The 282,732-nt window shown below is 47.1% G+C and overlaps 7 protein-coding genes across 17 annotated transcripts; 1 reads left to right on the forward strand and 6 right to left on the reverse strand.

Annotated features, from left to right (window-relative positions):
• Nucleotides 1-940: 940 nt before the first annotated feature.
• Nucleotides 941-152,706, reverse strand: CACNA1I (calcium voltage-gated channel subunit alpha1 I). 5 transcript variants are annotated; one of them, XM_061450785.1, is made up of 36 exons: nucleotides 151,575-152,706; nucleotides 88,059-88,232; nucleotides 86,947-87,080; nucleotides 71,140-71,237; nucleotides 54,817-54,976; nucleotides 52,526-52,841; nucleotides 51,745-51,837; nucleotides 45,684-45,990; nucleotides 43,928-44,331; nucleotides 33,627-33,778; nucleotides 32,841-33,026; nucleotides 32,048-32,165; nucleotides 31,402-31,557; nucleotides 30,875-30,965; nucleotides 28,737-28,939; nucleotides 27,149-27,565; nucleotides 26,916-27,016; nucleotides 25,754-25,877; nucleotides 24,874-24,942; nucleotides 23,764-23,948; nucleotides 23,302-23,428; nucleotides 22,094-22,219; nucleotides 21,433-21,522; nucleotides 20,185-20,404; nucleotides 19,004-19,155; nucleotides 17,214-17,323; nucleotides 16,478-16,611; nucleotides 15,677-15,747; nucleotides 12,786-12,864; nucleotides 12,106-12,227; nucleotides 11,022-11,360; nucleotides 10,268-10,414; nucleotides 6,236-6,352; nucleotides 5,674-5,839; nucleotides 4,599-4,795; nucleotides 941-2,797 (listed from the first exon to the last, which is right to left on the reverse strand). In XM_061450785.1, exons 2-36 carry the CDS (start codon nucleotides 88,149-88,151, stop codon nucleotides 2,096-2,098), a joined length of 6,306 nt encoding a protein of 2,101 aa, XP_061306769.1. In that variant the 5' UTR covers nucleotides 88,152-88,232; nucleotides 151,575-152,706; the 3' UTR covers nucleotides 941-2,095. The 5 variants fall into 5 exon arrangements, with proteins under 5 accessions (XP_061306769.1, XP_061306768.1, XP_061306770.1 ...); XM_061450784.1 differs by having other exon boundaries at nucleotides 5,674-5,842; XM_061450786.1 differs by having other exon boundaries at nucleotides 5,674-5,842; nucleotides 20,212-20,404; nucleotides 151,575-152,704.
• Nucleotides 152,707-155,118: 2,412 nt separating this feature from the next.
• Nucleotides 155,119-206,920, reverse strand: LOC133267990 (voltage-dependent T-type calcium channel subunit alpha-1H-like). Of its 4 annotated transcripts, XR_009742932.1 has the most exons (4): nucleotides 203,148-206,920; nucleotides 174,073-174,232; nucleotides 172,993-173,174; nucleotides 155,119-155,654 (listed from the first exon to the last, which is right to left on the reverse strand). XR_009742932.1 is itself a non-coding variant. In XM_061450792.1 (2 exons), exons 1-2 carry the CDS (start codon nucleotides 173,035-173,037, stop codon nucleotides 155,244-155,246), a joined length of 456 nt encoding a protein of 151 aa, XP_061306776.1. In that variant the 5' UTR covers nucleotides 173,038-173,756; the 3' UTR covers nucleotides 155,119-155,243. The 4 variants fall into 4 exon arrangements, 1 of the variants encoding a protein (XP_061306776.1); XR_009742933.1 differs by lacking the exons at nucleotides 172,993-173,174; nucleotides 174,073-174,232; nucleotides 203,148-206,920 and adding exons at nucleotides 168,511-168,529; nucleotides 168,664-170,193; XR_009742931.1 differs by lacking the exons at nucleotides 172,993-173,174; nucleotides 174,073-174,232; nucleotides 203,148-206,920 and adding an exon at nucleotides 168,511-168,656.
• A 543-nt stretch (nucleotides 206,921-207,463) lies between these two features.
• Nucleotides 207,464-209,805, forward strand: RPS19BP1 (ribosomal protein S19 binding protein 1). The gene is made up of 4 exons (XM_061450781.1): nucleotides 207,464-207,548; nucleotides 207,631-207,774; nucleotides 208,062-208,159; nucleotides 209,142-209,805. Exons 1-4 carry the CDS (start codon nucleotides 207,500-207,502, stop codon nucleotides 209,274-209,276), a joined length of 426 nt encoding a protein of 141 aa, XP_061306765.1. The 5' UTR covers nucleotides 207,464-207,499; the 3' UTR covers nucleotides 209,277-209,805.
• Nucleotides 209,806-218,408: 8,603 nt separating this feature from the next.
• ATF4 (activating transcription factor 4) lies at nucleotides 218,409-221,513 on the reverse strand. Its single transcript, XM_061450783.1, has 3 exons — nucleotides 221,140-221,513; nucleotides 219,862-220,176; nucleotides 218,409-219,350 (listed from the first exon to the last, which is right to left on the reverse strand). The coding sequence occupies exons 2-3, from the start codon at nucleotides 220,076-220,078 to the stop codon at nucleotides 218,500-218,502; spliced, it is 1,068 nt and encodes a 355-aa protein (XP_061306767.1). The 5' UTR covers nucleotides 220,079-220,176; nucleotides 221,140-221,513; the 3' UTR covers nucleotides 218,409-218,499.
• A 14,493-nt stretch (nucleotides 221,514-236,006) lies between these two features.
• On the reverse strand, nucleotides 236,007-242,584 carry MIEF1 (mitochondrial elongation factor 1). 2 transcript variants are annotated; one of them, XM_061450789.1, is made up of 5 exons: nucleotides 242,465-242,584; nucleotides 240,417-240,565; nucleotides 240,106-240,286; nucleotides 237,879-238,141; nucleotides 236,007-236,813 (listed from the first exon to the last, which is right to left on the reverse strand). In XM_061450789.1, the coding sequence occupies exons 2-5, from the start codon at nucleotides 240,558-240,560 to the stop codon at nucleotides 236,007-236,009; spliced, it is 1,395 nt and encodes a 464-aa protein (XP_061306773.1). In that variant the 5' UTR covers nucleotides 240,561-240,565; nucleotides 242,465-242,584. The 2 variants fall into 2 exon arrangements, with proteins under 2 accessions (XP_061306773.1, XP_061306774.1); XM_061450790.1 differs by lacking the exon at nucleotides 242,465-242,584 and adding an exon at nucleotides 241,860-241,992.
• On the reverse strand, nucleotides 242,028-242,579 carry LOC133267991 (mitochondrial ribosome and complex I assembly factor AltMIEF1). Its single transcript, XM_061450793.1, has 2 exons — nucleotides 242,465-242,579; nucleotides 242,028-242,268 (listed from the first exon to the last, which is right to left on the reverse strand). The coding sequence occupies exon 2, from the start codon at nucleotides 242,241-242,243 to the stop codon at nucleotides 242,031-242,033; it is 213 nt and encodes a 70-aa protein (XP_061306777.1). The 5' UTR covers nucleotides 242,244-242,268; nucleotides 242,465-242,579; the 3' UTR covers nucleotides 242,028-242,030.
• Nucleotides 242,585-253,849: 11,265 nt separating the features above from the next.
• MGAT3 (beta-1,4-mannosyl-glycoprotein 4-beta-N-acetylglucosaminyltransferase) lies at nucleotides 253,850-273,881 on the reverse strand. 3 transcript variants are annotated; one of them, XM_061450794.1, is made up of 2 exons: nucleotides 273,781-273,881; nucleotides 253,850-256,699 (listed from the first exon to the last, which is right to left on the reverse strand). In XM_061450794.1, exon 2 carries the CDS (start codon nucleotides 256,696-256,698, stop codon nucleotides 255,190-255,192), a length of 1,509 nt encoding a protein of 502 aa, XP_061306778.1. In that variant the 5' UTR covers nucleotide 256,699; nucleotides 273,781-273,881; the 3' UTR covers nucleotides 253,850-255,189. The 3 variants fall into 3 exon arrangements, with proteins under 3 accessions (XP_061306778.1, XP_061306780.1, XP_061306779.1); XM_061450796.1 differs by lacking the exon at nucleotides 273,781-273,881 and adding an exon at nucleotides 268,440-269,375; XM_061450795.1 differs by lacking the exon at nucleotides 273,781-273,881 and adding an exon at nucleotides 268,242-268,416.
• Between the last annotated feature and the right edge of the window lie 8,851 nt (nucleotides 273,882-282,732).

Here is a 282,732-nt window from a genome sequence, read left to right on the forward strand (position 1 = left end):
AATCAAAAAGGTCATAAGAAGACTAGAACACAATTTTGTACTCCTCACTTCACAACACTTCATGTGCCAATGGGGAATACTCTGGGAGGGCTGCAGGGGCCCTCTTGAGCTGATGGAAAGAATGAGACAGGAAGCCCCACGGGAGCTCTGCTCCTTCTCTGAGCAGTGCATGGGTTTCTACACCTTCTTGTCTCCGCTGGGCTGCTACCCTCTCTCCACTGCCCTTCTCATTCTGCCTTCTCTGACATCCCTGGGGTTGCAGATGGCAACCAAAATTCTTCGTGCCCCTTGGGTGGCTGGTTTTCCTACTCACCTGCAAGCCTGGGAATGGTATGAAACCTTGGAGCTGCTGCTGAAGTAGATCCAGGCTGGCCCTGGCCAGGAAGGAGACAAATGCAGTCACACTGCTGGAAAGGCATGGAGGGATGTAGCCTCCGGAGGCCCTTCTGCAACCACACCAGGAGAGGACCATGTCTGCTGGAGTGAATCCTGGATCCTGAGGCAGGTCGTGGTTCAAGGAGCTCATCTGCCCTCACCCTCCACATCACAGCCCTCCCCACTCACACTGCCCTGCAAGGCAGAGGCAAGGAGAGCTGCAGCTTTCCCTCTCCCCATCTCTCCAGCTGGTGAGCCAGTTAGCACGGACACAACACACATACTCATCCTTACATTTGCATGCACACACACATACACACACAGACCAATATTCCTTGTTCTCCATGTCCATGGTTGGCACTGAGCAGGACTTTGGTCCCAGCTACACTGATGCAAATCAGGAAAACACCAAAGGATGAAGGTGGTGCTGCAGAGGATGCAGACACACCACCGATCTGATGATGTCCTTGTAGGGTCTTTCCACTGGGACTCGGAACAGGGTTAGCCCTCAGCCGGGGACTGACTACATTTTGTATTGTTGAAGCCCCCTTTGCTTTTATTTATGTTTTTTAAATTCTAGGTTTTGTCTTCTTTTAATATATATATATATATAGCTATAGATACAAAAATAACAGATAGGTTTCTCTAGAGATGATTTTTGCACCTTTGGGCTTCTAAAATAAAATATCACAATTACTGCAAATGAAAGGGGGAAAAAATTCAGTTTCCTCTCCCCTTTTTACCTCTCCATCCCCTTCCACCCTTCCTCCGCTGCTCCAAATTTCCCCACATAGCTTGCAATCTTTTTTTCCCTTAGAAGTTTTCTTTCTTTGGAAAACGAAAAAGACAAAAACCAATAAAGCAACAACACAAATATGCCATATAGCCTCCATTCCCTCCTCCCACGAGCATACCCGCTGTGTTCACACATTCCCTTCAAAGCAAGGCTTTTCACCTCAAAACGTTTCCCGTGCTCCATGGCTGTTTGCTTTTCCCTGCTGCCGGGGCCAGGTTTTCACCTGCTGTAAATCAGCGTGAACCCACCTCAAGCCAGAGCTCTGCTGCTTTACACCAACAGGAGCGCACAACCGCGTTTTGCCAATTTACGCTCCACCTGAAGATATGGCCCGTGGATTTTAATGTTTGAAATGGAAACATGGACAGTGAGGAAGCTCCCAGAAACAGGCAAGGCAAACTCCAGACGCTCTTCCCTTGCTGTTCCACACTGCTTCCCTTCCCTTCGCCCCCACCCTCCCTGTTTGGCATAGCACCTCCTTCGGTCCCCATTTGCTTGTTCCTCCTTAGCACTTTCTGAAATTCATAATCTCTCAGTAAAAAAAATAAATAAATCGATCTCTATATATATGTATATGTATATAACTAAACAGCTGCCACGCAGCAGTCGCCTGGCCGGAGGGTCCTGTCCCGACCAGCCCCATGGCCTTTTCTTGTCACTATAGTCTCTGCGGTGATGGTCCAGGTCTTGCCCTCAGGCAGGACTGTTCCCGTATTGCTTGCACTCTCCCACGCCTCTGAGGTACGGTACCAGAGTATTTATTCTATATATATATATATTCATGTATATATATATATTTATATATTTTTGTTTGCCTGGTTCTTTTTCTTGCAAATCCTTTGGAATTGCTGCTGGTGAGAAGCCAGTGAAACACGCTTCCCCATACCAGCGGCCGAACGCTCCCTCCCTGTGCCCCAGGGACCCTCATCTGTTCCTCTTGCTGACTCCATCGCCCAGCTCCAGCTCAGATGAGAGCGGAGAACCACGGCTCCCCGTCCCCAGTCTGCCGGGGCCATCCGCCTCCTCTCCTTCTCCAGGCGAAGGGGTGTCCTTGCAGAAGTCCGTCACCCAGGAGGGCATTGAGAGGAAGCCCCGCGGGTCAACGGTGTAGAAGGGCTTGGCGTGGTGGGCAGCGGGACGGCGGGGCGAGAGGCTGGCGTGAAGGCTGCTGGTGCTGCTGCACTTCTTCACCAGCGTCAGCCCTGGCGGCGGGGGCGAGAACAGGGAGGTCAGCGAGAGGCTGCTGAGGGTCTCCGAGGGCTCGCTGTTGTTGCCACCCCCCCGCAGGCTGCTGCCCACCCCCTCCTCATCCGAGGGGTCCATGGAGTCGTGGTGAGTGCAGCCGGGGCTGGTGCTCCCGCCGCTGCTGTGGCTGCGCTGGTGGCGGCAGATGCTTCGCAGGCTGAAGAGCCCCCGGCCCCGCAGGCTCCGGTGGCGGGAGGCAGGGGAGAGGGGGGCTGCCAGGGGTCTTTGACTGGTGGCAGCTGGCACGGGGCACAAAGCCACCGGGAGGTCCAGGGTGCACTGGGGAGAGTCGCTGAGGTTGAGGCTGTCCTCCAGCGTGGTCTGCAGGCTGCCTGCCGAGCTGCTGCTGTGGCTGTCCAGAGAGGTGTCGCTCTCGGGGGCCTGGGGAGAAGGAGTGCAAATCATAGCTCTCAGGAACGGTATGGGCAAAGAGACTTTGCCTTTTTTATTTTATTTTTTTATTTATTTTATGTTTGGTTTTTTGTTTGTTGTTTTTTTTTTTTAGTGAAAATAAACCATAGGAAAAAAGGGAAAAAATCCAATTCCTCTCTCACTTTCCTCTGCTGGGGAGGGCACCTATAAACTACCTGACCAATGCTGCAAAGCACCAGCTCTGCAGCATGCCCAGGGGATTACCTTCTGGAGTATGAAAAAGGTTTCAATACTTTGAGCTCTGATGTCATTCTGCTCAAGGATGAATCTTTCCCTCCCATGTGAAACGCTCTACCAAAGGGAAGGAGTGCTGGGTCTGTGAGTTCTGCAGCCCCTGCTGCCAGGCTGTCTGTGACCACAGGTGGTCCAGAATGCAGCCGAGCTAAGGTTTCCGGCGGGTCCTCGCTCCCAGCTTCCCTGTGGATCCTGCCACACAGGCTGTGGACTCATCAAAGCTGTCAGGAAGTCAGGGGACTTCTGTACGCAGACCTCAGGCTTTGTATATAGACCTCCTCTCGTTAAAAAATCAGCAATATTTCAGAATGGAAAAGAGGCCTCATGGTTCTGACCAGCACTAGTGCAATGATGGTGTTTAGGGCAGAAAAGTGGGGTCCAAACAGCCTTTATTTCCATGTGTCAGAGGTCAGTTAAGCTGTATTTCAGTTGCTCCTAGGAAACTGGTATGCACTGTGAGATCATCACTGGGACACAGCATTGGGAATGGTGCACATAGGACTGGGAGCAGTCTCCTGAACCATAGCTATTCAATACCGTCTGTATCACATAATCAGAAGTGTAGCAATTTCTCCTTTACAACAGTTCAGTACTTTTGCCCCAGTGATACACCAGCTCCAGAGCCCCTTCTCTTCTTGTGTCAGAAGTTTCGACACCGCAACAATTTAGTGGTTGCAGCTTGAAGCTTAAATTTATTGTTGGTGAATTTATACACGTTTGTATTGTGCCAACGGTGTGTGTCACATAGAACTGGATAACATCTTTTAAATGTATTGTTTAGTTTGTCTGGAATAGACTGTCCCTGTACTCCTCAAATGGGAATTGTTCCTGGAGTATTTTCCATGAATAGTATCAGAGATCTCTATTGGACTTTCATCTCTGCCTCCTCTGCTCTTCAGAGACACTCAGTCTTCCCTAAACACTTTTATTCTTCTCTCTTGTTAGCAAGAAATAGCTACCTTTTTAGAAAGAGACAGCACTTTTCTGGGATGTAAGAGCTAAGAGGGCTGGGGAAAATAGCAAGCTCAAGGATGTAGTGTGTGGATGTGGCATGAAGGTCTGTGGAGGAGGCAGGTGGGGAGAAGCCTATTCCAACCAAAGTGTGTGATCTGGAGTCACGGCGCTAAGAGGCTGTCATCTCCCTCACTCACACTGCAGCTGCTGTGCATGCAGGTGTCTGCAGCACACGTGGTGCAGGGGACCTAGGAGAGAGCTAAAAGTTGATGTGATTTTGTCTTCATGTAGGGCTGCAGCTGTCAAACCACTTTTTGATGCAAAGCAGAAGAATATACAATTTCAGGTGGTGAGAGCTATACAACACCGCTTTGCTATACAACCCTCTCTACTCCCTAGTCATCCTGCACTCTGCAGCCCACTGTGCTCCTCCAACAAGTTAGATCCAGGTTGCCCAGCCCATGACTACAGCTGCTTCTCTTCTTCCTCTCCTTCCTTCCCCTCTATTTGGGTATGCTGTGAAGATCAACCTTCCCTAGCAGAGGAAAGTGGAAGCCCTCACCTGATGAAGAAGTGTACAGTTCACACTCGGAGATCTCAGTGATGCCCAGGATCCTTGCAGAGAGATCTTAGGAAGGTTGTGTGTACATGAGACTTTCTCAGGACCTGTTTGGTTGGCAGAGACAGCTGGGTGAAAAAATTCTGGTGGTACTGGTAACACTGGGCAAGATGCACCTGCAGAGAAGGGGCTGGGAGGGACTGACAAAGCACCAAAAGAAATGGGGGGGAGAACAAAAACAGAAAGAAAAAAATTAACTTGAAGAGTCCTCCAATTTGATTTGGTGCCCGCATTGCTACAAGTCCTACAAGTGCAATGTTTGCAGGATTTCAGTAACACACACTCCTGGCCAAAAAGCCTCAGTCTAGTGTTCACTCCGTGGACTCAACTTTCTATGGAGGGACCAAAACCTACACCAGACCAGGAAGATTTACGCAGCTCAGAGCCATAAGGCAAGAGCTCAGCTTGCCTCTCCTGTCGCTGCTCTCACAGAGAAATACTGAGCTTTAAGGCCTTGATTCCACTATGTATCACTGCTAGAGGACTTTCATCCCAGACCCTGAAAGGCAAGGGATGAAGTGAGATGTATAAACTAGTAGCCTGGGGAACCTGGAACCAACAGAGGCCAAAGAATGTTCTAGGGCAGAAGTGGAACACCTCCATTAAGAGCAGACATGTATTACATGTTCCCTGAGCCTGTACCTGAGGAACCTGGTCTCAGGGCACAGCAATGTTTTACCAGGCCAAGTGAGCACAGTTCACCCACTTGATGTGTCAGGAGAGTCTGTCCCCACTCTTCTCTGACCGTGCATGTGTGCACTACTGTGAATGGGAATCAGCCCTTTCACGACACTTCACATAGGAAAGTCTGAGGGAGGATATAAGATCTAGCAGAAAAAGAAGGAACTGCTCCTCACCCCATTCCTGGAGACTGGCAAACTGAAAGCTAATTCCTGGTTAGTGTAACCCCATGTCACATTAGCTCCATTTCTGGCAGGGGAGAGGCAGGAGAAACGCAGAGGAGCTGAACCAACCCACACTTCCAGCAGGCATGGAGAGCAATCAGAGCTGTGCTCACCTTTGGTACTTTCATGCTTTAGCCAAGACTGGACTGAGTTGAAAGGAGCTTTCTCCATTTCACACAGGTAACTGTCTGGGTTTGTAGAACCATCTGCACTGGATAACGGCAGCAGGCATTCCCCCACATTGCCTACTCCATTGGAGTCAGGGCTGTCCTGGCCATCCTGCTGGAAGAAATGTGAGGACAAAGCACTGTGACATTTAATGGTGGACAACAAAGCAGACTTGTCAAAGCCTCAGGAAGGGCTGATTCTGAAGATCTAGCCCTAGGCTGATCCTTTGAGCTAGCCAAGATGCTTAGGTTTCCAGTCCAAATCCCCTATATTTAGGTTCATTTAGAGGAAGTTACTGACAGTAGTGAAGAGAACTTTCAAGAACATACATAATTTTTTTCTCCTCAAAAGCTTCTCCACAATACGACTTTATGGAGAAGCTCTTGAAAAATGACCAGAATTTATATTCCTCAGCAGGTACACTTGGATGAATACAGAGCACTTCAAATGAGCACGGGCAGAAATATAGCGCATAGTGCAATATCCCCATGACTGCCTGGGGCTAACCTTGGTGTCCTTAGGGCTCAGCTGAGAAGTGCTGCGATTGTCTGACTCATCTCCTAGAAGGATGGAAGAGGACTTGTCTGAGTTGAGAGACAATGCTTCTATTTCGGCCAGCTGGACCTGCAGGAAGGGAAAGGAGCTGTCACAGATCATATCTGGCATCCACGTTTCAAGCTGTCACATTGTTTATGGTGGGTAAGTGAGAGCCTGTAGACCTGAGATCAATTTTAGGTTATATTACTAACATACATACATAAATACATCTTTAAATGTTTTCTATATATACACACACATATATGTATATATATGTTATATACATCAGGTACTGCTCAACCCAAATCTGGGCTGGGCAGGAAAATCCACTTTTCAGGGAAAGTTGAACATATGATCTGCAAGCAGCCCACCACCAGTCCATGCTCCTCTAGTGCTAGAATTGGAAGAAGGAGTCATCCTGTGTCTGTCCCAGCAATACAGCTGGCACGAGGCCCTGCAACTAAAGCCAGGCAGGGAGAAGGCTCCCTCAGGCAGGTGACATGGCACCTGCTCCGCTGAGGGATGAGAAGTGGGACCTCTCTCTGAAGATGCCATGGACGGCCCTGCATAAACATGAAGGTTCTTTCATTCCATGGATAGTCATGCCTCTTGCAGTCCATGCCAGTATCATGCTTTTCATATTCTCTTACCTTCATCACCCTCCAGCTCCCTGTGTCTTCCCTCACCTCTAACCTACCCAAGAGCTCAGCTAACACCATCTCCCATCCTGATCTCCACCCTTAAATTCACCCCTCCTGCACAGTCATACTTGTGCTGTCTTGCTTTCTGAAACCAAATCTGACCACTGCATCTTTCTCAGACTTGAGCCTCAGCTCTGCTCCAGTCCTATGCCTGACTTTGTTTGATCCTTTGGCCTCTTTAATACCACATGTGCCCCTCTTCCATCCTCTTTCTTCCAAGCTTTCAGTTCCCCTCTACCTGGCATCTTTTCCCCACAAAGCCTGAAAAGCATATCTGTTTTTCTAGTTGCCTAAGCAGCTGCTCTGTCCCTTCTGTGCTTGGCTTTCTGTCCCACCAGTTCCCAACACCAGCACCTGACTCTCAAGAGCTATATTTGAGGTTGTCTCAGTCAGGACAGCCTGCTTCCTGGCTATTTATCTTCTTCTCCCTTGTATTTATGTTTGCAAGAGGCGGGTACAGCTTTTGTGCTGTAAGAGCAGGTAGAAAGTTTGGAGAGATGACCCTTTCGAGTTGGGAGTTTAGTGGCTTGTGCCAATGCCAGAGATGGAAGAGGGAAAAGGTCTCCATTTGAGGGATAATGCACTTTGAATAAACAGGACGGAGAAACAGATCTGGATCTAAATACAGGGCACAAATGACATCCTTATTTGGGATATTATTCTGACACAGGAACATGGTGCTGTGAAGAGAGCCCAAAGCCAACAACTGCTGCTCAGAGAATGGGCGCACTGGAGAGCCCAAACAAAGTTATGTGAATTACACGAAACAGCCACCAGTCAACAACTACTTGCATAGAGAAACACAGTCTTCGTTAAGTCCCACTTAGTGTGCATACTCATCCACTACTCTCCTAAGTGCTCATTACACCAGAACAGCCTTATAGCTGTACTTGTAGAGACACCAGCACGAAATGCGGTAACATCTGCAACTACCTTCTCCACCCATAAAAAAGAGTTTCAACAAAAGCCAGAATAGTCTGCTCTTCACTGAACCAGTTGTTTGCAAATCCTGGCCACTACACAAAAAAGCACAATCAACAAAGTCATGGAGAGATAAACTACATGTGTGGAAACATGGTTCACTCACTGACAAGCTCCTACCACTGGCTAAACTCAGCCACCAATACACAGATGTCTGTCAAATAGCCCAAGAGTGAAAGGATAGTGATGACAAGAAAAGAGGTTAGTGGCATGAAAAAAAGATGTTTAGTTCTTATAGCTTCTCTACTGAAGAATGTTCAATGTTGTGTCCATCCACTGTGCTCAGCATCTTGATGGTTTAAAGTACAAGCGAAATGGGAGTAAACATTTTTGGCCAATATGTGTTTTTTTGTCACCAGAGTGATTCAGCAGGCAGCAAACACACTATTTAATTGGAACACACATGCACTGAATAGCACTGCATAAAAACTGTTTTGCCTATACAACTTGCTGTTGATTGCTTCTGAGATAGTAAAATTCCTTCTGTGTGTATAATGCACATTCGGATACGTTGACATACCAGAGTACGCTCTAGTTTAATAACTACATGCACTGCTGGTGTTAGTTCTGAGACTAGCTTGACTAGCTTAGCCTAGCTGTGACTCCATGTAGAGATTTCCTATTGAATTTTCCTCAATGTTTTTTATATTATGAAACATTAAGAAAAAGTTGTAATCAACCATGACTTAAAATCCAGAGCTGCAGTTTTTATTCATACGATCAGAAATGAAATATATGATCAGAAACATCTACGTTTTACTACTACAGTTATTCATGCAGATACAGATAATTTCTTCTCAATTCCACATCTTAGATGTGTTGAAGTATTAGTTTTGAAAAATAATTTATGGCTCTATAACAGCTAGTGGAAAATATGATCTAAGAATAATTCTTTGGTTGTGATTATTCTGTTAAAGTCTTCACTGTGGCTGTGGGGGCTGTCTAGTTTCCTTGCTGGGAAGGTAGGAAAATCTGTTGTTGTCTTAACTCCTAGGCAGGGTACTGAAGACTATGTGAAAGCTTTTCAAATGCAGCAAACTAGTTGCAAATGACTTAACTTGGGAGTAATTATTGTGGAGTGCCTTAGAAGACCTGATTTTCTGAGAAGGTTGAGCACCAAATGCTGAACCTAAGGAAAGCGATGGAAATTGTAGTTAATTGAAACCTAGTTATTTGGCTTCACTAATGCAGCATCCATTTGCGAAGTGTTGCAATACAGATAAACTGCAGCAATATTCTCCATTTGATGCTTTCAAAGGGACAAGCAGATAGCTGAAAGGCTGAAAAAAAATACAGCATCAGAACTAGGCATCTGAAGCCAAAGAAAATATTGTTTTCTTCAAACATGGACAGAATAATCTGCCAATGAGAGCTCTTTTCCAAGTTTCCTCGTTTCTTTACAAGCAAAAGCAACATATCAAGTTAGCTATGGGGAAGGAGGCAGTTAAGATTGCCACTGATGTACCAATTTACTGTCAGATGAGCCACAATCATAGCACTTAAATACAATAAAATTATTGCAAAACCAAAATGAATTCTGCTACTCACCTAACTTCTCCCAGACTTTGCTCTAAAAATTTCACAACCAGAAAATACTGATTGCTTAGGAAGTAGTTTTCCAAACACCTACTAACTTTAGGAACACAAGTCCAAGCCATTTGGTGTCCTGCTTTTAGCAACAACTCATTTGTCAGCTAACAGGTTCTACATCAGAAGTGAGTCTCAAACTTCCTCAGTGGGACCATTTTTATTTAGTTTTCGCTCAAACTAATTAACTGGGTTTCACCACACACCAATTCTTGCTCACAGACGGTGACTCTTCAACAAGACATTTAAGCATGTGCTTAATTCATTGACCTCAACAGGGAATAAGCTAGCACATGTTTAAAATGAAGACAAAACACATGCTTGAATCTTCCACTGAATTGCCTCCAAGTGCTGTCATTGGGGTGAGATACTTTCACTCCTTCATTCAATAGGAGCTTGAACCTCTGCTTTTCTTGCTGAACTGAACACAACAAGAGCTGCCAGGATGCCTTCATAGTCGCTTCTCTACAGCTTAATCAGTCCCTCCTGATTCCTGTGTCCTGTCACATCTCACCTCTCCATCATGTCAAACATTCCCCTGCAGCTAAGGAGGGCAGGCCTGTGCTAGAGGCAGTATCAGCAATTCATGACAGATGACAAACACAGGTCAACAAGCTCTCTGTCTACACAATCTACAGCCAGGAGCACACATCAGATGACCTGCGGGCATGTAGGTGTGGGTGTGCAGGTCTTGGGGGGACAGTCCCCTCACGCATCCTCGCACGCAGGTTACCTCTTGCTTGTCATGGTTACACTTCTCGCACATGGCCGGCGAGGAGTAATGATGGAAGACGGAGCCCGATAGGTTATCGATGATCATTAACTCCCCGTCGAAGGAGTCCTTAATAATTAAAGAGACACTGTCCAGCCATAAGTTCTCCTAGGGGACAAGAAAGGGGGGAGGATGGGAGAGATCATTTTAAGAATGCCGAGCTTTTTTCTTCAAAGTTTCATGTGAATTTGGGGCTGGGTTCTCCACCCTGACTCATCTGGAACAGCACCTTGTTCTGCACAGGGTCACTGGGGAAGCGTTTGCTCCTTAAGCTGTGTAAAGGTGCCAGAGTTGAATGCAAAAAAAGGAAGGAGGGACTGTCTTCACTCACTGTCAGTGCACCACAGCACTGCTCACGCCTCCTCTCCAGCTCTGCTGGAGAGCCTCACTCTTGATCTGACATTTCTCCTGTTCTCTTCTCCTGAGCTCCCCTCTCAAATTTGCTTCCTAACACACCTTTAACTGATCTGCTCCATTCCTCCTCTGCTGGCCCTCAGGTTCCTACACCATGATGACATTAAACAGGACCCACTGCTGTCACAGCCTTGTTCCCACATGATGCTACCACTCAAAAGTCTACCACTGAAAGCAAACCTCTTACCCTGAGGTGGAAGCATCTATCTGCTACTGCTAACCCTTCAGTCATCTAGGCTGCCTAGCTTCTCCCCACAGCTACTTGCTACAGTCTAGTTGGTAAGCTCAAAGGTTTACTCACCTGTGCTGGAGAGTAACACCTCATGCACAGACGTCCTTCAGGATCTGTTTTCCCACCGCCTCCTCCTGTTCCTGCTCCTTTTCCCTGTCCTGAATTTGGGGAGCCTGACTTGCGGGAGCACAGCCCATGTGTAAATTCCAGCTCAATCTCAGCATCCATCTCTGCGTCCTCCTGGGCTTCCTTGTTGCTGTCATCAAGATGTTTCATGAGCACAGCTACCACCACATTGATGAGGACAAACTGGGCTGTGAGCACAAAGCTGACAAAGTACAGTGGGGAGATGAACTGCAGGTTGCTGAGGCAGCTCCGGTCATCGTGGCTGCAGTCACGCAAAGTATCCTTGAGGGGAAGTTGAGTTTGAGAGGGAACGATGGAAGGAAGGAAGGACTAAAGTAAGAATACAAACTTTGCTGCCCTTTCTGCCAAAAAACACTGATGCCCATAGAAAGAACAAGGTGAGCTTTCCCATCATCCCACACCCTCTGGGATCATAAGGTCTTCAAAGAAACTGGGATACTATCTGACCATGTGTTTTCTGCTTCAGAGTAAATACACACAAAAGTGTACAGAGAAAACTACTTCCAGACCATCACATGTTGCTGCCACTGTAACCCCACACATGTGAACAAGAACAAAAATGAGCCATCTGGGACTGCCTTCTCTCATCCAGACTCAAAAGCACAGTATGTGATCAAAGAACTTTCCTCTCTGTATGTCCTTTGAAGGATGTAAGTTTTTATTTTGGATTGCCCCAGTAGCTCTGCAGATGGGCCCCATGTTCACTGCATCTACATTCAGCTTTGGTAATAGGCCTTATGATAGTGGATGTTCCCTCTCAGCCTGGCCAGCCTTCTTATTCCTTCTAAGAAGGATTTGCACTATTCTCAGCCAGATGACTGGCTAGAGGACTAGATGAGTCCAAGATCTGAGTTACCATGGTGGGGAGGGAGATCCTGGCCCAAGCAGGACCTTATCTAGCAACCCAGCTTCTTTGCTCCTTCTCTTTTCTAGCCCAAGCACTTCTGAACATCAGAATTTCTCCTTCCCCACAGTAAGGACATCCACACCCCTGAGGCCCAGTTACCTTCATGATTCCGTTCCAGTTGTCACCTGTGGACACCTGGAAGAGTGTGAGGAAGGCCATCCCGAAGTTCTCAAAGGTGGCATGACGGCTCATGCCCTCACAGGGGTTCTCATCATTGCATACTGAAAGGAAGGGGATAGCAGCTATCAGTGGAGGACACAATGCCAGCCCTGAGATCAATAGCAGGAGCTTCAGGATTCTCACAGCCTGGAGACCTCAGGTAATGGCATCAGCACCCTGCCCAACAGTTGGTCTTTTGCAGAGCAATGCAAAAAAATCCCTGATGGTCCAGCCCCAGGATCCCAGACAGTGTAATTCAGCTGCTCAGGGGTATCCTCCCAACCTGTCATTGTACTGCCTTTCTTCTTGATCTATGTTCCATGGCAAGAGATGTAAATAAACTTTCCCTGAGTTTTTCTTGTACTCTTGAAGGCAGTATCAAGGCAGGTAGTGCAGAAAAAGCAAAAGTTTAAGAATGCAAGAGAAGCCAGACACTGCCTTTGTTTTGTTAGGCCAATAATTATTTAGAGGGAAATTTGTTTTATATCAATTATGCATAAGGGAGAATAAAGGCCACCAAGTAATTCAGTACCTTTATTGAATGAGTACTGATTTTGAGAAACCTTAGCTTCCCAGCAGGCCTGTAGCTAACACTGGAACATGGTCTGCTTGAGACTTACCCAGTTTTCCAAAGAGCTCCACTCCTAGAGCAGCGTAGATGAAAAAGAGGAGCATGAAAAGGAGTCCAAGGTTTCCCACCTGAAAGCAAATGGCACAGTCAGCCTACCCCAAAGCCTGTTTCATCTGTATAGGGAAGTGTTTTTAATCTTTCAAAGCCTGGAGAGAACAGCAGCAAATTGCCAGTGTACGAAATTTGGCCAAACAATTCCTCAGCACTTGGGAAATCACCAGTGGTGGCACCAGTTGCAACTGGACTTGAAGGATGCTCTTTTCCCAGTTGTCTCCACACCAGCACAAGCTGGTCAGGGCTGACTAAAGTGTGCAGCATCTGGGCCAGGTAAAGACAAGCACATTGGTGCAGGGGCACAGAAGGTGAAGCCAGTCTGGCTGAGTGAAGGACAAGCTGCGGATTACAGCACACATACATGACTTGCAGTGCTACATGCTCCACCAAAACTGCCTAAGTCCCCTGAAGTTATGCTCATGTGAAAAGTGCAACAGAAGTGCTCCAAAGAGACAGTGACACCAGCTCCTGCTATGAACCAGGCAGAGCATGGTGGGGCAAGGCACCAGCTACGCATGGAGGTTACAGCAGTGCTTTTAAAAGGAGTAGGGAGGAGGGAAGGAAGGAGGGTAAAGAGGCACTCTTGAAATGTGTGGAGAAGAGAGGAGACTGGAGGAGTCAAGAAGCAGAGCTTCCTTTGCATCTCATGAATAATAGGTGAAAGTCTGATTTCTGGGCTTCCAACAGCTGCTGTTTGTAAACCTCCCCCCCAAAGCAAGGATTGCTGCTTTGTGGTGCATAAAGGCAGCAGTGCACAAACAATATGGGCACTGTCCCCAGGTTCTCACTCTCCCAAATCACTGCCTGCCTCTGAATCTCCGGCCTCTCAGCATGTGGGGCAGCCAGGGGCAGCAGGAGGGGGTTTTGCAGGAGGCAGGCTGAACAGTAACAGAAAATGGAAGTAATGGTTAGCACACTGTTGGTGGAGCAATAGGAGGCAGAGAAAAATTGAGGACCTAAGAGGTATATGGGTGGTTTTGAAGAACTGAACAGTGTCTGGTCATTGTCTGAATGCATGTAGTCATTGTGCCTGTGTTAGGATCATTCACTTCAGGAGTCTAATTTAGTCATTTTAACCGCTGTGCCATCCAAATTCAGGAGAAAGATAAATGACTCAGCCTAGGACCAGAGCAGATCTCCAAGGCTTGATCTGAGGTCCCAGGTGTGCTTTTTGCCATTCTGAGCAAAACCCTTCACTGCCTGATGACTCAGTTTCTCCATCTTCATGACAGGGATATGAACATTTCCTGCTTTCTTCTTTATTCTCTGTATTTTGGGGGTAGAAGTTGGGTCTCATCATTTTAGTGCAATTACACTGCAAAGTCCTCTTACCAACGGCAAGCCAGCTCTTATTATCTGTATGCATTTATCTGGGTTGCAGAATAAACATGCCACAGACGTGCAGATGCTGGATCTGGAGACCTGCTCCGGACTCGAGACCTGCTCAAGTTACAGATCCTCACCTGAGAAAAATCAGCTTTTGTGGCTCCTGGAACAGAAAAGAGCCAGGTGCAAAGGATCTGCATTGATGGAACTAATAAACATTACTGGCCCAAAGCTGCCTGCTGTAAGAACACCCTTAATCTCCTGTTCCTTCATTGCCCAGTGTATCTTAGCCCCCAACTATCCTGGATGATAATATTATTATATATCCTGCATATGAATTATGTAATTATTATTTTTATACAAAACCACAAATTATTATTGTGTAATAAAAGACATGGGAGATGAGAGCTCAGGATCCATAAAAGATTACAGTGGTTTCCCCTTGCTTTTGCACCATGAGATTTGTCTAATTCAGATTGACATTTATTGTCACCAACATCAGAAGTAAACTCCTTGGGTAACTCCTCATGCTGTTTTCAGATTGATTCTCAGCTCTGCATCACTCCTTGAGACTGGCACATTAACTGATAAATCAACTGACTAATGCTTGTGCATTTTGATATCATGCAATATAGCTGTTTGCTTGGGGTCTGCCAGGGGAATGGTCTGATATATGATCAGTAGAGCCACTTGGTACCATTACTCCTCGCTTAACAATTCTCTCTCAAGGATGCAGAAGGAAGGGGACCAGTTTCCCTGGCTGTTCATCCATCACAGAGGATCCTCACAATGGGCTTGAAGCCTGTGTAAAGCACCATGTCAGCATCTCATTCGGGAACAGCTGCCTCTCACAGCTCATGAAATCCTTCTGTCTAGCTGTCTTGCAGTAGACACTTAACTGCCGGCTGCGTGAGCCACAACAGAGCGCGTCACTGCTTCTCATACATGAGAGGCTCAGAAACACAAAGGGATCCAGGAGGATAAAGGAAGAAAGTAGAAAGGCAGAGGCATTGGCTAAGAAAAGGAGTGACAGGAGTGCGAATGAAAGAGAGGGAAGGAAAGGGAGCACATGCCGGAAAGGGAGATAGGGGCAGAAACACAAAGACATCTTTTCCTCCTGAAATGGCTGCCAGTCACTCTTCCCTTTTTATGGGGAGGAGAAAGAGAGGCTGGGGACTAGCCCTAAGCAGTTAGACACTAGCTACATGTGATGGGAAAAACAAAATCTGCCCTTAACCAGGAATCAAGCTTTGTATCATTCACCCACTGGAGAACAGAGATGAGAGGTGAGCTGTACCCCTGTGTTTGACATGATAACCTGGACAACACCTATCTGAAGAGAGATGTATCTCTATGAACAACATGAAAACTCGGACAAACAACCTTCAGGAAGTTGCCTGCACAACACAGTAGACACCACCTCTGAGCCTCCGCAAGAATCAACCCTTCTGAAGAAGGGTGCAGAAAACGAGAGTGTTTAGGAGAGCTGGTCTGTTTTACCTGTGGCAGAGCTTGAACAACTGTATCCAGCAGCGCTCGCATTCCTGTGGCCATCTTCAGCAGCTTCAGGACTGCCACAACAAGCACAAGACAAGTGTCACTCAGGCTGAGCTCAGGAGGTCCATCCTTTGTGTGACTTACTAATAGCACACTGTCTTCCCTTGCCCTAGAATAAGCTGATTGTACCCCTTTAGCTCCTTTCTCCCTTCTTTTGACTCTACAGCCCTGGTGGTTCTTTCTCCTCCAGTCCACCTCTTTCTTACTAATTGCTGTTTCTTCCACCCATGCCTATCGGGCTTCCTTTGCTTTATCCACAGTCTGGTCAAGAGCCCTCTTTTTTACAGAAATATGTATCACACAGTTCTCCCTCTGCGCTGATTTCATCACTTTCTCTTCTACCAGCTATCAACTCTTAAGGCAGCTTAGCACACCTTTACCACCACCAGGAAGATTCTGTCCCCTCCCTGAGCAAACTTCAACCTGCTTGGTGACCCCTTCTCCAAACACCACTTCCATACTTGCCCCATAAAAGAATAACAGGGAAAGTTCAGCTCTCACATGATCTGCTCGCCCTCCTGGTCATTCAAGTCCTGTTAAAATCACTGCCTCCAAATGCCTGGCTAAGGGAAATCAGAAAGCCTTAGCCTCTAGGCAGTCCTTTGCCACATCCGCTGCCTGCCTCCCTCCAAGGGCTAGAGACAGGGTGAGCCCTGACTCTACAGCCACTGTTCAATGAGTCATGGCACCAAGTCCCACTCCACAGCCACCTACACCCCTGCCTCTGACCAGCGTCTTTCTCACCCCGTGCAATACGCAGCACCCTCATGATCCGGATGATAGTGGGGTTAATTGGGAGAGCAGCATTGATTTCAATCTCTTCCAGTGTGATGCCCATGACAGATAGCAGCACAATGGCCAGATCTAGCTGGTTCCACCTTAAGAAATAAAAATTAAGAGAATAAAGGAAGATGGAGCTTTTCCATTTCTCTAAAAAAGAAAGTGAATTGTCTTCACTTCAGCCTAAATATTTCTTTACACATGAGTTCAATGCCCCACTCTGAGTCAGCCTGTACAGGCTTTTGCAGACAAACAGAGATTCACTTTGCACACCCCATGAGCAGCCAGAGGCAAGCCAGCGTGATCTGAAAGCATGGAGCTGTGTTACTATGGTGCTATGCTTTGACTAATGGGCTCAGCTTTTTACAGCTTTACTACCTCGAATCAGCTTCCTTATATACGTTCTGCTTCAGCATGCGCCCAGTTTGCCTCAAGCTAAGGAAAAAATGGCTCTGTCTAACCCCACCTCCGTTGCTTTCTAGCCTAACCAGCAGGCGCCAACCAAAAGGCAATTTTTGGACAACTCTTACTATGGTCTAGGCAATGCAGCTCATGTGGGCTGACTCTAGGTCAATGCTGTGCAGAACTGAGAGCCAGTCAGGGCACTTATTCCAACTCGCACTCCGGATAGGGCTCCATCCTCAAAGCCACTGCAAACCCAGTTGTCCCACAGCCGCAGCTGACATAAGCCCCTGCTCACCTGTCTTTGAAGAATCGCCGCAGACCGAATGCCACCAGCTTGAGGACTGCCTCAAAGACAAAGACAGTGGTGAACAGGTAGTTGCAGTACTTGAGGGCGGTCTCCAGGGACTGCCAACAGAAAGAAAGGGAAAAGAATAAGGCAAAAGCAACATCAAGCACATAACTTCTGGGGGGACTCTCCTGAGTGCCAGGAATTCATTAGGAGATGTGGAAGCTGTCCCATGCCTCCCACCTATTTGAATGTGGAGGTTGCCAACTAAGGGCAACTGCCAGCTGTCTCCTCTGCCCCATGTTGTCCTCAGGATCTGTTCTTGCTCCTTTCTCCTGTACTGCTCAGCATAACAGGGAGGAGGAAGCTATTGCCAGGGGAATCCACCAAGTACCATCAGCATCCTCTGCCATTAGTTCATGACAACTGGATGACACCATGTTAACAGCACTGACATAGCTATCAACTAGGAGTGAGGCACAAAGATTACTCCAGCTGTGGATACATGTCATCTCTGATGGGAGGAAACCCCTCTGTGCCTTGGTCTGGGGCAGGTATATGTCCTATCTCTTAGCTGTTGGGCTTCTCGTTCCTTTATGTGCTGCCCCTTCTCCACCACCAAGGGCCAGTGTGAGCAGTGGGCAGTATTTGGTGGCACTTTCTACTAGAAGGGATTGAAGAGCTTTGGGAAGATTCCTTAGCAGAGACTGACAGCAGGCTGGCATGGCTGGACCTGCATTCCAGGGAAAAGAGCTGAGGAGTAATGAAAAGGAGTGACTTGTTCAGAAACAGAAGCCTGATGTGAGGATGGTAACAGATAACAGTTGAGAGTTCCTGCAGAGGAAAACTGGGCACCATCAAGGGCAAGATAAAAGCTGGGCAGTTGGGCAAGATGGGCAAGAAACAGAGGAGACTGGCAGTAGATTTGAATGAGGACAGGCAGATTCAGTTCTTGATCAAAGCCTGAACTACCTTGGATAGCACCTGCTCGCACATGAGAACTGTCACCTAAACCAAGGGTCTCCTGAAGCAAAAACTACCACCGGACAGATACCATGATGAATACTTTGTCTACATATTGAGGCAGAAACCTCCTTTGACATGTAGAGAATACATTCTTTTTCCATCAAAAGCATCTATATCTTTGCCAGGAGCACTGGGAGGTACATGGTCTTCCCCAGCCAAAAAAGTACAAAATTTATTTGGCCTTCAAGGCTCTTTACTGGGAATCACACCCTGCAGCTGAAAGAAGCTCTGCTCAGCACTTTGGTCCTGCAGCTTCTCTTACGGAACAAAGGTGGCTTGGTGAAGACATCTCATCCCATGACCCGCAACCAGCCACCCTAGTACCCTCAGCTCAGGCCATATGATACTAACGTTTGGAAATCTGATGCAAAACCTGGAGCTCCCAGGACACTGCTGCTTCCATCACTCCTCTTGTTAGAATCCAGGGAACAGAAAAAGCAGACCAGGCAGCTAAATTTGGATGACCCACATATCCCATCAATAGAATATAAAGCGCAGAGACTTAATTGCACCATGCTTTCTAGGGGCCCGACTCTTGCTTAGATGCCTTCTCACTATTAATTTTAATGGATAACAAGTTTTTGAGTAGGGGCTATCTTTATTCATACATATGAAACTCTTCACATAACCTGACCTACTAGATTAAATCCTGCAACTCTTAACAGCATTTTTAGAGGCACTCAAGTGACCTACCTATGCTGGTGGTTATCAGGCAGCAGTTGCAAAACAACATAATAACTAGAGGCAGGGCTTATCTCCATGATCTCACTCACCACAGGCTGGTTGTAGTGCTCCAAGGACATAGTGACCACGTTGAGGCAGATGATGAAAGTGATGAAGATGTCCAGATAGTGGCTGGTGCAGACCGAATGAATAAGGAGGCGTATGGGGCAGTAGGTAGCATAGTACGGCAAACGCTGCGCCTCTTCAGTGGAAAGAGGGAGATGGGCAGAGTTAGGAAGAAATTGGAAGAAAGAGAGAAACACTGATGAGGAAGCAGGCATAAGAGTGGTAATAGGTGTTGAAAGGAAAGGGAATAAAGGTGGGATAGAGAAAGAACAGAAAAGGATAGGTAAAATATAGGGGACACAGGAAGGAGGGAAAAAAGTGCAAAAAAAAAAGAGAAAAGTAGAAGTGGGGAAAAAGAAGTCGAAAAAGGACAAGGAAAAGAATGCTAGAAGGAAAATCTGTTAGTCTATGTTCGTGGGAATGGTGCTAAATCAGCATTTCATGTCTTGACAAATTAAGATCACAAATGACAAAAGGGAGCAGATGGTTCCAGGAGAGGCCCCAGGTTCTCACAAGGAGAGGGAAAATCTGAAGCGGAGGAAGGGAAAGCATGCCCACAGGCTGTGAATGGAAGAAAACCATCAGTTTGGGGTAGTAAGGATGATTTCCAGGGGCAAGTATGCTTTCGCAGTTTTTGTCTGAAGGTAATACAGAAGAGCATGGAAACACCAGGAAGAGGGCTTGCTTCTTCACAGTGGGTCTGGGACCCAAGGAGTGACGCTACAACACGGATAGGAAGAGCCAGGAACAAAACACCTCTTCTTCATATTTGGGGTTAAACACAAAGGATGGTCTGTCCAGATCTTCCCCCAAACACCCTCTGGGTTGTGCAGAAGCCCAGGTGGGACTATCCAAAGCCCAGGAGGTGTACCACTGCGTGTATGTCCTATTTTGACAGTGCATGCCAGCATGTGCACAGGGGTATTTTTGGTACATGTTATCTCACAAGGGGCAGGGTGTTCAAATGCCAGCAGCTTCCCCAGAGTCCCAGCACTGTCAGGCACCCCTCTTCCCCAAACCGCCCTGGTGAGGTGCATAGTGACACAGCAGTGGCAGTGGGAGGAAGGCTGAGAGCATGGCACAAGCGATGCAATTGGGAGACCAGTCCATTGTGAAAGAAAAAGAAGAGGAGAAGGTTTTTCTTAGAAAACCTTGGCCTACGAACCGACCAAACACTTAGGCTGTGCCTTACTCCTTCGCTTCTTCTCCAGGCGGCGCAGGCGCTTCTCTTCCCGACGGCGTGCTTCCTCAGCCTCCTGGTGCTGCCGGCACTTGTGGAAGTTCTCCACCACCACCCCCACGAACATGTTAAGCACAAAGAAGCTGACAATGAGGAGGAAGGATATGAAGTAGAGGAGCATCCAGGGGTTGTTGTTGGTCACAGGCTGGAGGAGGAGGGAGAACAGAGGCGGTTAATTGGTTGGGTATGTGATTGTATGGAAATGATGGGAATGGGACCTGCCATGGTAATTAGATGCTGGGGAGAAACTATGGAAATCAGGGGAGTGGGCTGAGAAGAGCTGGGGCTACAGGCAGGGCAGCTTGTGATTGGTTGACTGGATTTTGGCATCAGCTAGCGATTGATGGAATGAGAGGGAGTCCAGGTCCCATCTCTGCAGTCCTTTCTGCACAGTCACCCGTAATTCAGACACAACCCCAGCTGTAGGTTGAGTACATCAGTATGTGTGTAAAGGGTACAACCTTTACCAGTATGTGGTAAAATGGGTGGCCGGGCACTGGGAACACATTTGGCTTGAGGACAAATGTGAGACAAATTCGGTTCGAGACCACATTCACGCACCACCAAAATGGCAATGAGAATGGAACAGAAATGTCATGCAGTCTTGGAGATAAAGGACGCCCCGACTTTGGCTGGGGAAAAAAGCCTACAAAGCCAACAGTGGTACACCTTGTCCAGAGGTTCAGAGGTAAATGGAGCATCATCCCTGAGGTTCAAGCCTGTGGTACTGCACCCCATGGCAGGTGCCTGCACTGGACACTATCAAGGTCACTGCATTAGCAGTAGAGGAATAGGGATGCAGTGGGCATCAGCCCAATAGTCCCTGCTTTACAGGGTATTAAAATAACCATCTGTGGACCAGAAGAGAGCCAGCATGTCCGGACAGGCCCATGGCATTCTTGCTTGGTCATTACAAATAGACAAGGGCCTGCTGTGAGATCCAAACTCAGTAGAAGGTGAGAATTACCACAAATACCCACTTGCACAGCCACAGCCGCACTTCCCAGCATGGACCAGACATGACCCTGACCCCTTGCAAATCAGTGAGCAAAAGATTCAGAAGGGCCATGGAAGGGACTCCTGCTCTGAGGGAGGTGTCAGAAGCAGGACATTAAAGCATGCTTCTGCCTGAGGAAAGTGAAAAAAGGTCCTTTCACAAGGAAGCTTTCGTACCTGCTGGTCAACAGCCACAGCATCTAGTCCGTTATACATAATATTGACCCATCCATCCTTGGAAGCCAGAACAAAGAGGGACATCAGAGCCTGCAACATACAAAGAAAAGCAGATGTGGAGCAGGTGCATCTGTCAGGATGGGAAAAAAAAAAGGTAACTCATGGGTTTACACTCTAACACACACAGTGTTGAAATACTCTTCCTGCCTGTGTCTCTGCACACATCAAAACCTGCTTCTTCCCCCATGGAGGGAAAAGAGGGGGGACAGGAATCCATGTGCAGCCAGACCCACCAGAGGAGAAAGGTTGTGAAGAACATCTGCTTCACAGCAGGAAGAAAAAGAAAATCAAGCTCTCTGCTGCCACCACTTTTCAGGGCAACCTGGAAGCATCATCCTGATTCCAATCCGCTAGTGACACAGTTCTCCATGGTGAGTGTGAGTGTGATGGCTTGACTTCATGAACAAAGATTTGGGAAGGGCTTTACCTATGCTTACTACAAGCGCGTTTTACTTCTGCATGGATACCCATGCTTAATAACCACCAGTCAGGGGTCAGATTTCCCAGGCACAGCATCTGTGCCCCAAGGAGGGGTACATATAGAAGGAAACGAGCTCTATGCTGGGTTCCCATCAGAGACAGAGGCTGTGGGCACACTCACCTGTCCCAGGTTGTCAAAGTTATATTTGTGGTGAACCCACTTGTAGTTAGCTGCCATGCAGTCGGACCGGTTGGTGATGTTCCTAATGTCGACTCCCAGGCAGTGGTAGAACTTCCCTTTGAAGAGCTGCAGCAGAGGAGAGACCCATCAGACCCTTTCTCCACAGGGTTCTCCATGCTACCTGGGATGTGCAGAGGCTCCCGAGATGTTGGGTTGGCTGAGGGGCTGCAAGCCACATGGAGCATGACAGGTGGGGGGACCACCAGCGCAACACAAAGCAAAGCTCAAACACTGCTAAGGAGCCAGGGCCACCCTCAGAAACCCACAACTGGCTTTTCAGCCTCCTTCACTGCCTCAGGCTAGCAGTGATTGTAAACCCTTACCATCTGGCAGCCTTTAGTGCAGCCTTTTGGGGTGCAATTAGAGTCACAAATCTATTCAGTCCCCAAGAGTAATCTTCCTTCTCTGCTTCCCAGTTACTGAGAGATCTGATGGGAAAAGATCTCATCTGAGGGTAAAGAATCAGAAAAAAACATCCCCTGCTTCTCAGATACCCTTTTTTCACAAAGCTGCACTGCACTGCTGTGGCTCTTCTGCCCAGGACTCCTTTCCCCATATGGAAGGTACTGGATTGTGCATTTATACAGATGCATCAGAGCAGACTAAGTATAGCGCATTCCCCGAGATGGAAATAACACCCACACCCTTGCTCCTCTGCAATGCAACAGCCGAAAATAAAGAGGATTAAACAAAAAAAAAATTAAATAAAAGGTTGTGGGTGGATTTAGGGCTCACAGTGAGGGAGAGAAACGGAGCTGACTGATGGCAGGGTTCACGCAAGCAGGTATTGAGCTGCTTGATCTTGTGGTATGACATGGACGTGCCCAGTGAGCCCTGTGCTCTGCCAGTCCTGGACTCTCCCTGTAATGCTGACCCAAACACTGATCCAACTCCTGCCAGGTATAAGCTTCAACTCCTGTCTTGCACACCCAGCAAAGCCTGCACTCATTGAGTGCCTGGATGTCCTTGCCAAATGCTGTGGAGACATTATGGTGGGATACAGCTCATGGAGGAGAACAGATTCAGAACATGTCCTGGTTTGCCTGTATTCCTGCTCTGCTTGGCTCCCTGTGCCTGTTGTAGCATGTGGGGGTACAGGCACCCATGGTAGGGGCACAGGGGCAGTTTAATGGGTAGTAACAACCTACCTGCACGCCCAGGATGCCAAAGATGATGAAGAAAGCACAGCAAATGAGGACAATGTTTCCTATGGGCTTGAGGGAAGAAATGAGTGTCTCTACCACCAGCTTCAGGCCAGGGGCTCGGCTGATAACCCTGGAAGGGAAGGACAGGAAGGGATGATAGAGGGACAGGACAGGGATGTTTGGCCGAGGCTAAACATTTTGAGCAGCAGCAATGGACCTCTTTCTCCCTGTCCAGTGACCCATCAGGGGGATCACTCTCCTGTGACCAAAAAGCCTCTTCTGTGCCATGGGTTGGTTGTCTGATTAGGTACCTCCATGGCTAGAGCCATAAGGGGAACCTCCCTGAGGTTTATGGCTTGTCAAAGACCACCCTTTGCTGGGCACAGCTGGAGCTGACTCTGAGACCCTTGTGGGGGAGGGCTGGTGGGAAGAAGGGGGATGAGCAGGGCTTGGTGGGGCTCTGACCGGAGGGGACGCAAAGTGCGTAGCAGCCGGAGGACTCGCAGCACCCCCAGGATTTTGGCTCCACCAGCAGAGGCCACTGAGACCACAATGTCAATGAGAGACACGAAGACCAAGAAGCCATCCAAGATGTTCCAGCTGCTGCGGAGATAAGCCTGATCCCCAAAATACAGGCCTAAAGAGACTACCTGCAAGAGAAGGGAGAAGAGAGGGAGTTAAATGGCTCCTCTCCACATTGCCCTGGTAGAGGGACACTGTAGAGAGAGGAGGAGGATGGAGAACAGTTATTAACTCCACATGACACCAAAGTGTCATCTCATCTTTCACCTGGAAGGCTATGAAAGAAAATGTCTTTGGGGAAAGCGGTGGCATGTAACTCCAGAAATAACAGGGCCATGGTGTCTTCTCACCTTTCCTTTGCCTCTCTGAGGAACAGGACACTGTAGGGAACGCGCAGAAAACCTTCCCCTGTCATACCACAGGCCTGGGACACGTCTCCCAAATCAGAGATCACCTGGGAGGTAAAACCCCACACCAAAACCCATACTTTGATTCTTAAGGGGGTAGTTTGATCCTCAGGAGTTCTCAACACCAGCAAGTGCTACAGAAATCTCTGGTTTTGGGGAAAGCTGAATACCCTGTAAATCGTGGCCATAATTCAGATACGAATTTTAGGGATTTAATTTCAAGTGCCCAGTTTTAGGACTCTTTCCCAAACACAAAAGGGGAATAACAAGTTTTCTCCATTGTTGAAATGTATTTCGGCACCTACTGAATAATTATCTCAACTAAGAGCGTGTTATTAATATCGTTATTTCCCCCATTCTTCCAGAAATGGACATTTGACAACATTACAAAATCCATACCTGAAGATCAGCTATTCCTCCCATATACTAAGATCCCTTTGGATTTAAAGCCTAGGATAAGCATCCCTTCCACTCCTGACAAGAAAGAACTCAGCCCCAGGTAGTATCTGCCTTTACCAAGGTAGAGGGAAGGACTGGCACACTTGAAAAGATGGGGGCATTTTAAAAGTGTGCTGACCAAAGGCAAGCCTGGAGTTGTTCCTGACACTAGGAAAAGGCTCTGAGCTGTCCATGTCCAGTAACTTACCTTCAGTGTCATCTCAGCTACAAAAATTGCTGTGAAAATGTAGTTGGACACAGTGAGAAAGATTCTCTCCTAGAAAAAAAAAATAGAGAAAGGCCTTAAATGTGTCTTGAGTTCTTGTTACTTTGTCAGGTCCCTCCGATGAACTCAATATATTTTGCTTTCCTGGGGAGGGTCTGAAAGTTGGGGAGATGTGCCCTTGGCAATGGACAGTGATGGGCAGCTTTGAGCAGCCTTGGAACAGCCCTGTGCCACAGCTGGGACAGGATCCTATGCAACTCTGCAAGTCACAGTGGATGGGATTTGCAATGCATCCTGAACATCTGTTTTCAAGGCACTGTCTGCTAGCACTGTTCAGTCCTGACCTGCTGCAGTGTCCTGGAACTCCTTCCTGAAGAGCTGCTGAGCACTGAACACTGGATTGTGCGTAAGTGCAGTAGAGTCTGGGGATCAGCTAAGGCAGATGTGCAGAAAAAGCCACTTCACTTGCCCGCTTGAGCTATCTCCATCTTGAGACATAGCTCAAAAGCAGCATACATGAATGATGGCATGCCATTCCTGCAGAATGGAAGTTACTTGTGTCTTTTAGTTCCCAGTCCCTGTCCCTTTTGCCAGTCATCTCTTAACTGCATGTGCCTGGAGGACTCACTGTCCAAGAGGGAGGGAACTAGGATTACTGTATTATAAAGTGGGTTGCCTTGTTATAAAACCCTGCAGGGGAAGCACACACTATATGATGATTAATACTTAGGCATTTGAATAGATGAATGGGAGCTGGTCTTTATTGCTGAAGTTCTTCCAGAGGTCATAACAATGCCAGGAACACTTACAAACCTCTGTCAAATGTTGTGCTAAAAAGCTGGTTAGAGGAAATGTTGCTCACCGTACTTCTGTGTTCAATCTGTGGTCTCTCCAGGGCAATGGTGATGCAGTTCAGGAAGATGAAGGCCAGCACAACATAGTCAAAGAGCCTATGAGCAATGACCGTTTGGCAGAGGAGGCGAAACCTGAAAGAGAGTTGTAGTAGGCACCTGTGCCTTGGGCAGAGTAAAGTTAGGAGCTGTGAGGACAGGGAATTGAGAAGTCTGGCCAAAACTGGACTCTGATATACCAACTTTCCTACCACTGATATTCATGTCCCTTGCCATGGCAATATCCCAAGGTGACCCACAGTCACATAGGGAGCCTGAAGCAGAGCAAGGGCAAAGCAAGGAGCTCTCATCTGTTGCCCAGTGGTTTTCTAACCACTATGGCTCTGTGCTCCTCTTTTGTCCTGTAGAGAAGAGGCTGAGTTTCATTTTTTTCTCCCAAACAGGGGAAGAAACCATGAGGCAAAGAGGCCACATGATGAAAGCTGAGGAGAGGCAGGTAGGTTGGAAGTCATGAGGACCTCACTTCTGTCCACTCTGAAAGACACCTTTGTCCATAAGCATAGGTGTCACACAGAGCAAGGAGCTCTCCATCATGACTTGTAAGGAAACATTCTTTACACATGGGTGAGAATACTGTTGGCTGGGGTAGATGGACATTTTCTCCTGGTGGGGAAATTAGCAGGAAGAATTTATCCCCAATTTCTTTTTTCAGGCAAGAAGAATCCTAACTTTGCCCTAAAAGGTGTGATAGAACCATTGATAAGTTGGTACTGGGACTGAAAATTAAATGGAGAGGCTGTTCTGGTACCAGGGGAGGAAATATCAGTATTATGTAGTTGTTAATAATACGTTCCTTCTCCTTTTTGGGTTAATGTTAGTATTCCCTGCCTTGCTTTGCTGTAAATATTTATGATTACACAAAAAAAATGGGATGCTCCAAAGGGTGGGAAAATCACAGTAACTATTTAGGATTTTCATCCTTTCTTTCATCTACAGAACCAAGGAAGAAAGCTGTTGCTTGGCTGTAGAAGTGGGGATGGAGAAGTCAAAACACAGCCTGCCCAGCTGGCAAGTTTAAAGTTGCAACCCAGCATGCAGATCTGGGGATGTGGCCAGCCTGGCAATAGAATCTGCCCCATTTTTCAACCCTCTAATGGCAAAAACTGCACAAACCTGTTTTGTGGAGAGAAGAGATATATGGACCAATCTTCCCGTAACTCACACCAGTCTGGCTTATAGACTTCCATCATCTTCCTGATGCGAAAGCACAGGGTCTGGAGAGACACAGCAGAAGCAAGTGCCACTGGTTACCTTCCACATGGTAGGGAGACTGAACTTGAAGAAGGATTTGTGGTTTCCAATAGCACTGTGGTGTAACCCCAGGTTCCTTCCACCCAAGTACTCACATAATCTATCTCTTCATCATCCTCTCCCCGTTCCTTGCGGTTGTTCATCTTTGGGAAGATCTCTTTGGCAATACTGGGCATTTTGCCATTGCAGTCTTGATGCTCACCAGCCCCAGATGCCGCTCCCAGCTTATGGGTCACTCTGTGGCCAGATGGGACGGAGGCCAACTCCATCAGGTCACAGGAGCCTTTGTTGTCCAGGGAGAGAGTCCGGCGGTGATGAAAGACCCTTCCTGTCCTATCTGGGTCCCCATCTGCCGCCCTGTGCCTTTCCCCAGACAGGAGGGATTCATGCTCAGCAGAGGGAGGATTGTGCTTCAGGCTGTGTCCCCGGGCCAGGCTGTTCCAGCTCGAGCGACGACTTCCCCAGGCTCCACTGCAGCCCCAGGCACCATAGTGGGAACTGCGAGAGCTGGACTGTAAGACAGTAGGATAGGGATTCAGAGACTCTGAGCACAAGGAGGGAGCATGCGATCCTATTTCAGATCACAGGCTTCTCTCTAGCCTCCTAAGCCAGGAGGTTGCCATTTTTCAGTCTTTGAGGAAGTTGTATGGTGGGAATTTAGCAGCAATCATTGTAAATCTGACAATAAATCAATAATGAGTTAGCAATGTTGTTGACCATGATTACTTTATAGCACCATCTGTGTGCAAAGTGCTTTTGGGGAAGGTAAATAACAAAGGCAAAGGCCAGGTGCCTGATGTTGTTACACCTGCACAGAGCAAGACTAAAGCTCTCCAAAAATCTCATTGGCAGTTTTTTACACTGCCCTGGGGTAAAGGATAACACAAAGTACAGGGTGATGAGTAATCTGACACACCGCCTTTGAGTTCAGTCTTAGTAAAAGGAAGAAATGAGAGAAACAGGCTTGCTGGTTACAGTCCAGCCCAACCACATCAGCAACTTATCATGTAGTATGCGGCTGCCAGCTCTCTCTGTTTAGAAATAACAGGGGTATGAACCCTCTGAGCACTGATGCAACCCCCAAAGCTGTGTGTTTTAGTGGAAAGCCCAGAAGCTGCTGTTACAAGGTGGGTAGGTCTGAGACGCATTCGCTAGACAGCCAGCAGCGCTTGGGGAAGCATTAAGGGGCAGAAGGACCTACTATGGGGAGCTTCAAGATTTCTCTCTTCAATGTTATAAAAGCTTCCAGAAAACTCTTCTGTTACCGGACTTGACAGTTTTGGCACCACTCAGTTATTCCTATGCCTTTAACTCATCCAGAGCACCATTTTGTGCCCTGTGCTCTAGAAAAACAAAGAAAGAGCAAGGGGACAAAACATGTTTCACTCTAAGAAGGAGACTCTGTCTTCTTGCTGTTCCTCCTCTCCTGCCAGAGGAATATAAAAGAGCTGAATCCCACACTCAATGGTATATAGGTCAGCAACCTGGAAATTGACTTTAATAATCTGGAAATGTCGATAAATAATGTGAATCAACCTGGCTTCCTAAAAACAGGCAATGTGCTTGTGTTTGAAGTCTACAGCAGCAGTGCAATCCTCCACAGCAATCTCCAGCTGATGGACAGAAAGACAACAGAGTGCTTAGACCTCAAAAGAAGGGTACAGCACATTTCTAGTCACTCACCAAGGATCGCTGGTCGTAGGTCATTCTCCCCAGGGACATCACACTGCTTTTTCGGGAGCCGACAGCGACATGGATCTGGTCAGGCTGCAGGGAATTGCGTGAAGAGTTGGTGACACCCCCAGCAGCCAATGGTGGGTTGGAAGAGGACAAGGATGGGTCCAAGTGACCATTAGGTGTCACAGGAATTGCACAGAGCTTGGGATCTGGGTGGAAAGATGCAGAAAGAAGAAAGAGAAAAGAAGAAGGTGGGTTCCTCACTATCCAGTGACTGTTTTGGTGTCTAAGCTGTTTAGCATGTTAGCAGAACCTAGCAGAATATTACCTGTTTCACGTCAATCAACACGGATTCCTTCTGATTTAGGGTATTGTAGCAAAAACTGGGAAGATTTTGAAGTAATCACCTCAGCCCCCCAGACTGACAACAGCAATCCTTGGGGCCAGGCAAACAAGCAGAGTGCTGGTCAGGCAGGCTCAGGCTGATGGGCACAGCAAGAAGTCAAACCCTGGCAGCAAGGGGAGGAGAGTGTGCTTCTGCACTCCAAGAACAGACACCTGCATCTTCAGGCCTGAGCAAATACTGTCAGATTGGCCATTTAAAGCAGTTAAGCTGAGACACTGAGGAAGAGACTAAGATGTGAAGAGATCTGCAGCCATTCATGTATTGGAGTCATCTTTAAATCCCTGCAATCATACTCTTCAACCCAGTCTATCCTACTACACTGGACCTCTTCAAATGACTCATCATTGACCTTGAAGGTCCAAGATATACCTCTGAGGGGTATGTTAGGCATTGTGGATGACCATCAGCATTTGTCAAGATGGATGGAGAGGATGGAGTACTGGATTTTAATGCCTGAAAGGAGTGGAACCATCAATTCTGTTTTGACGAAAGTCACATATACACGCCTGCACACAATGCAACAGCCAAGAGTGTAGCAGCAGGCTCCATAACCACTTCCGTGTCTGCCCTCCTATACGTTTGGCTATCTTCAAAGTAAGCTCTGATATGGTGTAGCCATGTAACCCAGGATCGCACTGCTGTGAAAACAGCTAAGTTGCCATAAAGAGCTGTGACAAACCAGCACTAGAGCCACTGCTCCTTGTTGTGGGAGCTGTATTTAAGCTCAGACCTGTGTTTGTGGTCCTTGTCTGGGTTATGCTGTGAGTATACTTGTGCCTGTTCTTGCACCTTACTGATCCCAATCTTGCCTTGCTGACTGGACTTTCCGGCTTGGCCTCAGACCTGCCTCACCACTGTAGACTTGCCTAGCAATCACTGAACCATTGGCTGACCCTCGCTAGTGTCAGCAGATCTGCTCTGCTCACCTTGTGTATGTACTGTGCATTTGTGTGATCAGTGTGATCCCTGCCCTCCTGCCTGGCTGTCCCCGCCACCTCAGCTCCTCTCTCACCATCCATCACAGAGCAAGCTACTCTTGCTGCTCCCTGCCACACAGTCCTGCATGAAGTACAATACCTCTTGCACAAAGACTTGCAGTCTTCAAGGAAAGACTTTGAGGGGTGGAGACCTTACCTGTCAGTCTGTAGGCAGACTGTTCCGACAGTTAATTATCTTTTCTTAAAAATATGTGTCTTTTCTCAGTCTGAATTTACCTAGCTTCAGCTTCCAACCTTTACAATCTCATTATGCTTTTTCTTCTCAATTAAAGAGCCATCTACCATCAAAAATGTCTCCTTATGTTTGACACTCACAGCGTTTGCGATAAAGTCATTTCTCTGGTTTCTCTAAGCTTCATTACCTCTTGCAATAAGACAAGATTTCCAGATTTGTCTGAGTCCTTTTTAATGTGTTGGTATCCCCTGTCCAAATGTGGGTCCAAGATATTGACACAGTATTCCTTAAATGGTGCCCCTGAAGCTAAGCAGGGACAGTCTCACTCCTGAACTCCTAGTTGCTGTTCTGTTGGTCGTTCAAGAACTGCTGCCTTTAGCTACCACATTCTTCAGGATGCCATCACAGCTCTGTTTTTCTGCAGATAACACCACAAACTAGCACAAAGGTCAAAATGAAAACTGTAAATTCTTGGATATTAGAGTAAATTTTCTGTACAATCTGCTTTCAGACTTCTCACTAAACAACAAGACATAAGCAAATATGGCTGTTTGAGCTACTGTACCTGAGCCTTCCTGAGCCTCTTGGAACTGATCTAACTCATCCATGTTTGATGAACTCTGATCTTCATCTGAGTATGACCGGTTGGCATCACCCTGGAACACACAAATTTAGAAGTTGGGAACTCATAAACAGAAAAGACCGTTTGCTCTTGTCTTTTGTTGCTGGAACAACTGTAAAACCCTCCTTGGCAGCCAGGCACCAGTGTGATCACTGGAAAAAGCCTCACATGACCTGAGATGGCTGATGTACTGCGTTCTTGCTTTTGGAGGAACAAAGGACTTACCCTGGTAGGATAGGGTCTGTTGCACAGGGTGGAAATTGTGAGCTCTCTTCTAAAGGGCTTGTCTCTTTCCTTGCAATAATTAATACTGTTGGTTTGGGTTTTTTTTTTAATGAGGCCTACCCTGAACTTAACAAGGGAAATGGCAGAAGTGTGATACTTTGGAAGTCCTCCACCCCAGCACTCTCAAAGTTCCTTAGTACCTTAGTACCTGTGTTTCTCCTGATGCAGCCTCAGTGGCAACTCACCTCAGCCTGGAACCCTTCCACAAGAATTGCCACCAGCAGATTGAAGAGGACGTAATTGCCAAATGTCATGAGAGCCACAAAGTAGAGGGATGCCCATGGTGAAGTGGAGGCCATGCCATTATAGAGCACAACATTCCAGTCCTCCTGGGTTAGGATCTACAACCAGGAACAGAGGCCACATAAACATGCAGGAAGAACTCAAAGGGGATTCTCAGAAAAGGACAGTGAAAGGATATGCATCAGGACCACATAGGCCCCTTAACTTCCCCATAACCATACACACACTGTCCCCTGTCACTGTCCATCTGTGGTAGTGCCCAATAGTTTTAGCTGAGTAAAGAAGAAACATGAGCAACTATAAGGACAATCATGTTCTGAGGTGATGGTGTTAAATATGGGAGTTGCCACACAGGAGTGATATTTGCAAATTGTCTCCTAGGGAAGTAGGAGCATCTCTGTCTGAGAGATAGACCAGTTGTTTGGTTACAGCACACAGTTGTTCTTCCTCCAAACGTCACAGGCCAGCGCCTTTTGTGCGGCCCTTAGTGCTGTTAGGAGCAAGTGCAACACTCTTCAATGAGAAAAAGCACCTCCTCATCCTCTTCACTTTGCCCTGGCCCACCAATGGAGAGAAAAGTGGGCTCACCTGGAAGACGGTGACAATGGCCCACAGCAGGGAGTCAAAATTCTTCCGGTCAGGAACTGTATCTCCCGTGTCTGTCCTGAGGCTGAACTTGCAACCAAAGATGTGCATTCCCAGAATGCTGTTGGGACAAGAAGTGGAGATGGTATCAAATATAAATGTCTCTTCCATCACAATGAGCTCATCAGAGTAATTCTTTTTCACTCCCAACAATCTAATGTAACGTCAAAAAAGTGAGGGGTAGAACAACACAGCCAGACCTTTGGGACCTATCTGTGAAGAAGGAGCTGTGTATCGCACCCCTATAACTCACCAAAACCCCTTGCTTTCCACCTGTACTGCTTCAGAGCTATTTCCACTAAATTGTCCTTCAGATCTACTCTCTTCATCATTCTCGTTTGCTTTCATTTTTCTTCATCTCCCCACCACTGCATCTGATGAACTTTCCTGGTTGCTTCCTGCCACCTTTCTGCCAGTCAGCCTCTAGTCTGAAATCTTCCTGCAGCCAGTGCTGATTACCAAGAGACTTCACCTATCCTACAATGGGACATGATGCTCAACATGTGCATTTGGTGGCAGTATTTCTCCAACCCATCCAGGCCAAATCTTCAGCTGCTGAGCCCAATATAGTGCAGCAGTAACCTCAGCCCTTATGAACAAATAAGCCTTTGTCACTGCTGCCTGAGCCTAGAGCAATGAACAAGATGAGTCATGCAATCATGCTCTGAAGTTGCTGTCCACATGAGCCATGCAGTGCCCCTCCAAAACACTGTGAGGCAACTAACTGCCTCCTCACCTGAATATAAAGATGAAGAGCATGAGGAGCATGCAGAAGGTGGCTACGTTGTCCATAGTCTTCATCAGCACCACAAGCTGCCGGCGCAGTGCAGGCATGAAACGCACCAGCTTCAGCACCCGCAGGAGGCGGAAAGTCCTCAGCACAGAGAGCCCCCCATCTGCCTGGCCGATGATCTCCCAGATGCTATGGCCCGGAGAGGCACAAGGGAGTACAAGGGACAAAATGAAAGACAAGTGAATGAACAGAAGAGAGAGAGAAAAAACAATGCTAATCCTAGTTTCCACCTCTACATTGGCAGCAAATATAAATGGATCAGAAGGAAAATCTGTTTGAGCAAGATAGAATTAGAAGCATATACTATAGGCATGTGCCTATATGTAGAAAGCTGCTTTTCTCCCTTCAGATGAACATGGCACTGCATGTTGCAGGAGTGAGGAAGGGACTGCAGCATTAAATTCCAGAAAGACAGGTTCTTCTATCACACATTAAACATTTTTAAAATATTTCACAGCTAATATTTATTGTGGATTTACAAGGCAATCACAATTGCCTCCATTCTACAGAGGAGAGAACTGAGGGGCAGAAATGCTATGTGGCTTGCCTAGGGTGATTTACCAAATGTTGGGAAAAGACATCTTGTTCTCCCCATCCCTGGTCTTGTGCATCAGCTCAGCTCCTCCTAGTATAGGTGCTAAATCCTTTTGAAAAGGCACATGGAAATGTGCAAGCTCTTTGGAACTCTTTTCTATGAATATTTCAGTTGATCCCCATGGCCCTTGTCACCTGATGATGACGATGATACTGTCAAAGATGTTGTAGGGGTTGCGGAGGTAATCAAAGAGACCAAAAGCAGCAAGTTTCAGGATCATCTCCAGGGCAAACATGCTTGTGAAGACAACGTTGCTGATCTCCAAGATGTTAGTCAATTCCTCTGGCTGGACAGAAAGCAAATTCAGAGAGTCAGAACTGAAAGAGCCCTGAAATTATGGGAAATAAAGTGCTACCCTTCCCAGGGGACAGGCTTCATAGGGAGCTGCGAGGCTTCCATGGGTGAGATTAGAGCTGGACAGAACCACTTCCACTCCAAATCCTTTGCACATTTACTACCTTCATCATAGATTACGTCTCTAACAAATTCTTTTACTAGAGATGGTCAAGAGCCCCACAGCCATTTACACAGACAAGGCTGACCAAGTGTCTCCCACATCCCACTGCACATCCAGCTAAAGGCTGCTTTATTTGTGCAAAGAATTTGAGTGTTTTTTTTTAGCAGGGCAAAAGTGCTGATCTGTGGGCCCCTCTTTCTTCAAGGACTTCTTCCTCTGAAGTTTCCACATGCAGCTAGCATATTTTTTTGCTGTCATTCTGAAAACATTTGAATGATAGGAAAACAGTTCCCCATCTTCCTCTGAATCTTACTGCACTTCTCCACCCCTTTTCCCTCTATTTTTATCTTTATCATTTTTCTTTCCCCCACTTCCCACTAAATCTTTCGTATACATTAGTTCTCCGTTCTTGCTCCAGCAGCCTTTTCTCATGCCTCTATCCTTAAAGCAGTCTCAGTAATTACCTGCCTATAAGGGAGAGGAAGAGCAGGAAAGAGTGAGAAAAAGAGAAAAATGAACTCCAGGAAAAAAAGGAAAAAAGAAAAAAAAAAAGGCAATCTGACCCTTCTTTCAGCCCCAGTGAAACAGCCTTCTCCAGCAGAGACCGATGTGTTTGTGCATATGAGAGAAAGTGTTTTAATGACTCCATCAGCGGAACAAGTCTGAGCAAATTAAATTACTCCTCCTTTTGTTTTCTGAATTAATGAGTTTTTCTTCAGTGTGTGCAGCCTTGGAAACTTCCCTGACAAAGTCAGGAACGGTTCTAGACTGTTTCCTCAGGAATGAAATGTTGCTTCACGGGGAAACAGAGGCTGCACTGATACCTTTGACGAAGGATGTCAGGATCTTGCCATCGCTGCGAAACAAAGGCAAACTGAATTTGGAATGGACTCACCTGCTCAAAGCACTTCTCATCCAGGGACTAGGACTGCACCACAGCCAAACCAGGGCTGAGGTCTTGAACAAGTGAGAAAAACTTCCTCCCAGTATAATGGGTTGCATCTTGGAGCCAAGCTAGACAACCCATGGCCTTCAGACTGCATGAGACTGCTAGGGCAATTAACCTGATGCTGGACATCACCTTCCCAAGCAGCAGCTGAGGGGGACCTGCTCCAGATGAAGGTGTGCCACCTTTCCAAGCACAGGAACAAGGCATGGCAGTTCCAAGGCACTTCTTCAGGGCTCCTCTGGCCAAAATTTCCATGTTTACCTTGAAGTAGTTATGTCATACCTCAGACAAGTTTACATATTTGATGTATAATGGACTGTGCCACTGAGCCCCAGCTCCAAGTCTTCAAGGTGGGTCTGATCCAGGCTCTGTGGTAGCAGGCAGTACTGTTCTCACTGTTTGGATACCCATGCTGAAAAGGTGGCTGAGGACTCCTTACTTCCTTCATGTTGGTCTGAGTTATGTGTGGACCACTCTTTTAAGCATCATGTAAAAAGGATGGGAACAAAGCTGCAAAAGCCTGTTGTTTGAGGCAAGGGAGGACACACATTCCTAGCACTGCAGAAACGAAAAATCAGTCCCTGCAGGTCAGAACCAGCATTTTTACCATGAGCTCATTATTAGTGCCCACTAGAACAGCAGTCATGGTCTCTATCTGAGGACTGCAAAATTGCTGTTTTACTGAAGAGCAGCCTTTGTGTTGGCTGTACCCGTTACTTACTCATCTGTTGGAAGGTGAAGTGAGGAAGGAACGTAGCTCTGGGCCTGATCCTCCCCCTGAAGCAGGGGGCTGTTTTAACCCCTTCTCTGGGACCCCCAGGGGCCCAGATCCTCCCAGGTGAGTAATGGACTCGAAACTGCTCCTCACTTCTGTGGCTTTCCATACCCTTTGCTGATTTCTTGCACTGCTCATTGCAGATTTTTATTGAAATACTCCATTTCTTTAAAATAAAGGAGATGGCTCAATTTCTATCCATAATTATATTTGAATAACAAAACCATCCTGAAAAGGAGGGGGAAAGAAGGGGAGATAACACTGAAGAGAGAAAAACAACAAGCAAGTGCACATAGGAAGGGAGAGATGAAGATCACTTCATGGAGAGCCAGCCAATAATGACACTTGCTAGGAACATGAGGTCCATATGCTAAACAGAGATGTCAATTTCAGCCTGAATCAAATGATTGTCAGTGAGAATGAGCAATGTACAAAAGTGACAGGCTATGATGGTGGATTATCCTCCCCTCAACTATCCACACATTCTCTCTCGAGGAACTGATGTTTGAAAAGCCATGCTTGCATCTCACTTGTGGAAAAGGTCATCTGTTCCCCTGTCTCGCCTTCCCTCCCTGACATCTGTTCCTCTAGGCAAGCCTCCACCTGTTAGTCTTTTTTTAATGGGCCATAAATCAGCCCCAGCAAAGCATCCTTCCTAGAGAGAGGGGTAGGAAAGACTGAGCAGGGAAAGGAAGGAGAGATGGGCAGAGAGAAAGGCAGCAAAGGAAGAATCAAAAAACAAAGCCAAGAAAACCCCCTTAAATAAACTCACTGGCACCTACAAGAAGTAGAGGAGAGATCTTTTTTTTTATTACTTTTTCCTTTTTAATGGAGGATGTTTTTTCCTGGAGAAGGAAGAGCAACACAAAAGGAATGAACTCAGGAAAACGAAGAGAAAAAGAGAGGACTATGTTGGAGAGGTACACTCCCTGGATAAAGGATGCATTACAGCTGTTTCCGGAGATACAAATAATTCAGCACTGTGCAAAGAGCCAGAAGATGGGAGCCAGGGCTGCAGGGCTGGGGACACCAGGGGCCGTGTCCTTTGTGGGGATGCCCTTGCACATGAGGCACTGTGGCCATGAATGGCAGTGGACATGGCTGGTGCAGGGGACTCTCTCTGGCCAGGGAAGTGTGAACTTAATGAGGCAGGCAAGTGAAAAGGGAAAAAGTGGTCTGATAGACTGGTTTACCCATCACACTAAGACAGAAACTTGAATAAAACTGTGGGAGCTGAGTATTGGGGTGAGAAGGGTGGCTCAAAGGGGAGAGAAATCACAGAGGGGAAAGCATGCCCAGAGCCAGTGTTTGAACCAGGCTGGTTCACCTACTCTGCATACAGATCTCTTTCTAAATCTATGAAACTACCCAATTCTTCATGGCACAAAATCCTTCATCCCTAGCAGTGCAGACCAAATACTGAGCATGAAATGTATGAACCAGATCTATTTCAGAGCTCCTGCCCAGTGATCAGAAACTAGAACTGGGGCAATAGAGGGCAGCAGCTCAGCTATTTTCCCCTTTTCAATTTCTTACTTACATTAGAGTTCTTAAGTCAGATTAGACTGAAAAAGTAATTAGTCCATTAACTGACAGGAGCCAGAAACTCCTGCACTGTCAAAAAGGTTTTCACAGGGAAGTCTGCTGCTTCCCTGGGGCCAGGGTAAGGGACTTCACCAGAAAACTCACTCATCTCATTCATCCCTGCAGCTACTATCTTTTATTAGTCTTCCAGGTGGGCAATGAGGAAATCAATTCAAGAAGCCTGAGGAGACTCAATAAGGACTCAGGGCCTTGGGGTTTAGAGTCTGAGAGCCCAAGTAGTGTTCTTGTCCCTCCTGCCAGTCACCATCAGTGACAACAGTTACATCAGAAGAATCTCAGTAATTAAATACTGGCTCCGTGACTGGTGTCAGTGCTATAAGTTGGGGTTTTCTGACCATGGACCAATCTACATGGCATCAGGCCTATGAGCAGTAGATGGGGTATGCTTGTCCCAAAGGGGGAAAAGGATTCTAGCCCAGGAGCTAACAGAGCTTATAGACAGCACTTTCAACTAGGCTAGAAGGGGAAAGGGGGCAACACCAGGCTCGCTAGACATGAGCCACAGGGTAGTGTGCCACTGTTGGAGTCCAGATCCACAGGGCAACTTAAATGCATTTATGCCAATGCCTGCAGCATGGGCAACAAACAGGAGTTGAAAGCCATTGTGCAGCAGGGAAATCATGACATAATTGACATCAAAGAAACATGAAGGAATGATTTGCATGATTGGAGTGCTGCAGTGGATGGCTACAAGCTCTTCAGAAGGGATAGGCAAAGAAAATGAGGTGGTGGGGTTGTGTTGTATGCCAGGGAGTGCATCGACTGCCTTGAACTCAGTGCTGTAAGTGAGAAGGCTGCATGTTTGTGGGTAAAGATCAGGGGGAAGGCCAATGAATCAGATATCCTAGTAAGAGTCTGTTATAGACCACCCAGCCAGGATGAAGCTACACATGAAGCATTCTTCAAACAACTGGGAGAAGTTTCACGATTGCTTGCCCTTGTTCTCGTGGGGGACTTCAACCCCTCACTTGTCTGCTGGAAGTACAACACAGCAGAGAAGAAACAATCCAGGAGGTTCTTGAGGGGTGTGGAAGATAACTTCCTAACCCAGATGGTTAGTGAGCCAACTAAGGGAGATGCCTGGCTGGATTTGCTGTTTGCAAACAGAGAGGGACTGGCAGGTGACGTGATGTTTGGAGGCTGTCTTAGGCAAAGCAATCACAAATGACTGAATTTCCAGTCCTTAGAGAGGTCAGGAAGAAGGTCAGCAAAACCTCCACCTTATACTTCTAGAGGGCTGACTCTGGCCTGTTTAGCACATTGGTTGGCAGAACTCCTTAGGAAACATTACTGAAGGATGAAGGGGTCCAGAAAAGCTGGACACTTCAAGAATGAAATCCTTAAGGTGCAGGAGCAGATGGTCCCTATGTGCTGAAGATCAAACTGGTGGGCAAGAGATCAGCCTGAATGAACATGGAGATAGTGCTGGAACTCAAGAAAAAAATGAGAATTTATCATCTGTGGAAGAAGGGACTGTCACCCCATGAGAAGTACAAGGATGTTGTTAGGTTATTTAGAGAGAAAGTCAGAAAGGTGAAAGCACAGATGGAACTAAATCTGGCCACTGCCATAGAAGATAATAAAAGTACTTTTACAAATATATTAGCAATAAAAGAAAGGCCAAAGAGAACCTCCATCCTCTGCTGGATAGTATGGGAAAGCTAGTGACTGAGGATGAGAAAAAAGCTCAGGTACCTAATGCTGCCTTTCCCTCAGTTTTTAATAGTCACCAGCCATCCTCAGGGTACTCAGTTCCCCAAGCTGGATGGCAGAAATAGGGAGCTGACTGAAGTCCCCATAATTCAGGAGGAAATGATTAGCAACTTCCTGCTCCACTTACACATACACAAGTCTATGGGGCCAGATGGGTTCCACACAAGAGTGCTTAAGAAGCTGGCAGAGGAGCTTGCTAAGCCACTCTCCAGCATCTATCAGCAGTCCTGGTCTAGAGGGCAGATCCCTGAGGACTAGAGTTTGGTGGATGTGACACCTCTCTACAAAAAGGGCAGGAAGGAAGACCCTGGGAATTACAGGCCTGTCAGCCTCATATCAGTGCTGGGGAAGGTGATGGAGCAGATGATCCTAAGTGAGATCATTAAGCATGTGAGGGAAAATGGAGAGATCAGGCCAGTCAGCATGGGTTCATGAAGGGCAGGTCCTGCTTGATCAGCCTGGTCTCCTTCTACGATAGGGTGACCTGCTTGGTTGATGAGGGAAGGGCTGTGGACATTGTGTATGTGTATTTAAGTCAAGCATTTGACACTGTCTCCCACAGCATTCTCCTGAAGACACTGGCTGCTCATGGCCTGGATAGGTGGATTCTTTACTGGGCTGGAAACTGGCTGGATGGCCAAGCCCAAAGAGTGGTGGTAAATGGTGTCACTTCTAGTTGGCAACCAGTCACTAGGGGTGTCCCTTAGGGCTCAGTATTAGGGCCAGTGTTGTTTTGCATCTTCACTGATGATCTGGATGAGGGGATTGAGTGCACCCTCAGTAAATCTGTGGACAACATGGGGCTGGCTGGGAGTGTTGATCTGCTGAAGGATAAGGGAAGCTCTGCAGAGGGATCTGGTATTGGAACAGACTTCCCAGGAAATAGTGATTTGGATTAGTGGTGGCTTTGGCAGTCCTGGGGTAATGGTTGGACTTGGTCTTAAAGGTCTTTTCTAACCTAGTTGATTCTATGATTCTGTGAATACGCTGACCACCATGAAGTCCCTGCAGGAGAAGTTTCTCTTAACCAGGAGTAAAATTACAGCTGTCTAGAAACTGAAGAGTAATTGATGTGATCTAAGCAGATCAGCCCTACAAAACCTGCACATCACTGCCTCTGAGAACATGAGAGAGAAATATCACATGAAGAGGTCACTCCAGACTCCATTTTTACTCACTATTTCAAAGTCACTTGACAATAATCAGAAAAGGCATAGAAATCAGCCACTGAAAATACCAACTAGCTTTCACTTACTCTAATCACCACCCTACAACCAATGCAGGATTTTGTGATGTCTTGTTATACCCTAGTTTTACAAGACTGAAGTAATGTGGTTTCATCTACCAACCCAGGGAGGCTGTTCCATCATTTACTAAATGTCAGCATGATGAGCTGGCTTGGACATTCTCTGAATGTTTTTGACAAGCAGCAAATAGTAAAAAGAGAAGCAATAACTGTAAAATATGAACTTCTGGATGCAATAACAGCTGGTTTAAAGGGAAATTGCATAGGCTATAGGATATGAAGGTACTGATCCACAGAGCTGCTATAGTTAGGAAACAAGGGATCGTCTCCTGATCCACACAAGACCTCATAAAGTATTGATCTGATGTACAAAGGAATACTGTGAGTAGATACTGGAGAAGATAAACCAAGTTATCCTGCAATTGTCTCATTGGCTACTAATGGCAAAGAAGCTTGAGTCCAACAGGCCATGCAAGAAATATAAGAGAAAGGCAGCCTGGGACATTCAGCTGGGACCAGCCCTTCATCTGAAAGCTGAATAAGGGAGAAAAGTGAGCACCACCACCACATCCTCTGTGCATATTTTAAAAGTGAGCCTCTTAAAAGGATCCTTCTGGACAGCCACAAGCATCTAATATTTTCTATACTGGATTTTAAAAATAGGCATTTCCAAGTAGAAGCAGATCTGAAGAACTGCAAAAGTATTTCAAGGAGGACAAAGCTTGAAATGATTGATTTTGGTTTGTGCAATGTCCCAGCAATATCTGAAGACTTAATATTGAGAATATTATATGGTATAATGCACATTGATGGATCTGAATAAACTTACCTATTTACAAGTGATAACTTGTGATAAGCTTCAGAATTAAAAATGACTCACAGCAGTGCAGTTTGTCCCTAAACGAGTTTATTTCCTTCACAAGAAATACACAAGGAGATGGGAAACTGCCCTAGCCACGTATATAGAAAAGGACAAGAGGACTAGATGCATAAGCTAAACAAAGCCAAATTCCACAGTGATTTGGATTCGAGTAAAGTGGTTTGAGTTGCTGAGGCTAAGGGGCAGACACTGAATATTAAACCCCTGACTTGTAATAAACAGATAATTTTAATTCATGCCATTCTTTCTGTTGGTCAAGGCTGAGGAAGTGAAAGTGAGACTTGCACATCGGCTCTGGCTCCCAGGTTCCTGTGTTTCTGAAGCTGAACCTTGTGCCTGTACAGTCTGTCTCACTCATTAACATGATGGTTGGTGGGTGCTTTGGTCAGCAGACCAACTCACCAGTGTATAGTCTGTGAACAAGTGCAGCAGCACTGCTCAAACCTGTGACACTTTCACACGTCTTCTTGCCCAACCAGGTATGTCCCCAGAATGTGGCTGGGGTTGTGACCTCCCATGCGCCAGAAAATAGAAGAGGTCTCTGTATGCATTAACTCTGGGCCAAGAGCCATTTGTATAATGAAGTAGCTGAAGCAACAGAAGCTACTTCAGTCATAGGATGTCATCACCCTGCAAAACACAGATCCCTGTAGACAGAGATTTTTTGCTGGAAATCTTTCTGTGAAAGTTATGTTTCTGGGAGAAAAAACAACAAGAAAAAAGCAAAACAAAACAAAGGAAGGAGAGAAAAGGAGGTGAAGAAGTACCAGTCTGAGATGTACTGATAACATGTCTTGAGGAACACTGAAAGAAAGCAAAGGGAAGTGTATATGTCTGTGTGCTTTTGAGTTAACTGCTTTCTGAAAAGGACCTAGAATTCATGGTATGGTCTGAATTATTTTTAACCTTGTGTCAGGATTCACTGTACATATTTTAAATAAACAGGCTACACCACATATTTCAGTTATGATCAATTCAGCTGACATAACTTTCTAGCAGTAACAGCATGCAGGGTCATAAGCTTTTCCTAGCTACTTAAGGATAAAAAGTGGTAACACGACTTTAAGGACATGTCATTAACAGCCTGCTACTAGAAGCCCCAAGGCTGCAGGCAGCTCCTACTCTGCTGCAGGCTGTACAAACCCAGCAGAGGTGGCCTAGAAGGGCTTAAATCTGCACACAGGTTTGCCAGAACATGACAGTGAATTCTCTACCTCCAGCTCAACTATTCTTCCTCTAAATGCTTAAGTCACGCTGTCTCCAATAAACCAAAATGAACAATGGTTTTCCCTGCTTGGTGCTCACATCTTTAAAATATCAGTGGGCAGTTTTCATATTTTCCTGGGCTTCAACCCTTAGTCATCTCTCTGCTATGCGTTAAATGCATCGTTCTTTTTTATCTACTTTCATGAGTCAACCCCTCCAGTCTCTTTTCCATTCTTCTCTCCTCTGAGCTCCCACCAGTATTTTTCTGGTACTGAAGCATCCAGTGCAGTTTTGCGTTCTGGGTTCAGATTAAAGTTTCCCACCCTTGTATCAGAAACTAGCTGGGCTTTGAAGAATGGTCTAATGCTTGGTATGTGGGTGGGATCCAGACATATGAGGCTTCAAATACTGGCTCACACGACACGTTGCCTCTAACAGGGAATTTAATGTACTCTGGGTCTAAAGATAGCTCCATCCTGATACAGCAAAGGGCAAATCAGAATGCCTTGCTTGAACCAGATTCACTGCCTGTCTCTTTGCTACCCGAGACTGTGTTCAGGACTAGACTTCACCTTGGTTCCAAAGCTTCAATACAGTCAGCATCTCAGTAGTGGAGTGATCCCCTATTTTTGTGATCTGGGCAGGCTCGTGGAGTGAATCATGGTCACATTCAGGCAGCATAGACCTGAGACATGCATGTACAGCATGGACTCCTTTAACGCAAAGTGCAGCAGAGCTACCAGCAATACAGATGCAAGGTTATGGGGCATGCTTAACATCCTCTGAAGCTAGCTCTGCACATCACAGAATGGACACAGCCTCTGTTTTCCAGCTATAAAATAAGAACACGCAATCCTTCTCCGTATCATAAGTCTGTCATTAGGATAAAGTGTGCTGCTGACTCAGAGCTGCCTAAAAACTATTGGCATGAAAGTCAAACCTGTGCCCACACCTGCTATTGTCTGACCCATCCATCACTTCTTGCTGCCAGGGCAAAGGAAAGGCTCAAGCCATCTGAGCCCCCAAAATGACTGGACATGGGAGGTGGTGCCTTTCCTAGCTTTCTTGTATAGTTAGACTGTGCTCAGGCATCTCTTAATTAAGCTGGAAAGGCTAGCAAGCTGATTGATAGATTCGAATTGACATGCTGGTGAAGTGCCTGTGACATCCCCAGAGGGCACATTAAATAAACCAAATAGACTAAGGATTCAGTAAGCTAATGAAGAGGGAAATGAGAGAAACGAGGAAGATGGAAGACATGAGGGTGAAGGAGAAAGAAAAATATGGAAAGAGAAGACAGGGTAAAAAAGAAAAACAGAGGGATAAAAGTAAGTAGGAAGGAGGAAAACAGAGGGGCTGAGAGGAGGTGAGAGGGAAAAACATAAAGACAGTGAACAGGATTAAGTGCAGGGGTAAGGAAGAAAAGACTGTGCAAGATCCTGAGGATTTCTCCAAAGTCATGCTGGGACCATCTGTGCTGCAGCCTGGAGTCCAAATTGTTCAATCTCTGCCTCCACCAAGTTGCATTAACTGCTTAGCAAGGTCGTAACCCCCAGCAGGACTCACCGGTCCACTCTGCCCCCCCATGCCCTAAGGTGCCTTACCTGCTCGTGGTGCTCAATGCCCATGCTGATAGTGTTCACTAGGATTGCAATCATGATCCCACGGTTGAAGTACTTGCTGTCCACAATCACTCGAAGCTTGATCCTCACTTCTCGCCACATATCACTGCAGAGCTTCAGCCGTCCACCTTCTTCCACCTCCTCTTCTTCCTTCTCCAGCGCCGAGGCGCCCTGGTCCTCTCTGCTACCCTCACCCTCTTCTTTACTGACTCCTCCATCCTCCTGCTCTGAGTCAGTGTTATCCAGGACAGAGAGCCTTCGGGATGCTTCATGCTCCACCCTATGGCATCGGGGGCAGTTGGTGGGATCAGAGGTTGCTGTCACAGCAATGGGCTGGACAAAGGCCTGAGGAGGGCAGTCAAGAGAGTTGTGCTGCTGACAAAGCCCTGGGGAGAGAAATGAACTTGCTTAAAGGAGAAGGCTTTGAAAAAGACACTGAAACTGGGCACATGTTTGACTTTTGGGTATTTAGACAGGGTAACTGGGCTTTTTAGTGGTAAAGATGATTAAGCACTGGCACATCATCTCAAGGCTAGCAATAAAAGCCATTGCCGTTATGGGCTTTACACTGGCTGTGTCACCAAAAGGCATGGTACTGTTCAGCTGCCAGTGATTAAGCTCAATGGGGGTTTGCATCCATCAGAGGAAGAACTGTTTTGGCTGATGCAGGAGTCACAGCTTGCAACTCAGTAGCTTGTGTTACATGGGAACTGAGGGAAAAACAATCACGAGGGCTGATTTTTGGCCTGAACGGCTACAAATGGGTCCAAGAATCCACACGCTGAGCTGAACTCTTTAAGTTGGAGAAGCTACATTAGCAAAGCGTCTCAAGAAGCAAGAAAAGGTAGCTCAAGAACACTTCCTCCTGACAGTCAATGTGCTCCGAGTCAGAACAGATCTCCTGACTTTAGTGAGAAAACTAAGTTTATGTTCCTCAACCCTCCAAGTTGGACCTGGAAGATCAAATAGACATGAATCAATTAATTCATTAACTCAGAGCATGAAGGCTGCAGAAACTTTTCTCCCAGCAAGTAAAGAAAATGAAAGACTGAATATGCAAGACCAGCTGAAGGAAAATACGCTTTTTGCTTGTTAGTGGGAGCATAACTTAGGAAAGACATTGGAAACAGTTGATACTAACTCTACAAAACCATTTTTACAGTTACTTTTCAGGCCAGGAATCCAATTTACATGGTATCTCATATCTAATTTTACACAACAGCATGTGTTCCCATCAAGAGAAATTGTCTCATTGCCCTTGCCTAAGTTCTTCAGTATTGTTCCCTTGGTTCAGGAGACACCCATTACAATTCTACTCCCTTTGCCTCTCTCTTATAGCACAGCAACCCATTTTTGGCAGAGAACTTTGGGGGATCTGCTATGTCACCAAGTCAAATCCTTAGTCCCACTTTGTCATATCCCCGTAACACTTCTCTCTTCCAAACTGCTGTCATTACCCTGTTCCAGACCTGAAGCCCTTTACTAAACTCTGTGTTTTAGACCCGGCTTTCCCATGTTCCTTGATGGTCACCCCTGTGTCATTCCCATTCTTGCTGGTCATCCCCACCTCGCAAGTCTAGTGCACTGGCCATGGCCCCACGCTCACTGTGGCCAATGTTAATTCTAATTCTGTGCTTTGTAGGCACAGGTCCTTTGGCAGGCTGGCACATAGAGATGCTCCCAGTTACGCTCACGTTTCCACTACTGGCATTTCCAGCTTTACACATGCAATCCTTACTGTAGTGCCTCTGGCTTTTCCTGTTCACGCCTAGCTTGGCATTGCTTGGCTGCACGTGGCCCTGGCGCCGGCTCTGTATGCTGTTATACAGCCCAAGGGTGCGGCGTTTGGCTTTGCGCATTATGTGGCAGATGTACTGGAAGATCTCCTCATAGCAGTCTCCTGGCTCCATGTAGCTGGCAACAGTACTGGAGGAGAGGTACCGGGCCCTCTGCTCCTGCATCAGCTGGTGCTCCCGCTGCTTGGTCTCTGAGAACTGTGTGGCAATGACCACCAGGCACAAATTGATCATGAAGAAGGAGCCCACCTAGTAGTAAAGGATAAGAAGGAACAATCAATGTCAGCATGAGGAAGAACGTGCAGGAGGGGGAATGTAAGAGGAGAGAGGAGTGGAAAGTGCCTGCAGGCAGACCAGCCTGTGTAAGGAGATAGGATTCCAGAGAAAACCAGGGCTAGCTGAGCTTGATTTTTGAAACCTCACTGGGATTTCCACACAGAATTTAGAGCTCTGAATTGAAATTCAGGAAACACAAGCCTGGCATTTGGCTCTTTTGGCAGGTTTGGGACCTTTAGCAAGTCCCTTAGAAGCACTTTTATATCCTTCTTTTATATTTGTTGGTGCTGAAAGATCTGGAGGTAACAATCTCTCAGTGTTACATATTATGAAATTACAGATGAATCTCCACTAGGAGATCTATCTGCTACACTTAGGATAAAACCTGGGCTTCAATATGAAGAGAATTTCATACATAAAAGGGCTGTAACCACTTTCAAAATAATTTTCAAAGCTATGATGCGCTGATTGATGCCTACTCCCCACAGAGCTGTAAGTGGTGATACGGCACTGATAAAACGCAGAGTTTCATCTCTGAACAAGGACCACATGTCTGCTCTGCTCGGAAATGGACTCTGTGGGGTGGCCCCTGGAAGCCCAGGAAGAACCAGCTCAAGATTTCTGTTTCTGATGCACCAGGGAGCATTCCTGCTAAGGGATATCCTCACACTATGTTCCTCCTGTACGAACTCACACAGGACCCAGTCTCACCTCCCTGCCTTTCCTTTCCAAGCTAACAGCTCTGACAGAGCTGGATCCATCCTGACCTTATGCACATATGTCCTTCCCCATATAACCCTACCAGCAAAGGTGAGAGGCCAAGCAAAGTTTGTGATAACCTGACCCCAACCCTTGTGCATGGAAAAAGCAGAGGTTTTTTTCAGCAAGTACCCCAGCTTGTTTTATCTACCCAAGCAGCCTTCCCCTCAGCACACAGCTCTTGCTGCTGCTCATACCAGCTTGCCCCCTCGGTTGTCCCTTTCTCTTGCACACAGGTGCCTAGAAGCTGTGTCCAGAAGGTTAATACAGTGGTTCTCAGTATTTCGAAAGGGAGGTGTCCCTGCTAGCATTTGAATAAGCCTTTGAAACATGAAGCTCTTCCCAGACAGATTCAACATAAGGACAATAAACCATCTCAAAATAAAGGGCTGGGTTGTTTTTTTTTCTCCTCCTCTTTGAACACTTCAAAGCTGTTCTAATTCTGCTTCCCTTCATCACTGAACTCTTCTCTTCCCTCTTCTCCTGCCTGTATTTCAGCCTATTTTCCCTTCAGCTTTTTTATGTGGCCTTGAAAATTAAAATGATGCCTCATTCAGTTTCCTTCCCTTTCCCCCAAGATTTTCGCTAATCCATAATGTCTTGCGTGTTTTCACTGATAAGAGTATGACTGGGAACCCAAATTCTCCAATGTGCTCTCCTGCCCTCTTCCCCCTCAGCTTGCCCATTCAGTTATGTCCCTCAGCTTTCCCTGCGTGAGGCAGGGTTGGGAGCTGGACACCAGCTACACATGTATTTCTGGAACTCTAGTTGTGAAACTGCCCAGTACTTTGCAACTTCCAACAACTCCACAATCAACAAGTGATTGAGACTTGCAACACCTTTTCTCTAGGCTACCTGCAAAGGAACTGAGAGTAACAAGATGCCCTCAGCAGGGTCACACTGCCAGCCTGGGCTTGGATCTGGAGGGGTGTTCAGGTTTAACATCACCAAGCCCTGTCCTCACAGGCACCATTTGCTGTGATCTCCCACAAGATGAGCAAAAAGGAGTGAGAGGACTGGACATGGCAACTAAAAACAATCCTTAAAACTCTTAGCTAAGAACATCAAACAAATGAGCTTGTTTAAACCTAAAGACAACAGACAAGTCCATAAACTCCCAGGCTCTGCCAAGCTTGACACTGCACCCCAGCTAGCAGAAGAGCAAGAAAGCTCCCGGACGGCTTGTATCTGAGTGATCCATCCCAGCTAGCTAAACAGGGAGATCAAAAGTGTCTGATATGAGTCAGACAAAGCATACGACAAAGGCAGAAGGAGATTGATTCAGAGCCCCAACACAGGAGTCCTGTTCAGCCCCGAGACTGAGATCAACTGAGCAGATCCTTGTTCAGCCCGAGGTCCAATCCCTGACTCTGCAATTCTGAATAAAACCTGACTGGTGCTGGAGATGCTGACTAATTTGCCCGTTATTTTTAACTTGCTTATGCCTGGATATCCAGCTTGTCTTCTGAAACCCGCATGTGTCAGCACAGAGCACTCCAAAAAGGCCACTGAGTGCTGCAACGTACATGCCAGCCTGAGAGTTCAGAAGAGTCTTCTCTAGTCCCAGAGCCACACCAATGGCCAAGTAACTGGAGAAGTGACAAAGAGATAGTTGGACTTCAAGCAGGAAGATCCAAATGAAACCCTGAGAAGTGAAAGCAGTCCTTCTTTCATGTTAGCTCCATGATCTCTTGCAGAGCAGGAACCTATCTGCAGTTTGCTGAATATGTAAAATGCTTTTACCAAGTTGTTCTGCAAGGCCACTCTGAATGCCAGGGCCAGCCAGCACTCCTCCCCTTGATGGAGCACATCTATGCAGGAGTCCTTACTGCGCTAGGAATATATCCAGGTGGTGGAGCCTTCTTCCTGCCAGATGAGCAGCAGCAGGTAGTGCCTTTATGTAGGTGTTTGAAGATATATCTGGGAGGAAAGAAGAAGTCACGGATGAAAGCTTAGCTCTAAAGTAGTTGCTGCAGAGATCCATTCCCAGAAGAGTAAGTTTGAGCCGAGGCTCGTATGTGTGTGGAAAAGCAAAGACTCAGGTCTTGAAGTATGACTGTCAGAGCAATCCTGCTTAGAAACCCAGGCCTTTCAGCCATGGAGAAGAGAAACATAAAGGCTGGAAGGACTGTTCTTCATCACATTTGAAGAGAGGTCATAATTTCTATAAGAAGATATGGAGGGAAAATAAAACTAAGGGATTTCTATTCTGCAACCAAGGGCAACTGTTGTGTTTCTATGTGCTGTAAAAGATGCAGTACGCATCCAAGAAGGTAACAGAAAGGTTAAATATTTTCATGGTGTAACTCCACCAAAGGCAAAGGAAATATCCCATCTAGCATATGACTCCTTTGTTCTGAGCAGTCTCCAGAGTAACTTGATGTTCATGTACACCTGCGTCTGATGAAAATAAACCTACATAGCTTCTGAGAATGAGGAGGGAGTGTCTAGAAATGCCAGTGACACTGCAGTAAGATCTCAGGTGGTGTGTTTAATTGAGGGTTTTCAGCACCTGCAAATTCAGAGGCAAAGTTTGAACCATTGGGAATCCACATGAGGTGAGCCAGCACTAGAAGGATGCTCCTGCTTAGGAGACAAAAATACACTGACAGCATTTATGTAGTTTGGAGCAGGGGTTGAGAAGCAGTTTCTGGAAGTCCCGCAGGAGGCTGGGCCCACCCCAGTGATTAAACACTGACTGTGCACAGTCCTTCCTGGCCCTAGGAGAGTCTGTGTCTGAGACAAGGAGTAAATTCTTTGCTGAACTACCTTGTACAAATCTGGATATTCTGCCCATGTTTCTCAAAGTGAAAATGTAAGTGCTAAATATCTATCGTATGGTGGGTCTGAACAAACTTCATGGGAAATAATTGTTTTCTGAACTCACAAAAAGTAGCGGATGTTCAGTGTGGCTTTGGGAAGAGAGTTGGGGTGAATCTCCCTCCATCCTGTGCAATCATACCTCTGCACTGTCTCTCCTTGGGACTCTCCAGCCTCAAAGTAAAAGCAGCACTCCTACAGGTCTATTTCACCTCTGCTGTCGTGCTTCATTATTCAGCCCACAGGAACAGGTTGTCTTCCTGTTTTTATCTCGTCTTTCCCTTGTGATGGCAGAAGGCCATAAGGCAGGGAAAAATGAAGTATACCATGAAGACGCAGCTTTTCTGTAAGTTCTCTCTCCTGAATGGACCAGTAGATTATTTTTTGCATGCCACTCCCCGTATGCACAGGCAGCAGAATTTCTTCCAGAAACTGGATTAAGGTTTGTTTGCTCTCAAGTCACTGCATGTCAGCTTGAAGTTAAACTAGTTCCTGTGCCAGATGAGCCTGGGCAGTTACTGGCAGTTACAACTCCCACGGGTTGAGATAAGAACAGTCTAGTAACTAAGGTGTAACACAGATCACTACTGCTACTGCCAATAATAATAATGATAAAGGAAATAACAAGGGAAGAGAATACATCACCTCACTACCAGCCAACTGATAACTTGCCCCCCCCCCCCCCCCCCCTCCCCCCGCCAGCCCGACCAAGCACCAACCCATACCTCATCCAACCCTGCAGACTCCCAGCCCTTCCGGCTAACTCCCAGTTACATCCTGGGCATGACGTGCTGTGGTATGGAATACCTCTTTGGCTAGCTTGGGTCAGGTGTCCTGTCTCTGCTTCCTCCCGGCTTCCCCTCCTCCCTGGCAGAGCATGAGGCTCACAAAGAGTCCTTGGCCAAACCAAAACATCATTGTTATCAGCTCTGTTCCCAAGCTGAAAGTCAAAACACAGCACTGCACCAGCTACCAAGAAGGAGAAAAATGACCGCTACTGCTGAACCCAGGACACAAGTAAAGAGCAGAATCTTAGCCAGGCCTGTTCAGCAGCCCATCCAAATACATGTAGTCCTTGAAAACATACACCGAGGTCCTTACTGGCAATGTGGCCTAGAACTAAATTGTACCTATGGCGTACAGATTTCATACTTCCCATAATCCATCCAATGTCTTTCCTTTCCACTCTTGACTTTGGTCCTAAACTAAAACACTAGTGTGTTATCAATGTTATTCTTAGACTAAAATCAAAACAGCTAGTAGCTGGAAGAAAGTTAACTCTATCCTAGCTAAAATCAGGACAGTTCCCATATGGGAAAAGTGCAAGAGTCTTCATAAAAACAAGATTCTTCCTTGTTAGAAACAGGATATTCCCTCCAAGAAAATGCATTTACAAATGAGAGGCCTGAGAATGGAAGAGGGAATGGCACCATATCTCACCTCTCTTTCCAGGCACGGACAACAAACATCCTTACAGCAAAGCAACCTTCAAACTTCACTTGTATAAAACCACAGGGTTTAAAACCTGTTTATTAAGCTCTCATCACAGACACACTTCTCTCTTTCTATCTCCACCAGCTACAAGTAATCTCACACAGCCAGTTTACGTTGGACTGCTGACACTTTTGGAGCAGCAGCTCCTTTCTGTTCACCGTGAGGAAATAATTCAGCATGACAGATGCCAAATCTGACAAAATCTGAATCTGAGAACCTGGATCTCAGAAATCCATGTCCTGCCAAAAGCCGTAAAACATGGCTCAAGAATAACTCAAGAGCTTAAAACATATAAAGAGACCGAGTAGGAGGGCAGATGCAGAAATGGTTTTCTGTGCTTGGGCTCTGGGCCTACTAGTTTGGGAAAGTGGCTCTGAGAGAAGATTCAAGGATGAGAACATTATCCTACACTGGGCATGTATATCTCTAGGAATCAATCCTGAGCATATTTTTTTGAATGAAAGACAATAACCAGGCTGACAACCACGTGATCCTGCCACTGACCCTTGGTGAAAATCAAGTAGCTGGTTCTGGAAATTCCTAGAAGAAATCCAGGTGAAGTAGTTTGCTTCCCTGATATGTGTGTTGACATAACACCTGGCTTTTGCAGGCATTTAGCTTGCGATGCTGACAGTCATCAAGGCTTATACTTACGATTATCAGCAAGATAAAGTAGATAAAATTGTAGAAGGAATGGGCATCCATCACATAGTACATGATCTCGACCCACCCTTCCAGTGTGATAACCTGCAGAGACAAACAACAAGAGAAACAGTACGGAAGTGGGCTTACAGAGTTCACTCCTCAGTGTATACAGCCAGATATTGGCAGGGCTGTTGCAACCCAAGGAAGGTGAGAAACAGCAATTCATTTCGAGGAGGCCAAATTTCCATTCCAGGAAATCAGCATGGTACTGCTTGGTGACACTGGCATACTGTCAAAGCCTGTGAGATCATGCTAGCCCACAGCAGGAATATTTCATTAAAATAGCTCATTTCCCTGGATCACAGCAGGGGAAAAACCCACAGCAGGTTTCTGTGGCCCTTGGACTGGACACTGCGTACAGCCAGCGGAAAAGAGAAAAGGTTTGAATTCTAGGTCCCATCTGCAACGCATGCTGGGAATTTCAAAAAAACAAAATAAAATAGCCTCCTTTCTATAGTGATGTGGACTGAAGGGAAGACTGGTACAAGTCAGCCTGAAGAGTGTAGCTCATTTCAGCAAGAGCCTTGAACAGCTCTATGTCCCTCTTCATCTCAACCTTTATGTTCCATCTTCAGGAGCACCATTCGTGGTGGGCACTTTGTCTTTACAAGGCCCTTTTCTCTCTGCTGCTGTATCTCACCTTGCAGAAACTGTCACAGGAGCGCAGAAAGATTGAGTTGTAAAAAAGAAAACTTGCTTGAGCTATGTTAGGAGGCGAACTTCATCTTACCTGAAATATCACAATCCAGGCATACCCGATGTTGTCAAAGTTGATGGCACCCTTGTGTGGGTTGGCATTGCCTGTACGGCACACATTGTAGTACTGGTTCCAGTTGACACACATGCCACTGATGTTGAACTCTTGCCGGACCGAGTTGTAGTAATAATAATCATCCTTGTCCAAACAACATTCATGGCCCCGCTCTTTCAGTGGGGGTATCTCGTGACAGCCCATAATTCCATTGTCTCCTGACAATGAGCAGATAAAGGGCATCTCATCATCTTCCTCAGGCTGGTAATAAGGGGGAAGGACAATGTCACCTTGTCTGCAAAGATAAAAAAACACAGTCATAAAGTTCCTGTAACAGACAGTTTCCCACCGGTGACACTAGTGGAGCTGGATGCTCCCTGGATAGGGACTGCGCTGGGTAAGGGATTTCCGGGTTTACCACCTCAAGACAGGGCTCCTGGAAAGCAGGAAATTTCCAGGATGAGTCCCCAGTTTTCAGAGCTTTGCCTCCCGTCAGATCACCCTAAGCCTAATTACACAATCTCCTTCTGATCACTCTCCCCATTAGCATCAAAGCTAAATTAGATGCATTGATATTAAGGAAGTTCATCAGGCTTTACTGTGATGTGCTCATGTATGTAACTGTTGATGGACATGTTTTATAACATTTGGCAGTGAACCTTCTGTACTTCTATAAAATCAAAATCCAGCTCATGCATAATTAAGGCTGCACAGCTCAGCCTTAAAATCGGGAAATGCAAAGATAAAATTGACTTAACCTTAACTATGACTCTTTTTTGACAGTTGGCATTATGGGTGCAATGTTTCATGACAAGTTCACAATAATGCAAGCACCTTCCAAATACATGAATAATTAAAATCATCTACGCTTGCCTAGCTGGAGATGAGCTAATGATCAGGAAAATGAAAGGTGAAGATTTAAAACTTCCTATTAAACTTTATCTGGTACATTCCTTGCAGTGCCACAATACACAACTTTCACGTTCTGTAAATGCAGACTTGTTCACTAAGTGTCATAGGAAAAGGACAGGTATTGATGCTGGGGAGGGACTCTTCATTACGGACCGTAGTGACAGGACAAGGGGTAATGGGTTAAAACTTAGACAGGGGAAGTTTAGATTGGATATAAGGAGGAAGTTCTTTACTGTAAGGGTGGTGAGGCACTGGAACGGGCTGCCCAAGGAAGTTGTGAATGCTCCATCCCTGGCAGTGTTCAAGGCCAGGCTGGACGGAGCCTTGGGTGGCATGGTTCAGTGTGAGGTGTCCCTGCCCATGGCAAGGGGGGTGGAACTAGATGATCTTAAGGTTTCCAACCCGAACTATTCTATGATTCTATGATGAAAGAGAAAAGAAAGTCTCTGATTCTAAAGTAAATGGAACTAAACCACAAAGATGTGCTGCAGCACATCCACATCACTGCTGAATTGGGTGCCTGCAGAACTCATTTCTCTAGTAATGGTCAGTTAAAGGTTTTCTAGTATCTGTCACTTTGCCAGCCACCCCAATTCAGTTCTTGGTTACACTAACTCTGCATGGATGTAATAACACTCATTAAAGTAGTACTAGCCCTGATTTACATAAAGGACAATCATCCTAAACATTCATTTTTCCTCAAGGAATATATAAACATAGTAAATGGATGCTTTAAGCAGCTCCTACTCTTCAACCCCACTCCTCTTCTGCAGATTATATTTTCACACTTTTTTTTTTTTTTTCCAATTTGAGATGATCTAAAGCTTCAGAATTGTTTAATCAGTCTAAACTGATCTACAGCTTTAGGGCTTTTTTTAAGTAGTCTAAACTGATAGCTTGCCTGGGATTAGTATATGGTTTTAAGAAGATATTTCAAAGCCTGAGATCTGCTAAAGCCAGAAAGTCAACAGGAGGAGCTGTGCCCTGGAACTGATGCTCTCAGTTACAGCAGGGTAATCAGAGAGTACATAACAGGCAGAAGCATTTCCACCCCACTGCTTGCTTTGCAGGTTCTCCTCTGACCTCCCCAGAATAAACCTCAGACACCTGTAATCAACCCCTGTGTGGTCCAGGCTCTATTTGCCAGAACTGTGCCCACATTTCCCCATGTTTGTTTTTTTTTGTGCCATTCAAGCAGCCATTCTTCACTTTCAGATGCTCTCACTTCTACTAACACGACTGTGGGATACCTCTGCCAACAGCCAGAGAACCAGGCAGCAGAAGACAAGAGAGTAGGGAAGAGGAAAGAGAAATGTCCCTGGAAGAAAGGAAGGAGACATCATCTCCCAGGCACTCACATTGTGAAGTTCTCCTCCATGAAGCAGCGGTTGCGGAGCAGCCCAGCCCACAGCTGCACCCCAATGATGCCGAAGATGAAGAAGACAAAGAAGCAGAGAAGAAGGACATTCCCCAGCATGGGCAAGGTGTCCAGGAGCAAGTTCACAAGGATGCGCATGCCTGCAGGGGGAGAAGAGAACCAGAAGGAGTAAGTGTGGGGCGGAGAGAGAGGGAGAAAAGGAAGGAAATGAAAAATTAGAACACACACACACAAAAAGCCACATGAAGATAAAAGCAGCATCAGAAATTAATTACTGTCCAAACCAGGCTGCGTTCATGGTTGTCACCCTTTCTTGTCCTAACCTCTACTGACAGGCAGCCAGCAGACCTGCCATGATACCATGATCTCTTAACCCCAGGCCTTTGCAGCAGTGAGAAGAAAGAGGAAAGAGAAAAGCTGGTACCATCAGCTATGTGACCAATAGCCTTCTTTCCCACTTCCCTGCAGAAATACAAGAGAGTGGCAACTGTCCCAAAGGTGTGCAGCAGCTCAACAGCATCATCTTCAGATGTCTTGGACTGAAAAACATCCCAGTTAAACTGTATGCTGCAACCTGTGAGAATTGCATCAATAGACCAAGCCAGCCTGCATAATGGAATGAACCTATCCAGCACACATAAACTTACATAAGTTGGTTTTCTCAGTGACAGTATCATCAGTGGACAAGCCATGGAGACCACACTCTCCTCTCTAGGCTAGTCTGCTCTCCACAACAACGCTGAAGCACACAAGTAGCAGGCAAAGCCCAAAATGCTGTCAGCACAGCACCTCTGGCCAGTGCAAATGCTTCCAAACCCCTTTTACTTTTAATTGCCTAATTAATTATTTCTATGGTTTTATTTCTCCCCTGGCACTCCAGCTCACACAGCTGCAAGTAGGGGTAAGGAGGCTCCTTTCACTGTGGAGCTAATGACTCTTCCTCTGCTCTCCAGGGATGGCAAAAGTCTAGAAATCCTCATGAGCATCATTGTACTGCCTTTACCACAGCACACACCTCATGTGGTTGTCTCTCACACCTCCATGGAGATCCCTCTCCCGGGGGTCCAGGGAATTCCTTCACTGAACATGTTCCATGTAGACCAGCAAATAATTAGCTAATTAGGTATTTAGAACCAGTTCATTACTTCAGATGGCAGTGGAAGGGGAAAGAGGAGGAGAAGATAAGCTTAGGATTCTCTGACAGCCCTTTGAGGCACAAGTTAATCCCCCTTGTGTGCCCAGCATCAAGTAATTAGCCACATAATGTTGTGCATTACGCTCTATCTCTATTTGCTGGGCTGCTCACACTGCAGAGAGTGGAGGGAAGTGGTACCCGCTGGAGGCAGGCAGGCATGGGGTGCATGCACACTGAAAGGCTGCCCAAGGAAGCAGGATTGAACAGGCTGAAGGCAGCATTTCAACCGGCTGCCCAGAGAAGCAGCGGCTGCCCCATCCCTGGCAGTGTTCAAGGCCAGGTTGGACTTGAGCAGCCTGGTCTAGTAGAAGGTACCCTTGCCCATGGCAGGGGCGTTGGAACTGGATGACCTTAAGGTCCTTTCCCTATGAAAGAAGAGGGAGAAGAGTGCCTAGTGGGGACTGGTTTAGTTTAAGAGGGAATGTTCTGGGGGCAGATTGGGGTAGCAGAAACAGGAGTGGATGTAGGGGATATGTAGGAAAGAGAGATGCTTAATATCAGTTACATGGGTTCATGAAGGAAAAGGAATGATGGCATTAGCTCTAAGGCCAGACTGTGGAGCAGCAGCTAAGCCCTACTTGCCTGGCTGCACAGCTGTATCACCAATCACCAGTTAAGGCATTTTCTAGACAGCACGTCGGGAGCTGAGCCATGCAGGGCCAGAGCTCCAGCTGCTCGCTGGGGATCACGGACATGCCATGAGTCACTGACAGCTTCCTGATCTGCTACCACGCAAAGCCCAACAGCACAGCCACAGTGCCCTGCTGCCTGTTGCTGTGACCCGTCAGGCTCTGGAGCAATGCTCTGCACAACACTTCGGCTTTAAGGCCACACAACCTCACTGCAGTGCAGCATGTTCCCAGCATTAATGCTGCTTCACAGCACGAGCTTGGTACTTCCCATAAACTGTCCTGGTCAGTACGTTAGGGAGAGCCAAGTGACACAGGAAGCTGTGCCAGCAGTGCTGCAAGAGGGGACAATGTTTTTCAGATCAATTGATGCTAGCTTTGTCACAGAGCAGAGGTAATGGGAAGAATGAGACTGCCCTTATGCTGAAACGCAGAACACGGAGAACAGACATCCCCACCAGAATTTTACAGACAACACACTTGTTGGATCAGAATTTGCAAAAATTGATTTTGTCCATGTTCCAAGAGAAGAAAAGTAACTTGCCTGCCTTTTCCTTGGAAACTTCCTGCCTGCCCATACATTCCCCATCCTGATTCCAAGTAGCTCCACTGATGGTGCAGGATCTCTATCCACAGCTTCAGGATCACAGCAATTGCCCTCATGCTTGGCCTTCTTAGGGTACCTGGGCCCATAATCCAAAATCTGTCAGGTGGCCCTGTGCCAGGTAGGTGCCCACCAGGAAGGTGGCCCTGGCACTCGGTGCCTGTTCCACATCACAAAGAATTTCAGTATTGGTGGGTTCCATTTCTAAATCCAAATGAAACCAAACTTTTATCTTTTGGAAGCTCTCCCAGTTAAACAGTCACCCTTCTGTGCATACTGATGCTGACACCGCATTTTGAGACTGGCTCTACCAAAAGCAAGAATGCTGAAGCTCCACCCATCCAAACATCGATTGCAATTCTCCTATGGGCCAAACACCTCTAAACAAAATACATTATTTCATTTTGTGCAAAGCCTCTTTTGCTTTTTGTAAGCAACTGCTCTGGAAACTCATTTTCACCAGAGGCATCAGTTTTCCATCAAATGGATCTCCCAGTCCAGTAGAGTACTTCAACTCTACTTACTCATCCAACTTCCATATAGATGAAAGGCACAGTGTCAATACAGCCTTTGTTCTCTCCATTGTTAGCCTCCCCAGCTGCCGGCAGTACTCATGCCAGAGTCCCTGAGCACCCTTTGCTATGTCATTTTGGCAGTCCCTTCCTGCACCTCTGCCAGCAACAACAGACACTTCGGGGGGAAGCCCTCACAGCCTCCCATCCCCTTTTGGGCCAGCAGCCCTGTGTGGATCTGTCCATGGCGGGGGGTTTGCAGTCCCACTGACCCAGGAAGGGATGGGCTGGTCCCGCAGCCACACCAGTGCATCTGCTGGTGGCATCCAAGGAAGGACCTTCACTGCCAGGTATCTGAATGCTGTCATGGGCAGGAGGGGGTGGGCCCCACTCTGGCAGGACCCACAGAACAGTGTGTTTTGTGGTCTGCACAGGGAGAAGGTTGCAAACAGTCCCTGATTCCTCAAGCACTCACAAGGTGTAGGGGAAAGGGGGAGCAAGGCTGAAAAGTGCAAGGATAGAGGCTGATGATCTACTGCAGACTGGTGGCTGAGATACCAAGGTCTGTAAAGCAGCTGTGGGGCAATGGAATTGGGCAGAAAGCATATTTCTCAGCGCAGCTTTGGGAACATTCTGCCCTGGAGAACTGGGACACCTCTCTTTTCCAGGGGGGCTTCACCAGACAAATCGCCATCCATGGCAACACTAGTGCATGACAGCTTCTGGAAGGTGCTGGAACCTTTGCAGAAGGTTCTTCTGCAAAGTCCTGCCGCAGCCTCCTTCCTGCCTTCTGCCCCTTTACTTTTCTCTTGCCGTGCCTACATCTCTCTGCCTCTGCACTGCTCTGCAGCATATGCGTACACATCTCCCAGCCTCCCCCCCCACCCACTGCTGGCTTTCCCCACATCCCCATTTGTCCTCTATCATTGGCAGAGCAGAAGCCACGCTGGCTCACAGCAAGGAGGGAAAATGGAAGGGACAATGACCTTTTCTGAAGCAGCCTTTGAAAAAAAGAGACATTCCCTGAGAAGAGAAAAGAAGAGGGTCTTGGGCAGTGTGGAGGAAAATCAGGGAGGGAGAGCATTGATGAAGCAACATTCAGCAACCAAACAGGCTCCCAGGGCATCAAATATGAAAAGGTTTTGCTCTTCACGGGGAAGAAAAGCTAGAAACATGAAATATTCATGAGTGCCACGTGTGGGCTCTGAAAGGCCTTTTGTCTTCCCTACTCATCCTTACGAGGAGACCAGGGCAAAGGAGGAAACCAAATGGCATCGGCTGGGGGCATCCAAGGAAGAATCCTGATGAAAAGGTGCTCAGATTATGCTTCCCTGCTGCTCACCCATGCCCTTGGGCAAGGGGTGGGGAAGGGTGCTCAATGAAACTCATGGTAGAACATCCTGCAAGAGTGAAGCCACAAGCACAAGAGATACGTTCACTGCTCCAACAGAGCAGCGCGCATTGAAGGGAAGGCACACCACAGGGATAAGAAGCAGGGGGGATCAGAGGACTGTCAAGGAGTGAGCTACCAGAGGGAGGCACAGGGCTGAGCAAAGCCAAAAGCCTAAGCAAAGTCACTGAACGCTCTCCTGGGTTCAGGCAAAGCAAATCCTCTGTCTCACCCCAACAGCATCCAGAGGCCCTCTCTGACAAATTGTGAAGATGCTACAGTGACCCCAGTTCCCTCCAGACACTTGCCATCAACCCCGATTACCCTGGCTATCACAGCCAAGCAGACTTACCTGGCATGTGTGAGGGAAAGTGAGGTGAGCAGCCAGGGCAGGGCTGGGGAGGAGGTGAGCTCCAGGCAGCCAGACCCAGCAGTACAGTGCAGGTGTGCCCAGTGGCTTACCAGTACTCACCCTGCTCCTGCTTAGCATCATTCTGCCACTTCCCCTTCTCTCCACCTGCCTCTTTCCAAGAGCCAGGACCAACAGCTAAACTAATTTATTCTCTTGCACTAATCACCCTGAGATCTGAATGGAAGACTGGCTCAGGAGAGGGTGAGAAACCTCATTCTTTCTAGCTTCTTATATCTCACCCACCTCTGAGTGCTCTCCAGCTCTACAGTGAAAGACAAAGCTAATGTGCAGAGTCAAAAGCAGACAGCAGTTTGAGATAATTGTTCCCTTGCTTAGAGTAAACCAGATGGAAGAAAACAGAAATTCTCAGCACCCATCTTATCTACACCATGGGCCAAGCCTCCAATTGTCATTTTAACTGGAGCAAAAGCAAGTCTCTTCCCCATCAGCACTTGTGACTGTAGCTGGCAGGACATTTTGCAGAGTCCAGAGACTGAAGCATCATCTTGTTCCTCAGCCAGAACACTTGTCCAAATGTGCCTTCTTTCCTTCCTCCCCTGCCCCAGGACACATGGCAGCTCACACAGCTAGCATGGGGTTGGCAAGATTTTCCTGTGCATGCTCCTTTATAGGAATTTTCTGAACTGAGGAACCATTCCAGCAGATAGATTGTGTTTGTGCAGAAAGCACACACAGAAAGATGCACCTCTTTTTTGTGGCTGAACCCTGTAGCTGAAACAACCTCAGTCTATGCGCATGGTACAAGCTGGTGCTTCAACTTGTGATCCTATTCACTGATCTCTTGCTGATCTGAGGCTCAGCTGCCATTTCACACATTGCATTCATTTGCATCAGCTAAAGCGTGAGGCCAAACTACTGCAAAGAGAAACGGATCAACTGTGCGTGCACTGCCAAGCTCATCATTATTATAACCCACAGCTCCCCTCAGCACTCAGATCTTTTTCCCCATGCTGCATTCCTCCTAGCTGAAGCCTCTCCTGCAAACACAAGTGTAAGCAAGAGGAGCTTGGCTGGAACAGCCAGTGCTCAGCTCCAGATGCCTTCTCCTCAAGCTGCAAAGCCAGCCTAACTCACACTGGAGAGCATCACCCCCTGCTTTGCACCAGTACAAGAGAGAGCATGACCAGATGGCTGGCCTGACCCAAATTAAATGAACCATATGGAAAAAAGGTCTAGATGACAATGCAAGGTAGTGAGAGATCTTGAGCTGGCTTTACTGGTAAGGAAAAGCTGCCCCAGACATGAATGTGACACACTGGCCTTGCTCAGAGGCAAGCAGAGTCTTTCCACTGATATTTCTCTCAGGTTTCTGGGATGTTCATAGGATACATTTAGGGTTGGGGTTTTTGCACCTGCAGGTTATCAGCATGATCCATAGCTTAGGAGCACCACAAAGTTTCTTACCAACACCCCATTCTTGCCCTGCCTACAAGCAGTTTTCTGGTACCTCAGACTAGCTCAGACACCTCATCCTGCACAACCTGTTGATGACCTCATCTCCAATTATCCAAATCTTTGTCACTCCTCAGCTTGACCACAGAAAATATCAAAGCATTACATTTCCAGCACTTATAAAGCTTCAGCCAGTACAAAGCGCAGTTGTTCATTTTCTCAGTAGCATAAGCTACTCACCTTGGTGCAGTGTCTTCCCTTAGGATACTGAATCAAGTTCAAGCATTAAGTGTCCTCAGCCCTTACCTTCAAAGTACTCCTCAGCTTAAGCCTGAGGAAGCCCAAAGAGAAACTAAAGCTCTAGGAAAATACTGTCGGTCACAGCTTCACCCTGCTGGGACAAGAAGAGCTCTCCAGAGTAGGTTTAAAGTGCACTGATGTAAGAGAAAAAGCTCTCTCAAGGCTGCTCTGAAGCTGTAAAAGCAATTCCCTTGGGAGCCAGAGACTAACACAGACCTCATGCTTTTCACTCAGAGAACAAGATGCTTACCTTAGATGGATCAGGTCAGGGCAACATGAGCATCAAAATGAAGAGGAGGAAGAAAAACAATCACTTACAAGGCTTCCCAACATACGCTCAGCTAAAACCACTGCCAAAAAGGGAGTGCAAATGAAACCTGAGACATGCTGTTATCCTTGGGGGGAAGATGAGAAAAAACCCACACAGGTGCTGCATAGCCACGATGCTCAGTACACTGCTCAGCACACTCAGGTGCCAGAGCCAGAGCAGAATTCCCAGTATTCTTAATCCCTGAGAGATTTCCTTCCTACCTGCCCATCAAACACCATATGCACATCAAGGAAATAGGCCCTGTCTCGTGAGACTTAGTATACTGAAGTGTCAGCAACCTTGAAAAATTATAATTCTCTTTACCATGGTATACAGCAACAGATTCCATGGAGCCTTGGCCTAGCTCACATCACAAGTAGTCATTGGCACATTTTGCTGGAGACCTTCAGTAAATCCTACAGAGAAACAGCTTCCAGCATAGGTTAGTGAAGATCTCTTCATAAAGGGCTTTTTTTAAAAGAGAGTATCAAGATGTGAAAAGAAAATAAAGAAACTAAACCAACCAAATAAAAAAACTCCCAAAACCCAAACCAAAAACCTTTGGAGAATGCTATGAGAAGTATACACCAAGGTCATGGAAAAGTATCTACTCACCAGATAATAAAAGTGAGCTGTGGTTCATTCAAAGTTCATTTAAAAATGAACTATAGCTTGCAGACTATAATTGCACCTTCCAAGTCTTTCACAGAAGACATGGTTTATACAGCAGTCCTGACCACTAATATTTCTCAGCTTTGTCCGAGATGTCCAAGACCCAGTGCACAAAATAGCTCCTTCCCGCTGAGCGGGAGCCTAACCAGCCCTACAGAGGGAGCAGAAACCAGAGCAATGCCCAGTGGAGCTGCCAGTAGAAGAAGTAAGCCCAGAGATGAGATCTCCTAGTTGCAGACCTGACCCCACAGTTACAGTGGCCTCCAGAATGAAGGCAAAATCCAGAGCATTTACCTTGACACTTAAATGCTGCCATCTCTGGAAAAACGGGGGCCTGGGTCCAAGCTTTGTTGTGATCCAGAAAGGAGACATCTCAGCTCTGCAGCAGGATGCACCTTACTGGGGGTGCTGTGAGCGCAGCTCAGGTCCATGGATAGCAACAGAGAGCTCATCCAGCACAGGCACTCACATTCATTATGTGGCACCACAGCACAGATTATGTGTTAGTAGCTACGTAATATGTGACCTGAGCAGAAACAGATGCAGGCAAAGGTCTCAGTCAGGAGCCCCCTTCTTCAGTCTCTCACCCCATTAACCCCTTGCAAACTTTGGGCAGTTAAGTAACCTTGTCTTGGAGAGTGATGCCAGGCGACAGATTATTTCTTAGAGAGGTGTCTCTGGGGGATTGTTATTGTTCTGTTCTTTTTTCTAATACTGAACATCTAATAAGTAACACCTACTACCACATGCTACTGTTGTTCATTCACTGATCATCTCATTTTTTCACCATTTATCACTGCAATGATGACTTCATTCACTTCCAGTGAAAACTCTATTAAAAACAGTGTTTTCTTTCAGAATTGCAGGGGTCACCCAACACCAGGGACAAAAGGTAACTGTAGCACCATGCCTGAGAGCCTCCATTCCATAAATACCCTCAAGTTCTTTACACATCTCTAGAGCTGTGTAAGTAGGACAGAATAATGCAAAATATTATGTAAAACAGTGTTATTGCAACTTCTGGTTAAGGTTTAAGGGAGCTAATTTCCTCTTGCTGTCACTAGCATGAATCATGTTTCTTTCTACTGCAGGCAGTAACATGACATTAGGTAAAATGCATGTGAAGAGGAGAATTGGGCCCAAAATACGCAAAGATGAAGAAATTTAAGGTTATGGTTGTAAATTACCCTGCCCACACACACAAAGTATAATTTGCATTAGTGTAATATGACATTATCTTTCACCCCATAATACACTGTCATTATTGCTCACATTTCCATGGTATCCACTGCTTGATAGGTCCCATGGGATAGATTTTGCAAAACAGCTCAGCTCCCATTTAGGCAGCAAAATACGTGGCTGGGCTTTCGAGAGCACCGTGTACACTGGAGGCAGAGCTTGTTTGAACAGGCAGCAAAACTGTCACAATGGGAGCTGCAAGGCACCGAGGATTTTAATATTCTGGCTGCGCAGGTTTCCCAGGAGAGGAAAGGACAAATACAGATCCCAGCAAAGGTTTCTTTATGACTGGTTTCTAGTTTGTTGTTTTCTGCTTGGTTTTTCTTTTGCTTTTTTTTCAGGCTTGCTTTACTTACAATAATACAAACTCCAGAGTGCTGCTGTGATTTTTGTCAGGAGTCTTGGGATGTGTGGCATAAACCTTCAGGCATCAATCTTGCTATGACTTGAAGATCTCGGATCACAGTGAAAAAAAAGAGAGAAGAAGTTTCTATTCCTCACTACTATGGGGGAAAAAAAGAGGACTGCAAGATCTGAGCTACAGGTCTAAAGTCTGAAAGCCGCAAGAAAAATTAAAACAATATGTGATGAATTTTTTTTCCTTTTTCAAATCTCATGGTTTTAAACCCATCTGACAACCTACAAGCACACAACTAATGACTTTGGAATGCTTGTTTATAGTAAGAGTGAAATCGAGCAGACTTGTTCAGAGGGGCAAAGATGACTTTCTCCTATGATCTATGATCACAAAAAAAGAAAAGGGAGTAAGCAATATATGGTACAAAACAAGGCATTACCAGGTCCACATTTCGTGCATTTCAGTGTTCTCCAGCTCCCTGCTATGATGCTACACCTACACAGGGATATATTTTTCTTTTTGTTTTGTTTTTTCTTCTCCCAAATTTACGTTGATTACCCATTTAACACATGGCAATATATTGCACACCGTGGAATGCACATGAAAAATGGCACTGACATAAACCAAGATGTAAATAAACTTGGAGCCTGTCTTCAGTGACTGAAGACTTCCTCCAGCATTACAAGATGTGGGTCTGTTAAAACCCACTCTGTTTGTAAAAAAGCCCCAGAAAAGCACTGATTTGCAAACCCATCCAGCATATTTATCTGAGAACCAATAGACTTTCCTTACACCAGTCCTTGCCCTTGTTTCAGTTTTGATTTCTACCCCTTCTCTCTCTCCCTCTACCACCACTTTCTCTGTATTATCCTACACACAGAGGTGCATCACACCTTTGTGTGCTATGCCCAGCAAACCCTGCTGCCTGCTTCCTGTGCACATCTCCTTCAAGCCCTGCTCCTTCTCTGCTCTCCTGTCTGTTGATCCTCGTACTGCTCTGCTCCTCCTCACACTCATTCTATGTATCCTGAACATGCCTGTCTGATTAAGGACTCGACTGACTTTATAAAGAGTTTCACACAGAGAAAAGTGCAGCTCTGAGTTACATCTCCAGCCTGCCCCCCTCTCTGAGAAAAGGCATCATTTAGTGGCCTGCTCTGGGCATAAATCACATCGCTCTCTTCAGTGCTTTGCTCCACTTGGCTAGAGGATTACGTTGGGAAGGAAGGATACAGACTGAACTCTACCCTGTCGGTCAAGTCCTTTCCCTGTTGGCTTTCCTCTATCCTTTCACTGCCTGCCTGCCCGGGACAGAGCCTACAGAAAGCTGGCAGCTTCATCTTGAATGCCTTTGAGTCACACATAGCCTGACCAGGAAAAGAAAAGGCCTTTTTGGCCTCTCAGATGGTGCAAGATAACATCACTCTTGTCCCTGTATACTAACCTGCTCAGGACTGTGCCTGCATGCGGATACATCTCCCGGTGTACACATTTGCAGATGGTTTGCGTGTCACTGAGTTGTGACAATAAATATTTACAGAGCACATTATACTGTGGATGGGGTAAGTTTAAGTATTTGGAAAACACAACAATACCCGAGTTTAAGTTAGCATTTCACAAGTAAAGCCACGAGGAGAAAAAAAAATATACATCCAAAAGAGTCAAATGGAAGAGCGCATTTTTGAGAGGGAGTCAGTGCTGAAAGAGAACAAGTGACGGTCCTCTTCCAGAAAGGCCAAAGCATCTGAAGAAAAGACCCTGTAGGGGGGTCTTAGAAGAAGAATCTCATAAATCCTTTTGCCTTTCCAGCTGCTACAGCAGGACTGGGCTTGTCAAATGCACTCGCTTTTTGTCTGATCTAGCTGTAAATGAGACTGCTTTACAGCCTAATATGTCTCAGTCAGAAGCTAATTTCACACACGCTCATCAGTGAAATCAGTTCTTCGAAAACACATTTAGAGAAGTAAATGTCATCACTTTTTCCCCGTGCCAAATGTAGGGTTCATAGACCACTCTCTCTTAGGCACTGTTACAGCACCAATCACAGATAGCTCAGAGCGCAATACATATTTAAGGAAGGCATATAAATACAAAACCTGTGCTTTTCCCATGCCAGGGTTCAGCTACTTCAAACTGTTTTTTATGTTGGTGCTTTGGTCTAGTGAACTGAATGCAGGGCTAAGAGTTAGGGGACGTCAGTTGAGTCTGCTGGTGACCTGCTGGTGACACTCACTGCACCTCACTCACCTTGTCTGAAATATGAAACATTAAACTAACAAGCCTTGGTTTATGTCTCTGAGATCTGTAGAAGATAAGTAGAAAACTCCAGTCTATTTGGACCCATAGAGCTACTATAATAATAATATTTACTAAAGAAAAAAGGTGCTGAACCAAGATTTTCCTACACATCACTTTTACCAGCAAAAAAATGCTGTTTTATTGAAATTGAAACACTTCAGTGTTTTGATGAAATGAACATCATTTAGAAAAAAAAAAAAGGAGGACAAGAGGGACAAGAGGAGAGAAAAGCATTTTAAGCATTTTTATACTAAAATGGCATGGCTGAGGTTTTTTCAATTTTTATATTTCTCTGTCACAACAAAATATAAGAAAAGAAACATCAAAAAGCCAAACCAACCACCTAAAATTAGGTAGAATAAATCAATATTAAAATGGATAGGAAGTGCTTATTCTTGTTCTGAGAAAAAACAGGTTTAAAAAGAGCAGGACTTCCAACAGATCTGATATTCTATTTCCTGCACAGCTACTAATAAGAATATAACTGTATATTTCAAATGCATATACCTCCACATAAATATTACTGTACTTACACACCAAGTATTAGCACACGTTTACATTTTCTATTCAATAAAGTTGCTATGCAACACTCTGCAACAGACTCCTTCACTTCCGTACAGTGTGCTCAACTGAAGTAATCTGCTTGCAACTGATGAATCAGTTACTCAATTCTAAGTGGAAACTGGAAGGCATCAAACACAATGCAAGGATTCTGCACAAGACCAATGCAACAAGAGTAAACTGAAGAAACCTTTCCTGCTCCAACATCAAAAAGGTGTAATAATAAAAGTGAAAGAAATTCAAGTGATCAGAAATGACTACAGACTCCCTGCTCAAAAGCAGACAGAAATAAAACAAAACCAGCCTCCTCCCTCCCAGCCTTATGCCTTGCCAGGAAAAGAAGGGATGAAAGAGGTAGCAGAAACAGCATTTCACCTAGCAACCTGACACACCATCGCAAAAGGATAATAACAAATGGATGTGGGATTTCACCCCCAGCCCAGGACACAGACATGTCCAAAGCAGAAAGCAACTACTGCTGACAGAGACCTGGAGAGTATTTTTTGTCCTTTTTACACTTGCTCAGTGACTCTTGGGGCTTGCCACACCAGCTCACGGCCATGGAATTGAATCACGTGGTAGTAGGACCAGAGCGATCACTAATTTTTTGTTTTATGCATTTTCAAACAAACCCCCAGAAGGCAGCGTTCCTGGGGCTGTAGTTAGGAATGCAAGAGATAAGTGGGAATATTAATGAAGGTGTGATACGTATTACAAAACTAGGGCGCCTCATGTGTTCTCTAGTACACTTCAAAGGTGACATGCGAACGGAGGAACGATCATACAGGGCAGAGCCACAGACTTCTTCATCCAGAAGTGAAATCTGGAATGGTCAATAGCACATCCTGCTGAGAACTGCCACAAATGCAATTGACGGCTGAAAACCAGTAGCTAAAGGTCAGCTCTAACCCAAAAGCAAGGAAGTTTGAAATTTAGAAGTGTCTCTACAGGAGCTCTCATCCCTTGATGACAAATACTATTTGTCAGATCCTTGTGGGATATTGTTTCAAAAGCCTCACAAGTTTCACTGCAAGGAAAGGCTTTCATTAACATGTTAAGAATGAACACAGGTAAGCAGAATTTAGACATATCCAATTTAGGTATTTAAACTTCAGCCTTGCCCACCTGCCAAGAACACAAAATAACTTTAACTTGTTTAATAGGTGATGCGTTTTCCTCTACCATGATGCTACTATTTCCTTAGAGTCGTTCTGAATTTTTTCCCTCCTAATTTTCTGGCATTGTTTCTTTTTTTGCTTCATGTAGCATAAAATTTCCATCAAATTTCTCCAGAAATGTCTTTTTTCAGTATGTGGACTTTTCAAATGCTGGCTGGTTATTAGAGTGTTACTGCTCTTTGGACACTAAATAACCTACCCAGACAGGTAGCACTCTTCTACTCATGCAGTAATCATTCAGGTTCCTAATCACTTTGTCCATTCTCCTGGCAATAAACTGCCATTATTGAGTCCAACATGGCCAGACTCCTCTGTGAAAATTGGTGCCTGCCTGAGTGCCCATGTGGAAGCCTTTGAAATGGCCACAAGTGAACTCTGGGCCACACTGTCCCATCACAGCCTTCTGAACAGCCTAATATCTGCCTCTGGGATTAACTTTTCTGTACCTCTCCAAATACCTCATGCTCCCACCAAGACCTCAATTTCCCTCTACCTCCTGCTGTCTGATTTCCCAGTTTCTTTGCTAACACCTGCAACACCTCCAGCTTGGTATCATCAGTATATCTCACTAATAGACTTTCCTCTTCCTTCACATCAGTAATGAAGAGCTTTAAAAAGACATTAAAAAAAGATTTGTGGCCAAAGGTCTCATTAATTATGTTTGCTGTACCCCACTAGGCACCTTCCTCCAATGCAGCTCATTCCATTTATCACAGCCCTTTGTTTACAGCCTCTTTGCCAGTTTCAACTCTCAAGTCAGTGCTTCCTCTCTCCCAGGGAATCCAATTTCTTTTCTTTTCTTTTTTTTCTTTCTTTATTTAATGGCAGGATGTCTTTCTTCCAAAACGTTTTCTGCATTATAACCACGGATTTATGTAGCGAGAAAGATATATAAAGGTTTAACCCCAGAGTGGAAATTAAAACAGCATCAATTTCATACAGGTGAAGTTTTACACCGATAAAAGGAGCAGACAAGCAGCGTCATGGCTGGGACAGTCAGAGGAAATTCAACCGCCTGTGCTCTGCAAAGGTCAGACGAGATGATTGAAAGCATCCCTGGTGCCTCTGCATGGACAGAGCAGGTCCCTGGTGGGCCAGCTCCTGCTGGTGCAGGAGTGACTCTGGCTGTTCTGGGAGACAAATAGGAATAAAACAAGACCTTGACTTTTTGTCAGTCAAACTTTGCTTCTGGTTTCTGTTGTCCAGCAATTAACATGGCAGACATCTGCAGAAGTCAATTGGCTATCATTCAAGATGTTCCCACTCATCACAAAGGTGATAAATGGGATCAACCTCTAAGTGGTCTTTAAGCACAGACTCATGGGAACTCAGGGAGGAAAGGGGGCTGCATAGCATGAAGATGGTGCTGCCCTCACACAGCCAGCCATACACTCCCTGGAAGAGGCAAACCTGCCATGCACAATGCAGGCCACCCACTGGCAGAAGAGATGTCCCCCCCCAACTGTTGGGGTGCATGCCCACAGCATGGACTGTGGCTGGCTCACAGCTCTCTCCTCTCAGGGTAAGGGCCAGAGAGATAGAGACAGGCTGAGGGAGTTGTGCTGACAGTCAATAGATTAAAAGCTGTGCTTGGTTCTCATCTTTTATCACCCCATGATAGACCTGTCATGTGCCTGGGTTTGTGCTCAGTGCCCAGACCAGCTGCTCCTCTGTCTGCTACACTCCTGCCACATTGGGTACATAGGACTGTGCCTCAGTTCCTCCATCACAGCTTTCAGCTACTGCTCAGAGATAAAAATGCACCCAGGAGGAGGGATAAGACCCTTTCTAAAAGGGCTTTGCATAGAGCCAGAGACCCTGAAATCCACCTCCATAGCATGTTTAAGAAATAGGTAGCATCAGGAAGGTGATTTTGGCACAAGGGAAAACGTATGATGTAAATTGTGAGGTCAGCTGTGTAAACTTTCCTGATCTGGAAAAGAAAAGGGAACTCTGAGCTCAAGAGAAGGATTAGGAGAGCTCTGGCAAGGTGTTAACCACAGCAGACAGCCTGATTAGAGAGATTACAGGGAAGAGCAAAGAAGCTTCCTGCCATTCTGCAAGATGGAAAAAAAAACTTGTGGCTGAAATGCCTAAAGGGCTGCATGTGACAGCTGCTGCCTTTGCACAGGGAATAGCCAGAAACATCAGAGTGACACAGTTCAGTGCTCTTGCAACCCCCTGATCCCAACTGCACTCAACCTGCCCACCAGTTCTCTTCCAGCCACCTGGATACAACCACAACAAAGACTGAGCCACCTCCGTTGATGTTTCCTACAGTTAAATAACAAGAGTAATGCCTGCTTACTCACTTCAGGGTTGCAGGAGAATGACACTGATTTAAAAACAAAAAACAAACCAGAAGAGGGAAAGGAAAGGAAGAAGAGGGAAGAAACAGTTCAGCATCAATAAAAACTGCAAATCACAACAATGAGGCTGGTCTTGTCCCCATCCTCCGGGAAGGGAGGAAGCAAGAGTTATGGAGGGGCCAGCTCCACTGTGGGAAGAACACATGTGCGTGGCACATGCCCCAGGGCTGTAGCACCTCTCTCTCTAGGTTGCATGCAGAGCTGGGAACAGCACTGCAGATCTGAATGGCACCAACAAGCAGCAGTTCTGCTGCTGACACATCTAGGCTCACATTCAGTCCCAGCAGCCCTATGCCCAGTGGTGCTCAGCCTGGCTCTCACACACACACCAACTCACAGGGGAACAGTCTGCATAAAAGAGATTACAAAGCACAGGGTGAGAATTAAAGAAAAACAACCGGCGCTACACACCCCTAAACTGTAATGGCATGAAAATTTTTCATGTGAGAGGATCTGGAAGAATGTGTGAAAGCCTGAGCAAACCAATCCCCCTTGCTTACCCCTCTCCAGACCTCACACACATCCCTCTTCAGGCAGATGCTATCAAACCTGTGATGTCCTTCAGTAAGAACAAGAAAAAACCCTTTCCTTTGCTGCACACTGTTCATCTTGAGCTCCTGAGCCATGAGCATGGCCTTGCACTAAAGGATTACCAGGGCAGATATGTCAGGAGACTGTAGTTTTCCTGCCCATCCAATGACAACTCTTGATGCCATGATGGGGGAAAGCCTGCACATACAGTGCTCAGCCTCCACTCAGTTTGCACTGAAACTCCACCTGAAGAACACCACCACACACAGCCTTACTGATCCCATACTGCCCACAACTCAAGTTGAGCAGGTGTGGAGGGAAGCTCGACTTACTAGGCACGCGGTTGATAGCTTTCAGGGGTCTCAGGACACGGACAGTACGGATTGCAGACAAGTTAATGTTCTGGAGATCCAGGGAGTACTCCACCATCCTGTAGAAGGAAAGAGTGAGAGAAGAAGAAGAAAGTTTAAAAGAAAAATTAAACATTTTGGTTTGAGCCATAGAGTCATCATATGTTCATTGAAGGGTTTCTGGAAGTCATGGATGTGAAGCCTGAGTCTTTGGGAGCAAAGCCAAAGCCTCCAGGAACCCTCCAGGAGCAGGACTGGAGACCACGGGCTCCCCTGGCAGGACATGCAGTGAGCAGTGAGAGGGTGCCATGTGGATGCAGGCCAGGAGCTGTGATAACTTACTTGCTGTGACTTTTAGGTGGAAGGAGAGCTGCATGAAGCTGTGCCAACCAGGAGTGTGCAATCCTGGCGAGGGCACGCATGTGGGGTGGACATTTCCCATGAGGCCAGGAAGAGGAGGGCTGTGTAGCTGGTTTTACTGAGCATTACCTGAGGCACAGCAGCATACTGCCATTGTTCCACTCATCTCACAGTGCAGGATGAGGTCCCTGGAGGCAGCTTCAGCTAACCTGTTTTACCTCCTGTAGAAGCAAGCTCTCTACTTAAAGCGGTAACTGCTTTGCCTAGGCAGAAAGCCTTCTCCTAGAGCTGTGATTCACTCCTTTCTGACAGCAACCAAAAGGGGAAAAGCCTAATTTTAGGACATACGCTAGACCTCATCTTTCCTAACCCAGCAGCATGCTCCCTAAATAACCTCAAAGTGCAAATAGCTATGACTAACGCATTGGCTTTGCTGCAAGAGCAGCAGATGCAGGTGAAAAAAAGTGACCTGGCCTAGCATCCTGTGGCCCAGCACTCCCCTCCTTGCCCAGTATGGCGGATGTCCAGTAACGTGCCTGCCTCTTGGAAAGCACAGTGAGAAACTGGATTTTACTAACCATTTACCCTGGCCAGCAATTTCCACCTGAGGATCTCAAAGCATTTTGCATGTTTTAGTGAACATAGGTGCATGAGGTCTCCAGGAAGACACAGGCTGCTGTCATCAGCTTTCTCGGGGTGACCCTGACGTGCAGAGCAGGGTCAAGAGGGTGGCAGCATCGACAGGTGAAAAAGCAGCAGAGAAACTGCTTCTTCTGAATCCTTTCTCAGACGTGATTAATGAAGCTATAAAACGCTCCCTTTTCCTTGGTCTATCAACAGGCTCAGATGGGGAAGAATCAGGGGAATCAGCCTTTTGTTACTCCACCCTTTCTCAAATCAAAACCATCATAATTTACGTAGAAAGACCCATAAGTCAGTAGTCCAGTAACCTAGCCCATCCAAATCCTTCTTCCCAGGAACCACTGAGGAGTGAATCAGAGAGCCTGAGATGTTGAGAGGGCCAGTCCATAAGAAATATCAGGGAGAAGACTAGATCGAAACTTCAATGAAGCAGACTGATCTTTCTATCGATTACCCTCCTCACTCAAAAGGACCTGGAAGAGCAAATGTCTAGTTATCTGTCTACACCTTTCACAAAGGGGACTTGTCAGAGTGACAGATTTTCAAACAGAGTGGGGTAAACTTGTTGAAGTGTTGTGATTATTCTCTCTCATGCTCTCTTTCTTTCTCTCCCTCTTTCATTTCACTCTGTTCTCTCATGCACTTTTAGGGTAATTGCACGAAATAATTCTTCCTCTGAAATACAGTGGCATTCATTTACATCCCTGGAGCTGTCAGTTCCATGTACACCGAGTGCAGAGGGAGAGAGGAGGGATTTCATGCAGATAATCAAAATATTCACACCCCCAAAAAAATGCAACTCAAAAAACGCCTACCCCAAACCAAGCAGTGATACTTAGATAGACTACAAAAAGCATCAGTGATAGACAGAGGCTTAGGATCCAGTCAGATGAAACTGAGAAATATGTATGAAAGGAAGAAGAATGCACACAGATATAATTGCACAGACATGACTACAGGCATCATACTAAGGAGAAACCTGTGTGGTGTAAATGAACACAGTGCAAAGAGTCTTGAGTAACCACTGATCAACCTTGCTCCAAAAGCATCAAGTAAAACTGCCTCACCAATGTGTTGTTGCTCCAGAATTAGATAGACCTGCTACAGCTTCGGAACTACAGTTACAGGGAAAGCACTGTATGGACATAGCTGTATTACTCCCAGAACATGGGTTAATACCTCTTCACAGCACAGCTCCACAGAGCCAGCTTCATGACTGAAGAGGTCCTTACACTCCAGTTTGTTATAGGGGGTAGGTATGTGGACAGAAACATAAAGGTTTCCAAGCTTGGTGAAGTCCCACAGATCTTCTTTTCCTCTCCTAAAAAAACACATCCCCTAGAGCACTAGGTTAAGGCCAGACCTCTGAAGGCAAAGATATTATTTTTGAGCAGTAGCGAACAACCTGAAACACACTCTGCCAGATGCCAAATAAGAAAGTAGCCCAAAATACATCTCATTTCAAAAAGTGGTCTTTTCTGAACTGCAAGTGATTAAATGAGAAGTCTTGAAGAACACCATGACCCTCACAGAAACTGAGCACAGCAGAACAGCACGGTGCTAGAGCTGAGATGAAATCAGCAGGCAGAGGTGAAATCGTTTCTTAGACTTAGCCATGCAAAAGTCATTTAAAAATAGAACCTCTGTTTACAAAGCTTTCAAGTTCTGTCCTCTTGTGGCTACATCCATGTTGCTGGCACTACAACAGGAGTAACTGTAATCAGATAGCACATCACTGCCCTCTTCTAGCTGGAATGAGCTTGCCACTTACATGGCATAGTCTGTGTGTCACTAGAAAATTAATAATCCTCAAAGTAGTGAGCACGGGTCGTTTGAGAGCAAGATGAATGCTACTCTAGCTGCAGCTGTGCAATTCATGCAGCCAGTGAGCCAGTCTCCTGCAGCTTTTGGTGACTGCAGATCTGCTGTGATTACATCCCAGTTTAGCTAGGAAAACAATGCTGAGCAGTCAATCACTCTGCCAATGAACACAGCAGTCTGTTCCCAAGCATGGGTCAGAGAAGGGCAACTGCTAAATTTTTCAGAGAGCAACTTCTAGCAAAAACGAGCTCAGCCCTAGCAGGCCCCAGGGCTTCAGCTCACTTAGCAAACCCCTTCTGCTTACAGTTCCTCCTGTGGCCTCCTGGTCTTGGCTGTAATAACAGAGACGCATCCAGGATGCTTAAATCCCTGTGGATGAGTTATGTCTACTGTAGCCACATAAGTCATATCCAAAACAATTCCAACACAATTCCAGTGCAATTTTACATCAGGGCCACTTGTTCTCTCCTTTTTGTTCCTGGTGACGGCTTTAGCATCAGCTGATGTTTACACTTCTCTTTGCATAAGGGTAGCATGCCCATACCATAATGGACTGCAGGTGACTAGGGTGAAATAAAACTCCATTAATTAACAAAAAAAACCTCCAAACATTATCTGTGTAAGTAAAACCAACAAACCCAAACACTGCCTCCTTTCTCCAATGAAGTGGCATTTTTAAGTGACTCTGCTGTCACCTCTGTGCATCCTCATCTTTTCAGGGATTGTCAACCCAGCTGTTTGTTGTTCTTACCTTTCTCCAGCCAGCCCTGCTCCCCACTGCTTGGACACCCTGTACACTTCACCCTTTCTAAGGTCTGGGGCTGTACCTGATCTCCTACTGCCACAGGGGGAGGTGGTGACAAACTGACAGAGTCAAAGGGGCTAGTCGCATAAAGCAGATTTATGTCGGTAGGTTCACGTTTTCCCCTGGTGGTATCTCAGGATCTTGCAATGGTGGATTAGGCGCATGGTGCTTATCTGGACTCTCAGGCAGGCACCCAAACTTCAGTCCTTGCATCCTTACCACACCAGCAACCCAGGGAGCCATGTGTTCGTTGGGTGCTCATAAACCAAGAGCAGGGAAACATTACAGCTAATAAAACAGTTGACTCATTAAACTCCAGGAGCTTTCCAGGCCTCTTACTCTCGATTTGTGGCACCTAAGTGCCATGAGTGAGGGTAGCCCCAGGACCTGATGGCCATTCATCTATTTCTCCTCTCTTTCTTGGCTACTTCAAGCATGTCTTGTTTGTAAAAGCCTTAGCTTCTTTAAGGTCCAGGGGCAGTAAAAGCCTAGGATGGAGGGGAAAAAAAAGACCTGTTCTGGTTGTGAGCTGACCTCTCCTCTTATCATGGTGGGGCAGGGGGAAATGCATCTCTCCCAAGGGAAAAGGCATCTCATTTCTGTAACCGCTAAAGTACTTTACAGCCTCTGGCGTGGGTGGGCAAGTGCAGGGACAGGTTAGGAAGCTGGAACTATGCTAAATCAGAGAGAAACTCTGATCCACCTGAGCACTGAGCTGTCAAGATAATTGAATTTATACAGTAATTCTTCTTCCCTCAGCTAGAGATTTTCTTCTTCAAAACTTTCCGCATGAAAGTCTTGTGGAAGGAGAGAGGATGGATGCATGCATCATCCCCATGGTGCTCAAGGCTGGTGCATGGTGAGAGGGTTGACAGGTGGGAAATGAGACAGGGGCACCAGCTGCATGCATGGGCTTGGTCCTGCAGAAGCAGGGGGGATGCCCAGTAGGGAATACCAGCCAGCAGGAGCTCTGGCTCTCTCCTCACTCTGAAGGTATCCCACCTGGTCCCAAACCCCTCTCTCTCTTTACATCTCTCTGACTCATACCTGCCTGCAAGCATTTCCACCTCTCATTTTAGTCTTCCTCCATAATTTCTAGTTTTTCCATTCACTCCTTACCTTTACTTCATCTTTTTCCATTTTCCTTCATATCACAGTATCATAGAACAGTTAGGATTAGAAAGGACCTCAAGATCATCTATATATCCTTCTATTCTTTTCCCAATCCTTTCTTTCCTCTTTCATTTTCCTCTTTATTCCTTTCATCCCTTTCCCTACTTATCCTCCTGCTGAGTCCTCCAACTCAGTCTCTACCTTGCTGATAAACATTAGCTTATACCAGGTAAGTCTGCTCAGGTGACCTTGAGTTTAACAGAGATAAGACCGAGCTAACACAGGGAACAAGCAAGCACAAGTTAGCACATTGACCCTGTCCAGAAAGCACTTGGTCTTCTGTACCTCCATCGCATGCTAAGCCACTGGAGCAGAGAGCAAGCACATGAGGACAAGGGGGGCACACAAAACACCAGCATTGCAAACCTTCGCTGCTTGTGAGGTCTCAACCAAAGCAGAATAGCCTCATTGGCTACGGCTTGGCACTTGTTTTACTTCTCTGCACCTGTGAGCTCAAGAGCAGGCTTGGATCTGTCTTGGCACTCTACCCTTCTCTAGCATCAGTGAACTTCAGAAGAGTGATGTTCATTGCCCAACAGCAGAAATGCATGACAAGTGGCGCTCTGGGCCAGGCACGGGACAGCAGACTGACCAGCAGAATGAGGGAATACAACCTAAGGCTATTTAAGATCGATATAGAAAATTCAGACTTTATCTTGCTGTACATGTAACCCCAGATAATGTACTTACGCAGTGTCTGGCTAGCAGCTTTCTTGCAATTAAGTTCAATGAAATCCATGATTAAAACAGTTCAAACATTACCATTTACCTCTTCAATTTACATCTCCTTTTACCTCTATTAAATACTTATTAACTCTCATAATCTTAGCTCCTGAACTTTTATTTGCTGAAAATTAGGAGCCGAGAAATAATATTTAAAATGTATTCATGAAAAATACCAAGCCAGTATTTTTCTTATGACATAAAGCCAATATGTTTTTGTCAAATTCAAAAGCTGCCTAATACTCCTTCTCTGATAGGGACTTTTAATTGAAATCTAATTAACTGCAGTCTAATCAATTCATATTTCTTTGTCAAATAAATTTGGGGTTGGCACTGAAGCCAGAAATTTTGTGACTGTGACTGCCTAGCTGTAATTTCAGGCTTGCTATAAGTCTCTGCACACAGGGAAGCTTTTCCTGCCTGTGGACTTGTATTTGGTCCTTGCATCTATGAGCACTTGGGGTGACCAAGGCAGAAGATGAGTTGCTCTCTACTCCAAATTCTTTCTGCTTCTTCTAGTGGAAGTAGACGATCTTTAAGGACCCTTCCAATCCAAAACACTCTATAACTCTATGATTCTTAGCTATGTCAGGGGTATAAACCTGATGTGTACCTATACCATGACGAGATGTGATCTAACCAGAGTCTTCTGTGTACAAGAATATATTTTTTCTGTCCTTAGCTCCTTGATTTGGCCATCAAATTCCACAAACTGGAATGTCTACCACTTTGAAGACCCAGGACATGGGAGTCACAGGGAAAACACAAAACTAAGTCTGAGAGTTTTCCCTGTCTGAATTTTTAATTCAGATATTGGTGCCAAAAGTTGAAGCTGACGTCTTTTCACTTACCAACGTGTCCATCCCGCCAATATATGAGCCATCCCTATAGCTCGAATCTGCCACCTGCACTTTGTGATGGGAGAGTGATTTACCCCTACATCCTCCCACCTCTGTAGTACACACCAGGATGAAAAGAAGGACTCACTGCTTCTGCTCAGCCTTCAAAGACTGTAGCTACAATGCAAAGAAGGAAAAAAGGCAGTCCTCTAACTGGACAATGTACTCCAATTGTCCCATATGTCCCCTCTCATAATCATGAGCCATTCTAATGAAAGTTTGTGCTTTTGCATGTGCAGCACTAGAAGCACTCAGTCTTGGCCATCTGTGGTCAGGGGTGTAGCATGGCCAGGGGATGTGGAGACTGAGACTGGCCAGGCTTCCCCAGGGGCCCTATTAGCTCAATCTGTGGTGTGCAGAAAAGGGACAGCAGGCAGCAGAATCCACTTACAGGTTCCCAAGACTGCCTGCATAGTAGGGACCATGAGTTCTGGAGACACAGGAAGAAGAGCACACAGGTGAAGAGCTAAATCATGGGGCACATGTAGCATTCAAGACACCTCCTTATCAGCCGTTGCTAAGGCTGGAAGTCCCCTAGCTTGCACATAAGGAGAGCTGTAAGCAGGCAGGCACCAGTAAGGGTTGAATTCAATTTCTCACAAACCTATCTGGAGACACCAGAAATGGAGCCAGGAGGTTATGACAAGGTCTGCCCAGATGCTGGGCAGGAGAGGGAGGACTACTACCTCCACCCTGAGTCTGCAGTTACAAAATGCACACATACCAATGGAGAGAAAAAAAACACAGCGCATGCAAAAAAGCTCTTTGGACTGCAGAGCTTTTGGAGAGACATGTTTAAGATTTCTGCACCACGCAGCTCCCCAGCTGGTGCCACATCCTTACTTGCGTCCAAAGGCCCAGGGGGCTATAACAGAAATTAAAGACTTCTTCCTGGTGTCCCCTTTTCCCTGCTCGGAGATTTGTGTTGTGGCCTATGCCCTCATTTCCTTCACTCGCTCACAGCTGCAAGAAGGCACAACCTTTACCAGTGCACTTGGAACAGGCAGGGGCTTGAGACAGCACCGGGCACCAGCCTGCATTGGGTGTGCTAAGCATGTGCAACCCAAAAGCTACCTCATGGCTGCAGTCATCTATGTACTTCTTAAAAATGCGGTCTTCACAGATGCTATGACTCTCTGCTGATGGGTTACTTGGACCTGATCTTTTGCTATATGGATGGAGGTTGCTCTGTGATACAGGAGGCAGCAGTCAACACTGAACTCACTATCAGCTCACTTGATACATACTCAAAGAGCAAGCCATGCAAGCACTTGTACACATTTTGCACAGTTTGGTGCCTTCAGGGCCAGGGTTCAAACTGCACCCTGAAATAGATGAGTCAAGCTCCTTTCAACACCTGCTGTAGAAAGGATGGAATAACATCACATGGGACATGGCCAGACATTGTACAGTTGGACTCTAAATTGCTCTGCAAACCACAGTGTACTCAGCTTAGTCCTGCTTATCTCTCTTTAAGTTAGAGCTCATCACGCTGCAAAAAGACAACTCTGCTGACATAAAAGCTGGGAAAAAAAATCCCTTGCTAGTGAAATGAAACTGCATAAAATCACATCCTTTTTTTCTCTCTTTATAAAAATACAATAATAATTAAAAAAAGCTATAATTCTATTCACAAAAAGACATTTCTTCAGGGAGTGATAGATCAATTTACTAATTACACAGCTCCAGAGTTACGATGCTTAAAAAAATAACCTGCAACAGTCCCTCCCACCCCAGTAAAAAACATTTAATATTTTTTTACTTTTTTTTTTTTCCTCCCTTTTTTAACTGCTTTGCAGGCAAAAGCTGCTGAAAACTTCCAGAGCCTGTAAGACTGGTCCCTTGCTGCCTGGGATGTGATTACTTCACACCCTTGAACACTCAGATTTCTCTCCAAACTATGTAGTCGGAGAAAACATCAGAGTTCCTTAATAGTTTTGGAGACGTGATATGAAAAGACATAAGCAGGTTTTCACACTGTGATAAGAAAGCCAGAGGGACTCGCCAAGCTCAGATGACTGAAGATGAACGACAGGGCCTCACTTTTGAAAACCACGAGTCTGAACACAGCCTCTGAGCTTCGTATTTCACTGCTTAGGGCAGGGAGAAGGAAAAAAAGGGTGTCTGCATTTTGGTCCTGCAAGCACGCTGAAGTTGGGTTTGGAGGTTTGGGGGGGGGGGTATTTTTGATAAAGCTAGGTTCATGTGGTAAAGAATTAGCTTTTAGGGAGGCAAAAAAAATCGGAGGCAATAACTGCAAACTACACGTAACACATGCAGGGTACCACTGCCTCCTTGTTGTGATTCTTCTCTGGTGTGATTCATTTCGTTTTGATGACTGCTTTCATTTCAATATGTTGCATATCTACGGATAGTTTTACTAGGAGAAAGCAAATGAAATAATTAGTATCATTAAGGAGGAAAAAGTGAGTGTGTGTTGGGGGGAGGGCTGTGCTTCCGATATTTCTGCCTTTAGTTAAGATGCTATTTAGCCTGCTGCTTGCTGGTTTCCATCTTTATCTGATCACTGCTTGAAACAACTAATTGCTGTATTTATTACAGTTTTCTTTAACTTGCCATAATTTTACAGAAACTTTCATTTGGCATCGAAGATCGGCTAACTAAGATTTTCTGAGCATTCTGCTGTTTACACTGCTGCTAATAATTATTTAATAATCTGAGATTTTAAAGTCATAACTATGCAAATTCTGGCCAGGTCCCTGAAGGGCCACAGTTAATTAAAAGCAAAGAGAAAGCAGAAGATTGGCAACACACTTCCCCATCTTGTGAGATTAAGGCCAACCAGTGTGTTTCAGGCTAAGTGACATCTTCCCAGCATGGAAGGGCACCACACGGTGCCAGTTTTGTTTCCTGGGAACACGAGGGCATTTAAGACGGGTGAGCTGGTACTTCTCATCCTTCAGAAAGCTGTCAGCCCGCTTCCCTGAAATGCAGAGGGATGAACTTAGGGCTGTAAATCTATATATGTGGCTTCCTGCTAAGGAAATGGTCAGTGTTCAGAAGCACACACGCTGATTCTGCGCAGGTTGGAGAAGAGCTTGGATGGGCAGATTCAGTAAGCAGCATCACTGCAGCTTATGGAAGAAAGGACACAGTTATCCAAGGAATTAAGGGGAAGTAGAAATGAAGGACAGTAGATAACTATCAGAGAGAGAAGCTACAAATCATAATTACCATCTCAGTTAATAGAGATCAATACTGTCAAGGCTCCCAGTGCAGAAGTTGCATAAAGCGCTCCTGAGGAGCAACTAGCCAAAAGGCACAGTGAGCTAGAAGAAACATTCTGTTCAATCTAAGGCACTTTCAGGCATGCCTGAGAAGGGATCTCCAGTTGTACAAAGATGCCAAAAGCTGCATTAACTACTCAGAAAGGAAAGGATGATTTTGAAAAGAAATCAAGATATCAGGATACCTATGCTGCCATACTAGAAGTGAAATGACAATAAAAAAGCAAATTTTAGGAAGGTTTTCAAACTCCCAAGGCACTATTTAAAATGCATGATAATGAGTTTTAAAATTAATTGTTTTTCTTATCATCACATACCACAGATTATAGACAACTTCTGAAGAAAATGCACAAGAAATACTCAGCTGAGCTCCTCAATGGTCCGTCCTGGCCAACAGGAAAAGTAGATGATGGAGGAATCTGGTAATAAACTGTTGGCTTGGCCAGCCTCATAGGGCAGGAGCACTGGGCTACCCCTTGGAGAAGCAGAAATGTTAACCAGCATTTCATTGGAAAAATTAGGTTTTAGGTAACTGGAAGAGAGACCAGTCAGGAGATTGTTAGATGAAAAACCAAAGGGATTAGAAAAAACGTTAACTCTTACAAAGCCTCCATGTCAAGAACAAAACTAATCAAGGCACTAGAAGACGTAAAGAGGAGAAAAATGGTATCATCTGTATTTCAGCGCCAGGGGCCTGAGTAATAAAGAGAATAGGAAATGTTCATTTTATGAGCATAAACAGCCTAAATGGCATTAAAAAAGCCTGGTGGGAAGATCTGCATGAAAAGAATATTAAAATCAAGGATTTTAACCTAGCTAGGGAGGCTCAAGTGGACAGAAAGGGAGGGGGAATAGCACACTCTGTCAAAAATGGGATTTCCTAGTATGGAATCAGTAACAATTTAGAAATGAATACTTACAGAATATAAATTAAGAGATGGAAATTGTAGAAGATTCGTAAGAGAACTGAACAAGCACATGATATGGTATAAGTTAATCACTGGAACAAGAAAACTATTGTCACAAACAGTGTAAAAAGGTAGAAAACTTTAACTAAAGAAAAAGTTCTATGGGGAAGGTCAGATGACGTATATGTGCCATAGATCATAATGAGGTAGTTTCATCTCCAGCTGTTATTAAGTATTTTAGGCTATATTTAAAGTATATTTATTCCTATCAAAACACGGATATTCTAAGATAAGCAGGCCTGGACAATTCTTGTGCAAGAGCTTTAAAAGAGATGGCCAGAAAAAAGCTGGACCAGTACTGATGATTTTTGATTAGTCTCAGAAAACTGGGAAAGCATCCAAGGGTCAAAGAAATTCTGATGTTGTGCCAGTACTTTAGAAACACAGTGATCTCAATAGGCTGACTGGGCTGATGCTGATCACAGTGCAGTAATGAAATCGCCAATATGCAGTTTTGATAGATTATGGATTAAAGTTGGATAATACAATTAACCATAATCAACACAGGTTTAAGGAAAAATAGACATCATCAAACTAATGTGCTATAATTTCTTATGAGATTACAACTCTGGTTCACACAAGTAATTATGTTGATATGGCTGGAATGATATGAAATCATCATGACATATATTAGCTGGAGAAAAACTGGCAATGTAATAAACCTCACATACAACAGTAAATGAGTAGTCATTCATGAGCAGATGTACTTCTGTAATGCACAGTTCTTGCCACTCTGTTTTCTACTTATCAAAACATTGCAGGAAAGTAAAGAAAAACAAAAATCACCAATGGATTTTGCAGTTGAAGCATATATTTGAGAGAACAGAAAAGAAATGGACAAGTCAGCAATATACAACAGCATGAACTGCTTTGGAAATGCAAATAATCTGTATGCCAATGTGAACAAATGAAACAGCATACATCTGGGAACAAAGTTTGCCATTCCTACTAATAGAAAGGGATTTTCTTTCTTCCAACAAGGAGACAAGGGAAAAAAATAAAACAACCAACCAAGGTTGGAGCCAATGGACAAAGAATCCTAATGGACTCGTAGGGTGATGCTGTGATTGATTAGATGGGCTACTGCAATGCTTGGCTGTAGGAACCGGGAAACCTCAGACTGGAATGCCGAGAAAGTATAATCACTGAAGGCACTGAAACAGCTACATAAGAGTGCTTGGCCTGTTCTGATGTCCACTACTTTTAAAAAGCCTTTAAAACACGCTGCAAGTATATCACAAAATGCCAAAATATACAAATAATTCTATTCTTCTCATCAAAGTCAAGTTCAGGATGGGATTTGACCACAGCTTACGAGATCTATATGACAAGCAACAGTGGAGTAATAGAGAGAGGCAAAGACAGGCCATTCACTGATAGACAGACCAGTCTCTCCTCAGCCACTGGACTCCAAGCAGCTAGTAGTTAAGGAAAGTTTTTGGACCTATTTTGGGGACACACTTGTAATTACAATTATCGTCCCCAGCCACAGAGTGAAACCCTATCCCCCTTAATTTACCTACCTATTTACACAAGTAAATTGCATACCAGAAAGTGTCATAGGGATGCCATAGAAGAGGACAAAACCAGGCATATTTCCCACTATAAATCATTAATTACAGTGCATTGCTTAAGAGAAGCAGAACAACCACTTCATCAGTGGAACTGATGGCCCCAAGGCCAGGCAGACTGCATGAATTCACTCTCTGCACAGGGAACTTCTGGACAGAGTCATGTAAAGGGGCATCTTCCTTCCCAGATGGACAGTGGCATCATCTCCAACCACATATGAACACAACTGCCTCACAGAGAAGAGCAAGCAGGAGAAAATGCTCACTCTTTGTTTGCCAGAGAACTGCCTGGCTTAAAAAGTTGATGAGTGCTAGCCCAGAAATAAGTGACTTCTCCTGAATTCATGCACATACAGACACTGACTGACATTTCCAATATGATTAGTGTTTGCATTATCTCAACTTTCAAAACATAGTAGGCTCTCAACTTTAGGAAGCTGCCCTCTGAATCAAGCTCTCCAAATGCACCCATCACTTTGGGAAACATGACGACAGGCAAGACCTAACCACAAACAAAGGGACTCCCACCAGGACAGCTGGTGAGGAGCATAGTCTGCTTCAAGTGTCTGGGAACCTGCAATCTCCTGTCACCAGTGAGCAGTTGGGACCTGGAGCATCAGCAGGCTGAATCTGCAGCCCTGGTTGTCTGTGCACACAAGGGCATCAGTATTCTTCAACCCAAATTACCTCTGTTGGTTTTAGGAGCTCCACGGGGAGCAATGAAGGAGAGCATTGAGTTAGGACTTGTTTGGGGTTTTTTTCTACTCATTTCTGAAAAAACGTGTTGAAGGTGGTTGGGGGAGGGAGTGTGCGAGAGGGGAGAAAGTTCTGGTGATGTCAGCTCCTACTGCCATGGAAACTGAGTATTTTTAGTGACAATGGAGTCTTCCTCCTTGAGCTGATGGGTTGCGTGGGGAGCAGGGGCAAGCAGGGCAGGGACACACGAGGGAATTCAGCTAACTAAAACTATAGCTTCTGGCTTTCCAAGGAAGTGAGGAGAATGAATGCCTGAATGCATGGTTTATGTAACCAAAACACCGTTTGGGGCAATAGCAACAAATAGTCATTATGCTCTTTGATAAAACATGCCATCATGCAGCAGATGGAGCTATCTCAGCTGCCCAGGAACACCCAACAGAACAGTCTTTTGCCTTCACTTTGTTTTTCTGCTCTACAGCTTATTCTTCCAACCTTTGCTGCCTCACTGGTGTTTATTTGGAAAGGGAGAAGGGAAGAGAAAGGTCTTGGAAGTACAGTCCTTGTTCCTGAGACTGAGAGAAGCTGTACATCTTCTAGGTGGTACATTACTTCTCAACATCATGAATGTTTTCTTGAGAGCCAAATTTATGACCTGGCAATGAGAGTCCAGGACCATGAAGAGAAGTCTATTAGAGAAAACTGATTAGCCTCTGATCAGGATCTAAGTCGCTGCCATGAAGAAAACATGCAAGACTTATTGCAGGATGTCTTCTCTTATTCAGAAGGCTAAGACAGCATCTGGATCCAAAGAAAGCTGAAGCCATGATCCAGGTGTGGGACCAACCAGGATAAACCTTGGACCTTAAATCTGAGGCTAAATAAAAGCCTATAGTCTGTATGTAAGGACAAATTTGAGCCTTGGATTTGATTTAAACAGCGCAGACAATTCTAATGAATTTCAAAGAATAATGAACTAATAACCACAAGCTTTTATAACTTGAGATACATTATATAGTCATTAGTTCTATGTAGCTAAATGGAAAAATCTTTCTTTAGCAGAAGTCTTTTGAGATCAGATATTCTAATGAGATTACTATCATTTCAGCCTGACACCTCATGAAGACAACTGTATAGAAATCAGGAAACAAATTTCTTTCAGTCTTGGACCTGAAATGAAAAATCCTCCACACTGATTAGTTTATACCTAAGGAGTTGATAATAATTCTCCTTGGCATTGAAAGGAGTTCAGATATGAGCTTTTTTCCTAGCACTGCTATCAGATGCACAAAAGACACTCTCTTCTCAAATTTCTGCTAGCAACAGCAAGAGAGGGAAACATGTAAATGGGGTTTACTCCCTCCTCATCTAGGTAGCATGGATTTTACTTGTTTTCTGCATGGAGCAAGCACTTGAGCCCACCCTCTTTCATTCAGCATTGCTCCACTGATTTCTTCATATCTCCAGACAGCATCCCTCACATACCAGGCTTGTAGGGACACTGGACAGTGTGAAAACCCAAGTTCCCAAGATTTTTATCCCATACACCAGCACTCCTGTGCCAACAGCACCTTCCTCCCAGCATACTGCAGCACCTCCTCCATATAGTGGAACACCATGGGCTACAAGAACCCCCTTTCAAACACACTTGTTCTTCTCTTTCCTCTTCAAAGGTTGCTTTGGTAGGATCTTGTTTTCCCTGCATCATGTCACCAGCAAATGTACCACCAGGAGCTCAGGCTAGAGAGTACAATGATCTGATTTTCCTCACTACTGCATGTCAAGTGCTTTAACTCACAGTCTCCACACCAGACCGTTTTGTATCAAATGCTAATCACAGCAGGCTTAGCCATGAAAAAGGTCTTCCCATCTCACACATGTTGTGTTAATGCAGGAAAATCAACAGCTTTCATCTGCCTGTCCTCCTTTCATGCGCAAGCTGGCTAAGAATCCGCCTTCAAAATTTAAAACTGAGCTGAGTTTGAAAATCTCTGCGCCTCCCAGAAGCAAACAATTACACACCCCTCCAAAGGGAATGCTGTAGAAGAACTGTATCAAAAGCAAATATAAAGACAGTGCTGCTCCACGCTGCAGGGGAAAACCCTGCAAAGTGAGCTTGAACTCATTGCTGGCTCAGTCAGTAATACATGCACTTCCATGACAGCAAATGTGGGTAATTCCTTGTCAGGAGGAAGAGGAAAGTGGGGGGTTCTCACTGAAAAGACATTCACCTGTTTACCTCTTTCCTTTGAGAACAGCAACACTGCATATTTATTTCTGGGTTTTTTTCCTCCTTTTTTTTTTTTTTTTTTTTTACTATACCACAGAGCAATCTAATGGAAAACGGACAAATTCAGAAAAAGCGCCCACCACTACCAGTGATGGACATTTTAATATGATTCAATAGGCAAACCCTGGTAGGCTTTCCACTTCCTACATGAAGAGGGGAAATCAGAGCTTCACCATAGCAACTTTGTTGTAAAAAACACTCAAATGTCAACTTGTCCCAATAGTACCGTGGGTAAGGCCAGTGAGAGACAAAAAGCCCAGAGTAACAAAAATGACATTCCTACTTTTGAAACACTGCTGCTGGAAACAGAGAAGCGAGATTTGTTCTGGTAAAGGTTAAAGCTCTTCCACCCAGACATTTTAAAAGCACTTTCAGCTGGTACAAACTAACACCTTCTACAGAAGTTGTGTGAGATGGCTGCACATCAGCTGGGGAGCTAAGCTACCTTGTCTACTGTTTCTTCCATAGACTGCTATGCCCCACAGATGTACTGAAGTAGCACCAAAGTGGAGACTTCTCCCTCAGAAACATTTCTTTTCCGTGCAAGAATCCAGCAAACACAGAACAAATAGACCCAGAAAATATCAACCTACCCAGCCATGACGATGAAGAAATCCAGGCGGTTCCAGGTATCTCCAAGGTAACACTTCTTGCCAAAGATCCCCAGGGCCACCATCTTTAAGACCATTTCCATGGCAAAGAAAATGAAGATGAAATCATCAAACACCTGCCAAACAGCAACCCAAGAGCACATTTGATAAGCATTCTCAGCCTTAGACTTTAAAATGCAAAATAAGAGAGAAATACAAATTTCAGTACTTCTGAAAATTAGTTAGAGCAGGGCTGGAGATGCTTCTGATATGCAGTCCTGGTATCATAGCTTACTGCTGCTCAAGTAAGCAAGGGGTTATTATAGTTTAGGGTTTTTTTCCCCATGGGTAAAGCAATTGATGTAGACTCAGAAACTCCTTACACGAACTTGAAAGGAGGCATTGGCTCAGAACCAGCAGATCCAAACACGGCCAGGGAGACACTATCCTTCCAAGGGCTCCCAGGAGGGATTCCTTATCACCCCGCTGAGGACATAGTGCAGCTTCACACACAGCTTAGACAGCACGTAACAATCACGGAGGCTTCGGATATCTGAACATCACCGCCTCAGCAACACTATCGCTGACAGCCTTTGCTGTCACCTTCTCTCTGAGATAGCAGCAACCGCAGCTAGTGCATTCATAGGTTGGATGTACCCATGGCTCTTTTTAGTATACCTTTTGTTTCTTCTCCCTTTCGGCATTCCAAATGTCACATTACCTGTAGACTCAGCGATACCCTTGCTACTCAACAGAGTAGTGAATGCATTAGGAGCTGCTATTGTCTCCTGCCTGGATGCCATAACCTTAATTATTTATCCCTGGCTTACCTCTGAGCTATGTATCTTACAGCTGTCTACATTAAGAAACCCCTGCTTATGCATAGGATCAGGAAGCCAGCAACTGTTCTGTATTGCATGGTCGCAAGTAGACTTCATTTGTTAGCATTTCCCTCCTCAGAGCAAGTTCTTACTATTTTACAACAGGATAGCTTACTGCCAGGGATGTTCTTGCCAGCCTGTCTGGGAAAGTGCTGCTCACACAACAAAGGAAAACGTGTGAAATTTTGTGACTTGGACTGAAGCCCCACCACAAGAAGAAGGAAGTCTGCTTACCTGCAAGATTTTGCACCTGTCAGAAAGGCAGTCCATATCCTCACACGGCTGGTACATCCCCAGGGTAACGCAGTTTAACAAAATCACCATCATGCTGACACATTCAAACCAGGTGGAAAAGAGTCAAGGAAAACTTCTGTGAAAGCATCATGGCTGAGATAAGCTTGCGCTAGGCTTGGGGTGACAAAATAGGAAGATTAAGGTAAATAACTTCTGGCAGGCTGACTTTTTACATTCTTATGTTTTCCTCCTCTCAGTTCCTTATTACTCCACTCCTTCATTAAGCCAAAACTCTTTTCAAAAGGAGAAAGCAGAGGTAGCACAAAGGTCTAAGGTATTCATAAAAGCCAAGTCATTGCCATAATTAAACACACCCTCACTCCTCTCCTGTTGGCTTGCCGAGTTCGTTCCCTCGTTGGTTTACTGAATCTCCCAAATACATGGAAGAGACTTTTCGTGGTGGCCCATACTCAAATGTAGCAGAGTTCTCTAGAATCTATGGATCTAAACCAAAATGGACAGCCAGATCTCTGTGTGAGCCTAGTGATTAGTGCCCTTCTGGGACCCCCTTCCCAATAACACAAAGCTAGAAGTCTTCCTCTTCCCCCTTCTGAGAGGAGCTTGGAGATGGAGTTGCCATATTGGAACAGGTTGATGGTCCATCTTATCTGTTATTCTGCTTCCAGCAGTGGCTTATGCTGAATAAAACTCCACAATATGCCTAATTAAGTTATTTGGTAACCATAGGGGGAAATTGCATTTCTGACCCCAGCTGGTGATCTATTTATGCCCTAAAGCAGAAGGATTGATAACCCTTATAATTGTTTTCTCAGCTATACTAGTATTCCTGCAGATATTTTGCTTATTCATTTGAATCCTTTGTTGATAATCTTACTAAAATATCTGTTTCATAAATAGTTGGCAGCCCTGAGCTATACTGGCTAATTATACTTTACATTAAAAATTGTTTCCTCCTATTTATTTTTAATTTGTTGCCTTTTAATTTCATCAAGTGCCACGTCATTTATACATTACAGAAAAGAATAAAAATGGTGTATTTTGTGTGACCTTCTCTGTGCTCTCCACACCCTCTACCTGCCTCCTCTTCACCATCCTTCTCCTCCTGAAGGAGTGTCAAGAACCCATACACACTTATCCAAGAACTCATTTACAATATTTGAGCTCTAAAAGTGGGCATGTATCTGTGATATCTTTCCAGCATTTGCATTGCAAAGCAGTGATGTAGATCTAGTGCAGCCAAACTTGGGGAATTCAAGCAAAGGGAATGAAACCACAACAGGGACTCAAAGTCAGAAGTTTATTTTATACAGATCAACACTTTTGCGTGCATGCTTAGGAAGAAGCAATTTGTCAGTAGTTAGGATGCTCCCATGCTCCCTTTGCTCCTCTTGCCTTGCAGCACACTTCCCCTCCACCTAGGCCACACAGATCATGGCAGGGTACCTTTGAGCTGCTGGCAAGACCCCAAAGCCTAAGACCTGGGCAGCCACAGCAAGTGCTCCCAAAAATGCTGCAGCTGAGTCCAGACGTGCAAGGCCCTCATCTTCTTGCTCAAAAGGCTGTGGCTGGCTGCACTCGATTTCTCCTCCCCTTCCATTTGGATACCAGCTCTCTGAAAGTTTGCCAGCATTGTCCAGGCTTTCTGAGGATGCTACTGAATTGCTGGCTGCTCCTGGGCTATTAAAGTGACATTAGGAAAATCTGCCACCTCAGGGTTTTCTTTTCAGAGCAGGTGGGGACCCTGAAAAGGCACATCAAACCTGCAGCAGAGAGGAAGAAAGAGCAAGGAGAAATCTGGAGCATCTCCTGCCCTGAGTCAGGAGGGGTTGCTGCCTGCCTGGGTCGGTGGAAGGGGTAATTAGAAGTACCTGCTGCCTTCAGCGTGTCACTGCTGTCAACCACAGCAACTGCCTCCTGTCACCACAGCAACAGCCTGCAGCCAGGTTTATCATCTTCCCTCTGGTGATGCCTCCCCCTCCCCACATCCTTCACCCCCTCCTTTTCCCTGTGCCTGAGCCTGTAATTAATTGCAGCTGCTGACAAAGCCAGTCCTCACAATCTGCATCATTCAGTCACAAGTTTCATTATTAATTAACTTCTTTCAAAGTTTAAATCTCCTAATTACAAGCAAACCCGTGCACATGCTCTCTCCCCCAACGCCAGCCCTCCCTCACTGCTGCTCTCCCTTCCCATGGCCCCACTATCAATACCTTTCCCAGTGAGGTCTAGGGCCTCTAACAGGTTTTGGAAACTAAAACGAAACCCAGACATTTCTGCCCGTGGTCAGCTTGCCCCTCCTGGACAAGCAGATACTTCAAGATGCAGCAATTCACTATGTAATGACTTGTCCATCAAAGTAGCTTTTTTTCCCCGGGTAGTGACAGTTCACAGTTGATTCAAACCATTACAGATAAAGTGGACATGGCACTCATTTGAAAAAAAAAAAAAAAAAAAGACAAAAGAAACAGCAAAGGAGAGAGGTTTCCTGACTCTTTTAACCATCAGCTATCTTCATTATCCACATAATTGTCTCCTTCTTGTAAAAGTCCTGTTAAGCTCTTGGCTTCAGCACTGCCGTGTGGCATCAAGATCTGTATCTAGGTTAATTATATTTTACCTAAAACACATTTCCTTGTACTGGTGCTGCAGCTAGTGCCTGCCCGTGGCAGCAACACTTTGCTGACGGGTGCCATCCTTGCCTCTCCACGCCCCAAGCAGGGCCCAGCCAGCTGCTGGCTGGAGGCAGCCGCCATGTATCCACTGACCCTCCATCATGTTTTCCAATGGACAGGGCAAGTCTGGAATGGGGAGAGACTCAAGGGGAATGCGTATCACCAGCACACACTAAGGAAGAATCTTCATCCACCTCAAACCATCTGGCATAGTCAGTGCTGAAAGCCACAAGTTACAAGATAGGTAAGGACGTCTACAGGTGTTTCTGGGAGCTGGAATGTATTGCAGGAGTGCTTGGAATGTGACTATACATAATGAGAGATGATGTTATGATGGGATATACCCATATAAGGGTGATGAGATACAGGCAAAGCTTTTGGGTTACATTCCTGAATGACAAATAGCAGAAGCACCACTTAACGTTCTTGGGATCAGCCTCAATCTCTGCTTTTTCTCACTGACAACAGAGAAAGCAATATTTTGGGGTCCTGTCTCCTCTTCCTTCTTTATCATCAGCTGAAAAGTAAGAGTACACCAGGCCGAAAATGCTCCCCAGTGGCTGGCACTCCTAGCTGCACATAAAATATATCAGCTTTTGACAGTCCCTCAGTCTATCTCCCTATTGCTATCTCCAAACCATTCCTAGGGTATACGTTGCGCCACTTCAGATCTTGGGTACCTCAAACCTGTTTAACCAGCAATAGAAATACCTTGTCTACAAAGCACTTACAGCATGGGGAAAAAGGCAGCCCTCTGGTGTGGCTGGTCATGGCAGCAAAAGGGAGGAACCTGCTGTGGTAGAGCCATTCAGTGACTGAACTGGGAAGATGGAGCCCTGTGCAATGCATCTCAAACACCAGCCACTGATGCACACAACTCTTTGTGAGCTCCCATCTCTAGTGCAGTGCCAGACAGGCGTATCTGAGGGCACCCTGCAGCTGAGACATCATGTGCACACGATCATTCCTTTGCACGTCTCTCCACTCACCTCTCACCCCACCATGCTTCCCACCAGCCAAATGGCTGCACCCTGTGATTCCAGTTTGTGGTGATTGCATTGTCTTTTCCAAGGAGGGAAATAAGCTAAGGACACTGCTGTGTTCCTTCCTTTCCTCCTCTGCTTTGTGACCCTCCTGCAAGAAGCCAGTAGGACGCTGTAACCGCAAGCAGGACAGTTGGTATTTTATTCTAATGGAGAAATTTGTGTTGTGAAGGTCAGAGAAACAAGAAGCTCCAGGGAAAGAAGTGCTTAGTTTTTCTCCCTCATTGCTGTTGGCTTTTGCAGATGCCCTCACAGGTGAGTTTCATTACCCTCTGCCCCCTCTACACTTTTTTCTTCTCAACTCCATTTTCCTTCTTCAGTGATACACAGGATTTTCATGGTCTTTTTCTACAAAACCAGCTGAGACAACCAACAGGGTTTCTTTCTCTTCAGCCTCGGTCTGCTAAGATAACCCACTAGAAAAAGCTGAATGCAACACCCGACATTCACTCAAAGGAAAATAAGTCTCAAAATGTGTTTGTGTTCAAATAGATCAAAACAATCAAAACATTTCTCAGAACAAAAAGCTTTAAAAATCCTGTTTTGGAAAGGCTGAAACATTTCTTCTCTGTCTTTTTTAGTGCAAAGAAGTGTTTCAACATTAGAGAAAAAAGGTTGTGGGTTTTTTGACTTCACTTGGAACTCTGTTGTTTGATTGGGGTTTTTTTACTTCCAAATCAATTAGAAATTAAATGTCAATACCCAGCACTGCAGTACTGGGATTTCATGGCAGTCAAGCCACAGAGAATAATTTATAAAGCCTTTCTGAAAGCCCTCAAGGTCAACATACTCTAGGTGCTCCCATGCCATGTAACGTCTTGTACTTGTTTGCTTTCATCACATCACCATTTATATACTCTTCTCACAGAAGAGGAGCTGAACTTCAGACAGGTGACATACACATCGCTAAGGTCTTCAAGTCTTGTACAGTACTGATGCCAAGGGAAGAACTGCAGTACTGCCAAACACAGCAGGACTGTTACGTTGATCTCAAGAGACACTAGGGAAGTCTTACATGACTCGTGATGGTGTTACTGGGAGGCAGGACAGGAATCCACAGAGAAGAGGGAGGCAGTAGAGAGATTTTAAATGCTTAGCAATACTTTATGTCCTTTGGAAGGGACTTCACAACAAGAACAGATTCATTAGAAAAGAAGAAGACTCAATTGTATTTGTATTAAATCAGATGGACACCAACACAACAAAGCACCATAGGTCAGCTTCTCTGATCAGTCTAACTTCCCAGGACTGCTCAGGAAGCAGATCCTGTACCAGAACACAGGCTTTTGGGCTGCATAGGTTAAATTCAGATTTAGCTCTGAGACTAACAAAAACTAAGTCAGTTGTATCTCATGCACCAAATCATATCCCCCTGTAGAGTTAGGTGAGCATTGAAGATAGCTTCTGGAAAGTTGGTGGGGGTTTTTCATTACAGGAACAAAATTAAGTAAATCTCTCATTTCTAAAACTTGTTCCATAATTATTTATTCAGACCTTATAATTGCATCCATTAAGCTCTCAAGTCCAACAAAACCAAAGCTAATAGAAAGAAATTTAACCTCTAGCAGGAAAAATGTACGATGGAGATTGAGGCTAAGAAGGAATCTGAAAAACAAATAGACAGATATATTAAAGCAATGTGACAAGTTTTCAGATATTCCAAAAATAGGAAGCCAAAGAGAGAGCTCTGAGCTAGTGTAAGGCCACAACAGGCCACAGAGGGCCCCTAATAAGACGGGAGGCTGCAGAGAGAAGTCAAGGCTTCTTTACCACAGCAACCACAGGAGAGCCTATTGGTCCTCAAGGCAGTGCAAGTGATGCCAAGAATTCTGGCTGGCTGCCGCACCACCTGGACGGATATACACTGGTCTCCTAAAGCAACACAGTGTTTTCCTCAGACAAGGTGTGCAGATCTTACGGCAAATTATTCAAATATCTTACAAATGCCATGCATCTTCATCAATGCTGCTATACAGCCCTACTATTAACGATTACCTCCTGTCTGCAGCAGCTGGGCCCCAGAGCTTTTCTGCTAATAATGACCCACCTCCAAATTGCATCTAGCTTTCAGGGTACAACAGAGCATCTGTTTAACAGTGTGTATCATTCCTACAGAGCTGTTTACTATAGAAAGCATGAGAAAAAATACAGTATCTAGGAAAAAAACACCCAAGAATCTTTTTCAGGTCTCAAAAAAAGTAATTACCCAAATTTAAACTTGAAGAGGGTATTAGAGGTAATGACTGTTCCTGGAGAAAGAGCTTTTTAATACCCTCAGATGGTTGTGACTGCGGCCGCATGTCTTACTTGCCAGCAAAGCACTACTCCACCATGCTGTGGGATCAGTTCAGGACTGACTTGAGGAATCGCCCCTCCTGCTGACTCCCAAATGGTGCCTCCTGCAGCATTCTGGCTCTGCCCAGGAGATCGCCATCCAAACCTGACCTGGCTTCACAGTAGGAGCTTCAACAAGGTCACAGCATGAGGTGGTAGGACTGCAGCTTGGAACTTTATTATGCTATATGACAGTTAAAAGAATTCTGCTCCAAAAATCTCCTATTCAAAGTGGCAGGTTCAGCAGCCACTTCCTCCTGGAGTTGGAGCTGTAGGAATAACAGAAACCAGGGAAGAACGACCAGAGGAAATTTTCTGAACCACAAAATGGGATCCAAAGTGTAAAGCTCTTAATGCTTACTGATATTTGTGGTGGCAACTCCCTGCTGACATCAGTGGCAAAGCAGAGTTACTCTGGTTTTGCACTTGGTTGGATGTCTGCTCTGCGGAAGACCTGAAACTTGGCAGGCCAAGGCAGGAAAGCATTTGCAATCCAGGAGTGATTTGAATTAGCAATAAGCTCCAGAGTAACAACACCTGAATTTGAATGGGGCAGCTGAATGTTCTGATGCAGGGTCCCCACGATGCATGACCACAGCAAGTGAGAAAACTGGCCAGAGAGGCTGGTGGAGTCACCATTCTCAAACCAGTCTCTGAGCCACAAATGGGGGTGTGTGTGGACTTGGGGCGAGAGGTTTGTTGACTTTTTACTTTATTTAATCTGGATTTGGTCAAGCCTACTTGGTGAAAATGTCCTTCAAAGCATAAATAAATAAATGCATTTAAGTGCTTTGCAAGGATAATCAAAATCTCTCCAAATCCTCCCCTTTACTTCTGTGTTTCACTGCCCTGAAACACCGGCCAAAGCTGTGCAGCTATTACCCAGCACCTGTCAAACTGATGTTACAGCCCCACCATGTTTGGCAATACTGTAGTCCCTTTTTTGGCCTTCCTGTCACAATGGGTCTCAATGGGGTCCTTAGCTTGGGTGGGTCCACTAAATATATCCACCAAATGATTATAGCACTGTATTGGCTATAACACTAATGACTCAACTTTAAGAAAGGGCAATGAAAAGAAGTAGTGAGTATGCATGGATTTGGGAGGGCAGAGAAAGCAGTAGAATTTTCAAAATGGAAGGCATTGCTTTTTTTCCCCCCTAATGTTCCTATTTTTTCTGGTTTGGTTTGTATTTTCTTCTGCCTTGGTCTCCTTTTGCTTTCCAGAGTTCTTCCCCTAGTCTAGTGGGAAGAAATGCTTAAATGTTTGGAATGAAACAGCATGAAGAGGGGATTAAATGTGAAGGTTTTTTTCAGGAACCAGGGACAAAGGGACAGGTTTTGGAAGATGTGAGGGCCCTTAAGAATGCAGAAGAACATTTTGGGACCTTTCACAGCATACAGATCTATGTCTCCCATTGATATTGGTGAGATCACACTGTGCCCCTCAAGCCTACAGACAAGAGCTTATCTGGTAGCTCACAAACACAAACAGGTGAAAGGAGGGCACACGTGAAGGGGGGAAAGCCAAGCAGTCTAAAGCATTATTGACTCCTTCCATTTCCAGCACAACTTTCACCTTCCCAGTAAAGGGAGGTCTTCTCATCTCACTCTCTGGTGCTTTACAGGTGTGGGCTTTGTCTTCTTATTATAGGTTTCAGGTTTGGTGAGCCTTAGGAAGTCCTGTGGGGCACAAAGAGGATGTTTCAAGGAACCTTCTGAAACAGGGACTTTTATGCACCTGCCTGTCACTGCCCAGGCTTGGAATGGGCAGATGTAGGTTTTGAGGGCTGGGGCTTTTTTTCCCCTTATTACTTTATAGCAAATAAAAAGGGATGGTGGAAATATTTGTCTTTGAATAAGAAGCCATTTCCCTGGAGAGGAAAAGAGGTTGGAAAAAACCTCACTAGCACTAAAGGTCTAAAGTCCACCAAACACTGTCTTCCCGTTCTGCTCTTTTATTCTTGCACTGGTCTGTTCATCACATGTCTTTCTAATCCACCCTAGTTTTCAGGTGTTACACACCACTTTTTTCACTTCTTGCAACTTCCCACCTATCTCTGGCAGAGGTCACATGAGTCCAAGCTGAACTCACAGGGATGCAGAACTCATTTATGCCTGAAGGGAGTGCAGGGCATCTTTGATAAAAGACCATCTTACCTTGTGTGAATGTGAAGGTGACAGTGAAAGCATAAAGGCTGGATTATGGACTGTCTCAAAGGTGTACATGTCATTATGCTCAGGGACTCCGCTCCGGTCTCTGCAGGTACCAGGGCAGTACCCTGTACCCGAGCACATCACTTGGTGAAGGTTGTGAAAGTGAGCACCTTGCTGCTCCAGCCAGCCAGTTTCCAAGGTTAACTAATCTTAAACAGGACTTTGCCTCCAGCAGCAGTCCTGAATTAGACAGGCAGAAATGCAGGATGAAGCCCCTTTGCCTTTCTTCCTTCTCCCAGATAGGTGATGCTTTCAGTGGATACAGAATCACTATATCATGCGCTGATGCTTAGCTTAGCAGGCTTTTCTGATGAGGGCTTCAGTACAGAAAAGAAAGTCATGCAGTGACAAAGCTCTGCAGCAAAGTAAATAAAGATTAATTCACAAGTATAGGGAGTGCTTAGTAAGGCCACTCAGAAGAAACTGCATACAGTCTAAGCAAAATGCAGGGCAATAACAAAAGGAGCTGGGTACGAGCTCCTGTTGTTTGTTTCATTACTGGGCATAATTAGATAGATAAAATTTCCAGTTTCAAGATGCCAACCCCCTCTTCCTTTGACAGCACATTTTTCCCTCACTGTTTTTGAAATTTGTGAAGGTTTGTAGCTGGTGCTTTTAGTTCCCGGAGGATGTGCTGGAAGAACTGGCACCAGTGGCCTGGAGGAAGAACTGATTGCAAACAACTGAGCCAATCTCTCAGCAGATAACTGGAGGCAGGGAGCTCCAGGCAGCACGCATGCTCACAGCAGCTGCTCAGACCTCCTCAAGGACACAAATGAGGTATGGATAGCCTCCTGAAAAGAAAGCTCCTGACATGTATATGTGACAGAGGTACCTATGAGGGGTGGGAGAGATGCTCATTATTTAAGCTTTTCATCTGAGAAGGGACCCTGTGGTGGATGAGCAGATGTACCAGTACTCTCTCTGTACATCTCTTTCTCTTCCTTCCCTCCTCTTACATCCTGCAACAAAAAGCACTCAGTGAAAATTAAATTATTTAAACTACCTAGCGCTTCTTTCAAAGCATTACATAAACTTTTACTAATTTCCACAATTACTTTTTAAGGTACACAGACACTTCCCCTTTGTTACAGATAAAAAAGCCAAGCAGGAGAGGAGCAAGTTTTTCCCAAAGTGGCCTCTGATATAGGTTCTCCAATGCATGAGCCTCTTAGAGCCTGGTTTTCAGGACTCTGCAATACTTGTTCATGTGAAGCTCCAAGCACCTGTCTGCCACCACCTCAAGTCAGATGGCCAAAGATCAGAGTTCCCTTTAGAAAAAAAAACAAACCAACATGACCCGGAGATCACAACATAAGTCACTGCTGGGGCTGCATTTGAATTCAGGTGTTCCTGACATCCACTACCTACTCACTAAACCCCTCAACTTTCTGGCTAGCTGACAGATAGCACCATGCCAGGGAAAGGACCCAACATGACTCACGCTTCATCACCACAATGCCAACAGTATTGAGTGCTGGTTTGGGGGGGTGGGTGGGGTGTGAAACCCTACGAATGTGCTAAGCATTATCAATATTAAAATATTACTAGTATTATTCATGAGGTATCTCCGCATGTCCTAGATGACACTAGCCAAGATCAAATTCAAATTATGCAAAACGTTACATAAACATGTGGTAAAAAACATGCTGCCTGCTCCAAAGGGTTTTTCATCTAACCGAAAAGGACAGGCTAACGAGGCATTACGATCTCTGCTTTGCACACAAGAAGCCAGAGCACAGAGAAATGAGCAGATTTACCCAAGGGCTGATAGGAGACATGGGGGCACAGCTGGGAACTGAGCAAGAGTCTCCCAATTTACTCTCCAGTGTCTTTGACCTAAGGTCATTCTCTACCTCAAATATAACTGCATTTGATGAGGACAATATTCACAGGGACAATGGTTCTTCCATAAATCTTTCCCAAGGACAACGGAAAAAGTGTTCAAGCTCCACCTTATAGAGGTGAGTAATGTACTACATATAGATTACCCTAAGCGTAGGGCTCCCTGCACCCATTCAGACAGGTCCCTGGCTGTTCAGCTGTGCAGTGCAGACAGGCAGGAGCCAGAGGAACTATGCTGTCTTGCTGTCTACCTCCGTCTTCCACCAATACCTACATTGGGATCTGAAGATAAAATTCAGCCCATGGTTATGTTAGTGTTACACTAAGTCCAGTCTAATACCCATGCATCCTTCTTTTTTCCAGTCTGTCAAAGAATTTACTACCTTTCAAGGACACTCCAGATTCCTTTGACAAAAATGCACTATGTAAGCACAAATTATCAACACATTTGACTACAGAACGACCAGCTCCAAAAAAAGGCAGTTCCTACAAAACAAATTGCTAATAGCAAAGCTAGCTAAAGCCTCCCTTGTCAGTAAGCATAGTTCTGCTACCTCTTTGATGTCTTTCTGCCTGTTGTATTCATCACCTCTCTTCAGATGTAGGACTAGTCGTACATTGCTGTTACTGTATTCATATTCCTGTGACCTATTTGCTTTCATATAGATTCAGCTTCACACTATTTATTCTGTAGTTTTTGACAGCCTCTAGAAATATATGCTTCTTCGCATTATTTACAGCCTAACTTATTTTTCCCTGTACAGTTTCCAGTCAAAAACTATGGATGTGCATTAATTTAATTTCATTTTGGACATACCAGTTACAGCCTAGCTCATTGCCCCATCTTTTCCAGCCTTGCCAAGTGTTTCCCTTTCTTTCTTTCAGGTCTTTCCTGTAAGCCTACTGTAACAACCACCCCCAATTCTGTGTGATTCTGCAGGAGCTGCTCCTTTATTGGATTACTTTTCACAGTAATTACTTTTCAGATCACTTCTCACAGCCATTCATCTTCTATCATGTTAATTACCAAGCACCAAAGGATCACTTGCATTTCCATTGTCCCATTGGTTTCATTGGCTTCTCCACTAGCCAGCTACCCTCAGATTCCTCTCCCCTCTCCACAGTACATACACTGTTTAAATACTGCCCACTTAGCTACCTTATTTCCAGCAGCCTGCTAGCCTTTTGCTTACAGTGATAAAGTGACTTTACCATAAAGATGGAATAAAGTTGATTGTTTAGCTGGATCATAACTAGTATAAAATGTTGGTGAGCAGAACAGAGGTACTCAGAATACCTGCAGCTGGCAGACCCACCACCTTCTGCAAATTTGTTCTCCTATCCCTTACACGCAGTGTATCCCTTTCCAAAGAGAAGTAGCAGTGGCTTAAAGCTCACATCTTTACACAATCTTTTCTTCTATCTGAGAATCATTTTTTTTTCTGTCCAGATACAACCAGACATGGAGCCAGCAGCATACTAGAAAAGACTATCACAGAAACTTCAGCTTTAGGCTTTCTTACTAATAATCCATCCTTATATTTCAAGATTCTTATATCGCTGACACAATGCTGTACCATGACCACAGGCTCCTCCACAGCTGCCTTTAATATGAGTCATATACCTTGTGGGATTTGATGCCCTTGTATCCAGTAGGGAAATTATCTTACAGGTCTCACGGCCATCATACATCCAGCTGTCTGCATGGCAGGCAGCAGAATTATCTCCTCTCCCCATAACCTGTTTGGACATCACATCCAATCAGTTTATGCAGCCAATGTAGCAAGTATCACACCCCAGACAGAAGCTGCCTGTGCGCCTGCACAAGCTGACATCTCTCAAACCTACCTTTTCCCTGCCACCTGGCTGGGAAAGCAATGCATATGCAAACTGACAGTACCAAGTGCATCCTCATCATCACCATCAGCGAGGTGCTACCGAGCTATAGGAGCTCTGGAGGGGAAAGTCAGCAGTTGGAGGGAAAACGTCCTTTCATTTCACTGCATGTCTAATACTCTGCTAACCACATGTGCTTCTCCAAGCAGAAATAGACCACAGCCCTTGGCCTACCCCACTTCAGCTTACTTGTGGCAACTCAGCAACAACAGGACTTGAGAGGAAATCTGATAAAAAAGCATGAAAGAACCAGTTTTCCTGGAGTCAGAAGTGAGAGAGAGCCTGAGGGGTGAGAAATCATTAATGTGACCTATGCCTCAAGCATCCGCCCATTTTGGTGTCAGGATGTGTGTTGCATCACATGTCTATTCCCACGGGACATTGTGCCGTACAGAAAGGATGTCTATTTTGGTCCGAGTCAGGTAAGGGACCAAACCATTTTCCCTTAGGTAGCTGCAGTCACCACTTACCAGGGAGGAAAAGAAGAGATGCCCTTGCCATAGCACCTCTTCAGAGGAGGATAAAAACCCCTCTGCAAAAGGGGTTTTATGGAAAAGAAGTTGCCATTCCTACAGCAGAAGGCTGAAGGAGGAGGCATCTGCATCTCCACAGCACGCTTTGAGCACCTGCTTAGCTTCACCACATTTAAAGGGCTTTCACATTATTTATGACAGTGAGCAAAGGAAAAGAAAAGCCAGCTCGCAGGTCAGGATAGTAAAGACCGACTTGGCATGCCTGGAAGAGTCAGCCGCTGAGGACCCACAGTAATCTGCAAAAATGGGCGGAAAAGAGCTCCCGTCACTTTCCCAGAAAGAACACCCTGTCCCTAAAGGCAGCTCTGCTCCCAGCCCCTCCACCAGCTGGGAGGATGAGACATTACCAGCCAACAGCAAGGTGGCCGAGGTCCTATGGCGCCATGGGGTAATAGACCCTTGCCAGGCAGGGGCGGGGGGCCGGGGCAGCCAGAGTGTGCCAGGTCTGGAACGAGCCACACACTCAAATCCCTGCATGCTGTGCTGGGCTGATAAGGCATTTCTCTCTTACCCTTGCTCTGCACCCCTCCCACACACCTGCCACTAAGAGTGGGGAGTAAGGTATGGAAGAAAATCACACATTTGCACCAGTGTTTTGTGTGTCGTGACCCCTATTATAACTTCTTTTTCAGTCTAGCTTAGTTTCTCCAGGTAATTAGTTCTAGCGACCCTTCAAATATACTTTTCAGCCTCACAGAGCCATAAATTTTCAAGTGACAACCGTCACGCCAGGCTGCACTACCATGTACAAAGCTCCTTACTGGTCCTGTCTATCTCTCCGTGCTGTAAGACCATTCCTGTGAAGCCTCCCCGCACTCACACGCCTGATCCTTTCCTCCCCCATTAGCAGTCACACTTCTCTCACACTCCTCCTTTCAGCTTTCTGGATGCTGCCTTTCAGGGTTTTGTTTGAAGGTGTATAGAAAAGAAATGATAGACTTCACATTGGCCCTGTTACAGGCTGCTGCACGACAGCTTTTCGAAGGAAGTATGCCTGTGCATGTGTAACACATACAAGGGTATTGGTCACATACATAGGTCAGTCACCCCAATTTCCTTGGGAAGGTATTTTGACAGTTTGTCTAGTGTTTATTCCTCCACTTGACATACCCAGGCTTTTTGATGACACATTTGATGCTCACGTTTCTTTTAAATGGTCAAAGTCCTCTATTTTAAGCTAGTTATACCTATTTGGAAACTTAATCTTTTTCTTGAGAAGGCTTTTTCCTCCCATGTTTAAGAACTCCCCTACTTTTTCCAATTAACCCTAATTTAACAGAAACTGAGCAATAAGAGATCAGAAAGAACCAATGTGATCCTGTAGTACCTTCCCTCATAACTACCCCCCATCAAGGTCTAAAACAAAGCCACTGAAGCCAGCAAACCTCCACAAGCTGCACAGCCAAGGTTCTAAGTACACCAACCACCTCTCAAGCCCATAGCAGAGACAGCAAACTTACTCCTCCAAACACAGAGACCACCTTGAAAATCTGAGGTGGGGACAGACAACCATTCCCAGCTCCCCTTTCCAGACTCCATCACGTCTTGGCCACCACACCTCTAATCTCAATAGCACATAAATTTGTGGATCCATATTTAATATGTTGCATAATACATAGAGGGAGCAATGTGGACATGCATGTGGATGCTTGTCTACCTGATGGGTGGAGCAGTGAAAGATATAATTCTCTTTTCACCCAGTCACTGCAACTACTCTAGATCAGGTTTTGCTTGTCATTTCTCATCCCTGAGCACTGTCCCCACTGACAGTTCCATGAGCAGGCTGATGAGACGCAACATTAGACTGGGATAAAGCAATGAGGGCAAAGGAGAGCAGGAACCCATGAAACACATGGAAGCCAGCCAGTTCTGTACCTGAACCAGGGAGAGAAAGAATCACACTTTCACAGGAAGGAGCCTCCTACTTTCTAGCAATGTTTCTGCTTCCCTTCTAGCTGTGAAAGGGTTCAAATAAAGGAAAAAAAAAAAACAGTACTGCATTGGAGAACCTATCTTTTAGAAACAGAGGTGGTCCTTTCCAGCCCCAGTAGAATGAGGCTGATGGCATATTATGTTCCTGACCCTGACAGGACAGAAAAACAGCTGCAGGAAAACAAATCTGAATTCCCCAAGCTCTTCGTAATGCAGCCGCTTTCTAATGTGCTTTAGAGCATGTGGTAGTGTGATGGAAAGGTTTTATTAACACAGAACCTGCTTAACCCAATTGTAAGTTTTAATCCATTCCAAACCATGCCAATAAAGCCAGTCTGCCTAATCCCTATTCTACAGCTAAAATAGCATAGGATGATGGCTCAGCCTGAAGAAATATAACTCCAGTGCTTACCACCCAATGGCTTCCAAGAAGGGTCCTATATTTGTACCTGGGCAGGAATAGCTCATTACTCCATCAATCAGTGGAGCTCTCCACCAATTCATGTATCTCTGTGCATAGACCTGCAAACTGCAGCGGCACAGGGGCAGATACTTACCCTGCTACAGCCCTTCTTGCTGGAGGGAAGGGCAGGAACCTTCAGGAAAGGATACAGCGAAGAACAGAAGATGGCAACTGCTTCATTCTTGCCAGTGTAACCCAATAATACACGTATGACAAGACTACACAGCAGCAGTCAAAAGCAGAGTGCAAATTCGCTACAGTCGATTTATTAGGCCAATTGAACATACATAATCACATTTTCTGCAAGGCAGAGATAGCGTTGGACATCCTCAACCTGGTTCGAGATATACACTGAAAACTGCACAAAGGAACTACCTCACAGCAGGTCTGGGAGCAATCTCTCACACCCTCAGGAGCTGGCTCCTTAGGAATGTTTAAATGAAAGTAGAGAAACACCCAGCACACACTGTCTAGTAGGGAAGCCAGCTGGTAAGCCTGAAAGACTTTTCTCAACTCTAACGTAGCAAGACACAGGGGCTTTATCAGTTACCACAGAAAAAGCTGGATGGATTTGCTGCTTGTGACAGCACGGTGAAGACAGAAGCTAAACTCCAGGGCAGGGCTTGCAAGACCAAATTCAATCACGCAGCTCTATCAGTTCTGATTTCAGTTTAAAACTTCCACCTCTTCCTATAGCAGCACCTCCGGCTTGCCCAGCCCTGTGCACAGGCTGGTGAAATGCTTAGCTGTGGTTTACAGGTTCAAGCCCAGGAGAGAACTCTTTGTCATCAGGCTCCTTTTTCTGGTGTCTTGTGGACAGGATTTCTATTGAAGCATTTCTGCTCTCTTCCTTTGCCATGAGGTTACTCTGTTTCTAGACCACACAATTATATTACGAAGGGTCATTTATGAAGGTTCTTGGCAGCAGTATCATTTATTTGAAGATGATCAAATCTAGATTAAAAAAAGCAAAACCGCAGATCTCTATCATGTTGCTGGATGTGTAGGGAGGGAGGAGTTGTTTTTCACTGACCCTTTAAAACAAATGTTTTCCCATCTGGATTAGAAAACATGCCACATCTGAGTAAAATTCATCTCAAATCTCCTTACTGTTTTCTGTTGCTCTTCAAACAAGGAATTTCAGAGACTGCTTCACTGATGAGAAAAAAACGGATTTGGTTTATTTCAGGAGCGGAGGTTGTGCCTTGTTTTTCTCTGATATATGAAACATCCCTTGATTGTGCAAATGCATCCTGATGGTGTCTTTGTGTTCCTGTCACTCCTGATTTATGGGGGCCTTTTCTTCACTCAGAAGAAGAATTTGCATTTCAATTTCCATTACTTGTACCTCTCCCTACATTGCTTGTGCTCTTCTTTTCCCCAGCTGCCCCACACTTCAGTGGCATCAGGAAGGATACAGGAGTAGGGTGCTACAGGCACCGTTCTAGAGAAACGAGATCATGCTGCTGAGATGTCTGGTAAGGTATATGTTTGCTTATGCCCAAGAAGGACCCTTGCTGTGTTTAGTCCTGTTTCTTATGGTTTCCTCCATGCTGTGGAGGAGGAGGAAGGCAGCTGCTCTGGGCCCCAATACAATCCCTCGTTTGCTTACCCATTCTCTGAGAAACAGCAGCCCACAAAAGAGCAAGAAGGACCTGGATATGCTCAGGCTTGTTCCTGCAGCTGACTCACTCCTCTTCCTTTCCCATTCTGCAGGGGTGGCAAGAGGACAAATGGGAAGCCCTCCCTGGGGGACTCACATTGTTTCCTGTGGGGTTGTCCCCATTCTGACAACAGGAGCTTCAAGCAGACTCCTACATAAAATCAGAGACCAAAGATTATGTCTTGGACAAGTGGGTTAAACAGAGGTCAGAGAGCCACTCTACCTCCTAGGCTTCATCCTTACCTCTTCTGCAAATCCTGGTGGTCACAATAAGCTTCTGTGTCAGCCCAGACTCTGCACTCCTGGTCACACACTGCCTCCTCTTGTTTGGGCAACCTGAATGGGCTGTCATCGGCAGCCTGAGGAGACCATAAACCCTCCGAACCTACACAAGGGGTGGTCTTGGAGCCAGCAACATGTAAGAAACCACACAGCCTGCATTGCAGATCCCATTGTTCACCTCACAGCTAAGCTTGTGCTTTGATGGACGTAGTTCATGTCTACCTATGAAATGTTACAAGCTTTGAAATAAAGAAAAAAATGTTTTTTTTTTTTAAAGGAATAAAATGAAGCTTCAGAAATGGAAGAGGAGTTGCCAGGACACATCAAGCTTTAAAGATGTGAGTGGCAGAAATGCATTAAAGATAACTCTTCAGAGCTGTCAGACCCACAGCCATTATCAAAACTGAACTTAAAAAAGAGAGAAATAAACTGAACCTTATCAACTGTGCGTGTGGACACGAAGGCCATGAATTCCTAATGGGTTGTTGAAGGCCAAGTGTTGTGCCGTGTGCCATAAGCCTGTGTTGTCTTAATTTGCAATGGTCTGAAACAAGATATACAAAACTACATTTTGATTTGACTTGTTTAAAGTACACTGTTTTGACCTAAGGGTTTTGACTATCGCACATTACCATGTTGACTTTTACATTATCACACAAAGCCAAAAAGGAAACACTCTGAGCTGATTAAAACATGCACATCGTTTCCAGGGGGCAGAGGAGTAACAATAAATTTATGCTGATTTCACTGAATCAGCAATTTCCAACTGAAATCAGCTTCAGGGTAAAGCTCTCCAGAAGCACCAGTGGGAGCTCATATGATGTCCCCAGTACCCACCTCAGACACTATGCACATATGGATATATTCAAACACCCAATTTTGTCCCCTTTTCCCCTTGGAGCTCCTCTTATTGGGGCTTTCAGAGGTTTGTAGAGTGCTGAAAGCCATTACATTAGGCAGTATCTGTCCTACTTATCAGCTCCCAGCTGGCTGTAGAGGAGCTTTCGTCAGTGGGTCTGAACTTACAAATACTGACACAGAGATTATGTGCCCCATGAAGAATGGTTTAATCAGATTAATCTGTGGGAGATTCCATCAGCCTCTTCCCTGCAGAGCCCTACAGCGAAGGACTGGCATAATCTCACAGCCTATGGCATGGCCCAAGACGATGTTATCCCATTCCCCAGGATGCCTAATCCTGTTTTACTCTCTTGGCTTGGCCCCTTTGCAATGCCCATCACCCCTTTCAGGCAAGGGCCAGCCTGAAGGACACAAAGGGCTGCAGTGGGATGAGACAGGAGACTGTACCCTCATCAACCCCAGAGTTGGCAGCCCTGCTCCCAGCACAGCATACCATGCTAATAGGGACACAGAGCAAAGCCCCATAACCCTCAGCTCCTTAAACCTAGGAGGTTTACACAGCAGGGTGGAGTAACGGGAATTACTGAAGGGCCTCTCTCACCTGCTGGCTCCAACTTGCTTGCTTTCATTGCAGCGCATCAAAATGTAAACCAGTTAGATGGCAAATCTCAGCCTAGAAATCACATTCCCTCAGCAACTCGGAGTTTCAGAGGAGACAGAAGTAGGAAAGACCAATCAAGTCACATCCTACACAGACTCTTAAATAAGGCAGGAAGGTTTGGCATTAGCATTTCTACTATGCTGGCTTCTTTTACTCCCCCCATCCTCTTCAATCCTAGCTTCAAACATCAAAATGGGCTGGGTTTAAGGTGAACTAGAAATCCTGGCAATGAATGATGACTAATACACTATGAATGACAGAAACTTGGTAGAACACTAAAAAGCAAATGGGATATTGCAACACCTGGCTGCAAGTTATGTAGAAAAGCAGGTTCAAGCCAAGAGGTTGGAGAAATAATGCAGTCTTCTAAATTCCTCTGTGGAATTAAATCTAAAACCCTGAAACTCTTAAGGGGGAAAACTCTACGTGCAGAAGATCATACCATCAACTCTGCATGAATTCACAACCCCAGGAGTTGTAATACATTTTAATCCCATGCTGCACATTTATCATCAGGGCTCTAGATAAAGACAACTGGGTGTGCAGTTCTGAAAGAAACAGTGGTACAATTTAAAGAAAATGAAGATGGGGGAATTCACCTGTAAACTGGCACAAAGAACGCAACAGCTCCAATTTAAACAATTGCTTCTTGGAACATCTAATTTGAGCACCCACAAGCAAAAGCAGCTATTCCTGACTTCATTTTCAGTAACATGGAGGAACTAATTCAAGAAGCGACAATATCCAAGCCCTTAAGTAATAGGGTTCACAATGTAATTAAGTAGGATTTCCTAGGAGGCGGCAGTGAATAAAAAACATACACAAGTGACACTAGATTTTAGAAAAGTGTTTAAAGCATGACAAGAGACATTCAGAGGACATCAGTTCAGAGTAAAGGAAGAGAGTGCTGTATAGGTGGTTTGAATAATCAATAAGTCATGTGGGAAGGGAGCTCTTGGTGGGGTCACAGAATCTGCAAAGGGCACAGGTTATTTTAGGTAGGTCAAACAGCCCCTCAAGACCAGAGAGGACTCTTGGGTACTGGAAGGAGACTTAACCAAGCAAGGAAAATGGCCAACAATAAGTGACACTGTGTCACTAAAAACAAAGTGATTATCTCAGAAAACCCACATTAAAGATGTACCAGGTCATCTTACATGATTTCAAGCAGCAACAGCCTGTGCAAGGGATGCTGGGGTCCCCGCATCCAGCTCAGTCTTCCTCAGCCAAGCACACCACTATCAAGCAAGGTGTCCAGTTGCTAAAAGGGCTGGAAGGAGGAAGGCTGCTGATACTATGCAGGACTGGTCATGTCAGGTTGTGATGGATTTTGCAGAACCCAAGAAGGTTCAGAGAAAGGCAACATAAATGATGGACAGCCTGGGAACACAATCCTCTGCAGGGAGAGGGGAGATTTTGAGCTGGTTTCTGGTCCCTTTTACCAAGAAAAATCTTTTTCCCACTACAGGCACCAATCACATGAGCTATACCCTTGATTCCTCCCAGGACCGTCACTGCAGGATATTACTGTGTGGGATTTTTGATCTGCTGTTGCATAGGTCCTACATCTGCTGTAGAGCACACAGAAATATTTCACAACCTCTGACGTGTGAGTACATTTTTGGCAGCTCATTCTGGATTTAACAGCACAGTGGTTCATGATTGCAGGGTGCTGGATAAGGTAACTAAAGCCATCCCTTTTGATCCCAAGCTCCTCTGAACCAGAAAAATGATCAGAATGTATGAAATAAAAATGGTAACTAGGGAAATTCTGTGCTCCCAGCACACGGCCAAGAGGATACACAGTGGCATTAGAAGTTGGAAAATCCAAAGCTGGCAGATAGCAAATACGTTCCTTCCTCCCCCATGTCAATATATGATTAAACAGCAGAACTCTCTGCTGCAGGAAGGTAGGAAGACCAGATCCCCACATCATTCAATACAAGCAAACCATAGGAAAATAAACCCACACCCAGTGTTATCATAACTAGAGAGACTCAAATCCCCAGCACTTACACCAATCTCTAACCCATACACACGGGATTAATCCACACCTGCCTGCAGTAACATCTGGACACCTTCCTGCAAGGCGTTCCCTGCTGTGGTTAATCACCAGTTATGTACTGGACCAGCCCCAGCTCAGCCATTCCTCTTTCATCTGAGCTGAATGACACTCATAATCAAGGCAATCACATTTACTGCTTGAATTTTTGAAATGCCTAAGCATACAAGGCTCAAGCAGACGAACAACACGTCTACAAACTGGAGGATGGAGCAAGTAAGGCATTACATGAGGGCAGTTGTGAGTAGCAGAAGTTGAAGTGGGTACCAACATTAACTTTTCTGACATTTATTTGTATTTCATTTCCCTTCCATGATCAGTTTGTTCTCATCATTTTGAGACAGACCTTCACAGAGCACCCTGCTTAACTCTCCTCTTCACATCATCTTCTATCTATAAGATGAACTGGCGGAGAAACGATTGCTTAGCTCAGTGTCCAGGGAAAATACAGCTACAAGATTGTATTGCACTGGGATGCTGCAGTGGCACAAGCCAGTTTCAGGATGAGTAGATTGTGTTGCCAGCCAATTTTTTATCAATGCTTTATCTAGCTCAGTTAGCCTGAGTGCCAAATGCCCAAGTCTTCCCTGAGCTCCAAGCTCCTTTTCAGTCATGGCACTTGACCGTTTTTTCTTTATGGATTATCAGCCAATTTGAACAGTGTTCCCAAATCCTAATTAATTTGCTGCTCATTCCCTTATCACTGAAAAGATTATGCATGCAAGATGGCAGCTTACACACATGTATTGTGAGCAGCTAGAACATGTGTTGCTTCCTTTCAGTGTACGATTGGGCTAGACCTCAACAGTGTCACTCCCTGCCTGCTACTGCTGCTTTTCATTGCTCCCATGATATTGTTTATTCCTCCTCACATCCTTCAGGGTATTCCTCATGTCTTGTTCCTTTTGCACCACTTCCCATTCCTTACACCCCCCTCCCAGCTCTCCTGCCCCACTGTCACAATTCCAAATTTCTTCTCCTCCATAACTCTCCTGCCACCTTGCTAGATGTCACTACTTGTACCCTTGCACGTTCCCACCTTTGCCCTGGCATTCTCACTTTGCAGCCCTCACTCTTCTCAGGAAAGCAGAGAGAGGGTAAAATTCCGCCTTTCATTTTAATACACATCATGAACCCAGCTTTTTTTTAGATCAGGCTCTGGCAGAGCCAGAGCACTGGAGCTGCCTGGGATCACTAATGATCTCATCTTCTGCTTTTTTCTTGGTTTGTTCTCTTTGACCTTAGCACAACCTTAAATGTTGAGCTGCTGCATGCTCCTGAAATTCAGCATTGACATTGCTTGCTCCTGCCTGGCTTCCCTTTTGTAATACAGCTACCTTCCCTCCTTCTGTAGGTAACTCCTTTTCTCTAGTGCTATGTCTATATGTGCACTTGCCTACTGTAGCCTTCTAATCCCCTTTTTTAAAATGAAACCATAAGTGGTCCCTCCTGGACTCCAGCAATACCTGGAAACTGCTGCTGTCATAGATGGGGGTACTCCCAGCCTTATCACTCCCGACGATGGTACCCAATAAAGCCTAGGACACTCTCATGATCTGTGGGGTTTGGCTACAGCCAAGGAAACAGCAGTAGGGCTTCCAGTTTGGCTGACTCATAATTGCCCTATTCCTCCTTAATTTTGTGCTTGAGCTGATGCTTCTCTCCCTAGAAATATGCAAGTCAGCAGCAACAGAGGCACATGCAGCAACCAAGCCTTTTCTCTAGGCTCCAACTAGAAGGATCCTAGCAACACAGTTTTCTAGTGCTTGAGCTGGGTTGCAAGTGTCACAAGCCATGGGGCATTCATCAGCTTAACACCTTCACAGGCACAAAGCTTTTAAAAATATTTTGTCCCTGTCCTCCTTCATAAGCCTCCAGCATTTCTACAGTCTTAAAGTAAATCCTCTCCATCCCTGGGACGGAAACTTTTCCTATTGTCATAAATTCCTTTCAGGCTCCCCCTTGACTTCTTCCTAAGTCAAACAACCGGTAATTGTCACTTTTAGTCTTTTCTGCTGAAAAAAAAAAAAAACCCACAAAACCCCTCAATCCTTCCAGATCTTTTGTCATTTCCTTTGTTTTCTCTTTCACTGTTTTTCAAATTTCACTCTTCCCAGAATCCCCCCAGAGCTCAGAGTACTCAACATATAGTGACCCTAATCCCTTAGAAAAAAGTACTACATGCCAGGCCTACAGTATGAAGTCTTGCTGCACACCTAAAAACAAACTCTCTAAAGCAGGGACCACCTTATCTTCTTATGCTTATACAGGGTCTACCACAGCTAGTTCCTGATCCTCCTACATAAGTGTAAGAACAAGGTGCTCTGAACTGCAGATTTTATGAAGCTTTTATGGTTTGCGTCTTACCCCTCAAAAAGTTCAGAAGGAGGTCTCTGCCCCAGTGCTCCCTTTCCTAGAGAGGGTTGCAGGGAATGAGACATAAACTGCTGCTAACAAAACTACTCGCTTTAACCTCTCTGGGTTTGTTCATCTTCCTTACAACTTACAACATATCTCAGGTCAACTTCGCCTACAACTCTATGCATTCTGCATCACACCACAATGTTTTACTTCTTCCCTACGTTACCAATATCTTCTCAACAATTTACCATCTCCCTGGCTTAAGCTCATTCTTTTTGTTCCCACCAGTGCACCCTACTCAGGATAGCCTGTCCTACCAGCATGGCAAGTGGCAGCAGCCACCATGGCTAGTCCTGCACTGGACAAGTGCTGGTTGACTATCTGGCATGGCCAGTTGACTGGCCAGGCAGTAGCTGCCTTTCAGTGACTGTTAGACCAAGCAGAATAGTTGAGGCCTCTGCTTTGCCCATCTATCGTTTAGTGAGGGCACCAGTAGAATCGCTGTTCTCCGTCCACCCACCTCAGGTTATGAGACTGAAATTCTTATAGGGGCCATCGATCACCTCTGCTTCATTTCCTTAGGAAACAGATCCAAAAATAGCAATAGTAACAGCATTAACAGTACAGCCCAAGACTGCACTGTACCTTTCTTCTGATAACATTCAGTTGTAACCATACCTAATTTACTTACCGTTGTTATCTGTAGCACTCTATAAACACATACTGTACATCTGAAAGCTGTTCAGATGGGAAATTGAGTAGAGAAGCCTTACTAATCATTATTAGTTTCCCCAAGTCTCATCCACACTTTCCTTTCCTCTTATCCTGACCCATTTCCCTATTTTGCCTCGAGTCTCATTTCACTTGCACGTGTCCCCAACCTCACTCTCACCGTCCACATCACACAAGGAAAAGCTACCATCTTTCTTGCACTCAAATAGCTTCATGAATCTTCATTTAAAAGAAACTAGTTTAACAATTCTCCTTTAAAAAAATTCTGCTCTGACCTCTTTTCCATCCTTTTCTGCACTAAAAGTAAAACAACACTTCCGAAGATTGAGGGGCCAGGAGGAGAAGTGGCTTAGGAACAAGCCAATATGGTAAAAAACACAAAGCTGCTACTCCTAATTATTACACCAATGATCTCTAAAGGACTTGCAATATAAGGCAGTTCCATTAGTTAAAAATACAGCAACGTCAGCCAAATCAGGGTATTAATAAGCCACCCACTATTGCATTTGGAAAGCATCATAGGAGCCAACCCAGACTTCTAGACAAGGCAGTTTTCAAGTTAGGCACAGCAAATGTGATGAAATAATCTTTAAAAACAGAGTAGCTAAACAACTGGAAGAACATGCTGTGACAAAATCCATGTGTTTCGGGGTTTTTTAATACACGGAAGAAAATCACATCTTGACACCCTCTGAATATTTTCAACATGACAAGGTAGTGAATAAATGAAATTGGTCTATGTTTATACCCCAGCAGGATTAAAATCCTTACTATAGCAGTGACTTAATTTTTTGATGATAGAGATTCATTTCTAGGCTGCGTCACACGTTACTTAAACACACTTAATCTGGAAAAGAGAAAACCCAGTGAGTGACAAAACTGCAGACAACACCAAGTAATTTGAAGTAGCCAAGAGCAGAAGGAACAGGCAAGAGCCCAAGTGAGATCTAAGCAAACAGACAATGAGATAATAAGTTTTATTCAACGTGGTAAATGCAAATAATACCTCTAAAGAGGGGAAAGCTGTACATTATTCACACATCTTTCAGATTTATGAAACAACTGTCTTACCAAAGAAAGGAATCGAGATGGCAATAGAACAGCTGAATGCTGAGCTCAGCTTACTGTGCAGCTGTGGCAAATCACCAACCATGATGTCAGAACACAGGAGGAACAGGATGAAGCAGTACAAAGACTGTGCTGAGCCCTCTGTAATTCAGGTGGGGAATCACACAGAGATTATTATATGCCATGCTGGTCACCAACTCAAAGGGGAAAAAAAAAAAAACAACCACCATCCAGCAATGGAGAGGGTGGGGAACATAACAGCCATGCCCATCACACTGCGCAATTCAGGAGGAGATACACTGACAGCTCTTTTAGATGGAGTACCATCCCAGGCTAAGATCATTACCCTCTTCTCCACTACGTTTCAGTCAAAGCAGCCACCTGGATTTCCCCCCATATTAACCACACCCCAACATGTTTCAGTTGTTTTGGGACTGGTCTGCAAGAATCAATCTTGCATTAAATTTAACTTGTACACTAACTCATAGCTAGAAACATCTCATTTTTTTTTCAGTGGCTGATTCCCCCTTCCCTCCGCTGTTGCTATTATTGAATTCCCTACTTCTGTTATGTAAAATAATTTGTGCTATTGTGTTCAGAGAATACAGCTAGCACAGCACATAGCACACAAAATAAGATGATATTGTAGCAGCTATCTGAAAATCTGTGCTTACAGCAGAGGAGAAAAGTGGAGAGAAGGCACCTGCTGAAACACAGGTTCCTGCAGAGGTACCTGGACTAGAGCAACGAGGTAGGCACTACCTCATGGGACTGCATATGCCACTCGACAGCAAGCAGCCCAGGGGAGATGGCATGTGTGTATGGCAGATCCTCAGTTCCCACCATCCCAGGCAATGTTCACCAAGGAGCAGAGCAGACACACGCAGCAAAAGGGGTCCTCCATAGAATCCTAGAACAGTTAGGGCTGGAAAGAACCTTAAGGTCATCCAGTTCCAACCCCCCTGCCATAGGCAGGGACACCTCACACTAAACCATGTCACTCAAGGCTCTGTCCAACATGGCCTTGAACACTGCCAGGGATGGAGCATTCACAGCCTCCCTGGGCAACCCATTCCAGTGCCTCACCACCCTCACAGTAAAGAACTTCCTCCTTATACCCAATCTAAACTTCCCCTGTTTAAGTTTGAACCCATTACCCCTTGTCCTATCACTACAGTCCCTAATGAATAGTCCCTCCCCAGCATCCCTATAGGCCCCCTTCAGATACTGGAAGGCTGCTATGAGGTCTTCACGCAGCCTTCTCTTCTCCAGGCTGAACAGCCCCAACTTTCTCAGCCTATCTTCATACGGGAGGTGCTCCAGTCCCCTTGATCATCCTCGTGGCTTCCTCTGGACTTGTTCCAACAGTTCCATGTCCTTTTTATGTTGAGGACACCAGAACTGCACACAATACTCCAGGTGAGGTCTCACAAGAGCAGAGTAGAGGGGCAGGATCACCTCCTTCAACCTGCTGGTCACGCTCCTTTTGATGCAGCCCAGGATACGGTTGGCTTTCTGGGCTGCAAGCGAACACTGCAGCCTGCTCATGTTCATTTTCTCATCAACCAACACCCCCAAGTCCTTCTCCACAGGGCTGCTCTGAATCTCTTCTCTGCCCAACCTGTAGCTGTGCCTGGGATTGCTCCGACCCAGGTGTAGGACCTTGCACTTGGCATGGTTAAACTCCATAAGGTTGGCATCAGCCCACCTCACAAGCGTGTCAGGGTCCCTCTGGATGCCATTCCTTCCCTCCAGCGTATCAACCGAACCACACAGCTTGGTGTCATCGGCAAACTTGCTGAGGGTGCACTCAATCCCACTGTCCATGTCAGCGACAGAGATGTTAAACAAGACCGGTCCCAACACCGATCCCTGAGGGACACCACTCATTACTGATCTCCAGCCAGACATTGAGCCATTGACCACAACTCTTTGCGTGCGGCCATCCAGCCAGTTCTTTATCCACCGAGTGGTCCATCCATCAAACTGATGTCTCTCCAATTTAGAGGCAAGGATGTCGTGTGGGACAGTGTCGAACACTTTACACAAGTCCAGGTAGATGACATCAGCTGCTCTATCCCTGTCTATCAGTTCTGTAGCCCCATCACAGAAGGCCACCAGATTGGTCAGGCAGGATTTCTGCTTAGTGGAGCCATGCTTTTCCTATGCCAGGGAAACAGCCTGCAGCAGCTCCTGGCAGCTCTCAGGATTGCTCGTTACTGGATCCTGCTTTGCATTTCTGAAAGGGAAACTGTGGCAGAAATGATAAAACTCTCTTCCATTTGGATGAAGGAAAGAGATTTTGTAGCACATGGGTTTACTTTGGCTAATTGAAAGCACAAGGCCATGCAAGGAAAGCAGTACTTTAATTGCTGAAAATAGCTGGAATTAAAACTAATCATGAGCATTTAGCGTACCACAGATAAAGACGTTTGAAAGTTTCTGCCAGGGGACTGTGTGCTGCCTTTACAGAGCTACAGGAAAAAAAGGTACAGAGTCCCTCACTGATAAAGTATCACGTAAACCTGCTTGCCTGTATGCTCTGCCACCCTCTTTAGCAGCTTAAGAGCTCTACCAGGAGGGGAGAGAGGACACCAAGGCTCCACTCATTGAGCAGCAAAGCCTGGCTCCCACCTGGACACAAAGTCACCTCACTCCTGGATCAAGGGAGTCTCTTCAAGACCATGTGTCAACAGGTCAAGGAGCAAGTGACCCACAAAGGCAGAGAGAGAAACACAACACCCACCTCCTTCCCTCTGTCTCCTGCTACAGGTACTTAACTCCCTGCAGTCACGACTTTGTCTCCAAGACCTTTCTCTCTTTATACTCAGTGGTGGTGCACTGGGGCTCTCTGGTCTGGAAGAAGCTACCAAAATGGCTCTGGTAACAACAATCCACCAGTCTTGAAAGTCTCTATAACGCAAAGTCCATCACATCTATTGCTTTGCAGTATGGGGACAAACTCTATGCTCCTAAACCAACCAACCACATCAGACAGTCACCACACAGCCAGGTTGTACCTCATGTTGTTGAAGGGGGGTGGCCAGTTCACATCAATCTACCCCATCCCAGTCTGAAGCCCTAATCTGTCCAGCAGCTCTCCTGTCCATCAAGCCCTGCCCTCAGGCACAGACCCAAAATGGGGTATTTCCTTAAGTTCATGAACACTCACACGGTTCATGGTCCATCAGTTGGCTTTTCCTTTTCATCTGTTACAATAAATCCCTGGCTCCACTGGCAAACATGGACAGAGCACAGCTTCAGCAAGTCCTATCTCTGAGTTTTGAAGCAAGGTTTTATTCATTTCAACTTACATGAGGATAGAGCACCCTTTCTAGCTTCCTAGGAGTTTCCTACTTCTCCTTTTTCTAGTGTCCTCTGGCAGACTTTGTCATGACTGATTTATAACCAAATTCAAAAGAAAGGGGGGACTTGGCTTTAAATTCTGAATGGCTTCTCCCTACACATTGTCTGTTATTCCTCTTGCTGACTTTCTACTGTATTTCTGAATATTCAAACTGCTTTGGAAATACCCTGTAACTCACCGAGATCATACTTCAGCTACTTATGCACAGCAAAGATATACAAGTGAATAATTCCAGCCCATAATCACACAGTCGTATAAAACCAACGCTGGAAGTAAAACAGCTTTTGAGCATTTATCACAGGTTATATTTTCATAACCCATAGCTCAGCGGTCATGCCAGCCCATGCAGGTGAGGACATCTGCTTGGCATAAAGACAAGCTTCCCTTGTGTGAACAGCAAAGGTCTGTCACGCTACACTAGGAGTCAGAATTTAAAGTCTTCAGGATAAGCAAATAGATTGTTTCAGCAGCATTTTCACAGACATGTTTTCTGCCATTGACCACACTCAGACTGCTAGAGGACTGAAATTATTTAGACTGACCTCCTTAATGACAGACAGACGGACAACACGACAGTTACCTCGCAGACCTAAATGAGATTCCAGTGCTTTAGTGTTCAGCCATGAGTATCTGGCCGTAGAAACTCAAAGCGCTTTGTTTCCAATGAGTCTGATTTTATGCTACTAAATGATAGATGCCAAAACTTCACCTTTTTCATTATTATAAAAAGTTATTTTTGTTGGCTTTTCCCTAAGAAAGGCAAGTTTGTCCTTATCCAAGCAGCAGATGCCTTTACAATAGTTTCCACTCATCAAATCTTCTTTTGCTGATTACAAGGTCAGCAGCTCCACCTCACCTTTGGAGTCCTTACTACCCCAAGGAGATCATCTCCCCCATATGCCAAATTCACAACAGAGATGCTGAGCCACGACCCTTCCTTTCAGGACCAAGATGGGGAACGGCTGTCATCTGTCAACCAGGGTGATCCCCACTCAGATGCCACAACTGGCCAAATCAGACAGCATTCTTTAAATCAAAGAAAGGTTCAGGAGTAAACGCTTTGCCCCAGAAGCTTGGGCAGCTAAGAGCATGTAAGAGTGTATTCACAGGACTGTAACCAGTTGGTTAAGGAAAGTGATTATTTCTCTTCATACAGTACTTCCTAAAACACACATAAATAATTGGCTCAGCTTTGGATCTGTCAGTACAAGAAAGATGTTGATAAACTGGTTCAGGTTAAGTGAAGGCCACCAAGATGTTCAGGGACCTGAAGCACTTGCCCTGCAAGGAGAGGCTGAGGGCCCAGTGCTTGTTCAGCTAGGAGAGAAGATTTGATGAACCTAATAGCCCTCCATCCAGTACATAAAAGGAGATGGAGCAGGCTCTTTACTGCAGTACATGGCAGGAGAACAAGGAACGATAGTTTTTAAATGAAGCAAGGGAGCAAGAGTTTTCCCCCAGAGTAGGCAGAGAAGCTATAGCAGATATTGCCCAGAGGGGTGGTGCAGACTCCATCCTTTGAGGTTTTCAAAACCCAATCAGACAAAGCCCTTAGCAGCCTGGCCTGAGTTCAGCGCTGACCTCGCTTTGAGCGGGAGGTTGGGGTCCTGAGGGACCCCCTGAGATCCATTCCAGTCTGAAAGACTGAACTACAGCACTCACTTCCTCAACTTCCAATCCCATCCAGGAATTCAAGTACAGCGGGCATCTCAGTAACTGAATAAAATGGCATGGCTTTGAAAAACTAAGCCTGTTCCTTAATCACAGACAGAATATATCAATACAGCCCTCCCTTCACCCTTCAGGCAGGCAGTGTCCCTCTGCCCTCCACACAGAACTCCTTTTCCTGAGGACGGATGCTCCATTTGCTCTTTCACTCTCATCTATTAGGTTACAAGCTTTACTGCTACCCTTACACTAGGATTTGGCAGCCTTGTTCTCTTGCCAGAGAAGGAAGAAGTTTCTCTGCTGTGACATGAAGACATGTCACTTCTGTATTCCTGTCATTTTCCCCAGATGCACATCAGTCTCCCAGCCTCCAAGGGAATGTGCATATTCACACAAAGTTGGAAGCGAATATGCCTGGATCAGCCCCCAGACCAGGCATGCATACACAGCCTTGTGCTAACACACCCACCCACTCAAAGATTAACTAAATTTTGACCTGATTGCATCCAATTAACCTGGATTTCTCACTTTCTTGCAAAGCAGTTTCTTCACAAGCCCGTTGCCCTTTACCTTGTGGCTATACTGTAACTATGATGCCCCAGAAAAATGCAATGCAATGAGAGGAAAATAAAGCAATACAGAGCATTAATGGGAGGAAAGACAGAAGAATTAGGGAGATGTGCAAATAGAACAAAAGAGAGGAGAAAATAAAATGAAGGAAAGAAAGCTAAGTAAAGCACTTCAGCAAAAAAAAAGAATGTACATAAGGCCGGTGAAAGGTGCGAGAGGTGAAATGGATTGAAAAGTTATACTGATATATATTTGGATCAAAAGAAAAAGGCCTCCACTCCAGGAGAGGAAAAAAATTCACCATAACAACAACAACAAAAATCCAGCACCCCACAGAGCTGATTAGAAGGGGTAAAATTACAGTCAACACAGGCTGAGTTTCTGCAGCCCAGTGCTCCCCAAGCAGAGCCACCGGCTTCCACCACTGCAGGTACAACTCTGGCACAGCAGATCCAGCCTCAGCTGGGGACATCACTGCCCAGTATACTTCCAATGAGTAGTTATGGTGACACTGCAGGAGAAGAGGGGCAGATGGAGATAGAGAGAAAACCAGAAACGGGATTACATGAGACCAAGCTCATTTGTCAAACCAAGCAGGAGAAAGAAATAGGGACTTATTTTTGGATAGTGCTTCTGAAGTGAGTAAGCCTGCCCCTTCCTGCTTGGTCCTTTAGTCCACCTCCCTCCCTTGGCTCACTGCTCTATTTTGGGTTTAATTATACGCCAATGCACAGGGACTGGAACACACCAAGATCTTCCCTGCTACAGAATTTAACTCTTCCTTTTGCCTTTTCTCCTTTTCATTTTACACACAGACTTATTAAAAGAAAAAGAGAAAAATAATTCGTATGTTTCTCAGATGAGCAGAAACACCATTTGTCCCGTTCTCCCCCCCTTCCCCCATTCAATAATGTTCACTGTGTGTGTGCCCCACTGCCAAGGTAGCAAATCAAGAGCAAAGGTTTTACAGAGCCTTTTTTTTTAATATCCTCCTTTCAAAAGGAGATGATAGTGAGAAAGGGTAAAACCACAGACAACTGCAAAGTAAAATGGGGGGGGGGGGAGAGAGGAAGGGGTAGAGGCCATTTATTTTTTCTTTAAAAAAGCAAATTTCCTCCTTTAGATACCTGCCCCTCTGGCCAGGTCCCCCTAAATACCTCTGCCTGGCTAGAGGTGCAGGCAGGTGCCAGGTTTGGTGTACACCCTTGGCCACTACCGTGGGAGGTGACAGCAGGGAGAGACCTACAGCCAGCAACAACCAGCGATGAAGTCCGAGCAGAGGTAATGGGAGGCTGGAGGAGCCTTCTCCCATATGAAGACCATCTGGCATCAAGAGACCAACACCCTCGGGCTGCTACTCAGCTCTCAATGGAGCTCCTGCAACAAGCACAAACCCTGTTTGCAGACACCCTGACCCAAGGAAGGGAGAGCACCAGTTCTGGGCACAGGACACAATGAAGACTATGTGCGGACTGAAATAAACCAGCTTCTTCCTGGACCATAGGTGACAAGTTCCAGGAGCCCACACGAGGTTAAAAGAAAACTGCCACCACCACAAAAAGCTGTGTTGATGGTTTCCAGCACAGACTCGTTGTTTCTAGACACATCACAAAGCACAGCCTTCCTCTGCCCAGCCAGCCGGCTCTGAAGTGTTCCTCTGCTGCCTGAGAGCATGCAATTAGCACTACTAATTGTTTGCACAGTTGCAGTGCTTACATGTCCTGGTCTGGTGAGGACCCCTACGTCAGGTGCTGCACAGACAAAGCAAAAGGACAGCAGGACAATTCCTTCTCTCCACCGCAAACCACCAAGGGAATCACAGCAGCCGTGGCACTTGAGGCAGAAATATGAAATCAGAGTGGAGGGGGTGGCTCTTCTTCTGCAGCCCCTAAGGGCAGGCAACACAATTTCTTTCTCCTCGAAGCATAGCAGGCGCACAGGTCTTTTCTATGACAGAAAATAAGGCACAGGGTGCCAATGGATTCTGAGGCAACAAGCTGCTTCTGTGAGGAGAGTTACTGGTGTGGGACCTTCCTCCTTTATTCTTCTTCAATGGAAAGATGAATTGGTAGATGCATGTGACAGACTCAAAGCTCAGATATGTCAGTGCGAGGAAATATAAGGGTTTTTTAGGGAAAAGATTAGGCTCGTACACAGAATACAAAAGGACCAAGCAAGTCACAGAGTCGTGTGGGAAGCCGGTTTAACCTTAACCCAAGCCAGAGAGATTTTTCAAATCCTGTGAAATGCAAATACATTTTACAATTAAATGCTAATTTAGGCTTGAGACAGCAGAAGCAGCTACTCCAGGTGACATCATTAAAAAAAAGGAAAGACAAGACAAAGAAACCCTTGGAGCTGAAAGATGCAGAAAACTAAAGCAACAATCACAGATCTTCAGAGCCCAAGTACAAAGGGCTGACTCCACACCCCACCACAGCCAAGAAAAATCCCCTGGTGCCTCCAGCACAGCTGTACCAAGCCTTACACAAACAGGAAAATAAGAGCCAGAAAACACTCAGCACTTAGTCAATTATGTCATCAGTGCTTACACCCAAGAAATGCTTTTTCAAAGTTATATTGCAGCTATAACTAAAGCCTCTTACATGCTTGGGCAGCACCAGGGCAATGATCCATGTCTTTCAGTAACTGCAGTGACCACAGTACAAACTGCTTCAGGTTTGCAGCTACAGTTGAATAGAGAAACAGCTCTATCTTTTTAGGCCAGGCACCAGTGCTCCAGGCAACCATAATCCTAGAAAATAAACAGCATAACTAAGGAAAATGCACAAAAACCTAAGGCAAGGCACGCTGCTTATTCAGGACTTCAAGCACAAGGGCAAATAATTACTTCCCCCTGCTCAAAAATAAAAAAATAAAAAATAAAGAAACCCTGATAGTAGCACTTAGTGGCAACTTTCCACACAGTGCATGCAGATTAATGTATCGTAACTGAAAGCTTGCTCACTGCAATGCCAGGCACAAGGAGATCAGCTCCAAGCGTCTTCTGCTACAGCTCTCTCCAAGGCCCTGCAGAGAACCACAGGGCTCCTCTGTTGAATCGCCTTCCCATCGTGAGCTGCATTTAGATGGAGGGTAATCACTGCTGAGTCACTTGATGGGACAGGAAAATAACCTCCAAGCGGGAGGAAGAGGAAGCAGAAGCAACCTTCAGGCTGGATGTCAGCTATCAGATGCATGTCAGAGGCAGAGCACCCAGGAAAAAGTTTTTTTAAATAAATTGGAACAAACAAAAAAACCCACAAAAAAAAAAACAAACCAAACCCACAACCTCATGTACTGTGGTCAAATATCTTCCCAGCTGCACAGGCTGCCAAGGGTGATGATTTTTCTCTGTTGGCAGGACTCAACATTAGGCAAGTGGCAGGTTCCCAAGGCACAGGCAGGGGCTTTACAGGGAGCAGGGTCTCCCTTCCATACATGCGTCCCAAGACTGACCAGCCACATGGAGTCATGATATCCAAGATAAAGGGTGAGTGCACACAGCAGGATTTCTGTCACAGAAGCCTTTGTACAGTCTGTAACGTCTACATGGCCTCCTTGCAACACCTTTGCTTCGAGAGCTCTGCCCCACTGTTAAAAGGGACTGAAGTAACACCAAGGGGTTCAAGAGATGGATGGTGCAGACACCAATTGCCTCTTTAAAGAAAGGAAGCTAAAAATGCAATTTTTCCTAAGATACAAAAAAAAAACCCAAACAATAGCACAGAAAGCCTGAGGAGTCGTAGAAGTAAAGGAAAGCCAGAGTCAGTGCCTCTTTACTGAAAGGCCATGTATGTATCACTATTCAGTGATTCACAGGATTTACATAAAGCCATAAAGTGTGAATGCTGCCTGAGAAAACACATTGCTAAAGAGAAAGCCAAGTTCCCAGAAGACACAGGAGATTATGTATGTAGGTACATACAATCATCTTGGCAAAAAGCAAGGGTTAAGCTTAAATTAGTGACAGAGGTACGTGTCATTCAGATGTCATGTAAGAGCTCTCTACCTGGCTTTAAAAATCTCCTCTTTGGAGATTTAAAAGTCTATGGTTAGCAAAGTCTAACCATTTAGATCACTACAGAATTACAAACTAGTGCATTTGCATTATTAAATAATGCATTCCTAATTAGGGTAATCCATTAAGGGAACAATCGGAGAACAGGGCCTAATTCTCTCTCATGCTATTCCTCTTTTGCAAGGTTCTGCCGTGAATAACGTGACATAACAAGTGGGGAAGAGCACCCTGCAGACAAGCTTTGTTGCAAATATACATGCATTAGCTAGTAAATGTATTAAAAGCATGATTACAACAGAGAAAAGCATTTGTGCTCCACAGTTGAGATTCCCGAGATGAAGCAGCTTTCAGCAAGCCACCCAACAGCACAACTCAGAACTATAACCCAGGCTTCCCAAGACAAGCTTCTTTCTTATTCCTAAAATCACTCAAACCCCACCTTTTGAGATAAGGGTCACAGACTTTAAAGCATTCTGCCACAGTAAGAAATCTCACTGGCTTTGGCTTATCATGCTTCACTTATCCATTTATCTTCAAACTACAGGGTAGTGAAATTCTCTGGTCCTAAGAGGTGTTGAACCTTCACTTGCCAGGCGGAAGGAAGGATTCTGGGGAAAAACTGGATCAACATTCATGTGCCTCATGAAATGCAGAGAACCTTGGCATGCTTGTATGTGAGCACCTGTGAGCTGTAATATTCACATGCAGACATCTAGTCTTGCACTGCATTCAAGTCAAGTAACTCCCATGTAAAATCCATATGCTAGGGGCTGACCACAATCCATGCAGAAACAAAGTGAAAAATTGCATCTTCCACATGATAAATGTGAGTTCAGCATACACATGTATACATGAGAACAATCATATTTCATAGTCATGTGCACAGAAAACTGATATGAATAGACATATTTATATGCAAAGCTTTACAGCATGCATTTCACATCTGTCAGAGTAAAGATCCAGAAGTCCCTTGGTTCAGATAACATGGACATTTGTTAGTGCTGTTCTCTGGAAGGCAAACAGTTCATTTCTGAACAGAAATCACAATTCTTCTTCATCTTGGGAGCCCTCACACACACATAAGCTCCAGGAAGATACCACAGAGAAAGCTTCCTCACCTGTGTCCACCTAGGAGCCAAGTAACAGCCGAGATCTGGGGCATCCTGCTTCCATGGGGAATTTGACTTGCAGTGAATGAAGGTGACTTAAAAATGAGCAAAATAAAAGCTATGGAGGAAATAGCCACAACAGAACCCAAGTCGATCTACAAGGATTTGCAAATATGATAAAGCTTGGGAAAAAAAAAAAAAACAACCAGTGCAAATCTCCTATTCAACAACAAAACCAGTCAGCAAAGTGCTGGAACACGACCTGCTTCCAGCAGCTGGTTTGAGGGGTGTAGAAAGATGCTGGAGCAGTTAAACACACTGAACAACAGGCCATCTTTATGCTGTAATTTTAAAAGTCATCAATTTTTTGCCCCCACCCCCCAAAAAACAGTATAGAAGATGTTTTGCCCCCTCAAGAGCAGCAGCCAGTTGCATTTGGATTGCAATCTCTACATAGAACTAACAAATCCTGTCCAGCTGTTATCTGGCTTTCAAACACATTATTATATAGGAGAGAGAGAGAAAGATTTAACTGGCTGAAAGCCTTTTGAAAGGTTGTATGCCCTTTAGCTTGGTTTATTTTATGCCTACCTTTTAATACAGAATAATAAATTCCCTAGTATAAAAATTACAATCTCATAAATATCAAACAGATGGCTGCAGGCTCCTCTCAAGAGCCTGCTTTGGAGCAGCACCTAGACTACAATATATGACGCCAAAGCTGAAAAGATAATGGAGCTTGCTTCACCTGCAGTTCAATAAATCCACTTTGCACTTCTAAAAATGACCGTGTGGGGTGCGAGGGGGGATAGCAAAAAATGCCCTTTATTTCCAACTCGAATACAAACTGAGAAGAGAACTGAGCATACCCACAGCCACACCAACATTGCTTCAGAGCAACATCCCTGGATACACAGGTCATGCAGGATTAACTTCTCCCACAGGTAGAGGGAGAATGCAGAGGTTGCTCTGGGCAGCCTCTCCCCCACATTGAGAGATACTTGGACTTGCAGTTCATAGAACAGTTAGGGTTGGAAAGGACCTTAAGATCCCCTAGTTCCAACCCCCCTGCCATGGGCAGGGACAAAAACAGTTCTGCAAGTGCTGCAACTGGCCACCTTAGATTTCATTAGAAAACTTGATATCTGAAAGTTTACCCTCCATTCAATTTCAGCAAAAAGCCCTGAAAACCAGCACCCTTGCAGCAAAGAATCAAGAATTGCACCGGCATTATCCCAAGTGTCAGGCAGTTTTTCAGGTGGTGTCCCCTGTGTGGAGCAGTGTTAGTGCATTACACTTCTCTTGGAGTGGGCAGTGTGTTCTCAACTTTGGGATGACCAAAACCTGCCCTGGCCTTGTTCTCGCTCAGCTCCAAGAAGTTTTACGTGAAAGCAACATCCACAGTGTCTGACACACATCAAACTTCTTGGAACCAGCAGGAAGCTGCAACCACATCAGCACAGCGCTGAGTCCAGCGTAACACACTGTGACCTCAACATGATTTAGTGCCACAAGTAATTGCATAGCTTTGATTTTGCTCATCCCAGGCCAATTGGGAGCACAGGCAGGCAGAATGTTTGCCTACCTCTAAACGATGGCACAGTCACTGCCTCAGCAAAGCAGCTGTCTCTCCACATCAAAATGTGCAGCATTTGAAGTTGAACGACAAAGAGACGCCTAATTATGCATAAGCTGCAATTAGCTGTTTCACAAAGATGGCTTGCAGCAGGAGCAAATTGGGATGACATCGGCCAGTGAAAGAAGAAATCAGTGAGGGGAATGTTCTGTTAAATGGTGCAAGACAGATTGCTCTAGCAACACCTAGAAAGAAAAGACATTTTCCCAAATGCATAGCAGCCATTCTTGCCTTAGAAAAAGATGCAGGTAACAAAAATATTTAGTTCTGCACTGGGAAGAAAAGCTCAAACAGCACACTGGATCATTTGCTGCAAATAAAAATACAGGAGTCCAATTCTCAGCTGGGAAACTTAACAATTTTACTAACACACACTAATTTCATCCTTTTACCTCTTCATCAAGATGCACAGAGAAACAGACATCCCATCGGACAGCAAAATATGTATGTCTAAAAAGAAGCTAAAATTGACAATAAACAGCTACATCTATTTTCGCTAGATCCTAGAAACACACCAGGGGAAAGATTAGATTTCCTATTACAGATGCCAACAAGTAGACAAACAAGGACTTTTTCCCCAGAAGACATCAGTTACCCAAACCCAAGCAAACACCAGACTTGCAAATACAGCTGGAAGAGAGACAAAATAAACCAAAATTTTACTATGACATACAAACCCATCATTTCGACAATCAACCAGTATTGGCTGAGATCAACCAGTGACAGCTGGAAGCCAAAATGGAAAGCTTGTAGCCCTGCAACTGCAATGCATTACGTACTGCAGAGCGCAGCAGGTCAGAAAAATGCTTCCTTACCTCCTCAGAGGGAAAATCTGTACTTTTTGGCATTAAATCAAAATTTATTGCAGTAAAAGAGATGAACTGTTTGGATCCCAAAACACTGCTTTGTGGGTCTCTTAGCCACTCACTTAGCTTCAAACTTCTTTCTCTGCATTGGGCTTCGTGTTCATACACCCCTTTTATAAAGCAGGGTAGCTATTCTGGCAATCAGGAGAGGGATATCTTGACACCCAGGCAGCGATAATACATCCTAAGAAAACGTGTTGAGCTGATGTCATACCCTGCAACTGACTTGCTCTATAAGGAGCCAGAACATACTGCAGAACCTGGACGCTCAGGGTTTAGAGCAAGCATTGCAGACCCTGCGGCGTTATGCTTGTTGCCCCAAATAATCCTTTTCTGTGAAAATGAGATGTTTTCCATGGCAAAGCTTCCATGAAATGGCACAAAAAAACAAAACCAAAAACTCTCTATTGAAAGACGGTTGTGATGAGAAGCTCTCTGGAGGAGATAAAAATAAAAAAGTACAAAAAAGTACATAACTAATATTTACCTGAAATAGCCAAGACAAAGCAAGCAGAAGTTCAAACAGGAAGATATACCAGAATAGGGTTCCCTCAAAAGAACCATGTTTCCCATATGGGAATATTCTCATATTTCCCAAATATTCTCCATACGGGAAAAGCAGGGCCCATATTTCCCTGCCTGCAAAACTGGCAAGGGTTTAACACAGGTGTTTGGCTCCAAAACAAACAACTGATGGATGCTCCCACCAGGTGCCAAGGCAAGATCCCACTGATCAGCTGTCCCTGAGGAGACAGCAGCTCCCAGCTCCATTGAAATTCAGCAAGAGCTACACAGCCAAAGGTCTAACAGCACTGCAAGCTGACAGAACACCTGCCATAACATCACTTGGAGAAAAGCATCAGAATGATCCCAATGTGGTGTAAAGAATCAGGACCTGCATTCCAACCCCCACACCACCCTCAGACCTTGTTCTCCTGGGGAATTGCTTTTACTACCATGAGAAGGGTGTCTTGGGAAGACCTTCTTCCAACTTTGACTGTAGGGCAAGATATCTACTCCAGAAGTCTAAACCAAAGGTGTTTGTATTTCCCTGATACATCTTAGAATTGCGGTGGAAAAATAAATCCAATTAGGAAGTTTCCTTTATGGTCACCCTCCTGTGACAACACACACACACACTAGCCCACCGACCACATCCTATTATCCCTTGAGGGCATGTGCAACTACACAGTCTGATAACTTATTGCAGTGACTGCCCACAGCAACTTTCTTCCAAGGGCTGTTGCTGTCACCATGGGGTCAGAAAAGAGGTGATCACAGAAAATCTCTTGTCCTGAGGCTTTGCTCTCTGGGTGAAATTAGTCACTTTAAACAGAATGCCACTAATTCTGTTAGTTTAATTATGCACTACAGACCATAAATCCCAAGTCCAGCTTAAGGCACAAATGACAGCTCACTTCTAGAGCTGAAGGCTCCACACTCTGAGCATAGGAAGTGCTATACTTCACAGGCTCTCAAAAACACTAGTCCCAGGTATCTCCAATTAGGATTTCAAAATTACTGCATGCATCCAATTTCATTTTGTGTCCACTGCCATCCCCTCTATATAAGCAGGGAGTCAAGAGCAGCCCTTTCCTCCCATGGGTGTTGTAAAGATAAATTAATGTTTGTGAAGCACTTGGGCTCTATAATGACAAGCACTCAGACACTACAGTGGTAAAAAAAAAAGAGCATGAGATAATCAGTAACCCCATCTCTGGAGCAGGACTTAAATAGCAGCATGTTGTCAATAGGGCCTAGAGCCATACACTGAACACACAGGTAAACAAAGGGTAACCCTGGGTGCTCACTAAGTGAGCACCATCCTTCAAGCACGTGGCAGAGGTAAGAGACCAGTGGGAAAGAATATGATCTGTGAATACATGAGGAAAGGCATTGGCCAAGTTAATTCTGTACTTCTGAATGGTGGAACACTTAATTTTGCAACAGTTCTTTATGTTTTGATCCTCCCTTTCACCCCAGCTTCTTCAATTACTTAAGAAGGCCTTAATTAGCCATCACAGCAGGTGGTGGAACACAATTACCCTCATTTTCAGATGAGCAAGAAGTACAGAGGAGTCCAGGGACATGCCTAAAGTTAACCTCAGACGAACATAAGGGTTAATCTGGAAGGGGCAATGGGTTCAAACTAAAAGAGGGGAAGTTCAGGTCAGATATAAGGAAAAAGTTTTTTACTGTGAGGGTACAGGAACAGGCTGTCCAAAGAAGTGGCAAATGCTCCATTCCTGGCAGCGTTCAAGGGCAGGTTGGAAAGAGCGTTGGGTGACATGGTGTAGTGGAAGGTGTACCTGCCCGTGGCAGGGGCTTGGAACTACATGATCTTGAGGTCCTTTCCGATGCTAACTATTTAGCATTATTTTAGTCTTAAACTTCTGCTGTGGGAGAGTCATCCAATAGCCAGGTCCTTTACTGAAAGGCCACACTCATGCATAGAAAAGCTGTAACTGATGCTTTCTGCATCCTGATTAAGGCAAAAAGGGAGAAATGCAGAAACATTAATACTGACATTCTAGTAATATTCATAAGAGTATGAATAGCTGAGCACTGATAATTGTTTTCTTGCTGTGTAAAGCCATTCTCACAGCATTTTAAGTGGCTTTTTCAGGCAAAACTGAATCCATAGGTCCAATGCCTGATCCCAGAATTTAGCAGTACAACTCCTACTTGAGCTGAATGAGCAAACCTGGAAAGTCTTGTTCCCTAGGAAGAGGAATCCAGATCTTGCTGGGCTGCTATTTCTTCAGTCAAAATTATTTTTTATATAATGTATAAAATCAGGAGAGGATTAAAAAAAAAAAGGCAAAAACGAAACAGGAAATGATGCTCCCCTTGACCCTGGGCATAGGTAGCAAAAGCTATCAACAGGGCTAGAGTAGAGCAAGTCTGTGTGTGCTATAACTATTCACTAAGGAGAACAGCAAATTAGAAGGAAAGTGCCAAAAACAGCCACCATGCCTTGGATTAATGACAAGAAACAACATCTTTATGTAATAAGATCCAGTGCGTCTAGCACTGTAAACTGCAAGGAAAAATGGAAACACGTACAAAAAAGCTGAAACCTTTCCAATTTTGCTCACAATTTTTCAAGCCTTGAGCACACTGGGACACCTCTTCCTGCCAAGGCAAAGAATAGAGAGAATCTGGGGAGCGAAGGCAGAAAAAAGGCTGCGGCAGGAAGAGCTGAGGAGTCAGAAAGAGTTCCTCACATCCCGGTGCCTGAGGAGCAGCCGCATGTTCACACACGTGCATTGCTCCACTGACAGCCCTGTCACCTACTGGGAACCGGCGCCAGGGAACAAAGCACCTGACTGCCAGCACTCAAAATGCCAGTCTCATCCCTGAGGAGAGAACTATATGAGGAGAGGGTGCTTTTACTGATGTGCACAGAGAGCTGGTGCAACATAGCTGTTAGCAGGCCCTGAGAGCAGAGCTGCCTGCTGCAAGTCATGAAGAGGACAGCCAAATGACATGGGTAGTGAGAGATACCTCCCACATGCACATCTTGATTCAGATTCCCCTCTTGTCACTTCAGCCAGCAGGCAGAGGATCCATAGGAAGGTGGGGTGCAGTTTAGGCTAGTAAAAAATCAAGCTCTCTTTCTAGTCATTGGTGGGACACACACCTCCACAGGCCATCTAGCCCACCCGCTTTGGACATCAACAACTAGACAGCTCAGTTATAAGAGATCTGTCTTTTACGCAGCTCACCTCCACATCTCATCCCCCCCTGACAGGCCCGTCTGAATTTGAGAAATCATCTCTCAACCAAATAAACACACTCCCAGGAGGGCAGGCTCTCTCTGAAGCAACTTGGGTCTATCAGCACACTGCTCACTTCAGCTCAAGGGCCACTGTGATGCCAAGATGCTGAGAATAACCATGCTATCAAGCCTTCAGATGCTCCACAATGAGGTCACAGCTGACCACAACCCTTTTACCATACAAGCAGGTCTTGTTAGCAGTTCTCCTGGTGGTGCCTTATGCAGAGGGGCTCCCACAGCTCTGTACAGGCTGTAGGCACCTCTGGTTCTAACCGCTCTCTGCCCCTTAGGTGAGGCTGGCTGCTCAGACAGGCTAAGAGTGCTGAAGGTGGGTGGAAAACCATCCTGCACAGCAGCACCATCAGCTTCACATTCTTCTAGGTGGTTTCCTGCCATTCCACTTCAGAAATATGGATCTGTTCCAGGCCTCAGCCACCTCCACCCCTGCTTATTCCAGGCTGCCTTAATTTCTGCTCATTATGAAGCCCAATCTCCATCTGACACACTGTGCGAGGAGAGTCAGTGCAGGAGTGAGAGGCTCCCCACTGCAACATCTCTGCGCATCATCTGCCACATTGTGGGCAGCTGCTGACCCCCATAAATACTACCCTTGCATAAATGCAGAGCAGAGGCTTTCATGACTGGTTTGTCTATGCCACCAAAGGTCAGAGCTGATTCAAGTTACACAGGGAGCCTGAAAGGGTCAGCTCCCAATCCACAGCATACCAGATCTCCAGCTCCCCAGGGCACTGCAGTTCACTCTGTATCCATTGCACTGCTTCCCATATCCTACACACAGCGTTTCTTCACCAGTGCTCCAAGGGAAGCGTCAACTAAGGTTGCAATGTGTTAGTGAGGGGTGGAAAAAAAACCAAGCAACAGACAGGTAAAGGAGTGACTGAGAACAGTAACAGACAAAGGAGAGAGCACCCTGGGGAAGTGCTGTGAAGAGATTAGAGAGATAGGAGCAGACACACTTAATAAGGTGAGAGCTATCAAGGTAATAAAACATTAGATAAGGACCAAGGTACCTACAACATAAAACAGATGGAGAGAGTGATTTGGAAAGAGGGCAAATATGTTTATATACTACTACAAGAGTGAGACTTCAAGGTAATGTTGCACATACAACTAACCGTATGTCCCCTACAAGCCACCCTCTGAGGGACATACTATTCATCCTTCCTCTTCTTCTAATCAGGGCACTCTCACACTGCTTCTTCTTGCCTTCTGCCCAGACAGGGGTAACCCACCAGGGACAGTTCAAACAGGAAAAATACTCAAGAGTATCCCTACCCTACTACCCATCAGGCTGCACCACCCACTGGCACGTGAACCATCTCTCAAACTCCCTCTGGGTCCATACCAGCCTCTGCCCTACTGAACAGTCATTTTCACCCTCTGAAATTTAGCCCAGCACTAGAGAGAATAATTTCTCCAAGTTGTCTTTTTTCCTTAACCAACCTTTTAGTCAAATTAGACACTTTACCCAATTTGAATAAATCTCTCCCTTCAACATCTGTCCTGCCCCCACCCTAAATTCCCTCCAAAGCTGCTCACAGCAGCTCTATCCATATCCATATCATTTTTCCCTTTACCTATTTAGGTGCACAGGCTGCTTCTGTTAAAAAGGTGGAAGGGGTTCACTGATGATCCACTCCCTCCAAAGCCTTGATCATCTTTGTCTATATTAGCATTAGGCGGTGTTACCGTCATTATAGCATGTGTGAACAAGCACCACCTCCCAAGGGCTGAAGGCAGACTTTACCCAGGCAAACAGCAAGCAGCATTTTCTCATCCCTTAAGAACTTAAGTAACCACTCCTGCATGACCCTCAGTCCTTTATAAGGCGTTTTCTTGGATGCCCATCAAAGCCTGTTTTCGTTCACCCCTACACCCCTTCCTTCCAGGTTACCATCCCTCAGACTACTTCATTCTTGCAGTATCTCATTAGGTGTAGTGCTGGAAATTAAGCACCGTTCTAGAAAATTGATTAGTAGATCTTAAAACAACATACTGTGTTGAGTCTAAAGAAAAGGGCACGGGAACAGCATCCAAAGCTAATCCCATTATAAAAGAGAAATGCTGGATCGGAAGGGTAGGAGGAGCAGTTTGTAGAAAATAACACTTAACTAACTTTGAGTACAATTTGACAAGAAAAGCCAGAAACAAGTGTTTTTCTCACACAGACTCTCAGCAAGCAGATGAAACAAAAACAGTTCCTTTTGAATCACCTGCATCTCTGGGTGACAAATGCTGGTGTTAAGACTAAATCAGAATTTCTCAGCCTATGGGAGCTTGAGCTGTTGTACGAGTACAGAAAACACTGCAGAACTTCTGTAAAACCACAAACAGGACATGCAAGAGTAGTGTAACAAGCCCAGACTTTTGTGCAAGGAAAGAAAGACTTCTGCCCAGCCCGTGCTTTCCTACAGGAGCCTCAGGCTGCTGAATTGTCTGTGCACTTGATTGCTGTGCTACAGGTTTGTCCTCAAACGAACTTCAAGAAATGGCTGAACTAGTCAGGAAGTTGGTCAAGATCTTTCTTTGTAACCAGGGGCTGCATCACACCTAGATGGAAAAGGTCACTGTAATTAAATTTTTAGACAAAAGGTTCATATAAACTCAAGGAGGAGAGTGGGAAGAAGAACATAAAGCAAACTATGAAGCAGAATCTAGTCTGCCCAGACTAGCCAGAGCTGAGCTGACCTGTCCAGCCAGGGGAGAGGTAATCTCCCATCCTCTTAGAGCAAGCAGTCCATACCCACATTGCTACTATCTACCCAGCAAAGACACAGCCCATATTTACCTCTCTTCTCTGGAGAAGCTCTTACTCCTGACCTGTTTTCAGCAGGAATGATGGAAGATGGGACTCCACAGAGCCTGGTCAGGGACACTTGCCCAGCCTGCTCCTTTGGTGCTCTAATCAGCAGGTACACATGGGGTGGGCACCACGAGGTGCTGAGATGGTAGTTTCCAATCCCACCCCTTCAGCTACTGATCATGAGCAAGAAATTCCCAGCAAGAAGTGTCAAGTACTCCTGTTCCATCCAGATCTGGAGGTCCAGTGTCCACCTGAATGAAAACCCATCAAAAGGGCAAGCAACCTGAATGCAAAGGTAGGGAAAATGGTAATGAGAACTGAGCAGAAAGGATGTTAATGAAGCAAGTAACCTGAAGTGTTTACAGCCTCTCAGAAAGCCCACAGAAGTCAGGGAGCAGTCAGAGGAATATAACAAAACAAATAAATGAGCATCTCAGGTTGGATCAAACATCTGTCCAGACTGGGCTGTAACACAGCTGTCCAGGGAAGTGTGTAAAAATGGTATGAGCAGACAATACTTCCCTTAGGCATTCTTCCAGCTGCCAACTGTTCTCAGCCAACAAGCTTCCTGAGCCAAATCAAGTTTCTATATTTTTCACTTCCCCTTCATGGATTCCTCCTAACAAGGAAGGAATGGGAACAGCCAAAGAGAATAACAACACTTGAGGAAAGCTAAGGTAATACTTAAATCTTGGTACAGTGTAATAGAGAGACAACATCAACATGTAGGCTTCCCATACATAATCTACTCAGATGTGAACTGCCATACTGCTCTTGCAAATGCAGATGCATGTCTCATACCTTTGGAAAAAACAGGTGATATGCTGCTGTCTTATACTGCAGATGTTTCAGCAGTAGCCTTAACCACACATTTCAGTACCTGGGATCCAATTACAAACATGATGGGAAGAAAAACCCCAATGATTTTCTGAACATTTTCTGTCTGTGATGACTGAAAGGTGGAAAAAAACAGCTTGGGCTTATTGGAAGCCAATAATCCTAGGGAAGGATGCTAGTTCATTATGAAAGGCTGTTATTTTGTCATTTGAGATAACATTTACTTTTTGTTCACTCCTTCACTTTTATTAACTCGTGATGTTGTAGTCCTGTAGCACATTTTGCCTTAAATACAGTAATATTTGTCTACTGAACTTGTCTTGCGGTGTTTTCTGATCCCACATAGACAAAGATCAAGAAAATCTGGAGACCAATAACCCAGGCACACTTGCTTTCTGAATCACGTCAAACATACTTCATATCCTTCCTTATTTCCCACCCTACCTCCAAAATAAAACCCTAACATGAACTTGCTGACCTGTCACATCTGCAGACTTCAACTGAATCAGTGGGAAGAGCAGGCAATTCCACCTTATTAGAGAAGATCAAGCATGGTTTGCAGGGAAGGGGTGGCAGGAAATAGTGGGCAGGACACACCATGCACAGGAAGACCACAAAAGCAAGATGCCCTACCTGTCACCTCTAGATGAGGTCTCTAGAGCCAAAAGATTCAGAATTAAGTCTGGATTGTTTTCTACATTTAAAACCAGTGTCTGCTGAGATTTTTCTGTTGTTGTTAACCTGATCGAGCCCCGATCTAAATTACTAAGTGAATGTAACACTGGATTTTAGGGAGAGTGTAGTGATTTACTGTACTTGTTAACTTAATGGGCATGATTTTCCCCCCTTCTAGATTTAGCTCTCAAACTAGGTCATGGTGATTACACACATCCAGTCTGAAGGCAAAGCTTCTCGGCTGCTCACATGGAGGGAAAAGGGAAAAGCAAAGGGTGATGACTCAAGGCGAGCCAGCAGTGTGCACCTGCAGCCCAGAAAACCACCGTGCCCTGGGCTGCAACACCAAAAGCATGGCCAGCAGGTCGAGGGAGGTGATTCTACCACTCCACTGCACTCTCATGAGACTCCACCTGGAGTTCTGCATCCAGCTCTGGGGCCCCAGTACAAGAGGAACATGGACCTGCTTCCAAGTCCAGAAGAGGGCCACAAAGACAATCAGGGCTCTGGAGCAGCACTCCCATGAGGACAGGCTGAGAGCTGGGCTTGTTCAGCCTGGAGAAGAGAAGGCTCAGGGGAGACCTTACAGCAGCCTCCCAATACCTAAGGGGGCCTAAAAGAAACCTGGAGAGGGACATTTGTAGTGATAGGACAAGGGGGAATGGATTTGAACTGAAAGAGGGTAAATTTAGATCAGACGTTAGGAAAAAAAATTCTTCCCTGTGAGGATGGTGGCCCAGAGAAGCTGTGGCTGCCCCATCGCTGGCAGTGTTCAAGGCCAGGCTGGATGGGGCTTGGAGCAACCTGCTCTAGTGGAAGGTGTGCCTGCCTGTGGGGCAGTTGGTTGGAACTGGATGAGCTTTAAGATCCCTTCCAACCCAAACCATTCTATAAATCTACTCTAGAAATTCTAAAGTATTGCATGAGTGTAGTATTTGTATCTAGGCAGAATGGTCCAAAACGTCACAAGCAGAGAAAAAGTTGAGTTTTCTGGTTTCTTCTGGGTGATATCCAAGTACCTGAGTGACATCCAAGAATTTTGCCTGTGCCAGCCAAGGTGGGATAAAGTCAGAAAAACCCTTGCGGATACTTTTACCAGATTCTGCTCCTACATCACCTCAGCTGAGTTCGTGCCTTCACTGTACTGGGCACGGTCCAAGTCATCCCACCCCCAAGAGCAGATAGTCAAAGGGACCAGGCACCAGTTGAGGAGGTGACTCCCCACCCAATGTCCCCAGCTGCAGAAAAGGGGAGATGAGGGAGATGGTGCATTTGTGCCCAAAGGGGCAAGAGCTATACTCTACCCTATCGGTAGGAAGAGGGGAGCAAGACCCAGCTAGCTTGAAGCTGGTTACTGTCTGATAGATGTTCTCAGTTTGGGGAACAGGGAAAACAGGAAGAAAGTGAGGAAGAGTAAAGCAAAAGCAAACTAAAGCCTCAGAAGATGAGGAGACCTGTCCTTGTGTCCAGCATAGTTAGACAGCATGTCACCTCCACAGAAAATTGCATAAGAGATGTAGAGAGCTGCCTTTTATCAGAGTACATTTAAGCTCATTATCAGACAAATTTTTCTTCTCTTCCCACTGCCCAAGCATCTTACCACCACTGAGAAGCTGGTTTGATGGAACATCCTAAATATTTCATGCAGCCTTCGACTAGCAATATTTCTATCCCCATCTGCTTTAGACTGGCCCTGCCAAAATCTCAGCAGGCCCCTGGCCCTTGGCAGGCTGCCTAAACAAGAGCTCCTTTGACCCTCCTTCCTCTCAATCCACCTTATCCTCTCCTGCCCTATTAAACCTCCCATTTTTCCTATTCTCCACTCTGTCGCCAGAGAAAACAAGTTCCAAACTGAATTTCTTCCTCCCCGTTTCCACACTTCTTCCTCATGACTCTCTTTTCTTCAGCCTCATTTCCTCTTCTATTCATTTTCTGGTTTATTCTCATTCTTAATGGAACATTGCCTAAGGTCAGGATTAATAACCCACACTTCAGACACCCATTAATCCATCAGTAATCAAGTACAGGCATGAGGAGCCTCTCATTGGCAAAGCTGCACAGGGGCCTGAAGACCCTTGCATAGCTGGAGGGGGGGGATGATGACCAAAGGGGAGGGCAGCCTGGGGCAGAAGGGATGCAAGGCTCTCCAAGGAGGACTCCACTGGAACAATTTGTGAGCCCTCATTTTCCCCAGTGAAGGGTGTGTTTGCACTGAACTCTGCAAGCACAAAAGTGAAAGGTTTCTTTCCACTGTCTCTGGCTAAAACAGTATTTCTGGCTGTCATGGAAAGGAGACCTGGAACAGGACAGGGAACCTCACTATGGAGAAGCAACAGCTTATGAAAGCAAGAAGAGACCCAGCATGCTGCACTCTGAGAAACAGGGTTGTTCATCATTTTGGAGCAGGGGTTAGGCTCACCCAGGAGCCCTTTACAGTAGCTCCATCCCACTGAAGGGATCCCTCCTCACCTGAATTGCTTGTGAACCACAGGAGCTGCAGCAGCTTCTTCTCCCTCTATCCCCACTGCCTCCTTCACTCCTTCTTTTGAGATTATTCCACCCCATTAGATGCTGAGGGAATAGTGGCTCAACTGTCTCCCCATCAAACAGGGTGAGCGGAAAAAGAAAATAATTTTGCACATGGAGATGAAGGATGACTGGAGGCATAGAGAAGTAAAGGCCATTCTGGCTGCACAGGGACTCCTGTACCACAGCAGCTGTTAGAGACAAAGACAATGGCAGGTAGTAGGGAAGAGACATAGGGCCACAATCAGATGACTCGGGTGAGCAAGGTGTCGAAGGGCAAGAGATGAGGATCTGTTGGGGAGATCTGATGGAGATTGTCCCCAGCACCCTGCTACAGGGGATACCACAGCTTACTCAGCTGAGGAGCTGAGTTAGAGCCAGCAAAGGTACCAGCAGGCAGGAGGTCCATAGAGGGATGGATCACAAGGCAATGTGAGGTGGATGATGGTGAAAAGAGTTTATAGAAGAGACACACATTTAAGCAAGATGAGTAAGGTTGAAGTCTCATCTTATGTCCTTTCATTGCTACTAATCTCTCTAGGTCATGTTACCTAGAATATCTTCTAGTCAAGGGTCTTTTGACATTTCTATTACAGGAACATTAGCTTCCTTGTTGTTACTATGTTAAATAACACCAGACCTCCATCAACCCAGTTCTGCTCCTGTTTACCTTAGTGAGAGCACTGCCATTAGTTCTGCTGCCTCCAGTCCCGCACCCACACTCCTGGCTTCCCAGAAAGGTCCCTTTCTCCCCTCCCTGTTTGGTTGTTCGTGCAGAAGCTGTGGCAAGTGCTCTCCCGGGCTCCTACACCATGGGAAAGCAATTTGCTTGTGTGTGGCAGGTACCAGGGAAGCTGTTTTACCCAACATGTGGGGGAGCAAGTTGTAGAGGTGCCCAGGCAGTGGAAGGTGTGGGAGCCAAGGAGACCACACTTCAGCAGGCAATGGAGTGGTTTCACTCTGCATTGGTTTTAATCCCCTCACCATTATTGTTTGCCTGAATGGGATTATTGAAACAACAAGTGAGCTTCACTTGCCAGGCACACTCCATGGCAACACATCAGCTTTAAAGACATACCATCTCCAAGGAGCACTAATACTCTGCCTCATCTTATTCTCCATGTCCTCTTTCCCAAACCTTCTCCATGTTCCATCCTCCCTGGCCATGCCAGGAGGTCCTGCCTAGCAGTTCTCCCTCAGATGGACAGGTACACAGAGGTCCAGTGAATTACTCACTGGCAACCTTCACAACACTTGGGCTTGCTATGACCTCTTCTCCTGGATATTCTCCCTCTTTCCCTCCAGCAAGGGCTGCTGCTGAGCATCCCCAGAGCAATGACCCACCAGTTCACAGGCAGCATCTAGGCACAGGCTCCTCTGGGAGCTCAGCTCCCTGCCTGCAGTCAGAAGATGTTCTGCTTTGTCTCCTCTTCCCACTGGGCTTTCGTAAAAGCAGAGAAATGACAACTCAACAGCTGCTTCTCCGTCTGAGAGACAGGGTGGGAGGTACGAGCATTTGGGGGAAAGGAGAATTAATCTGAACACAGAACAAATCAAGTGAAGCTGAAACTCAAACTCAACTTGCCAGCTCAGATTTAATTTTGTTTCATTAAGTGCCTGCTTCAAACAGAAGCATGAACACAGCACAGACACAAAGGTTGCCCTTTATGGTATATTCAGCCTGACCAAAACAAGAAAGGTGGCCAAAGTCCTGCAATAGGGAGCTTCTTCCCGCTTTAAAGATTTATACACCAGCTCAAGAAAACCAAAATGCCCTGAACTGGGGTTAACAAGCAGAGCTCTCTAGAAGTCAGTTGAGCGTTGTCAATTTATTACCCACAGCAATGCGGCCCAAGCACTTGACTGTTACCTGCACTAAGCCCGGCATCTTTGGAAGCTCAGCTCACCTTACTTGCAACTAATCTGGCAGGAGCAGCCCCATACCCACCTCTGTCAAAACACAGCCTTTCCATTACCAGCCCACAGATATTTCCTGAATGTGAACTCCAGTCCCTGTAACCCACCTTGGTTTTCAACCAAATCACAACTCACATCCCTCAGTGGCTGCCTGGATATGTCAGCCCACAGGGAGTGCCCAGGAAGGGCTAGGAGGGCTCCACTTCCACCATCAACACACAGCTCCTTGCACTGGTGGCTTACACTAGGATCTCAACACACCTGAGCTACATTTGGGAGCCTACTGATTCTAGCTGTCTGATGCATTTCAACCACTACACTCCCCATCAGTGGCCTCCAGCTGGCCTAAAATACAGCAACCCACTACATTTCCTCCACCATGATCTATTCTCTTCCCCCTGCACCTTGAACAATAACACCAACCTTAAATCCCCACCTTCCAGTCAAAAGCCTTTAGGTCCCCTCAGGATTTTAAACATGGGTGGAAGGACCCCTTCTTTTCCCTATATCCCTCTGGTATCACCCAGCCAGGTGTACAGGAGAAATTACAGCAAGTTCCTCTCAGGGATAATTGCAGAGAAACTTGCCAGAAGGTCAAATATTTGCCTAAGCTTCATCAATGCAAATGTCTTCTAATCCTCCTGTATATTTCAGGGATGGCAAGAGAATGGTGAGTACACCTCTGCTTTATACACATGCATACAAATTAGAGTAATAAAGAAACAATTTAGGTGGTTTATTATATAGTATTAGTATCACTATTATTCAAACATATTTATGTGTATGTATCATTAATATAGAGTTAATAATACAAAAGTAATATGCATTGCAGTATCCTATACTTTCTTCTGCCCAATTCTCAGTGCATTTTCATGGATGCAGGTCTGACTGGTGCTTGCTTTCTGTTGAAAGCCACAGTCCAGCCTGCATCTCAGTGTAGTCATGTTGAGGAGGGGACAAGGAGGAAGACTGAGACGTAACAATCTCATGGCAGTGCATTTGAGGCCTCCTTGCAATTTCCAAACATGAGCATGTAGCTAAGTGCCCTAAAGGCAGCAAGCATAAGCAGCACAGTTAGTTGAGAAAGGGTGCAGATATAAGCCTATAAATACAAAGTTTCACATCTATTTGGGGGAAGAAGCAGCATTTCAGAAGAGGTCATTCAAGTGGGATGAAATAATCCCAGATATAACTAAATCCATGAAGCAAGAAATTTGTATCAGATTTTTCTATTGGGAATTTCTCTTGTGTTCCTGAAAACACAAAGACACAGGAGAACATTAAGCATCAGAAAAGAATAATCTTGCATCCAAAGGGGAGAGATGTCACAGCAATGGATGAGGAAATCCTTCATGCGTGCAGACAACCATGGGAAATGCCATAGGTACAAGGCAAAGACTCAAGTACATGACACTAATCTTCTTAATCGCACTCAAGAAGCACCCAGAGAAGTCAAGTGGCTGGGGAAGGAAATAATCACTTTTGTTCTCGCCCACTAGAGCTGTCCAACCTTACACATTTGCTTCCACTGATGGGACCACAGACATCCCACGTCCTGTGGGGAATGTCCCAGGTCATTCAGCCACCCATCCCCTCAACTCCACATAGCAGCTTACATCTCTGAAGTGATAACCAGCACCATTGTGCTTTCCCTGCTTGATGCCCTCTGTGACAGCTTCCCCCAGGGCTCTGCTCTTCTTTCCCTTGGAAACTCTGCCCAGAAATGCCTCGACAGCAGCATGCCTATGCCCACACATACCAGCCTTGAGGACACGCTGGCTGCCACAGCAGCCAAATAAGGCTTGAGCATTTTTAATGCCCAGAAACTTAGGAATGTATCTCCCAGGTTGAACACAAGAAGAGGGGTTGGCCACGTGCCACAGGCAATCTTTGGAAGTGTGAAGCTGGAAGAAAGACTCAGCTATCCCAACATGACAAAACAGGGACTGTCGGTGCATTTAACTACTCTTGCGGAGACACCTGGTATTTATCTCCACTATGTTTGTCTCAGCAAAGGGGAGATGTTGGCACAGGCACTAGCTTCAGGGGCTCCCAACAGCAGTGCCTCTGCTCCACCTCCTTCCCTTGCCTCTCTCTCTTGCTGTTGCAGGGGGAAATGACAGAGGGGCTCGCCCCATGCACAGCACTTGGTCTGCCTCCATGTCTATGGGGAACAGGAAAGAGAAAATACAGGGACACAATTCACCATGGCACAAGGACAAGGAGACACAAGGACACATTCAAACAGGGTAGTCAAAACAGAAACAGATCAGGCTCCTAAAAACACAGGTATCGTTGGCCAACACAACAGTGACAAATTCCCTTCTGTCCCTAAACCACAGCCGTGCAACTGTGGCCTCACACATCTAAAAGGACTGCAGCCCGGGCATTTATGACGACTCCAAGGACCCAAATTCAGCAACACCCCACCCTGAAATCCTGCCTTAGTTCTCAGCTCAGAAACTTGGGTCACAAGAGTCAGGAGTTCCCTGAAGGTCTGAATAACCTCAAAGCTGCCACTTTCCCTTTCTTCAGGGAAGATGGTCCAAGTACACCCTTAATGCTCCTTCTGTATCTTCAGATCATGCTAAGAAGTCCCATGCAGCAGCTTATCCTACAGCATACCTCTCCAGTCTGTTCTCCCAAAGGATGTTCTTCCATGGGAAGTTCCCCTTCACCCAGGGAAGTGAGGACATTTTGCCTTCTGCAGTCTACCTATGATCTGGATTCATGTCTCACACCCAGCCAGAGAATCCCTGGTGTGACAGCTCAGGGAAATCAAATGAAGTGCCAATCCTGTTTCATTTTTCAGTAAAATAACCCCCATATGGGAGAAAACACAGTTTCCCCAGACATCTGCCACACATTCCAGAAAAACGCATTACAGACATGCCACTAAGTGTGAAATAGATTTTTAAAAGTTAAAAAGCTATTGGATATTTAAAGGATGTGTGACATATCGCAATATGCTGGAAATGCATTTTAAAGAAATAACAGCACCTCAAAGATACTGTGGAGAGATGCAATTAATTCTATTCTTTGAAAAAAAATCCCGGGTTATGGCTCTCTGGAGGAAGAATGGTTTTTAAAGTACTTACTTTAGTAGTTAATTATTGTATTGTAGAGGGAACTTGAGGCTTCAGTGAGAGCTGAACTACATGGTAGAAGACTGCATGCAGCTATACTGATAACACTAATTTTAATTAATCCTACCCCAAACCATTCTCCCTTCCAACACCCAATGTCATTTTCTTACAGCTCCATCTGACTGGCAGCTTGAGCTGAAGCTTCCATGGCAGGTATGATTGCTCTTTTTTATGGAAAACTAAGCTGAATTTCAATAGTTTTAAAGATTTTATTTTGCCTGTACAGAAGCATTCAAGAGGGGTTTTTTTTGGACTAGCTTTGACACTGCTTTTGCACTGGGCAGCACGGTGGACTAAGACCTCTTTTGCTCATCCTGTAACAACCAACACATCTAAATGGAGCTAAATCAGCTGCTGTGAGGGAGGAGGGGGAAACCGTGCTTTGAATATGCTTAGGAGAAACTGTTTTGATATGACTCAATCCAAGAAACTAAGAGAGAATTAAGGGTGAATGCAAAACCTCAGTTTCTCCCTCTTCACACTGCCTTTACAACATTCTTTCATTACATGTCCATGTGTTTTTTTCCACAGGATCCTTGCATCCACGGGAAGGGATGACATTCAGTGAAGACAGCAATGTGACGCCTATTTAGGCAATGAGCCTTACAGAAGTATTCTGACAGCAGGGAAACAGAAATAAGCAGGAATACAAAGCATGCAGACTCTGAGGCAGAGACATTACTTCACCCCAGCAACCCCACATGGGATGCTCCCATCCCACCCCTTCTTCACTGCAGCCTGAGCCCTTCAGCCTTGCCAGCCTGCCTCCACTTGGGCTCACAGCCCCGGCTTTTGCCTTCTTAGCCAGCTTCGTTCCATCCATATCCTCACCTCTTCCCTCTTGGATACCTGCCCCCCTCCACTAACCTCTCCCAGCCCACCCAATCCCCTCTCCAGGCTGTTTACTCGTGCCATTGCTCCCCAGTTCCCCCATTCCATTGGACAGGTACGTGGTGGATAGGTTTTCCACCTCTACTCCATGCTGGCTGTCTGTGTGGAATTACATTCCTTCTGGGCTTCTCAGTCCCCCATTCCAGTATTCTTCCCAGGCTTTTTGCCCAGACCCTGTATCCCAGACCTCAAATTAAAATTTCATTAAGGTATAAAAAGAGTGGGAAAGTTATGCACCACATTACCACCTCATCTAACCATGAAAACTAAGTCTTCCATTTCTTGGGTTCCGTTTGTGTGTGTGACCCTTGTATGAACTGTGAGACTTCCGAGATCCCACTGGGCAGGAAAGGAAGGAAAAAAAATTACTCAGCACCCAGCAAGGAAGAAATTGGGTGCTATCAAGTCATACATGTAGGGAAAGGCAACAGCATCAACCTATAAAAATTAGAAACCAGGAGGTAGTGGCACAGGACAAAAAAATGCTGTAAGGAACCAATGAGAAGACTGCCGCCTCCAAAGGCTGTTCCTGTATAAAACAACTGTGCTATCTCCTCAGGCCCCCTCCAGTCACGGAAATCCCACTTCCAAGGAGGGTTCCAGATAGGAAGACAAAAGCAGTTGGCAACACACAGACTGCTAAACTATGGGTCAACAAGGAAGGAGAAGAGGAGCAAACTCCAAAGCAGGGAAGGATCCTACACCACCAAGGAAATTAATCAAAAAGGAGCCACAGAGAAAGAAAGAAGCAAACAAAAAAAATTGCCTTGAGGAAAAAAAATACCATCCTTCATTAAGAAATATCACAGTTGGCCAGCGGCACCGAGCATCAGGCGGTACCAAAGGCAATATATTATTACTGTTGCACTTCTGTGAGCGTGTCTCTTTTAATAGAACTCACTTATGACACAAACACTTTCAAGGCCTGGACTGAATCTCACAGATGAACAAAGCAAAGCCTGCCAGATTCACCCATAAAACCAGGAGTCTTAAAACAAAAATTGCATCACGAGTCAGTAAACATGCAAACGGAAACAGTGACAAAAATTGTAACACATCACAAAGCATACTTTTCCCAAATATGTTTTAGCTTGATTATTATTACAATGCTTGTTAACAATGCCTGCTAGCTGGCTGGTAAATGATCTGGAGTACATTCTGTAGAAAATAAGGACATTGTATTCTTAGGGGAGCTTATTGCTGCACTAGAGTGCTGAGTTCTTGGCTGAGAAGCAAGATGCGGGATACAGGTAAATGTAGGAAGCATCCTTTTGGGATGGGGCAAGGCAGATTTGCCAAGTCCACCTTCATGGTGTTTTAGTGTGCTCCCAAATAACAAGCAGGGCTTGGAAAGCAAGCAGAGATTTTTGGATCTGCCTTGAGAGACTACCAAGCTCTGCATGGAAGAAAATATTTCTCTAACCTCAAATATTAAGCTCCTGCCTCTTCCATGCCATGAAATAGAACAGCTGCTGTTTGTTACAAGCTGCCCGTTTCAACAGGGAGGTTAATATTTTGCCATGTGTTTCCTTTCCATTCCTTCCCTCCTTCTCTCATGTTAAGGCGAATCTCATAGCCAGCATTACAAGCACTGGATTCAGCAGCTTTCTCTTGGATGAATTTGTACTGATGTTAGCCATTTTCAGCCATGACTCTAAGAAGTGAAATCCCCAAAGAGGCACATTCGGTTCACTCTGCCTCTCGAGACATCCAGTTACTTCAAGCTACAAGCAATCCAAAAGCCCTCGTGGTATTTCAGCTTTCATGCTACTCTGGGAAGGCAGCAATAAACAGAAGTGAGTTATTAAAGATGAAACAGCTCTCACAAACTTTTGGGGGTCAGGAACAAGGCTGAGACAGGCAAACCCTTGAGAACATTGCCCAGCTTCCAAGGCAGGGCATAAGGCCCAGAAGACCACAGCCATGCAGCTCCCAGTCAGCATGCTGAGCTCACATCTGTTTGCATCTGCCCACAAGAGCCAGCCCTGGTGAGCAGGCATTAGCAGAGATCCAGCTACCTCACAGACAGGACCAGGGCCAGATGCTCCTGCAGCTTCTCATCCAAGCTCGCCCAGGGGATGTTCTCCTCCTAGCACTCTGCCCCCATTTCCAGTGTGGATGTACCCCTTGGAGCCTGACATCCTGCTACCACCACAGCCCTTCCTGCACATTGACAGCTCAGGATGGGGATGTCAGGGATGCCACTTTCATGTTGGAAGGTACAGGAGGATAGCTGCCAGAAGGACCTGGGCTGGGAATAAAATACTCTAGATGGGGATGGAAGCAGCCTGTGAGGATAAGGAAGCAGCAATCCAACCTCACCATACAATCCTTTCCACAGACAGGGGAAATTTGCTGTTTCCACAAGTAAGCTCTTGAATCTCTGCAGAGCCTTGGCCTTTTCCCCTCCTTCTAACTAAACCAATGAGTTATGCCCCCAAGTTTAAATCCTACCTTCCAATTCTCCCTTTAGCTCCTGACCATTCCTCCCAGGAAGCCTGCTGCCTGCAATACTGGCTAAGAAGGGAACTTCACAGAAAGAGCCAATTCAAGGGCCGCAGCAATCAACACAAGACAGCCTGCTAGCAGTGAAACCCAGGAATGACAGCAAGGGAAGGAAGGAAAAAAAAATAAGGGAGAGGGAAAAATGACAGACTGACACAGATGGAGAAAGGAGAGGGGAGAGACAGGGTGGCTAGTCACAGGAGGGGCTGCTAGAGGAGCTGCGGGGACCGAGCAGCTCCAAATCACACGCAAGGAGGGGGAGCAATGGCAGCTTTTATAGACTCAAGCACAGTAGGCGATGATGAGGGGAGACCGGGGGAGAGAAAACTGAAGGGAAAAAGGATAAGCAAAGAACATGGTTTTGTATCATTAGCGAGGACAGATTTTCCTACTGGATGAGTGGCAGCACATAAGTGTAAATGGCACCACTGTCTCCAAAGACAGATGGTCACCCACGTCCCAGCTCTGTGCATCCCCCATCCCACCTGAGGGGGTCGTTCCCTTCCTCAATCTGCACTGTTGCAATGGTGAGGGAGAAGGCTGGAGGAGGAAGCCAGCAATGGGCATCCTTCAGGCAGGAACACTGAGCTAAGCTCTCCATCCCCAACAGCCAACCTTGCAGTTAGGTCTTGGTAGGTGAAAGCTCTTCCAACAACAGCACTGCACACAAATTCCAGCTCCCAGACCAGCCAACCCATCCAATCCATGCCTATTCAGGTCTTCTAGCAGGAGGGTTGCACTGCCATCACACCACCTCCTTATCCACTTCACTGGTCCTTGATGGCAGTCAATAAAGATCAAGCACTCATGCTGATTCTCTTAGATCTATCAGCTGCCTTTGATGCCATTGATTACAAGGATTTGTTGAGACACCTGCCAAGCTCAGCAGGGATTTGCAGCATGGTGCTAGAGTAGCTGTTCCTGAACTAGATAAGCTCCACTTATCACTCGCCATCAGTTTGTGTTACATCTTCATAATCACACTTCATCTTTTCTTGTACAAGTCCAGCTGCATGTTATCTACCTTCCTTGCTCATCTCAGCCTCCTTCCCTAGCTGCTGGATACAACTCTGCTGTTTTTATTCCACCCGAAATAAAAAACATCTCCCCTGACTAGCCTGTTCCCTCCTGCAAAGCTTTCCCTGGAATGATCTCTGCTCATTTCTGCAGCGGAGTCCAGAGCACCCCTCCAGAGAGGAGGGGCATGCAAGGCAGCAAAGCCAGCATCATTCCCCCCATGATGGAGGAGTATGCCTGATGTGAAGCAGCACAACACAAAACCACAGCCCAAGGATCAGCAGCAGCCAAGAGCATGGCAAGCCCAAGCCACCAACCAGATCTGTCCCTTTGAACAGCCAGCCCTGGCTGGTAGCACTTCCCAATGCTGCTCAGCCTTCCTTCTGCTGCCCTCAGCATCAAGAGGCTGCACACCCCGTTTCAGAGCAGCACACTTCAAACAAAACCTCCAACACCCCTGTCCCATGACAGGCAGTGAAGCACAGAAGAGATGGCAGCATGGAGATGTGCAAGGGACTTGGGGAAGGACATAGGCCAAAGTGTGTTGGGATGACCAGAACCAGTGGTTTTCGCTGACCAGGGCAAAGTGAGCACAGGACAGAAGTTGGTGCAAGCTTGAGCCTGGTCCTTCTTACACCAGGCTGCAGCCTTCCTCCACCTTCACCTTCCAAAGACAGTATCTCTCTAAGACTATGAGGATCTTCTCAGCTTAGAGGCTGATAGCTTGGCAGAGTCTTTGCTCCTGTTCTCTCCATAGGTCCAAAAAGGGCCAAGTTTTCCATGCAGCCTTTCCCCTTAACCAACCTGGGACCAGCTGCAGGCCATTTACTGCAGAAAAGCTGCAACTGTTAACCATTTCTCACCTGAAGCAGCTCCTGTCAAGTTCTACACTCACAACACAAATTCAGTTGACTGCAGGCCCTTCCCTATGGGCTGGGTGGGAAGAGTGTCAAGCCCCAGATAGGCAGCTGATCATTCGTTAGCTGTTAATTGCATTATTTAACTCACATTAAGACAGAACATGCAGTTGGAGGTCCAGTAGAGTATTTTATAGTCTTAAATTCAAAATGAGTATTTTTGTTGCCCTTTAGTTCTCCAAGAACCCCCTCCGGCTCCCTCTCTCACCCTGCTCCAGTGTTCACAAAGGCTGAACAAGGCAAACTGACCATTTTTCACTGAGGTAATGTTTCTCATCTCCAAGGCAAAATATATTCCAGTGAATAAACACAATATGCTCCAGAAGGCTTTTTCAGCATTTGTTTCAGTTCAGCAACGCACTGTGTGGAGGGATGGGAAGGTCCCTTGAAGCAGGCACGGCTACCACATTCAGCTGAGCACATCACCCCTCTCTTCTGGCCTGCCACTGTCAGGTGCACCCCAAGTTGACATGAACCACAGTCTGCACTGTGCTAAGACAAGGCAAGACCAATCTTCCCAATGTAGCCTGAAGAGCAATAGCTGGTGCAAGTAGGTCTACTTTCCTGGATTTACACAAGGCAAAGCTGTGACTTTCATCTACTCTCTCCTGCCTACTCTCCCCACACCTTCCACATTCATTGACTAGAAATTCAGGGACCATACTGAGATACCTCATCAAAAGCTGTCGCAGTAAGAGTTTTCCTGAAGCATCATGGCATGGAATATTAGCAGGTCCTTTATTGCTTTTCATAGAACCATTTTACAGAATAGAATTTCAAATCACAAAATGGTTTGAGTGGGAAGGGATTTTAAAGATCACCTAGTTCCAACCCCTCTGCGATGAGCAGGGACACCTTCCACTAGACCAGGTGGGGCAGTACAACATACACACACCAAAGAAAATATTGCCCCTCTCCAACATATTGAAAGGAGACTGGTTTGGCAGTTGGCCCTTCCTCCAGTAGTAACAACCTATCCTTCAGCAACAGAGAAAATGCTGATCGTTGCATGAAGACAGGAGGGATGCACTAAGAATTTTTTCAGCCTTATTTCTGATTTTGTTACACCCTACAGACATTAAAGCTTCAGACAGTCGGAGCTCTGGTTCTGTTTGTGCTGTTGTCCTGCTTCACTTCCAAACCGTGGACTTTGACTTCTCACCATAAAAAAAGCAAGCTCCAGAGAATAAGCTAAGGGGATGGGAGCCAGTCAGATATCCTGTCTCAGCATTTGTGCTTAGATACACAGGGCCAGCTTGCAAGCCAGCCAGATTTAGACCTCATCCCTTTATATCTGCACACTTGCCTGGAATTGCGTATATACAGCCAATCCATTCGTAAGCATGCAAATCGCCTTCAAACTTACCTATCCCCTGTGTGCTACTAATGACAATGCAGGAGTTTAAATTCCATTTACACCATGGCTGGCCGTGCAAGTGATCCCTCTAAACTTCCCATTGTAAACTTGCACATCAAACAACCCACGCTAATAACATTCCCTTGTCACCAGTTTTGCAGAGGCAGCTTCCTTCCCAACTTATGCATGCCCTGAGCACTGCCATGCTCCCCCTAACTGGGAAACAGGGCTTCTATCCCAGGAAAACAAAAAAGCTGGTCCTTACAAAACTACATATTCCCAACCCAGAGTCCAGGCAAATGGTGTGCCTTCCCCTCCTCCCACAAAACTAAGATTGCCTGATATTTTATTATGGAAACTCTAAAAGGTTCAGGCTGCACCATTTCCAGAACTAAACCTGCTCCCTGCCTTTCCCTTTCCCACCCTTCAGGGCACCTAGGGAACCAAACAGCATAGCAATCCTAAAGGCAACCCAGGATTCTAGCCAGCAATCCCTATAGCCTGCTATCTGGAAATTCCCTCTCTACTAAAAGAGGGAAAACAGGCACCCTCACTTACTGACTTTGCCCTCTGAAGGGCAGGGTTAAATTAAGCGTGCTGAATTTCCTGCTACAGATGGCAGTGTGTCATTCACCTAGAGAGACAGCCTGGATGCCTGGTTTTCAGACTGGTAGAGTTAGATGGGGTGAAGCCCAGCCAGCTTCCCAAGAGGAGAATTCAGAAATTAAGGGTCAGTTCAGAAGCACGGAAACGTCTGCATTAAAACACATTGTTAACAGAAAAGGGGAGAAGGAGTAGTTGAGGATGTATTGGTCCTGCGGACATGGCAGTGTTGGCCCAATGCATTCATTGTCTTCAAATATTAATCAAGTTTATGGACAATTGTCTTATTAAAAGTCACCCTTATTTACTAATAGCAAATTTTGTTCCACTGGTAAGGAGCTTGGCCAAGTGGCAGAAAAGCCAGCAGGATCTAAAACAGGCTTGCCCATTTTAAAGCTTGAAAAGCATAAGGCACACGCCCAGAGGTACAGCAATGCCATCAGCACCACATGTCCCCCGGAGAGCTCTGGATCAGTTCAGTTTCCCGTACAACAGAAGCAACTGTAAAGTTGATTTAGCACATTATGGACTGCAGAGAGATTACATTACTTCTTACAGAAAAAATTCTTGCATATGTTGGATCTTGGGCATACAAATGTATCTGTTGCCTGGAAAGAGGTCTAGAGATGCATAATCTATAGCAATCAACCCATTCCTAGGGGTACAGTCACAACATCTCCCTAGTTACCTAGAGCAACACAAAGCTGTCAAGTCCCCACATGTCAGACTCTTCACCTGTCTTCTGAGCTGGATTTGCAAAGACAGACATGAGAGATTTGTCTTTACAATAGCGAAGCAGGAATAACACGCATTTTAGTTCTTTCCAGGTATGCACACAAAAGCTGAAATTGCTGACCCCAAGAGTGAAAAGCCGTGATTCGTAGGCCCTCAAGAATAATGAATGCTGCTTAAAATTCATAAGCAACTCAAGTTTTGATGTATTATTCTACCTTCTGGCCACACTTAGAAGCTTTTCTCTAATTACTAGAAAAGCAGGAACCTTTTTTCTTTATTTTTTATATATACACACATACATAAACGTACACATATAAAAAGAAAAGTAAATCTCAGAGGATTACAGGAGTTCAGGCCTTAAGACAAACATCAACTAGTAAAAGACTTGCAATAATCTTGCAGCTGATGTTTGCTTATTAATTAACTACATCCAGTTGTTATGAAAACTGCATCCAGGGTATAAGAGTACACAAAGCAACAACTTAAGGCAGAAACAAGTACAACATACTATAGAATCTGCACAAGAAGTTTCATTCACATGAAACCAAGTTACCCAATTGTTATTTTACCAGCAGGATGTAATACATAACACACCTATTCAACCAAAGCTTACTAATGAGCAATGCCAGCCCCTCAGCCATGTGTGCCACCTGAAAAATCAGTGGGTTTGGCAGCACAGGGTCTCCATGCACCATGGCATCACTTGCTCAGTGTCACCAAGTGTCGGTTACCAGTCCACGCACACAATTTTCTTTGCTTGTTCAGCATCTGATTTTCCACTCTGCTCTCACAGGCAATGCCAGCACAAAACACCACTACTCCCATTGCCAGCCATTCTATGCTCAGTTGCCTTGCACATAAATCGTATCTGCAGCACCCAACAGGGAGGAGGTAGGGAATAAACCTGTGGGCTTCCTCAGTTCCCCATCAATACGCCCAAGGCCAGCCCTGTTTCCTTGTGCACCAAGCAGTGTATCAGATTGGTCTATGTGCAAGTACAAGTTACAGGAAAGTTACCCCCAGAAACAAGACTCTTAGGGTCAAGTACAATGGCAAAGCCCCTACTTGGAGGATCTTTAATACATATGAGCTACAAGGCAGCTCCTCAGTACATACAAGCAGTCAAACTGGCTTCAAGATTTCAGAAGCCACCTTGCTCTATATCCTATAAAACACAACTCCTGGTAGTAAAAATTAAGTGCATATATAAGCTTTTGTACAACTGGGACCTGACCCAATGCTCTTGCATCACTGAAATCAACTAGAAACGCAACACTTTGCTGCCTGAGAGCAAAACAGAAGCCCATATGGCCAACACATTTCACGAATGTGGGAAGGGGCTGGTATATAAGAAAAAGCAAGAAAACGACAGAGTGGTGAACTGCAGAGCCTATCTCATTACTGCTACAGTTTTAGCATTGATTTTTTTTAATAGCACACTTCACTTTTGCTCTCACTGTCATGTCAATATTATAGATATGACAGCAAAGGGAGATCTGCGCCTCCTGGAATGGCAAGAATTTCTGTTAAGGAAAAGCCCAAAAGACAAACCAAATCTATTGCATTTGACCCTAGGGATGGATGAAATCTAAAGTCTTTATGGAACTCCAAGGAGTCAAACAGCAATGCGGACATCCAAGCATCTCTCTCATAATCTTCTCATAATTTGCCAAGTGCATCAGGATCCATTTGCAATGGTGCCATGTGGCATGTTCATTATTGAGTCCGAAGCACTTCATAAATTCATAAGATGAATGCCACACAGTTGTTCTAGAAACATGTTTTCACACTTTTCACCCCATTTCTCCTCCAAGCTAAACTTGAAATCCTAGCTAACATGGAGGTTAGGTTTTATTAAATGAAAAAGCCCACAACGATCTTACAGCCTCTCTCGTAACCGTACCTCAAATATTGACTCCATTAACATTGTAGCTGTAACAGCCCCATGGTCTACAACTCAGAGCGGTCAAACTTCTGCCTGTTAATCAACACAGACATCAACCTCAACAAACTGCTTGGCAGGCTGCTTATATGCTGCACCATGCCAGACACCTTTTGGATAGGCACACTTAGCAGGAGCCAAGCCAGGCTTCAGGTGTGCATTGCACTGCAATCACAGCAGTTACCTGGATCTAAAAACGTTAATCAGGATTTTTAAAACAATCTGCTCCCCAATAAATTAGGACAATTCAAGCATTCATTTGCACTGTATGTAAGGCTACCCCAGAAATACGTAATCACCTAACTTCAAAGCATCAGGCTGCTTTTCACCACACAGCACTATGGTAAAAAGCACAGTACTCTCTTTGAGGACAAACACCACAAGGTTCACATGGAACTTGTCCCTATCTTAAAAGGGACTCGGAGTCTACAATTTTTGCAGTAACAGCATTACACATTTATACGCTCATATGCATCCAGAAGTGATTTTAAAGCAGGGATATAAGTGGTTCTTTCTCCTCATACTGCACTGCAGCAAAAGAATATGGCAGTTGTTTAATAGCACATAACAAAATCGCAGGACTGCTCATGGAAGGAAAAATAATCTTCAGGGGAGGGGGATTTAAGTAGGTAGAATGCAATTACCTAAATTGAAATGCAGTGGTTAATGACCTTGTGCTTACAAAACTTGCTACATAGTCCTTAAAGATCAGAGCTTCCATTTTAAGTCTCATTGACAATACTTCCATAACAATGATTATGAAGCTCTGTCCTAGTAGAAAGTCGATGAGAAGGATTAACAGGCTTTTAATTAATGCCCCATCTTTTTTGCTGAATCTTCAGGAAAGGACAGGCATTGCCCTGTGACAGTGACTCAGCCCCTACTTTAGGAAGTGCATTAAGAAACCAAATAGCTCAATATAGCAAAGATTAAAAACTTGAGACAGGAAAGAAAAAAAAAAAATCAAAACAGCCAACTGTATAAATTCTTCAAAGACTTTCATAGAAGCATCACTTACAAAGGGGGCTCATTCACAGCCAGGAATGAGATCACAGTAAGTGATCTGACACCAGCCTATGAAAAAAGTTATAGGAATGACTTACTCCATAATCCATTCAAAACAAGGGAACCATAGAATCAACTGGCATAAAGTCCAACCCTATCCAGCACTGCCAAGGCCACCACTAAACCATGTCACTAAGGGCCTCATCTACAGTTTTTTAACTCTTGCAGGGACAGTGATTCCACCACTGCCCTGAGCAACTTGTCCCAATGCCTGAGCATCATTTCAGTAAAGAAATTTTTCCTAAACCTCCCCTGGGGCAGCTTGAGGCCATTTTCCTTCATCCTATCACTTGTTATTTGGGAAAAGAAACTAGGCACCTCCTTACTCCATCCTCCTTTCAAGTAATTGTGGAGAGTGATAGGGTTCCTCCTGAGCCTTCTCATGGAGAGCTGCTTGGCAAGCTCTTTTGCCAGCTTCTTCAGTACTCTTGGGTGGAACCCAACCTTGAGCACCTTCTCGATGACCACTGGCTGAGCTTACCACTTAAGCTTGCCAGGCTTCTGGGCCCTTCCTGCTGGTTCTTCCTGCATAAACTACTACTATGCTCCAGTCACCACACTCCCAGGGCAGCGTTTTGCCCATTCAGAGGTGGTGGTCAGCGCTCCTGACTCCTGGGTTAGCCCTGCAAGGGCTTGGGGCTCCCTTCATGGCTCTTGCCATTCAGGAGCGAGACTTCTGGACACTGCTTTCCCAACACTCTGATGCTGAAGGTGTCCGCTCCGAAGCTACTCATCTGGGCAAAATGAGGGCCAGAAGAGTGGGGAGGATCAAAGGAGGAGTTGAAACCACCCCACTCAGTCTCTGCTTTTCAAATAATCTAACTTGACACAGCTGAGCTAAAGTCACAGGCCTGAAACAACCCTTTCAAAAGCTTTCCAGCATCCCCACCATTGCTCTTTGCCCCCTGGTGTCGCATGTAGCCAGATGTAATAACATCAACAGGTGATTGATGGAGGCTTTTTCCTTCTTTCTATAGCTTCTGCTATGAAAAGATCGTTTTCAGAGTCAAATAGCACACATTTTTGAGGGTTAAAAAAAAAAATAAGACATTTAAACACAAAAATGCCCATACAGTGCTCAACTCTGAATAACACCTTAAAGCAAACTCCCTGCCACGTACCAAATTGGAGAGAATGTTTTGACTGATTTTTTAGCCAGGAAGACAAGCAAGCTTTTCTCTTCTTCCCCTATTCAAGAGCAAATCATCATTCCAAACCCAGGCTATCACTCTTGTCTCATTTTCTGAATCCAGCCTTTTCACTAAGAAACAAATCTCTCATGCTTTATTCTGAGCCCACCGCATGCTGGGACAAGATTCCTGGGCCATGATAACTAGTGCAGACCCACAGCGGTTGAAAAGCAATGCATAATTCAATGTGAAGTTTTTAAACTTTGAGCAGCTAGTAGAAAGGAAAGCAGAAACCCTAAACCTCCAATACGTTCTCAGACATAAACTGTACTCAAGACTACACCACCTTTATAAGGGCTTCTGAACTTTAAGACAAGAGCTCAGAGCTGAAACCCAAACCTTTTTCTACATTCGAAATTGAAACAAGTGTTCAACCATAAGGTCATTTGCTGTTGCTGACAGCACCTCAAAACTTCATCCAGGGTTGGACTTTTGAAGCTGAAAAGGCTCTAGAAAACATTTTGCAAGTCTCTGCTGTGTGCCCAGACACTCAGATTTATTCTAGAAGCCAATGCATCAAATCTATAACAAGCAACCTTATAGATAATGCCAACCTAACTAGGAACTAAGAAACTTACAGGTAAAAGGTGCCATCACTTGATATTTCTGTCTAGAAAAAAAGGTCCAAGTAAAACTCCAGACCAACCTTTCTGATAATTCTTCATCTTCTTTATTTCTTCCTCACCATGCAGAGTCCCCCCATCCAAAGAACAGTAAGTGCCCTCCACCTGTTTTTTATATTGCATCAGGCTCAACAGCCACAGAAGCCTTTGCTTCCACGCTGCCTCAGTGCTAATGAGTTGTGCAGCTGATCATCATTTGCACTGCTGGGATGCAGGGGCCACATGTGAATGGTAACACATGTGTGATTGCTGACCTCCTTTGCAAAGGAAGAACATGTTCATGTTCCAGAGATCTCCCCCAAGGCGTATGGGTCTCAGAATCAAACTTGGAACAGATTCTGCTATTTGTTCCTGGCCTGACATCACGGCAAGATATAGGTAGGACAGTGACTTGTGCTAGATAGAAAGGCAAGGGGTCATCCAGGTATCCTTGCAATTGAGGTCCAGGAGCGCTGCTTCCCTCACCAAGGGCAAGATGAGCTTTCACTAAAGCCTCTACACTCAGAGGGAGGAGACACCTCTACCACTGGTGGCAGCCTGCTTGTCAGGCAGCAACTCTTGAAGCTAGCAGCTCACGCTCTGACCAAGGCAGAGGCAAGAATAGAGCCAGGAATGGGAAGAACCCAGCCCCCTGTGACTGGGGCTGTCAGCAGCTCTCTCTGAAGTCCCTTCTTTCATAATCAGCTTCTTTTGATCGCACACTAAAACAGCTGAGGTTCTGTTCAAACACAAGCAAGGAACAAAGCAGGTCATTAAACATGTAGGAAATGGCATTCCTTACCTGCCAGGTGGCCCAAGAGGGCAGAGAGAGAGAGGGATGGGCAGAAGGGAGCAAAAGATGGGGCAGCTCTGAAAGGATATGGGTTGCACACCATTTTGATGCACCAGTTCCGTGGGCTGGTGGTCTGCTTCAAGCAGAAGAAGACAACTGGGGCTAAGTCAGGGTAGGGAACATCAGGGTCCGGTGGGGAGGTGACTTCCTCATCCTCGCCCAGATCCGGGGAGGATGGTGGCTGCATCGGTGGCGTTTGCTGCTCCAAGACCCCCAGATCCATGGGCTCCAGTGGGCAGACGGCAGAGGCATGAGGGGGCTGTGGGCCTGCAGACCACGTGGAGGGAGGCTGCGGGACGTACTCTGCCATGCCAGCCACAAGTGAGAACCCCTGGAGAGGATAGGAGAAAGAGAAATGAAACCCACATGAGGAATCAGCAGCAAGAGCACAGCACAGTGAGTTCAGAGCAGGGCAGAGCTGCAGGACTGACGGCTCTGACAAACAACAAATCACCATTTAAATCATCCATGTAGCCCCTGAGACACCCTTGCATGGTGTTGCACCACCTCAGGTGATAGTGCCAACCTTTCTGGAGATAGCCTGAGCACCTTAACGGACCTCTTTGCTTTGGAGTGGCATGGGTCCATCCTGACACAACACAGCCACCCTGCGCTCACAGTCCCTCATGCAGTCCTGCCAACTCCAGGTTCAGTTCTGTTGCCCCTAACATGCCTTCTTCCATCCAGGAACACGCAGGGCTGGCCTTGTGGCATGCCACTCATTGCACAGGCTCCTTTAGACTGACGCCGGCAAATACATGTCAAACCCATACAGAACAGTCACTCAAACAGGGAGTTGTAACACAAGCTAGAAGTCAGATTAAATATTAAGCACCCTTTATTGAACGATGAGGAGCTACCACATGCCGTGGCAGAGGAAGCACCATGAAGACAAGTTGCAAAAGTTATTCCACTATGCAGAATGGTCAAGAGAGTGCAGGTGGGCACAGGAAGCGTAGAACAGGTCTCACACTCAGTGGCACCCAAGTACTGCAGAGCACCATGCTTTCGCTAAAGAACATTTTGCTGGCTAGGTGCACTTAATGGTGGCCTTGTGCTGGGAAATGGCAAAGCCAAGTTGTCCATTAAATAGCACAGTGGAAGTGCTATTTAATGCTTGTCAAAGTGACGGGAATGAAAAAACTAAGGCCTGGCTTCGGAGGGTGCTACAGTGACACTCTTAAGAAAGAGATCTTGCCCAAGGACTGCCCAACAGTCATCCAATGGGCACTTTCTTCCCTTCACCATGTTAGCATACTCAAGTGTCTGGAATGCCTATACTACAATTACAGGTTTAAAAGGAACACAAGAGCCTTCAGACACACCATGGTACAGAAAGGGACAATCAGCAGCAGGAAAGGATGTGCCATGGCACAGACCTGGTCTCCTCGTGTCCTGGATGTAGGTTTCCCTCCCAGATACTTGTTCCCTTCATTTTAGGATCATGCAGCCCACACACATCTCTGCTGACACTACTGTGCCTGGGCTTGCCCCACCCTTGATCATAGAATCATGTCATCAGGTCTTTAAGGGACCTTAAAGCTCATCCAGTCCCAAGGCAGGGACACCTTCCACTAGACCAGGTTGCTCCAAGCCCTGTCCAACCTGGCCTTGAACACTGCCAGGGATGGGGCAGCCACAGCTTCTCTAGGCAACCTGCGCCAGGGCCTCACCACCCTCACAGTGAAAACAGTTTCAGCCCAAGACCCCCCCACAGTGGAAATCCATGATTTCCAGTGCTCTTCACAACAGTTATCTGCCAGATCCAGGCAACCTTCCTGCCTTGTACTGCAGTGCCACATCATCCCTGATTAAGACCTGGCGAGCTCTGCCGACTCACCCTGCCGTGTCAGCCCCCTGCTTCCAACATGCACTTTGATCCAAAGCTCTGCTTGTTCTTCAAGGCTTGGTATTTGTCAGAACAAAGAGCAGCAAGCCCAGAGGTTTAGAAAGCAGACATAGTGTCCCTTAGAGGATAGCACGGAGACTCTTCGAATTCATTACCCCAAAGGCCTGCAGCTATTGGAAAGAAACAAGTATTCTGTCTCCTAACTGGCTTTGGGATGCTGTTCATAATTTTTTAGCCCCTGTGACAAAAGTGGCAGCACATCCTTCCCACCATCCAGCACCTCTGTTACCACTTTCACCAGGTTTTCAACTCTGAGCACCCACACAAATCCGTGTACCACTTTTTCCATTTGTTAATCCCACCTGTTTCCCATTGCCTGCTCTGAGCTGGCTCCCTTGAAGGCTACTATCATGCAGTGGCTGAGCCCAGATTCTTTCCCATTAACAACACAGAGAAAGGTTAGCAGGGACAGCCAGGAGGAATGACTTATTACTGTATTCAGAGCACCCACACTGATGAGGGCATGATGATTCCAAACCACCATGTACAAAGATTCATAATTAACAATACAACTGAGCAAAGGAATGAGAGAAGCAACCTCATCAGCATTTCCCTGCTTTCCCTCCAAGCCGACATTCAGGGCCTCTGCCATTTCACCACTGCCAGATGCTGGGACTTTGGGATGCAGCTCTGCCCATTTCAAACATATGCACAAATCAGGCAGTGGCTGCATCACGAGCAGTTTATCGCTCCAATTTGTGGGTGACTCATTAGAGGTCATACGGACACAGAGCCAAGTGAATCCCTTTGGAAGTCCTGGAGCTAAATACAGCCCTTGAATGACAGCTGCCCCACTGGAGATGGAGTGGATGCCCCTTCCCTTCCTGAGATTAAGTCCTGCTCTGCCAGCCAAACCAGCCCCAAGGCTATGATCTGGGTGTATTTCCTACATTGAGCAGTATTAATATGCTGTGTCAAGAGAGGGGAAACCCAAGCAGTGGGGCACTTCTGAGTTCTTCACACAGAGTGAGTCCTCCTCTGTCAACTTCAAAGGGAAAGAGAGTGGTTTTCCTTCCAGAGGCAGATCCAGCATCCTCACTGCTACCAGTTCAGCTGTGGAAGTTGGAATCAGGTATTTTTGCCATTTTGGCCAGGCTACAACTCATGCAACGCTGACATTTTCTTTGGGATTGCAATCACTCGCCTTCCCATGCTGTAGCATCGCTGAATATCTTGGTTGGAGTGAGCTGGCTACATTATTTCAGCTCAGGAGAGGTCCTGCTCAAATCAAATGACCAAGAGGAATGAGTTTGGCACATGCACAAACCTGTATATATAGAAAAACATGCATCAATGCAGGGATTTCCAATTCAGATAAAAGTAATAGTAAGAACAGACAGGATTATAAGGCTCCGGAACTCATCTTTGGGATGCTTCTAACCTCCCCTTTGCACAGCACTGCTTACCACGGCAAAGACAACAGAACTGGGCAATGAGATGTTATGGGGTGGCCAGATACACATTCTTCCCACTCAGCCTTTTGCTCAGCAAACCTGGCAGTGGCAGGCCAAACCACCAGCAAAAATCAAATCCTCTCTATCCCTGACTTCTCTTTTTCTGGCCAAACACCCCCCATATACACAAAAACATTCCCCTGCGAAAGTCTCGTACTGCTGGAGGAGTGATGCTACTCTCACTGCGCATCCCTCCCAGGGGAAGGGAAGGTATTTGTAGGCTGGCAGCTCCTAGTTTCTCTCCCTGCGCCAAAGCCTTCCCTGGAGCCAGGCCTCAAGTCTGCACTCCTCCTCCCACCACCCATCCCCAAAGGCCATTTAAAACCACTACCATGCTTAGCTGAGCTCCCGCTGGTCCTGCATCCCTGACACGTGTGCTGGAAGGCAGCTCATTGACTTGGCAGGCACGGGAGAAGCTGCCAGCCTTTGGCTCAACCCTTCCCTGCTTTGGAGACAGCACCTGGTCCTGATGGACTCTGCTGGCAAAGAAGGGAGAAGGATGTTCTAAAACAGCAAGGGAAGCAATGGACTAAATGAGCAGGGAGATTGGTTGGGAGAAAAAAGAGATGTCACAAGTCAGGAGGAATGCTTCAGATTGGGGGTGTCTCTCCCCAAAGGCTGATATCACCTCCTGGCGTGCATTGCTCAGAGACACCTCTGCTCAGACACACTCCCACCTGGGGCTGCAATGGGTATCCCAGGGCTGCCACAGTTGACCAAAGTGCCATGACCAAGCCAGCCCAAGGTGTCCTGCAGTCATCTCATCCCAGATAAAGCACTCTTCTAGCTCCTTGACTCCTCTCCTCAGCAGGGGTTTAGGCAGAAAGGGGTTACCAGGGACTGTGGGTGAGGGAGGGCTGACGGGACCTTTGCAAGGCTCATGCAGGTCCTTCCTGAAAACCTCTAGGGTGCAGACAGCACAGGGGAGACTATTGCATCTTGCCAGTGAAGACCCTTTTGTGGCGAGTCAGGTGAGGGAAATACCAGAGAGAGGTTCCCAGAGCACCATCTCAGTGCTGGAGGCTTTCCACCCAGAGCCTAGCGGAATGTCCACTCCTCCCATGTGGGCGCATCTGCAGAGTTCACCTTCCCCACCACCATCTTTAACCATATCCCTTGCCAGCCCACCTTCCTCCTCTCACACTGCTGGTATGGACAGCACCAAGGCCTGCAGCCGAAATGAAAATGCAGAGTACATTTCCTTTAAGAGCAGCCTTATGAGTACACAACACCTCCCTTCCTGAGGGGACACAAGTCCTTTACAGACCATCCATCATGATCATCCACTTGTTACTCAGAAGCAGCAGCCACTCTGTCCTGCAAACAGTCTGTAACACCCTTGCAGAAGAGGGACAGAAATGACATCCTCCAGCTGGCATCACAGGAGGGGGCAAGACAGCCATGTCAATCAAGAGAAGCACCTGCAGCACATTATTTATCATTTCCAAACAGAAATCTGGGGCTGTTCAGCCTGGAGAAAAGAAGGCTGCATGGAGACTTCATAGCAGCCTTTATATCTGAAGGGGGCCTACAAGGGTGCTGGAGAGGGATTCTTCATCAGGGAATGTAGCAACAGGACAAGGGGTAACAGGTTCAAACTTAAACAGGGGAAGTTCAGATTAGATCTAAGGGAGAAGTTCTTTACTGTGAGGGTGGTGAGGCACTGGAACAGGCTGCCCAAAGAAGTGATAAATGGTCCATCCCTGGCAGTGTTCAAGGCCGGGTTGGACCGGAGCCTTGAGCAACATGGTCTAGTGTGAGGCATCCCTGCCCATGGCACTAAATGATTTTAAGGTCCTTTCCAACTCAAACCAGTCTATGATGCTATGATTCTGTGATTCTATGACACACTCAAAAGTTGACGAGCATCTTGGGGCACAGTTCTTGTGGCCAGCTTCACACAAACCTGGACTTATTTAAGGATGTCGCTGTGTGGCATATTGATGAAGGGGTGCAGGTGACCCTATTCAGTAGCTGTGTGTGCATGTGCGCCTCCCTGGGTGATCCACTGTACACAGTTGTGAGCCCATGTTTGTTTGTTTGTTTGTTTGTTGATATAATTGGCAAGCACCAGTTGTGTGTTCTCTCTGATGCATGCATCTGGCTGTGGGGATGCGTTAGTCATACAGGTTTCACATTCTGAGCATTTGCAGTGGTACAACATAATTAGTGCTACACGACTCTATCTGTGTTTATGTTCATCTGGCACCAGCCTGTTTCTCTGCTTGTTTGTATGAGGCATTGCCTGTTCTTATCTGCCTGTATGTGCATGGAGGTGTATGAGTATCAGTAGGGAACAGGGTCACTTTTCTTGGCAGCTGATTTGAAAAAGGAGTTTTCACATCTCCATCATCTCAGCACCTCCTAATCCAAAGGAACGTAGCAGAACCCAGCAGAAAGCATTTCAAATGGCACCCAGACCCATTGCTCATAGGTACCAGCATGCCCGTATGCCCCTGGAACACACCATCTGTGACCTGCACCAGAGCCAGGGTCTCCCGGCTGCCCTGCCTGGTAAAATGCTCATGACCTGTTGCCTTTCAGCTGCACACTGGGTGATTGCTGTGCCTTATGTTATTAACCTCTGCCAGATTTGCTCAAGAGCTCCCTTTCCAGCCTCGTGATTTTTGGATCCCTCCTCCTGCTCAGGAGGGCAAGCAGAAGAAATTCCCCCAATCCCACTAAGCAGAGGAAGGAGTAGCGTGGTCAGCACAGGATGAAATAAAGATAAGCAAACTGTCTGTCCTGGAGCCTTGGCAATATCCTGCCTTCAACCCATATCACAGGGGGCACCCTGCATCTGTAGGAAGAGCTCCTGAACTCTCCCACCTTATCATCACACCTGATGTCCACATCACTTCCGCTTTGTGTGGCCGGCATAGTCCCATCCTGGCTATATTTGAGTTCCCCATGCCAGCCATGTTTGAGTTCCCCATCCCTGGCACAGCAAAGAAGGGACCTGCTTATGCTGCTAAGAAGCCTTTGGCCAAACCTAATGGAGATGTTGTAGAGACCAGTAAAGATGTTGCAGGAGAGATGCGGAAAGGGTTAAACGGTGAGAGAAGAAAAGGCACAGGAGGAACATGGTCACTTTGGATTGAGCAGTTGCAAAGATAAAGGAAATTTCCTAGTGGAAAATCATTACCTGGCCTTAACTATGCTGGGAATTTGTGCCCAAGACATGAGTGCTGCTGAAGACCTCAGCCTCATTCCATTGCTCCCAAGGGAATACACATGCTTGCTTTCAATAAAACATTTTCTTTTTTGATGTCCCAAATAAACAGGCACCCAAAAATCCCCTTTTGGAGAAGACTCCCCACCCTAACAGACCCATCTATAGGCAGATTCTGCCCCAGAGCCAATGTTTTCCCTTTCCAACGTGCCCCCTTCTCTCCCTGCATCTCTCTTTGGTCTGCCCTGCTCACAGCAATTCCTCCTCAGGCAGGCAGGCAGCTTTTATGAGTGGATTCTGTCATGTCCTGTCACTTAAACCACCGCTCAGCAAAGCTACACATCTTTAGCACTTAATCCTTTCTCATAAATTAATCTCCCTAGCCCCATTCCGTGCATATCCTCACTGAAAGCCACCTCTCGCCTACCAACGCTCTGCTGATAATGATGTGCCAAGTGCCTCCTTCCCGCAGGGCTGGCGCCTGGGCCGGCCCCAGAGCAGGGCTGCCATCCTGATGTCTCTGTTGCTGGCCCTGTCACACAGCAAGCCCAAGTCTGATACACCATCTCCCATCACACCTCGGTCTCATGGTGTGTGATGTCCTGTGTCGTGTGTCCCCCCACCCCACACACACCTCTCCCCAGGTCCTCAGACCACGCGTTTCAGATGACACTGCCCCCAGATGCATTAGCTTGCATTTTTCCTGAGATGAATCTCATTATGTTATTTTCTGCCCATCTTTCTGACCTCACTAGCTCCCTTTGTGTTCTTTTTCTGCATCCACACTGGCAAGCAAAAAACCTGTTTTATCATCATCTGGGAAAGTCATTAACATGCTGCTTACTCCCTCCTCCAGACCAGCAATGAAGACGTCAACTAAAACGGGTCTGATGGGGATTATGAAGACGATAGTGGTCTCATAGGCTCCCAGCAACGATGGTTTTAGGGCTGCCCTCACACCCTCAGCCTTTAAGCCAGAATATTAAGTGCTTTCAGGAGAGGCAAAGCATGTAAATACCTTGATTGTGCCTCTTGGAGAAGCCCATGCTGCAGGAATGGAGCTGTAGCTCCTGCACACCGTGAGGGTACACATTACCCAGTGCTGCAACTTTCAGTGTTGTGCCTGCAGTGGGAGTGGATGGGAAAGGGCAGCCCGGGGCTGTGGCCAGGCTGGTCTCTCCCATCCAGGTTAAGCCAGCAGTGAGAAGTTCTGCCTTTTCACACCATCCTTCCTGGATCAACCTCTCTGGCCATTTTCTCCTGATCCAAGCACCCAGCCTGACCCAGTGTCCCTTTAGGACCTGTTGCAGTGAGCAGGTGTAGGAAAACACAAGCATAGAAGAAGTGGTGAGACTCCCTGTTTCCCATCACAGCACAGCACTGGATGCAACCTCCACCCCCCGCGCAAGCATCCTCACCCCACCTCCAGATGTTGTCCCAACCCACATCACCACCCACATCTGGAGAGAAGATTTCCTGGCTGGAAAGGGAGGTGGGGAGAAGCAAGAGAGGAGGAGCACATCTAAAGGAAACACACTGCTAAGCGGTATAGGGAGCATCATGAGTTGTATCTTATGCCTCACTGCTCCTTATAAATTACTGCACACGCCTCCCCAGTCCCCTTCCTCCTAAGGGGATAATCCGCATAAACCCAGACACATATTTAGAGCAAACTAACTTTGGCAGAAACAAAAACAGGAAAGGAGCTGAAGCTATGTGGAGTGTGATGATGCCCCAGGCTCTGCCTCTAGAAAGGAGAGGGAATATGAGAGAGAAATAAAGCTATGAAGGTGGGAATCATCTAGAAGCATAGAGGAAACAACGCTGGTAGCTGTTCTGCAAAGGCCTACGGGCTGTTCAATCTCAGGTCAGTAGTTAGACAAGGACCTTGTGACAGCTCCCTGCATCTCACATAATTTGACTACGTGACACTGCTACTTATTTATATACGCCTGAAAAGTCCCCTTCTCTCCCCACTGCCACCAGTGAAAACGACCCCAAATGGAAGCTTGGATGGTTGCTTGAATAGAAATCACCAAAAAGCAGCAAAGACACCAATGTAAGTGAATCTGACCACAGATCTGAAAACGGACCCCTATGGTCCAAGTCCAATCCCTCCGCATAGCCGACAACCTTGCAAAGAAACTCAATCCGAAAGAGTTCTTAAACAGTTAACCTACCCCCACCTCCCACCACTTTCATTGGCAAACTTAGAGTAGCTTTAAAGGCAAAATAAGAAGAAAATGCTCAAGGAAAAGAAGGAATTGAGGGCATCACCACTGCTGAACGTCCCTGCTCTGGGAGGAGATGCAAGATGATGCTGGGCACACTGCGCACACACACACACATTGCAGCAGCAGGAACAGGATCCCATCTGTCCTTGCCAGTCTGACCTCTAAGAAAATCCTAACCTCTGTCCTGGAAAGCCACTTAATTGAGCTCATCAGCAAGACACACTAACCCAACACCTGGGAAGTGTTTAATACCACAAAATCAACCTGCTCTGTACAGCCCTGTTTTTCCAGCCACAGCCTAACTATGACATTTCAGAGAAAGGAAACAAAAAACTTCCCCCCTCCCCCTACCCCCAGGATCACACCACACAAATACTTCTAGCATCCACATCACAGCAGCAAAGTCCTAGGCACTCACCACTTTGCCAGCTACCAACAGCACAGATCAGCAGCTCCCCCCCATCCCGTTCAACCACGCAGACATAACCCCAAGCTCCGCTGGTTTCTCATGGGATGTCCCTTGCTAGCGCTCCCCAGGATGATCCATCAAGCTTTACATCAAGGCCCGATGGAACAAGATGTGGTACCTGCACTGCAGACGATGGTTATGTCAGAAGCAGAGACCAGCTGCCTTTTTTATTTGTGATACAGACACACACTCGATAAGAGGGGAACCTTTCCTTTCGGATGCACCCCTCCGATTCTGCCTTGGTGACACAGAGACCAGGTTGCTGTACTGCACGCCGTGGGTGCTGGGAAACACAAGCCACTGCAGAAAACACCAACAAGCAGCATTTCACACCAAGAGCCCACAGCACATCCACTCACCCACAGGCTGCAAGGACCGGTGTCAACCTGCAAAGCCACTGAGGACTGAGCCTGGCTTAGCCAAAAGCACCCCTCCCTCCTGCACCACCACAGCAGCACACACCTCTGGTCCAAGGCAAGTATCAAGGCATTTTCTGAGATCTCCTCATTACAATTAGTCCCTGATCACTGGGCTGATTGCTCCTCGGGGTACACCGCAGTGCTTCAAGCACGGTGGCCTGACAAGTATGGGGAGTTTATTACCAAGCTAGTGGGGTGATTTATGCAGTCTGAGTTATGATTAGAGGGCTTAAATAAATTTTGTATAAGACATTTTTCAAACCACGATGTGTTTGGTAAGAGCTCCAAGGTACGCACTTTAGACACAGACAAGTGAACTAAATAAGCTGATTATATTAGGTCATTATAAACAACTACACACATCTGCATAACCGGGAAGAAACCTTTACTTTCCAGTAACTGGCTGGGGTTTTGTAGCTCTTGAATAAGCCCTATGTTATCTCATCCTACAGACTGACAAAAATACAGCTAAGAAATTATACTACCTGATCTTGCAGCTCCACCTGTGCCACTTGATTCCTGAGCTCACCCATGGACCCGCACTTTTAGCAAGGCTCTGTGCAAGTGCAGCCGTTCACCTTCTTGCTTGAATTTGCAGGATTAGGACTTTGCTTTAATAAAAGATCTGATTTATTTTAAATCAGTGGCCAGCTCTTTTAAGGACTCCTAATACTCTGAGTGCATTTCATGAGTTTCCAGCTGTAGATACTTGTTCTCTTTGAGAAAAACAAAAATTGATTTCAACATTTTTTCCCCAGGAAAAAAGCTGACTAGGCATATGTCTTCTTTGCAGCAGAGCCCAGAATTGCAGGCTTTTCCCAAAACCAAAGGTGACTAGGGCTTAGCCTAAGCCACCCTGCTCTGCAATATCTCCCTAGTGTACTTTGCTGTGGATGGGACAGGGCAGGGCTGTAACACTAATTTGGGCTGTAGGTTAGGACCATGTCCCACTGAGCATGGACACATGGGTTCTCCAAAACCAGATCAGGCAGCAGTAACACAGCCAGGTGTGAAGTTCATTGGTGGAAGGAAGAAGGAAGGAAAGAAGCAAAGTACGGAAGCAAGCAAGCTGGCCCAGGACTACAGAAGAGGCATGAGCCGCAGCCTGGGGCACAGGTACATAGTGGCACCTTCAAGGATGCCCAGGGCTGGACCAGTGAGGAAGATGATGCTCTTGGTGGTGCAAAGGTGAGGACACAGGAAAGCTCACCCAGATGTGCAGGTGCACTCTGATAGACCCCAAGCAGCCCAACTGGTCTTCTCATATCCCAACCAAGGCAACTGTGCCTACCCAGAAACACGCAGGCAAGCAGCTAGCTCCTCATGAATCAGCATCCTTCTCCCATGATGCCTGTGTCTTTGCTCCCTTGATGGCTGTATCTGTGCCAGCCCTGCTCCAGCCAGGTCCACAGCCTGACAATGCTCCTGAGGCAGCAACAAGGGGAGATTGTGTAAGAGAAAACCTGAGGTAGGTTGGTACAACCTCCCCTCTCTGATAAGCACTGTCAGATTGATCCAGGTTTCACAAGGCAAACCTCTTAGACGTGGCAAATCAAAGATCCCTCCTTATCCCCCTGACTCTCCTCTAAGATATTCACCACCAGATCTCCTGGCAAGAACATGTGCATCTGCTGGTGCATTGAGTTGGACAGTGCTTAGATGCATGCTTTCCAGTTAGATCTTCAGGAAAACTGCTTTTCCCCACCTTCCTGCTACAGGCAGGGCCAAGGCTTTCTCAGGCAGGTACTGCACCCTCATGCCAGCAGTGGGCAGGGAATCCAGCATGATGCCCAGCTTCCATCACTGCCTGCCTCCAGCCTCCCCCAGGGAGAGGGGGGGCATGGCATCAATCAGGCATGCAACGCTACCCTTCTGAGGAAGCTCACATTCAATGCCAATGCCATGAAACTATTATGTTATTTAATGGAGAGATAAATAAACCTTCTCAGTCCATCCTCATAACCTGAGGCTGTGCTCCTGCCCAAATCCGAGTGATGGGGGGGGGTGGGGGGTGGGGGGGGAATCAATGCTCAGAAGGTGTCTTTAAAAGATAAAGGTGAAAAGGGGCAGGAACAGGGCTCTTGAATTCCCTTTCCAATGCTCTGAATTAAAAGTTTCTTTGCAGGTAAGCTGTTGAGAAGATAATGAGCTTGGGGATTTCCTTCCATCAATAGAGAAGTTTACACGTTGGGAGTGAAAACATCAAGGGATGGGGAGGGTGAAGGGTCAGCAGACTCCTTCCTGCTTCTGCGATAATAAATCCTCAACCACCATCCCAAATTTATGACCAAGAGCTCTGCAATAGCACACAGAAACAACTCACAATTAACATAGCAGTCTTCTAAGCGACAGATACAGAACCACTAGCAACCCGCAGATCAATGAGAAAAATACTTCCTATTAGCAAAGAGAAAATGTAGAGCAAGTTCTGCTTTTTGGTGTGACTATTTTCCTTTCATAATAATTTGCAGGGAAATGATGCATGTTGGTTTTTAATTTCTGCTGTGTTTGGGGTTTTTTTAAGCCCCCAATACTTTTCACACAGCTGCTGTTACCAAGAATCAAAAGGTATCTATCACGAACGTTAGGAAAACCAGTCCTGGCAGCAAATATGCCAGATAATTGCCAGCCAACAACGTCTAACATTATTTCTGGTTCTCTTCTTTTTTAATTCTTCTCTTTCTCTCCCACTGACTCCAGCCAATAGCTTCCAGTGATGTACAGAAGATGAGGCATTTGCTATATTAAAGTACATCCTATTCCCTGTCCCTTTTCTGGCACTTTGGATGTTGCACACGCAATGGAAATGCAATAATAATCATAAACAAAACAAGCCAATTTATGCAACCTACATTCAAGACCTAACTCTTGCTTTGCAAAGAACAAAATACCGTAGACCCAAGAAGCCCCTAAACAGTCAGATGGTTTTAAGAAAAGTTATATATATATACAAGTCTCAGACAGTTACCTCTCCAGGGAGGAGATTTTGTAACCCTTCCTCTTTCTCACCATCCCTCCCCATCATAACAGTACAAACTAAGCAGGGCTAAATTTGAAAATCCTGGGATTATTCACACTCCTTGTATCATTTATAGTCATGTATAAAGAGCTGCTGAATATGTGTGAGAAACACATTCTCTGCTGCAATCGCTCATGGACATGAACTGCTGGACACACGGTCGTTCCCTTTACACCACCACCACCACTGCCCAAAGCACACACCAGAATCAATTATTGCTACTTGTTGGGTAAACAGAGGCAGTCTCACATACATGGGCACCACACAGGGACATACACGTAAAGCTGGACATGCAGAGAAATAACTTTCCTTTCCGGAAAGACAGAATTATTAACATTACAGACATGTCTACCCTCAGCCTTTACTTCTGCCAGAGGAAAGAGGTACCAAACGAAACAGGAATGATGCAGGTACACGGGTGGGCACAAGTTTTCTATGAAAAGGAGAGCAAAAGCAAGTGAAACAAGACAGACGTAAGGTTACCCAGGTGTGCATGCATCATCTCACCTACCTTTGCATGGAAAAGAAATCTCCAAGGGAGAAGTGTCCAAGTCAGAGAAGCAAAACAAAATAATAATGAAGGTGCTTTGAAAAAATTCCCCCACCAAGAGAGAGAAAAAAAGCCCCTTCCCTCCCCCCCCTGCAGACTCACACAGACACACACCTCAGCACCCGGGGGGGGGAACCGGGAGAAAAAAAGATCAGGATCAGCTGAGTGACAGGGAGCAAAGAACCTGCAGGCGAGAAGCGGGGAGTTGTGTTAGATCCGTGGCTGCAAGGACTGAGCGTGTGCAGGAAGGAGATGGTTTAAAAGGGGAATACATGGTAAGAAATTGTGGCTGCTCAGGCTGAAGTCTGAAGCTTTGGAGTCTCAGCAAAAGAAAAGAGGGGGAAGAAAGGACTTCTTCCTTTGCAGGAGGGTTTGGGGGGATTTGTCTCTGTGTGTGTGTGTGTGTGTGTGTGTGTTTTTTTCCAGGCGGGTGGTGTTTGGAAGTGACAGAAGCTTTCATCCAAAAAGACCATAGGGTCAAAACAATTGTGGGGTGCTGGGAGGTGATGGAGGTGTGGGTGGGGGCAAGTTTAGCTATTCCATGGTGGGAAAGTGAGGAGGAAGGGCTGGTGTGTGGTTTCTGTCTGTCTGTCTGTCTCTATCTGTGTCTTATGGTATGTTCACCAACGGTTTACGGAGCGAACTGCACAGCGAGAGAGAGAATAACTGTACAGGCAGAAAGGGAGAGTGAAATGCCGTCCTTACAGTGACACCAAATGTCTTTAGGGGAAACCTACAATTAGAGGCACATAAGGCAGGAATTCTAGCAATGCCAAAGGAAAGGAAAAAGTCTCCTTGCACACTGTCACACACCTACATCCATGGTGGGGTCTCGGGATAGCTATTTTCCCCTGCCTTCAGCCCACTCATCCTTCCTTTTCTGATGGACACAGGCTTCAGTGTGTTTGCCCTGCCCTGAAGTTGTGAGCATGTGTCCCTCCATAGGTCATAGACCAAGCAGGTTAAAGAATTACCCAATAAGAAGAATTGAAAAACAATCTAACATCCCCCCCCCAAAAAAGTCCCTCCCTCAAACCAGTCCCTCCTCTCCCCCCATCTTACTCCATGATCTGCTGTGGGAAGTCAGGGTGTGGGAAAACTCACTGCAAATTACTATCCTACTGCATTTTGTGAAGCCAGGGGAAACAAGAGGGATGGATAACACATGGGGATCCCACCATCCAGGGGCTAGAACAGAGTATGGCTGCCCTGGATCCCCTCCAATGGAGGCCAGCCCAGCTTCCCCACACCACTGGTCTCATCTTGTGGCCAAGCAGCCTGGACCCACACCAGCACAGGCCCCTCATCCTTGGAGAATCAACTTTCAATTTTACTGCTGAGGATCCACCAATAGGCTCTGGGAAAGAGACACTACCTGAAGCCATCACAGTCCTCAAGGCTCTTCATGGGTTTTGCCTGTTTAGGTCAATAAAACTCCAGATGTTACAAGAGACAGAGATATTCTTGCTTGTGCCATGGGCATAGATTGTAAACAAGCTCTAAAAACCACCCAGCTCCCAGCTGGGGTGTGGTACATGTGCTGCAGCCCAGAAGCTCTTCTATTTCCTTGCAGGGTTACACAAAGCCTTCTCCAGCCCTTCCCCACCAAAAAGATGCCTGTGTCGGCTGTATCAGACTCTACGTGCATGGGCCAGAGTAACTAACACATCTGACCTTAACAAGACTGGAAAACAAAGCACTTTAGTTGTACTACAGAGCAAGCCCTCAAACATTAACTCTCGATGGAAAGGCAATGCAGCAAGCCCACCTTCTGGTAAAGCCAAAGCATCTCTGGTTTCACCTCAAGGTAGCTCGTATGTACTCACCATCTAGGGTGAAACCACCCAGTACGTATCCTTTCCTCTGCTGTCCATCTCTGCATGGCTCTGCTGTGCTGTGCCAAGGGCATCAGACAGAAGCCAAGAAGCCACCACCAATATCTCTTGTGAGACCCTTAAAAGTCTTTGGAGCAAAGACGACAGCTGCTGTCCACTTTTATCATAACACTTTTGTGTTTTATAAAGTGTTTAATCTTGTTTCCTCTCCTGAAAAGCAAAACTCAACCCTCAGAGGATACTCAGAGTGCACCAGGAGTGCTAAATAAAAGGGAGCAGTGTAATAAATGACAGGAGTGTTGCGAGCATCAAAAGTTACCTGATTCATAACCCTTGTGAAAAGCCCTTCCTCAGGCAAGTCCAGCCTTTCTTCTTTCATAGCTTCTGACCAGGACTGCAGTCACATGGTGAACCCATGCATCTTCCACAAGCCAGAAAGAGATTTTATTCCAGGAAAATAAATATTTGTGGTGGGCAGACCTTTCCCCATCAGTGGTCAGAGCCTGTTGGTACTGAAGCTGTGCAGGACACTACCTCTGGCCATCTTCTCTACCAAAGATGGTTGCAGCTACATGGAGTCCACTGTCTTGCATGATCTGGATTGCTCCCGTGTAGGAGCAGGGGACAACAAGTGCTGAACCACGTCAGAAAGCCCCTCGAAGTGTACAATGGACATAATTTTGTGACACACCAATAATCTCAGCTTCTTAGTGCAATGAGGATGTGGGGCTGGGCACATCCCCAGACCCACAGCAGCACTTGGAGTAACACCAAAGCCAAGTAATTGTCCTGAAAGACATCTGAGGCAAACATCCAGACAGGTGTTTAGACAATCGCTCTGAATCCTCAGGTGCCAGGCTGCTGGCAACCCACTGAGACAGCTCCTGCCTCAACCAATTCCTGATAGCCCCCTAAGAGATGTTACTCTTCTTCCCTAAGCACACCACAAGCACCACACATAGCAAATACGAAAGCAACCACAGGCACTCGCACTCCTGTATACACACACCTACATATGCCTTCCCCATTCCCACATAAACCTGAGGGGCTGGCTGACCTTCTCGTCCCTTCATGCTAGCAAGTCCACCCTGGGCTGCTGAGGTTAATCCTCTTCTTCCTCACCAGCCACAAGACACCACCACTCCCTCTCCTCATAAAAAGCTTCTGTTATTCCTTCCTGAGAAGAAGGGTTTCAATTCTGTCCCCGAAATGATGAATCTGAGCATTATATGATTTCAGATGCCTGCAATTCACCAACAAGCCCCTTCAGGGGGAACAGGGAAAAAATGCAATTGAATTTATTCATGCATGAATATCAAATGAGAAAAAGAGAATGAGGAGGAGGGCAGGAGAGAGGGTGAGACAGGAGAAAGAAACAGGGCAGCAACGAAAAGTGCAAGAAACAAAATGGTAAAGGAAGGTGAAGGGTACACACAGAGGGGCACAGGAGGACAGATGCACATAAATACACACCCAGGATAACCCATGGGTTATCACTGATGTCCACATCCTAGGATCATGTCTGTTTGCCTTCCAGCATACCCACAGCATGCAGATAAAGAGACATTTGAACTCTCATTCAGATAAATCTTCCAAATTGATAAAAACATGCAACAGGCTTGGAAGGAGAGGAGAGGGAAAGGGGCTGGGTGGGTAAATGGAGCCATGCCATTCATCCCTTCACAGATTTGGAGCTGGTGAAGAGAGCAAGCCTAGGGCAGCTCATGCTCCAGAGCAAAGCCCTCTCTTCCCCACACTCCTCCCCAGAATGCACACACCTGGGAGGATTTCCATGGGCTTGCTGGCACGCACACCACAGGCTTCCTTCACAGTGGTATCCCCTGTGTTATCACTTCTTCTGGGAAGCCACTGCCCTCCCTAAGCAGACCCTCTTCTCCACCACCCCTAAGGGAAGGGTCTGAAGATGAATGGCTTCTTGTCTTGCAGCTCACAGTAATCACAAGGCTCCATCTTCAACCCCCAAGGTGCTTTCAAAGAGTTTTGGCACCTCTCCTGAGTGATACATGTGGGCTATGTTTGGAGTGACCTGCAGACCTCCTGCAGGTGGGTCACAGCAGAGGTGAGCAAGGCACAAGCTGGTCCTACAGATGCATCCAGAGCATTTTCAAGGGTCGCCCCCTGTCCCCTCTGTGATTTTTGAGAGGAACAGGGAAGTCTGCATTGCCCCTGCCACCACCTGAGCCAGGAGCACTGGCTTGGGGGGTTAGTGGAGAAAGCATGAGATTCACTGCAACTGCTTCAGGGAGGGGACTGGGTGACAGAGAACATGCAGGAAAGGTGAAGGCATATCAAAGCAGAGAGGTGTGTGGATAGCTCTGGGAGATGCAGCCCTCTTGTCTGCAGGTTTGCAGGTGGCTGTGGGCTGAGCTCATTAGGCAGCAGCCCATGCTGGATTTAAAGACATCCTCTAACCAGGTCTCATGGGCATCATCCTGCTTCTTGTCAGGCTGACCCAGCCCTGGTCCCTCTTGCCAGCCCTGATGGCAGATCCTGCTCTCCTGCACAGCACACAGGAGCCAAACACTGCAAATCCTGTTGCCATGAATGGCTGTGCAGCCCAGACCACCCTCCATCTCATCACACAAACCCCTCGGAGCTGGGTCCACTGTGTGCCCAGATTAGCTGACCTCATCCCCAGGCACACAGCAAGCAGGAGAAGCAGCCAGACACAAAACAGGCTCCCAGGTAGGGCATCAGGTCCAGCATCTGTTGCCGTTGTGGGTTTACGTTTGCTGCTTCCAGGAGACAGTGCTCAGCTTTTCCCACACCCTTCAAAATAGAAAGAGAAAAATGAGAGAGAGAGAGAGTAAGCTCTGACGTGAACCTAACTTTAGATCCAAGGGCTGATGACTCACTCCACTGGGGGAGAAGTGGCTGAGCTGGCTGTAGGTTTCTGTTTATATACCTCGCTGAGCTAAATATATAGACTGAGAAGTTATTCTGTTCTAGCCCAACAATTTCAATCTGCATTTTATCCCTCTTGATCTTAATGTTCCCTTCCCTTCTAAATCTCTCTCTCTTTCCCCCCAGTGTTGCCTTTCTAATCCCCTTTATGCCTGCTTTGTTGTAGGAAATTGGAGAAACACATCTCCCCACCTTCCACTTTCCACAGTGTTTATGGTTAGACTGACAGGGGATTGCTGGGAAATGAATCAGTGTTGTGGCTCTTAAGCACAGCTCTTCACACAAATCTGCCGATGCATTTCAGACCTGGTCCGGCGTTCTCAACCACACTGCCAGCAATGAGATGCTGTGCTGCCTCCTGATCCCGCTGGTCTCACAGATCTCAGGATGGAAGGTAGGTCCCTCCCAGGAGTCCCCTGTCCTGTCACTTCAGTGTGGAGCTCCACTACAGCACCCACCCATGCATCCCAGGACTGGCAGTGTGCATCCCTGCCTCCTCCATCCCGGCACCCCAGGGCATGATGCCACTCTGCCAATACACTTTAGGCCCCAGCTGAGGCACTTGAGCATCAGGGGCTCCCTGAGGAAGGGCTGACAGCCACTACCATCTACCCTTCATTTCTGTGACCAGAAGAAATACTTTATCATAGGCAAAAGGAATCTGAATGAGACCTCCACAATTCTTTTGACCTGTGATCAGCCAGGACAGAGGATTCACATGGCTGGCACCCCACAGCTCCCTCCCTCACACCTGCACCCATACCTTGCACATTTATGACATGATGGTGCCATGGTCACTCTCCCTTTTGACAACTATCACATTCCAGATGTGGGCTGCAACCTGTCCATCAGCTGCACCCACAGAGGGGATCCCAGATATCACCTCCTCCTCTCTGCTGGGTGCTGCCATCGCTCCCCACCACCTGATAAATACAATATCATCTTACACATTGGAAAAGAAGGCCCTCAAGAGCTCTCTCAGATCAGAGAAGGTCAGAGACAGGGGATGTCTGAGAGTCAGGGAGTTTCCTGATGCAGGGAAGCAACATCCACATGCACAAATGTGCCTCGGCTTCTCTTTTGTAGGGAGAGTGGTGTAGCAGAGCTGAAATAGATGGCTGAGCACACAAGTACCACGTCTGATTGCATCAAATGCCACTGTGGATCTGTAACATCTGCAAGCTGTGATACCCCTCAATACACCCCTTCTCATCTAGAACAGGTTGAGGTAAGTGGAGAAGGTGATGGTGAAAGAGAACATCTCAGAAAGAGGAGAGAGGAAGAATATAAATTAATCTCTTCAGCAGAGGAGACAAACAAAAAGGAATCTCTGGCCCCAAAAGGCAGCTCCAAGCTATGGTGGCAGACAAGTTTCTAGATGGGAGACAAAGACCATTTACAAAAAGGTGGCTTGTTACGAAAAACAACAGTGGAGAAAGAAAGTGTAATGAGGAGGTGTGCATTCGAGGGAGAGGTCTCCAAGGGATAGAATCCAATTTAACACAACAGCTCAGTCTAGGAAAGGAAGATCATCATTGCTATTTGCTAAGCAGCTCCTGGGAAGAGAAGCATTGTCTTCAAAAGCCCCAGGTTAATCTTCTCTAGGATTGGGATCCAGCAGTGAAACCTGGATCTGAGCATCCCCAAGGCGTCCCTTGGGTTTGGACCCAGACTGAGGTACTCTTGTCTCTAAGGGACTGTCTCATACAGTACCTGTTTGTCATCTTGCTCAAAACCTTCTTGTTTCTGTTCAAAGTATCAGAGAGCTATTTTCCCAGCTGTTGAGCAAGCACCAAAAGTTAAGCCATGTGACCTGCTTCACCCCACTGATCATCCGAAGGACAGCACGAAGAGTCTGTGTACAGCAGCCTCATCATCCTCCATGCAAGAAGGAACAGCGCTTCATTTGGAAACAGCATAAGCAAGTTAACCTCGAGTTTGTTTGCAAAATGCATGTTGCAGGCTCTGTCTAGGCTGAGGTCAACGGCCTCCAGAGATCCATTACCCTCTCAGCACAGCCATGCTCCCTGGCTCTGGCGGGCAGCCCCTGCCTGCTCTCACACAGCCAGAGGGAGGCCAGAGCAAAGGCAGAGCAGGGAAGATTCATCCTCTAACCAGCAGCTACTCAGAAAGCAGAGAAGAAGGCAGCAAGGGCTAAAGAGCACTCCAGGCTGGACTATGGTCTCCTCTCAGGCACGTTCATGAATCCTTTCAAAAGAGAGCAAACCTGCATCTAAAAAAGCAGACAGTCCTTCTCATCACCCATTCATCACTTTGGCCTTAACTCTTTGAGACTCTATGCCATGTTCTTCACAGCTGCTTTATCCCAGCTGGACCTGACCCATGGTCTTTCCTGGCTTTGGACCCAGGAGAGCCTCCAAGGAAAACCAGACAAGTGTCTGCAGTAGCTGAGTCCAGAGAGCAGCAATGGGCCAAAAAGCAAGAGAATGGCTTGGGCTAGTAAGAAAAATGGAGATCTACAAAAACAAAAGAACAAAGGCGATCTTGTGGTGCCACCTCGTGATGGGTTTGCACAATGGAGCATGGGCCAAGAAGTCCTGGGTCCATGGGTAGCTGCTTTCCAGGGAGAGAGGGCAGAGGTGGAAAAGGACTGAGATAGGAGTCCATATGCAGTAAGGTCTACATAAAGGTGAGACCATTCACATTTGCTCAGGTAAGACACAACTTTGACTCAGACACTGCTTTTCCTGAGAGCAGCACAAGCCCAAGGAAGGCAATAGATAGCTCCCCGTGCAAATGTTAGAAGCATAAGATGCTGATGGATCCAACACTTTTCCATCACACTGTGCCCTCTGGCAGAGAAGCTCATGAACTAAAACAATATAGGAATGAAAAAGAGAACGTTTATTGTGGGACTCACCACTGCAATAGATGGGTGGCTGAGATGATGCCTTTTCTTGAACGAAAAGCATAAACTGGCACAACATGAAAGGTTTGAGATTCAACTGCTCTCTAACATAACTGAAAATTTATTTCATCCAATGATCCTTATACTGGGCTCCAGGGCAAGATGAAACAAGATCAAATGCCCAGGATATAAGCTGAGAGGACCTCTTCTTTTAGGGTGAGTATCTCCCTAACATTATCTCTTTCCAGCTCTCTCTGAAGCATGATGCATACTGATTTCCACCCCATCGGGGGAACATGCCCTTCCATGTACTTGATCCTACCATTGAGGAACTGTCTATGTCTAGAGGCAGCTGATGTATTTTCTGTTGTTGAGGTACAAAACAAGGCATCTCCTCCAGCACTTTTCAGCTGTAGAGATGTTACATAAGCACTTGACAAAGGGAACAGATCTAATTAGCTCTCATCTTAGAGACGAGGAAACTGAGGCCCAGAGAAAGAAGATGATCCATCCAAGATCACCCTGCAAAGCAGGTGCAAAGCCTGGTCTGCGCAGCCCCAGCTCTGCAACTACCCCATAGGTCATCATGTACCAGCATTCAGCTGAGAGACCCGCTGGATATCAAATCTCATCATACAGAAACCAAACCTGACACATTAAGGTGTGCACTGACAAGTGGAGAGTGAGGAATGTGCTTCCCACCAAACTTCACATTGCACAGCTTTACTTTAACCAGAATGGGCAGTTAAATTTTCCATGGAGGCAGAGTATAGGCAGAGAAGATGATCTTGGATTAGATCAACTGATCCAATGTGGCATCCCCTGTACTTCTAACTCTTCCCAAGTCCCGCAGTCCTCTTGGGTATATTTTCCAAACAAGAAAGAAAATAGAAGAGACAGAGAGATATAAATAATGGAGACTAAATTTGAGCTATAGCAGTGCCCAAGGGAGAATTCAAGAAAAAAAGAAACACAAAGAAAAAAAAAAGAATCAAGAGAACAGTTTATCAGATGCAAGGTTAGGAAGGGACAAGGGTTATGGTTATTAATAAGCCAGTTTGCTGTTCCGCTCTCAGGCTACAGGCCAGTCTCCTGGCCCTCCTCCCCGTCCTCCCCAGCTCCTCCATTGTTCCCATCCTGCCTCCCTGTCGCTCATTCTTTCTGCTCCATCACTTCATGTCAAGTTGGGAATTTGATGCATGGTGCCTGCCTTTTCCCACGGCTTCCCACCACCGACCCCCTCCTGTGCAGCCCCTTCACCCACCCCACCCCCCCCACCCCCCCACCCCCTCTGGGTGCTTGAAGCACACCCACCCTGCAGGGCAAGAATTCTGCATTTGCTGATGATGGAGCAAGGAAAATGGTCTGTCTGAGCAGGGCCACACATACAGCCAGAGCTGAAGGGGAAGCATGGAACCACCATGCTTGGCCAAGCCAGTTTGTCCTGCTGGTACCCAGGTAGCATTCACATGGTGCTGCAGCATGCCTTATGCATCCCCAAGGGCTGCTCAGGAGGCCTGGACATAGAAAGCAGGGGTTATCCCCAGTCTGCAGCACAAGCAGGCTCTGTGCCACCCCATGCCACCCCTCTGTTGTACAGGCTTTGAAGGAAAAAGCCTTCTCCTTTTCCTAGCGTTCACACAGCTCACTGGGACATGTAGGGCCAGACTCAGCAACATGTGGAACAGGCAGGCAGCAGTGGGTTGAACAGGAAGGAAAGGACTCCGGTATTTACATATTTACAACTGGGAAATGAAAGATGAAGATGAGAAAAAGCCCCATGTGAAACAGCTCCCCACAACAAACCACCAAGAACAGAACCACAAAATAATACTCTGCCTGTGTGAAGGCAGAAAAGACACATGGTTTCTCATTACCATCAGTTCTCCAGAGCCATCATTTTAAAAGAAGCTGTCCTGGTGTCACCTGGGATGCAGGGTTGGGAACCTGCTCCATACTGGCCACAAGCAGTTCAGAAGTACTCACTCGCATCTGCAAATTGGGCCAGCATTATGCCATCCTCCCTGGCCAAAAAGCTGCTGCACAAAATTCCTGGGAAAAGGCTGCTTGTCTGAGACATGTGGCTACTTAAGCAGCCTGGCTGTCAAGCAAACCAGGGCACTGCAAGCCCAATGCAGAGCTGCCAGGAGCCAGCACTGAGCTGGAATATAGCCATGGTTAGCTGGTGAGCTGCTGCAGCACAGCAGGCACAGCATCCCTGCTGGCACCAGCTCCTGGTGACCTTTTGCACCCCCCTCTCCTGGCTGCCACGGGAGTGTGAAAACTAGCCAGGCAGAAAGCCCGGCTGAAAGCCTGGCTGCTGCGAATGCCACTGGGGCCTGTCTGTGCCTATGAATGCCCTGCAGTGCTCACACATCTGCCTGCATGTGCGCACAAGTGCTAACACCCAAACCAAGGACAGTCTGCGCCACACATCCACATCTTCACATGCACATACACCACTGGCAGCGGGATGTGTCAGGCAAACACATTCAGAGATGGGCAGGACTGGTTAGTCAAGGAGAAGTACCAGGCAGGGATGAAGGCAGCCTGTGTTTTCCTCGCAGCTCACACACAGGCAGCTCTGTGTCACTTTCCGCTCTGCGCAGAGAAGGTAGCATCTCCCATCTTTTTGCTGAAGTGTGCTGGAGCCCAAGGTTGAAGATCAGCTTCTGGGAGACAAGTGCTTATTATATGTCTTAAGCACACGCTTAGTGCTTCTGTATGCATCATTGCATATGAGCTGAACTTCTGTCAGAGGGAAACGAGGGAGGGAGAGCATGGAAAGGGGGGGAGGGAGGACAGATACCATTTCTGCTGCGCTCAACAGGAGCAGGAGAGGTGAAAAGGTGCAGGCAGGCAGCTCCCAAAACACGGGTGCCAGTGAGGGCTCTCAGCCTTTGCAGTGAGATCACAAGGAAGCAAAGCAGCAGAAGGAAAAGCAAAGCAGGGAAGGAAGCAGTTTTAAAAGAAAAAGGGGAAGTAGGAGCTACAGCAGCCATGAGGAGAGGAGACCAAGCTGTGGAGAACACTTCAGCCAGGTTGGAGCTGAGACAGGGATACACCAAGGCAACTTTGCAACTGTTGCAGAAGGCAGATAGGTAGAACCAACAGCCATAAGTACGGGAGTACTGTGTTCAGCTCTGGGGCCCCCAGCATAAGGAAGATAAGGACCTGCTTGAGCATGTCCAGAGGAGGGTCACAAACATGATCAGGGGACTGGAGTACCTTACCTATGGGGACATGCTAAGAGAGTTGGGCTTGTTTGGCCTACAGAAGAGAAGGCTCCAGGGAGACCTTATAAGCAGCCTTCCAGTACTTAAACGAAGCCTAAAGAAAATATGGAAAAGGATTTTTTTATCAGGCAGTAAAGTGATAGGATGAGGGAGAATGGATTTAAACTGATAGAGTGTAGATCTATATTAGACAGTAAGAAGAAATTCTTCTCTGTTAGGGTGGTGAGGCGCTGACACAGGTTGCCCAAAGAAGAGATCCCTGGCAGTGTTCAAGGCCAGGTTGGATGGGGCTTGGAGCAACCTGGTCTAGTGGAAGGCATCCCTGCCCATGGCAGGGGTTGGAACTGGATCAGCTTTAAGGTCACTTCCAAACCAAACTGCTCTGTGATTCTGTAAGTGGGCAGAAAGAGAATTTGCAGGTTAAAGGTGAAGACCAGGTAACAGGTGTCAGAAGCAAATGAGAAATGAGAGAAGAATGAGATTCCACAGGCCCATATGACAGACAGACTTTAGCATCTTCTAGCTGCAGGAGATAAAAACTGGGGAAGGGTGAGATTGGCTGAATCTTAGTAAACCATATTCATGTGCTGTTTTTCACCCTGGGATGGAGGAAAACAAAATCACAGCCCCCCCAAGTGTGTTGGCTGAGGGGACCTGAAGGTTGGTTTCAAAGGTAGCCCCCCACGGAAGGCTCATTTGCATGATGACTGCAAAATCCCCAAGCAGTAGAGCTGGTTTCCACTGCTGAGATGGTTTTCCAAGCAGCATGGATGCTACGTGGAAAAAAATGAAAGGTTCTCCGCCCCTTAGATCAACACTAGAAAGACTTTCTAAAGGAGACACATGCACACACACACAAAATCAGTTTTGTTTTAGACATGTTTTTGGCTCACATCTAAGGCAAGATTCAGTTAGAATTAATTGCCTTAGTGAACAGTAATGCAATCCAATCCAAGTCTTGTGAGAAAATCTGATGAATGACTTCAGTTGTCTAGAAAAATGACATGTAGTCGAAGTTATATTTGGGAAGTGAAGGATAGCGTGCATCTCAGAAAAGACTTATGGTTCCAGGGTGATGGAGAGGTTTTCTTCTATCAGTCTGAGAGGGATGGGGGAGGAAAGCAAAGCACTCCTCCAGATAGGTGAATCATGACACCATGATCAGAGATGCAGAAAGCATGACCTGCCAGGAAGGTATTGAGCAAAACAAAGCTGTTTAGACTATAGAAGATTGATAAGGAGCACAATAACAGTCTTCCAATGCATACAAGTTTGCTACAAAATGACAAAAGTTCTTAGTTCTTAGCATCCACAGTGGACAGAAGAAGCAACAACAGACTTACACTGCAGTACAGGACATTCAGTGAGAAGGAGAACGAGGCAGACAATACTTGAAGATGCAGGGGAAAGTCCCACACTTCAGGCCTTCAAAACTAGGCCAGCCCAAACCTCTTGAGAATGATGATCATCCTGATTCAATCATTGATCATCCTGACTTGGATATGAAGTCAGTGACATCCTGAGGACCCTGCTAGGCCTGTCTTCTGTGGGTGTCTAATCCCAAATGGCTGTGGCCACCACCACAATCAGGTGTTGCTGTTGTGGTGCTGTCTCTCCCCTGGCCATTGCTTCTCCAGCAATGCCCATTTATTTTGTCTACCTGAGAGTCCCACAGAGCACAGCATGTGCTTGCAACACTTTGTGAATAATAACACTCATATATCTCCAGCAAAATAAAAAACTGGGTCAGCTACAGCTATGTACATCAGGAGCAGCCAATGCATCTGCCAATGAACCCTCCAGTGCTGCAAAATCCAACCCACCAGGCACACAGGGGTTATAAGGCAGTGTCCCTCCATGGGGGGAAGAGGGGAGAGTTCAGATCTGACTGGGGAAACACAGCCTTTTTGGTGACATTTCATAAGTAAAACCATGAATAAAACAGGACCTGAGAGAGGGTTCTAACAAACTGCTCACACTAATATCCTGGCCATTGGGAGGGGAGGGGGTGAATGCACAATCACCCCCAGCTCCAGAAGCTGCCTCCAGTGCCTCCAACCTGCGCACATACATATCAGAAAGGGCTGGATGCAAATAAAGCCAGAGACACATATTTACCTGTTGTAGTCTGCAGGAGGGTAGCTGAGGAGGGACACTGAGAAAGATCAAGCGAGTCAGGAGCTCTGGGAAAGAGCAGAGACAAGATGAAAGCACAGCATGTTGCAAGAGAGACTTAACCACGAGAATTTAGAAAGAAAGGAGAGCCATGGCTCACAACTTGGAGCAGGTTCCACAGCTGATAGGAGGGTCTCATGCCCCTGAACTCACAGGCTCTCAGCTGGCTGCAGCCCATGTATACGGATGCCAAAGCAACCATACTGCATTTAAGAAAAGCCGAGCTTAGGCTGATGGCCACGAGACCAACATGAGACATATTTAATCACCCAGTGAGCAAGACCTTCAGCCACCACATGTGTACTTGCATGCATGTGCACATTCATCCTCACTGAGCCAAAATCCAGCCTGAAATCAGACCATCTGTCAGAGACAAAGCTGTTTGCAGCAGCAAGGCAGCCAAAAGGGAGAGAGAAAATGGCCTCAGCAGCAGGAGCACAGGTGGGAGCTGCCCAGCTGCCTCATCTGGCCATTCCTCTTGCTGTATTTTACAAAGGCCTGGTGAGCAGCGCTGGGTTCCCTGGAAATGCTGCCCTGTGTTGTCTCGGCACAGAGCCACATCCTACACATTAAGGTACAGCCCCCAGAAGACAGAAAGCTGTCTGATGTACAGCTACAGGCTGGACAGAGAAGAGACTCAGAGCAGCCCTATGGACAAGGACTTGGGGGTCTTGGTCGATGAGAAACTGAACATGAGCTGGCTTCAGTGTGCACTCACAGCCCAGAAAGCTAACCGTATCCTGGGCTGCATCAAAAGGAGCATGACCAGCAAGGTGAAGGAGATCCTGCCCCTCTACTCTCATGAGAACTCACTTGAAGTACTCTGTGTGGTTCTGGTGTCCTCAACATAAGAAGGACATGGAGCTGTTGGAGCAAGTCCAGAGGAAGCCACGAGGACGATTACAGGGGCTGAAGCACCTCTCCTAGGAAGACAGGCTGAGAAAGTTGGGGCTGTTCAGCCTGGAGAAGAGAAGCTCCGTGGAGACCTCATAGCAGCCTTCCAGTATCTGAAGGGGGCTTATAAGGATGCTGGAGTGAGACTTCATCAGGGACTGTAGTGATAGGACAAGAGGTAATGGGTTCAAAGTTAAACAGAGGGAGTTCAGGTTAGGTATAAGGAAGAAGTTCTTTACTGTGAGGGTGGTGAAGCACTGGAACAGGCTGCACAAAGAAGTGACAAATGCTCCATCCCTGGCAGTGTTCAAGGCCCGGCTGGACACAGTCTTGGGCAACATGGTTTAGTGTGAGGCATCCCTGCCCATGGCAGGGAGCTGGAACTACATGATCTTAAGGTCCTTTCCAACCCAAACCATTCTGTGATTCCATGATCCTGTCCCCTCCTTCCCCCTGCAAGGGGAGACAGGAGAGAGCAACTGCCAATTTTAATGTATCCAGTGTTAATCAGGCTGGCGAGGATGTACAGAGCACAGAATCAGGCAGCAGGAGCACACAGGCAGGGAGCCGGAAATAATTACTGTGATACTGTAACCAGAAAACACAAGGCCAAGCTATTTACCACACTAATTGCTATTTATCCCTGTTTATGGCTCCACATGGCAGTGGGACTGGGGGTATAAATAGAATCATAGAATCACAGAATCAGCTAGATTGGAAAAGACCTTTAAGATCATCAAGTCCAACCATTCCCAAGCACTGTCAAGGCTACCACTAACCCATGTCACTAAGAGTAAGAGCCTCATCTACATGGGTTGTGAACGCTTCCAGGGACAATGACTCCACCACTGCCCTGGGCAGCCTGTTCAGATGCCAAAAAACAATTGTTTTCGTAAGAAACATCCAAAAGGGATCAAACGATGGTTTGGATTAGAAGGGACCTTAAAGCTCACCCATTTCCAACGCCCTGCTACAGGCAGGGACACCTTCCCCCAGACCAGGTTGTTCCAAGCCCCGTCCAACCTGGCCTTGAACACTGCCAGGGATGGGGCAGCCACAGCTTCTCTGGGCAACCTGTGCCAGTGCCTCACAGCTCTCACGGGGAAGAACTTTTTCCTCATACAAAGTTGAATTAAATCCTTTTTCCACGTGTTATCTTTGTGTGTCTTGAGAATGTTTCTGGAGCTGAAAAAACACCGTTTGTTTTTTTTTCCAAGCAAACAACAGTTTCATAATTCAATTCATGGGCCATGAAGGGAACAGTATGGCACAGCATAGCATACCACAGCACAGCATAGCATAGCAAAGCACAGCACAGCACAGCAGTGCACTGAACAGCATAGCACCATGAAGAAAAGTCCTAATTTCCAGGGCTGGGCTGAAGCTTCCAGCAAAAAAAGAAAAAAAGACAACACGTCATCACATTACAGTGTGTGTATATATATGTAAGTATACATGTACATATACACACATAAATATATATTTGTAGATATATATACGTGCGTGTGTGTATATATATATATATATACACACACATACATGCACACATATACCTACCCCGCGGACAGAGATGACACCATCCCTGATGTCCCCAGCTGGGTTGCATTCCTCCATGAGTTCCTGGAACTCTCCAAGTATGTTGTGGAGGGTGGCAGTGTGGTGGTGGTGGGGCTAGGGTACAGTGAGGACACTTTCCCTGATGTCCTGATTTCCCCAAGAACCTCACCGTCACCAACTTCCTCATTGAGTTCTGTGACTTCTTGGAGAACATGGCAAATGGCAACTGCCATTGGACCACACAGTGCTGGCGCAGCTGCCAGACATTAAGGACACTACAGTGACCACCAGTGTTACCAACTGTTCTGCAAGGTCCTCCATGAGCTCCCTGAAGTCCACAAGTACATGGCAGAGGGCAGCTACCCCAAAGAGCCATTGGTGGTGGCATGGCTGGGAGCTGGCAAGGACACAGTCCCCGATGTCAACAAAGTCCCCATCCTAACCAGCTCCCTCAACAAGCTCCCCCACCTGTTGCAGTACAGGGCAGAAGACAGCTGCACTATGAAGCTGGAGAACGGTGATGACACCTTCCATGATGGCTCCTACAAGCTTACCAGCACCACCTCCTTCAGCCAAACCCATGACTTCCTGCAGCACTGGGCACAGAGCAGGAGAAGCAAGGGCCTCCCGGTGGCAGTGATGCTGACTCCTTCTGGACGGTGGCAGCGATGCTGACTCCTTCTGGGGGGTGGCAGCCTACCACTTGCAGGACCCACACGGGGACAAGGTCAGGGTGTCAGCAGACCTCCCACTGTGGCCATCACTGAACACCTCTGAGACTCATGAGGAGAGCTCTCTGGAGAGCTCTGTGCACAGCTCCAAGGAGAATTCAGAGGCTTCAGGGGACAGTGCTGTGGAGAGTCCCTGGAAGCATCCCCTGCCAACTCCTCTGGAGAATCCACATCCACTGCTGAGTCCCCAGTGGCAGCCCAGGGTGGTTCTGACCTGCTTGCCACTGCAGAGTCCCCATGCCAGTGCCCTGGCTGCCCTCTGGCACCATTCACCCTGCACAGCCACTCTGGTGCAGGAAGCACTGCACAGGCAGCCCAGGGTGGTTCTGATCCACTTGCAACTGCTGCTGGGCCCTGTGTCCTGCCAGGGGGAGCCCAGATTGGGAGAGATGGGCCACAAGCAGGCCAAATGCCCTGTGGCAGCCAGCAGTCCCAAGGAGAAAAGAGTCCTCCCAGCAGGACAACATCCCACCAAAGAAAAGGAAGAACATGGTGCTGCACCAGCCAACCAAGCACTAGGAAATGCTGTGCGAGGGCAGACGTAGAGAGACAGCACAGTGGTGGGCAGCAGCAAACAGCAGACAGGAAGCAGCAAGGGGAGAGCTGAGGATGCCCTGCACCAACTGCACTGTGTGCTTCCTGAGTTTGGTCCAGAGTTTCCACCTGCTGGGGCAAGAAGTGAAGGTGCTGGGGCCACTGTGACCATCGTGCCAAAACTGTAACAGAGCTGGAAATTACCCTGAAAAACCTGGGAGAGAGTACTATGGCATCCAAGTCCCTACAAAATCAAAGGAGCAGGTTACAGCACAAGATGTTAAAACAGACTCTGCTCATAGAATCATAGCATCAGCCAGGTTGGAAAAGACCTTTAAGCGCATCAAGTCCAACCATTCCCCAGCACTGCCAAGACCACCACTAACCCATGTCACGGAAGGCCTCAGCTGCACAGGCTGCAAACATTTCCAGGGGCAGTGACTCCACCACTGCCCTGGGCAGCCTGTTCTGATGCATGGCCACCCTCTCTATGAAGAAATTGTTCCTAATCTCCAGCCTAAACGCCCCCTGGTGCAGCTTGTAGGCCGTTTCCTCTTGTCCTGTCACTTGTTACCTGGGAGAAGAGACCGACCCACCTCATTACCCCTCACCTTTCCAAAGGGGCAGCGCAGGCCCGGTTCAGGCCCCACCGTGGAACCGGCCCGTGACACCGTGCAGCGGGACCCCAGCCCCGCCTCTGCCGACCCCGGCGGCTCCCGCCCCTTGCAGAAGGGCTGCCTAAGCGCTGTGTGCCGCTGCTGGCATGGGGAAGGCCCCAGCAGCCGCCAGACCCTTCCCTCCCGGCCCGACGGAGCGGGTGGCACGGCCCAGCCACCATCTCGCCACTCGCTGTGCTGCCAAGCAAAGATGATTCCAGCCCCAGACTGAGCAGGCAAAATCCCAAGCCCCAAAACAAGGAGCTGAAACAATTTCAGTGGTGACCACAAAGCCCCTTTGCCACCCGGGGCTGGTACTGCTCAGCTGCTGTAGCACAGACTTGGAAAGCTCCAAGCTGATGGCTAGTCTGGGCAAAACTGGACTTGTGGCACCCAAGCCACCATCATCTATGCTTCCATAAGCAACAGTGCAACTACAACTGTAGCACTGTTCCCCCTTCCATGCTGTGGCAACCAACATCATTCACTTCTCTGCCCCACTGCACCCGTGGTCATTCGTACCTGTATTTCAGAGTTACCTCTGCGGCTGAAATAATGCTCCACATTGTTCCTCACTGTCCTGAAGAAATGCAGAGCTGTGTCTGCTGTCATAAATAAGCCCCTGCTCCACCAGTGACCCGGTGGATAGTACCTCTGCACAGCCTAAGCTATTCCCACAGCTGGGGATCTTCAGGATGCTCTTTGAGGAGTATGCTGAACTGAAGCATGTGCTCTCTCACACAGAGGTGGTCTTCCAGCAGCTTAGCACCAATCTACACCATCGTGCAACCCCGCTGGTGGCTATTTAAGGAAGCATTTGAGAATTTCAAATCATTTCAATATCCTTTCAATACCCTTGAAGCCAACCTGGTCCTTTTGCTGCGAACCAGCATGTTGCTGCCTATGGTTCAGGCCTTGCTTAAGGTTAAACAACTAAAAATGCCACCAAGATCTTCCCCAAGGCTGGACACTCGTGAGTGGCAGGGTGTGGGGGTCAGTATGGGCAAGTACCCAGGCTAGTGGCACCTCCAGTGCTTTGGAATTTAACCCCTGACCAAGTGTAAACCTGGGAAAAACTAGTAAAACACATAGACAAGGTGTGCTGTTGTCCTGGCACCACCAGCGAGGGACAAACCACTGCAACCTGCTGAGGCCTGGCCCATGCCTACTGAGCCCTGCTCAACACTATCCAGTACCCTCAAGGGGAAAAAGATGTCTCTGGATCTGACGGCAAAGCAACAGACACAACAGCTGCTCCAACCCCAGAGACAGACGCCACAACTAGTGTCTCTCACTGGGGTTTGACCAGCCACAGTCACTGCGATTACTTCAACCACAGCAACAGGCACTCCAGCTATTCCAACCCCAGCAACAAACAGACTATGCAGCTACTCCAATCCCAGCTGCAGTCACTGCAACTAGAGTCTGTCACTAGGGGCCAAATAGCTGCAGTAGCTGCAGCTACTTCAACCCCAGCAATAGGCATTGCAGCTATTCCAACCACAGCAACAGACACTGCAGCTACTCCAATCCCAGCAACAGGCACTGCAGTGACTCCAGTCCCAGCAAAAAGCACTGTGGCTACTCCAACCCCAGCGATAGATACTGCACCTGCTCCAACCCTGACAACAGGGGTTGGACTACTTTTGCAGCAGGCACTGCAGCTGAACCAAAGAACCAGTCCGTGCTGCTGTCAGTCAGCCCTGTACAGAAGAAGAAATGGACACAGAAGTCACCTCATGTAGTGAAAGAGGACGACGCAGGGACAGCACAGCAAACAGAGGAAGCGGCAGAACCAGAGATAACCTCTCAATGCCTGTCCCGAGTGAGCTGAAGGATATATGAAAAGATTTCAGCCATCAGCTCACGTACATTATCACCTGGCTGTTCCGGTACTGGGACAATGGAACTAGTAGCCTGAATATGTCGTCCAGTGCACGAGTCATGTGGCAGAAATTGGTATGAAGTACGCCATCATCACATGCCAACTCACTGGCAATAATGAACTGGAGAGACATAGAGACACCACTGGTGAATGAACTCACTTGCCAACTCTGACAACACAGAATAAAACTCTTCCTCCCAATAGTCTCACATCTCAGCTGTGGAAAAGCTGTCTGAATGATGTCAGAAACTGTTCCAGGAGTTCCGACAGCAAACAGAGGAGAGATCCTCCTCCCACCTGCACAGATCAACATCTCAGCTATTGACAGTAAGCATCCTTCCTCTCAAGAAGGAGGATATAGAAGGTACACTCCACGGGGTACCCCATGGTTTTACCTGCAGGACCACGGAGTGGACATGAGGAAGTATGATGAAAAAATCTACCTTAGTCCTAGAGGCACAGGTATGTGAATTGCAAGGAAAAACAACCACAAATGGGGGTTCTTCCAGAAGAGTCATTGCTCCGGTCTCCAGTGGACAGCTTCCCAGAGACAGTGGGAGGGCTGACCTTATACGTCACCCTATAGTAATAAATTCTAATCCATTTTTACAAGAAGTAAATGGTAAATGGAGCACCCTATGACCAGGCATAGAGAGGCGCTGTCTCCAGTCAGGTGGAGGAGATGGGACAACCGGGTTAACTGGACTGTATGGTTTAGATGGCCTGGCATGTCAAAGCCACAAAACTACAAAGCCCTAGTAGACACCAGTTCACAGTATACCCTAATACCATCAAGGGTCAGAACACATTTGTATTTCTGGAGTGACTCAACAGCTGACTGCACTGGAGGCTGAAATCAGCCTGACTGGGAAGGAGTGGGAAAAGCACCCTATTGTGACTGGCCCAGAGGCTCCATGCATCCATGGCATAGACTATCTCAAGAGAAGTTACTGATGGGGGTACTGATGGGCTTTTGGAATAGCTGCTTTAGAGGAGGAGGCAATAAAGTAGTGTTCTACCTTTCCTGGTATCTCTTAGGTGTCATGGGGTTCTGGAGAATGCACATCCCAAATTACAGTCTGATTGTATGCCCATTCTATCATGTGACACAGAAAAATAATGATTTCAAATGAGCACCAACAAGGTTTTGAACAAATTAAACAAGAGGCGGTTCATGCAGTAGTCCTTGGACCAGACCGGACAGGGCAAGATGTGGAAACTGTGCTCTGAACCACAGCCAGGGAGAACAGTCCTACCTGGAGCCTCTGGAGAGAGCTCCAGGGGAGGCTGGAGGTTGACCCCCTCAGCTTTTGGAGTCAGATACAGAACCCAAGGCTGAAAAAGAGATACTAGCAGCCTATGAAGGGGTTCAAGCTGCTTCAGAAGTGACTGACACTGAAGCACAGCTCCTCCTGGCACTGGAACACCAGGCTGGGTGTTCAAAAGCAGGGTCTTCTCTACACGTCATGCAACTAATGCTACATGTTGTAGCATACAACGAACTCGAACAGGAAATCCCAGTCATCCAGGAATCCTAGAAGTCATCATGGACTGTCCAGAAGGCAAAGATTTTGGAATGTCACCAGAGGAGGAGGTGACATGTGCTGAGGAGGCCCCACTGTACAACAAACTACTAAAGAATCTATTTTCTGGGGAAAACAGTCTGGGTTATTCCTGCCTCAGGCAAAGGCAAACTCACTTGTGGGACTTCTTTCATTCAAGGACCTGAGTGCACTTGGTGGGTAATGTGGGAGGATGGGAAGTCCAGTGTGTACCTCAAGGGGATTTAATCTTGGGTGAGAATAACCACTGAACTATATGATGCTCTATGCACTGGATATTATTGCTTCCACAGCAGCCATACACCCATCGCTGTGCTGAACACCTCATGGCACCCATCTCCACTGCTCTGGATTGGAGGATCTGAACCTGACTCCCTTTTGATCACCACATTAATGAAGAACAAACTTCGATAAAACTAGACAAGTGCAGGGTGATGGAATCACCTAAAACCCTGGGGAGACAGTGGCTTTCCAGTCTGGAGGATTTGCCCCTCCCATTGCATCAGATGTGTCAGAGCAGCATTTCATTTACCTTTTCCAGTGATTTTTATCTGTCTGCTTATTAATGAAGAAGTTTAACCCACTCCTTGGCAAATCCCTGAAAGTCAAGTCATGGTGAGGGGGAACCAGTCTGTAAGCATTGACCCCTTTTGGTGCATGAAGACTGATCTCCCCTTGGCTGATCCTAGAATCCTAGAATCACAGAATAGGGACCTTCAAAGGTCATCTAGTCCAACCCCACGGCAATAAGAAGGGACATCTTCAACTAGATCAGGCTGCTGCCCCTTGCAAAGGTCTGTGGGTGCCCTGCCTGCAACCAGCATGGGTTGCTGAGCACTAGCCACATCCCTCTCCCCAGCTCTCCAGTGTCAAGCACCATGCACCACTGTGCTGAGAAGTCAACCCAGCCATGGCCACCTCAAGATGATTTCTAAACACAGCCCTGACCAAGTCATCAGTGCCTATCTGGGAAGGACATTTACTTTCCTTCAGATAAAAATTAACTTGTAAAATCCATTTGAGTCTGTTCATCTGATAACCTGCTTCTCTTGTCAATCCTCCTCCTCTGAGATGATGCCATGTTTGCCCAGTGCCCAGACGTTCACCATTCTCACATATTGCACCCACCAACACCACTGCACAGAAGGATGCCTCCATAGACCTTTCACAATCTAGACACCTGAGAAAGTGCCATCATGAAAGTAAAATAATCTTCTCAAAGGGAAAAAATCCTACACCAAGACTTCACTCCCATCCTTCTCTCCCTTCAAAGGGGGCTGCTCTAAGCCATATGAATTCTAGTGTTTCTGAACCCCCCTCCTCCGTGCCCTCATCACTGTGACACACACAGCCATACCCATAACACTTCCTCTACACCACTGCTTCCAGCCCTTCCAGCCATGGCTCCCATAATGCTAGAAGATGATACCACAACTGCACCTCTGTTTACATTTTGGCCACAGGTGTGAGCACCCAGAGCTGCTCACACAGTGTTTATGCTGGGGTTGGACTTCCCCTGGCTTTTGTACAACTGCACATGGGAGCCAGGCATCTCCTCCATTCCCACCATCTGTAGGTAACTTATACTGACAGAATGGCTGTTGGCCTTGTGGACCATACAAGAAACTCACTTGCCCATGTGTTGACATCTTAAGCAGTACAAACTCACACCCTGGCTCACAAGATGCAAGGGAGAGCTCACAAAAGAGTTAAGGGTTGACACACCTCTTGTATATGTGTTGTTCCCACACATTCTTTCTGGCGCAGTGATGCTGCTCATGGATATTTGTGCTGCCCTACTGCTGCAACAGAGCAAGTGCCCAAACAATGTCATTTGTTCCTAATGCCTGTCCACATCTCGCAGCCTCAGCACAACTGGCTTAATAGCCAATCTCTGCTGGGAGGCAGCTTAAGGAAGAAAGGGAGAGAGAAAGAAAGGAGGAAAGGAGAAAGCAGCAAAAGGAAAAGCAAGGAACATGAATAGAAGCTCATAGAATAGATAGTAACACTGCCAGGCACAGCAGCAGCTCAATTGGCTGTGGCAGGCAGACCCTCTCTGCACCTGGGATTCAAACACAAGCCTATTTTCCTGGTTTCTTTGAGAGACAATGAGTCCTGACTAGCTGTCAGTGTGCGCCCAGGAGATGTCACCAGCAGAGAAGGGCCCCAGGTGCTCCCAGCCCGCAATGCTGACACAGCTATGATGGCTGAGGTCACAAATGGCATTTCCTGGAGATGAGCGACGAAGAGCAGAGAGGAGGAGGAAGAAAACCTGAGCAACAGTGGAAACCAGAGGTCCGAGGCAATGCTCTTGCCAGGATTCCTGGTGTTCCCAGAGGATGCAGGACAGTTGTGCTTGCTCATCTGAGGGGCAAGGCAGCTCCCAAATGCTGTGTGCCTTCAGGCAGACACACTTCTTCACCTTAAGTCCTGGCAGATACACAAGTGAAGACATTCACTGTTTTTCCTCGGCTTGCCAGCTCGCTGAGGGTCCATGAAGGATATACTCCTGGAGACTGTCATACTCTATGGTCAGGCCGTTCCAGGTCTGCTAGCAAGCAAGCAAGCTACACCCTCAGCAGCCCATGAGAACAAGGGCATCAAAGCTAGATGGCCGTGTTCAACCTCAAGGGACCCACAGCAGATCACTTGAAGAAGTCCACTTTCACCCTTTAGCATAGCTCCCCTTCCCAGAAGTGACAGCAGGTGGGCAACCCCAAAGGTGAGAGACCACCAGCTGGTACTTTTAGCCTCCCTTCTTGTAAAGAAGCTGGACAGGTCACCTCACATATTCCAGTGAGGCACCGACAGGAACCCATTCCTGTGCCCTCCTCCATAGCCACACAGAAGTGCCACCCATGACTCGCCACCTTCCCTGCCTCCTCTCACCAAACCACCTGCACATCCTTCCCCACTGCATCAGGCCAAGTAGCTGCTGCCAATTAAATGCTGTTTTCACTAGGTTTTTAATAAGAAAAAAGTAATTGAAATTTAATTTAGTCAACGACGAAGCAACAGGGGAGGGTGTGTGAAAATGAGCCAGTGTTGGCTCAGATTCCAGCAGGAAAGAGCTTGAAACAAGAGCTGTGCGGGAAGACTGGGGGGATGCCTGGGGGCAGCTGAGGGAGATCTGTACAGGAGGTTTCAAATCAGGGGCTCTCAAATCCTGATTTGAAAGCCCTCGATTTGAAACCTCCTGTACAGAGATTTCAAATCAGACCTCTCAACCAGATTTCTTCCATAGCCCATTCCCAGCATTATGTGTAAAGCCTCCACGCACCCTCCCCCAGTTATCCACATACCCCAGTGAAAACCTCCTTTCCCATCATGTCCTCACAGCCTGCAAGGAGCAAGGCAGTCTCTCCTGCACTCTTCCCCTCTGCCGCTGGTGCTGCTGCGATCAGAGCCCTGACTGTGCTGGCAGCTGCAGGCCCATCAGCACAAGCTGCTGGCAGAGAGAAAGGTAGAAGAAGGAGAAGCAGAAGGAGTCATGGGGGCTCCGAGAACAAGACAGGGCTCGTGAGTCATCCCCTCTGCAAGTGCGTATCCACAGCCCCCGCTGGCTACTGCCGCGCTCCAGGAAGATGCTGAATATTGGATGAAGGGGTTTTTTTTTAGATCTGCTGAAAATGGCAAGGGAAACTCCACTGTCAATTAAACCAAAAAAAAAAAAAAAAGGGAAAGATCACAATCTCATCACCACAGCCAGTCTTACACCTTCCCCGAGGATATGTTAGAACAGCTAAGGGTGTGAGGAAAGCAGCCCATGAGGATGTGCTGCTGGCAGGCTGGGGGAAGAGATGATGAGGGAAAGGCTGTGGGAGGGTGGGTGTGTTGCCATTCCCACCAGTGGGAATGGGGGTGGGTGCACAGGCAGCCTGGGTTTGCAAGTGGAGGGATGGAGCGCCTGTCATACCGGGGGAAAGCATCACCTTGCTCTGACACCTTTGCTACATCTCTGCTGTGGCTGCCACTAGAGGCCCTCGTTTGGGAAGGGTGAGCTCCAACACGAGCTTTTGCAGTGCCAACCTGCTGGGCAAGGACAAGGACAAGGACGCGGCTCACTGGCTGCTCTCACACAGCGTCACATAACTTATTACAGAAGCATGGGGTGACAAAGGACTCATGGGGTCAGCTATGTCCCCAAAATCAATGGGGTCTGCTTTTCCCCAAAATCAATGAGACAGAAACCACCTTTCACTGATGTTAGCAAAGCAGATCTTTACTCCATAGCTTGGAAAGCCTCTTCAGAGCAGACACAGGGTTAAATCTTCCCAGCTAGTAAAATCTCAGCCTAGTAGGAAAGGAAACCCCTGTTGCACTCTATATAGAAGGAGATGTGGCACAAGCCCTCTGGCCCAAAGACAAAGACATGGCTGTGGAAACAGAAGGGAGGGTGGGACCTGGGAATCGCAGGCAGGGGATGTGGGGCAGGAGTTCTGGGTTGACCCCCCTCAGCTCATCCCAGAGGAAACAGAATGCCACCAGGATGGTGCAGGGGGAATCTGAGTCTCATTGTGCAGCTGAGGGAAGGGAGGGGGAGCAGGATGGAGAGACTTGCAGAAATGAGAGACATTTTCTTTTCTCCCACTCTCTTCCATCCTGTCATTTTCTCTTCTCCACTTTCTCTTCTGGTCTCCATCTCACCTTCTGTCTCTCCCTCTGCAAGCACTTACTGGCAGGTTTTCTCCAGAACACAGCTATTTTGAACGTGTGTTCCTCAACTTCCCTTACAGTATTTGCTCTCTCATTCTCAGTATCTTCCTTGTTGGTAAAGCTGATCAGCTTAATGATGATAATATTGAACATGGTGAAATGGCTTCTTTCCCACCTATATCAGTTCTTCATTGCTCTGCTTTCAGGTACCTTCAGGCCACTTCCATGCCTTTGAGATACAAAAACTCAAATATTGTTTTTTTTTTCTCCCCACCATCTCCACTCAGAAGAGAAGGACATTATCACATATTGTTTATCTACTCCTTGAGAAATCCTGACATGTAAAATGTCCTGGTTTATTCCTATCCCTCATTTCCAGTCAGATGTCTCTCGTGGGGAGCCCAATCTCCTCAAGTTAATGGCTTGCCTAGGTTAGAAGTAGCAAGTGATATATTCCTTGTCTTCACGGGATCTAGAGCTCTACTCAGCCCCTGTTGCCATCACTTTTGTGCTCACAGCACAGACGTAACTCCCCCAAAGCAGAAGCTGAAGGTTCACAGTAAGGTCCTGCGTTTTCTAACAAAAGAAGCCCACAGATGACTTGTGCTGTGAGTCAGCCTAGTGAAGAGTGGCTCCCCATCATACCATGAGTCACAGAACCTGCCCCCAGTAGGAGCCCACAGAAAAACTGGTTGTAAAAGGTATCTCTGGAGGCCTCTGGTCCATCTCTCTGTTCAAAGCTGGGCTAACTTCAAAGCCAGAGCAGGTTGCTCAATGCCTCATCTGCTTGAGTTTTGAGTATCTCACAGGATGCAGATTCAAAAATTCTCTGGGCCACCATCTCACGTGCTGTGAGATTATTATGTTTTTTCTTTATATGGAGTTGGAATTTCCCTTGCTGCAACTGTCCCTGCTGCCTATTGTCCTTGGTGCACACCTCTGGGAAGAGTCCAGCTCCATCTTCTCTACACACACACTTCACTACCTTACCAATTAGACCCCCCCTTAAATTGCTCTCCTCCAGGCTGAACAAAGGCAATGCCCTCAACATTTCTTCACGTTACATGCTCCAACTCCCTGATCATCTTCATGGCCCCCCACTAAACACTCCAGTTTGCTGCTGTCTTGTATTGAGGCAGAGGGCAATGCCTTACTTTTCTTACCTGGGACCTTTTCTTACTTGGGACCTTCCTAGGCTGAACTACAGCCTGCTCTGGATGTTTCCTCTTTCCTTTATTTCACTGTTAAGTGAATGATAAACAGCCTCCAAGGCATCCAAGTCAATTATATTCAACAGAAACTGCAGTTTGGATCACCAGGTTCATAAGACTGTATCTAGGTTTTACTACCAGCAAATCATATTCCCAGTCCAGAGGAAAAACTATCCCTTGCCAACACCAGGATGAGTCGTCAGCTGATTTTGTGAATCTCTTAATAGGGGTGGGGAGACAGAAAACAGACTTAGTCCCATCTTCCCTACCCAGCTGTCAATGTAGTCTGGGAATTAACTCACATTTTATTTATCACCAAAATTTTCAGTCAACAGCCAAAACAGAAGTGCACATTTTCCCCCTGTAAAATACACTTCAATCATATCCCAGTCTTTCTCAGCATTCACTTCCACCCAGCATCTTGAAACCCCTTCATTTCATTCTTAAACAGGAGGGAGACAAGCTCCAGGAGTCCCAGCTGTAAAGGAGGAAGACACAGTCACATCATCTTGCCACACAAAACAAACAAGAGAAAGGAGAAGGGCCCCAGGAGAGTTGTATAAGGAAGATTCTACTCACTCTGTGCCACAGATGATTGACCAGGGTAACTCACTGCTGCAGGATATCACCAACACAGACAGTTTGACTGGGTGTTTAACTGGAGGCGAGTGGTTTTAAAAGCATAGACGGCACTTAGATCTTCCAGTAAGTGTGGCAGTATCTAAGGACTTCCAGGTGGAAGTTAGTGAAGTCATAAGAGATCTCTTCCTCCTTCCTAGCCAGACACCTCAAAAGAAGCATGTCATGGGGGGTGAAATGGGAAGGATTCACCTCCTTCTGAATTACCTGTGCACTAGTTCTTCCACTTTGATGGGAGTTACCCAGTGACCTACACACACGGTGCCTCACCCTGTTAAAAGAGCTCCAAGGAGAACTTCAGTGATGCCCCAAATTCACTAGTGGGAAAGTGCCACAATTCCTGGAAGGCCACTGTGATTTCAATTACCTGGAGGTATCTGAGAGGGATTCAGAGAGAGATGCATGGTCCCACCTATTCCAATTCCCCACCCTCAAGCTCCAGTTGCCATGGCAATGGTACTGACAATTTCAATGCATAAACCCAAATTTGCATTTTAATGGAACATAATTAGAATGTAGAAAGAAATGATTCTTCCCCGCTAAAAGGTAACATAAACGCCACATCTCACTACTAGCGAGTACTGTATATACACACATAGAGCCTATACATTACTGGCCTGTTGGGAAGTTGCTTTCAGTTCTTTTATGCCTAACAGCGAACTTTGATATCTGCACCACAAAACCCCCAGTTTCCAGATTAAAACAATCTATTTACCAGATGTCTGCTGCAAGCTGACCGTATCACCTCCTGGCTGCTATCCTGTCATGCCATGTTTCCCCTCCCAGCTTCAAGCAGGGTCTGGCCACAGCTGCTGTCCCAGCACTGAACCCTAAGACACTCTGTGTGCTGGTAGTTCTCAGGAGCTCAGCAGCAGCAATGATTTCAGACAACCTGTCCCTCTCCAACTGTCCTAATATTTATTTTCTTCTTTTATTTTTCTTCTATTATTTTTCTTCTATTATTTTTTTGGAACTAGATTTGTAGGGAGATGTGCTGTCACTTAGTTATCTGCAATATGCCCAAGAGTTTGTTCTCCAGCTCTTGGATCAGGAAAGGAGTACTGCGTTAGCATCTGTCCCACACTGTCAGCAGAGAGGCCAAGTAGTTACAAGAGGGCAGAAGGAGATTTTAAAAAGGAAATGTTTCCAAGACATCTCTCTTTACTCCAGCAACAGGCAGGGAAGGGGAATAGAGGGGGAAGAATCCATTCTGCACCAAATGGGAAGCAGAAAATTAATTTCTCCTGCCCTTGATACAAACTAAATTCAAAGCAGGCAGCTGGCAGGAGTGAATAGAGACAGAAAAGAGAAAGAGAAAAAATAAATTAAAAAATAAAAAAGGAAAGAATAAGTGAAAAGCAAACAAGTGAGTCATAAAAGCTGCAAACCACCTGGAAATTTCATTTGGCTTTTCAATTGGGAACTGACATGATGCCTATCTGGAAAGGGCAACCACATCTGGGGGTGGCTTAAAATAGCCACAGCCCAGACCAGCTTCCTGTGGCCCTGCTGAAAGCCACTGGGCCTCCCAGCCCTTGAGGGGACTGCAGGCATCTCTGCCAGAAAGGGGAAGGCACAGGATCCACCTTATTCCACCTGCCTGTGATGTGGAAACAAAGCCACATGTCCTGCTGAGCAGCACTGAGGGCATCACTGACACTGATCTGCTATCTGCCAACGCATCAAGTAAATGACACAGAAGTTGCTCCCGAAGGCCTCTGTGGCCTGGATCTTCATTTACATTCCTGCAGAGAGCTTTCCAAGGGGTCCCTTTCAAGTGCTGCAGCTCCCTATAAGCACTAAGTGGCCATGCGCAGTCCATTAGATCTACACAGTTAGGCCCCAGAGGGCTCAGGCAATCTTCTGCTCCACCTCCACGATCACACCCAGCCGTCAGCTCAGAGGTCGGCAGAAACCCAGTTGTGAAAAGCCCCATACCCCACCCGTAGAGCCACCTGGTCACAGGACAGCTTTGTGTCCCACAGGCACCAGGGCAGACCATTCAGAGCTACTGCTTGTGAAGTGAAGATCCTGATGGGTCTTCCAGGAAAGTCTTCTAGTCCTACTCCTCTGGGCACAGAAAAGAGTATGCCTCCCCCTTGCCACCCCAGCTGGCAACACCATTTAATCTCTCTGTCCTCCTTCATTTGCCAGAATCAAATATTAATTGGGCTGTGCTGTGATGGAGTGAATGCTAATGCACCCTGGCACACAATCAGCCTCCAGTACAGCTTGCAGCTGGAAGAGCACAGCAAGGCAAGCCCAGCATTCTCTCTGGGGCTCCCCACTACTTTGGCCAGCCCCAAAGGCTGCACATCCTGGGGGTTCACATTCAATCTGTTTCACAACCTCTTCAGCACTAATGCACATGCATGTGTAAATGCACATACCTAGGTTGCACACAAATACACAGAGCTGTCCTAATCCCGTGCAGTGATTCAGCTGTACCAAACCAGCACAGATCCATGCTGAGGAGCTCACACACTGTACAGCCCACGGCACCATTTCTATCCATGTTAAGTACACCCAGATAGAAACTCATATGGATGCTAACACCTATATGGAGTGTGCTCTTACATCAATGTAAATCAGGGTGCACCCAATAAGACAGGAGGCTGTTATACCTATGCACGACCAAACCAAAACACTTTCCCAGTATGGACGGCTTTCCACATAACCCTTATTCCCTTGTTTCTGGCTTGCAGTTGGTTATCTTAAAAATAAAACCACATAACTCTCCTAAAGATCGTCTATACCACAGATGTTGGTGATTCATGGGGCATTAATTAGTTCCTCTCCCTTAGAATACAGCTTGCAGGTTCTGCACCGTAGGGACCCCTCAGAGTATGGAGACAGGATAGCAGGGTCCAGTTCACAATATGAAGCTGTAGGAACAAACACTGGAGTAAGGGAGGAAGAGAAGAAAGAAGAGCTGGTCTTACAATTTAGAGGGACTCAAGTACTAGGAGTCAAGACCAAGAGATAAAAGGTCAGGTTGAACTGTCATCCTTCCAGAAACTGCTGACCCTGGTTGGAGAAGCAAGGGCTAGAAGGAGAAAGAGAAGACAAGGAGAGGGGGAAACAGGCAACACAAGTCAAAAGACAGCTATCAAAATAGAGGGGTGAAGAAAGGAAAGAAAAAGTGAAAGAAGGAAAGCCCCAAAAAAATTAAGGAAGTTAAAGAAATTATAAAAGCATTTGCCACTATGTTCAGCAACGTGCTTGCCAACTGTGGGACAGGAGGTCTTGCTCACTGCATAGAGAGGTCTCATGTGAGCCAGACTCCCCATGGGTGCTTGAGTCTGCCAGCTCCCACTCTGCCCCACATCTTCAGTACCAGGGACCACATGGCCAGCTTGTCACTTGGCTTCTTTGGTGAAAGGCCAGCCTCTGCCAGGCCTCCCTACACCACCCACCACAGCTCTCACCTCGACTTTGGGGGCCACCATGGTGCCTCTCTCTACCAAAAGTCCTCTCCACCACAGCCCTGCCAGCAAGGCAGTAACAGGGCCACTCACCGGATGGAGGTGTGCTGCAGCTAGGGCTACAGATGGGTGATGGCAGATGGGGACAGTGAACAGTGAGCCAGGAGTAAGCATTAGCAAGGGGCTTGCTGCCAAACCGGTATCACGATCAGCAGGAGGTAAGCACTACTTAGACAAAAGTCACGGTGACTCATTCATACTAAGGCCTTGATGACTACCAGATACTGGCTTGGGTGTTCAAAGGTTGTGGTATGAAATTGCACCCCAAAACCCTTCTGCACCTTGCTGGTTCTGTGCCCAAAACTTGCCCAGGCTCAAGTTGCCTACAGCAACTCAACAGATGTCCTGCTAACCTCTTCCACACCCTCCTTCCTGCTCCTGCTCAGCACTCATCTCAGCATCCATCCCTCCTGGCTGCTCTGCTTATGGCAGGCAAAACCCAGCCTCACAGTGACATCTAGTGAGGAGAGCCCTTGTGGCACCACACATTCTCGCTAGAAATGGCAGCCTGGGCTGCTCTCACGCTGACATTTCTTCCCTGGACTTCAGAAGACAGAGGCATAGCAGGAGATGTGGCCCTGGAGGACAAAGCAGCCTGGCCCCGGGGGACTCGTGGTAAGTATATAGGTGACTGGTATCCAGCACCTCCAGGGCTGCCCCTGCACCCAAGAGACTAGGGGTCCCCAAGCACATGCCAGTGGATTTTCAGTGTTTTCTAGAAGAGTGTTTTCTGTACTGTGCTGAAGAGAGCTGGATGGGAAAGGAAAGAAAGGAAGAGAGAGGCAGATGTATAATTTAGATGGACTCAGCTGCTGGGAGTCAAGAATAAACAGTAAAATGTCAGGTTGAACTGTCACCCTCCCACAGCCCCAGAAATTGCTGATCCTGGTTGGAGAAGCAAGGGCTACAAAGAGAGGCAGCAGTCAAGGAAGCAGGGAATAAGACAAGGAAAGACAAAATACAGCTATTAGAGAAAGCAAAAGAAGGAAAAGAAAACAAGCAAGGGGAAAAAATTACAAAAGCAGAGTTCAACGAGAGAGGTCTGGCACCATGCTGGCAAATGCAGCATGCCAGCCGCAGGACAGAACATATCCTTGGTGTAGGAAGCCTCACAGACTATTCTGTGTGGTTCTCAGCAATTCTGAAAAGAAAGAAAATCCCACAAATTATGAATCCACAAAGTGTGCATTGTGGCAATAACCATCCAGCCCCCTGGCACTTGCAGCTAAATCCACAGTGCTGCCTTGCTCTCAAGTCCCACATCAGAAACAAGCTGATCTGACCCACTCCTTTCCAATGCATGCTGGTGGCCCATTCATCCCCTGCCCTGCAACACCTTCATGATCCTATCCCTTCTCTGCCTCCCCCTGTTTGCCCTACTGTCTCCAAATGGCTCCCTCCCAAACCTGAAGGGACTGGGGAACAGGAGGGGACATGACACACCTTTAGCTATGGGAACATGAGAGCAGTGCCTGCATGAGAAGAAGCAGGCAGGAGCTGCAGCAGCAGGCAATGCTTCCCCCAGCTCCACCAGCTCTGCTCTGCATCAAGCAGCAGAGACATCCCCTAACAAGGCCTGCCTAAGGCAGCAAAAGCCTGTGACAGCCCCAGCCAATTTCCTGTCTGTTTCCAAACCATTAACGGTTGGTGACAAGCATAACTAGCTAAACTTTGTTGCATTCTGAGCCAGCTCTGGGGCTTGTAAACATTTTCAGACCCTGGAGCAGATAGGCTGGGAACAAAACACAGAGCCTCCACCTCTTTGTCACTGCTTTGAAAGCAGCCGTGTTCAACAACCATTGACATTCGCCAATATCACATCTGCAGAGCATGAGGATACTTAAGCTCTCAGCTCTAACACAGCCTCTTCTTTGTGTATTTCCAAGCTCTTTACATGAGAATAATTATTTCCATTTAAACAGGAAAAAGAACGTCCTCCCTGGAAAAAAATGAGACTTTATTTCACCAAAGACCACAATATTTCTAGAACTGAGAACGATCACTGCCTTTTTACAAGTCCCTCTAGTTAAAGAATGTTATACTCTGCACCTTGTCTCAAAATCCCTCTTTGAATTTCTGTCCATTTTCTGTGCAGTCAGCAGGGGAATATTTTTAGGGGTGAATTTCTCAGATTCTGCCATAGAATATCTATAGTTCTGAGTAAAACACAAAAGAAAGCTACAAAGAGCAAATCAACGCAACAGAGGAATAAAGAATAAGTTGAAAGCCAGTGGTGAAACAAAAGAAGAAAGTCAAATGTTAAGGCAGGTAGGCCAATCTTCAGCTGAAAAGGAGGAAAGACCAATTCTAGAACCACAAAAGGAGAAAGACAGGTTGAAACCCAGGTGCAGGGGGAAGTAACATCAACAGGTTAACAGTCCAGCTGCATGAAGCTGATTGGAAAGGAAAACAAAGCTCATGGTAAGCTTGGACGCTCAGATCCTGATAACTGAGGTCTTAAAGCTCATCAAGTCCATCACTAACTCAGCTTCCAAAGTAATAAGGAAAGATGCCCTGGAAGATTCTTCAAAGGCTTCCGTTAAACTGCTCGTAACTCCTGGAAGCTGTGCTGATTCAGCAGTGACAGTAAAACAAAACCACAAAAATTAACAAGGCAGATCCCCAAAAAGCAAGATATGGGCCCAAAGCTCTTAAGTTTTTCAATAACTCCATGTGTACATATGGCAGTAGGTGTTGTCCATGCTTTACTCACCTTCCTACAATGCATTTCATTCAGCCTGACAATCTATAAAGCACACTTGCACTCACTCCAATCCCTACATCAGTCTTGCCTTTGCCTCCTTCCTGTGTCCACCAACTCTTAACACCTGTTCTCCAGCACTTAGTGGTTCCTGGTCCACAGCTCCCCTACATTTTGTTCACTCAAGCTATCCCTGCTCCACCTAAGGATCTTTTTCCTCTTTTTTTCAGGTTTTGGGGAAAAGGAAAAACAACTATAATAGGATAGGTTTTGGCCTTCTAGACAGGAGGAAACAGTGGCAGTAAGGTCTGCCACCTTCTCCCAGAGCCAGTACTGCAGGAATGAAGTAGGTGGGGAGGGGCAGAGGAAGACCCAGAAACCATGTCCATAGCCCGCAGAAGGGACAGGAGGAAAATAGTCACTCTGAGCCCTGGAATCCTACTACTTCCTCCCTGTCCTAACATTTAGGATAGTCGTGGGAAATAAAGAAATTGTTCCCAAGCAGCTGCAGACCTGTTTGCCTGATCCACTCTAGGAGGCATGCAAGAACAGCAGATGCCCTTCTGAAGAGATTATTTTCCCTTCAGACAAAGATGGAAAGTATGAAGGCACTGGAAGTTCAGGCATTTTTGTGAGTCTGGATGCAAACTCACATTACTTCTGACCACAAAAACCTTGTGACATCAACTCTGTACTATACGCAAAGTATTACTAGCAAAGTGCTTTCTTCTGGTATTCTATGCCCTGAAGAAGGACTTGTTTGGGTTTTTTCCACATATAATATTTATGCTCTTAAAAATATTACCTCCTTCTACAAAGTAGGCTCTTCAGCAAAGCTTGCTCTCTTCCCATTGGAGCCACCTTTGTTCTCCAGCAGGTGGAGAACAAAGATGTGTTTTGGCCTAAGCCTCCACACCCTGCAAGTTGCTTAATCTTTGTACCTCCTTATCTCATCTGTATAGGAAGATGATAACTCGTCTGGTTCAGGGGCAAAGTTCATTTCTTACTATAGAACCTACTATAGTGGGAAGCTGATTTAATCTTCACCTGTGTCAACATTATCTGCAGAAGCTGTGCAAGGCAGAGCCAGCTTTTCGGTGACCTCGTACAGGTAAGGTATCTGCACTGGATTGAAAAAAAGATCAGAATAAAAGACTTTCTGTCAGTATAAAGTAACTAGACACTCACCCCTGCAAGTGTATGAATCAAAGCATTGTCCAGCCTTTGTTCAAATTCAGTAGGCCAGAAAACCAAATTGTTTTCAAAGGTATGTCACGCAGTTAAAGGACAAAGGTTCCTATGTACTTGTGGTACAGGACAGACAGTGATCCATGGTTCTTTGTTGGAACACTGACCACAGCGCAACTTGCTTCAAGTTGGCAAACACAGCTAAATATTCATGACAGCAACTTAGAATACAGCCGTTCAAGAGAAAACACTGAATATGGGATATGGTGAAACTAGACAAACTAGCTGTCTAAAGCAAAGCACATTCCATAATCCACATGTGAAGGAACATGCAGAGGTGAAAATCCGTTTGTTATAAAACAGTCTGGTTCATTTTGGAAGACAAAATACAGATATACATGTCAGCGTAGACAACACCAAGTGTTCGAACATCAGGATTGTATTTCCCAAAATCATGACTTGTTTTTTAAAAAAGCCCTAAGCTAAATAAATGCTTGTGATTGTTGTATTTTACTTCTAATGCTGCCCTCAGCTTCTGTTTTCTAACATTCTTCACAATATTCCTTCAGACGGAGACTCCCACGTAACCCCCTGAATCCAGAAGCTGTAACATAAATTAAGAGCAAACAGCTATTACGAACTGCCAGAGACAGCAAATGAATATCAGTAATGTCTCTGTTAACATGTAGTATAGAATTATGCAGTGGAACAAGCCAAATGTCCAATAATCTCAGAAATCTTCCAAAGCCTAGAATAATAATGAGAAGAATAGTCACTCCAAGATGAACCAGCTATCAACATATTCAAACAGTGAAAAATCCCATTTTTCAATGCCATAAGAAAGCAAGCAGAAAGTCAATTGATAATGTTCATATATGGAAGTTACTTAGAACTTAAAACTGATCTGTATGCTGTGTTATTTGTAACTGAAAAGCCAGCTAGCTCAGGGGTACCCACTGAGGCATGAGATTTAAAGAAAGCTATAAAACATGCACATTCGCAGCAAAAAGCTTTCAAAGATAGCTTCACTCTCAGAAAGACACTCTCAATCTGAAATGCAGCACCTGTGGGGTTTGCCATCCAAAGTTAGATTATTCAGGCTCTAAGACAGCAATTTATTTAGATGTTATACATTTAAATGAACACTATTTGACATCCCTTCTGTCCCCAAAGTGCTTCAAGGAGTTAACTGCACTGATTTTTGAGAGATTACAAAATGATGAAGATTCCTTGGATGAAAATTTAATTCGAGCAGAGGCCTTAAAAACAATACAATGTAATACTGATTTATTTTTTTTAATGACATAGACACGAAGTCTCCCAACATCAAATTTTTAATAGTACATACTAGTCTGGAAAAGCTATTTGTAGGGTCTGCTCAATCGCTTTCAACTGTAATTCAGGTAAAAGAAAGTGACAATTACATGTATATATCATGATGAAGTAAGAATCATATCATCACTGTGAGAATAATAAAGCCATGGAAGATCCTGCAAAGAGAAATACAGTATTTTATATGCTCTGCTCAGCATAAAGCAGATTTATCAAAGATATCAGAGACAGGCAGTTGAGATCAGGAGAGAATATTTTACAGTTTATGACATGCAGAAGATATAATGTGATCCAAATGCCTAAACTGTACATACAATTATATTGTAACATTATTACATTGTAAAAATATTGTATGTAACATGCAATCTGTACATACAGATTTAAGGTAACATACAATACACAGGTAAAATCCAGTATATATTAAGAGATGATGGTACATTTCTAATGCAAGTCAATAAACTGATTGTGTTTAGCAATGCAGGAAGAAGATGTAAGCACAATTCTCTATTAAAGCCAAAGAGCGAGGAAAGACTCTGCACCCCTGTCTGTAGGAGTGTGACAGGTATTAGTTGTACCAAAGTCACCCGCACAGAGACATGACAGATGCTGTCATCACCGTGTCTGGCAAGACCAAACACAGCTGAAGCCAGAACACAGCCAGGAGAAACGTTAATGATCATGCCCTGAGAAATACTGACAAATCCTGTTAAAAGGAGCTGAAAAAATATAATGTGTTAACAATAGGAAACAAATAAAAAATCCATGGCCCATGTTGGACTGTGATCTTTGGCAACAGATCCAAACCTGGGAATGTGACTCAGCATGAAATGCCCATCCATTTAACTTTTTGGTGCACTAAGTAACTCCAAGAACCTGAGCAGACTCTGAGGCAGGAGACTGTGACTGCAGTTAAAGCAAGTGCCTTGCCTTCCCTGCTCAGCAAAGTGACCCCTGTGTGCTCATTAAATTTTATTCTGCAGATAACTGCTAGCTAAAATAATAGCAAGTCTGCACTCAACCTTGCTGTGTAAAGGAGGCATTGCCTGGATTACAGTTTCTTGCTACTGAAGGTATTTAATAAGAAGGGAGTCAGAGTTTCTGAGACACTTGCATAATTGAGGGCTTTATTAACCGGTGCAACGGAAACAGAATTAGGATAGCATTGGTAATGGTTTGCTTTTGAGGTAGAAAAGGACATGTATTTTCCATCTACGGGATAATAAATCAATGCAGCTTCCACCACATTTATTTGTTAAACATGTTTTGCAGTGTTAGTAACAAAGATGGGTTTGCACCAAGTGCCTTCATAATGTATTTATGAGGTTACACCATTCTAATACTAGGCATGTGTAACAATGTATTAGGTGATACTAATAAATTATGCAAATTCGCCATCAGAAGAAGCTATCTTGTATATACTATGTAATATGTAACCATGAATAGCTTACAAAGAGCCTGTAAAAAGTGTTTTAGGGGCTAAAAGTGAGTGTTTGACTGATGAGACATTTCTGGAAATGCTTTCCCCATGGTAAATTCACTGGCAGCTATCATTTATCTCACTCTGACCACAATAAAGATTATCTGAGTACACAAGTAGTAACAAATTTTCTGCTGACTGGAATGCTCTCCAGTGCTCTTTCCAATTTCAGCAATAGGCTATTAACTCACTGCATGTTCAGCTTCTCCTTTGCAGAGCTACAGCAACCTCCTCGTGACTTTGTGACCTTTCACACAACCCCAGCAACAAACCTGGCAGGGAACTAGGAGCTGAGCAAGCTCTACCCTCCAGTAGCTACTAAGAGAAAACGAGAAAATGGGTAAGTGCCCTGTGCTACACACCCAGTGACTGTCCCCTCAGATCAATTTTAAAAAAAAAGTTCAGATTACTGTAAAAAGAAAATTAAAGAGTGACATGCTGAACAAGCAGTAAAGGGTTAATGCTCCCCCGCCCTGAAGCTGGGGATAAGCACCCAGTAAGTCCTGCCCAAAAGAATGTATTAGCACCATCACACCAAGAGCTTCTGACACTGGATGCTGGGACAGGGAGGGATTCAGAAGAGAATGAACAGCAAAAGGACACGCACTGAGGTGACATCTGTGGAGGCTGGAGAACAATTTTCAGAGAATGAATGCCTTTTAATGAACCGAGGTTTAACTGTTATTATATATTATAACTTGCCTGTTAGGAGATTATTACTATGAGAAACAGTAAGAGCCCCTTGTACCACCTTCTCCTGCAGGATGTGCCTGAGGGAGAATGAACCTCTCTCCTTCAGTATTAGCTTATTATTGCCTGCACTGGCTGTAACTGAGTAAGCTTTATTCAGATGATAGCTAAATTTAGCAGATACTAGCATCAAGTCTCTAGGGCAAAAATGAGGAAAGAGAGCTTTAAATAAACAAAGTAATACTGAATAATAGATGCAATTTATGGCAGAGGGAACTTCTATGCCTGAGAGGAGCCTAGCTCGGAGGCTTTTCTTGCGGCCTCACCAAGACAAAACACGACACCACTGCTTTCCTCCTGGCCTGTTGTTACTGTTCTTATACCTGTGACGGCAAGGACCCCTTAGAGGCGTGGCACTGTTGCAGTGGCCCCAACAGAGGGGACCTGCGGAACACACAGTGCAGAGGAACGGTAACAAAGGACCACCAGCAAGAACCTGCCGCAACCGCTGTACGCGACGCGAGCTGAGGACGTGCCTGAGGTGAGGTGAGGTGAGGTGATGTCCGTACAACATGGCGCCACAAACCTCCCCTCCCAAGGCCTGCCGGAGCTCCCCCCCGCGCATGTGCGCCCGTCCGGGCACGGTGCCGGAAGCGTGCCGCCGGGGAGACGGAAGTGGCGGAGGTGACGAGCCGGAAGCTGACCGCCGGTCATGTCGGCCTCCCTGTTGCGGCGGGGCCTGGAGCTGCTGGAGGTGCCGGGTGAGGTGGTGAGGAGCGGGGGTGTGGGGAGGGTGATTCTCGGTGTACGGCTGGGGTAACTCCATCCCCCTGCCCGCTTCAGGCCGGGGAAAGGCGCCGCCGCCGGGGCTCCAGCGCGGGAGGAATGGCCTCAAGGCGGCGGGTGCTGCCGGGCGGAGGAAGAGGGCGCCGGAGCCCGGCAGGAACGGGGCTACAGTCAAGGGCAGAGTCGTGAAGTCGGCAATAGGTGAGTCCCGGCTCGGCTCTGGGAGGAGGGAGAAGCGGCTTTGCCGCTCTCCACCGCCCTCGCACCGCGCCCTCTTACGGTGTCCCGCAGCCAGCCTCAGCCGTTTGTACCCATCCCATCCTCCTGGTGTTCCTTACTTCATCACAGCCATATCTATGGATGCACACTTGTCCCTGAGCTGTAGTGCTGCTTCTTTCTCCCGGGGCCTTGCTCTCCTCCTGTGTCTGCCCTTGCATGCTGCCTGGATGCACAGCTGATGTGTTGTGTCCCATTCTGCTTTGACCTAGAGGAGTATCATAAGAAGAAGGCTGTCAATCACTTGAGAGAAAATCTGCAGTACATGTTGAAAGGACGACTTGTTGCAAACAGAGCAGTCACGGAAAAAGTAAGATGGTCACTTCTGTTTGGGGGTCTTGCTTCTGTTGAGGAACACAGGTGAATGGGGGTCATTCCCGGATCTTCCAGCTTAGACCCCGTGCAAAGAAGATAAGTTTCGGTCAGCAAGCAGCCTTGAGGAATTTCTGTGTGCAGTGACAAAGTAACATACTAAAACAAAGTGACATGCTTATCATCTCGTTGATACATTGTCCCCTATGATGTTCTCTTATACTAGTTAAAATGTACTGACAGCCGTTGGCTTTTCTTAATTACCAAAGATATGTCATAGCTTCAGCTGTCAAAGAAGCCCTAGTTCAGGCCTTCTTGCTGTTGATCAAACTGTCCTCTGTAGCTGGAGGCTGTTTTGCAAGGAACCAGATGTGCTGCTGGCTCATGTAATGGGAATTTCTTAGCATCTTGAACGATGTTTCTCATAACCTGAGAATTTAACCTGTGTTCTTCCACAAAAGGAAGTCCCATGACAGGATTTGAAAAGGAGAATAGCTGACACTACTAGAATCTTGCGCTATTTTTATGAGATGCAGGCTGTTAACTTATATAAACCAAGTGGTTTAAGCCAGTGTTTCTCAGGCTGGAAATTGTGAAAGGAGGTGACAGTGTATTAGAAAATGTAGAGGGAATTCCATCAACTGAGGTTTATCCTGGAGAGACAGGATAAAAGAAAGTCATAGTTTCAGAAAGGTCTGAATTTAAATAAGTGTTTCTATCTCTGTGATGATTACCAAAGAGCAGTTTTCATATTTGACTCCAATTACTAAATTGGTATTTGCTGTTGTCCCAGTGACCTGCTTTAGTTGACATTGGTGATTGCCTCTCACTTTGGAGGCATTCTGGGATATAGCAGGGGATTAGTGGAACAGCCAGGATGCAGCAGTGAGCTTGAAAATCACCATTTTTGTGGTTTGGTCTGGATAACAATGACTGGGATTTTTCCTTTTTTTTTTTTCTTTTTTTTTTATCATCTGAAGGTTCTTGCTCAGAACAGAGGCAGGAAGGCCAAAGATCAGCCTCCAAAGAAGGCAGCAAAGAAGAAGCCTGAGGGCACTGTCTTTACTGAGGAAGACTTCCGTAAATTTGAGAGGGAATACTTTGGGATACCATAAACAACATGACAGGGATTCTCACAGCTCCAGTCTTTCTGTAGCTGAGTGCTTGGCACGCTGGACTGGCCATTTCCTCTGTGTGTTTGAGATGAGACATCAGAGATGTGCCTCTGTCAGCAAGTGCTTTAATGTTAGGCTTGCAGAGCAGCTCTGCATCTGTGCAGAACTTGACACTGGCCAGCTAGAGCTATGGAGGTTCTCTTGGCTCCGAGATACGTTGTCTTTATAATTATCTCCCTCCAGCCACCATGCCTTGCATTCTTAATACAGAAGGGTAGACCAAGCCAAATATAAGTCTTGTTGCCTTCTTCAGGATGTAAGGCTTCTGCTACTTGTGTTATTAGCAAGGACCATTTAAAGTATTGCATCTGAATAGAGAAGTGTTTTGGACCCACAGTAGGTACCCACAAAGGGAAGGATGTTAAACCTGAGTAGCCTTGCAGCTTCTGTTCTTATTACAGCCTCTGTCAGGTTTTTCAGTCATTGTAAAATGTTTTTATATGTTGTTTGATTAAATAATTGTTGTAGACACCACCTCTCTTTGCCTTTTTAATAGTGATTATTATGACAGGCTACATTTGATGAAGACGGATCTGTTCTGATCCAGGCATCCCTCTCTTCAGGATGATTCAGTTGTGTAAATGGCCTGATTCATGTTGACACATGTATTTAATCTTCTTTCTGACACACTCAGGCCTTCAAAAAGTGTAGGTTGGAATGGAGATGACTCCCCTGTTTTGCCTACTCCCAGTCTCCAAGGAAGAGCTCTCACATGGAGAAAGTTGTCCTTTGCATGCTTATCCCTGAGCCTCCCATTGAGGTTCAGCCACGCTAGGAGGGCACCGCTCCTGGGCGCTGCCAGCCCCTGTATCCAGAAGGGGTTTTAACCCAACGTCAGTCTCGGCACCAAGTTAAAATCTGAGCCAGAGTTGTGGTGCTGGGTTGAAGGGAAGGTCTTTTCCTATCAGACTACTGCTAAATTGCCGGCTGCAACAAAGAGAAGGCCCGGCAGGTGGGGATGTTGTTCCAAACACTTCCACACTAAACCACTAAATGTGCTGCTTCGGGGAGCCACTGCCCTTTGCTGCCCCTTACCTGGAAAGATGGGAAGTCTGTAAAAAAGGTAAGAAGGACTAATGCCAAATTCTGATTAGACTCTGATTACAAGAGGCTTGGTTGACCTGAGCAGCAGGTGCTTGGATGTTAGCACTGTCAGGAATTTGGTATCCGTTCCCTGCCTTCTGATTATAATTCCTGATGCTGTCTGAAGTCTGTGTCACCTGTGTTGCATTCTTCCTCTCTTGTCTGCATGGGAGGGAAGGTCACCCAGATGTATGAGGCCCAGACAGGGAAAGTAGTGAACATCCTGAAGTGCATGTACTGGAAATTGTGTAATAGTGAATGGGAGGAGATTTCTTGTAATGGGATCAAGTTCAACTATCTGCAGCCAAAAATGGTAAAAATAGAACAGTTCAAAGACCAAGTCCCTTCTTTTTCAGTTTGATCTTGCTTCCAAATTTAAAAAAAAAAACATGGAAAAAAAAAAGAGAATGACCTTTTGCTTCTTGAAAGAATGGAAACAGTGTTTGAAAAAGTAGTTGAGCAAAATCTGTATACAGCACGTGTCTCCTTAAAACTTCTGTACACGCTGCAGTGTATGTGAGCTGGTCTAACACAGCTCTGTGTGGAGGTGTCACAGAGACAATTAACAATGTGAAAAAGCTGGATGTGCCACAATTTCAGGTTTGAAAGGTAGATTTCTGGGATGTTGTTTTGTTTCAAGCCCTCATCTTCAGCATTTGGCAGCTCCTTTAACCTTGCAGACATCCTTCATGTTAACCCCCCTTCCTCTACCAGTTCCTCCTACACAGGCTTGTTTCTGTGGTTGTTCAGCTCCTGGGCCCTTCTGCAGGCTAAGGAAAGCAAAACCATCAGAGAGAAGCACTAAGGTAATGTGGTTCACTCTCTTTGTGCAAAACCCAGCTTGTTTGCTTGCAAATGTAAGCAAACAGTAAAGTTGTTCTTTTGGTTAATGAGGAACTTTAAAGCATGGCCCATGGCAGTTTTCCCCAAGGATAATAACACCCAGATCTGTGGAGTTTTAAAATTGGATGGTGGCTCCCATTACTGGCTGGAAAGACTATTAGAGCCAACACAAATAATCACCATACTTCTTGTGGCTGTATGCCATGAGATGTTGTATTGTTGAAGAGGGCAAAGCTACCTGACAGACTTGATTTTGCCATCTGAAATCAAACCTTGGTTGTACAGCCAACAGTATCCTTAAATAAATTAGATTTTATTTTGCAGGAGGCAGGAAATGCAAGCAGAAGTGAGCGGGTGGCTCTAGATAAACCATCTTCCACAAGGGCAAAGATCTAGCATGTTCTGCCTTGATTTTTTCTCTCTCCAGGAGAGTAGGAGATCCTATGAAAGAACAGCAGTGCCGCCTGCACACTGTGGCAGGAGTTGGCCCCTGAGGAGAATGTCTTCTAAGCTAGCGGGAGAATAAGGACCAGTGAGTGGCATGTGCCTTGCGATAAGCTGAAGCTAAGCATCTTCTTATACTCCCAGCTGTCTGTGTTATGGTCTAGTCATGCCTCGATCATGCCAGCTCCTCGGCTGTGCTGGGACCTGAGGAGGTGGCTCTCTTGGAGCAGCCTGTGCCATCTCTCTGTTCCTTGCAGAGACTTTTCCGGCCCTTGTAAAAGAGAAGAGGAAGTTACAGAAGGAGCCGCTGCCATAGCTGCTTTTCCTAGCAGCCCTCAACCCTTGGACCTGGCATTACCCTCCCGTGCGGTTGTGAGCGGTAGCGCAGGGAGACATCCCACTGCTGCGGTGTGAGGGCTGCGTGCTGATTGAGCTCATCAGGCTGCTGGCTCTCTTCCCAGCTCTGCGACACCAGCTGAGCATCCTGCAGCAGAAAATAGAGGTGGCTGAGCTGGGGAAGAAGGAGGAGTGTGCCATCTTACAGTGCATCTTCACCCACACGCAGCAGGGAATCGTAATGGGAGGCAGCAGCAGCAGCAGATTTAATATAAATGCAAATAAAAGCTCTGAAGTGTTATTAATGTGGTAGAACCTTCCCAGGAAGACAGTTTAGAGGAGGCAAAATGGTTCCCAGATGCTCGGCGTTAAGCTAGCTTACTGTGAATAAGATTCATCAAGCCCATTAATGACTTCTTTCTCCTTCGTTACGTGAGCGGAAAGCAAACAGGAAAATTTGTTCGGATGGGTACAAGCTAATGTAAGCTGATACAGCCTCTGCTCTATCAGCAAGTCTTTATTTCTTTAGCATAGGAAACAACAACAGCTAACATCAATGTTGCATATACAAGGAGAGGGGAGGACCGCAAATGTAAACCAAGAAAACATGTTTGCTCTGGGCACTAACCAACTTCTTGCCTCTGAAATGACACAGCAGTAACAAACGTGGTTGACAATGAATAAAAAGAGACTAGAAAGCAAGCTCAGGCAAACATTCAGGCTTTAAAAAAAAACACTGAAAAAGCTGGGGGGAAATTGGGGGGAAAAGGGGAAGCAGGGAGATGGAGCCTTTGGGAATCTCAGCCTCTGGTTTCTTTTTCATTACTGGCTCCCCTTCCAGTCTTGCTGATGATCAACACAGCGTCAGCACCTACAGCACTGACAGGCTCTGGAACCCCTTGGGTAAGAGACTGGTTGTTGTAGAAAGGGTGCACAGAAGCAGTGCCCTGAATAACTCACAAAAGGAAAGTTACAGCACAAGGAAGTTTCTCATTTGAAGACCCATCAATCCAGCTAAAAATGAGGAGTGTAAAAGAAGACAGGCTGTTGAACTCCAGCCAAGGCAGGCTGAAGGGTTAGTAGGTTTGAAACGGATTAAAGGTTTGCGTGTCTATCCATAGTTACATTAAATAGGATTAACAGTGCCAACCACTAACTGGTGGGGGCAGGGGAAATAAAAAGCATGGAGGTTGCTCTGCAGCTGTCTACAGGGTGACACGCACCTTTTTCTGGATGAATTAGCTGTTGGCAGGGCAAACCAGTGATCTCGCCAAGCTGGTCTGTCCTGAGCTGCACCGTTTGTGTGCCAGCAGGATCATTTATCTCCTTCAATAGGAGGTAAAGAGTAGGTCTCTCTCTCAGGCTCCACATGCGCAACAATGGACATGGAGAGGAGGTACAGGACGAGGAGATTCTCTGCCCTATATAAATGAAGCTGACGTGTTTGCTGCGCTTGGAACTCGCTCCTTGCCATCTTTTAAAAGGGTGTGTACGTGTAAAAGAGACGAAAAGAGCAGCTGAAGGAGAAATGAGAGGCGGCTAGCACCTATGGAATAGGGAAACTGGAGTTTGTGGGTAGACGTAGCTTCGTTCAGTGGCTTGTGACACTGCATGACTGCACTGAAAATAATGCAAAGGCAGCATACCTGGCATACCTGAGCAGCCAAAATGGTATTGCCTAGGTCAGGGGACTGAATGCCTCCTTTAATTCACAAGGTCAAACTCATGGGCCTGAAGCATTTCGATGGGAAAGACAGCAAAGATGAGTTGGGGTTGTTCAGCCTGGGGAAAGAATGCTCTGTGGAGACCTTAGAAAAACTTCCAGTACCTAACGAGGCCTACAGGGAAGCTGGAGAGGGACTTTTTACAAGGGCATGTAGTAATAGGACAAGGGGAATGGCTTTGAACTGACAGAGGGGAGATTTAGATTAGACATTAGGAAGAAATTCTTCCCTGTGAGAGTGGTGAGTCCCTGGCACAGGGTGCCCAGAGAAGCTGTGGCTGCCCATCCCTGGCAGTGTTCAAGGCCAGGCTGGACGGGGCTTAGAGCACCCTTCTCTAGTGGCAGGTGTCCCTGCGGGTGGCAGGGGATTGGAACTGGATGAGCTTTTAAGGTCCCTTCCAACACAAACCGGTCTGTGATTCTATGATGAATTTTTTGGCCCAGCAATGCGTGGGTCTTATGGTAAGACCCCAAAACTGTCTTTGGACTGGAAATGAAGAGTAACAGGAGTGTATGTGCTGGACTGCACAGCAAGGGTATGAATACATTCATACAGGTATGAATACAGCAAGGGTATGAATACAGCAGGAATACAAGGGTATGAATACAGAGGAAGTTAGATTGTCTCCATATGGCACTTGAACTCTGTTAAGAAAAAATGAGTATGCACAACATGAAACTATGCATATAGGAAGGACTATATAGATCCTGTTGGTTTTGAAGGCCTAAGTTTATGGAAAGATAAAGAAAACTGGCATTATTCTGGCCAAAAAATATACAGATTTCCCACCCTGGAAAAAATGGCTTTCTGAATCATGAACTGGGTTTAGTAAGTGGAGAAGGGTGACTATACAACAGTGAGGGTTGTGAAAGCAAGGGACATCTCAAAACGGAGAAAGTATATGGATATGCCATGAACAGAAGCTAAACCATACCTAAAGAAAAGGTGAGGCAATACTTAACAGGGCTGTGGGTATCACAAGCAAGACAAGGAATATATTTTTCCAAAAGGAATATGACTCCTCTTCAGAGGCTTTGGCACTGGGGGAGAGAGGGCTATGGCCAGACTACCCCATGTGGAATTGTTCCGATCAGAATAACTCACATTTCTGTTCTACCAGTGCAGCTCAGGAGTGCAGGGGGAGCATTCATCTCCCGAAGGACAGCCTGTCCTTGCAGCTATTCCTGTGCTTCCTGCCAGGGCAAAAGCTATTTGGAAGACTTCATCATCATTCTGTCTTTGTTCTCCAAAGCTGCAACTGGGGATTTATTTTCCTATGCATGCTGCAGAGGTGCGTCTGGTTCTCCACACAGGCGTGCAAAGGAGTGGTGGTTTCCTCTTTCTGTTTGCAAGGAGAAGTGCAAGCGACTGGGTCTTTCCAAAGGCAGGGCAAAGAGGGAAGTGGTTATCGATACTGTGATAAGAGCAGAAACAAGCTCGTGAGAAGGGTCCGTATGTTGTCAGAGCATCTCTGCCAGCAGTGAACTGCTGGGTGTTGTTTATGTATAGGAATGTTGGACTCCTGTTTACCATGAAGTACAAAATCAGGTAAGGGATCAGGAGCATGAGGGTCATGCATGCTGTGCACGTGAAGGCCACTTCATTGTCCTAAAGGGCAGTGAATAAATTCAGAATAAATTCAAAGCGAAAATAAGTGAGACAGAAATCCCATCTGGCAACTTCAGATTCAAATGGCTTTTATATAATGTAGGTTGGGGAATTCTCCTGCTTCCAAGTACGTAGAACCGGGCTCCTCCAGGGGTGGGTAAGGCCTGCATTTCATGCACTACATTTCTGGACGTGGTATCACACAGTATGCAAGCTGCAAGGATTCAACTGAAGCACATTTGGAGAAAAGACGGCTCCTGAAGTGTGCAAAGTGTAAGATCAGTCACCAGGGAGGAGGCTGTCAGACCTTTTCTCCCGCAGGCTGGAGTTTGTTACGTGATGGTGTCCTCAGTGTTCCTTGCCTCTTGCAGCAGGCTGGACGTGCCACTGAGCTGCAGTGCCAAGTGGCGTGATGCTGGCTGTGCGCAACACAAGCCTGGAGGAGAAGCCTAAGCAACAAATGCAGAGGAAGAGTCAGCCCTAATCTCTAGGCAGTGTAAAAATCTTAACGAAGTTACTAAGTATGGAAACGCGGCGTCATTTCAGAAGGCGTTGCATAAGGTTGCCATACCGGCTGCCTCTGCAGAGCTGCAGGCTCAGAGCCTCAGCATAGTAACGCCGACAGTTTAAGGACAGGTTTCTGGTTCTCCTGTAAGGAGTCCTGTAAAACACACACATGGATATAGGGCAGAGAGCAAAGCAGCACATGTGCATCATGCATTCCGTGTCTCCTGTTCCAGCTCTGACCTGCCTTCCCTGGAGTGAGTGCAATTAGTAAACTGGAGCTACGTACTCTCTGGAGGGCTGTAGAAACCATCATCATGTATCAACTGGCCGCCACAGACACTGCCTCATCTGCCTGCAGAGCATGGACTCAAAGAGAAATCGATTTTAGTGAGGGGTGGCTCACACACAGTCCTGCTATGGGGTGTGGGATATGTCCTGGCAATCTTTCCAGGCTTTGGGTGAGCCGAGTATGGGCTGCTGCCAGGTTTAAGCAGAATTTGCAACGGCTCTGAGAACTGGAGATGGTTGCCCTGTGGCTGGCAAAGGGGATCAGTCTGGGGAGGAGAGGAGGGTTTTGCCCTGCACAGAGAAGCCACATGCTCATACTTTCACACCAGTTATACTGTTTTCCGTGGCTCAGCTGAGACCAACCAGTTGCCATCTAGGGTACAGATCTGACCCATCAAAGGAAAGACTGTCCTGCTCACTGGGCTTTCTTGCCTCTAGTTATCCCCATCCCCGGTCTGGCAGGTCCGGCTGATCTCAAGGTATCTACTATGTTGTGCTACTTCCCAAATCAGAGCAGTTCCTTGCATGCAGTTGCCAGTAAGCTCTGGAGAACAAAGCAGCGCTTCAAGCAGGACCTTACCGTGCCTGCCAGGCTGGAGTGCTTCTTATTTATACAGCACATCAGAGTCAAAGTGCTTGCTCAGGAGGCAAGAGGCAGATGCTCTCATGAAGGTGAGGAGTCTGGGCTACCCACTGATGGTCTTAATTATCCACACTACTTCCTATGTGGCACGAGCCCTAACTCCCAACAGGGAATAGCATCCACGTCACTCAGGCAACCAGCTGTAAGTACAGACAGGTCTTGGTGGCCAGTCACCACCAAGGCTGGCCTGCTCAGCCCTCCCTGCCAGTCAGGCTGGGACCTGCAGTGTCTGAGCTGGGCAGCTTCCAGAGTCGTGTCAGTGCAAGCGAAAAGAAATCTTAACCCCCTGGGGAAGGATGCTGGCTCCAACAAACCAAGCAGAGATCAGGTGCTGCTAAATCTGGTTATCAGTGGCCAAGAAAAGGAAAAAAAAACATACACAAAATGATTAAAAATGGCACGTCCCAAATCCTGAAGCTTCTATCAGCAGAGCACAGCCACGCTGAATGTGGAACTTCGCCCATCTTCAGAACCTCACGAGAATCAAGCACAAAAAATTCCTTGCATTGAGTGGCTGGACTATAAATTTACCCAGTAATTGAAGGGCAACAATTAACATCCACAAGCAGAAACCACCCTGCTACACAGGCTCCTGCCTACCCAAGTTCTCTGCGGTGTTTAATAGACACCATCACAGCAAGGCTAGGGTTTTTCTGCTGCCACACTCCAGCACCAGGGCATCAACTCATCTACCGTAGCTCTGCCAAGCAACACGAACCCCAGGAGCCACGCTGCCGGTTGCTGTCAACTCCGACCCATATCCCCAGCATACACACCCTACTCCAGAGCACCAGGGAACCTTCCCCACACCAGCTGCACAGCTAACTTGGGAGTAGGGCTATATTAACAAACTCATCTGCTCCTTGGTAAAAAGCCAAATTTGCATGCACACCTTAAGATTTGACTCCTTGGAGGCAGCCTGGAGATGCCTCCCAAGTCCTTCACATTTCCATCATGGACATTACCAAGAGCAACCCCACCCATTCAGTCCAGTTCATCTACCACAGCACAAGAGCAATTCCTACCCCAACCCCACCACCCTGAAACAAGAATCACACCCCCTCCTGTTTTGGGCATCTGCTGATCAACAGGGAAGATAAGAAACCCAAAGTGCCAGTTCAGGAGAGCCACTGCCTGCTCCACAAGCTCCCAGCAAGCTGCTTATTCCTTAAACTCATTTTCACAACTACTGAGCTTTCCCATCATGTTTTACATCCCCACTCACCTCCCTCAGAATGTTCAGTTCTGGCATGTCTGAACCTTCCACCAGTACTACCTTCAATGAACTCCTGAAGATAAAATTCTTTAACAGGACTATGCCTTTACTATGGGAAAACTTAGGGCACCTCAGTATAATAGCCCTCATAGTGGTGCATGCATCTATTAAAATGTGTGTAAATCGTAGCCACAACCTACATCAGTCATCCTTTGAACTTCAAAGCACATTCAACATCCACACTGCCTCCACCACCCAGCAGAAGCACTTCAGTGTTACACAGCATTCTCCCATGAAAACCTGAGTAGTCCAAGAGGTTTGCATTTACACCTAGGTGTGGTGCACCTGTTTCACGGGTAGTCAGTTACCTCACACTGCAATTTAAAGTTTACTATAAAATAATTTATTAGACAGCAATACACAGCCTTAGCAGCAAGCTTATATACATGCACATAAAAACTGCTGACTACCCTACTCAGCGACCCTAGCTCTTTTGCCCTTGGCCTTGCGGACCTCTTCGATCAGATCTTTTAAGTACTGAATTTCCTTACTAAGGGAATCTGCCTTCTCCTTCAGGGCCTGGTTTTTCTGCTCCAACTCTCTGCACTCCCCAGAAAGTGCCTCCTGTTCTGCCCTCTTCTTCTGCCGGTAACGTGTGGCAGCAGTCTTATTCTGCTCCATCTTTTTCAATTTCTTATCTATTTTCTTTTCTCCCTTTATCTTCGCTGACACTACCCTCTCTGCAGGATGATCATAGGGTTTGGCCTGCACAGAGCCACAGCTGGTTTCTGCAGGGAACCGGTTGTCATTGGGGGATCCAACTGAATTGGTAGGGCTATGCTGGGGTGTTCCCAGGTAAGAGTCTGGGCTCATGCATATTCCACTATCATCGGAATGGTTCTCCTCCTCTTTCTCAGACTTGGTGATCACTACCACAAAGGCAGGGCCCTCCTGTTTTCTTTCGCCTTCCAGAACATCCACTTCACTACCAAGTTCTAAGCTAAATGAGTTGTCTGGAGTGGAAGTCAGAGACCCTGGGGAGAGGGGAAAAGACCAAAGGGAAGCCAATGGGGCCACTGGATCTACACCAATGGGTGATTCAGGGAGATGGGTGATAAGGTCTGTTATCAGTGGAGGTTCTTTGTTGTGGAATTCTGGGATGGCAGGGTTAAATAGGAGATCACACGTGTCTTCCAACGTGGCCATCAGCTCGTCTGGCGAGACGGTGGCTTCCAGATGTTCCACACCTAACAGGGCATCAAAATCAAATTCCTTCAGATCCATCTTCTCCACCATCCACTCCATGCCAGAGAAGGCATCCTCTGCACAAAAAAAGGAATTGCCATTTCAGTAAACCAGTTCAAGCATCTGAACATTATCTAGCAGCTCGTATTTAACGCCCAACCTCTCCCTCACATGAAAAAAAAAAAAAAACCAAAAGAAATCAACCAGAAGAAAAAAAAAATCTGCCATTTAACTGCAGAACACTGCAGGGTACAAGGGAGCCTGCCAGCATCCCAGCATTCCATTCTCCTTACTCCAAGGCCAGAAGAATTCAAGGCCATTTGAAACACACCGCCACACTTGGTTCTGGCTGGGAAACAGCACTGTAACAGTCAGTGTGTTATTAAAAGGGCAACAGAAGTGTCACTTTACCATACACCAGCCCCATAACTAGCCATTTCTTAACTGTGTAAGCTATGTAGTACACATTCTTTCACGCACAAGTATGCATGTGAGGTTGCCTTCACACTTACAAAAAAGCTGCTTATCTCTCCCCCCCCCTTAGAACATTACACGCCATTTTAACTGCTGCATTAAGTAACACCTTACCCTGGCTGCTATCTATGGTGTTGCCTAAACTGTCCACAGCAAGCCAGTTGGAGGAGACTGCCTTAGCCTTGTCGCTGGAGAACCCATGCGAACCGAGGGGCTCGGCCACCTCCAGGTAGTCATCGAGGAGTCCCAGACTTTCCTCAGCCACCGAACACGGCTGGCTGAAGGGGGATAATAAATCCCCCAACAGCATCTCGTTGTTCAAGAGGCTCATCTTCGTCAGTTTTTAATGCTTTGATGTCAAAGGATGCAGACAAGTAGAGGGCTTTGTTGTCGACTACAGCAATGCTGCTGTGCGATGCCTTGAAAAACCTGCGAATTAAACTTAGATCCATCAGTACTTGTTTGACCGATATAGTGTGTCTTTAAAAGCAATACCACCCGCTTTGGGGACTGCGGTTTGCACGTAACGCAACATCTTTACCCCTTCCATATCTCCTCTTAGGCTCCCGCTTCTCCCACCGAGGGCCGTGCGGCTTCCTCATGCCCAAATATGGGCACGGGTGCGCCGGCCCCGCCCACCCGCCGCCATGACTCACGCGCCCATGCCGTCAGCCGCGGCCATTTCGCGATCCTGCCGCGTCCCCCATCCCCACCCAGGCAGCGGCCGCCATTTTGTATCCTGCCACGTTTCCAACCGCGCCTCCGGCTGCACAGGGCTGAGCCGAGCGCCAACGTGGGAAAAGGCTGCGGAGCCCTCTGGAACGAGCCAGCTTAGAACCGGACGTTTGGGCGACAAAGCAAGCGTCACACACTCCCCCTTCTACTGGAGTCTCCGTATTAGAAAACCCTCCGGAGACTTAAGAGCTACAACATCAAGTATTACAGCGCTGCTGCCATCTTATTAACAGCCCCCCTTTATTCACTCGGCACGACATACCAAATGGTACCTCCTCTATCAGGAGCCTCCCTTCAGCAGCATTCCCCCTCGTGGGTTAAAAAAACCTCCCTACAGATAAGCTACTTTTATGCTCACGGAAACCCCATGAAATGGTTAAATCCCGAACTTTTAACAATCGAGCTTTCTCGAAGGATGAGTATGACATAGGAATTTTTCGTCATTTCTTTTGAAGCGGCATTTCCTCCCATTTCTGACACCCTCCGCCCCGAGCACGTTGAGCCCCACAAGGACACCCTTCACCCCGATGCTTTTATTCCCGGGTGATACCATCCATTACCGTGTTAAGCGATAAAACACCCCACTCCAAGCCCCCTTAACAGGAGAAGCGGGCGACTATCAAGAGGAATTCCCCGTCCCTCACACACAATACTCACGCCATGGTTGCAGATGCCGGGGGTGTGCTGAGGCCGCCGCCGCTGCTGCTGCGCCTGCTGCACTGGCCAATGCCGCCGCTGGCCCTGCCGCCCTTAAAGAGCCATGGCGGCTAGGGGAGGGGAGGCTGCTCCGTTCCGCGCCGCGCGGGAAGCTGCTGCGCGCCCAGACACTCGCACGACCACTTCTCTCATCAAGGCTCAAGCGGACAATGAGACGACACCGCCCGCGCGCCGCGCTTATATAGTAACCGCCTGAAGCAAAACAAGATCCGGCCGTGAGGTGTCCTTCCGCCCAGCGTCACCTGCCTCTCTCCAGCTCCCGCTGGCCTGTACCCTGTCTCTGTGGGCTTATCTCTTTCTATTCTGGTCCGAGGCAAACGCAGGAGAGGCAGAGAAAAGCTGCACCTCCAAACCGGAGCGGCGGCGGCGGCGGCGGCGGAGGCACTCTATGGTGTACCTCCGCGCCTCCGCCCTCTTGCGATCGTCGGTATCACGTGACCAGAGCAGCTGAGGACGCTCCTGGGAGGTTGGGGGGGATGAGAGGGGCTGACAGGAGGTCGCACGCAGACCGCCACGTGGGAAGGGGCCCTCTCATTGGCTAGAGACGAGTTGTTCACGTGCACGTAGAGCTGTTATTGGCCAGGGCCCAGAGGAGGCCAGCTGTGGAGGGGGCAAGGAGAGAAGGGGGTAGTGCAGGGGCAGGGAAATGGCGGCGGTAGGGGTCGCGGGGTGACGTGCTGGAGCTGTCAGTGCGCCCATCACCGCAGCCCTGCGCCCCCGCTGACCTGTCCCGTTCGTGTGTGTGTGTCCCTGTGGTTTCCAACAGCCCCTTTTGTTCTCTCCACTGAGTCCTGCTGAGGTGAGGCTGGGGCTGACAGCTGCTGCTCAGGCCAAGGCGCTGGTATGGCTCCCCTGACGTGCTGAGGCAGTGGGCGCCATGGCCTCCTGCTCCACCAGATAACGTGTCAGCCCAGGACAGCATCGCCTTCTCTCCCTGCCTGCCTCACACGTGCAGCGCTTCGATTATGGCTGTTTCAGGGCACAGGCTGTGTGTTTGCCTGTGTGAGGGTGCTTCTCAGCTGCTATGGCGCAATTCCGACCTGGAGCGGTCATGCAGATCTGTGCTCCTGAGCAGCGGAGAGCATGAGTCTAATTAATGCCTTTAACCCATGCAAATGCTGAAAAATGAAGTTGGCTGTTCCCCAGAATTTCCAAACTTCCTCTCCTGCCATGCAGTTTCACACTGACACAGTTGCTTCTCTGTTCAGATGTTACTCAGACCAATGTGAGCATTAATGGATAACCTACATAGCTTCGCAGCTCTAAAGAGCAGTGTCACTTAGGAAAGTTTTTAAAGTGCGGTTTCACATTATGTTTTATCTGATCTAAATCAGCTTGATGCTAGGAAAGAAGGCAACCTTCTCCATTCCTGTTCCTGTCTGCTCTGTGAGATCTGCCTCAGCGAGCCAGCTCAGCCAGCTAACCCAGCAGGAAACTCACAGGAGTCAAGAGTTTTCTGCTAGTTTCAGTCCCCTCATCATTTCACTGGGGTCAGTCAAGCATCGGTTAGCTCCAGTGATCGGTACCTATGTGCTTCCTTACTATGTCAGAGTTCTCCAGTTTCAAACAGTTGCTTTTCCATGTTCCCAACCAGCACACCGTCACCTCTGAGTGCTGTGGTCAGCCCTCGCTTGCTCAAACTTTATCATCCTGCAGGTCACCTTGCTCTCACCTACTTCTATGAAAGGCTCCTCTATTTTCCAGTTAGGCCCTCAGTAGTATTTGTATAAAGCCATGGCCTTCACTGAGTTTGCTCAGGTGTAACTGCCTGGAACTCATTAAACAGCTTGGCTGATAATTTGTGAGGACAGGCGTGACCCAGTTTTTACTTTTAGCAGGCTGATGTTACCATCAGCACTAAAAGCAGAGTCTGTCACTCACATCAGTAAGCTGAACACTACTGCTGAATGAAAAAGTCAGGTTTTCCTCCATGTTGTTTAGTAGTTTGTTTTGGGGGTTGTTTTTTTTTTTTCTTGGTTTGTTTTTTGTCTAGATGCAAGCACAGATTTTGGAATGACTCATTAAAATGGAGGAGGCAGGGAAAAATGTCCTCCAATGCCAGAAAATACCACAGTAGCCACTGAGCGATCTAAGATGACTGTTCTGATTAGATACACCACAGAGCAGACAGATCTTGGTTCAAAGCAAAGCTTAGAGGATGCGGCAGCTTTTAAAGAAGCCAAGTGGGTGATTGGATGGGTGGACAGCATCTCCCTGTCCTCACTAGCTGAGGGAGAGCTTTCACATTCCCAGGTCTCACCTGCTTGCCCCTGCTCTAAGTGAAAAGGTGATTGTACAACTGTAATCATAGCTAAATAAACAGAAATTCTATACACACCCAAGCCTTCATCTTGTAAAGATAATTATAGATTTCTCTGAAAGGACTCTGGGTATGTGTGAGCAAGAATCACGCAAGCAAAAAATGGAACATGCAATGAGGAACTTAGCCCAGATCTGCCGGTTTCCTTGCTGTGTGGTTTCCATTTTCTCTGTAGACTTTTGTGGAAATTTGTCTGCATTTTTAACAATCTCCAATCCAAAAAGCAAAATCCCATAATGAGAAGCCAGCCATTTAGTGAACAGCGTATTTCTGTGTTTTCTGAAGGACTGCAGAATCACTGTTGCTACATCATTTCACAAGCATGAATTTTCATTTCAACTGCAATTCCTTTATAAATTGTCTCTCTGCATTTGCACATATTAAGTTGGAGGTTTCTCCTTTGTGGTTAGGGTTTTTGACTGAGGTAGAAGATACTCCCTTAAGCCCAAGTAACAACTCCTTGGGAATTTTTGTTGAAATATTTGTAGTTTTTTCTTGTACAAGAAAAAATCTACAAGTATTTTCTAGGCAGAGAGCCCACTACTAACTCAAGTGTCTAAAAAGTATTCCTTTTCAGCATTACCGAATATATTTGTAGCTTGAAGGTCAAGAAGCCTGGCAGCTCTGGAGAAAATTGAATTTACAGCAAAAAAGGTAGCTTCTGAATAAAGATTAATTTATGTGCATGGTCAGTGAACTCCTGCTGACATGTTAACAGCTTTAGCACTGTGGATGTTATTTTCCTGCCCTGGCTACTGTACGTCGGCAAACAGAGCTGGTGTGATAAGTAAGATCCAGTCCGACACAGAAAGCGAGGGGCCAGCCGCAGGAGATAGGAGCGGCTAGTACAGAGCTCACTGCAGGAGAGAGGCCAAAGTGACCTTGCTGGGGAGCGATGAACTGCCCTGATAAGTGCAGCACTGCAGAAAGCCACCTCCAGGCAAACAGCAGCACCAGGAGGTGGAACAATGCTCCTCCATTCACCCTCCTCCTTCATTAAGATGAAGGTCAATATATGGGTTGGTTTGTTGGGGTTTTGGTTTTTTTAAATTAATGTGGCAAAGGAGAAGAGGTTTTCTTCTTCCACCAGCAACTATACAGGAGATAAACATGCTGAATACTATGTTATTAAGTGCACAAAAGACAAGGAAGACGTCAATGTTTCCATAGTAACATCTCCTCGCTCAGTCTAGACCGCCTGGATAGGATGCTCGCAGGGGTTGTCAAGGGGGGGAAGTAGTCATGGGCCTCTGTAGCAGGGGATTGAAGTGAGGGCAGTATGTATTGCTGGGGCCAGGAGGGTAGCCAGCAGAAGTAGCAGAGATGGAGATGTCTTTTCTTTCCTGGAGTGCTGGGAGAGCTGCAGCCAGGGAGGAGGGCTGGCAGACACTGCATCAGGAGGGGACATCACCCCATGGTTTCACTGGGCAGGCAGCTTTGGGCCCCCGTTGAGCCTCGGTGTGCTGGAGAGGGGTCAGATGGGCTTTTGGCCAGCCCTCAGCCCTGCTGGCGTGGCTGGGGAGGAGGGAGCATTGCCTGCTTTGCAGAAGGATGAGTGTGAGGTGAGTCCTGAGGGGATTCTTGTAATAATTTCTATTCTTTGACCCTTCCATCAGAAAGGACAGGAAGCCTGACCCGTACTTCAGTGAGGAAAGAATTTCCAGAGACCAGCAGGAATTTTTCCTGGAGACAGAGAGCTGAGGAAACAGAAGGGAGGAATGAGGCAAAGCAGCTAGACACTTCGAACAATTTTCAGGGAGAGTTACCTACAGCCTCTACAACACAGGCTAATCGCAGTGCTCGGTTGCTTCTCTCCTCATGCGGCACAAACAGATATCTGAAGGATCTTTTCTGCCAGATTCTCATACCAAGCTCTTTAGGGATTGCTTTATAGACATTCCATTTTAAAACTCGATTGAAAAGCAAATATATATGATTAAAGATCAGGCTCTGAGGTATTAGCGTCCATCTTTGATTACACGCAAACAGAAAATAAGTTAACCATATGCTCTACCCCGTTTGTTTTGGACTAGTACACTAAATGAATCTCTAATAAGTCATTCATTGCTTACCCACCCCCTCACTGTCTTCTCCTTCTGTCCTGTTATGTAAATATCACTGACATTTGAAATGAGACTAATAAAAAAAAGGATTAAATTTGCAATTTACTTTTGCAACTTACAGTTCAATTATTTTAGTCAGCTATGGAAATAATCCTCATTGTCCACCTACATTTTTTTTACTGAACAAATGTGGGCATGCCAAGCACATGCTGCTAGCTCACAAAATATGGCCCTCCAGAGGCTTTGTTACTCAGAATTGGCCAGGCTGTGGCCAGCTGCCAGAAGTAAAAACATTGTGCAAATCTGGTAAGAGGGAGGTGAGTTTCAACTTGTAACTTGCCTAAGCATGAATTTCCCGAACAAAGCTACAACTGGTTGAAAATTATGTTTAACAAAAAATATGTGCAAGGGGAGGGAGGAGAGGGCTGGCTTTTGTTCCAAACATTGGGGGATTTTTTTTGTTACTTCATTGTCCAGCCTTATTTTATTATGATGAAAGGACTTGGGGGTCAAGAATAATCCCACATGTGTATGAGCACATGTGGGATACAAACAAAAGCCTTCCAGTTGTCCAAGCAATAAAAGAATGGAAACATACCTCATGTCAACTGTTGTTCTCCATGGGGCTGTAGTTTACGTGACCCCCACTGCAAGCTCTGTGTTCAGTGCATATCAAAATGTCTTTATGTTTTCAGCATCTGCTGGAGTTGCACATGCCAGGTACCTTAAAATCATAGAATCATAGAATGGTTTGGGTTGGAAAGGACCTTAAGATCCTCCAGTTCCAACCCCTCTGCCATAGGCAGGGACACCTCACACTAAACTATGTCACTCAAGGCTCTGTCCAACCCAGCCTCAAACACCACCAGGCATGGAGCATTCACAGCCTCCCTGGGCAACCCATTCCAGTGCCTCACCACCCTCACATTAAAGAGCTTCCTCCTTATATCCAATCTAAACTTCCTCTGTTTAAGTTTGAACCCATTACCCCTTGTCCTACCACTACAGTCCCTAATGAAGAGTCCCTCCCCAGTATCCCTATAGCCCCCCTTCAGATACTGGAAGGCTGCTATGAGGTCTCCATGCAGCCTTCTCTTCTCCAGGCTGAACAGCTCCAACTTCCTCAGCCTGTCTTCATACAGGAGGTGCTCCAGTCCCCTGATCATCCTTGTGGCCCTCCTCTGGACTTGTTCCAACAGTTCCATGTCCTTTTTATGTTGAGGACATCAGAACTGCACACAAAACTCCAAGTGAGGTCTCACAAGAGCAGAGTAGAGGGGCAGGATCACCTCCTTCAACCTGCTGGTCACGCTCCTTTTGATGCAGCCCAGGATATGGTTGGCTTTCTGGGCTGTGAGGGCACGCTGAAGCTGGCTCATGTTCATTTTCTCATCAACCAACACCCCCAAGTCCTTCTCCGCAGGGCTGCTCTGAATCTTTTCTCCGCCCAACATGTACCTGTGCCTGGTTTTGCCCGACCATAGAATCAGCTAGGTTGAAAAAGACCTTTAAGATCATCAAATCCAACCAACCTTGTGTCTTTCTGTGCAAAAGGATGAAGAGGAGAGTGGTGATGCACATTTCCTCCTTCCTGACAGTGTGAAGCTAGCAAGAGCTGAGGCCTCACAAGCAGATATGGATTATGAGACTGCAGCATCTCAGACAGCCACAGACACCAGTGAGTGAGTTAACAGCCTGTGGTCACTGCAGTGGATTTGTCTTTGACTGTCTCAGTGCCCCTTACACTTGTCAGCACAAGGACTCCTTCCTTTATCATTCCAGTAGCCATCACCCTGCACAACTGAACCTGGCATCTAAACTCGCAGCTTCATCTGAAGAGGGTGGAAAGGTTATTTGAGCTTGAGTTATTGTTCAGTGAGGGGAGATGCACAGTGAAAGGCTGATGAAGTACCAGACTATGCTCTGTGTGCTCCAACTGGGGATTTGTTATTAACTTCACATAACTTCAGAGGGTCTTGATAAGGCTGGGAGGAAAGACTGTGAACAGGTATACCCTATTAATGAAACGAACCAGAATCCTGGGGATATCTTGTGTGTGAGAGAGATCTCTTTATCTCTGATGCTGGCAGGGAGCTTCAGCAGGAACACTGACAAAACAGCTAGTTCCCATGAAGCTCTGAAACTCATCTGGGGATAAATCACTATTGAGGCTGTAGCTCCCCAGGTCCTTGGGGAAGAACGCTGCAGACATTATTCAGTAATATATCTCCAGTCTTCAGAGGCAGCAGCTGCTCAGTGGCTGGAATTTACCAGCAGGCTTCAATCTGTTTTAATATATACTTGTTTACAGAGGAGGAGAGAGAAAGTCTTGGCAGATGTTGATGCAGTTGAGATATCATTTCGTTTATAGCTTTTTCCCAAATGACTGTAATTTTGCCTCCTAAGGTCTCTTGTTAGGAGAGTTTGCAAACGATGTCAGAAAGAAAATTCTTCCAGAAGACTTGGAGAATGCTCTGCTCCCTGAACTTGCACAGGGGCTTGTGGGTGGCCTCAGCAGAGGCTCCTCAGATGTGTTACAGGGGGATTGGCCATGGGCAAACTAGGTAATAGTCGCAGAAGACTTTGTGGCCAAAGTGTTGTATTGAATAGGTGCTGTGGTTTCTCAATCCACTGCCCCTCTTACTGGTATCACTGTGGCACATGGTGAGAGAGGTTTGCAGTTCTTTTAACAAGAGGAGGTTTCTGTGCTTGAGTGCTGAGGGAGCTGTTTGGAGGCCAAAGCCAGATGTGCCTGAGAAACCAGCCACAGCAACCCACCTCTGCTGGGGAGGGAGGCACTGCTGGCTTGCTCTTTTGGCACTCAAAGGGAGAGACTTTGTTGAGGCCTTGTACTGGGATCATGATGACAGTAGACATCACTGGGGCTGAGGCAACATAGGTGCTGTTCAGGAAGGTAACATTTGAGCTATTCACCTTAGCCATGCAGTCTCAGTGAGACTGATTTAGATGATGAGCACTTATCAGAAATATAGGTCTCCTCTAGGCAGGGCAGGCTCTGTCTGACCACAGAAGGGTGAAGTCTGTCCCAGGCCACAAGACTTGGAAGTCCAGCCTGCTGGTGACACCAGGCATCTTCTTTTGTTATGCAAAGTGACAAACTGAAGATGAATCATTCTTTTTCTGAATTTTCTCTTCTTACATAAGAAATAAATTACAAAACAAAAACAAAAAGAAAGGAGAAGTATTCCTAATCCGAATCATTAGCTCATTGTACAAGATGATTTCTACTGTCTCTCTCACAGCCACAGGCACTGATTTGGATAAGAGAAGGCTTGTGCCTTGGTCACGCGCTTGCCTCAGCAAAACCTAACCTCCACATGAATGCCAGGAAGCTGGGCCCCTGCCAACATGCCCTCTTAACAAGCAGTATGGGAGCTGCAGCTCTGTGGCTTATGGGATTCCTGTCTTGTTCTACCTTTGCTTCAGCGCATCGCAGGCTCTCTGACAGCGTACCGCTGCTGCTGTGAACAGGCAGGAGTCGAACATAATTCAGACTGTATTATCTGTATAATCGGCAGTAGTTATCAAGTCCAAGGCTGTAACTATCCTCTGTGCTGAATAAATTTAAGAACTTGAAGGCAAAAATGTCTTGCTGCCACACTGCTTCCGGGAGTGATTGCTTCTTGCCTTTTGGAGGGGGTAAGGAGCCTGCCAGGGCATTGTGAGCTTTGAAGCAGTGTCTGACAGGACATGTGAAGAGCCAAGATCATTTGCCATCTATGCCCATGTGTCTGTTGCCTGTTAGGTCTCTGTTCTTTAGAAGGCTGAGCAGAATGAGACAAGAGAGACCTACCAGACTAGGATCATTGTAGTGGGATGACTGATGGCACAGTGTATCATTCCTGTGCTTCTGTGGATCAGTGACAATTCTACCGTGCTGAGGGGCAGGGGAAGGGGTTGGCTTGCACCGAAGTAATTGTTGCCTAAAAAAGAAGATCCAAAACAAACCTGAAAACTCAGACAAGCAACTTTTGCCTCTTATTTGTGAGAGATGGCTTTCCACGAAGAATGTGGTTAGAATTGATGTGTATATATATATTTCCCCTGAGAAGCTTAGCACTGAGTGTTAATAGACAGATCAAAGAGCTACTTAGCCACTGGAGCCAGGGAAATTGAACCAGGGCAGCAAAATAAAAATCAATCTCACTTTTAGCGTGTTTAAAGTGATTTTGTTCAGAACTGACTTCTGCGTGAGTACTTAGGAAAGCTTAAGACCATGAAAAGTTGAGTTCCACGAGCCAAACTCTGTCTCCCACTCTCCTGCTAGTCATAAAATGATGAGAACGCTTTAATGTAGAGAATGATTTCAGATCTTCTATGCTTTACCTGTTGGTTAGACCACTCTTTTTTTGCCTTACCTTTGCAGTATTCCGCAGGATCACATACTATGAAGATATTATTAGCCTGCTCACCACCACATTTCTGGCTCTGTGACTCGTGGGTAATGCTGCCCTTCTCAGAGTACACTAGGAAAACATTTAGACTGTGCTATCCCCCATTGTGTAGAGGACATACTTGTTACATGAGAGCTGTTTTAAGTTGAATCCTAAAAAACGGAGCGGGAGGATATTTGTCAAATCTCTCAGACCGTAACTCAGCCTGACAAGGATAAAGAAGGTAAGATCCAGATACCTCAAACAGTTCCCCAAGTGTCTAGACTGCAGCAGTCCTCTTAGGGCTGGGAGCCAATACTGAGTTTCACTGGCAGGAGGGGAAATCTCCCATTTATTGCTTGCTGCATCTCTGAGCAAAGCCCAACGTTTCAAGATCCAGTTGCAGATTCAGTGAGCCATTCTGGAGCCATCGAATCACACCCAAGTGCAGGGAGCAGACCACTGTATTTTATCTTACCTGGAAGAGAGCCTTCTCATTTGGAAGAGGCCCCTCTTTTTTCCATGAAACTAAATTTAAAAAGCAGCAGCTGTCTGCATCTTTTCCAGAATTTAGAGTATCAAAATAAACCTTAAAAATCCCCTCAGAGGCGATGAAGTCTTTGGGGAAGAAAAGAAACATTCATCCTCTAGTTCAATGTTTTAGCATGATAATCTCATATTTGGGATACAGTCATCCTCTCCCCCTCTCCCCCAGCCTAAGATCAGCCACAGGATAGTCAGACTGGAGTTTATTTTTTTATTTGTTTAAAATGAGGACAGGCAAAAATAAATCAGTAAAATGTAATTTTACTGCTTCATTTCCAGGACAGGGCCCTGGTTATATAACAAAGCACGCAAAATATTTTGCTTTTTCCAAAATTCATCTTCCTCCTAAGCCATTTGTTCCTTAGGCTAAGAGGAGAGACAGAGAGTCTTTGCAGCCTGGAGAACCATTTATGCTCTTCTTTGTAGCAACCTTTTCCATACTTGAAATAATTACCCTGACTCCCCTCAATTATTTCTTCACTCCATTAAACAAATCCGTATCTTTTGATCTTTCCTCCCTGTTCATGCCAGGACAGCTTTTATGCAAAAGTGCAAACCACTGCATACATTAAACATGTATTGCAAGCTCTAGGCTTTCCAGGGGCATTAACTTGAGGCTGTATTGCCTGGCACAGATTGCACAAAGCAGCTCATTTTAGCTATTCCTATAAGGCTCCATACGATGTGTAACGTGCTTGATCTTGTATGATCTGTATCTAGCACAGAACAGATTAAAGGAAAAATCCCAAAACACCACAGGTGAGGGGTATCAGAAAAAAAAAACAAACAAAACGTTAGAGATGTAGATTCCCTTTGTATCATAGAATCCCAGACTGGTTTGGGTTGGAAGGGACCTTAAAGCACACCCAGTTCCAACCCCCTGCCATGGGCAGGGACACCTTCCACTAGACCAGGTTGCTCCAAGCCCCTTCCAACCTGGCCTTGAACACTGCCAGGGATGGGGCAGCCACAGCTTCTCTGGGCAACCTGTGCCAGGGCCTCACCGCCCTCACAGGGAAGAACTTTTTCCTCATGGCTGACCTAAATTTCCCCTCTTTCAGTTTAAAGCCATTCCCCCTTGTCCTGTCACTACATGCCCTTGTAAAAAGTCCCTCTCTAGATTTCTTGTAGGCCCCTTTTAGGTACTGGAAGCTGCTCTAAGGTCTCCCCTGAGCCTCCAAGATTGTTAAATGCTAATTGCCGAGTCCTCATTAAAACAAGTCTCACAGGACAATGTCCCCATAGAATGCCTTCCCACAAGTAAGGAGCCTGGGATCCATCAAAAGCAGCACAATTTTGTGCTTTACTTGACGTTCAGCACTTCTGCCCCACCCCAAGCAGGCACATAGATCTGGGTCTTACTTGGAAGAGCTTCGATTAGATCAGACACAGGCCCCTGGCACAGCAGCTTCCTCACTGCCTCAAGGCTGATGCTTGGATAAGTGGAGGAGCACATCTGGCCAGGGACAGGATGGGCATGGAGAAAGAAACACAACTGAGCAAGGGCAGGGAAGCTTGCGCAGGAAAGTTTAATATTAAGAGGCACGGAAGCCTGCGAAGTCTGGGGAGCCACATGAAAAACAGGTGCCTGCCCAGGCATGCGGCTATCAGAGAAAGGATGGGAGGCACAGCACTGTAATTACACATCATCTTGTGACTGATGCGAATGCTGCCAGGAGCCAGCGAGCTGCAGCACCGAGCTGACTGCTCTCTCAAGACAAGTTGCAGAGAGCCACAAAGGGAAAGCAAGTGAATCAGCAAGGGGCACGTCAGTCTCCAAGCTGAGACTGACACCACGCCACTGGTGTGGTGCAGAATTATGTCAGGGTGAAGGTGATGCACTGAGAGACGCTCCTTTGTTTATAAACACACCAGAGACAACCAGGGAACTGTGGAAAGTCATTTTATTCCAGAATCTCACACACTCTGTCACAGACCATGCACTTAAGACTTTCCCCTTTGCAAATCTGCAGCCTCCAGGCCTAGGAGAGATGGGGCATCATCTCTTCATTTCTCACTGCAGGTACCCACATGCTAACTAAGAGTAAGGGCCCTGACAGCAGCTCACCAGGAGGCAGAAAGTAGCCACTTTCTTTCATAATTGCTTTTAAACGTGTGGGAAAAGAAATCCATCTGACTTTAAGGATTAGCAGTGGAGCTCAGCAACACTGAGCAACCCCACAGCTAAGCAAGTTGGTCCTCGCCCCATGGTTACAGGGAACAAGACTACAATCTCGTGGGAAGCATCCTTGAGAGCCCAGGCAGCAACCAACCAAACGCATGCTCTGGGCCTCTTACAATCAATTTGTCTCTGAGCAGCTCTGCCAGGAAGGTGGCTGGGAGCTGCCCTCTTCACATTCATCTTTAGGTCCTCCTGCTTTGTGCTATAGCTTTGACTAGGAAGGAGCCTAACCATAGGCGAGAGCCCTCCAGTCTGTTCATCACCACATGTACTGTGTTTAATACTGAAAGGATCCGGTTCAAAAGATGCTGTAACAGTCTGTCTGACCCACAGGCTGGGTACAGCATTATGTAAGCTTCCCGAAGATTTACCCTACTCCTTCTTCCTGGCCTCTGTTGCTAATTATGCCTGACCCTACTCTCGAAATACTCCTCGTTGCAGTGTCCCTGTGACACATTACATCTTTGGCCTCTGCTGAGACTGCCACTGCCAGGGCAGCTATTGCCCACTGGGGTGGCTGCCTGTAGAAGTGAGCATTTGCCTCCCGAGAACGGGCTTGTGGCTAGCTCAGAGGAGGACACAACTGAAGGGAAGAACTGATGGGAGTGATTCAAGTGAAGTGGAGCAAAGGCTACAGAAAAGGCAAAAAGGCAGCTTCAGTCTCCATTTGATACACAAATTGAGCTCAATAGCAGCAAGAAATGGCCGTAAAATATTAATTCATTAGGTTGCCAGGAAGAAGTAAAAGCATTCATGTGTAAAAAGAGATATGTATGTGACACAAGCCAGCTAAGACATTGGCTTCCTTCTGTTTGTGTCTCACCTTTCTTTGTTTCTATAGTTTTGATCATTCCAAACCATGTTCCTGCTCAACAACATTCTATGTGAAGACCACGGTATTGGAGTCAGCACCAAGTGAAGGGGTGAGATGACACTGAAGAAATGAACTTACAGGGAACTCCTGACAACCCACATATTTTAATATTTTTGTTGACCTTCAAGTAATTAAAAGAAAGGGGAATTTCCCCCAATAGCCCATAGGCTCCAAGTCTCATCCGTCTGCTTTTAGGCGAGGAAGGCTGACATCAGAAAGGCAGTGGAAAGCAGGGAAAGGAAGAGGGGAAGAAAATCTGGGAACCAGAGTGAAAAGCAATCAACAGCTGACCAACACTGACTGCTGCAAAACTTACAAAACACAGAATCATACAAATGAAACTTGTGTTAACCCTTTATACACTTACAGACTTTATATACACACACAGACTTCAAAGTATGCATCTGGCAGTCTAAAAAATACCAGTACCCTAAGGATTAAATAATTTAAAATGCAACGTTGCGTTATCACTGTATAGGAATACTATCTGACATCCTGGCTAAAATGGACGGATTGTCCAGGGATAGATGCTCCCTCCCTCATCTCACTAACACTGCCTCTAAAAAGAAAGCAAGGACTAAAGACTCCCCTCTATGGTTCTACTCCTGAACACCTTGAAACTTCACTGTCAAATGGGAGAAGCCCTGAGAGGAAGGGAAGAAAAGAGGATTCATGCTCTCTCCAAACTGCTGGTGCAGTACCTCCCTCCATTGGCAAGGGAGGATGGACAACAAGGGGGAAAAAGGTGCTAAAGCTGGGAAAAGGTATATTTCTGTAATGACAACTGGTCTTTGAGAGAGACTCGGGAGGATACCTTCTCTCCCCCTCTTTGAAGTCAAGAGGCCAGAAGGCTTAATTAAAAGTACAGAAAGACTGTGTGGCTAGTTAAGGAGACCAGCAGTGCTGCAGCTGCCCCCTGAAACCCATATCATGGTCAGCAGTGAATGGGAGGGCAGCTAAACGAGAACAGCTTGACAGCAACCATAAGCAGGAGTGGGCAGAACTGCATTACCAACAGATCCAAACAGAACAGGAAGGTGCGCCCTCACCAGCTTTCCAAGAGTAATTGTAAACTGGGAGCACTGGAAAGTCAGCACATGGGAATGAGGAAGGGGATGGACAGCCTCAGTTCTGAGGTGGCTGGGGAGGGAACTAAAACACACACTGAGAGCAGATGGCAAAGACAACATATCTCCAAATGCCATCTCTGCATATGTACCTTAATATCAGTGTATGAGACAGAAACTTGCTGATGACACCAGCTCAGTCCTGTCACCTTCACAGATATAAGGCTGGTGAGAACCTGGCTTACGTGTGCTTATCACAGAGCCCTTTGAGGCATGCAGTCCTGTTTCCACCCCCTATAAACCAGAACAGCCATAATCTCCTGGGGAAAAGATGAAAAAAATAATCCCTGTTCCCATGTGTGTCTCCCACCCCTCCCCCATGATCAGCCTCTCTTCCTCTAGGCCAGAGGCATCCGATGAGCTGCCCTGTTCTCCATTCCCCAGGGCCATTCCCACCAGCAGCATCCAGCAGATCTGGCTAGGCAGGAATGGCAAGCCCTGCTCCTTCGGCCTTGTAACACAGCCAGACCACAAAGGCTTCTTGCTCCCTTATGATGGCTTCAGTGAGAACTGCCCATACTGGAAGCTGTGTTGCAGCAGACTGGACAAGCCTCAGCCTTTATGCTGCCAAGGATGAGGTGGCTCTGTAGGAGCAGGATCCCTGGGCATTCTCCTGTTCCAAGCTCTACAGCCCTAAATACTGCCAGTGTCATCATTAACCTCTCAGAAATACAAAAAGCAACCCTATCCAAAACATCTCCCTCAGTCTGCCCTGCATGACTGGGTCAAAGGGACCAAAAAAGACCTAAAACCCCCCAAAATAAAAGAAGAGACAGTGTGGAACAGGAGGGAAAAAGAAACATGGGGCAAAGTCAGGGTGGGGGAAAGGATCTCAATGCAAGTCTGCTGAAATTGTCACTGGATTTACCAGCCCAGTTCCACCTTCTTCAAACCAAAATGGACTTAACTGTAGTAACTGCACTACAGGAAAAAAAAGTGCATAGTTCGGTTTGGTTTGTTTTTTTTTTTTTTGGTAGACACTTAAAATATTGGCAGAATGGATGTGAGGATCTTAGAGCTGCAGTTTTAGCCTCTTTTCCATAGCCAATGGGTACCTGTTGGGACAGAGATGGTGGAAATGGACCAGTAGCACCAAGAAATTCAGTGGGAGCACCAACTCCACAGCAGGAAATAATAATGAACCAAAAGGAGGGTAGGGTGGGGTGGGGTGGATGGGTTAGGGGAGGGATAGGAAAGAGAAGAGAAAAAGAGAAAGAGAAAGAGATGGAGGAGACATCTTTCGTGGTAATCAAAGTCCATTGTGGCTAAACCCTATCAATACTTCTCTAGGTAAGGCCCCATTATGTCTGCAGCAAGACCTCTGGCTCTGACAGAGAGCTGTAGAGAGTATAGCCCAACTCATCCACTTCTTCAGGGGTAAGCTCTGAAAACAAGTTCACCTTGGGGTTCAGAGCACTAGGGAGGACTCCTGCCTCCAAGTATCGGATCAACCCCTTCAGCGTCTGCAAGAAGCGATCAGCCAGCATGTCCTGGGACCAGTCGGACTCTTCTTGGCATAGGTGCAGGATGACATTGGTGAGCTGGCTGGCAGTGAGGTGACCCAGGGCTGGGTTTGACTTGCATATTGCTTTCAAGATCTTCAGGCATAAGCAACGGCAGCCAGAATCGCACTGGTCCAGGGCCCGGAGGCGAGCTGTTTCTGCTGGCCGCAGGCTCAGTCGCCACAAATTGTCATTCTGGGCCAATCGATGGGGTTTGGCCACAAGGATGATGTCACCCAGAGTCAGGGATGGAAGGAAGTCAATATATAGATGTCGTTCTGGATCGTACTGGACTTCCAGTGTCAAATCAGCTGGGGGAGCTGCTGGACGGATCACGTAATCCAAGAGAGTCCCAATTGCTGGCCAGTTGATGGAACCAGCTACAACTTTCTCAAAGGTGTCTGCTACAGTTTTGGGGGAAAGGTAACCCCCCACCACACAGCGATCCCAGTAGCTGCTTCCACGTGGAAAGTACTCTGGGTTTTCCCGACGCACCAAGTAGAAGCCAGGAATGTTCATGATAGTGTCCTCCCCCGGGATGCATGACCACAGGTTCTGCTCCAGCATCAGAGGCACAATGAGCTGGATATGGTCAGCTGTCACTACCTTTCACAAGACAGAAAAGTCAGTAAGAACATGCTGTTCCTCGCCACACTCAGTTTTATCCCCCACCTTTAAATAGCCTTCTGTTCAAAGGAACCTGGAATAAGGATTCAGCTGTCTTCACCCTCCTCTCTGTATGGGATTCACTGCCTCCTTTTGTCAAAGGATGTTCTGAAGGACTGCTTCCCATGATCAGGGGGATAGCTCCAAGGTAAAACCCCAGCTAGTGCTCATGCGGTATGTCCTACTTAGAAATCTTTAAATACTTCAGGACCTATCATGGACTCCATATAGATGACTCATTTTGCCTCCTATTACTCTAAGTCCACTCCTTGGATGTGAGATGCAGCTAACCCAGGGCACAGCAGCACATGATAATATAAAACAGGAAGCAGAGTATAGAGTTTCTAAACAAACTTAAATTGGCAAAGTTTAATTATCCCACTGTACAACCAGGTACTGCCCTCACCTGGTCTGCTATGTTGTCTGGAAAAAGGTCATTAACGATCCCTTTTCACCAATGTGATTAAGACCTCAGATCTAAGTTTCACTGGACCCTCGACACTCCGTTCCAGAGCTCTGACTCAAACAAAAAAGCGTGCCTCTGAATCACTCACTATAGCCATGGGCACCTTCACATCAGGAAGATATGCAGCAGGGGCTGCTGTCCAAGGGAAGACCTGTATGAATACACAGGAGTTCTAGGGGAATATCATGTATGTGGAAGGAGACAGAAGGGACGGAGAGAAAACACAGGTCTACCAGAGAAACAGCAAGATACAGCTAAAGGGAGGGTCAGAGGGGAAGGAAAGAAGGGCTGAGATAATCCAGAGAAATAAACCAGCAGAAAGCAATGCTTTGCCAACAGTGCCAGAGCAGCCTGGTCATGCCTGTTCCAACAGTACTGCAGAAATAAACGCCTGGCTCCACTGTGGGAAAGGCGACACCAGGAGCCTTTTATTACAGAGGAATGCTGTGCTGACACAGCACTGCCAACAGGGAAGCCTGAGATGCCCCTGCCTTGTCAGCCTTCTGGATAATGACCTGTCATGCGGCCCCAGGAATTACCTGCAGATCATCATAGAGGCTGCCACTGAGGTACATGTCACGCAGGGGCATGTCCGGCAGCTTGGCACGTAGGAAGCTGCGCAGCTCAGCACAGATATCCACGGCTGCCTGCTTGGCCCGGGCCTGCTCATCTCCTGGGATAGCCACCTTCCTTCGGTAATAAGCAAAAAGCTTTTCTTGCAGAGACAGGCGAAGGCGAGATTTTTTCAGCTCCACTTGACTCCTCTTGGCAGATGGCTTGGGCTTTGTGGGTCGGAAAAAGTCTGCAAGACAGAAGGAAAACTGTTGATCCTCTGCAGTGTCTCACCATGAAGTGATCCGCAGAAGAAAATCTGCAGTGCGAAGTGCAGCCTCCGAAGTCTCAGAAAGCTTTTAGCAGACATTTTGCATGCTTTACACAGGTACCAGTCAAAAGGGAGGTGCTGAGAAACTTCAAAAGATACTACTACAAGCAACAAACCAGATGAAAACAAGTTACTAGATTTGGAATTTAGCCAGAACAGACCAAGATTACTTCCTTGGCATGACGTTAATGGTTATGTGGGCAGCACCCCAGTTCAATTTCATCAAAAATTCAGCACTGTTACCAGTTCAGAAGCTCTCAGCATGATGCCAGACCAGTGGATAAGACACTCTTCAACAACCATCACTATCTCACTATGTTTTTAACATTATAATGGATTTGGAATAAGATCAGAGGAGATCACACCATCGTGTAATGAAATAGTTGTTAGGAGCCTGACCAACACTTATCAGGATGATGAGGTGACAGACCTTGGGGCTAGCAGAGCTCAGGCCGTCATAGCCCCAAACGCAAACTTCCCTCAAGCTTTCACTGTCCAAAGAAAAGAGGACCTACTCTTAGGCACAACACAATGCTTCATGCTGCCGCCTGCATTACTAAGCAGTGTCTAACCTGCACACATTCTCTAAGCCCCTTTTTTGTCTGACTGGCTTCCTAAAGAAATGGCAGTGTTTCCATCTATCTTTCAGAATCCTTTTAACACGGACCAAGAGTTTCAGAAGTTATGAATGAGAATTACAGATCTAAGAGGTCATTGGAAGGGCTCTAGTACCTAACGGGTGCAGGAGAAACCCCAAGTCAGTGGCCCCATTAAGGCAATCAGCTGTCGCACAGTTATTCGGCAACAGGCATTTGGCCACGCAGCACATGCAGAATGGCTGACCAAGCTGCACACAAACACATCTTGCCCAACCTCAGCAGCTGCTGTCTCTTGTCCCACTGGAGGCTTTGGACAGATCTGAGGTTTTGTGTGAAATGGAAATGGCCCACAAAACCACAGGGAACCAGACTTCATTGCCTGTTCATGAAACAAAAATCCCTTATTTTTCCATTTTAAGTTATTTTTAAGTCAAGAATGCAAGACACCATCATCAGTGGTTGTATTCCTCAATACTCATCTTTGGGCATTCTGATCAAATGATCTAAACCCTATTTAACACAGCTGCCTAGCTCTGCCTAATCCTCAGCAGAAAATCCACTGCCATCCTGAAGCTGACTTTCCTTCAGAGAATCTGGAAATCAAGTTAAAAGCTTGATCCTAATTTTTACTTTAAATCTCCAAGTATATCTCTCCTGAAGTGACCAGGGATAGAAGATAAAATCAGTGAGAAAAAACAAGCAAACACATATAACAAACACTGAGGGACTCTAAATTACTTACTATCCCACTCAGAAGGAGAATTGCAGGTCACTTTTCATAGCCTGTTGAAGACTAACTTAGTGATAAACAGCACTAAACAGGCAAACAGCATTACAGAAATTATTAGGAAAATGGTAGAAATAACACTGAAAATACTGTTATAAAATGCTAGTACGTTCACAATTTGCATATTCCCCTCTTAGAAAAAAACAACCCACAAACAAACTGGAATGGTCTAAAAAAGCAACAAAGAGCTTGAAAGGAATGGGATGTTTTTTTATCAGGAAAGATTGCCCAGGTAAGTATTCAGCTTGAAAGATAAAAGACTGAGGGAGAATAAAGCTCAAAACCATAAGAGGAATTAAGAATGCAAACAGATGACTATTATTTACTACTTTCCAACCTGACTTTTAATTCTTGAAGTTACCAACAGACTTGTTTAAAAGAAAATATCAAAACCCTGAGCTAGACAGAGCATTCTTTTTCCTGTAACCCTTTAAATGAATACAAGGTTTACAGGCCTGGACAACTCTGTAATGCAGAAGTATCCCCCTGCTCCTTACCCGTGTCTGCAGCTGAAGGATCAGTGGGAAGGGTCTGCAGGGAACGGCTGAGGCTAGTCTTCATGTCCTGGGTCAGTAAGCGTGAGGAGGAGCCCAGCCAGTTTGGCTCTTCCCAGCTCCTCTTTCCCGACTGGCTCAAGCGAGTGGGGCTGCTGGGAGCACTGATTGCCCGGTCGTACATCTAAAGAAACATCAGCAGGCACAGTTTGAGTCGTTAAGAGCCTATCACTTGCATTTTATCCAGCCTAGCACCAGCATCCTGGGGCTTTTCCCATTCCCTCTTTCCAGCACCCCGGTGCCCCCATGCTCACCCGTTTGACAGCCAGCGTGGCGATGCCCAGCATGGCAGCTCCACCCACACCCAGCACAAGCCGAGCATTGGACAGCACAAAGTCAATGGCTGTGCCGATGCCGTTGTCATCTTTCTTCCCTTTGCGCTGCCCAGCGCCTGCCATCTCACCTGGAAGGAGCAGAAGCATTAAGCAAACAGGTCAAAACACACAACCCCAACAGTTCACTCCCTTCTCCACCCCATGCTCACAGCTCTTGGGCTGCTAGCACGTAGCCATAGGAAGGGACTACTTAATTCTGCAGCCTCTTTAATTATCTTCCCTCAGAAAGCTGCTTATTCTCAAGACACGATAACAGTATTGATCAAGCTCTGCAATGACAGCATTTCTTTTGCTTTCAGCTCCGTTTATAACCTGGAGAAAGACATCCCAGATTTGATGCGGGGCTTCTAATCAAAGCATGGAGCCTACAAGGATGCTGAGAAGGACTCTGCATCAGGGACTGTAGTGATAGGACAAGGCGTAATGGGTTTAAACTAAAGGAGGGGAAGTTCAGGTTAGATATAAGGAAGAAGTTCTTTACTGTGAGGGTGGTGAGGCACTGGAACAGGCTGCCCAAAGAAGTGGTAAATGCTCCATCCCTGGCAGTGGTCAAGGCCAGGTTGGACGTGGACCTGAGCAAGCTGGTCTAGTGTGAGGCATCCCTGCTCATGGCAGGGGGTTGGAACTAGGTGATCTTAAGGTCCTTTCCAACACAAACCATTCTATGATTCTGTAACTGTGCAATCACCTAATGCTTTTTAAAAAAGAAAGTAACACTTGAGCAATATTTTGCAATAAAATCCTGTCTATTATGTAAAACTCTAAGACCATTCAGGTCTTTCAAACCTGGGCTTCTCAAACAAAGCACGGTGCTTTTTACGCTAATTTACTTTCTTATTCTAATGCATGTAGTTTTGCTCACAGACAAGGCAATGCAGGGATGGTCAACTGCATACCCATAACAAATCAGAAGCTTCAGAGAATCCACTCCCAGAATCAGTTTTTAGACAATGAACCTTAATGTTTTCTTACACATGTACTTTTGTTTCCCACTTAACCTCATCTTGATGTTTAACTTTAAAGAGTCTCCCTGGCGAACGACATGTGTAAAACACACTTTGCCACCGCTATACCCATAGAGGGGTCCTCAGTCAAACGGCATGAAAACACCACGAAACTCTCACAATCTGAATCAAACTCTGTTTTCTAAGCCAGTGCCAAAAGCTCAGACTCTGCCCCACTTGGGTAGTTTAAAACTGTCCTTAGGTCTTTCTAAGACCAAGCTGAAACCTCAGTCTGAATGAACCGGGATGAACCAGGAACCCCATCACTCTTCATCCCTAGGCAGAAAAAATGCACTTTCACAAAGCTAACCGTAACAGCAATGCAAAGAACACGGTTGTATCACTGTAAATGACCTACCTGTGACCTAATGCATTTGTAACGAGGAGAGCCCTCCTGCTGTGCCTGTGAAGGCACCTTCCGGGCTTCTTCAAGGCAATGGTGGTCAGGGAGCGTTAATCATCTCTTTCGGTTGGCGAGGGTATTTGGAAGGAAGATGGCAGTGGGGCCAAAAGGAACTATAGGGACTCTCTAGACCAGGCCCCCGAGCTTGCTCTGCAGGAAAGCTTGCCCCTTCTCCAACTGCCTTTCCTTGTCCTCCAGCCGCTGCAGCCCCTGGTTCTTGCGGAACTCGCGGCGAATGAAAGCCAGGTAGAAATCCCGGTCGGTGTAGCGCAGCCCACGACCCTGGCGCAGCAGAGCGCGGTAGAGGTTCAGCACAGCCTGCCGGGACCACGCTGCCATGGGGGATGTTCGCGGGGACGGCAACCTAGAGAGAAGTGATCCCAGTCAGCTTTTCCCTCCCAGAGGGACGGAACCGTCTAACGGCGCGCCGCGGACAACGGGCTCTCTGATGGGACCCTGCTGAGGCTGCGGGGGGCCGCCCGCAGCCCCCGCTCCCCGCCGAGGCCCCGCACCCGGGCGTACCCCACAATGGCCCCTGAAGCCCGGCGCCGCGCACTCACCGTGCCGGACCAGACCCTCACGGCAACCGCTGCCCACCGGCGGACCCCACCGCCGCCTGCCTCCCGGCACCGCTGCCGGGGTCACCCACCAACATGGCCGAGCCGCTTCCGGAGCACGACCCCGGCCTCCGCCAATCATCGAGCGAGCTCGCCGGGGCCCAAACCATCCCTTCCGGCCGCCGCTGTGGCAGCGCGGCGCTGGCTCCCCCTACCGGCCGGGCGCCGCTTAGTGCTTGCCGCCGTACGGCGAGCGCGAGGGGACGCTCCGCGCTGCGAGCCCGCGCCGGGAGGCTGCCCCCTGCCGGCGGGGAGCGGGACTGCCCCCATCCAGGTCCCGGTTGGGGTTGGGGTTGGGGTTGGGTTTGAGGGGACCGTGTGCCTCAGGGGGTGACAGCTTCGTGGTGAGGCGGCGGGGACACCCTGAAAGGCTGTGGGGAAGGGCTGAGGGCACGAGTGAGACCCCGCGGTGCGGCTCGGAGGGGCCCAGGCTGGCCGGGGACAGGCGAGGGTGGAGCAGTCGGGCTGTACTGCCATGGAGGGACGGAGGGACTCGTTAGCAGCCTGGGCTTCATGTGCTGCGGTGAAATGGGCTGGGTTGTTGGCCTTGGCTGCTCCGTGTGCCCTCAAGCGCGCTTCCCGTGGCCCAGAACGGCGCTAATAGGGCTTTTCCGTTCAGTGCTCTGGATCTGACAGGCCTAAATGCCATCAAACGGCCTCGTGTGAGCAAGGAGGGGAGTTCAGCACACTGCAGCAGCGTGTCAGCAGCCATAGCACAGGCTGTTGCGGTCGCTGCTGGCTGCGCATGGTAATGTGGGGTAAGTAGAGCAGGTTTCTTCGGTTCTTCAGTCTGAAGGTACCTCCGACTACCCTGATGCTTTTTACTGAATAACTAACCAAATTCAGGCTCCTTATCTTTACCTCCAAGGAGCCCCAAGACCTGGTCTAGAAGTGTCTAGGGCTCTGGGAGAAGGGCAGCAGTTGGCAGCTTCTGCAGGGTCTGCCTGAGGAGATGGAAGGAGCCTCCCGAAGCCAGGTCCTTCTGCCCCTCTGTCAACGTGCAAATCCTCCTTTTCCATCCTTGCCTCTACCTTATTCCTACTCTTCAGAGTAATGATTCTTCCTTAGCCACCTCCTCCTCCTCCCCAGATCCTACCAAAATACGAAACATTACCACATGTGTCATACCTTTTCTGGTGGAGAGGGTGAGAGAAATAGCAAACCGCGTGTGACAGAGGAGAGCCACATCACTTCATGCACTTCTCATGCATCAGATATGACAGTGATAGAATTGAACAGGAAGAAAACCAGAAGCTCCGGACTGGCTTGGTCTGTGCCAATCTCCTTTTGTTCATTTCCTTTCCGAGATAAACAACCCCAATCATCTTGATCTCTCTTTGTGAATGAGTTTGCCATGCACCTAATCAGCCCTTTCTGAGAAAGGCTTACTTGAACTGCAGACAGTATTCCCAGAGAGGCCACGCTAGTGATTTACATAATAACATTATCATATTTTCCGTATTATTCTCCCCTTATTCCTTCTGCATGCTAATATTTTGTGTGTGCTGGGTTGGTTTTTGGTCTTTTTTTTTTAAGCTGCAGCTACTCACAGAACCAGGGCTTGTGTGACATCCAGATCCCTTCGTGAGCTGCTAGAGACCATCTGGAGCTTAGTAATACTTACGTGTGATTTGTTTTCTTCTTTCTGACTTTGCACGTGCCCAGTTAAGCCTTGGCAAACATGTGGTGTTGCCCATTTGCCACATTAGTGCTTTCACTTACAGTCCTTTCTGATCTTCTCAAGAGTCCATAGCTTTGAGTCATCTCTTAAAAATGTTTGGTATATTGCTCATCTTTGTTTCCAGATCGTCAGGTCATATACTGAGCTATCCAGGACCTCAGAGGCAGCGCTCGCATTCCCCACCCTTCTGCCAGAATGAAAATCAATCTTTGAACCTTCCTCCCAGCTTCCTGCCTCCTCTTTGGGTTGTTGATCCACAGAGATACTACACTCCTCACAACAAGGCTCTGTCACCTCTGGGCAGGTACGCCAATGAGCCCAGACCCAGATCTCAAGTCTGGCTCAAAACCCATGCAGCTACGTGCAGCAAACCCCTGATGCACTTACAGACCTGATCCTCTCCTTGTTGCCTTCCTGCTATGGCAGCCTAGGACTGCAGGCCTCCACAAGCTCCCCCTCCCCAGCCTGGCCCCCTTGGGTTGTGCCTGTTTTAGTGGTGTTCTTTGTTTCCCCCCACCCCGGCTGGCCGCCAGCTCCTGGGCCCCTTGCCAGCAGCTTTGTGTGCGTGTTGTCAACTCCTCCAGCCACTGCCCTAGCCCCCCCCCGGGAACCACTCTCTCTGCCCACTTCCTGATGTGTTTCTCAGCCTGGTCAGCTCCTCTGCTGACCCACCACACGCATCCATGCTGGTGGGGACCCAGCCAGCATCCCCAAAGTCCTGCTGCCCAGTTGGGATGCTGTCCCTGCTGCCCTGTTTCCTGCAGAGCCTATTGCCTGATGGCTTCTTTGCCCATCACCCCACTGGGAATGGGGTGCTCCCATGACTCCAGCCTGTGTCCATGCAAGAAAGGGAATTCACTTGCCCCTCTGGGGTGAGGTGCAGGCGGAGAGGAGGGAACACAGCTTAGCTGTGCACCTGGAGAACAATAATGGCCTTTGTTTCCCTAAAGGACTATGTGATCTTGTGAAATACCAAAGGCAGGCCGGGTGACAGGGCACAGTAACCCATGTTGTTACCCTGGGTAAGGCACAGACACATCCTTCCATTCCCTGCCTCCCTGGGAGCCTCTGGAGCTGCCACTCCTCTGTCTATATTCTCATGCTTGCAGCCAGTCTTCTTCTTCAGGTGGCTCCTGCAGTGGGCTCTGATGGCCACCAAAAGCAGCAGCCACCTCTGAGCCCAGCTTGCCGTCTCTGCTCTTGGGAGTCAAGTGCCATCCCCAGGGCTTCCCGTCACCCATTTTCAAGGGCGGGACCATTCCCAGCAGGGAGCAGGGCATCCCCTGGGCAGCAGGAAGGTGAACATGACCTGCAGAGCAAATGGCATCTTGGAGGGGCTCTGCAGGGTCACAGAGCTGTGCTTGGAAACAGAACTCTGGCATCTTACAGGAGCCAGAAAACAATCCCCAAACATGTGAGGGAAGATGGTTAGTGACTCACAAATGCCATCTGAGCTTGAGCTTAATACCCTTAATATCTAGTAATAAATGGACATGGCCAGAGGCCTTTTGCCTAACTGTTCCACAGCTCTCCCTTGCATTGCAGTCCTATTTCTTTACTTTTTCTCAAGCAATCACGAAGAATAATGGCATTCAGGCTCCTGTTCTCCAGCTGCAAGGAGCCAGAAGGGGCAGAGGACCAACGGTGGCTCTGGTGGCACCTTTCAAGGGACATTCCTGATTTACAGCCAAGACCTACATTTTAGTAACAGAGAGTAACTAGCCACACTTAGGGTGTATTTTTGCCAGGGAGAAAGAAAAGGAAAGGTTCCCAGCCCTGCTGCTGCTGAAGTGGGGCTTTTCAGCTCCTCATCCTCCAGCCCTGCAGTCCAGGGAGCTGCAAACATTGCCAGTGGTGAGCAGTCTCCTGTTCAATGCAGAGCTGCTGGTGCTGCGAGGGTCTGCACTGATGGTCACTGAAGAAGCTCAGTTTTACCTAACAATTTAAAATGCTGCTGTGGTATTTTTGCCATTGGTCCTCTTTCACCTTCATTCTCAGCAAAACTCCTGTTTCTTCAGCCAAATTTCTCTGTGGCTGGGTTTGTCTGGGACTTCTTTTTATTTATTGCCTCCCCCCCTTCCCGTTTTTCAGCAGCTGTGTGCTGCAGGTTTCCAGAGCCATTCAGAGACCCTGTTTTTGTAAGCGCTGTTATCCTTGCAGTTTTGCATCACTCTGACAGCCTCATGGGCTTTCTGCAGCAGAAGTGTCTGCAGAGAGCTGAGAGCTTGCAGCTGGTGGCACCATTCCCCCCTGAGCAAGGGTCCACATGCTGACCACAGGCTTTGTGTGCTTCTCCACCTGCTGCATGCTGCAGTGAGGTCCTCCCAGCATGAACATGGGATTCAATTTGTGTAAGGGGTATCTGGACCCTCAGCATCATGTAGGCTTTGTTCCCATGTATATACATACAGCCTGAGAAGGCAGAGCTGCTATATCCTGCTGCTTCTCTTCTTTTTCTAGGTGAAAGTACCTATCGCATGTCTTGTCCCATTAAGTCACGGGTGCTTAGATTTATTTCTGTCCCATTTGGGGAAATCTGTCTGGTTTTGGTTCTGCAAGAGTTTGACAGTTACTTGTGGGTAACAGTTTGAGTCAAATGCTTTAAAAACACTGGGAACCAAACAGAAGTGGGTAAATGTTTTCTACATTCTTTTATTTTTGTGTATGTGCCTGGTTCTTACTAAGTGTCTGAGGGGAAAAAATAAAAAAGATATGAGTGATGATTTGTTGCTCTCTCTTTGGAAAAGGTCCAGACTGTAGAACAGGGCTAAAATGCCAGGAAACAGTTTGCTGCATAGAGGCAGGCTTATAATATTTGATTTTATGCGTTCTCTGGGTAACATATTTTCTTTGAGATCCCAGAGAAGTCATTTCAGATCTTTATTCAGCACAGCCTCCTTGGTCTTCTTCTCAGTTTTCCTTATTTTTAGAAAGGTGAAGTGTGGTTCCCAAATTAAATCGTTACTGGGATGGACTCCAGCCAAGAAGATCCACGACTCAAGCCATAAGGCACAAGAAACATAGGAGCAAAACAATGGAGTTTTATTTTGCATTTCATTTGGCAGGGTGAGGAGAGAGATGGCTCTGAAAGATTTGTATTCTTGCGTAGCTCTAGTGAATTTCAAAAGATGGTAATGACTATTTTCTCTTCTCACTTTGCTTAAGAAATAAAAGCACACCCAGAAACACTGGAAATGTCAGGACTGCCAAATTTTCCCTAGTTCCAAGTAAGGGTTGTGTTTGGTGCTCTCAGGGATGCTTACAGTAGCATTAGCTGAAGTGGACTGATCCTTTACCCTTTTGCTGAACATGCTTGTCCCTGCTGCAGCTACAAAGGCAAAGCTTGCAGCAGCCTGGCCCCAAGCCAGGCTCCTCTCCCCAGTGTCCATGCATTACATCCCTTATGTCAGCCTCTCAACTCAGTGACCTGGAGCACTTTCCCTGGACGGGACAGTTCTGCATGGCTCCTCTGAGGTTGGTTTGCCCTGCAAAGCTTGCTACAGGGTGAAGGTCTAACACAGCCGGGGTATGAGCATACCCATGAGCCACAGAAACATGTGTCAGTGCCAGGAAACAAGAATATGCCTCCCTTCAGCCATGGCTATGGCCAGATCTGTGACGTGGCGCCATGGAAAGCAGGGCAGCTGGTGCCTGCAGCTGGGGGCACGTGAGCGTGAAGCCGTTTGCTGGTGACGCTCTCCAGGGCTGGGGTGACTCTGTCCCTGGCTGCTCCATGGGCCACCTGCCAGCCAGGCGGGACCTCACTGCTTCCCCAGCTGAGCCACTAAAGCAGCGAGATTTAGAAGTAATGATATTCAACTGAACTAATAATTAAAAATTAACTGTCCCTGCTAAACAGCATATTAAGCTGTGCCCTTACACTGGGAACAAATGTATCTGAGCAACGAAAACAAACAGCCAGCAAGCCAGGCTCTTGGTATCCTCTCTCCAGCTTTCTAAAAGGTGCTGTAAGCTTATATTGAAGTCACTTAGTTTCCCAGCACCATGGTGTTTGGAAACAGCATGTCCTTTCTCTGATAGGCTAATCTGCTGCAGGCATTGATGTGGAATCAGCCAGAGCCAGCCCCTCTGGAAGCCAGACTGAGGGTCTGCCACAGACCTGGTCCGCACCGAGCACTGGTGCACTGGGCATCCCTGACATACAGGGAGAGCTCAGGAGAAACAGCTTATTCCCAGGCAGGTCATGCTAGAGCATCTCTCCATGTAACACATGCTGGGGTACTGAAACTCTGCAAAACACATGGGATTTACTTGGAATTGGATGGCTTGCGCACTCCTGGTTCAATACGGTCTTAAGGCTCCATTTCCATAACCAGGGTGCATGCACCAAGATCCCTTTTGATGTCTTGAGGGACTCTCCAAGAGATGGTATATAAGGCCGGCAGTGGAGCCACGTGTCCATCTCACTCAGCTGACTGTCAGCACTGAACCTGCAAATGAAGGTCTCTATCGCAGACTGATTTGTGGGAGATTCAACTCCTTGCTCACAGAGGAACTTTGAACTTCCACAGCAGAAGCTTGGGCTTTGCAGGGAAAAAAGACCTGGATTCTCTCAATGCCTTTTTTTAAAGCCTCGCAAGAAACTCAAGAAATGCCATTTATATTTCTTCTTAAAATAATGTTAGTGCCAGTAAAAGATTTCGTGCTGGAGGCAAAGAAAATAACACGGGAGAACCTTCTAACCTAGTCAACTCTCATTTCTTAAACCGTCTCACTGAATTATCATTGGCCTAAGCTTATATTCTTCTCTTCCTCTCTTGAAAAATCTGAAGTTCAGGCATTCTGGCAATCATCTATTTTTAGATTATCCCCTACTTGGGCACAAAAATACAGCTATCACTAAGAAAATTAAAAATTCCTAATAGGAAATTTTAATTGCTAATTTTGGGTAGCATGTTTATTCCAGGCCCTTTATTCCAGAGACAGAAGCAACAGAAAGGTGTTAAGCAATGCACAGTGCAAGTCTCAGGCTTGATGGAGACCCTTCCCCAAGAGGAGAACTGAAAACATCAACTGATGTTGAAGAAAGAAGGAAGAGCATATGTGCTGGATCTAATGACTGTAAGGAAATAACCTATGATGTTTACAGTCACTATCTCCAAATGGGACCAGGAATGAACCAGAAGTACAAGACACTTGAAAAGGTGAAAAGTGAAAGAGCTGACAATGGCACATGAGCTTGTGAAAGGCCTTTTCCAAAGGCACTGCTGAGGCCAGATGATTCGGAGGATTCAGAGCAGGACCAGGCTTTGATACTGAGTAATGGGAACAGCCAAAATTACATTAGACAGGTTTAAAAATAAGGTAAAGCAAGGTCACGTTCTCTCGTGCATTGTGCCCAAAGTCAGCCACCAGAGAGACGCTTCTGCAGTGGAGAGGTTTAATTTGGGGCTCCAGGGTTTCCACAGCTTTACCTGAAAAAGTGGATGCATCCAAAGGAGGGAAGATGGTCACAAGGGACCATTTCATGAGTGTTGATGCTGATTCCCACATTAACTAGCTCTTCTGAGAGCCACTTGGCAGCCATCATTTCCCCCTCATGTGCCTTTATGTGCTCATACTTGCACATTACACAGAAGATTAAGTCTGACCTGGACCCACAAAACCAGGAATCACTCCCCAAACCAGCCAGGCTCCCCCTCACAACCTCCCTCCTCAGGAGCAGACTCCTGCCAAGGTGGGAAGCAACCTCCCTCACCCCATTTTCCAGCCCACCCAATCAGAAATAAAAGCTCACACACACACACACACACACACACACGCGCAATGCGGTTTCCTTTCATACTTTGTAAAGTTTTTATTTTTTATTATTATCTCCTCCTTTTAAGCATCCCTTTAAGGGTGAAATGAAGTCCAACCATTTACAGAGAAAATGATTTCAGAATGTACATTTGATTTATCCTTACAAAAAGTCCATTATTACTTGCTGTTTATAAATTACAGAGTGGAAAGGAGCTTTGCAGACGCTCTTATCTTCTATTTGATTTTATTTTTGGCAAGTCCACGCAGTCTTTTGCCGAAGCAGGGTGTTCTAGAGCCACCCCAGGGGCAACACCACCAGTAGGTCCAGGTGGACCACAGGCTCAGAAGTGCTGCTGGGCTACCTCCGGGATGAAACTTCATCATCATCCACACAGGAAGGAAAAAACAGTGGTTTGAATTCTCAGTCTCAGAGTATTTCATATCCCTTCTTAATCCATTATCTGTAGTCCCCAAAGCTTTAAATGTCAGTGTATTGCATTAGAAACAGCTCTCCTTTCTTGGTGCTGGATCTGAGCCCCTCCTGCCACCCCCTTACCTCCAGCTCCCCCTCTCTTTCCATAATAAGAGCGAGATTTTCCAACATCTTAGAAATCAGAGTGATGATTTTTTGGGAGGGGTGGAGAGAACACAATGATGGAGGGATTCAGGATCCATTTTCCCATTCACTTCCCTCCTTTCTTGCCATAGTTTGAGGTCAATGAAGCCAGGATGAGCCATCCCTTCCCTCTTCACCACCAGTGTTCGCTAATAGGACCAGGAGTGACCCTGGACAGGTATCTTCACAGTGCAGAGGCATAGCAGCCGCGGAGATTGCTGGCAGGAGCTGGGAGACAGGGACAGAGCCTGGGGGATATTCAGGAGGGGAATAGACACTACTATCTGACAAGGACAAGCCAAGGAGCACAGAGGGGAACAGATACCCATTCTGCTCTGACACTCTCCCTCCACCCCAACTTATACAATACCCAGAAGCCACAAGGTACCCTTGTTTACCTGTCAGAGACATAAGAGCAGCTTGGCCTGAGCTGTATGACAGCAAAGACCTCAGGAGGACGCAGGGATCAGAGAAAGCAACAGCAAGAGTGGACATGAGTGTGTTTTCCTTCACAACAACCACACAGGCACCAAAAACATTCCATCTTTTATGTCTGTCACTTGGGTATGGCATTACCCAGCCCTTCAGAGGGGCAAAGACAGCCAACCTGCCCTGTTCCCTCTGCTTTAGCAAGCTCATCTGCTGCAGGTCCATCAAAGCCCATGTCCTCTCCTTCACTGCCGGCAAAAAAGGAAGATGACTTCCCTGGTCCAAAGCCATGCATAGGCACAGAACCCCTTTTTCAGGTGGGAAGCACAAAGAAAGGCAAGAACAGAGATGGGCAGACTGAAAGAGCAAGGCTTGGGGGTTTCACACACTGCTTCATCTACTACCTGGCCCTTCTTTGCACCAGTTAATTTGAAGGTGGAAAGGTTCTGGGGAAGAAAATCAGAGAGGCTGAAGAGAGCTGCAGGGAAAGGCTGGTGATGATTTTCATCCTTCCACATGCCAGCTTTGCTGCCAAAGGGACAGTGGGCATGTGGCTTTGCTGCACATGGCTGCAACAGCCAACAGACATGGGGCTCTGGTGGTCTGATCTCGGTCCCAGTGCACAGGCAGGACAGAGTTTTCTAGTCCTTCCTTTCTCAAACCTGAGGACCTGGTTCAGGCAAAATCAATGAGCCTCAATGCTCACCTCAGAGTTCAGCACTGGGAAATGAGGATCCAACACAAACCTGCTTTCTTTGCTGCTCTCACCACCCCACCTCTTGTGGAGGTTGTCTGGGAGGGCGGTTGATCCCCTGAGCACTGGTGACAGAAGTGCCAGCACAGCAGTACAGGCAAGGCTGGACAGAGGGCAAACCACCACCCTAGAAAATCACTGTGCAAAAGTCAGCTTGCTAGTACCCGTGCCCTCCAGGAACAAGAAGGAAGATTTTAATGACAAGAACTCTAGCTCCCTAAGGATAATAAACACAGGGTTAGCCAGACAAATTAGATAGGAACATTGACTGGTTTGGCCTTTAATCAAAAAGTGCTTAAGTGACTCTTGAGAAACAAAAAAGAATGCATTTCATCTGTAAAGCCCCTTCCTCCCACCACAACAGAAGTCTGGTTTATATTTAATTTCCTAAGAATAAGGAAGTGAGTAAGTCCAGGAGGAGGACAGGGCCAGAGTCCTGCAGAAGAGCCCCAGCATTGCAATTCCAGCAGGATCTTCTCAACCTGTCTGAGGGGGCAGAAGGGAGAAGCAATTCAGAGGAAAAGATAGAGAATGATGGAGCAAATAATGGAGGAGAGGCAAGACAAGGCAACAGGCTGTAGTTCAAGAACAGGAGATGCAGATATTGCATGCGTGGGCTCATCTGGAACTCCCAAGATACCTCAGCAACAAAACAGTGACATGCAGTGCACTAAAAATCCACAAGGACGCCTATTAATGGGAAGGGCTGGTATCGGAGGAGAGGCTGCTCCCACTATAGAAGAAAACAAGGTACAGAACCCAGCACACATGCACTTTAGCCCCTGCTTCATGGGGCTCTGGTGCTGCCAAAACACCCATGCACTGCCTTGTCTTTTGTTCTCAGCAAGGCCTGCCATTGGGCTTGTGTTGTCACTTAGATAAAGCAAAGCCAAAGGTCTGAGAATAGACCTCAGGCTCTTTTGCAAGAGTGAAAATGAGAAACAGCTCCTTCCTTCCATACTTTTCTGCTACTGAATCCCGGGAGCTAACACACACCTGCTCTTCTCTGGCTGCCCCTGGGGAAAGCGTGTTCCCCTTGTGCTGCAGCCTCAGTGCTGTTGCTCTCATCTTGTTCAATGTAGGCTCCTCCTTTGCCAGCTCGGTCCCCATTTCTCTATCATCTCTCTACACTAAACACCTCCACACGGCTGCTTGGCACAAGGACCCCATGATTCTGAAAGACTCCCTCCTGCTGCATCAACAAATCTGGACTTAGAAGAGCCACAGCTTCCCTTTGGAGAAAGAGCATTCTGCCTTCCAAACCTGCCCTCCACTCAGTTCCCAAAGGAGCTTTTCCACCTGTGGGGAAGACACAGCATGAACAACAACAACAACAGAAAGAGGGTCTTTTTCACCTAAGCAGGCATTATAGCACATGAGATGTGGAAGGAGCCAAGATACACTTCATCCCAGTTTGATCAGAAAAAGATGTTCATCTTCATTCTGTTCCAGTCTTGGTCTTATTTGGCAATCAAGTTATTTTTGTTGATGCTTTTTACTGCTCTAAACATGGGAATAGGAAGGAAAAAGAGAGAGATACAAAGACAGGAATTAGGCACAAGGGTGGGAATGGGCTGGACAACACAGGAATGTGGAGCCCGGATGGGATGAGTTAATGGCAATGGAAACCCTCCTGCTTCAGCACAGCTGGCCTGATTTCAGGGTCACTCCTCCTTATGCCAACATCTTCCTCCTCCTTCTCCTCCTATGATCCTCACTTCTCTGCTTGGAACATGAGCTAGTCTTTCCACTGCAAGGCTAATAGGACAAGTTTATCATGTTTGTCACCCTCTGCCTGCTACAGCCCAGGCACTGGGCACCCTGTCAAGCCATCTGCTAGGGAAGGGTGGTAAGGGTGGAGACATAGATCTGCCTCCTCAATGAGCTGAATCAATTCAATACGATGACAGGCCAGATCCTGACTGTACCCATCACTGTCAAACACTAGACAGACATCCCTGCTCCTCTGTATGGTCTTGTCTGCATGGCCTAGGCTGCACATGCTCTCTGGATAGCATCATGGTCCCAAAACAGTCTCTTGGCCTAGGGTGAATCCAAGCTCCATGAGCCTGGGTGAATCCTATGGCTCCATAAGCTCCCTCACACCTGAACAGCAGACAGATGGATCCTGTGCCTTGGCAGGCTCTGTGTTTCCCCACAACACCCACTGCTGACTCAGAGCTTTGCCCTTCTCCTCTCCCTTTTACCCCACAGCAAGAAGGAACAGCCAACACGTGTAAGTACCAACCCTGGGGCAGGCACAGCCCACAAGGCTGCAGAGGCAGCCAAAGAGGCACACAACAGTCCCATGTGTTTTAGTACTGCTCTGCTATGAATTCCCCAAAAAGTTATCCTTGCCAAGATGGAGATTGCAGCTCCCAGATCCCCCCATTTTCTAAAAGCACACATACCCAAGCCCAACTCCGTCCCCTTCCCTTTCAGTACTGGTAACGAATGCCCACGTGCATACCAAAACCATGCATGTTAGCACTCATGCACATAGGAAACCATGCACTTGTAAACATACACTCCCGCTGTCTGATTAATTCCCCTGCAGCTTGTCCCAGCCTCAGCAGAAGCACGTACTGCAAGGAAGATGCTTCAGTGCCTGTGGGACAAGCTAGTGCACTGTTGTTGGGGCAGGGGTGAAAAAGGAGTAAAAGAAAAAAATTAATAATAATTAAAAAAAAAAATCATCTAAATCATCTTTTTCCTCTGCTTCCTGTCTGCCTGCTCCAGAACTGGTAGAGCATCAGGGCAAGACAGAGCCCAGGACAGATGCATTGAGCCTGTGGGAAGAGGCTGCGTCTTGGGGAGAACACCTTGGAAGCAAAGGATTTCCCTTCTCCAAAATACCCTTTGAACACAGAGGTATACAAAAAATAAACGTATACTGAGATGCTTTTGCACATTCACTCATCCAAAAAACGCCTGTGACACACATCTGCACACGTGATCGCTCGTATCGGTTTGTGCCTGCTGACTCACATGCTCACTGAATAGCTCAATCTTGCATCTGTGCTTGCTCCAACCCACAAAGGACAAGCGTGGACAGGAGGAGCTGCCCTCTACTCCCCATGGGACTCTCCCAGCCTCCCGCAGAGGAAAACCCACCAGCTGGATGCAGAGAGTCTCCCCAGCCAGCAGGAGAGGTCCGGGAGATGCAAGAAAGTCTTTATCCTACCACTAGAGTAGGTCCCCACCATCCCTCCTCCACCTGCCCATGCCTCCCTTCATATAAGTGTGTCCCCAGGAATCACTCTGGGATGAAGGGAAGAAGAGAAGGAAGGGAGGGAGGGCAGAGACCCCAGAGAAATGGCACTTCCCACCCAGAACCAAAGAAAACAAAGAAAGGAACAGATGAAAACACCCAACTCTTTCCCTTTGTTGTGAAGTTCTGATTTCCCGCACGAGCCCCAGTGCCCTCACCCAGCACCCTCCACTTTTCGGTAGGGGTTCTCCAACAAGTAGCGGAACCGCTGGTAGTTCTTGAGCAGGTACTTGGGAGCATACATCTGCTCCTTGGGGTCAGCAGGAGGATACTCCTGAGTAGTACCATCAAACCAGCCACCAGTCCGGATCAGCTCCCGGATATAATTGAGGTCTCGTTTATCCTCATAGTCACCCCAGCGGGGGAAGTCCCCGTTCTGGGCCGACACCAGTTTGAAGTAGATTCCCTCTGGGGTGAAACACCAGGAGCAGTGCCAGCCAGCAAAGTGGAGGGGGCTTCCCAGTGACCACTGCACCAGGATGTGTCCTGTGCTGTTCTCGTACTGCCGAAAGCCAGGCATGGTGTAGTACTCGCGGCGCCGCAGACGGATCCCGTCGGTAGCATAGACAGCCTGGAGCATCCCCATGGTGCAGCCTGAGACCACCTCCAAGGTGCCTGGCTGCTTCCAGAAGAAGCCATAGAGTGACTTGCGCATGTGAAAGGCGAAGGGCTCCGTCCAGCCGTCATAGAGCTTGAGGAAGAGCACGCCATCACGGGCTGGGATCTCATCGGCATCATCAATGATGAAGACATCATCCGGGCGCAGGTTGCGGAGGCGCGAGATGCCGTCTCGGGTGAGAAAGGTGCGCAGGTAATCATCGGCAATCCAGCCATCCTGGCGGCCTCCAGGCGGGAAGTGGTCCAGGAAGACGTAGAGCACTTTGTGGCGGATGTAGTCGAAGGAGCCGTTGAGGAGCATCTCACGGAACTTGAGGGGCCGCGGCTCTCCGTAGGCGGTGAAGTTTGACTCGCACACCACGAAGGCATCCACCACGTCTCCCAGCTCGTGGAAGCGGACGTCCAGCAGGTCAAACTCATGGTTGACATTGATAGCGTTGATGACGCGCCGGGGGACCTCCCGCGGCACAAGGCGGTCCTTGGTGGGCAGGTTGGAGTACTGGACCACGGTGGGGACCCCGCAGCTGGGGCCGTGCCAGCCAGGCAGGCACACGCACTCTACCCACTTGCGCCGCTTGGTCCCACTGGCGCTCAGTGGCTTGCGAGCTGGCCGCCCCGATGCCACGCCATCTGCTCGCTCCTCCAGCCGCCCTCCCACGGGTGGCTTCTCCAGCACCTTGGTGCCTGGTTTAAAGCAAATGCCACCGGCTTTGGTACGGACGAAATACTCTGTTGTGTCTTCTGGCAGTATAAACTCAGCTTTGTGCAGCTCTTCGCTGGCTCTGCTGGGTGGCAGGGGCTGGAGCAAGGGGGAGTGCGAGTACAGGGGCGTGCGGAGGAAATCTGCGCCCCCCGGCTCAGGGCTGACCTGAGGTGTGACAGGGGCATTGTTCCAGAAGAAGCTGGAGACAAGGTTGGGACTAAGCGAAGCCAGCTCCCGGGGGAAGGTGACATAGGAAAGGGCCTTGAGGAAGTGCAAGAAGGAGATGAGGCAGAGACCAGCCATGCAGAGAGTCAGAAAGAGCTTATGGCGTCTCATCTTCATCCTGTGGAAAAGCCACGAAAAGGAAAGTCACATTCAGTAGTTACTGAGGTGCAAAAAGCTTACCACTGGTAGAAAGACAGGCTGGGGATGGCAGAAAGCTGGTCTAAATTCAGCATGCATCTTCGAGACTTGAATCCAAGAACACTCCCCCCACTCCTGCCATCTTCAGTGGGCTTTTTCGTCTCAGCTGGGTTACATCAAGCTGAACCTCTCCTAGAGGAGTCACAGTCTTATAAACTCACAAAGATAAGAAAGGCACCAGTGACAGGGTAGAAAAACGGGAAACCCACAATAACAGGAATTCATGATCTAGTGAACTCACCACACTTGGCAGATTTGTCCCTATTCATCGATGGAAACAAAATGAACGCAGGCCTCCTCAGACCCTGCATCACCAGGGTGCTGGAGGAAGATGAAGAGAAAGTAGAGAGCAGGAAGGGTGAGACAGAGTAGAGGGTACACATCTGAAATGTCTTGAAGTCTTAAAGGACCGAGATCATCAGCCAGGCTGCCAGAACCAGGAAAACACCTACACTCCCCAGATTATTTCAGTGTTTGCTCAACACACGCCCTGAAAACCACACTTGTTCCTAGGAAATGCTACCCAGGTTCATGTGGGGGACAGGAAACAAAAATAAATGAGATTTTATCACTTTTAGTCTTCTCCCATCCTTCTCAAGTCCAATGTATTCCCAAATGTTGCCCATTGCTTTTTGTTTTGGGTACCAGACACCGAAGTTTTTTTGCATCTGGATCAAGGTGGCTAAAATAAACACCTAGCCGTCTCCACTGGTAATATAGTGCCATCATAACGGATCCATGTCAGACCAGCAGGAAACCAGCAGCGCGGAACCCTTCCCTCCAAACAACATGAAATACTGCCTTCATCCTCTCCCTACACCTCCTCTCCTCCTCCAGCCCAGGCAGGGAGCGCAGAGCTGCTGTCAGGCAGAGAAGTGATTGAAGACTACAGTCTAGAAAAAAGGGAAAGAAAAAAAACAAGAGAAAGAAAGAAGAAAAAAGTAAGCTCACCCATGCTTCACCAAGGAAAAGAGGCCTTGCCCTCTGCTCTTTAGGAAGGGGAAGGCTGGGGCAAAGGTGGGCAGGAGAACAAGGTCACCAAAAGCCCTTTGCAATGCAGAGGCTGTCCTGTCTTCCCTGGAGCATGAAACCCTCTGTGCAACAGCAGGCAAAGAGGCAGAGACCCTCTCTGAACCCCCAACATGTACCACCGTACCCCCTCTACAACATGCTCCCCCATGGCAACTCTCTGCCATCCACCATCCCCCTTCCAGGGCCAAAGTTCCCACGAGGCACCACATGGCCCATGCCATCACTTACGAACCCTCCACCCGGTGCAGCAATGCCAGCAACTCCTCTGCAGGAGGTGGCTCCCACTCCTGGGGACACAGGGGAGCTGCCCCACACAGGGGCTTGTCCTGCTCCCCTGCCCCACGGCTGACACCTGTCCCCAGGCAGGAGCAGAGGGAAGAAGAACCCAGCCCGCTGCCACTGCTTCAGAGGATATTAAGTATGATACGGCAAAGTCCGTTTACTGATTAACTTGGAGGGAATTTAATACTAAAGTGAAAAGCCATAAAACATTTAGACAGATGGCAACTGCGCAAAAGAAAACATATCTGGCTCTTTACAGATGGCTCCAATGCAGACTTGGGTAGAGGGGTTGACCGTGGTTATACCCTACAGCTCAGTGAAAAGCATTTCTGGACACTTTGTGGTCACCTTTCTAGTGAGGACCACCATCCACCAACACTGTCCTCCATGCTCAGGTGGCAGTGAGGAGTCCCACATCAAGCTCTGAAGGGGGGGACCGCCAGCCTGAAGCTGGTGAAAAGTTACTCCCCTGCCATGCCAGTGCTGTAAAAAAGTAGTAAGAAAAAGAGATTGCTTGATCCTATTTGTTAATGTTTATTACAGCTTTTTATATACTTTGACATGGCACAGGTCAGCAGAGGGACAGGGTCCTGGCTTTGCATGCTCCCAGGGCATCTTGTCAGGCAGGATGGGAAGAAGGATACAGTGGCTCTCCTTAGGGGCCAAGGCAGGTCCTCACCTGCACCCACCTCCATAGCTCCACAACCAGACTGCATACACCTGGTTGTGGTCCAGCTGGTGGAAGGCCACCTTTGGGGTGGCCCAGCCATGAAGAGGCTGATGTTCTCCTGTTGAAAGCTGTAAAGGACCACCTTGGGGCTTGCTGACAAGCTTTCTTCATGGGGGTCAAAACAAAGAGCTGCAGAAACCCCCAAAGCATCTTCTTGTGTCCTGGGTATTTGTATTTCTTTTTTCCTTAAGGCTCTATTAATGCCTTGCTGGAGCAGTGAGATCACCTGCAAGGCAGAGGATTATCCAGTGCCTTTTCCTGGCATGTCACCAGTTTTTCATGTGTCTTGAAGTGTGGGGAAGCAAAGGGCACAAGAAAGCTGAAAACACTAAATTAACAGCAACTGGTTGTCAGGAGGAAGCGTCCCTTGCTGGCAAATTAGTACAGCTTTCCCCAGTCAGGCATCCTGCTCTTTCTCCAAGGCATCACATCCAGACATCAGGTTGCTCTTTCAGATGCTAAAACCCGGGCAAGATAAATGGCTGGTCTGCTCCAATAAGGCAACCCCAATGGCTGCCAGGTACTGCTGGTTTCACTCCAGTTCCTGCAGGACACACAAATGCAGGGCAGCCAGCTTCCTCTTGGCCAGCCCAGCCCAGCGGGCAGGTGCTGAAGGAGTCACACGAGGCACATCTCCATCTTCTTCCCAGACGGCTGTGATGCTCCACATGCCATGGTAAATTCCCAGACAAAAGGTCTTAACTCCTGACATTCAAACCACTTCACTTTCTGGGATGTGGTGTGCCATGTCAACATAGCAGGACACGTGGCTTTAGGAAGTAAAGCATATTTTCCTCACTTGACATTTGCATACATCAATATCTGTCAGGCTCAGCACACACAGCTCTGCAGCTCTTCGTCCATTGGCAAAACTCAGCCGTGCACAGCTGCATTGCCTCCCTGTTACTGCTGGTGTGCACGGCCCTCCACTGCAGCTCTGCCAAAGCAAGATGGCCCCACAGTACCCTCTGCTGTTTTGCTGCTGACATGTCCCAGGAGGCAATTTTCCCTGCTCAGTTGTCTTTGTTAGGGAGTAGGAACAAACTCATTTCCTATCCCCTCCTGTAAAGGAGAGAAGCAAAGAAACAAGCTTTGTCCTCTTCGAAACCCCTTCCCTGGGAACCACCTCCATTCTCACATGCCAGGGATTCCTCTGCCAGGGAGTGGAGAGTAGACATGCACCCCTGGGTGGGCTGAAGTGCTAAAACCCATCGGTCACATCTGCCTTCCCATACCCTCTGGTCAGCGCTGCAGTGAAGGAGGTGTCTTTGAGTGGTAGCTAGTTGGAGACAAAGGCCAGCACAGGAGAAAGATGTTACTGCTCACCATCCCCATCCAGAACGTTTATGTATGGTGGAAATAAGACAGGAGGTACCAGTCAGGGAGACATCTTAGCTTGTCATCAAAGAGCCCAGCTGCTCTGTCACAAAGCAGCCATCAGTTACCAGGGACATAGAAAACAGCAAGAAGAGATATTTCCCTTCTGACAATTTGGGGGGGGGGGGAAGTCAGCTTGAACTCAGAGAAAGTGATCAAGTTGCTGTCAGGTTAAAAACGACAGCAAGAGCAGCTTTAATGTTCAAGTAGAAGAAAAAGCCAGGAGGAGTATGCACAGTCAGCTCCATTAAGACAAAGCTCTTTAGGGAACACACAGTTATAAACAGCTTTGGCAACATTCGGTCTCAGAAAGACAAGCTGAAAGCTTCTTTTTGTAAGGGATCCCTTTGAAATTTTTGTGCTTGAAGTTACATCTCTACCATGCAGGGGAAGGGCTTTCAGAGAAGGAGGGAAGCTAGAAGTGGTATGCACGTGAGTTATCCCCAGGCACCTGTTACCGTTTTACTTTGCCATAATATCAAGTGACCGGTTGATTTATACCATCCTGAAATCATATCCTGATTTTTCAAGGAGCCAGGGAGAAAGATATGCACCACTAAGAGCTGGCAGTTCACCAGCCCTAATGTTCTCTTCTGGAGGACGCTGGCAAGAGGCCATGCAACAGGCCACTGCATGCATGCTACCCCACACTCCACCTCATCAGGGCACGGGACTCAGAGACTCCCTAGACCTCTCCTGTGGTTACAGGAGAAAAGCTGCTGTGGAGGACAAGTCAGAGCAGAAGCTTCCTTTTAACCCTGATACAGGAGATGCTCGACTCCTGTGCCTAAAGTTATCCCATAACACCCATGGAGTACCATATCTGCCCATTGCTCAGACACTTTAACACGAAGCAACAATTTACATTAGAATTGCTTTCACATGGCCAATTAAAATCCAGCAATGACTTCCATCCCGCACTCCACACTGAGGGCCAAACTCAGTCTCTGCTCCAGCTAGAGACAAGTGAACTGGCTCCACGCTTCTGAAGTACAAGGCGTACCTGCCATCATCACAGTACCTCAGAACACTATAATCTCAAGTTACTTCAGCCCTGCAAACACCCACAGAAGTAAGGAGAAACTATAAAACCTACTATTTGTCTACAACTGAAACACTATAGACTAGCCCAGGGGCAGCAGGACTGTGCTTTCCCCTAAGGACAGGAAGAGAAGATTACCCTACAAAGCTGGACAGCAGGGAAAGCGGAGAGAAGCAGGATGCACCAGAGGGTTGCTAGGCCTCAGCATCTCTCTCAGGTGAAGGATGCTGTGGCCCTTCCAGGGATTGCAAGCTGGGAGGACATCACAGCACAAGGTGGTTTGAATGCAAGCAGGCCCGCATCAGCCTTCATTCAAGTTTCAAGGACGGAATGCAACATTCTTCTGCGACCTTCATCAGGAGCTGCTGCCCACAGCACTAATGTGAAACAGCAATACCTCATGCTATGCGTTTCCTTTGCAGTTTCAAGGCAAATGACCATGAGGTGACACTGACTTGCTGCCAGCACAACCAGCTGGAGCAAGCCATGCAGCACTGTTACTCTTCCAGACAGGTCAGCCTAAGGGAGAGCAAGGCTCTGTTCTAAGCATCTTCCCCCCCTTTCAACAGGGAGATCAGCAAAGATGTAAGGCAACCACTCTCAACAGAGTGCCAAAGTAGCAGCCATATGGTGCCATACCACAGCATCCATTTGACTTCCAGAGCTGCCATCCACACAGGATTAATGGGTGGCATCAAGCCAGGAAGAAAACTGGATGGATAAAAAGAGACACCTAAAGGTGGGGTTGGCCTGGGAAGGGTGAGGAAACAGCTGATAAACAAAGGCATTGCTTTCCCCTTTGCCAGTGAAGGCAGACACATGAGGTCCATCACATCAACCACAAGCCTCCAGATGTGTGCAAGATCTTGCAAGGCCTCAAAAGATCAGTAGCATCTGTGGTCAAAAAGAAAGCAGGTGTCTTCTACTATGCGTTCCTGTGGGAAACCCAAGTGCTCCGTGCCAGCAGCTAAGATCTGCTGCATACAGAAACTAAGGCAGATGCAACACAAAGCCTCTGTCTTTTTAACTACTGTGGCTGCTCACCTCTTCAGTTCCTGGAAGCACAGTATTTTTGGACTCCACACTTCCCGTGGGCTTTCGCTGTTTCAGCTGTTCTCTTGAGTGCCTTGTCCTGCTCTTTGGTGAGCTAAGCCTTGGCTATTTCAGATGCCACATCTCCAGCCTCAGTGAGATAACTGTAGAGCCTGGAACAAAGCAGCTCTTAACCCTCTGTACAGAGTACCCAGGACCTGGAGGTAAAGTGGTCTTTGTTAACAGAATTTTGGCTCAAGACTGATCTTCCATAAGTCAGCTCGATAGACCAGCATCTGAACACCTTCAGAGTCCATTATAAAACCCTCCACTCGAACAGATTGTTCTTGCTGTAACTACCATAATACTAATAGCAGCATAATTACATAATTCTCCAGCCCCCAGTTTAAAAGAAGATCTGCTCAGAGAAGACTAGAAAGCTCTACTAAAATCCAATAATGGTCTATGAGACACTAATTTAATTTTATCCAAGAAGTATGTGGACACCACAAGGGTACAAGACGCTAAAGAAAACTTCAAGCTAGAAAATTCCACTGGAATCTATCAAATCACAGAATAGTTAGGGTTGGAAAGAACCTTAAGATCATCTAGTTCCAACACTAGTTCTTCCCAGTATCCTTCAGCTGTACTGGGCTCCCTTGTAACTAATCTCTCTCCAGCTAAAGCCAGTCTCAGTATAGAAATATCCATGGTTCCAGACATACCTCAACACTCTGATCCTTCACATGCTCTCAGAAGCCACGGTTTAAATTTCTTAGCACCAATCTGCTGGACTGAAGCAGCACCTCTCCTATCCTCTTCTCTCCTTCACTTACGCCTAATAACATAGAATCATAGAATAGTTAGGGTTGGAAAGGACCTTAAGATCATCTAGTTCCAACCCTGGAAAGACTTTTCCTCAGCCCTGCTTACTGCCTCCTCAAAACATCTGGTTCCACGAAGACTGCTGTGATGGCCCTGGAGGTTGCATCACCACTTGGCTCCAAGATTGGGTCTCTCAGGACATCAGAGGATGAGCTGAGGCATTGCTCACTGCACTCTGTAGTACACATACATCAAGGCTGCAAGGTCCTTCTCCCAGCCAAATACAGTACTGCTGCTGCTCACTGCTCCAAGAGTGCAGCAGTTACGGCAGTGCAAAATAGAATTGGCTAGTTCTTCTCCTTCTTGACTTTGGGATCTTACAGGGAAGGAATGCTCCATCATGAGATGAGGAATAGGAAAGGAAAAAGGGACAAAAAAACTACACGAAAAAGCAACGTATGTCCTCAGACAGGCCATGGGGTAACTAAAGAAGTATGGAAGAACTCCCGTCTAGTCTCAGTGTCCTGCAGAGAAGGGTAGGACAAAACCATTTTGTCACAGGACAAAAGAAAATCATGATTTCAGAGACCTCAAGTGAGGCATGTGGTAACACAGGCTGCTGTTTCATAGGTTCTCCCCTCACTCACCACCCCTCAGCTGTCAGTTGTGTGAATCCAAGTTGTCAATTGCATTAAAGTCTGCTTTTAAAGCCAAATCAGCAGCAGATCTAGCCAAGTTAAAAATAAACTTCAAGAATGCTTAGGCATGGAACAAGCAGCTGACCAGGAGGAACTTTGTGAATTATTGCACCAGTTCACTTCTCACCAAAACCGTGGTATCGTGTAGATAACATCCTCAAGACACTCAAACCTACAGGACTTCTTTTAAGCACTGTTAATTTAACCAAACCTCCGGCGAGGCCCCCTTTCAAATACCATCTTTCCAGCAGCATCAGGGAAGGATTACATCTCAAGGAGGGCTCTGGAAGAAGCAGCAGGTAACGGCTTTCAAAGCAGATCCTGGCAAGCAGTCTGTGTTTGCCAAGCAAATCCTGAGCACAGCACCAAGAGGAGCACCAAGTCAGGAGCACCTCTGGCGTATGAGGCACGGACACCAGTTGTGGTGCAACTAAAGGCAGTTATTGAGTGAGCTTACAGGCTTTTATCATATTCTGCCTAGCCATCATCAGGCAATGGCTTTACTGATCAGGCGCTTTTTCAACCAATCATATGCAACTGTTCTTCCGGATAAGGCAAGTGCTTGCCCAAACATGTTCTAATGTTCTAATGTGTTCTTTCTACCGCTACAAACATTACAAGTGCTTGCCGGGACACGTCATGAATAAGGCAAGTGCTTGTACAAACATGTTCTGCTGCTGCAAGCATTGTTACTTTTGGCCCACAATCAGCCGTGGACCCTGGGCTCTGAGGAGCACATGGCAGCCACATGCCACACCACGCACATAAACCCTGTGCAAAGGAAAGCAGGAGAGTCCCTGGGGAGCACGTAACAGTCCAAGCAACAGGGAGACGCAGGTTGAACAGCCCAGAGGAAGGTGAGGCGGGTGCCCGGTGGGCCCGCGGGGAGGCAGTTAAAGGAGGAAGGAGGCAAGAAGCACTTGATGCCATGGTGATGGGTAGAGTGCACAGACCCACGCAGGCAGGCAGGAATCACGCTGCCTCCAGCTATTTTTGAAGCGGGTGGCAGTTGTTTGTGCATCCCAGGGATAAAAGCTCTCCAAGACGGATCGAGGAGGGGAGTAATTAAACCTCAGGAAGACAATAAATAACGAGAGGCCATGGAACAGCAGCAAGATCTTAGCGGCCATGGAGAAGAGCTGGCCACCCATTCCCGCCCTCTTTCCTCCCCCATCCATCACCGACCACTTGGGGTTTGGCAGTGTGCTCACTTTCCCACAGTAGCCGATCTATTACTGTTTGGAAGAGCATTCCCAGCCTCTTCCTTCCCCTCCTCCCCTCCTTTCAGGCCACAGGGGTCCTGCTTGGCAGCCCCCAGATCCCCCTCTTCCCTGAATGTCTGGTGACCAGCCAATCCCATGCAAAGAGCATTAACCCCTCCTCACCGGGAACAGCCGGAGAAACCTGACTCCATGCCGAGAGGTTTCTCCAGGGTGTCTCTCCCTCCTTCCCATCCCCGGCTCCCTCCACACTCCCCATTCGCTTGCCTCTTCCCCCTTCCCTTTTATTTCCAAAGCCTAACTCCAGCCCTGGGAGTGTCGCGTCTTCCCGAGAATGTTACACGAACCCATGGGGATTTTTCTTGGACCAAGAACAGACCCTTATTTATTTGTCTCTTCTGCCTTTGTTCTTCATTTTCCTCTTTCAAGACTTAAGCAAGACCTCGACACAGTGCCGCCCGGGTTCCCCGCTGCCACTTCACTTTGCTATTATTTTCGGAAAGAAAGTGCTGATAGGCAGAGAGCTCTTCAATGCCTCACCCTAAGGCAGGAGTAAATCGGCCCAGACTCCCACCTCCGGGGTGGACAAAGGGCACAGGCTCGGGGGCTCTGCAGAGCACCTCGGGCTCTGGCTTGCAGAGACAACCCCCTGCTTATGTTATCCTTCTGACTGCAGCATCACAGCCCCTCGGATTAAATCCACACGAATCAAACCTTCAGTAACAGCTCTATGCCGGTAACAGGCATATGGTACCACGAAAAGAGGCAGTTTCCCAGAATGAAATCAAAAGCCTCCTAATGCACTTCACTCAGGGTCACATAAATCTCTCTCCTGCCTCCCACAGATGGCTGGATCTTGTTTACAGGCATTGCAGTAGGCCTGGGTCTCAACAATATGTTTACTTCTTCTGTACAAACATTGCCTTTCACTAAGCAAAGCACTACCCCGATCGCCAGATTACACCAAGTGGAAAGATCTAGGATCAGGTCTATGGGGAAAGAGGGGGAGAACTAGTCTTCAGTGAAACAAAATGCCATTCTGGACATCACACACGTTCTGGGGACAATTTGCATTCCCATTCTTCCCTTACATGGTTTTATTTCTTGGGAGGGATAAGGAGAAATTTTGCATTTAGCCAGTTGCCAACATCCCTGGTGAGGTAAAACCATTCAATGAAAGAATAGGTTTTGTTTCAGGCTGAAGAACCTGAAAACCATGCCAGGGCTAGGTGGGGCAGCATGGCTTGTCCATGGCACATCTGGTGACTGTCTGGCTAACTCTTCCCCAAATGAAAGAGCCACAAACTGACACCATACAGATAAAATCAGTGAAGCATTTCTGCTCAACAGTGCAGTAGACAGAGCAGTTCACTGCCACAATCACTTGATTACAGGCCAAGTTCTTTTCCCTTTCCACCCTCAGCCCTTTCCCTCCCCTTTCAGGTCTTCAGCAACACAAATATTTATATTGTTCGGTTTTTGAGAAGCTGCCACAGCCAGGTCAAGAAGGAAGGAGAAAAGGAACACCAATGTGTGAGTGCACCACGAAAACTGATGGTGGGCAAGGAGGACGTGCAACACAGAGGGGGAGCCATGGTCATGTTGAAGTCACCGAGACAAGCAGGGCAGGAGTGGGACAGCCCACCTGCATGGTACAGCAACCTGCCACAGTGAAGCAGAGGACCAAGAGGCATGATGCTGATAACTAGCGGGGGTGGGTGCTCAGCCTGCCCAGCTCATCTTCATGGTGCTCCTCTGCTGCGAGAGCCTCTATAAAACCTGCCCCAGTCTCCCTCTGCCCTCAGCTGGCTGCTGTTCAGGGTTCAATCACTGAGAAGTGATGGGAATTTCAGCTGCGCAGTTTGCTGCTCAACCACCTGATCTTTCATGTCTTCAGGTCCTGATGAGCTCTTGTAAGGTCCAACAGACCGTGTCGTGCCAAAGCTAAAAAGCACTTTGGGAGGACAAGGTGGACCTTGGAATGAAAAAAAATACGCCCTCAAGCATCTGAATATTTTAGAGAACAGTCCCAGTGATCCCTGCCCCAGACCCACAGCACTGTAACTGAATCAAGGGACCAAATCCCACTGTCTCCAGCTTGACACCATCTCCTTACTGCAAAGACATGGCTCTGAACTCAGGAACCTCTCACATAGCCCCAAGTCATGGAGATGCTCTGCACTACCACACACACTCCTAAGCGATGTGGAAACCAAAACTGGATTTTCAGGGCAATTCAGCTACACAGAGGCATATGTGAACAAACATGGGCAGAAAGGAAACCTACAGCACTTCCTCATCACTAAGTGGTAGACTCTGGATGGCTGACAAACACCCCTTCCCTCTCTTCCCCCAACACGCATGAGAAGCGAGAAGACTCTGTTCCAGAGCACAACTGCACTATAAATAATTCAAGAGACTTCTAAATTATGCAAAAGCAATCCCATCATCCCCTTGGCCAAGCTGAATGCAGGTGTGGTCAACCCCTGCTCTAGAAGTTGCTGCTACACAGGGATTTCAAGGCCACAGAGGCTCTGTGCCAATAGCACATATCTGAAAGCACAATGGCCAGTTACTAACAGGCTGGCTGCACTAAACAACAGCACGGCAGGAGGCATTTGGGGACACAGGACTGATGGGGAAATAGCAATTCCTTCAACCCACCTCTTCTCCAGGGACCTCATACGGCCCCCAGAGAAAAAGCAACAAATCACGTCCCCTTCAAGTGAGGCTGCTTGGTACATCTCGCCTCTATTGATCATGGTTACTTGGCGAGAGCATCAGCCGGACAGCACTGGCACAGTGAGACAGGGAGGAGAGGACTGCCAGGGCAGGTGGGAAGGAGAAAAGGGAACTGAACTACTACAGAGGCAGGAAAAAAAGGAACAGTTTTGCCAGCACAAATAACGTACAGGGAAGGCCGAGCTAAAAGCAGAGAGAATCACAGTCTGCTTTGCTGTCCCACTCCTTTGCCTTTGGGAGATACTGCCTCCCTGAGTATCAGGGCCACAGAGGTTTCCCTCGGCAATGGGGTCATTAAGCAACAGAGTGCAGCTCACACTGATCACTCCAGGGCAGCACTCTCCTGATTTACTCTGCCCTTTGCTCTGCCTCAGAGCCAGCCCTTGCACTACAAGCTCCATGAAAACAGGACTCCCTTACACACAGCAAGCACCATCTACTCTCAGCCCCTATGCAGGCAAACCCTTCTTCCAAAGCCCTACCTTTACCCAGCTCCTGCAGCCTCCGAGATCTGTCCATGTGCCCAACACGCTCAGTCTGCAGAGGCCTCTGTCCTCCTCTTTTTCCTTGCTGCCCAGCTAGAAGCATTTCTGCCAGAGGAAAGAGGAACTGAAAGCACTACCATAGCCTTCTCCTCAGCCTCAGTACAAGCACTTTAAAACCTCAGGGCTCTACCTTACCTTCCCCTTCTTTCTTAAAGGGCTCAGCATCTAGGAGAGAGACTCCCTTTCATGTCTCTTTGCCATGCTGTCTCTCTTGCTTTCTGTTCAGTTCCAGGATCTGCATGCTGAAACAGGGGATCCTAACACCAATAAAGTCAGTGTAGCAGATACCTGCTTTTAGATCATAGGTTTCACAGTTGCTGAAGCCGTTATGCAGCAGGTCTAATTTGCATTAGTCTTTCAGTATGCTTCAAATCTGCTCGCTGCAGCTTTGGTATCATGCAAGACACAATCAGCAATATTCCGAGATAAAAATTACCCCAAAGCCTTAAAGAAATGACAGAGTTTGATTCTGCTCGCTATCCCTGGCCCCACCTGTAAGGATTTACACACCGAATGGGAAAACAGCACTCCAAGGGAAAGGCAGCAGGGAGCTGGGATTATAGATTAGGCAGCAGATCAAGAAGGAGGCGATATCTGCAGTGAAAAGGATAGCAGGATCCAAGCAGCGACCAGAAAGTTATTGATAACCCCTGGCTCAGCACCACACCCAGCTGTTCTCTGGGATTTCCGAGACACTGGCAACAGAGAAAGCACAGGAAGTGGTGCGATTCAGTCACTGCTCTCCTGCTGAGCCCCTGATTGTGCCAATGGGGATGTCACAGCCTTGCTCTGTGCCTCAGTTTCCCTGGATGGGGAATGGGAGAAACTTCTACTTCAGGTAAGGGGCTTGCTTAATTAAAAGAAGCTTAATGGGTTGCTTTGAGGCTCTCAGAGAGAAAACTTGTCATAAAATGCAAGACACAGATGATCCTCAGGAAGAGGAATTGCCCCCACTGCCCATCTCTGGACAGCCACATCCACCTCTCCTGCTGCTTGCATGCTTACACATTACAGGCTGAAAACGCATGCTGGCAGAGTTCTGTTTGGTCATACCCAACAGGCATGCCCAATTTTTTGGGAAAGAAAAATCCCAAAAGAAGACATTATAAAAGCCTATCTAACACAGGCCTGGGCACTCCCTTAGCTGTGGAAACTGGGAATGTTAACTGAGCCCATCAAGTTGCCTATTCAAATTGGGGGGGGGTGGTCTGTGTAATCTCGGTATGAAAGGCCAAGGTCCCCACAGTGAGCAGCACAGTTAATTTTTGCCATTCTAAAGCAGGGAATAATCACTTCTAAACTATGGCTTGAGAATAACCCCTTGCTTTTTGTAAGGCAGCCAGTCCCCTTTATGCTGCTTCTTCCCTCAGCCTTCCTGATGAAAGCTCGGAGTGCAGTGTTGCACTCCCTTTCACCTATCAGGTTTACCAGGCAAGTTCCTGAGCACAAAAATACACCCACTGTGTTTCAGGTGTTCAGAGGTTTGAAGAACAGGAGGTACCTGTTGTGCTTCAGGAGGAGCTTGAGGGAAGTAAAGGGTTTGCACTGCAGGGAGCACAAAGAAGTCAGGAAAGGAAGGTAGAGAAATCCTGTTCCTGCCTTCCCAAGAGCTGCAGCCAGAATCCATTCCACAAGCATTCAGGTATGGAGTGCTCTTGTGTACCCTACGTTGCTGATCCAGTACGCAGCATCTCTTCCCACCTCCTCCAGGAGAAGGGGTAACTCAGCAGGTCCAGGACTGCACCTCTGCCCTGGCTCCTGGGACAAGCATCTGGTCCTGGCACTCCATACAGCATTGATACTGCTGCACAGCCCAGTCCCAGCAACATAGTCACCTAACTCTACCAAAGCACCCCAACCTGACCCAGAGCTGCCCACAAGCCCAGGCTTGCCCCCTTTTCTGACCTCTTTGCCAAGGCTGCTCAAGGCCAGCCTGCAGCACTGACCTGACAGCACAGTCCATGTGTGCACCACAGATCTGTCACTACCTTTCCAAGAAAAATCACAATGGAGAATAGGATGCATTCCTCAGATGTCCCCTCATATTGCACTGCCCCATGTGCCTACCTTCCCAGATTTCACATCCCACTGTAACACTTCATTGTAGTACCACAAGATGCCATCCTGTCCTCAGAAAGAATGCAGTGCAGCCTGATCTTTTGTTGCAGAAATAACGGGTGACAGTGACTGTAGGGAAAAGCAGGTGGGGACAAGTAGCCACACTTCACTTCTACTGTCAGGGCTGATAGCATGAACCAGCCCTTTGAGGCACCTTACACTGACCTAAAGACAAGAAGACTGCTCTTGTGCCAGTCAGTACCCCCTCTGCCTTCCTCTCTGCCAGAGCAATTGTCAGCAGTACCAGCCTTCGTTAGCACCACCTCCTCCAGCTACATCCCACTGATTGGGTCACAGATTCCAACAATGTACAAAGGGCTCATTTTAGAGCAGTGAACTCCACCTAAAACCTAGGCAGCCTTTAGGAATGAATGCTGGCCCAGCTTGCCCCATCTGTCAATTATAAAATTCCCCTACTTCCTCCCTCCACATTTATGATCCAATGCAGGGGCCGGGGGAACATGTTAATTTGTCATAGCAGGTGCACCTTAAAGATGCTATTCTCAAGCTAAGAGGAAGCAAGCCAAAAACTCGGCTACGAGCCCTGCCACAAGATTGAGTTTCTCTCTGGTTGCTGACAGGTCAAAGCAAGGGAGGGACTGAGAAACTTAAGTGTATAGTGTATAAACACTATACACTGTATAGTGTAGATTGCACATACACTATAACATCTACATATACTGTCCTGAACCACTGCTGTATCCATGACTGCTCGTAGGCATAAATACTACAAAAGTGCATGCGTTCAGTGGTAATTGTACCCAGCAGGATCCAAGTGCATTGCTACATGCACCCAGCAAACACCCACCCATGTTTGCCACACAAGCTTCCCTTGAAGACATGCAAGAAGCATGTACATCAACCTGGCAGGCCACAAAGTCACACTGTACTTACCCAGTTTCATGTGGGAGAAGGAGGAGGAAAGTAAACAAGCTATATGGGAATTGCATAAGCACACAAACTTCACAGGTACACTCCCCAGGGAAACAAACCAGGTGTATCTGTGCACATTGCCATGTGCCTGGCCTAGGTTAAGCGGGCTCTGTGACCACAGAGCAGCTCCAGCCACCCTTCAGACCAAGCTATCCTGGTCTCAGGCACAAGTACTGCAGGTAAGCGTTTATAGTTGTTAGCATCCCCTAAAGCTAATATCCATGCAAGTACACATGCTATATTCCACCTCCTCCTCTTGACCTCCTTGCTAAGGCAACCCCTGTGTGCCATGCAGGCAACTTTTTCCAATCTTACCAGCATTCGCAGGGAGAGAGGGAGGCAGGTAGCTGCTCAGCCCCTGAACCCAGTTTGGAAATGGTCCCCCACATTCTGGGCACCTCCGATGGAGAGGAATCTCAGCAGCACCCAGAACCAAAGGTGTGCCAGCACGAAAAGCAACAGCCAGGCCTCCACACTAGGAACAGGGCAAGAAAACTTGCCTGCAGGTAGCCAGAATCCTTCCCCTCTCCAAAGAATATAATTGCTATATCCAGGGCATTAATAAACAAGCTATGCAGGTATCTCCGAGAGTCCTCACAGGGAGAGAACATTATACCTCACAGTGGATTTCTTGCCACTACTGCAAAAATCACCTGAGGGTCTAGAGTAGCTATAAATCTTCGAGGGACTTTTATGACCTGCAGTGGCAGAGTCACAGCTTCACTCCTCTTCTGCAGTTCGCAATAGCTTTCATTCAAAGCTTGCTTTGTAACACTTCAGGGAGGCTGGAGGATCCCCAGGAATAGCTCAAAGGGCTACTCTTTGCCCACCCCAGCTGGGAAGACACATTCCCAGCACTACACAGGTGCTACAGCTGTGTTTAGGGGGGGCTGTGGAAACTGGAGGTGTGCTGGAGGACAGGGAACCTGCTGGTTTCCCCTCCCCTCTGGCTCTCTGCTCCCTGAGGGTCAAGCAGTAGCACACCCTGCTTGATTTCAGCTCTTCTCCGAGGAGCTGGCAGCAACCAGGTTTCGGCAGCAGGGATTCTAAAGTGCTTCTTCCAAAGTCACAGCTGGACTCGAACACCATTCTGCAGGTGGGATCTACAGAGCACGAGAGCCACCCTTTGGGGAAGGGACATGAAAAGTTCCTGCTGACTCACACCCTGCTGGATTCGAGGAGACAGGGGCAGGAGTAGGTGGGAATCTGAAATTCAGCTCTCAGAGGGCTGGGGGTTCCTAGCGACTCAAGTCGTACTTGTTAACAGTGGTGCCACCGAGTGTTTTCACAGGCTTGAACTTCCCACTCAAGGGGAGGGATTTGGAGTTAACTGGAGGGCCATTCTCTGGGAAGGGAGGTGCTCAGCACCCACGCTGTATGCTGGAGACAGGGCAGGCTCTCTCCTGACCCAGGCTCTGCCCTAGGGTGGGAGGGAGAGCGTGAGACCCCAGCTTTGGCTCTGGGAAACAAGAAGGGCTCTCAGGAACAACCCAGGCATGGCTCACAGGAAAGCAGCCTGTGGAAATCCCCAGAGGAAAATCACGGGCTAAGGGTGCTCTCCATCCCGCGCCGCACTCCCTCCCTCACTGAAGAAGCCTAGAGCTGTAGCAGATGCCGTGTTCCCCATCACCCTTCTCACGCTTACCCAGAGAGCGAAACTCACAAGGACAGAGCTACGGCAGCCTGTGCCACTCCAGCAGGACATACACCTATTCCCAGCCCGCAAAAGACTTGACACCCCTTGTACGAGTGGAGGAGAGAACTTGGGTACCCGCGTCCCTTTGCGGCCAGCCCCCAACGGGGGGCTGTAGCAACGTGACACAGAGAGGGATCAGGGGGAGAGGGGACGTTTGATGCTGATCATACACATGTATTTGTATGTATGTTTGCCCTCCTACGCACACACTCCTGTTACTCCTTCTCTCTTGCTGCAGGCTTGGCACGCATCCCCAGCCCGTGCCCTCCTCGCAAGCCGAGCATGGGCAGCAGATGGGCCTTCGCTGCAGTGCCCCGGCCAGAGGGTGCCTCCATTCCCGGAGAGCCCGCGGTTGCGGGCAGGGGGCCGGCAGCATCGCCTCCCGCCTCCCTCCCCACCGCCGATGCTCCCTAGCAGGGGATGCCGGGATTATTGGGGGGGGGGGGGGGGGGCGTGCGGGGAAGAGAATAAAAAATAACACTAATATAAATAAATAAGGAGCGGGAGGTGGGGGCTCTCCGGGGAAGCCTCCCCGGCAGCGCCCGCAGGGGATGACGCCGCACCCCCGGGCCGAGGCACAACTTGCAGGTGGCGGCGGGTGGGGGACGGACCGGGGAAAAGGGGGGTCCCGCCGCTGCTGCCCGCAGCCCCGGGGCGGCTCCACCGGGGAAGACGGGTGTGCGCTGCCCCTCGCCGCCCCACCGCCCGCTCGTCCGCTCACTCACTCACCCCCGGCCGGCTCAGCGTCGGTGCCCGCCGGGCCCCCGGCGGGGCGAGGCTGCCGCTCGCCCCCGGCCCGCCCGCCGCCCCCCGGCATGGCTCGGCGCCGGCCGCGGCGAGGCGAGGCGAGGCAAGCCCGCAGCCCCCCGCCGCCTTCCTTCGCTTTCCTCCTCCTCCTTCGCCGCCGCGGAGCGGCCCGGCACCTCCTCCCGGCCGCGGGAAAGGATGCGATGCGGAGCCGAGCCCCGCCGGCAGCGGCGGGCAGGGCTGCAGCAGCCCCTTTTGTGCCGCCCTCCCCGCCAGTCTCCTCCCCCGGCGCGCCCGCCCGCCCCCCCGGGGCCGCCGCCGCACGGCCCCCCGGAGCACGGCCCGGTCGCCCCCCGCCTCCCCGCACAAAGGAGCGCCTTGTGGCGGCGGGGCCCCGGCGGTCCGCGGCGAGGCAGAGGGTGCTTTATTGAGCGGGCTGCGGTAGCGAATGCCGGGCCAGGCGGTGACCCCCAAGGATGCTGCGGGGTCGAGGCAGCGCCGCGGTGCCGCCTCGCAGCCCCAGCACGGCCGTAGCATCCCTCCCCGTGCCACGGCGGGCGGGGGGAGGTCAGGAGCGCTAGTGGTTTGGCTGGAGGGAGGCTCAAGGCGAGGTGGGGATGTGCGAGCTGCCTTGCCCAGCGACATCCAGGAAGTTTTGCTGCGGTGCCAGAAATAGAACCTGCATCTGCTGACTCCCGATCCTGCGCCCCAGCCGCAAAAGCTGCCTTCTCTCTATTCAACTTTTCCCTGCCTTCTTCCCCATCAGGCCCATCTTTGGAAAGGAAAGCTAAAGCCAAGCCAACCCAAAACACCCCCCCCCCCCCCAGGCCGAACGGTACTGCTACAAACATGATGAAATGCAAGCACGAGACCTCAGCCCTTGCGGCCAACAGCTAACGGGAAGTCAAAAGGATGCAGAACCAGAGTACACCCTTCCTTATGTTTTGATGGGAATTTAGCAGAACAGCGCATTGAAATGAAGACACCGGTGCCAACGCCCCTGCAACCTGCCATTTATCAGATGGGCAAGCTGGGCAACTTGCTGGGGAGAAACAGCTCTGTTCTCCTGGGCAGATCTTGCACCAATCCAAGGGGGATGCACAAGAACCTGCCCTGCAGACAGGTCTTCTGCCTGTTCTCCTCATCTTACCTAGCTGGCACCAGGGAGGGCTTCCTTGGGAAAGGGCTGGCCTAATTTCGAGTTTTAAGGCCAAGATGGAGACCATGCCGGAGCTCAAAGAGCGTAAGTGAAGGGGAATTTTCCCCACTGCATACTCAGCTAGAAGGATGGCTAAACACAGCCAGAGGTCAGCTGGATTCAGAAGTGCCTCAGGAGTATTGCGGAAGTACTGAGGGAAAGGAATGAGGACAGAGGAGGAAGACAACGAGACAGCAAGTGAAGTTCTCACGATATGAGGAAGGTCATTTTGAGACAGAGCACAATAGTGCACCGAGGAGGACACCAAAAGGCTCCATCTCAATGACAGCAAGAGCATATTGGTGGGAACACACTGGCAAGACAATAACATCCTCTTCTCTGTGGGTCCAGGATGAGGTCACTCACCCACAGGATAATGCCCTCTGGGACAGCCATCAGGTCCCTAGCAGAAAACTGGGCTTGAAGAGAGCCCCCCCTGCATCTCCAGGGGGAATTTGGCAGCTGTGATTCAATTTGCATCGAGTCCACTACTGTTTTTTGGTTTTTTTTTTAAAGGGCTGGCAAATGACAGCATTGTCTTTGCTTGTGTGGGTGATTTCAGCTCTGGGAGTATAAATGCTATTAGGGATGGGCAGCAATCATCAATTAATTTCCATCAGCCAGCGAACACCCATCACAGGTTGTTGGTGTTAATGGGAAGAAAACTGCTATTTTGGACCTCCTTCACCTACAGAACATTATCCCTCTGCATCATATACTATCCCCAAGAGCAGTTTGAGGACAGCCAACAATTTTCCATGTTAATGTGATAAAACTGAAGGCTTATGGGCTCATCCAAAGATTGCAAATGTTCGGGAACATCAGACCACAAATCTAGAAGCAGAATAACATCCCTGTGCGTGGAGAGGCAGCTGCAGTACCACAGCTCCCCTGTCCTGTGACAAACAGCGTTTGCCACGCTGAGTACTTGTAACTAGAGAGGCAAGCTCCCGCAGCCTCCCTGGAGGTGTTTCCTCCTCTATTACACCCTGCAAAGATTTGGGGAAATTTTAGCTTCGCCTTTTGGTCTTTTTGTGAGGAAACACAAGGCTTTGCTCTTCTTCCCCAGGCTAACCCTGGGGCAGAATGATACAGGAGGTTGTTGTTTCTGCATGTGCTATTACATTACCAGATGCAGCAGCATGCTGGTACCTCCTTCACCCCATCTGAGCCATATCTGTACCTCCTCCCGAGGAGGACCTTATTTCCAAACCCATGTGGTGCTGGGTTTGTGGGTCCAGACAGCAGAAGTCTTTATTATTATTATTATTATTATTATTATTATTATTATTATTACTACTGTTAGTTTAAATGGTATTACGTGCTCTGACCACTCCAGGCTGAGGCTGTAGGCTTACCTGTAGTATCCAACACCTCCTGGTTTCTAATTTACTTAGCCATCACACCCTCTCCAAAAGGTAAAAACCCCAAACCTTTGGCTCTGTTTTATGTAACAGGAACAGAGGATTAGAAAAATTATGTGATTTGCTGGAGGCCAAACAGAGAGGCTGTGGTAGGGAAGAAATTTGACTGCAGATCTCGAATTAGCACCCTAACCATTGCTGTCTGTGTAGTGTTTTCTCTCTGCTTTGCATACTTCAGTCTGAAACATGCTGGACAAGCTCCCTTGGGATAAAGAGTAATTTTTAGCCCAATTTCTTACAGAAATGAAGCTCTCACAATCATGTTGTCTATCTGCCTGTCTATCAGCCACCCACGATACAGTTTGAATCCACCGGCCAATTTCAACCGAACCTGGCAACAAGGAAGGGATCTTACAGCAAAGCAATTCAGATGAGCTCCATGGTGTGCAGAAATAGGGGACACACAGAAAGGAGGAAGCAGAGCGTGCCCTTGTGTGCCTGCTGGCCACGGGGCAGCCGGACACCACTCCAGGCATGATGTGTGATGCTTCCTGCTCCTCTCCGGGGTGAGAGAGAGGGATTGAGCTCAGGACACAACACTGGGTCTGGCAAGGCTGGGAAGGAGCTGAGCTCACTGCAGGGATGTCCTGGGCCTGCAGCAACGCCAGGCACACATGTGGCAGAGACCGTTCATCCCGCCACTGGCAGAGCTACTTCTGCTCTCCTTGCTCCCTAACTCCTGCCAGCTGCTCCTCTGGGAAAGCAGCCGATTAACATATTGCAATGAGTTAACCTTAAATGGTCTAAAACTCCAAACCTCTGCATGCAAATGAGCTCTGATGGAAGAAGCAAGATAAAACAGCACCCAACCACAACCAAGCCCTCGGCTCAGCCTGTTTGCTAACTGATACACTTGTGTGTTTGCAGCTGACTCCTGGGTGATGTGCTCAGCCCCAGTGATGATTTGCACCTTCCCAGAGCACACTGCTGCCTTGTCAGGTGCAAAGCTTTGAAACAAACATTGTCCTATGTGGGTTTTTAGGGTTTTGTGGCTGGAATCTGTGACATGGCCCTATTTTCTTCCTCTTGGGCAGCACCAGATGCCGGTGGCGTAGGCAAGAGTCTCCAGGCAGGGTGTCAAGTGTTTGCTGGGCTTTACCAACCCCAGCAGGGCTGGGTAGCTCTGACCTGCCAGTCAAGGGCAGTGGGTAGAAAGGAGCTTCTCCATCACTTCTGACTGAACCCAATTCACACACGAGGCACTGTGCCTAAGGGTTTGCTGCTACAGCAAGAGGTAACTCTGCCAGTTCCTTTCCTAAGAGGAACTATAAACACTTCCCACTCGGTCGCTATTAAGTGGGTTTTTTTGACCCTGTGGCTACTGCTGGTAAGTCATTCTCAGGCTCGCTGTGTGCAAGTCATTTGACATTTGGTTAAATCCTTCACACTGAGTTACAGAGAGGAGTTAATGGTCGCAGAGATGAACTTTCACCGTTGCACTTTCCCAGAAGATCACCAAAAGGTCACCTCTTTCCCCCTCCTTTGGGATCACAGTCCTTTTAACACCCTTTCGAGCTAGACTCTGCAAACAAAGTCCTCCTTTGAGCCAACCAGCCTAGAAATCCGATGCCCTTCATTTTGCACTGCTGGTGGCAGGGAGGAAAACAACCAAGTGACATTTCTATCATCGGTCACAAGACAATGATATTTATCTCATCCCTGAGCACTCTGAGGCCCCAGATTTGAAAAAAAACCCACACTTTCTGGCAATCACCATCTTCAGCAGTCAGGCTGTAGCTGAGCAAGTGGGAAGATGAACAAGTGCTGGTACAAATACTCAGGGACTAACCCTAATAAGAGGATCCACCCAGAAAAGATGCTTTGTGTGTAACAGAAACAAACAAATGCCTTTAAATTTGCACTGGTGTTAAGTAATGTAGGACTTTGCCAGATAAGGATTGTTTGCTCTCACTTAGGGGTTTCTGGCAGCCCTGCTCCTTGAATTATTTGCTGAAATGCATTTGGCTTGTTTTCAGTTTGCGATCTTAAAGGCAAAGTGGTTGAGTTTCACCCTCATCTCCTGCTGTAGGATGATTCCGGGCAACATGAAAAGTCCAGTCTTTCCACAGCTGGGAGGGCAAAGGCAGTCAGCATCCATGGCACAATTGCACTAGGTGGTGGACAAGAAGGTATTGGTGTCTGCTGTTACCAGCATCCTGCCCACCCCAGGTCACAGCACTCGTACCTGCTAACGCCATGCCTCTCCAGCCTGCATACTCTTTAGCATGGGGCTGTATCGTGCTGGATGTTTAGACCGCTTGATGTATCAAAGCTTCCACTGCTTCCTCTAAGAACAACTGAAATCTAAATAATAGCAAGTCAGTGGTGGCTTGTTGGAAGAAGGGTGAAGGAAAAGATGAGCAAACATTTGGCCTGGCATCAACTGAGTATGTTTCTACATAGATTTATCAAATCAAGCATTTGTAGGCAAGTCAATCAAATGCAGGCAAGAAAAGCACATGCCAAAGTGTCTTCAGAGGCATTTCTGCAGCGAGGCAGAAGAGGTCTCCAACGGCAATTGCATATACGCAGTGGAGGGTACTGGCAGTCCTGTTGTCACTGGGTGCTCTTATCCTGAATCACCTGTTCTCACTGTGACAGAAAACCCTTCTTGTGGAAGAAATGCTGCCTGGTTGGGAGTTTTCTGGTGTCTTCCCCTCAGGAGCAACAGCAAATAGAAAAGGAGAATGTTTCCTACCTCCGTTTCTTGAGCTCTTGTAACTGCTTGAGCTCAGATTAGCCTCCAATTGCAGGGGGGCCAGTAACTGCCAGCTTTCCCAGTCGTGGACCATGAGCCAACATCACCACCATTCAGCCTTGGAAAACAACTAAACCAGAGGTGTGTTCAGAATTGGACAGAACAAAGATAAACAAAAAGCCTAAAGGAGCACAGCTCTATGGGTGATGCAGCCACGGGGACTGGAAGGACTGTGAGAAGATGCTGGATGCACAGATTTGGGTGCAGCAGCCCTCCTTTGGGGGTGCACAAAGCTGTTGCTGCGGTTGAGGAGAAGCAGGTGTCCTCTTGGAGAGAGGCAGTTTTCTCCTTTCTTCCCAGGGCTGAGTTCTGCTTTTCACACTTAAGAGTGTTAATTTAGTCTTGCAAACATAATTATCACAACATGAGGGAAAAAAAATGCCTGGAGAAAGCGATCCACGCTTCCCTCTCCTCCTCACACACAACACCCCTCAGCTATCGCCTGTCACACCTCTCTGCACCCCAATTTGTGGTGTTGCAGACACCTACACTCTATTTCTCCCCATTTATCAAGGCTCAGGTCAAAGCCACCCTCCTCTCCACTTCTCTGAGCCTGCTGCAGCTCCATCTCTTGTGCTCTTCACATCTCACCTTGCTGCAGTCTTGACCTGCTGGGAACTCCTGAGGAAGGGCTGAGAAATATATGGGGACAGCAAGGGCAGCACGGTGCAGGAAAGGGGGGTTTCTCATTTGCCACTTAGGTATAGTTTCCAAATCCCCTAAAATGGAGCTGTTCCTACACATCAGAGAAGGAAGCCCTGGTCCCACAGGGATGCTGAGGAGGGAGACAAAACCATTGTGTGCTCTCCCCAGCCTTGTCAGCCTCAATCATCACCCCAGGGCCTCTTCCATCCCTAAGCATCTCCATGTCATATTACTCACCAGACGTGGTACCTCCAGGCACATCATTCCCTCCCAGCAGTCCCTCCTAGCAGTCCTAAGCAATAGCCACAGCCAAAACTAGGATATGTTGAGAAACACCTTCTTCCAAAGACCCATCCAGTGGAGCAGCAGCTGTGTGCCTGGGCATACTTTAGATGTGGCTCAGCATCACTCTACCAGCATGGGAGGAAAGGAACATGGCACGCTGGTGTGTTTTGTGCGGTGGCTGCAGTTTGGAGTCATTTTATTCTGTTGTTTCTATTCACTCCAGATGAACCTTAACTTCCATCAACCTCTGGGGTGAACCCCAGTGCTGCTGATGCTGGCCATCTCCAGTACCCAGAGAGGAGGAAAAGCCTCAGTGCTGCAGCACTGCAGTGCTGTATGGGTCTGACCTGCGGCTGGGGGCTGATCCCAGTGTTCAACATGGTCAGGAGCTTCTGGCGCTGAAGAAGGAGACCTGGAAAACTGTGGGAAGGTGCTGCCAGACTGCACGTGGCCAAACCCTGGAGCCCACATCCTCCCCATTCCATGAAGCCCAACTTGCAGCAAACCCCTCGCACATACCTGCAGCTCGGCTGTTTAGCCACAGAGCCATTTGTCAAGCAGCGTGGTCTCAGCCTGCGGTCAGAGGGATGTGGAGAGCTGCTGGGGCAGCGAGTGGGTGAGAAAAGCGGTGAAGGGAAGGATGGCACGTGGTGTGTGCAACCACAGGAAGCTTAGTGTGGCTACAGCAAAGCAGCAAATCATAACTGTCTCACACTGTAGGGGCTTAAAGTGTTTATGCAGTGCCAGCAGCACAGGGTGTGGGAAGAATTTGCCTTGGGGCACCCAGGAAGGGATCCTGGGTGTTTCCTGCAGGACCTGGCCAGGACCATGTGGACTACCTCAACCAGTGGATTTTTTTCTGGCTGCCTCTTTTGTGGCAATGGCCCCAAAGCCTCTGAATTGTGACTAAGGTCAGAGGCGGAAAAGCCACGTTAAACTACAGCCATCCTCATCCACTTGCAGAATTGCTCCTGGGATGGTGTTCCCTGGAGTTTGCTTTGCAATATTACCCATGGCATGGTTCCCATCACGGCCTCGCTGAAACCACATACTTGCCTTGGCATTCTCAGGTATCAGCCCACCTACCCCTTCTGCTTTTGTTGCCCTCCCCTCCTAGCATTTGATGCTGATCTGAGGTTCCCTTGATTTGGCATCTTTTGTTGTCTCGTCAGGATTACATCTATCAAAAAGCCACAGGCTTTAACTCACCCAGCCACGCAGAGACATGGCAAGTGGATTTGGGGAGGTGATGACGGCTGGGAGCTCTATAGTCCCCTGTGAGCACAGCCCCATGCAAGAAGAGGCTGTTTCACATTGCGGCTGACCTCCCCTTGTGAGCACAGTGGGTGCTGCCACCCAGCTTTCCCTCATCCAGCCTCTGACACAGGCAAAGGCAGGGTAGGATTTACAGCTGAAGGAGTTAAAATGCTGCTGAGTGAATGCGCTTTGACTGGGGCTGTATCAATTTCCCCGGCACCTGTGACTGATACAAGCATGCCCAGCCAGGGAATTGTAAAGAAAACAGGCTTGAAACCAATTTCATTCCGACCAGTGCCAGCTTCATGCGTTGATAAGGCCTTTGATAACATTGCAGAGAGCAGCTATCAGTGTTGGACAGGGCTGTCTCAAAGGTACGGTTCCCTCACTGCTGGCGAAGGAGAGCTGGAGGCAGGTGCGAGCAGGTGCTTACATCCAAAAAACATCTCTTAACAAGTAGCGAGCAGCCAGGGCAGCCCCGTGCCCCATGTCTGGGCTGGGGCAGTAGCTGGGACAAGGAGGGAGACCTCAGCGTGTCACACGCCATTCTTGTGTGCTGCTTGGCTTTCAGCTGGGTCATATCAACTAACTCATGGCTCCTCCACCCTGGGAGATGGGGATGTGGAGAAGAGGGGCATCCTGGAAGGACAACAGCTGCCTGTCTCTTCAAAGGGGACCCCAAGGTGGGGGCTGCTGTCTACATGTGGCGACAGGCAACTACAACACGTGCACCATTTGCTGTCCCCTCATGTGCTTGTCCTGTCAGCCCCTCAATTATTGCTGTTTTCTGAAGTACCTGTGAGACACGGAAGCTTATCAAAGCATCCCAGAGAGAACCATTCGGACTGCCTTGGCGGGGGGGGAGGTGATGGGTGCAGGAGGGAAGGCAAGCAGGATCACCAGCAGCAGGACCCCCATGGCAAAATTCGGCTGCATTGGCTTAACCATGGTGCTCACTGCAGTGACTGAACCACATGGCTGGGGCTTGAACCCAATCAGCTCTCCCTGGCTCATTAACCTAACTAAACTATTAAACCCAGCTCGGGGTGACAGCTCATTGCAGGGCTAATGCGGTTCTGGTACAGTGAGCTTCTTGCTCTGCCCAGCCTGGCATGCTCTTGTAGAAACCCATGGTCCCTGCCTGGGAGCTTGCAGCTCCCCAGAGCTCTCAGCAGAGGTTTACTCATCTTCCAAGTCAGGACAGATTCCTGGTAGTTCAGAAATGCAAAATTAGGGAAACACCCTGAAAGCAGAGTGAGACCTGGGAAGGAAAGGACACTGAAAGGTCTGATGGCATCTGAGCGCTACAAAGTGCTTGCGCATCTTCCTCCCCTGGATGCAGCTCCAGAATTAAATGGCATGCTTGG

This window comes from Pezoporus flaviventris, unplaced genomic scaffold (genome assembly GCF_033815535.1).
Source record: "Pezoporus flaviventris isolate CSIRO_AGI_PZ_B2104156 unplaced genomic scaffold, CSIRO_AGI_Pfla_v1 ptg000011l, whole genome shotgun sequence".
NCBI lineage: Eukaryota > Metazoa > Chordata > Aves > Psittaciformes > Psittacidae > Pezoporus > Pezoporus flaviventris.

What these genes read in the sequence shown, in the direction of transcription:
- CACNA1I (XM_061450784.1), bottom strand. Translation starts at nt 88,151, where the DNA reads ATGATGGTGATTTTGTTAAACTGCGTTACCCTGGGGATGTACCAGCCG. An exon ending in TTGGCATCCTGGGCGTGCAG is followed by an intron (nt 22,220 to 23,301) that starts GTAGGTTGTTAC and finishes CCTCTGCTGCAG; the next exon opens with CTCTTCAAAGGGAAGTTCTA. An exon ending in AAAGCATGAAAGTACCAAAG is followed by an intron (nt 4,796 to 5,673) that starts GTGAGCACAGCT and finishes GTGCTTTGTCAG; the next exon opens with TCCCTCCCAGCCCCTTCTCT.
- LOC133267990 (XM_061450792.1), bottom strand. Translation starts at nt 173,037, where the DNA reads ATGAGGTCAGCTAATCTGGGCACACAGTGGACCCAGCTCCGAGGG. An exon ending in AGTGGACCCAGCTCCGAGGG is followed by an intron (nt 155,655 to 172,992) that starts GTTTGTGTGATG and finishes TATCCTCTCCAG; the next exon opens with GGGTTCTCACTTGTGGCTGG.
- RPS19BP1 (XM_061450781.1), top strand. Translation starts at nt 207,500, where the DNA reads ATGTCGGCCTCCCTGTTGCGGCGGGGCCTGGAGCTGCTGGAGGTGCCG. An exon ending in GGAGCTGCTGGAGGTGCCGG is followed by an intron (nt 207,549 to 207,630) that starts GTGAGGTGGTGA and finishes TGCCCGCTTCAG; the next exon opens with GCCGGGGAAAGGCGCCGCCG. An exon ending in AGTCGTGAAGTCGGCAATAG is followed by an intron (nt 207,775 to 208,061) that starts GTGAGTCCCGGC and finishes GCTTTGACCTAG; the next exon opens with AGGAGTATCATAAGAAGAAG.
- ATF4 (XM_061450783.1), bottom strand. Translation starts at nt 220,078, where the DNA reads ATGAGCCTCTTGAACAACGAGATGCTGTTGGGGGATTTATTATCCCCC. An exon ending in CACCATAGATAGCAGCCAGG is followed by an intron (nt 219,351 to 219,861) that starts GTAAGGTGTTAC and finishes TTTTTTGTGCAG; the next exon opens with AGGATGCCTTCTCTGGCATG.
- MIEF1 (XM_061450789.1), bottom strand. Translation starts at nt 240,560, where the DNA reads ATGGCAGGCGCTGGGCAGCGCAAAGGGAAGAAAGATGACAACGGCATC. An exon ending in CCACGCTGGCTGTCAAACGG is followed by an intron (nt 240,287 to 240,416) that starts GTGAGCATGGGG and finishes ATGTTTCTTTAG; the next exon opens with ATGTACGACCGGGCAATCAG. An exon ending in GCCTCTATGATGATCTGCAG is followed by an intron (nt 236,814 to 237,878) that starts GTAATTCCTGGG and finishes GTCTTGTGAAAG; the next exon opens with GTAGTGACAGCTGACCATAT.
- LOC133267991 (XM_061450793.1), bottom strand. Translation starts at nt 242,243, where the DNA reads ATGGCAGCGTGGTCCCGGCAGGCTGTGCTGAACCTCTACCGCGCTCTG.
- MGAT3 (XM_061450794.1), bottom strand. Translation starts at nt 256,698, where the DNA reads ATGAAGATGAGACGCCATAAGCTCTTTCTGACTCTCTGCATGGCTGGT.